The sequence below is a fragment of the Syngnathus acus genome, chromosome 5, assembly GCF_901709675.1.
Source record: "Syngnathus acus chromosome 5, fSynAcu1.2, whole genome shotgun sequence".
In the NCBI taxonomy this organism is placed as follows: Eukaryota; Metazoa; Chordata; class Actinopteri; order Syngnathiformes; family Syngnathidae; genus Syngnathus; species Syngnathus acus.
The window spans coordinates 14,230,494-14,518,851 of NC_051091.1; the positions used below are offsets into that span (position 1 = coordinate 14,230,494).

Consider the following 288,358-nt stretch of genomic DNA (forward strand, 5'->3'; position numbering starts at 1 on the left):
ACGAGTAAAAACTGGTAAAATATTTTAAAAAAAGATATTATTAAAAGTGAAGACAATTTGCAATTCTACACATGAATTTGAGGCACAATTTGTCTTCGCGGGCCACATAAATTGATGTGGCGGGCCGTATCTGGCCCCCGGGCCATGGGTTTGACACCTGTGACTTAAATGATCAGTTCCATGAAATACACACGTTTTGCTTTTGGTAAAAGGGGCTGCTAGTACAGTAATCCCTCACTACATCGTGGTTCATTTATTGTAGCTTCAGTACATCGCAGATTTCTTTCAAAAAAAATGAAAAATTCAAAATAAAAATTCTAAATTGAAGAATTATGGCACGAAAGTTGTCCGCATGCCAGAAGAAGGCAGGGAGTGCCCACACAATTGGCACTCACACGTACACGTGTACCTCGTTATAAAACATGTTATAATAATGAGTTCTCAAAACATATTAATAGTATTGTATTCACCCATTCTAGTCGCAAGGCGTGGCAGACCATCAACCAGCTCACAGGCAGAAATACAACACCCCACAGCTGCCCAGTCACAGCAAATGCCATTGCATCCCATCTCCTGAAGAACGGCCGCTTCCCGGATGTTGATAAAGTTTTTGCCCGACTGATATCGTGTGAGGTGTCTGGCCTCTCGGGAGCGGCCAGTGTCGATTCCAACCTCTCGGGAGAATTCACAGCAGAGGAACTCAGTGAGGCCTTGAGCAAGCTCAAGCCAGGCAAATCCCCTGGCCGTGACAACATCCACCCAGAGTTTGTCATCCACCAGAGCACAACAACATCTGGTTGGCTCTGTGCTTTCTTTACATCATGCTACCGGAGATTAAAGCTCCCAAAGACTTGGCGCCGTGCCTCTGTCATAGCTCTGCCGAAGCCAAATAAACCTGCAGAAGATCCTAAGTCATACAGACCAATCTCGCTGCTCTGTGTCCCATTTAAGATCTTGGAGAAGATGATCCATAGCCGCATCGAGCCAGTGGTGGACTCACAGCTCCCACGGGAACAAGCTGGTTTCCGTCGTGGAAGATCAACAGCAGACCAGGTAACACTACTCTGTCAGGACATCGAGGACAGCTTCCAGGACAGTGAGAAAGCTGGGGTAGTGTACCTGGATCTGACGGCTGCATATGACACCGTGTGGCACCGGGGACTCCACCTGAAGCTGCTGAGGACAATACCAGACCGGCACATGGTGAAGTTCATCATGGAGACAATTTCCAACCGCAGCTTCATCCTCCAGACCAGCAGTGGCCAGTGCAGTAGGCTCAGAAGACTGAGGAACGGGGTACCGCAGGGGTCTGTCCTCTTGCCGATGTTGTTCAATGTTTACATCCACGACCTACCTGATACAGCATCGAGAAAGTATGGCTACGCAGACGACCTTGCCATCATGCTGAGCCGACCAACGTGGAAGGCGATGGAAGAGGGTCTTAATGAAGACATGGGCACACTGGTAGCATACCTTCGGAGGTGGCGTCTACAGCTCAGCGTCGGAAAGACAGTCGCAGCGGCATACCATCTTAGCACCAGAGAAGCCAGGAGGGAACTTGAGGTGCGCGTTGACAACAAATGTCTGGAGGTCCAGCAAGCCCCGAAGTACCTTGGAGTGCGTCTGGATCGGACATTATCCTTCAAACAACACCTGGAAGAAGTCAAGGCCAAGGTGACATCCAGAGCCGCGCTGATCCGCCGCCTCGCTGGAACAACCTGGGGAGCCTCCGCAAAGACGCTGCGAATATCCACCCAAGCCCTGGTCTTCTCTGCAGCAGAATACTGCAGCCCAGTCTGGAGCAGAAGCCCGCATGCGAGAAAGGTCGACGTGGCTATTAATACCTCCCTCCGGATAATAACTGGATGCTTGAAACCTACTCCTGTGTCCCTCTTGCCGGTCCTCGCGGGAATAGCACCGGCCGGCCTCCGACGGGAGGCTGCCACCCTTGCCCTGGCCAGGAAGGCACAAAAATATGACTGGCACATCTTGCACAACACCACAATAACACCAGCACCTCCAAGCAGACTCAAGTCCCGCCACCCCTACAACAAGGCAGCACAAGAGATGCTCAACTCCACCTCTGAGGACATCTCCAGAGATGCATGGTTGGCAGCAGCTTGGAAGCAGGAGTGGGAGTCGGCCGGACCCTCCCGAGTCCACCGCTACATTTGGGACCCAGGAGATGGCGCCATCGGAGGAGACGACCTACCACGCCGGCAATGGACCACGCTGAACCGCCTACGGACTGGGGTCGGTCGCTTTGGGTCATCAATGAAGACGTGGGGCTTGGCGGACAGTGCGGCATGAGAGTGTGGTGACCCTGAGCAGACCGCCGACCATATAATCAACATCTGCCCCTTATATGGACCACCCTCGGAAGCCAGCCTCTTCGACCTAGGACCAGAGACGCGGGCATGGCTACGCGACACCGAGTTGGACATCTGACGTTACACGAAAGAAAGAAAGAAGAAGAATAGTATTGTACCTTGTTATAAAAATGTTAATAATAATAAAAGCGTTCTAAAAACATATTTACAGTATGCACGCTTGTACCTTGTTATAAAAAGGTTATTTTAAGAGTTCTAAAGCATATTTACAGTATGTATACTTTAGTTACATCTACATACGTTACACACGCACACACACACACACACACACACACACACACACACACACACACACACACACACACACACACACACACACACACACACACACACACACGCGTATCATGTCATTTACACTATTAATAGTATTTACGTGTGTGAAACTATTTAATTATCTAATGATAACATATGCACTTATAGGGTTTAATATACATTTATTGATACACAAAAAAATTATGTAGTATGTTAAAAATGAGAAAGTGACGCTACTTCGCGGATTTTCACCTTTTGCGGGTAGTCTTGGAACCAATTATCCACGATAAATTAGGGCTATATCGCAGATGGCGAGCCAAGGCAGCCAGCCCGCTCCCGGTGACAGCGACTACGAGAGCTTTCCCCCTCACATCTCGGTGACGACGCACATGACAGCGGGCGCAGTGGCTGACGTGCTGGAGCACACGGTCATGTACCCGGTGGACTCCGTCAAGGGTAACGAGCTAGAAAGCGGATTCACGGGAAAGACCTGCCATCAAGCGCCGGGGTGGAGCAGGTGGAGATGTGCCTACTGGGCGACGCCCTGCGCTGTTCCCTGCAGGTATACCACCTATACATGGCGGACACGGAGGAATTTGTGGCCTACTACCCCGACGACACAAAGGCGAGTGGCCTCGTGTTAGCCTCGTCACCGAGGACGATCGCCACTACAACGTGCCCGTCGCCAGCGTGGACCGAGAGGACGATGAGGAAACAGAGTACGAGCGGCTGCCTGCTGAGTTCGCCTCCCATGCAAACCTAAAACCGTATGAGAGCAGGAAAAAGACCCGTTGAAAGTCTTTGGAAGGGACATCGATGCAACCTTGCTAGGTGATGCTGCGCCTATCGGTCACCATTTTAATCCTGTTCATATTTGACAGCAATTCATGATTCCGGTTTGGACGCTGGTCTGAGTGCACGCTGGCGCGTTTTGCTGCCACTACTCACCGGCTGTTTTTACTGTTTGTACTGTTTTACTGTGTTTACTGTGTTTAGTATTGTATAGTAGATGCTATAGTTTGAATTTGTTTTTAACTTGTTTTAACTCTTTGTAAAGTGACCTTGAGTGACCTGAAAGGCGCTTCTAAATAAAATGTATTATTATTATTATATAACAAACTTGACTGTCTTTAAGCTATCAAGCTACCTCTTTGCAAACTGCACTAAACAGGAAGCACTAAACAGGATGTAACGACTAAATCCAAATGTCACAATAAAATAAAATCACTAAAAATGTGAAATAATATGACTTGGTTATTTACAACCGTACTTATAAAGCTTTCACTCCACTTCCGGTGCACAATCGCACGAACGTGTCCGACAGTGCACTGACTACACCCCTTTTCCCTGCTCTTGTGTTCAAATTTAAATTGTGCTGCCCCGCTCGACGAGCCCTGTGTTGCGAATGCGGGAGGAGGCATGGTCCCCCGCCCCTAAACATGCAGCTGAAACACACTACAACCCTTTTCCCTGCTCTTGTGTTGAAATTTTAATTGTGCTGATCGCTTGGCGGGCCCTACATTGCGAATGCCGCAGGAGGACCCGCCCCCAAACATGCAATCTCCAATGCCAGGAACTCCAAAAAGCTCTTTTCTGTCCTGCACAAAATCTTCCAGCCACTCGGTTCTGTACCCCATCAAGTGTACTCCACAGAAACCTGTAATTCCATAATGGACTTCTTCAACCAGAAAATCCTCAGCATTCATCTCCACATTTTGCCACCTCTCTCGCTACCTGATTTGCCCCGTCCCCGCCCTCCCCGCCCCCATTGTCATCTCTTCTCCAGGGTTCTGCTTCAGTTTAAAAGTCTGGGTGTCATCCTTGACAACACTCGTTCTGTCAGATCCTCCTCCTCCATCCATCTCTTTGTGCCTCCTGCCCATCTCAGCACTATGGGGGGCAGAGCCTTCAGTCATTCTAGCCCCCTGCTCTGGAACACTCTACCACCTGACCTCCTATGACTCTTTCCATATTCAAATCTCAAAACCCACCTGTTCTGGACGGTTTACTCCATCTAACTACCCTGTTTTTTATTACCTTCCTCTTATTCTTTTGTGTTGAATTTAGGCCATGATTTATTTTATTGTATGATTTTATTCTGCAGCATCCTTGTGTTTCTTGAAAGGTGCTGTATTAATGCAACTTATTTTTATTATTATTTTTATTATTTAAAGTATAAATTGCTCCACCATATTTATAAAGCCTTCAGCCCACCTTCTGGTTGCATTGTCACATGAACGTGTCTGACATCTCCCGCTCGTGTTGAAATTTAAATTGTGCTCCCCCACTTATGCAGCTGTCTGTCCACTTATGCGCAGACCCTGCCTGCCCATTGCTGATGTTGCTCAAACCAAAAGTAAGTTGACTCATTGCGATTACTTTGTGTCCAATGATCGACGGTAGACAAACAGCCACGAAGCCTCCGCTCTCCCAGGCACTCCGGCTGCGAAGTAAAAAAGATCGAACAGTGTAATAAAAAGATTCAAACTTACTTTAGAGTCAGGGAGATGAGTTCCACGCTGGAGAAACAAAATCGTCCAAGCCTGAAAAGTATTGGGAGTCTGGGCTGAGAAGGAACTGTTGTAATCTTGAGGCATGCCTTGCGGAGATCAAGCAATGGATGTCTCTCAACTTCCTTCGTCTTAACCCAGATAAAACTGAGATGTTGATAATTGGTCCAACTCGTTTTCAACACTTGTTCAAGGAAACCGCTATAACTATAGATAACCGTACTATCACTCAGAGCGATACTGTAACTAATCTCGGGGTAATGTTTGACCAAACTCTCTCCTTTCAAAAGCACATTAAGAATATAACCAGAATTGCGTTTTTTCACCTTCGTAATATTGCAAAGATTCGTCCGATCCTCTCGACCGGTGATGCGGAAACTATTATACATGCGTTCGTCACGTCGCGCCTGGACTACTGTAATGTACTATTCTCTGGTCTTCCTAAGTCCCGCATCAAAAGTCTACAGTTAGTACAAAATGCTGCTGCAAGGCTGCTCTCACGGACAAGAAAATTTGATCACATTACCCCAATATTAGCCAACTTACATTGGCTCCCGGTCCATTTAAGATGTGACTTCAAGGTTCTTCTATTAACCTATAAATCACTGCATGGCTTAGCGCCTTCGTATCTCGTCGACCTAGTTGTTCCTTATATTCCGTCTCGTAACCTTCGTTCGCAAAACGCGACCCTTTTAGCGACACCGAGGGCCAAGAAAGTGTCTGCAGGGTCTAGAGCATTTTCTATCCGGGCTCCAGAGCTTTGGAATGCCCTCCCAATGGATATTAGGACTGCTACCTCAGTAGAAACATTTAAGACACGTTTAAAGACACATTTCTATGACATGGCCTTTAACTAACCTGTAGTGGCCGATTCGGCCGGAGTTTGTTTTGTTTTCTCTCCCCCCCCACCCCCCCTCCGCGGCCGGGGAGGTGGTTAGGTGCCACCCAAGCTGACAGCGGCTATCTGGATTCTCGTGGGCCAATTCAGGTTGGGGGATCTGCAGCTCAACCTCCACTGCCAGGATAGTAGAGGGCTCCTCCGGCAGCCCTTCGCTCTGACTTGGACATCCACTTTTTTGATTTTCATATTATGTATTATTTGTGCCCTCTCTGCATCCATTACAACCTGGTGATCCTGAAAGGGGGATCCTTCCATCTGTGGTCCCTTCTCAACGTTTCTCATTTTCCCCTGGCAGGGGTTTTTGAGTTTTTCCTTGCCCTTTTGGGAGCTTAAGATCAGGGGATGCTTTGAGAATAATTGTCAATTTTTGTCTATGTGAAGCCCTTTGAGACTGCTTGTGATTTAGGGCTATACAAATAAACTTGACTTGACTTGACTTGACTTGACTCATGAAGTTTGTGAGTTTTCTCAAAACCTGTTGCCGTGGTAATGAGACGTTCACCAAGAAAACAATACTATTTTTGAGGGTCTAAACATGCAAGAAAACTCATGAAACACTGCACACAAATCAGGCCTGCAAAAATCATCAATATTTTATCACTTTGTAGTTGCATAATATTCATTAAAAAATGGCTCGTTGGTGTCCCGTACAATTTTTTTTTGTATGAAGCAGTTCCTTTTACATAGATCTAAAAAATGTGGTGGTATATGTATATAGTATATGTAGTCCAAGACCTTCCATCCGTCCGTCCGTCCGTCCATCTTCTGAACTGCTTCTCCTCACGAGGGTCGCGGGTTGGAGCTTATCCCAGCTGATTTTGGGCAGTAGGCGGGGGACACCCTGAACTGGTCGCCAGCCTATTGCAGGCCACACGTACTCACACCGACAGACAATTTAGAGTGGTGAATTGCCATTAAAATTTGTCGTCGCCATGATTACAAAAAGTGCTATAACTTGACCGACATTATCATATGTTTTCATTAATTTCAAAATTTCTTTTCAACTCATCTGCTTGATTTATTTCCTATGGCCTTTACAGGTGAAAGTAGATGACCATGGAGATTTCAGGCCCCAGATGCGGCCCTGGAATTTTACCACAGGTCGTGGTAGTACTGTCCCCAGAAACTAAAGAGGAAACTGTTGCATGGCTGCTGAGAAGAATAAGAGAAAAACAGCAAGAAGGAGGTATGTAAATTGTATGAAGTTGACAGGCTTTGTTATAGACATTAGAAAGATAAAACAGAAAAATATCATGAAAGGCTGAAGGTGGGGCTCGAAGGCGAGCGTCTCGTGGCCAGGCCTTTCCCCATGGGGCCCAGCCGGGCACAGTCCAAAAAGAAAACGTGGGTCCCCCTTCCCATGGGCTCATCACATGTGGGAGGGGCCAAAGGACTCGGGTGCAAAGTGAGCTGGGCGGCGGCCAAAGGCGGGGACCTTGGCGGTCCGATCGCCGGCTGCAGAAGCTGGCTCTTGGGACATGGAATGTCACCTCTCCGGCTGGAAAGGAGCCCGAGCTGGTGTGAGAGGCAGAAAAGTTCCGACTAGACATAAGTCGGACTTGCCTCCACACACAGTTTGGGTTATGGTACAAGCCCTCCTGAGAGGGGCTGGACTCTCTTCCACTCTGGAGTTTCCCACGGTGAAAGGCGTCGGGCAGGCGTGGGCATACTTGTTGCACCCGGGCTGGGCATCTGCACATTTGGGTTCATCCCGGTAAACAAGAGGGTAGCCTCCCTCCGCCTTCGGATTGGGGGGACGGGTCCTGACTGTTGTTTTGTCTATGCACCAAACGGCATTTCAGAGTACCCACCCTTTTTAGAGTCCTTGGAAGAAGTGCTGGAGAGCGCATCTTCTGGGGATTCCATCATTCCACTGGGTGACTTCAATGCTCACGTGGGCAATGACAGTGAGACCTGGAAGGGCGTGATTGGGAGGAACGGCTGCCCTGATCTGAACCCGAGCGGTGTTCTGACTTCTGTGCTCGACACACATTGTCCATAATGAACACCATGTTCAAGCATAAGGTTGTCCATGTGTGCACTTGGGACCAGAACACCCTGGGCCGCAGTTCGATGATCGACTTTGTAGTCGTGACATCGGATTTGCGGCTGCATGTTTTGGACACTCGGGTCAAGACAGTGGCGGAGCTGTCAACTGATCACCACCTGGTGGTGGGTTGGCTCCGATGGTGGGGAAAGATGCCGGTCCGACCTGGCAGACCCAAACGTACTGTGAGGGTCTGCTGGGAACGTCTAGCAGAATCCCCTGTCAGGAAGAGCTTCAACTCCCACCTCCAGCAGAGCTTTTCCCACGTCCCGGAGGAGGCGGGGGACATTGAATCCAAGTGGACCGTGTTCCGTGCCTCCATTGCTATGGCTGCCGACCGGAGCAGTGACCGTAAGGTGGTCGGTGCCTGTCGTGGCGGCAACCCCGAACCCGCTGGTGGACACCGGCCGTAAGGGATGCTGTCAAGCTGAAGAAGAAGTCCTATCGGGCCGTTCTGGCCTGTGGGACTTTGGAGGCAACCGACATGTACCGGAGGGCCAAGCGGAACGCGGCTTTGGCGGTTACTGTGGCAAAAACCTGGGCATGGGAGGAGTTTGGCGAGGCAATGGAGAATTACTTCCAGACGGCTTCGAGGAAATTCTGGTCCACCATCCGGCGTCTCAGGAGGGGGAAGCAGTGCACCATCAACACTGTTTGCAGTGGACACCACGTGCTGCTGACCTCGATTCGGGAGGACGTGAGTCAGTGGGGAGAATACTTCGAAGACCTCAAGTCCACCAAGACGCCTTCCATTGTGGAAGCAGGGCCTGGAGACTCTGAGGTGTACTCTCCAATCTCTGGGGTCGAAGTCACTGAGGTAGTTAAAAAAACTCCTTGGAGACAAGGCCCCGGGGGTAGATGAGATCAGCCCGGAGTTCTTAAAGGCTCTGGATGTTGTGGGGCTGTCCTGGTTTACACGCCTCTACAGCATTGCGTGGACACTGAGGACGGTGCCTCTGGATTAGCAGACTGGGGTTGTGGTTCCCCTCTTTAAGAAGGGAGACCGGAGGGTGTGTTCCAACTACGGAGGAATCACACTCCTCAGCCTCCCTGGTAAGGTCTATTCAGGGGTACTGGAGAGGAGGGTCCGTCGGGAGGTCGAACCTCGGATTCAGGTGGAACAGTGTGGTTTTCGTCCTGGCCGTGGAACAGTGGACCAGCTCTATACGCTCGGCAGAATCCTCGAGGGTGCATGGAAGTTCGCTCAACCAGTCCACATGTGTTTTGTTGACTTGGAGAAGGCGTTCGACCGTGTCCCTTGGGAAGTTCTGTGGACACTGCTTCGGGAGTACGGGGTGCCGAGCCAACTGATAAGGGCGGTTCGGTCCTTGTACCATCGATGCCAGAGTTTGGTCCACATTTCCGGCAGTAAGTTGGATTCGTTCCCAGTGAGAGTTGGACTCCTCCAAGGCCTCCCTTTGTCACCGATTCTGTTTATTACTTTTATGGACAGAATTTCTAGGCGCAGCCGAGGCGTTGAGGGTGTCCGGTTTGGGGACCTCAGCATTGCGTCTCTGCTTTTTCCAGACAACGTTGGCTTCTTCAAATCCGTGATCTCCAGCTCTCACTGGAGCAGTTCGCAGCAGAGTGACGCGATCGGTATGAGGGTCAGCACCTCCAAATCTAAATCCATGGTCTTCAGTCGGAAAAAGGTGGAGTGCCCTCTCCGGATCGGGGACGAGATCCTGCCCCAAGTAGAGGAGTTCAAGTATCTTGGGGTCTTAATCACGAGCGAGGGCAGGATGGAGCGTGAGATGGACAGGCGGATTGGTGCAGCGTCGGCTGTAATGCGGACTCTGTACCGGTCTATCGTGGTGAAGAGAGAGCTTAGCCAAAAGGCAAAGCTCTAAATTTACCGGTCGATCTACGCTCCTACCCTCACGAGCTCTGGGTCGTGACCGAAAGAATGAGATCCAGATACAAGCGGCCGAAAAGAGTTTCCTCCGCAGGGTGTCCGGGCTCTCCCTTAGAGATAGAGTGAGAAGCTCGGCCATCCGGGAGAGACTCGGAATAGAGCCGCTGCTCCTCCACGTTGAGAGGAGCCAGATGAGGTGGCTTGGGCATTTCCTCAGGATGCCTACTGGATGCCTCCCTGGGGAGGTGTTCCGGGCATGTCGCACTGGCAGGAGACCCCGTGGACGACCCAGAACGCGCTGGAGAGTCTATGTCTCTCAGCTGGCCTGGGAACTCCTTGGGATCCCCAGAGATGAGCTGGACAAAGTGGCTGGTGAGAGGGAAGTCTGGGAGTCCCTCCTGAAGCTGCTGCCCCCGCGACCTGACCCCGGATAAGCGGAAGAAGATGGATGGATGGATGGATGTTGTACATTATGTGTTCTATGTGCCCTCTCTGCATCCATTGCGGCCTGGAAGGGGGATTCTCCCTTCTGTGGTTTCTTCTCAAGGTTTCTCATTTTTCCCCCAGTAGAGTTTTTTTTTTTTAGTTTTTCAATGGATGGATGGATGGATGGATGGATATCATGAAAGGATTCATTTCAATGACTCTATTCGAAGAGACCTTAATAGATTTTATATTCAGAACCCTTACTGTAAACAATTTCAATTACCGTGTTTTCTTTACTATAAATCGCAGTTTTTTCATAGTTTGGCCGGGGGTGCGACAACTAATCAGGCGTGAGTTATATGTGAAATGATTAACACTTTACTACTTAATAATTAACACATTACTTACTTACTGTAGTATAGTTGATTACTTTAACATTATTTTCACTTTAAACTGCATGAGAGCATACTAGGCCTGTGGAATAATTGGAGCCGCCACTGAGTCTGACGTCAGCGCCGCATGTATTTCCGGAGTCAGCAGCGGTGTTTTTTTTTAAGTGACACAGAGGACAATGATTTCGATGGATTTAATGATTTGGAGTGACACGGATGGTTCGACAGTGCCTTGCAAAAGTATTCGGCCCCCTTGAACTTTTCAACATTTCGCCACATTTCAGGCTTCAAACATAAAGATATCAAATTTTAATTTTTTGTCAAGAATCAACAACAAGTGGGACACAATCGTGAAGTGGAACGAAATTTATTGGATAATTTAAACTTTTTTAACAAATAAAAAACTGAAAAGTGGGGCGTGCAATATTATTCGGCCTCTTTACTTTCAGTGCAGCAAACTCACTCCAGAAGTTCAGTGAGGATCTTTGAATGATCCAATGTTGTCCTAAATGACTGATGATGATAAATAGAATGCTCCTGTGTGTAATCAAGTCTCCGTATAAATGCACCTGCTCTTTGATAGTCTCAGGGTTCTGTTTAAAGTGCAGAGAGAACCATGAAGACAAAGGAACACACCAGGCAGGTCCGAGATACTGTTGTGGAGAAGTTTAAAGCCGGATTTGGATACAAAAAGATTTCCCAAGCTTCAAACATCTCAAGGAGCACTGTGCAAGCAATTATATTGAAATGGAAGGAGTATCAGACCACTGCAAATCTACCAAGACCCGGCCGTCCCTCCAAACTTTCATCTCAAACAAGGAGAAGACTGATCAGAGATGCAGCCAAGAGGCCCATGATCACTCTGGATGAACTGCAGATAACTACAGCTGAGGTGGGAGAGTCTGTCCATAGGACAACAATCAGTCGTGCACTGCACAAATCTGGCCTTTATGGAAGAGTGGCAAGAAGAAAGCCATTTCTCAAAGATATCCATAAAAAGTCTCGTTTAAAGTTTGCCACAAGCCACCTGGGAGACACACCAAACATGTGGAAGAAGGTGCTCTGGTCAGATGAAACCAAAATCGAACTTTTTGGCCACAATGCAAAACGATATGTTTGGCGTAAAAGCAACACAGCTCATCACCCTGAACACACCATCCCCACTGTCAAACATGGTGGTGGCAGCATCATGGTTTGGGCCTGCTTTTCTTCAGCAGGGACAGGGAAGATGGCTAAAATTGATGGGAAGATGGATGGAGCCAAATACAGGACCATTCTGGAAGAAAACCTGTTGGAGTCTGCAAAAGACCTGAGACTGGGACGGAGATTTATCTTCCAACAGGACAATGATCCAAAACATAAAGCCAAATCTACAATGGAATGGTTCAAAAATAGACGTATCCAGGTGTTAGAATGGCCAAGTCAAAGTCCAGACCTGAATCCAATCGAGAATCTGTGGAAAGAGCTGAAGACTGCTGTTCACAAACGCTCTCCATCCAACCTCACTGAGCTCGAGCTGTTTTGCAAGGAAGAATGGGCAAGAATTCCAGTCTCTCGATGTGCAAAACTGATAGAGACATACCCCAAGCGACTTGCAGCTGTAATTGCAGCAAAAGGTGGCGCTACAAAGTATTAGCGCAAGGGGGCCGAATAATATTGCACGCCCCACTTTTCAGTTTATTTGTTAAAAAAGTTTAAATTATCCAATATATTTTGTTCCACTTCACGATTGTGTCCCACTTGTTGTTGATTCTTGACAAAAAATTAAACTTTTATATCTTTATGTTTGAAGCCTGAAATGTCGCGAAATGTTGAAAGGTTCAAGGGGGCCGAATACTTTCGCAAGGCACTGTATATACACTGCTCAAAAAGTCGTTTTTTTTTCACCTTTGAAATCTGATGTGATTTCAAAGTGTTCCTGTAATTTCTTTGAGCATTGTATATATATATTGTGAAAAAAATTCACCTATAAGTCGCCCTCCCCCCCCCCCCCCCCCTATGAATAAAAAAGCGACTTATAGTCCAAAAAATACGGTACATGTTTTTTTCTTCTTTATTATGCATTTTATGGCTGGTGCGACTTGTACTCCGGAGCGACTTACAGTCCGGAAAATACGGTATTTGTTTATTCTCACACAATTTGGGTTTACAGCTCATGAAACCCATGATAATAGGAATTCAAAAAAATCTGAACACTATGATCAAATTACCCTGTATTTCTCAGTTTTGCAGAAAAAAATCAATTGAAATATAGTATTTTCAAAACAATGTCAATCATCAGTACTTGGTTGGGAATTCTCTTTGCCGGTCACTACCTTGAAACATTGTGGCATTGCTTAAAGCCCACATTTTTTTTGTTTGCTGTCAGTTACTTTGTTTTTGGGTCTGGTGGCCCTCATTTTTCTCTTGATAACACACCATAGATTCTCAATGGCGTTTAGGTTTGACTAGACAGGAGAATCAAGCACTGTGACGGCTCTGATTTGTTTTTTTGCCCCGATCTACATAAAACGTAATGTCCTCTGATTGGTTCATCGGGTCTACATATTACGTCTACATAAAACAACTTCACAGATTTACACAAACGATAGTATTTATTTATCAATGGTGGTGGAGGTATGTACTCTACGTGTTACGTACAGTCCTCTGATTGTTTTTTTGCCCCAAATGTAATGTCCTCTGATTGGTTCAACGGGTCTACATATTACGCCTGTATATTACAGAAGCCAAACAAAACAACTCAACAGATTTTGGAATTCGGCCTAAACAAAAGGCGCACCTTAGTTTTTTGAGAAAATTAAAGGCTTTTAGGTGTGCCTTATGGTGCGGAAAATACGGTAATTTAAAATTAGCCTGTTGGCGATGTACGTACTAACTGGTTCAGAGATTCTGAGAATTACCATTTTGACTGCTTTCATATCAATTTCATAACAATCTGAGGATGTTTTATATGCTTTATATGCTGCATTAGGTGCTGAACTGCATGTGGATCAGCTCCGCTCTGAAATTGTGATGGAGGAAAACGAAAACCCGAACATTTTTCTTGTGGCAGCCTCCTGGCCAAGATTACTCTCTGGTGCTGAGGATTTGGGTCTCTTCAAGGAGTTTAGTGATGGATCAATGAGGAGTTTTACGTGCATCAACAGCCACAACTTTAAAGAATTCCATGGTAACATCCAGGATGAGTAAATGCCGATTGTGTTTCTTGTAAACCATTCCCCTATGTCAGGGGTGGGCAATTCCGGTCCTCGAGGGCCGCTGTCCTGCATGTTTTATAGGTCTCCCTGCTGCAACACACCTGACTCAAATGATCAGGATTGTTATCCACCTTCTGCAGACCTTGCTAATTATCTAACCATTTGAATCAGGTGTGTTGCAACAGGGTGACATAGAAAACATGCAGGACACCGGCCCTCGAGGACCGGAATTGCCCACCCCAGCCCTATGTTTTCGTTTTATTGTTTGGTTTTAAATCTGTTTTTAATCATGCTCATGCAAATGCTAATAAAACACAATGTTAGTACTAGCGAAACACGATATCTATCGAACCGATAATCTATCAATTGATATTAGTAAAAATTTGGTAATTTCCTATTGGTCAGGCAATGCTAAATAGGATGGTATTTAGGCCGATATTGAAAACGGCATCAAATTCACCAATTTAAAACCAGTCTCCCCAACCCTGAAAACAAGATTCATTTTAAACTAATTTAAGCATTACCACGTTTTAAGCATAAACAGCCAGATCTACTCGGGTGACCAGATCGGCTCAGGGACCTGAGCCTTTTGATGATGTCACGCTATATAATTGGCTAAAAAGTAGATGCGGCGCTGATGTCAGTCATCGTCAGTTGCAGTTCCAATTATTTCACAGGCCTATATAACTATATATATATATATATATAAACTATATATCAAAAAACCATAAACAACCCAGCTGACTCCAGAAGTCGATGCGGTGCTGACGTCAGACTCATCATCAATTGCTGTTCCAATTATTTCATAGGCCTAGAGCGCCCTGCCCTCGTTGCGGTTTAGTGTGAAAATAATGTGAAGTGATATACTAGTAAGTAAGTTATGTGTTAATGATCACGTAATAATGTGTTAATAATTTCACATCTAAGTCGCCTCTAAGTATCCGGAGAGGGCATTCCACCCTTTTCCGATCGAGGACCATGGACTCGGATTTGGAGGTGCTGACCCTCATCCCGACCGCTTCACACTCTGCTGCAAACCGCTCCAGTGAGAGCTGGAGATCACGGCCTGAAGAAGCCAACAGCGCCACGTCGTCTGCAAAAAGCAGAGACGCGATGCTGAGGTCCCCAAACCGGACCCCCTCAACGCCTCGGCTGCGCCTAGAAATTCTGTCCATAAAAATTATGAACAGAATCGGTGACAAAGGGCAGCCTTGGCGGAGTCCAACCCTCACTGGGAACGAATCCGACTTACTGCCGGAAATGCGGACCAAACTCTGGCATCGGTGATACCGGGACCGAACCGCCCTTATCAGTTGGCTCGGTACCCCGTACTCCCGAAGCACCCCCCACAGAACCTCCCGAGGGACACGGTCGAACGCCTTCTCCAAGTCCACAAAACACATGTGGACTGGTTGGGCGAACTCCCATGCACCCTCGAGGATCCTGCTGAGGGTGAAGAGCTGGTCCACTGTTCCACGGCCAGGACGAAAGCCACACTGCTCCTCCTGAATCCGAGGTTCGACCTCCCGACGGACCCTCCTCTCCAGCACCCCTGAATAGACCTTACCAGGGAGGCTGAGGAGTGTAATTCCCCTGTAATTGGAACACACCCTCCGGTCCCCCTTCTTAGCGGCACCGCTGCTGCTCACTGCTCCCCTCTCCCCCAGGGGATGGATTAAAATCACACGGGGATGGGTTAAATGCAGAGGACAAATTTCACCACACCCAGGTGTGTGTGTGACGATCATTGGGACTTTAATCTTAATCTTTAATCTTTAATCTTAAAGAGGGGAACCACCACCCCAGTCTGCCAATCCAGAGGCACTGTCCCCGATGTCCACGCAATGTTGTAGAGGCGTGTCAGCCATGACAGCCCCACAACATCCAGAGCCCTTAAGAACTCCGGGCGGATCCCATCCACCCCCGGGGCCTTGCCACCGAGGAGTTTTTTAACTACCTCAGTGACTTCGACCCCAGAGATTGGAGAGTCCGCCTCAGAGTCCCCAGGCCCTGCTTCCACAATGGAATGCGTGTAGGTGGAATTGAGGAGTTCTTCGAAGTATTCTCCCCACCGACAGACGACGTCCCGAGTCGAGGTCAGCAGCACGCCATCCCCACTGTAAACAGTGTTGACGTTGCACGGATGGTGGACCAGAATTTCCTCGAAGCCGTCCGGAAGTCATTCTCCATGGCCTCGCCAAACTCCTCCCACGCCCGGGTTTTTGCCTCAGCAACCGCCGAAGCCGCGTTCCGCTTGGCCATCCGGTACCTGTCAGCTGCCTCCGGTGTCCCGCAGGCCAAAAAGCGTTTGGGTCTGCCAGGTCGGACCGGCATCTTCCCCCACCATCGGAGTCAACCCACCACCAGGTGGTGATCAGTTGACAGCTCCGCCCCTCTCTTCGCCCGAGTGTCCAAAACATGCGGCCGCAAATCCGATGACACGACTACAAAGTCGATCATCGAACTGCGGCCTAGGGTGTCCTGGTGCCAAGTGCACACATGGACACCCTTATTAAGTTTTTTTGAAGTCACCCAGTAGAACAATGGAGTCCCCAGAAGGAGCGCTCTCCAGCACTTCCTCCAGGGACTCCAAGAAGGGTGGGTACTCTGAGCTGCCGTTTGGTGCATAGACACAAACAACAGTCAGGACCCGTCCCCCCACCCGAAGGCAGAGGGAGGCTACCCTCTGGTTCACCGGGGTGAACCCCAATGTGCCGGGGGGCAATAAGTATACCCACACCTGCTCGACGCCTCTCACCGTGGGCAACTCCAGAGTGGAAGAGAGTCCAGCCCCTCTCGAGAGGGCTTGTACCGGAACCCAAACTGTGCGTGGAGGCAAGTCCGACTATGTCTAGTCGGAACTTTTCTGCCTCGCACACCAGCTCGGGCTCCTTTCCAGCCGGAGAGGTGACATTCCATGTCCCAAGAGCCAGCTTCTGCAGCCGGGGATCAGACCGCCAAGGTCCCTGCCTTTGGCCGCCGCCCAGCTTACACTGCACCCGACCCCTTTGGCCCCTCCCACAGGTGGTGAGCCCATGGGAAGGGGGACCCAGATTTCCTTTTCGGGCTGTGCCCGGCTGGGCCCCATGGGCGAAGGCCCGGCCACCAGACGCTCGCCTTCGAGCCCCGCCTCCAGGCCTGGCTCCAGAGGGGGGCCCCGGTGACCCGCGTCCGGGCGAGGGAAAGCGAAATCCATTTATGTTATTCATCATAAGGGGCTAGTGTGAGCCGTGATTTGTCTGGCCCCTCACCTAGGACCCGTTTGCCATAGGTGACCCTACCAGGGGCATGAAGCCCCAGACAACATGGCTCCTAGGAACAGAGGGGCACGCAAACCCCTCCACCACGATAAGGTGACGACTCACGGAGAGGCATTTACACATCCTATGCAATTATTACATTCCCGGAGTTGGTCCAGGGGTACGCCATCATGAGCAATGAATTCCTTAAAAACCGTATTTTTCGGACTATAAGTCGTGTTTTTTTCCATAGTTTGGGTGGGGGGGCGACTTATACTGAGGAGTGACTTATATGTGAATTTTTTCACAAATTTTCTAAACAAAAAAAAAAAGGTGAAACCGCAATAAACGAACCGCGATGTAGCAAGCGATTATTGTAATTTGAATTTCAAGTGACGTCAGCGTCGCGGCGCGGCGGTTGTTTACATAAAGGACAAAGATTCGATCACGGGATGACGAAGGGCCCCACGTACTACCGGCATCATTAGCGGCTTTGTTTGTAAGTGACACGGAGGACGAAGAGTTCAAAGGATTTAATGATTTGGAGTGACACAGAAGGTTTGAAAAACTATTATGGCTTTTACGCACGCCCGGTCCTACTCTACGGAGCTCTCTTTCACCTCCGTGGATGGAAGTCGGGGGCGGCGCTCGGCCGGGTGGCTGTCCGGGGACGGTCGATGGGGCTCGGACATGGCTTTTACGCACGCCCGGTCCTACTCTACGGAGCTCTCTTTCACCTCTGTGGATGGAAGTCGGGGGCCGGCGCTCGGCCCGGTGGCTGTCCGGGGACAGTGGATGGGGCTCGGACATGACTTTTATGCACGCCCGGTCCTATTCTATGGAGCTCTCTTCGTGGCTGGAAGTGCCACCTCCGGGGATGGAAGTCCACGCCGCCACACGCCTGGAAGTTTGTTTTCTTAAATAAAGAGCCGTTTACCAAACCCACGTCTTTCCTTGTACTTTGTTAACGCTACAATATAGTTATATACTAGATCTGTGTAATAACGACGATGCTGACGTCAGGGCGCACGCGCGGCGTTGTTGACAAAGGACGAGGAATTTGATCGATGGATTTAATGATTTGGAGTGACAGATGGTTTGATAATATCAAAGTCAAAGTCTGCTTTATTGTCAATTTCTTCACATGCCAAGACACACAAAGAAATCGAAATTACGTTCCCACTATCCCACGGTGACAAGACATAGTACACAATATACATACAAGTAAACAACACAAAAAAAATCAAAAGAAGGCACAAACAATGAATAAATAAGAGTGATGAATAAATAATAAATACACAAATAACATAATAAATAAGAGGAGCAAAAATGGAGCAAGTGTGCATACAGCAGTCAGTCAGAATATAGTGCAAAAGTACAGGACGCTACGCAGAAGGGGGGAGAGTTCAGGATCCTAACAGCCTGGAGTATGAAGCTTTTGGTGAGTCTGGTGGTGCGGGAGCGCAGGCTCCTGTACCTCTTCCCAGAGGGCAGAAGATCAAACAAAGAGTGAGCGGGGTGACTCACATCACTCACAATCGTGGTCGCCTTGCGGGTGAGATGGGAGGTGTAAATGTCCTTCAGGGAGGGGAGTGAAGCACCAATAATCTTACCAGCCGTGTTCACTATGCGCTGCAGGGCCTTCATGTTGTATTCAGTGCAGCTACCACCCCAAACAGCGATACAACTGGAGAGGACGCTCTCAATGGTGTCACGGTAGAATGTAGTCATGACGGCCGGTGGAGCACTTGCTCGCCTGAGTTTCCACAGGAAGTACAGGCGGCGCTGAGCTTTCTTCGCCAGTGATGCGGTGTTGGTGGACCAGGAGAGATCCTCACTGATGTGCACCCCCAGGAATCTGGTGCTGCTCACTCTCTCCACCACAGCACCGTCGATGGTCAGTGGCAGGTGTTGAGTGTGACCCTTCCGGAAGTCAACAACAATCTCCTTGGTCTTGTTGACGTTCAGCAGGAGGTTGTTGTCCCTGCACCACGTGGCCAGAAGGTCGACCTCCGACCTGTACTGAGTCTCGTCGCCCCCGGTGATGAGACCCACCAGAGTCTTGTCGTCGGCATATTTCAGCACGCGGTTGCTACCGTAAGTTGCAGTGCCGTAATGCGTCAGCACTATTATTGCTTATATAATAGTTCTTTGATATCTAATTTATATATCGTTAAATGGGCCTGTAGAATATTTTGAAGTGCAAGCGCCGTCAGCTGCGCGCACCCGGCCGGCATTGTTGACAAAAAAGGACGATCGATGGATTTAATGATTTGGAGTGACACAGATGGTTTGATAACATTATTGCTTATATAATAGTTATTTGATATATAATTTATATATCGTTATATGGGCCTGTGGAATATTTTGAAGTGCAACCACCGTCAGCGGCGCACATTTATGTTGACATAAAGGACGATCGATGGATTTAATGAATTGGAGTGTCACAGTTGGTTTTATAAACGTGTTATTTATGCAATAGTTATTTGAATAACTCTGTTGCGTCAGGACCGTTCTCAGCTCTTCGTTTGTGTTTGTCACGTTAGCATACCTATCGTTTAGCGTGTTGTTGCTCGTTCATGTCTGTTATTGGTGTTGGATTTTGTCGAATAGATTTCCCCCAAAATGCGACTTATACTCCGTAGCGACTTACTACATATGTTTTTTTTCACGTTATTGTGCATTTTATGGCTAATGCGACCTATATTCCAGAGCGACTTTTAGTCCAAAAAATACGGTAATAGTAAAAATACATTCTCCATGACCAAAAATACCAGTATGCAACAGATACATTACAAAATTCTTCAAAAACAGGACTGTCTCAGAAAATTAGAATATTGTGATAAAGTTCTTTATTTTCTGAAATGCAATTAAAAATACAAAAATGTCATATAGTCTGGACTCATTACAAATCAACTGAAATATTGCAAGCCTTTTATTAATTTAATATTGCTGATTATTGCTTACAGCTTAAGAAAACTCAAAACTCTTATCTCACAATATTAGAATATTTCCCCAGACCAAGTACAAAAAAAAGATTTATAACAGCAAAACAAAATCAAACATTTGAAAATGTCCATTAATGCAGTGGTCCCCAACCACCGGGCCGCGGACCGGTACCGGTCCGTGGGTCACTTGGTACCGGGCCGCCAAGCCGCACAGAAAAAAAAAAAATTATTGACGATCAATTAATTCAGGTCAAGACACTCGTCCCGGTCACGTGACATGTTTCCCCAGTCGAGCCCGCAAAGCTAATATGTGGCGACAGGCTAACTAACCAGGCAATGAAGCATTCAAAACTGCTTCAACACATGGAGACCAAGCATCCTGCAATAAAAGACAAACCTTAATCACTTCGGGTGTCATTGTCTCCGATTACGTCTAGATGGGACCGGCTCATTTCTGAGAAACAAACTCAGTGCTCCCACTAATTCAACGTAATGGTGAGTTTTATTTTTGTCATTTGTGCTTGTTTTTATGTCAGTCGTATCATTTTATTTCTTCGTATTTATATATTTATTATAAATGTATTATTTATTTATTTATTTATTTATATAAATGTATTATTGATTTATATAAATGCCGGTCCGCGAAAATATTTCTGACATGTAACTGGTCCGTGGCGCAAAAAAGGTTGGGGACCACTGCATTAATGCACTCAGTACTTGGTTGGGAATCCTTTTGCACGGATTACTGCATCAATGCGGCGTGGCATGGAGGCAATCAGCCTGTGGCATTGCTGAGGTGTTATGGATGCCGAGGATGCTTCAATAGCAGCCTTTAACTCATTTGCATTGTTGGGTCTGGTGTCTTTCAGCTACTTCTTCACAATACCCCACAATTTCTCTATGGGGTTCAGGTCAGGGGAATTGGCAGGCCAATCGAGGACAGTAATGCCATGGTCAGTACACCATTTACTGGTGGTTTTGGCACTGTGGGCAGGTGCCAGATCATGCTGGAAAATGAAATCATCATCTACATAGAGCTTTTCAGCAGACGGAATCATGTAGTGCTCTAAAATCTCTTGGTACACAGCTGCATTTACTCTGGACTTGATGAAACACAGTGGACCAACACCAGCAGCTGACATGGCTCCCCAAACCATCGCTGACTGTGGGAACTTCACACTAGATTTCAAGCAATTTGTATTTTACTCCTCTCCAGTCTTTCTCCAGACGCCTTGACTTCCAAAAGAAATGCAAAACTTGCTTCAGTCTACTGTCTTTGAAGCTCCCCCAAATTCTGGAATTCTTCGCAATGCTGTTAAGGCTGCGGTCATCTCTCTTGGTTGTGCGGCGTTTCCTGCCACATTTCCCCCTTCCAACAGACTTTTTGTGGATGTGCTTTGAAACTGCCCTCTGTGAACAGCTTGCTCTTTGAGAAATGTATTTTTGTGTCTTCTCCTGATGGAGAGTGTCAATGATGGTCCTCTAGACAGCAGTCAGATCAGCAGTCTTCCCCATACTTGTGATTTAGTTTACTGAACCAAGCTGAGTGTTTTTCAAGGCTCAGGAGTTAATTAGATTATTCAAGTGATTTGAATACCCTACTAGTATACTTTTTCATGATATTCTAATATTTTGAGATAGGATATTTGAGTTTTCTTAAGCTGTATGCCATAATCAGCAATATTAAAATAATAGAAGGCTTGCAATATTTCAGTTGAGTTGTAATGAATCCAGAATGTATGACATTTATATTTTTTTAATTGTATTTCAGAAAACAGAACTTTATCACAATATTCAAATTTTCTGAGACAGTCCTGTAGCACATTACACTTGTGAGAGCTTAGCAAAATGAGATTCACATGTGCAAACTGTACACTCTAGGGTTGTTACGATACCAGAATTTCAGTAGCGGTAGTTTCCCCAAGGGTGGAACGGAATGACCTGCCAAATCTGATTGACCTGTCTACCGGATGTGAGTGAACGCTGGCGCGACTTGCTGCCACTGCTCTCCGGTCGTTTTTGCTTTGATTTTCTGCAAAGTCTGCAGCAGATCACTAAATTTTGATGAACGTGGTACTCTTGGCTTTCATTCTGGGTCAACTCTCAAGCGGACCTGTCTGTCTGTAGCGTGTCTTTGACCGCCCAGGTGCTACCTGTGTGCTAGTGTGTTTGCTTTACACTTACCTGGTAACTGCCTCCCCGGTCCCGGTTAATGTTCTTCTGCCCGGGCCGTGCGTAATGCTAATCTACAACCTTGCCGTGAGCTTTGTGCTCTGGTGGACTATCCTGTCCGTCATGATTTATCCAGCGTCAACTTTGATCCAGTATACGAACACGGAGCTTCTCCAACTCCGGCTCCTCCGGTCTGCTCCCCCATCTGTACTGCAACACTTCCCGGACATCGCTCGCCTTCACCGCCGGAGATACATCCACCGTGGTGCTGGACGAAGCTACCGCATTGATGACTCCACTGCCATAAACTCCACCTGGTCCTCCACCCGCCGCCATCCATAGGAAGGTGGACTACAGCGCGTTACCTAGCCTAGCTAGGTCAGCTAACGCTTCCTTCTCCAACCAACACTGCGACGTCAAACTGGGACTACTCAACATCCGCTCCCTCACTGGCAAGGGACAACTACTACAGCACCTCCTCATCGACCGCAAGTATGACATTTTGTGTTTAACTCAGGGGTGTCCAAACTACGGCCCGCGGGCCAACTGCGGCCCGCGGTCCAGTTTTTATTGGCCCGCAGCAAATTCTGAAAACATAATTGAATATGGCCCGCACAAGAAGCTTGAGCTCAACTCTGTTGCACTTCTCGGTTTCAACACTAGATGGAGCCCGCCACACAAATGAAATCAAGCGAAGAAAAACTTTTACCGCGAGTCCCCAGAAATGGCTGCACCGAAGAAACGCAAAATAGCAAGTGAGTGTAGAATATTTCAAACACGTTGGGAAAATGAGTATTTCTTCAAAGAAATCAACAGAAAGTGTGTCTGTTTGATTTGTACTGAAGATGTTGCTGTGATGAAAGAGTATAATGTCCGCGCATTTACTCCCGGGAGCCGTGTCAGAAAGCTCGGTGCACACTCACAAGTGCGTGTGCGTACTCAGTAGTACGTAGTAATTTCATCTATCAGTGCCGAATTTCGAGTGTCGGCTGTGACGTCAATATTCTCGTAATTCGCGCGCTGAGTTTTCAGATACAGTTTTACGCTAATGCCACCCACAAACCTTCCCCTGGAATCCTTCCATTAAAATGAGTGGCCCGAAGAAAAGAAAGATGGACACTGAGTGCCGAATGTTAAAAAAGAGTGGACAATTTGGCTCGACCTACGTGTGTGAGAAGACGTTCAGCCACATGAACAGATCTAGGTTAACGGACCGACACCTCGGCTCTATCCTAAGAATTACCACAACAAATTTTACTCCAGACTATGATGCACTAGCAAAAAAGGGAAACCAACAATACTATTGATTTCTTTATTACTTTATTTAATGTATTCTTTCACTGATTCTTCAAGATGATGAATTTGGTCAGAATGTTTGCCGTTGGATGTGATTTCGCCTCATTAGATAAACATATTTCATAAATCTAACCTGCAGGCGCTGAAGTGATGGAAAATGCTATTTTCCACATTTCGACATAACAGTGTCGTCTTTAATAAGAATCACTGATAGTAGTTTTTTGGTGAAATATTTTTTTAATGCTGTTAATAAATGCATTTGTTTTCAAAAAGCTTTTTTTTAATATCCATGCTTTAGTATCTACTAAAAGTAAAAACCTTTTATGCAATGACCTTTACATGTCATTTATATTACTTCACACAAACACTACATCCATCTGCTCCTGGTTCGGCCCCCCGGTCAAAATTTAGAACCCAATTCGGCCCGCAAGTCAAAAAGTTTGCCCACCCCTGGTTTAACTGAAATGTGGCAACATCCCGACGACTTCTCTCAGCTGAACAAGTCTGGGTTTGTTTACACCTGCAAACCACGTCTCACCGGTCGCGGAGGAGGTCTCGCGATACTTCACCGTGAGACTTGGAAGGTCTCATCTGTTTCAGTGCCAGTGTCCAGTTCTTTTGAATCTGCGGCTCTGCAGCAGAATGGACCCACACCAACTATTCTAGTTAATATCTACCGCCCACCCAAACCAAATAAGGACTTTAATAATGAATTCACCACATCTCTCACCCACATCTGCTCACTTTCATCCAACATCATTCTGCTAGATGATTTAAACATCCACATGGACAACACTAACACCACTCTTACTAAGGATTTCACCTTCTGCCTGGACAGTTTTGGACTCAAAGAACACATTGATTTCCCTACTCACACCAAAGGCCATATTTTAGATTTAGTCTACTGCTCCGGTGTCACTTCTTTTAACTGCTCTTCTGTGGATCTGGGAACAGGCTTGTCTGATCACTTGCTGGTTTCTTATAATCTTAGTCTCACACTGTCCAAAACCAGTCACGTGTCATATCCTTCCGCAACATCAAAAACATCAATTTAGCAGATGTCACAACAGCCATTGGCAGTCTACCCACAATCACCCCCCCTATACACCGGATCAGCTGGATTCTACTTACGACGATGGACTACAAACTCTGCTGAACTCATTTGCCCCCCCCTAAACCCAGACTGTTTCCTTCCCCCCCTCTGCTTCCTGGTTCACTCCTCATCTACGTCAACTGAAAGCTAAAGGACGACAGCTGGAGTGGCTTTCTAGCAAAACCAGACTCACCATTCACAAAAAGTTATTCCACACCCACATTCTCCAATATAAGAATGCAATTTCCTCCGCCAAATCTCAGTAGTTTGCGGATAAAATTACTGCCGGTGCGGGGAAACACCAGGGTCCTGTTCTCCGTGATTAACGATTCAACCCGCCCCCTGACTCCCTCCCCCCACACTTTTACTCTATTGACCACTGTAACACCCTGATATCCTTTTTTGACAATAAAATAGCCACCATCCACCAGCAACTGACCCCTTACTCGTCTAGCTGTCCATCTCTTTTCTTCCCCCATCCACCCCCCACCCCCTCTCCTGCTTCCAACTTCCCTCTGCTGCTGACCTCTTTAAACTCATTCGTAACTCAAAGCCATCTACATTTCAACTTGACCCCCTACCTTCTTCCCTGGTCATAGGCTCTCTCCCCATCATCCATTCTTCCCTCACCTCTGGCTCTGTCCCTTTGTCTTTCAAATCTGCTGCTGTTACGACAACTGGCTCAGACCCCAATATTCTCAGTAACCTCCGCCCCATCTCCAACCTGCCATTTCTCTCCAAAATTCTCGAAAAAGTTGTTTGGTTTGTTGAAAAAGACTCACCTCTCTAGTAATAATATATATGAGCAGTTCCAGTACGGTTTTCGCCCTCGTCACAGTACAGAAACAGCCCTCATTAAAATCACAAACGATCTCCTAATTGCAGCTGACTCTGGTTTAATATCCATTCTCATTCTCCTTGATTTAAGCGTAGCTTTTGACACCATTTCTCACTCCATCCTCCTTGACCGCCTAGCCTCTATCGACTGTCTGACACACCCCTGCACTGGTTCCACTCATATCTCTCTGGCCGTTCTCAATTTATTTAGTTAAAATCATTCACATCTCATCCCTCTCCCCTGTCCTTGGTCCCATCTTATTTATCATTTACCTCCTCCCACTCGGCCTGATATTCCGGGAACATAACATCAATTTTCACTGTTACGCGGATGACACCCAGCTCTACGTCTCCTCCAAAACCTCTTTGACTTTCCCACCCTCCTCCATCTTTGCCTGCTTTCAAGAAATCAAATCCTGGTTCACCTCAAACTTCCTTAAACTCAACAGTGACAAAACCGAGGTAGTCCTCATTAGTTCCAAAGCTTCCCTCAGCAAGCAGCTCAGTTTTACACTCACCACTGACAACTCTTCGGTTTCCGAGCCTGGGTGTCGTCCTCGACAGCACCCTATCATTCAGCACCCACATCAACAACATCATCCGTTCTGCCTATTTCCACCTCTGTAACATCAACCGCCTCCGTCCATCACTCACTCCCAACAGCGCTGCTATCCTGGTCCACTCTCTCATCACTTCCTGTCTGGATTACTGCAACTCCATCCTTGTTGGTCTCTCCCACAAGCTCCTCCATAAACTGCTGCTCGCATCGTCACCAGAACCCCTGTCCACTGCGGCGTGGCATGAAGGCACAAAATAATCATCAATCAAAATTAAATGATTATAAAGTAGAAATTTAATGAATAAGCAAGAAAAAGAATTACAAGTTTCAATTGTTCGAACAACTAACCATAATTTCCACTCACCCTTCTCAATAGAGCAAAAGTTATTCAGTCTCGAAGTTCTCTCGATTGAAAACTCAAAAATATAGTAAAAAAAGGGTAAGAGGCTAGAGGTCTAAAATGCTGTTTGGTGGAAAAGTCGAGTGATCAGTTCTCATTGTTCCAAAATTCGAATTCTGTTAAAAAGAACAGGCTGGCCTAAAGAATGGAGATGGCGACGCCCTAAAAATGGCTCCTCTCTCCTGCACCGAGGTCTGCATCTCCTAGCCCAGGGGTGTCAAACTCGTTTTTTTCGCAGGCCGCATTGTAGTCATAGCTTCTTTCGGAGGGCCATTAATACTGTCAACCCAAATAAATGTATGAGCACCTCATATCATATACAGTAAAAGCTACAAATCAAACTGACAAATAACTAGTTTTCAAATCAGACGAGTAAAAACTGGTCAAATATTTAAAAAAAAAAAGTGATTAAAAGTGAAGACAATTTGCAATTCTAGTTATGACACACGAATTTGATGCACAATTTGTCTTCGCGGGCCACATAAAATGATGTGGCGGGCCGTATCTGGCCCCCGGGCCTTGAGTTTGACACCCGTGTCCTAGCCTGTCTTTAAGCTTAAAATTTGACTAAGTCCAATTTGAAGATAGTATAGTATAGTATAGTATAAATTCATCTTAACGGACCTTGGGTTAATCTCAGAAAGAATGAAATCTATCTTTGTCTAATCGGCGTTCTCGACTGTCAATCGTGCACTTAACAATTGTAAGTGTCCGGCTCTCCGTTTAAAGGGTGAAATTCTGTACTTGAACCCTTCTGCTGTAACGCAGTATGGAGGGGAGACGTGAATTTATTTAAGCCGGTTCGGAGAGAGGATTCGTTCCGAGTCTCACCACTGTTCAGGTAACTAATCTATCGCTAGATCAATTCCGTCTTTTCGGACGGCAGTCCCGCTGAAATCAAACAAAACCTGAGGGTTGAGTAACTACTTTGTCGAGACCCAGGATCTCCTCAATCGCGGCCGTCTGCAGTGGCCCTCTCTCCTATTAAGATTGTTGCTTTTGTTATCCGCTCGGAATAGTTTAGTTGCCTTTGTTAAGACCGCGGGAACTCGTTTATTTTCACTAGCGCGCACTCACACTAGCTGAGCTTAAGATAATGTTTTCGAACCAGATCTGACACTCCTTGATGTCAGGATTAAAACTGTCTTCACTTAAAAAAGAACTCAACGGTTTACAGTATGACTAAGATAGTAGAAAAAAGAAATATAAGGTTTATAAGATTAACATGTCCCCACTATTCAATGTAATTCAGATAAAAAAGATTTAAGTCGTCAATCATATAATTGAAATTACACGATTTAGGATACTATAAATTGAAGGAAAAAGATTAAGGAGCAAATTACTGTCATTCGAAATCAAAAGAGTAGATGTCAGCAGTTGGTCTCAAACCTAATGCTTCTAAACAATCCCTCAATTGAATGTCAATAATTTAAGAGAATAAAAGTTAAAGAACAAAGTTTAAATAGAAAATCACTTTTATTCGAAATTAAAAGATTAAATGTCAGCAGTTAGTCTTGAGCCTAATGCGTCTAAACCATAGGTCGGCAACCCATGGCTCCGGAGCCACATGTGGCTCTTTCATCCTTCTGCTGTGGCTCCCTGTGACTTTGGAAAATAATGAGTATTTTATAAAAATTTAATTTTATTTTAGTTTGTTCATTTTAAAATATAATTCTGAATTTGAAGATTATGGTAAACTTGTAACATTAAAACATGGCCATGCTCCTGACTGCGATATCACTCCCAGGCCAGCACCACCGACCATGACCTTTGATTTTGCCGCATTCACCTTCACTTCCAGGCATGTCTTCCAGGCCGCTAGCTTCCTAGCTAGGTCTTCTCGACTGTGAGCCATCAATACCAGGTCATCCGCGTAGAGCAGCTCCCATGGTAGTCCACCCCTCACTTCCCTCGATACCACATCCATCACGATAGCAAACAGTAATGGGCTGAGCACTGATCCCTGGTGCACCCCTACCCTTACTTCAAACCCATTACTGTCCCCAACTCCTGTTCTAACAGCTGTGCAGGCTCTGCAGTAAAGAGCCATCACAGCCTTAACCAGTCCCTCTTCCACGCCCGACTTCCTTAGGGCCCACCTCACCACCTCCCTTGCCACCCTGTCGAACGCTTTTTCCAGGTCAACAAAAGCGAAGTACAACCTCTTCCTCTTCTCCTGGTGTTTCTCTTGCATCTGTCGGATGACAAAAATTGCGTCTGTTGTACCTTTACCAGGCATGAAGCCATACTGCATCTCGTCCACCTCTACCCGTGACCTCACCCTCCTTTCCAACACCCTCTCTAATAGCTTCATTCCATGCTCCAAGCAGCTTTAAGGCCCTGTATGACCCGCATGCGAGTGGGTCCCCCTTCCCTTTGAATAGAGGCACCAGGACGCTTCTTGTCCAGTCCTCCGGAATGTGCCCCTCAGCGATGACACTGTTACACAGGTCGGTCATCCACTGCACACCGACGTCTCCCGCTGCCTTTAGCATCTCTGCCACCACTCCAGATGGTCCAGCTGCCTTTCCATCCTTCATGGCCTTCATGGTTTTCCCCACTTCTGTTCGCGTGATCGGGCCACATTCACCCTCCACTTCGTCGCATCCCACCTCTCCATCCCAGTCATTCTCCACATTCGGCAGCTTCTCCATGTACCTTCGCCATACTTCCTTCACTCCTCTGTTGTCTGTCACGATGTTGCCATCCTCATCATTCACACAGTTTGCACCGGTCACATCACGCCTCTCCTTAACCATTTGCTTCGCTGTCTTGAAGAAGCTCTTTTGTCCTCTCTCACTCTCCAATTCACTTGCAAATTCTTTCCTCTTGGTCTCTTGGGCCTCCCACACTAATGTCCGTGACGCCCTCCTTGCCTCTACATACTGCGCTCGGTCTGCCTCCCTTTTAGATTTCTTCCATACTTTATGGCACCTCCTCTTCTCATTCACCGCTCTTTCGACGCTGTCATTCCACCACCATGTCTCTCTTTGTCTTGCTTTACCCTTTGACCATCCGCACACCTCCTCTGTAGCTTCAAGCAGAGCCTTCTTCATTGCCTGCCACTTGCCATCCACACCACCCGACTCCATCATCTCCTCCACTTCTTCTGCTATATGCTCAATCTTCTCCCTAAACTCGTTTTTATTCCCTCCGCTATGTAGCTTCCACACCTTCAACTTGGGAGGATGCTTCTTAGCCCCCACCTTCTTGATCCGCAGAGTTAGGTCTCCGATGACTAGGCGATGCTGAGACACACACTCTTCTCCGGGGATTGCCTTGGCATCCCTGACCAGGACGCGGTCCTCCTTTCTGACCATGATGTAATCTATTGTGCTCTTGCAGCCACCCGAACTGTATGTTACTAATTTGGCTTCATCCTTCTTGAAAAGCGTGTTGCACAGCACCAGCTCCAGTGCGTCGCCGAACTCCAGGATCCTCTCTCCCTCTGCGTTCCGCATGCCGTACCCCTGTCCCCCAGGTACCCCCTCAAAGCCATCTGACTCCCTCCCCACGTGTCCAGTCAGATCACCTCCCAGAATTATAACCTCATTCTGGGGGATCCCTGACAGCACCATGATGGCCTTGTCCCAGAACGCATCCTTCTCGTCCTGACTTCTGCCAACTTGAGGGGCATAGATTGAAATTACGTTTGTCAGGCGCTTCCCAACGATCAACTTCACAAAGATGATCCGCTCATTTACCCTGCTAATGCTTAGCACTTGATCTATCCAATTTTCAGCGATAAGTACTCCAACACCACCAGTCCCTTCGTTCCAGCCTTGCCAGAAGAACTTGTACCTTCTGCCGATTGTGCCCAGCATCCTTGCACTTCCACCCTTCCATCTCGACTCCTGGACACAGCAGACATCCACCCTTCTCCTGTGTAGAGCCTCAACCACCTCCCCCGATCGGTGCGACATGCTGCCGATGTTCCATGTAGCCACCCTAACACGTGCCTCCTGCCCCTCTCTATTCCGGTTCAGGCCTCCCTGCAGTCCATCGGGCTGAGGGCCGTCCTATAATCTACCTGCGGTTTGGCCTCCTTTTCCATCATTCTTTTTGTCGTAGGCTGATGAAAATGCCCACGGAGTACTTAAGGCTGTACCCCGCCTCTCCTGTGTTTGTCTAGCCCAGGGGTGCCCAAACTTTTTAAGCTCGCGAGCTACTTTTGAAATGACCAAGTCACAAAGATCTACCCACTAAAAAATTTTTTTTTTATATATATACGTATATATATACGTATATTAGGGATGCACCGAAAATTCGGCCACCGAAAATCTTCGGCCGAAAATGACCCAAAAGTGCATTTTCGGTTTTTGGCCGAAAGACCTAAATCACCGAAACAACACGGCCGAAACTTGTGATGACGTGAGCAAACAGCGCAGCCAGCACGCGGGAAAACGGGATAAGAGCCAGCATGTCTGCGGTGTGGACTGATTTCACTATCTCAGAGAAAGACCCACGGATAGCGATTTGCAAAACATGCAATGCTGAAATTTCAAGAGGGGGTGCATCTGCAAAAAGTTTCTCCACGTCGGGTTTAATTCATCACCTGAAATCCAAACATCCCGATCGCCATTCTGAATATGAGAAGAAGGCGACACAGAAAAGGAAACTGACACCGAGCACGCCCACTCCGTCTGTGGCGGACGTTTTTGAAAAGGCAAGAAAGTTCTCCAGTGATTCTGCCAAGGCAAAGGGCATAACACACAAAATGCACTTTGTGTTTTTATAAGAGAACATATTTAATTTTACAGTCTTTCAGCAGGCCAGTCAGTTATAAGCCTGTAAATTATTATTTAATGTACACGAGTGGGGTCAAGTTAAACATTTTATTTTTATTTTATTTTTGAATTTTAATTTATATTGTGCATTGTTGTAATGTCAGTGCTAAATAAATATTTTCATACTTTTGTAACTGGTTTATTGCAATGCCTTGATTTTAGTGAGGTTAGTACACATGTAGCCATAAATGCTGTGGTTCTAATAACTGACATAATAATTTCTTTCGGTGTTTCGGTTTTCGGCCTTGGTTTCCTCATTTTTGGTTTTCGGTTTCGGCCAAGAATTTTTATTTCGGTGCATCCCTAATATATATGTATATACATTAAAAAGAGCAGTAGTGGCATGGAGCCTTCAAGTCACAGATCTATAAAAACAAGCAAGACTGATAATACCGTAATAGCCCAAATATAAGACGACCCTGATTATAAGACGACCCCCTCTTTTTCAAGACTCAAGTTTTAAAAAAGACTTTAAGAACACCAAATTTAATTTTTATACAGAAAATTATTACATCTGAAACAAATGATTATGAGTCGTCACCTTATCGTGGTGGAGGGGTTTGCGTGCCCCTATGATCCTAGGAGCCATGTTGTCTGGGGCTTCATGCCCCTGGTAGGGTCACCCATGGCAAACGGGTCCTAGGTGAGGGGCCAGACAAAGCACGGCTCATCAGCCCCTTATGATGAAAAAAATTAATGGATCACGTTTTCCCTCGCCCGGACGCGGGTCACCGGGGCCCCCCTCTGGAGCCAGGCCTGGAGGCGGGGCTCGAAGGCGAGCGTCTGGTGGCCGGGCCTTCGCCCATGGGGCCCGGCCGGGCTCAGCCCGAAAAGGAAACGTGGGTCCCCCTTCCCATGGGCTCACCACCTGTGGGAGGGGCCAAAGGGGTCGGGTGCATTGCAAGCTGGGCGGCGGCCAAAGGCAGGGACCTTGGCGGTCTGATCCCCGGCTGCAGAAGCTGGCTCTTGGGACATGGAATGTCACCTCTCTGGCTGGAAAGGAGCCCGAGCTGGTGTGCGAGGCAGAAAAGTTCCGACTAGATATAGTCGGACTTGCCTCCACGCACAGTTTGGGTTCCGGTACAAGCCCTCTCGAGAGGGGCTGGACTCTCTTCCACTCTGGAGTTGCCCACGGTGAGAGGCGTCGAGCAGGTGTGGGTATACTTATTGCCCCCCGGCTGGGCGCCTGCACATTGGGGTTCACCCCGGTGAACGAGAGGGTAGCCTCCCTCCGCCTTCGGGTGGGGGGACGGGTCCTGACTGTTGTTTGTGTCTATGCACCAAACGGCAGCTCAGAGTACCCACCCTTCTTGGGGTCCCTGGAGGAAGTGCTGGAGAGCGCTCCTTCTGGGGACTCCGTCGTTCTACTGGGTGACTTCAATGCTCACGTGGGCAATGACAGTGAGACCTGGAAGGGCGTGATTGGGAGGAACGGCCCCCCCGATCTGAACCCGAGCGGTGTTCTATTGTTGGACTTCTGTGCTCGACACGGATTTTCAATAATGAACACCATGTTCAAACATAAGGGTGTCCATGTGTGCACTTGGCACCAGGACACCCTAGGCCGCAGTTCGATGATCGACTTTGTAGTCGTGTCATCGGATTTGCGGCCGCATGTTTTGGACACTCGGGCGAAGAGAGGGGCGGAGCTGTCAACTGATCACCACCTGGTGGTGGGTTGGCTCCGATGGTGGGGGAAGATGCCGGTCCGACCTGGCAGACCCAAACGTTCTGTGAGGGTCTGCTGGGAACGTCTGGCGGAATCCCCTGTCAGGAAGAGCTTCAACTCCCACCTCCGGCAGAGCTTTTCCCACGTCCCGGGGGAGGCGGGGGACATTGAGTCCGAGTGGACCTTGTTCCGCGCCTCCATTGTTGAGGCGGCCGACCGGAGCTGTGGCCGTAAGGTCATTGGTGCCTGTCGTGGCGGCAATCCCCGAACCCGCTGGTGGACACCGGCGGTAAGGGATGCCGTCAAGCTGAAGAAGGAGTCCTATCGGGCCGTTTTGGCCTGCGGGACTCCGGAGGCAGCTGACAGGTACCGGGTGGCCAAGCGGAACGCGGCTTCGGCGGTTGCTGAGGCAAAAACCCGGGCGTGGGAGGAGTTCGGCGAGGCCATGGAGAATGACTTCCGGACGGCTTCGAGGAAATTCTGGTCCACCATCCGGCGTCTCAGGAGGGGGAAGCAGTGCAACGTCAACACTGTTTACAGTGGAGATGGCGTGCTGCTGACCTCGACTCGGGACGTCGTGTGTCGGTGGGGAGAATACTTCGAAGACCTCCTCAATTCCACCGACACGCCTTCCATTGTGGAAGCAGGGCCTGGGGACTCTGAGGCGGACTCTCCAATCTCTGGGGTTGAAGTCACTGAGGTAGTTAAAAAACTCCTCGGTGGCAAGGCCCCGGGGGTGGATGAGATCCGCCCGGATTTCTTAAGGGCTCTGGATGTTGTGGGGCTGTCATGGCTGACACGTCTCTACAGCATCGCGTGGACATCGGGGACAGTGCCTCTGGATTGGCAGACTGGGGTGGTGGTTCCCCTCTTTAAGAAGGGTGTGTTCCAATTACAGGGGAATTACACTCCTCAGCCTCCCTGGTAAGGTCTATTCAGGGGTGCTGGAGAGGAGGGTCCGTCGGGAGGTCGAACCTCGGATTCAGGAGGAACAGTGTGGCTTTCGTCCTGGCCGTGGAACAGTGGACCAGCTCTTCACCCTCAACAGGATCCTCGAGGGTGCATGGGAGTTCGCCCAACCAGTCCACATGTGTTTTGTGGACTTGGAGAAGGCGTTCGACCGTGTCCCTCGGGAGGTTCTGTGGGGGGTGCTTCGGGAGTACGGGGTACCGAGCCAACTGATAAGGGCGGTTCGGTCCCTGTACCACCGATGCCAGAGTGTGGTCCGCATTTCCGGCAGTAAGTCGGATTCGTTCCCAGTGAGGGTTGGACTCCGCCAAGGCTGCCCTTTGTCACCGATTCTGTTCATAATTTTTATGGACAGAATTTCTAGGTGCAGCCGAGGCGTTGAGGGTGTCCGGTTTGGGGACCTCAGCATCGCGTCTCTGCTTTTTGCAGACGACGTTGTGCTGTTGGCTTCTTCAGGCCGTGATCTCCAGCTCTCACTGGAGCGGTTCGCAGCCGAGTGTGAAGCGGTCGGTATGAGGGTCAGCACCTCCAAATCCGAGTCCATGGTCCTCGATCGGAAAAGGGTGGAATGCCCTCTCCGGATCGGGGATGAGATCCTGCCCCAAGTGGAGGAGTTTAAGTATCTTGGGGTCTTGTTCACGAGTGAGGGGAGGATGGAGCGTGAGATCGACAGGCGGATCGGTGCAGCGTCGGCAGTAATGCGGACTCTGTACCGGTCCGTCGTGGTAAAGAGAGAGCTGAGCCAAAAGGCAAAGCTCTCAATTTACCGGTCGATTTACGCTCCTACCCTCACCTATGGTCACGAGCTATGGGTCGTGACCGAAAGAACGAGATCCCGGATACAAGCGGCCGAAATGAGTTTTCTCCGCAGGATGTCCGGGCTCTCCCTTAGAGATAGGGTGAGAAGTTCGGTCATCCGGGAGAGACTCGGAGTAGAGTCGCTACTCCTCCACGTTGAGAGGAGCCAGATGAGGTGGCTCGGGCATCTCATCAGGATGCCTCCTGGACGCCTCCCTGGGGAGGTGTTCCGGGCATGTCCCACCGGTAGGAGACCCCGGGGACGACCCAGGACACGCTGGAGAGACTATGTCTCTCGGCTGGCCTGGGAACGCCTTGGGATCCCCCGGGATGAGCTAGATGAAGTAGCTGGGGAGAGGGAAGTCTGGGAGTCCCTCCTGAAGCTGCTGCCCCCGCGACCCGACCCCGGATAAGCGGAAGAAGATGGATGGATGGATGGATGGACAAATGATTATAACAATATGTTCGAGAGAAAAAGCATATTATTTTGCCTCATTCAAATCATGCAAAAACTGTCCGCATCTTAATATCTAGTTTACATATTTAAATGTTCAAAGTGCAATCACATTTGAAAATGAATGGCTTCTGGTTTTTGAAATGTAAATAAATACTGTCTGTGATAAAACAACAAAATTGCAATAACTGCATTAACCATCAAAGTGAAGTCTAACTGTAACTGTAGTCTTGAAACAAATCTGAATAAAGTCAAAAGTCAGCTTTATTGTCAATCCCTTCATATGTCAAGACACACAAAGAAACCGAAATTCCGTTTCCTCCATCCCACGGTGACGAGACATACAAGTAGGCGACACAAAACAAAAACAAGAAGGCACAAACCATAAATAATAAATAAAATAAAATGAGCGATGAATAAATAATAGACCAATAACCCATTAAATAAGAGGGGCAAAACCGAGCCAGTGTGCATACAGCAGACAGCAAGAACAGGACGCTACGCTGAAAGGGGGAGCGAGTTCAGGATCCTAACAGCCTGGAGTACGAAGCTGTTGGAGAGTCTGGTGGTGCGGGAGCGCAGGCTCCTGTACCGCCTCCCAGAGGGCAGAACTTAGACTTAGACTTAGACAGAACTTTATTGTCATTTTGTCAACACTAGGTGTGTACAAAACGAAATTTCGTTGCATACGGCTTTCAACAATGTAGAGGTATTTCGGCTGGTTAAAAAGTGACATTCTATATAAAAATATGAAATAAGATAATTATAAAGTACAAAGTGCAGCAGTGATAAAGTATGTAAACAGTGCAGGAGACAAAAGCAGTATTTACAAGTGTGCAGAGGAATGCTACGAAGTTCAAACAAAGAGTGAGCAGGGTGACTCACATCACTCACAATCTTGGTCGCCTTGCAGGTGAGATGGGAGGTGTAAATGTCCTTCAAGGAGGGGAGAGAAGCACCAATAGTCTTACTAGCCGTTTTCACTATGCGCTGCAGGGCCTTCAAGTCGTAGTCAGTGCAGCTGCCACCCCAGACAGCAATACAGCTGGAGAGGACGCTCTCAATGGTGCCGCGGTAAAAAGTAGTCATGACGGCCGGAGGAGCCCCCGCTCGCCTGAGTTTCCGAAGGAAGTACAGGCGGCGCTGGGCCTTCTTCGCCAGCGATGCGGTGTTGGTGGACCAGGAGAGATCCTCACTGATGTGCACCCCCAGGAACCTGGCGCTGCTCACTCTCTCCACCACAGCACCGTCGATGGTCAAGCGGCAGGTGAATAAGGAAAAACATTGCGATAAAATAATGCAAACAGCTACCGCTATTGTTGGGGAGCCTGAGCCATAACTCGGATGGTTATGCTCTTTTCGACCCCGGGTGTCGGTCAGAACAGTGGTCCCCAACCTTTTTTGCGCCACGGACCGGTTATGTGTCAGAAATATTTTCGCGGACCGGCCTTTATATAAATAAATAAATAAAGAAATAATACATTTATATACATAAATAATACATTTATAATAAATATATAAATACGATTAAATACAATGATACGACTGGCATAAAAACATACAAAGTGCATAAAAATAAAACTCACCATTAAACATTTGCTCCGTAGCTTTGTTTTGGTCACTGTAACCGCAGAAAATCCCGCTTCACAAAGATAGGATGTTGGAAAGGGAAATAGGGTTTTCATTGCTTTTGTGGCGATCTCGGGATATTGTGCCTTGATTTTAATCCAGTTTTCTTATTCTTGGAAATTCTTTTTTTCGGTTCTACGGGCCTTTAAGGTGTGGCGAATAAATACAATAAAGTAAAATGATTGGCACAAAAACAACTTCAATGCAACTTTTAAACGTGAACAAATAAGATACAGATACAACACAAAAACAAATATATAGCGAATGAAAATTTTAACTCACCGTAACGTTGACTCAATGGGAGCCCTGAGCTTGTTTTTCTGCAACAAGACAGTCCCATCTCGGTGCAATGGGAGATAATGACACCCGAAGTGTGTTCCTTATGTCCAGTCTACTCCGTAGTTTTGTTTTGGTTGCTGTCACTGCAGAAAACCCAGCTTCACACAGATAGGATGTCGGAAATGGCAGAGCTGTTGTGGCAGTGCTGTTGAGGCAGTGCTGTTGTGACGATCTCAGGGTACTCTGCCATGATTTTGATCCAGAACACCGGCAGAGTTACTGTCTCGAACATAATTTTAAGTCCGCCGTCATTTGCGATCTCCAGCAGTTGATCTTCTTCTTGCAGAGACATGTTGGATTCACCTGGTCTGCTGACAAAAGGATCGCGGATCCATTTCTTGCCATTTCGTGGGTCTTTTGTGGTTGGAAAGTACCTCTTGAACTCTTTTAAAAGCAAAGACAGCTGGGAGAATGAAGTATCAGTCTCACCCAAAATCTCCGACAATGTTTGAAACATGTCCAATATGCCTCTGTTCACGCGCCGTCCCCACAAATCCAGTTTGGCTTTAAATGCAGCTAATTTATCTGCCAACTTGAAGACAGTTGTCATTTTCCCCTGAAGTGACAGATTAAGTTTATTGAGCAGGTTGTATAATTCGCACAAGTAAGATAGTTTTGCGACCCATTCCTTGTCACTGCAATGTGCTGCCAGCGGTGACCTTTTCTCAGTGAGAAATCTCTGCAGTGGCTCTCGTCATTCAAACACTCTGATTTCCCTCGGGATAACCATCTTACTTCTGTGTGTAAGAGAAGGCGTCGTGATGACTTGAAACCTCCCGTGGAGCTATCAAACTTGATCGTAAGCAGGGCTGTGGACAGTATTCCTACGCGCATTCTCAGCAGCATGATGAAAATAAAATTGAACGTATTTTTTTTATTGTCGGACTCGGTGGACTCGGTCAAAATCAGCACCGAGTCCGAGTCCGGCATAAATGACCGAGTCCGACCGAGTCCGAGTCCCCGAGTCCGAAGCCACAAAGTATTGACGATGACGTCACACTTTCACTGTCAACTGTCGATGATACTACGCTACCCGTCTGGTTTGAGGAAACCTGCACGTTAAATTCCTTTTGAGGGCGGGCATGGAGTTTTCAGATGACTACGATGCTAAACAAGGAAACCAGTCACCGGGTTATGTTCTGAAAGTTTTTGTTTATTGTTGAGAGGCGTGTCCAATTGTTTGCTTGTGCCTCCCGGCGAGCGGTTTTAGGCTTGGTGGCACATGACACTTCACATCATAGTTATTTTTAGTACGCCTGCTTTTTTTTTTTTTCCATTGGACTTCTGTGATGAGTTAGAAGATGCTGAGGTTTCCTTCATAATCAGTGAGTCACTTATCTTCACACTTAACCATCTTCCAAAATATCAGTTTGTCGATTATGTTGTGTACAGAAATAAAAACTAACAGTTCTGGTAACTTTGTGCAGCCTTCAGACTTATGATGTCATTCAATGGCTGCATACCTTTCATATGAAAGAGTCCCAGTGAGATAATGTCTCAGAAAATATATTACTCCCGTTTGCGTCATGTTCTGGGTGTTAAGTGAGTTTCCTCTGTGCAGCTGTTGTTGTTTCAGTTTCATTTAGCGTCATTCCCGCTTTGTCCCTCACTAATGACATTAAGGTCTTCATCCCGTTGGAAGTCTGCGCCCATCTGGATGACTCAGATCAACAGCAATGGACCAAAACTTGATTAGACTGTGTTTATCTTCTAATTCAAATGATCCAAGACAAAAAAAAAACTTTGTAGTGGGACACACTATTAGGTGCACTTGCACAATCTAAATAAAAAAAAAAAAAGATGTATGAAATATTTTACCTGCATAAAAATAATAAGGATCAGTTTTAATGTCAAAGTCTAATATAAACTCTATGATGTCCTTTTAGGTGACTTTTTTTAGTACCGTTTTTTTCCATGTATAATGCGCCCCCATGTATAATACGCACCCTAAAATGGCATGTCGATGCTGGAAAAAAGCCTGTACCCATGTATAATACGCACCCAAATTTTGACTCCTACTTAAGTCCGTAAACGTAAAATTGTTTCAGAAAAAAGATCATCTTTGGGAACAACCGGTTGTTATTCTGCCGGTCAGTATCATTGCGCATGCGCTAGCAAACTCGATAGCGAAGAAATGTTTCGGATTTGTGTAGGGTACATTGTGACAGCAAACGAGCAGGTGATCGAGCAAGCGTCTGATACGAGAGCATTGTGTTCGTATGGAGCGTGTTTGAAGTGAACAGCAGAGAAGAAAGGAACAAGGCAAAGTGTTGTGAAATAAAATATTACCTGTAATACGCATTTAGGTAGAGAACTGAACTCTCGCTCTTTATATAGCTGACGTGTCAAAAAAAATAAATAAAATTGTACCCATGTATAATGCGCACCCCAGATTTTAGGACAATAAATTAGTTACATTTTGCGCATTATACATGGGAAAAAAAAGGTAATAACTTTAACGGCATCATTCAATACTAGGGGTGTAACGATTCATCGATACACATCGATTAATCGATATAATGCTCTACGATTTATTGGCATCGATGCTAAACGTAAACATCGATTTATATCGCCGTGTTTGACCTCGGACATTAGACGCGACTTTATTTTGAAATCCAGTTAATTGTTGCTTGCTTCCTCTTTCCGCGAGCAGTACGCGGCGTGTTGTGTTGTGAGCAGAGCAGGCACGTGAAAGGGGAGCCGACAACTACGCGGCTCCTGGGCTGGTGCTATGGCTAGTGTCCAAGAAGACGAGGAAATTCGCTCCCCTTTGGGCTTCAAGACATTCGTTTGGAAGCACTTTGGATTCCAAAGAAAAGATGGCTCAACGGACAATTAAAATTATTGTAAATAAATAGTTCAGTAATGCACTTTAAAGTTAATGGTATTACAAAAAAAGAAAGAATATTCATTTTTCTTTACTTATATGAGAAAAATATAGGAATTTGATAAAGTTCAGTGTTAAAATAAGCACTTTGTATACTACAATACTCTTGTAATTTCCTAAATAAAGAGTTTGCAGTACCTTGTTGATTTTGCGTATGAATTGTTATAAATCAGGATATTGTTCTATATTTTTTATTTAAAAAATAAAAATATCGATCGTGGAGCACTATATCGTGATGTATCGTGAATGAATCACAGCAGGCTTTAAGATATCGGCAAATATCGTATCGTGATTCTTTGTATCGATATGATATCGTATCGTGACAAAACCCGCGATTTACACCCCTATTCAATACGCTGTTAAATTCCAGTGGCATTTTTCGGCTAGCCGACACAAAAGGACCATTTCAGTTTTCCTGATATGTAACCATCCATCGACTTGAATAGTTCTGTGGCTGTGGCTTTGGTCGGGGCTCATAACATATCCTCGTGCACATCCTCCTGATAAAGATATCGCACATAAACAGTATTGCCTTGTTGTCAACATCTGTAGACTCGTCAACCTGGAGTGCGTACCACGGTGATGTAGTAATCCTCTGATGTGAGAGCTGGTCGGTGTAGTGTACATGGGTGAGTCTTTGGGAGTGTGAATGTGATTCTTGTGTGTGTGATTATTGTATGAAGCGTGTGAAGGGTGTATGGGGTGTGTGTGGTTTGTCTTTGTGGTGTGTCTGTGTGGTGTGTGTGTGTGTGTGTGCGTGCGTGTGTGTGGGGAGTTCTGCAACAGACAGAAATACTTCTGACATCACACAACACTAGTAGACGGGACACATTACATAATTAACTGCGCGTAACAGTTCTGCTATACTAAATAACCATAAATGAAATACTCTCGGCAACACACCAAACATATAAGTCATCGATCGAGACACCAAAATATATTTGCTGGCGACCGTTAGTCGCCATGCCGCTGCGTAACGGCTACCCAAAATGTTTAAAGAGCCATATTGGACCAAAAAAACAAAAAACAGATCTGTCTGGAGCCGCAGAAAAATTAAAAGTCTAATATATGCCTTATAATTTTGGACCCGGATGTGAGTGAACGCACGTATTGCTGCCGCTGCTCCCTGGACATTATAAACCTTTTAACGTTTTGTTTGATTTCCTGCAAAGTCTGCAGCAGATCACTAAACTTGGATGAATGTGGTACACTTTGCTTTTCTGGGTCAACTCTCAAGCGGACTTGTTTGTTTGTAGCGTGTTTGCCTACACCGCTCAGCTGCTCTACCTGTGCGCTAGCGTGTTGCTTTGCACCTGGTCGCTGCTTCGCTGGTCCCGATCATCGTATTCCTGTCTGGGCCGTGGATCATGCATATTAACAACCTCGCTGCGAGCTCCATGCTCTGGTGGACTACCCTGTCCGCCATGATTCATCCAGCGTCAACACGGATTCACTACACAAACGCGGCGCTTCGCCAACTCCAGCACTGCCCGTTTGCTCCCTCACCTACACTTCAACGCTTCCCGGACATCGTTCGCCGTCACCACCGGAGATACATCCACCATGTAGCTCGACGCAACTACCACATCGATGACCCCACTGCCATAAACACCATCTGGTCCTCCACCCGTCGCCATCCACCGAGAAACATCAAAAGGAACGTTGATGCCTGTGCATTGGCTAGTCTAGCTAGGTTAGTAATGCTGCCTGCTCGAACCAATGCTGTGATGTCAAACTGGGACTATTTAACATCCGCTCCCTTACCAGCAAGGAACAGCTGCTACAGGACCTCCTCCTTGACCGCAAGTTTGACTTTCTGTTTTTGACTGAAACGTGGCAACATCCTGGTGACTTTTCTCAGTTGAATAATTCATGTCCACCCGGGTTTGTTTACATGTGCAAACCACGTCTCACCGGTCGAGGAGGAGGTGTCGCAATACTTCACCGTGAGACTTGGAAGGTCTCGTCTATTTTAGCGCCAGAGACCAATTCTTTTGAATCTGTGGCTCTGCAGCTAAATGGACCCACACCAATTATTTTAGCAAATATCTACCGTCCACCCAAACCAAATAAGGACTTTATTAATGAATTCACCACATTCCTCACTCACATCTGCTCACTTTCATCCAACATCATTCTGCTAGGTGACTTAAATATCCACATGGACAACTCCAACACCATTCTTACTAAGGATTTTACCTTCCCCCTGGACAGCTTTGGACTTAAACAACACAATGATTTCCCCACTCACACCAAAGGCCATATTTTAGAGCTTGTCTGCTGATCCGGTGTCACTTCTTTTAACTGCTCTTCTGTGGACCTGGGAACAGGCTTCTCTGATCATTTGTTAGTTTCTTTTAATTTTAGTCTCACTCAAAATCAAACAGTCACGTATCATATCCTTCCGCAATATCAAAAACATCAATTTAGCAGATTTCACCACAGCCATTGGCAGTCTCCCCACCAGCACCCCCCCATACACCCCGGATCAGCTTGTTTCTACTTACGACAATGGACTACAAACTCTGCTAAACTCATTTGCCCCCCTCAAAACCCGAACTGTTTCTTTCCCCCACTCTGCTCCCTGGTTCTCCCCTCATTTACGTCAACTGAAAGCCAAAAGACAACAGCTGGAGCGGCTTTCTCGCAAAACTGGACTCACGATTCATAAACAGTTGTACCATACTCACATAATGCAATATAAGGATGCAATTTCCTCCGCAAGATCGCACTATTTTGCGGAGAAAATTACAGCTGGTGCGGGGAACACCAGAGTCCTGTTCTCCATAATTAATACCGTTTTTTTCCGTGTATAATACGCCCCCATGTATAATACGCACCCTAACAATGGCATGTTGATGCTGGAAAAAAGCCTGTACCCATGTATAATACGCACCCAATTTTTTTTTTTTTTTTTTTTTTTTTTTTGTTTTTTTTTGTTTTTTTTAAAGTCCCAATGATCGTCACACACGCAGGGAGGCAATGGGTCCCATTTTTATAGTCTTTGGTATGGTCTTAACTAGGCTGGATGTATTTTTTTTTTTGGCGTTGATTTCTCCGACTGCCCGTAAAGGCACCACCGCGATCAGATGAAAAGAGAGGAAAGTGACGTGCGGACGTGAAAAAGGCGGCTCTGTATGGGAGAGACGTTGAAGAGGAATAAAAACACCTTTGGAAACCAAAACTTGCCCCTCGTCGTGACTCGGAGCCGCAACAAATGCTTCGGATTTGTGTAGGGTACATTGTGACAGCAAACGAGCAAGCGTCTGATACGAGAGCATTGCGTTCGTATGGAGCGTGTTTGAAGTGAACAGCAGAGACGAAAGGAACAAGGCAAAGTGTTGTGAAATAAAATATTACCTGTAATACGCATTTTGTTATTTGCTGATTGTATTAAACTATCACATTCATTGTCAGTCAAGAAGAGAAGAGGACTATTATCCCTTCTTTGACGAAATGACCAGAGCACAGTACAAACACACTATTGTTCTTTCGGTATTTATTCAACCCACATTCTTTCACAACATGACAAGAAGAGAACAATACATAAATCAATACTCGTACCAGTACCATGATTTTCTTAAAAAAAAAAAAAAAAAAAAAAAAATTAAATTAAAAAAAAAAATTTAAAAAAAATTGTACCCATGTATAATGCGCACCCCAGATTTTAGGACAATAAATTAGTTAAATTTTGCGTATTATACACGGAAAAAAACGGTAATTCAACCCGCCCCCATGACTCCCTCCCCCCACACTTCTACTCTATTGATCACTGCAACACCCTGATGTCCTTCTTTGACAATAAAATAGCCACTATCCACCAACAACTAACCCCTAACATGTCTAGCAGTTCATCTTCTTTCCTTCCTCATCCCCCCCTCTTTCCTTCTTCCTACTTCCCTCTGCTGCTGATCTATCTAAACTCATTCGAAATTTAAAGCCATCTACATGTCAACTTCACCCCCTGCCTTCTTCCCTGGTCTTAGCCTACCTCCCCTCTCTGCTCCCCCTGATTACTGCCATCATCAATTCTTCCCTCACCTCTGGTTCGGTCCCTCTATCTTTCAAATCTGCTACAGTCACACCAACTCTAAAAAAACCTGGCTTAGACCCCAATATCCTCAGTAACTTCCGTCCCATCTCCAACCTGCCATTTATCTCCAAAATTCTCGAGAAAGCCGTTGCATCACAGAACCACACCCACCTCACTAATAATAATCTATACGAACAGTTCCAGTCCGGTTTTCGCCCTCGACACTGTACAGAAACAGCCCTTATTAAAATCACCAATGATCTCCTGATTGCAGCCGACTCTGGTCTCATATCCATACTCATTCTTCTTGATTTAAGTGCAGCTTTCGACACCATCTCTCACTCCATTCTCCTAGGAAGACTAGCCTCTATTGGACTGGTTGACACACCCCTGCACTGGTTTCACTCTTATCTATCTGGCCGTTCTCAATTTATCCAGTTAAAATCATTCACATCTCACCCCACCCCCGTGTCCTCTGGTGTTCCCCAGGGTTCTGTCCTTGATCCCCTCCTATTTATCATTTATCTCCTCCCACTTGGTCAGATTTTCCGTAAATATAACATTCATTTTCACTGTTACGCGGACGACACCCAGCTCTACGTCTCTTCAAAACCCCCTTCCAGCCTCCCACCCTTCTCCCTCAGTGCGTGCCTTCAAGAAATTAAATCCTGGTTCACCTCAAACTTCCTTATACTAAACAGTGACAAAACTGAGGTAGTCCTCATAGGTTCCAAAGCTTCTCTCAACAAACAACCCTGTTTCACACTCACTATTGACACCTCCTTGGTTTCCCCTTCCCCTCAGGCGAAGAGCCTGGGAGTCGTCCTTGATAGCACCCTATCATTCAGCACCCACATAAACAACACTATCCGTTCTGCCTATTTTCACCTCCATTCACCTCATTCCGGACTCTGCTGTGCATTTGGAGCGGCTAGCGTGCTATCGGGCGGACCGGGCCATTGTAAAAGGGGGAAAATCGCGAGGAGGTGGAATATGCGTCTACATCCATGACGAATGGTGCCGAGACTCTGTAGTGGTATGCAAGCACTGCTCGCCACTGGCGGAGTTTATGATCATTAAATGCCGTCCTTTTTACCTGACGAGGGAATTTACTGCGATTCTGCTAGTCGTGGTATACATCCCGCCTTCCAACATCGAAGGCGACAGGATCGTGGCTCTTAGTGAACTGTACCAGGCTGTCAGTGAACAACAGACGGCGCACCCTGACGGTTTCACCATCTTCGCTGGGGATTTTAATCATGCTAACCTGAAGTCTGTTTTTCCGAGGCTTCACCAGCATGTTAATTTTCCAACACGTGGTGACAGCTTCCTGGACCTGGTCTACTCTACACATAAAGGAGCTTTCAAAGTCGCCCCCCTCCCCCATCTTGGACTTTCTGACCATCTCACTGTTATGCTTTTGCCCGCTTACAGACAAATGGTGAAAGCATCCAGGCCGGTTCGCAAGCGGGTAAGGGTGTGGCCTGAGGGTGCCTCTGATGCGCTTCGAGACTGCTTTGGCATTACTGACTGGGAAATGTTTAAGCAGGCGGCCACTTGCAACGATCGGACGGACATAGAGGAGTATACTGACTCTGTTTCCTCTTACATCACGAAGTGCATTGATGATGTGACCCACTCTAAATTCATCGTCACTCGGGCTAACTGGAAGCCATGGCTGACAGGGGCTGTCCTCGGGCTGCTGAGGGCCAGGGACAAAGCCTTCAGAGCGGGGGATGAGGCTGGCTTGAGGACAGCGAGGGCCGACCTTTCCCGGGGCATCAAGGAAGCGAAAAGGGCATTCTCTTGCAAGATTACCGCCCACTTCAAGGACAGCAGGGACGCACGGAGCCTTTGGCAGGGCATTCAGACCATCACGGACTCCAAGCCCGCGCCGCAGAGCAGTGAGGGCGACGTCCGTCTGCTCAACGATCTTAACCGCTTCTTTGCTCGCTTCGACGCTCACAACAGCACTTGCCCGCTGAAGACCCCTCCCCCTCCACACGAGCAGCCCCTGTGCCTCTCTGCCGATAGCGTGAGGAGGGAGCTTGCCGCTATCAACACCCGTAAGGCGGCGGGCCCTGACAACATCCCAGGTCGAGCGCTGAAGGACTGCGCTGGGGAGCTGACGGGTGTCTTCACGGACATCTTTAACATTTCCCTGCAGCAGGCCATCGTTTCAAGGCTGCCACCATCGTACCTGTGCCGAAGAAACCTGCTCCGTCCTGCTTCAATGACTACGGCCCCGTGGCACTGATGCCCATCATCATGAAGTGCACATCAGATCCATTCTCCCCCCCACCATAGACCCCTTCCAGTTTGCGTACCGAGCCAAACGGTCCTCTGAGGATGCCATCTGCTCTGCCCTCCACTCGGCCCTCACCCACCTGGAGAGAAGGGACTCGTATGTGAGATTGCTGTTTGTGGACTTCAGTTCTGCCTTCAACACCATTGTGCCACAACGACTCATCTGCAAACTCGATAAGCTGGGCCTCAGTACCTACCTCTGCAACTGGCTACTGGACTTCCTCTGTCAGAGGCCTCAGGTGGTACGTGTTGGCGACAAAATCTCCGCCAGCATCACGCTGAGCACGGGGGCCCCCCAAGGCTGCGTGCTCAGTCCGCTGCTCTTCACCCTGCTGACGCATGACTGCACTGCAACCTACAGCAACAACCGCATAGTGAAATTTGCTGACGACACGACTCCGGAAGGGTCACACCCAGCACCTGCCACTGACCATCGACGGTGCTGTGGTGGAGAGAGTGAGCAGCACCAGATTCCTGGGGGTGCACATCAGTGATGATCTCTCCTGGTCCACCAACACCGCATCACTGGCGAAGAAAGCTCAGCGCCGCTTGTACTTCCTGCGGAAACTCAGGCGAGCAAGTGCTCCTCCGGCCGTCATGACTACATTCTACTGTGGCACCATTGAGAGCGTACTCTCCAGTTGTATCGCTGTTTGGGGTGGTAGCTGCACTGAATACAACATGAAGGCCCTGCAGCGCATAGTGAACACGGCTGGTAAGATTATTGGTGCTTCACTCCCCTCCCTGAAGGACATTTGCACCTCCCATCTCACCCGCAAGGCGACCACGATTGTGAGTGATGTGAGTCACCCCGCTCAGTCTTTGTTTGATCTTCTGCCCTCTGGGAAGAGGTACAGGACCCTGTGCTCCCGCAACACCAGACTCACCAACAGCTTCGTACTCCAGGCTGTTAGGATCCTGAACTCTCTCCCCCCTTCTGCGTAGCGTCCTGTACTTTTGCGCTATATTCTGACTGTCTGCTGTATGCACACTTGCTCCATTTTTGCTCCTCTTATTTATTATGTTATTTGTTTATTTATTATTTATTCATCACTCTTATTTATTCATTGTTTGTGCCTTCTTGTTTTTATTTTTCTGTGTTGTTTACTTGTATGTATATTGTGTACTATGTCTTGTCACCGTGGGATAGTGGGAACGTAATTTCGATTTCTTTGTGTGTCTTGGCATGTGAAGAAATTGACAATAAAGCAGACTTTGACTTTGACTTTGATAACATTAATCGCCTCCGTTCATCATTGACCCCACACAGCGCTGCTATCCTAGTCCACTCTCTTGTCACCTCTCGTCTGGATTATTGTAACTCCATCCTTGTCGGTCTCCCTCACAAACTCCTCCATAAATTGCAACTGGTCCAGAATGCTACTGCTCTCATTGTCACCGGAACCCCTATCTACCATCATATCACTCCCGTTCTACACCAACTTCACTGGCTCCCCATAAAACAGTGCATTGGTTATAAAATCCTCCTCCATACATTCAAGGCTATCCATAACCTTGCCCCTCCATACCTGTCAGACCTCCTTCACATACACTACCGTTCAAAAGTTTGGGGTCACAAAATTGTTTGGGTGACCCCAAACTTTTGAACGGTAGTGTAAATATTATTATAATAAAATATTATGAATTAAATATTATAAATGATATCTTATATTTGTATAAGATTATATATAATCTATGAATATAAGTATACATATATATTATAAGATTTTTTACACAGAAGATTATATATATATTCTATAAATAATAGGGGTGTAAATCGCGGGTTTTGTCTCGATACGATATCATATCGATACAAAGAACCACGATACGATATTTGCCGATATCTTAAAGCCTGCTGTGATTCATTCACGATACATCACGATATAGTGCTCCACGATCGATATTTTATTTTTTAAATAAAAAATATAGAACAATATCCTGATTTATAACAATTCATACGCAAAATCAACAAGGTACTGCAAACTCTTTATTTAGGAAATTACAAGAGTATTGTAGTATACAAAGTGCTTATTTTAACACTGAACTTTATCAAATTCCTATATTTCTTCTCATATAAGTAAAGAAAAATGAATATTCTTTCTTTTTTTGTAATACCATTAACTTTAAAGTGCATTACTGAACTATTTATTTACAATAATTTTAATTGTCCGTTGAGCCATCTTTTCTTTGGAATCCAAAGTGCTTCCAAACGAATGACTTGAAGCCCAAAGGGGAGTGAATTTCCTCGTCTTCTTGGACACTAGCCATAGCACCAGCCCAGGAGCCGCGTAGTTGTCGGCTCCCCTTTCACGTGCCTGCTCTGCTCACAACACAACACGCCGCGTACTGCTCCCGGAAAGAGGAAGCAAGCGACAATGAACTGGATTTCAAAATAAAGTCGCGTCGAATGTCCGAGGTCAAACACGGCGATATAAATCGATGTTTACGTTTAGCATCGATGCCAATAAATCGTAGAGCATTATATCGATTAATCGATGTGTATCGATGAATCGTTACACCCCTAATAAATAATTATCTAAATAAATATATACACTACCGTTCAAAAGTTTGGGGTCACCCAAACAATTTTGTGACCCCAAACTTTTGAACGGTAGTGTACACATTCCCACCCGGTCTCTTAGGTCTGCCTCCAGTATCACCCTCACTGTCCCCCCATTTCGTCTGTCAACTAGCCTTCAGTTGCTCTGCCCCTCGCCCCTGGAATTCCCTCCCCCCCAGACATCAGAAACATTGACTCCATCCAACTGTTCATATCCCACCTCAAAACCCACCTGTTTAGGCAGGCATTTGTCTAATTTTATTACTCTGCTGCAGATGTTCTTTGCTTTTAGACTCTCTTTTCTTTTCTTTTAATTGTGCCTGCTATTTTTTATGTGTGTTCGGCGACCTTGAGTGACCTGAAAGGCGCCTTACAAATAAAATGTATTATTGTTATTATAATAATAAAGGTAACATGGGCTGTGTCTATATTAGCTATGTTAGCCTACTATCAAATGGCTAAGTAGGCTACAAATATACATAAGAAGCATTCATGTTTAATTTTTATTTTTCCTGCAGCACATCCTTGAGAGAATGACGCACCACTTGATACTTGACTGTATGATTGGGCTATACATTTAACTTTCATAACAATATTAACTTATTATATTTCATTGCATTGATGAATAATGAATAAATTAGTTTTTAATGTCATTTTTACTTTGAGGATTCAAAAACAACAACAATGGAACATGCACAATAGGCCTCCTACAACTTCAGAACTCCCCATGGAAATAAAATAGTTATCTTTAATCCTCACTAATACACCACCCCCCCTTTATTTGGGCAACAGAGTGCAATAAAACAGCAGCCCTTCAAAAAGATAATGAATATAAAATGGAATAATACAGTTTTAGCTTAATGTCTGCATTATCCCCTTCCCTGTGGTTTTGTGAAAAAGGCCAAGTAAGTCAGTGCAAGGGTGAAATGCAGCATCATCCTCTTTTGACACGCACAATGCAACGCAGCCATCTTCGGATCAAAACACAGTAAAATCCAAACATATATTGACAAAAAAAAATCTGAAATAACTGCAAAAACAGCCACTTTGTTACAAAATATGGGCCTATGACAGGATTTTGTTCTTACCAATTTAACGTGACTTCTGTTTTTGGACATCGCTGGACAGCTTCTCAACATCGGGCATGTAAGATGTAACTTTAATCTTCACGCAGGACCGCAAGCTCTCATCTATCCTTGCGGTCCTCTAATTTCTCCAGCAGTAATGCGATCGCACTTTTTCTGGGTACTCGGCTGCAAATGCAGCATGCCTTCTCTGAAAATGTCTTTCTACATTTCTCTTTTTGTTCTTTGACAACTGCTCATTACAGAGCAAACGTGTCGGCAACCCTTCCGCATTGGCAATGAAAGCAAATGATTCGGTCGAAGAACTGTTGAATCCTCTGTTCTCCTCAGCTATCTTTCTCTTTTTCCCTTTGGGATCCATGGCTCATCACACACCCACCGGTTTGTTTACAACAGCCTGGCGAGTTGCAAGAAACGTGTCGCAGCTTATCACGCAAATCTCTGTTGACAGATATTTTAAATTTAACATGTATTCTACACAATTTACAGCATTGGAAAACATCGAGAATATTTGTCTCGAGTTTTCCCTGCTACAGAAACTATACTAAACTATTCTAAAAACAATGTTCCCTTATCTTTTTCCATTTTCATAAATTTTTAAAAAGCTCCAGGGAGCCACTAAGGCGGTATTAAAGAGCCGCGGGTTGCTGACCCCTGACAAACCAATGAAAAAAACTACTTCTAGATTACATCACTTTGGACTATACAGCACCCTCCTATGATTACATGTTCGGACCTGAACCCACAAAACCAAACTCATCTGATCTCCTGTTGCTTTGAGTTCTAATATCACTCCATTTCTTCCTGGAGTCTTCTCTTTTTCTATGCTTGAACGTGAGGATGAACGGATCATTTGACTCAGGTGTTTTTAACGAAGGAAACTTCGAAAACATGCAGAAATGTGGCCCCCCGAGGACTGGCGTTTCACACCAATGCATTAAGGCCTACAGCGCCAGGAAAAACTAGCCTCTTAAAACTGAGGGCGACTTTAGAAATACTCCTAAAAACCTGAAGTTATACTGGAAATTCAAAAATATTGTAAACAGCTACTAAATAATTGATCTCACAGCTCCTGTAGTGGATAGAAACATACTTCTAAAAACATTTGAGATCTTACAACAAGCTTACAATGTCAACCATTACACCTCCACAACATCCAGAGCATTTAGGAACTCTGGGCGGCTCGCATTCACCCCTGGGGCCTTGCAGCCGAGGGGTCTAAAGTCGCACTAGACAGTATTCCGTTTTTGTTCATTATGGCAGCACCTTAGGACAAAAGCGGTAGTGTTTTGTATGAAGACGACCACATTTCTCATGAGTGCCAGCGTGTCGTGAAATCCTGAGCTATTCGTCACCTGCAGTTGGACTGAATTACTTTTCTGTTCCCATGAGTGACTGTGTGAAGGATGCATGCAATAGCACTGATGTGATGAATATATTTGTGTTTATACAATACTGTATATTGATGTTAAAAATTATTTTTGGTTTGGATCATATTCCATTGTACACCCCCTTCCCACCTGACTCGGCAGCGACTGACGGGCTGAAAAGAGCTCCTCGATACAGACAGAGGTGGGCATTCTGTTTCTCTGGGCACCCCGTTTTGCGGACGAAGGCAGGAGAAAGGTTTTATCTGTTCCTACTTGACACCTAACTGTTGTCGGGAGACGTGGGATGGGGCGTTACTCTAAAGACTGCATCGCCTATGGAATTGTGTCGGAGGAGACCAGCGGACCAACAACACACTAAAGGCAGACAGTGCCCTTGTTTTATTTCACACTATTTCTTTTGCTTGTTACGCGGGTTTTAAAAGCTGATTCATCTCCCGGCTGCTCCCACCTTCTTCTTCATTCCTCAAGAAATTCCCCACAAATTCATGTACAAACCAGATTCGGTTGAAGTTGGGAAATTGTGTAAAATGTAAATAAAAACAAAATACAACAATTTCAAAATCCTTCTCAACCCATATTCAATTGAATGCACTACAAAGACAACATATTTAATGTTCAAACTGATAAACTTAATTGTTTTTTGCCAAAAACTAATTAACTTAGAATTTCATGGCTGCAACACGTCCAGTAGAAGTTGGGAAAGGTGGCAAGAAGTACTGAGAAAGCTGAGAAAAGCTCATCAAACACCTATTTGGAACATCCCACATGTGATCAGGCTAATTAGGAACAGGTGGGTACCATGATTGGGTATAAAAGGAGCCTCCCCAAACATGCTCAGTCATTCCCAAGCAAGGATGGGGCGAGGTTCACCACTTTGTCCACAACTGCGTGAGAAAATAGTTGAACAGTTTAAGAACATTTCTAAAAGCAAAATTGCAAGGAATTTAGGGATTTCAACATCTACAGTCCATAATATCATCAAAAGGTTCAGATAATCTGGTGAAATCACTGCACGTAAGCGCCACGGCTGGAAACCAAGACTGAATGACCGTGACCTTCAATCCCTCAGGTCTGCCTTAAAAACCAACATGAGTGTGTAAAGGATATCACCAAATGGGCTCAGGAGAACTTCAGAAAACCACTGTCAGTAAATACAGTTCTACATCAGTAAGTGCGGGTTAAAACTCTACCATGCAAAGCAAAAGCCGTTTATGAACAACATCCAGAAATGCCGCCGGGTTCTCTGAGCCCGAGCTCATGTAAAATGGACTGATGCACAATAGAAAAGTGTTTTGTGGTCTGATGAGTCCACTTTTCAAATTGTTTTTGGAAACACTGGACGTCGCGTCCTCCTGACCAAAGAGGAAGCGGACCATTCCGACTGTTATCAACGCAAAGTTCAAAAGCCAGTATCTGTGACGGTATGGGGTGCATTAGTTCCCATGGCATGGGTGACTTACATTTCTGTGAAGGCAACATAAATGTTGAAAAGTACATACAGATTTTGGAGCAACATATGCTGCCATCCAAGCGACGTCTTTTTCATGGACGCCGCTGCTTATTTCAGCAAGACAATGCCAAGCCACATCCTGCACGTGTTACAACAGTGTGGCTTTGAAGTAAAAGAGTGCAGGTTCTCCCCTGGCCCGCTTGCAGTCCAGACCTGTCTCCCATTCAAAATGTGTGGCGCATTATATAGCGTAAAATACAACAGGGAAGACCCTGGACCGTTGAACAACTGAAACGGTTCATCAAGAATTCTTCCCATTCTTGAATGGGAAAGAATTCCACATGAGAATCTAAGAGAATTAGTCTCCTCTCTTCCAAAACCTTTATTTAGTGTTATCAAAAGGAAAGGTGATGTAACGAAGTGGTAAACATGCCCTTTCCCAATTTCTACTGCACGTGTTGCAGCCATGAAATTCTAAGTCTTTGTAGTGTATTCAATTAAATATAGGTTGAAAAGAATTTTCAAATCATTGTATTTTTTTTATCTTCATTTTACACAATTTCCCAACTTCAACCGAATCCGGTTTATACATATGTGCACTCTGCATTCCCTCCACAGCCGGCAGTTACACACAAGCTGTCAGAATAACTGCATAAAATATTTGTTAGAGTGTTGCTCACTCTAACTTCTTTGCAAGAACCACATGTGAGACAGTTTGGCCATTTTACGCTTGCAAGCGGAGATGCCATCAGCACTCTGTGTGGTACAGGTGTGCTTGAAGAGCAGTCTGCCTTTGGTCTCTTGCAAGAGAGTATTTATTGAGAGAAAACAGGGTGGGGGTGAGAGTGGACAGGTTTGGTGAACCCCCAGCATCTGGTCAAATCAGAGCAGTGGGTGTTTTACGATGTTGGGGGAAACAGAACAACTTTGATTGCTTCCTCTGCTGCTGGTCAACCAGTACAGAGTTCTCAGCACTTTGTTTTTACGATTTGGGAACAGAAGTTTGATTGTTCTCCTCAGCAACTGGTTAATCAATATAGTCTACATTCCAACATAATCATACGATCAAGATAATTTGTCAACCCTAACAGTATTTCTTTATGAATAGGGAAGAAGAAAAAACACTTTCAGACTAAATGTGATGTGAATGTTTATCAAAAATGATGTGCCGTTACCTTTTCTCTCTGTTGCCATCTTAAAATGAAAGCCGTTTGCCCCAGCGAGAACTGCTTGGAAGCCCGCTGTATATTATTTTGTACAGCAGCGGAATAATTGACTTGGATTTGATTCTCCCCTGGGCTACAATGAGGAGTCTGATGCTGGTAAATAAGTACCGTAATTTTCGGACTATAAGTCGCGGTTTTTTTCATAGTTTGGGTGGGGGGGCGACTTATAATAAGGAGCGACTTATATGTTTTTTTTTCAAAAATGTTCCCCCCCAAAAAAAGTGAAACCGTGATAAACGAACCGCGATGTAGCAAGGGATTACTGTCATTTAAATTTCAAGTGACGTCAGCAGCGCGACGCGGCGTGGCGGTTGTTTACATAAAGGACAAAGATTGATCACGGGATGACGAAGGACGTACTACCGGCATCATTAGCGGCTTTGTTTCTAAGTGACACGGCGGACGAAGAGTTTGAAGGATTTAAGGATTTGGAGTTTGAAGGTTTGAAGAACTATTATGGCTTTTACCCACGCCCGGTCCTACTCTAAGGAGCTCTCTTTCACCTCCGTAGATTGAAGTCAGGGGCCGGCGCTCGGCCGGGTGGCTGTCCAGGGACGGTGGATGGGGCTCGGACATGGCTTTTACGCACGCCCGGTCCTACTCTAGGGAGCTCTCTTTCACCTCCGTGGATGGAAGTCGAGGGCCGGCGCTCGGCCGGGTGGCTGTCCGGGGACAGTGGATGGGGCTCGGTCATGGCTTTTACGCACGCCCGGTCCTATTCTATGGATCTCTCTTCCACTTCCGTGGCTGGAAGTCCACGCCGCCACACGCCTGGAACTTTGTTTTGTTAAATAAAGAGGCGTTTACCAAACCCACGTCTTTCCTTGTTAAGGCTACAATATAGTTATATACTAGATCTGTGGAATAACGACGAGGCTGACGTCAGGGCTCACGCGCGTCGTTGTTGACAAAGGACGAGGAATTTGATCGATGGATTTAATGATTTAGAGTGCACAGATGGTTTGATAATATTATTGCTTATATAATAGTTATTTGATTTCTAATTTATATATCGTTATATGGGCCTGTGGAATATTTTGAAGTGCAAGCGCTGTCAGCGGCGCGCACACATTGTTGACAAAGGACGATCGATGGATTTAATGAATTAGAGTGACACAGATGGTTTTATAAACGTGTTATTTATGTAATAGTTTTTTTTAAATAACTCTGAATGTTACGTCAGGGCCGTTCTCAGCTCTTCGTTTGTGTTTATGTCAGGTTAGCATACCTATCGTTTAGCCTGTTGTTGCTCGTTCATGACTGTTCTTGGTGTTGGATTTTGTCGAATAAATTGCCCCCCAAAATGCGACTTATACTCCGGAGCGACTTATATATGTTTTTTTTTCACTTTTTTGGGCATTTTATGGCTGATGCGACTTGTACTCCGGAGCGACTTATAGTCCGAAAATTACGGTAATTTTAAACTTAAAACTTTGGGGCGTTGTCACGGGTATTATGACAGCTTGTGACTTAGTGTGAAGAAGCGTGCTGGAGGGGGAATGCAGGAGCGAGAGTGACGGTGACTGTACGATACAGGAGAGTTACCAGCAATCCCCCACCTTATTTTTCCATGAACCGTTTGAAAGACAGTGACAGCTGATACAGTAGAGTAACCGATAGCTCCCCACCTTGCGTTGCCGTGAATCGCTTGACAGACACAAGTACCATATTGGCCCTAATATAAGACGACCCTGATTATAAGACGACCCCCTCTTTTTCAAGACTCAAGTTTGAAAAAATACTTTTTGAACACCAAATTTAATTTTTATACAGAAAATAATTACAGTACATCTGAAACAAATGTTCCTGTCGAGCTCTTGAAAGCGGCCGCTCTGAGGACCACGGAAAGCTTTTCTCTGATTGTGAGCATTTTTTAGCCGATCTTTTTGAGCTGTCCATCTCCGTACATTACACTCTGTGACACCATATTTCACAGCTGCTTTGCAATTGTTTGAAGACTCTGCCTCATTTATCACCATCATCTTGAAGTTTGCATCATAATGTCTCCTCAGCTGCCGGTTAACCTGGCCGATCTTCGACCCACTTTTCTCCAGATTGTCGCTACGTTTCTGTTGGGGAGCCTGAGGACTGCATAGGGCGTTGGCTCGGAAGGTTATGCTCTTTTTGCCCCCGGGTGTCGGTCACGTTGTGTTGTGAGCGATGTTGAGGCAGGAAAAACAATGATGTGGAGTATAGAGTTGGTTCTTTATTGGCAAGATCTTGGGTTGTTTAATGGCGGTCAGTACACATGGCACAGCGGCACATGAAACAACAACTTCCTTCTCCAGGTTACCTTGTTTTATACTGTCTGGAAAGGTGGAAAAATGTCACATGACCATTTGGTATCTGTGAGTGTGGGGGCGTCACCCCCGTGTGTGTGTGTGTGTGTGTGTGTGTGTGTGTGTGTGTGTGTGTGTGTGTGTGCGTGTGCGTGTGCGTGTGCGTGTGCGTGTGCGTGTGCGTGTGCGCGCGTGCGCGCGCGTGTGTGTCTGTGTGTGTGTTTATACAGTTCTGTGTGTTGTATTCGTGTTCTGATTGAGCAGTTATGTTTATATAAACTAATGAAAAGAATTGCACACATGAACATTAAAACGTACATGAGATTGTCTAACCCAGGGGTCGGCAACCTTTTTTACTCAAAGAGCCATTTGGGACCGCCCCCCAATGAAAAGAAAGCACCCGGAGGCACAACCCATTTTGACATCATTATATATATTATGCATGTATATATTATGCTATGTACAAAAAACTATTGCATTTATGAAAATGAAATGAACGAACTGCTGCAGAGAACACAGAATTTTATTTCTGCATGTAACAAAAAGCATTTTACATTTGGTTGATGCTTAATTTCAAATAAAATACCCGGTGTCTATTTGAGTCCTCGTATTTAAGAAATAAAAATCCAAACTTACCCAACCCACTGAACAAAAAATGCAAACAGCCTGCAGTCACCTGTCCTCTTATTTATGAGATAACAATCCAAACTTATCCAAATATTATCCACCAGCACTGAACGAACAATGCAAACCAAAAAAATGCGCAGTCTGCTTCTGTCCCATCGCGTGTACTGGAGTGTGCAGCCAGTTGTCCTCCTGAATTTAAAAAAACAGGACTACTTCACTTCATATATAGTTATCACGCTGGTAGTGTGCTGGAAAGACGCCAGCTGCCAGACGTGAGGGACGCCAGGAATTCGAATGTCGCACATCGGCGGATGTGACGCATATTTTGGGCGGTAAAAATATTAAAAACGTTTAATTTTAATGTTACAAGTTTACCATAATCTTCAAATTCAGAATTATATTTTAAAATGAACAAACTAAAATAAAATTTAATTTTTATAAAATATTCATTATTTTCCAAAGTCACAGGGAGCCACAACAGAAGGATGAAAGAGCCACATGTGGCTTCGGAGCCATGGGTTGCCGACCTATGGTCTAACCTAACAGAACACATTGCTGTTGCTCTCTCTTCAGTCAGAACACAGGAGGGAAGAAGTGGTTCAGTTTTGATTGCTTTACTGAATTATTGGCAAAAAAGTAACAGGCACTGTTGCTCATAGGGGCATACAGGCAAACTGGCAAAAGGGTATAGAAACATGTTTGGTTTTAAGGATGTGAGAGCAGATGTGTGTAGTGTACATGGGTGAGTCTTTGGGTGTGTGAATGTGATTCTTGTGTGTGTGTGATTATTGTATGAAGGGTGTGTGGGGTGTGTGGTGTGTGTTTGTGTGTGTGTTCACACACGTACATAAGTACGTAAGTCAAGGCTCAACTTCTGACGTCACACAACACGACGGCACACATTACATAACTGACTGGACGTAACAGTTCCACTATACTAAACAACCATAAATGAAATACTCTCGGCAACACACCGAACATAAGTCATCGAGACAACAAAATACAAAATACGACCGTTAGTCGCCGTGGCGCTGCGTAACGGCTACTCGTACGATGCGAGGAAAACTTAAAGGAGCGCGCCGAAGTTATCAATCAAATGGCGCACACACAAAACAAACCGCAATCAGACAAACAGCACAACAGTAGACAGTAATAATGAAATGTATATACTCACTTTGTGTCAAAGACGCACACGATCACAGCTACACACTCAGTCGATACCAGCAACTTTTAACTTAACGCTGTGCACAAGCTCCAACAACCGCGATAAGCTGAGGTACGTAACTCACGCGAGACTGCGTGGTGACGTAACTGTCCAACATCGGATCTTTTCTAACAGTTTCTCCATTTTCTGTTATCTCTTCTCTTATTTTCTTGTCTTTTCTATCTTACCGCTATTTTTTTATTTTTCTTCTTCGTGCTACCGCTATTTTTATTTCTCTTCTTCGTGACAGGGGTTCGCTTTGGCCTGGGGAGTTAAGTTCAGCATTCGGTTTAAAGATATCTGCCGCCATCTAGCGTTGTGAATAATGACTAGACCCCGAATGTAAGACGACCCCCACTTCTTATTTCAATGCAAAAAACACCGTCTTACATTCGGGCCAATACGGTACAAATGCTGCCCAATTGAGTGGACATAGTGGCAAGAGCAATCATTGCAAGGAAACTATTTGACCATGTGCGTCATGATTCAAATCATGCTCTCCAACTTTGCCGTCATGTTTTTTTATGCCAAGTCACATTTTGAGCATGTTGACATGAAAAGATGATCTGATTTTCAAGGTGGAACTACAGTATAATGGTATTAAAAGGAGTGTAACGTGATCCCAACATTGGCACTTATGTGACCGTCCGTCCGTCCGCCCTCCCTCCCTCCTTCCCTCCCTCCTTCCCTCCTTCGGTAATGTGCTTCCAGATTGAATTGGTTAAGGTATATTTTTCATATTTGCCCTATAGCTGGATGCGTTATTTTGACATTTTAATTCATCATCCCCAACCGGCCTTTCATTTGATAGAATCAGAAAAGTTTCTAAATTGTAAACATAAATTTGTGCATTTATTGACGTTGTAATGGCAGTCATCTGCCCTTTGCCTGACTTGGAGCCGCATGTCATCAATGACTGTAAAGATTTGCATGGACTTCAGTTGTCCTCATCTCATTGGAATGACATCAAACACAATCCTAATTTCAATGAGATCAATCAAACGTTCCAGCATCATCACTTTTTCCAATACAGATTCATGATTCATTTCTTAAATATAACTCATAGTCATCAACAGGCCACAATTGTTTGGTGTTTGATATCAACGATACCTAAATCTAATTTATCTAGATTATCTAGATCTAAATGCCAGCCATTAAAAAAACTCAAGTGGCAGCCTATTTAGAGCATTCTGACTGATATATCCAGGCTCACATAATATTGTGTTTTATGACTATATAAACAGAATACCAAATTTGAGTACATTACACTCACTTTTTTTTTTTTACATCTAACTCCTTTCTACTAATCTACACAAACATGGGTTTGTTTTACCCAAATCACCCATTGTAGACCAAAAAATTGCAAAAAAAACCCAAGCTTTTTGTGAAAAAAAAATATTTCATACGCAACAGTGACTTTGATTCTAATAATTTTTGCTTCAGTGATGCCTCAAAACACAAAACAAAACATTTTCTTTTAAGTACCAAAAAAAAAAACTGTCATGAATTGGTAATGTTTTCCCCCCTTAACTTTCTCGGCTTAATGATCAAACTACAAGAGTTTTCTCCGCCCAGTCCTACAAAAAACGTAGTTGACGGCAATTTATGTTGACAGTTCGCCTTGGTAGGGTTCCTGTTAAAAGCATTTCACATTGAAGGCATTTTACCTAAACAAAGCTCAAACGGTAAATACTAATGAGAAACAAATATATTTGAGCATTGTTGCCATTGTTTGTTTGAACAACATTAAAAAGATGTAACGGACAGAAATAACTAATGGTTTTCTCAACCATCTTGCCAGTGATTTGCAATGTAATCTTGCATATCCCTTCATTGAAATGTACCTCTCAAACACCTTTATTAGGAAGGCCATCTAGTCCCTTTAACACCTACCTGCTGACGTCAAATAGTTTAGACAGCCATACGCCTGTATATACACCGTATTTTCACGTTTATTAGGCGCGGATAAAAGTCTTAGATTTTCTTCAAAATGTGCGGTGCGCCCTATCATGCAGTGCTCCCTATGTGTGTTGTTTTAAGGCGGACGTATTAAAGAGCGCCGTGAGAACGTTAGAGGGAGAATTGTGGGCGTGGATTTGCAGTATGAATGAATTTAAATTTGGTCTGCACCACAGTTTTGTTTCTTATATTTTTTGCGGGACCTTGAAGCAATGTATAAGGTACTATCTATAAAAGGGGAGATGTTAGAGGGAGTGGAAGCCCCCCCGCCCCCACATACAATGTGTACCCCAGCTGTACTGCTGTGTTGTGTTACGTCATGACGCATGACGCACGGGCGTCAGTTCAATACAGTCACACACTTGAGCACTTGCTGTCGTCCTCTGTCTCATTATTATCTATACATATGTAAGGAGACCAGGTGTTTTTTTTCTGTGACTCTGAGTGCCCATCTCACAGCCGACGTGAAAAAATAAGTGAAGCAAATGAACGCCGAGCTTGCTAACATGTCTGCTGGCACTGTTGTTCGAGCTTTCGTAAAAGCCGGCATCATATCCGAGGAGCCACACGGCACGGAAAGCGACTCTGACAGTGAAGAAAGTAAACCTGGCATGTCAGTTGGAGATTTAGTGCTGCTGTTCAATTCGGAAACAGAGGATGAGGACTTTGATGGGTTTAATTGATGACCATTACCGGTAATAAATGTGAATACCAAACTCAGTTTTGCTCCCGCTTCATTTTTAAATACGCACACTTGTATGCTTGTGTGTGTGTGTGAGTGTGTTGTTGTTGTTGTTGTTGCCATGAGAACGTTTACGGGGAAGTGTGGGCGTGGATTTGCAGTGTGCCCTGTGTGTGTGTTTGTGTGTGTGTGTGTATGTGTGTGTGTGTGTGTGTGTGTGTGTGTGTGTGTGTGTGTGTGTGTGTGCTGTCGTCACAGCCGATGTGAAAAGTTGTGGGGAGAGGTATGTAGATTGTGCTGCAGGAAGTCCCGTTGTGTGGGAGGACCGATCAAACCTGCAGTAGAACCTGTTTAGCTGGTTAGCAAGCCTTTGGCTCGCCACAGGACGGGGGGTTCGTTTCTTGTAGCCCGTGATGCTCTGCAGACCTTTCCACACTGTTGAGGGATCAGGATTGGCAGAGAGGTGTCTCTTCAGGCTCTCCCCGTAACACCTCCTGGCTTTCCTGAACTCTCGGTTCAGTGTGTTTCTGGTCTGCTTGAACAGGTCGCGGTCGCCGCTCCTCTAGGCCTCCTCCTTGACTTTGCGCAGCCTCCTGAGGTTCGGTGTAAACCAAGGTTTGTCGTTGTTGTACGTGCAGAAGGTCTTAGTCTGCACACACAGATCCTCACAAAAACAGGCTTGGAGGTCCTGCCTTGACTCCACTGTCCACTTCCTCACAGTCCTCACCACAGGCTTAGAAGTTTTTAGTTTCTGCCTGTAGGCCGGGATCAGATGAACTAGACAGTGGTCCGAGAGTCCTAAAGCTGCACGAGCCACAGAGTGGTATGCATCCTTAATCACGGTGTAGCAGTGGTCCAGAGTCTGTGCCCCTCTGGTGGGACACGTTACGTGTTGTCTGTATCTGGGGAGTTCGTGTGCGAGGTTCGCCCTGTTAAGATCACCCAGAACAATGATTAGTGAATTTGGTAGAAGTTTCTCCATGTCTGTTACCTGGTCAGCCAGCATCTGCGTGGCTTCACTCGCACGTGCGTGTGGTGGAATGTAAACAGCCGCCATGACGATCGAGGAGAACTCCCGTGGTGAATAGAACGGCCGACAGTTTATGAAAAGTGTTTCTAGGAGAGGGCTGCAAAACTCTTTCAACACCGTAACATTAGTACACCAACGTTCATTAATGTAGAAACAGAGACCACCTCCCTTTGATTTTCCGGAGAGCTCCGCGCTGCGATCTGCCCGCGTTAGCCGAAACCCGGCTAACTCCACGGCGTGGTGGGGGGTTCGTTCGCTGAGCCACGTTTCAACAAAGCACAGCGCGGCGGATGAATTGACGGTAGGGCAGAATGGAACCCTCTCTGCCTCAGCTTTACGAGGGCTCCGGCTCGTTTACCGCGCCGCCGACATCGCGCTAGCTTGTATAGCACCGCCGCTCCGGCTAGAATCTCCGACAAACAGTCTGAATCAGAGAGAACAGGAGAGAAAATACCAGAAGAAGACTGTCCGATGTTTAACAGCGCTTCTCTGGTAAAAGTGATCCGGGATGGACAGCAGAGGACATAGAAAACACACAAAATAAGACAAAGAAACAGAGCGACTCACCGTGGCTGCCATCTGCGGCGCCATCATATGACGATGTTCCGAACGTGAAAATACGGTACATACAACTACGTACAAAAATGAGAGGTGAAGTTAAGGGTTGGTTCCATTTGGGATTGGTCTTTATATGCAGGGCATGTTTTTACTATGGGCAATATGGGCCACCGCGTCCACATGGGGGCGGACGAGCGCTCTAAAAAAAAAAAGAAAAAAAAAAAAAAAGCTTTTTTTGTACTATGGGCAATATGGGCGACCTCCCAGGGTGCAATCCACGTGAGTGGCGGACGGGCACGCTCAAGAAATAAAGAAAATGCCAGTTTTCTAGCTCAGTCGGTTCCATCTCAAATCTGTTCAGTAGGCATGGGGGCGCCCTTATTGTCACGTGATGTCAATTTGCTGCTGAGAGATTCGGGGTTCTTTCGTTCGTTCTTCATGCGTGCGTGTCAGAAGAGCAGCCATCTCCTCTCGCGCCGCCCCTCCCTCCCCGCCTCTCTCTCGCCAGCTCGGAGCAGGCAAAAGGGTGGCGGCCGGCAGGGGACAGCAGAGGCTGGGGGAAAAGCAAAGGGAGGGGTGTGAGGGATTCCAAGGCCAAAAAACTGCTTCCAAATAAATTGTATTTCATTCATAGAAATAATAATACCTATGCACATGTAATCAATTGGGTTATGTGAAAAATGTACACACAAAAAAAAATATCGCATGTTACTTGTGGATTTCATCATAACTTGCCAATTACCATTTTGTTTTTATGTAGGGGATGGCGATGGCTTCCTTAGCATGGCAGAGTGCCAGTACATCATTAAACATGAGTTGGAGACTTTGCGGGCGAAAGATGAGACGCATGTTCCAGGATACACACAAGCTAAGCTTTACCCAGGAAAATCTATCGGTGAGTAATTACCAAGCCTATACAAAATTACATTCAACAATTCTATAAAAAACAATTTAAAAAATAATAACACTTCAGAATCCCTCACAGAAATGAGACAGAAAATGTGTCCGTCTATCCGTCTGCCCGTCTGTTCATCAGTCTCAGTCACTCCGTCTATCTGTTTAGCTGTCTGTCTCCCATTCTGTCTGTCTATCAATCTGTCTTTATCAATCTGTCTGTATCAACCTATCAGTTTGTCTGTCCCTCCAACCCACCCGCTTCCCTTTGCTTAACCTTTGTCACTGTTTCAAAATTATCTAAAATATCAGCAGTCTAGAATACTACTGACAAACTCATACACAGCACATGCCGAGATTCAATTCCCCAGACATGGAGAATATTTAATTACTTAAATGCATGTTCAGAACAATAGAATCACTGAGCTGAGCACATTTCTTGGTTTTGCTTTTAAGTAGCCAGCAACTCACCAGGTTTTCCACATCACAGGCATATATTTAAATCCCCAGCCAGTGCTTGACCTTTGTCAGTCGTTGTCATTTTGTGTTCTTGTAATTGCTTTGTTTATTAGGGCATTAACTCCATGTTAGAGTGGTGCTCACTGTAATTTATTTGCAAGAACCACACGGGAGACAGTATGCCCTTTGAGCACTTGCAAGTGGAGAAATCGTTCGTCACTGTGACTACAGCAATGTTCGAATGAAGTCTGACTTTGAATTCTTGCAAGAGCATATTTATTGAGAACAAGCAGGGTGGGGGTGACAGGTTTGGTGAAACCCCCGGCATCTGGGGGAAACAGAGCAGGGGGTGTTTTACGATGTTGTGTAAACAGAAACTAGTGGAGCATTTTAGATGACTAACTAAGCAAGAATGTTTTCACACCATTTGGAAAGTTTAAACAACTGAATGGTTAAACTTTCCAGAGTCAAGGAAAGGTGAAAGGTTTAAACAAAGTTCATAATTCTAATCTACATTCCAACATAATCATACGATCAAGATAATTTGTCAACCCTAACACATCCCTCCTGTTTATCACATGATTATGCCACCCCAATCAACAAACATAAGCAAGAAAATATAATGAAGATAGAAAAATAAAAACAAAGAAACAGTACATCATTGTATTCATTACTTGCGAGGCATTTTCAATGGTCAAATCATCAAGTTTCTGTAAAACACGTTCAGCTAGTCAGCATTATAGCTCATCACATTCGACATGCCTGAGATTCAAGATTCAAGAATCTTTATTCGCCATGTTTGAGCGTGCCAAACAAGGAATTTGACTTCGGTACATCACAGCCTCTGTTCAACATTTAGGTGACTAACAACACTCAGGACATGTGAAAAATGACAAATATTCTCAAACATCCCCCGATCTTAAACTCCCAGGAGGGCAAGGAAAAACTACAAACTCCAGCTAGGGGAAATGAGAAACCTTGAGAAGAGACCACAGATGGGAGGGTCCCTCTTCCAGGATGACCAGGCTGCAATGGATGCAGAGAGGACACATAGTACAAACAGTGTAGACAATTCAAAAAAGGTGTGGAGAGCAGGATGTTATTGCACAGCAATGACTCCGAGACTCTAAGAGTGGTGTGAGTTCAAGATTCAAGATTCAAGATTCAAGAGTTTTTATTCGCCATGTTTGAGCGTGCCAAACAAGGAATTTGACTTCGGTAAAACACACCCTCTGTTCAACATATAGGTGACTAACAACACTCAGGACATGTGAATAATGGCAAAAACAGTGTAGACAAATTCAAAAGGTGTGAAGAGCAGGATGTTATTGCACAGTAATGCCTCTGAGACTCTATGAGTGGTGTGAGTTCATCAGAGCAACAGCCTGGGGGAAGAAGCTGTCTCGGTGTCTGCTGGTTTTGGCGTACCGAGCTCTATAACGCCGTCCGGAGGGGAGTAGTTCAAACAGACTGCAACCTGGGTGAGAAGGGTCTGTAGAGATGTTCCTTGCACGTTTCCTGGTCCTGGACAGGTACAAGTCTTGGATAGAAGGGAGGTTGATTCCAATGATCTTTTCTGCAGTCCTGATTGTCCGTTGCAGTCTGTGCTTGTCTTGTTTGGAGGCTGATCCAAACCAGACAGTGATGGAGGTGCAGAGGACAGACTGGATGATGGCAGTGTAGAAGGTCTTCAGAAGCTCTCGCGGCAGGTTGAACTTCTTGAGCTGTCTCAGGAAGTACAGCCTCTGCTGGGCCTTCTTCCGGACAGAGTCTATGTGGCCGGTCCATTTCAGGTCCCGAGAGATTGTGGTTCCCAGGAACTTGAAGGTGTCTGTGGAGAGAATAGTATACTGCGGATAGTGAGGGGTAAAAGTGGTGAAGGGTCTCGCCTGAAATCCACTGTCATCTCCACGGTCTTGAGCGGGTTCAGCTCCAGATGGTTTTGGTTGCACCAGTGGACCAGCCGCTCCACCTCCTGTCTGTACGCAGTCTCATCACCGTCCTGGATCAGTCCGATGAGAGTGGTGTCGTCTGCATACTTCAGGAGCTTCACAGGAGAGTCATCTGAGGAGAAATCGTTGGTGTAGAGAGAGAAGAGCAGTGGGGAGAGGACGCACCCCTGAGGGGCTCCAGTATTGGTGGTCCGGGTGTCAGATGTGATGCCCCCCAGCCTCACACGCTGTCTCCTGTTGGTCAGGAAGCTGGTGATCCACTGACAGGTGGGGGCAGGCACCGCAAGCTGGATGAGCTTCTGTTGGAGGATGTCAGGAGCGATGGTGTTGAACGCCGAGCTGAAGTCCACGAACAGGATCCTGGCGTACGTTCCTGGAGTGTCCAGGTGGTGCAGGATGTAGTGCAGTCCCATGTTGACCGCATCATCCACTGACCTGTTTGCCCGGTAGGCAAACTGGAGGGGGTCAAGCAGGGGGCCCGTGACCTCCTTCAGGTGGTTCAGCACTAACCTCTCGAAAGATTTCATGACCACAGATGTCAGTGCGACGGGTCTATAGTCATTCAAACCTGTGATGGCGGGCTTCTTGGCCACTGGAACGATGGTGGAGCTCTTGAAGCATGAGGGCACCTCACACAGCTCCAGAGAACGGTTGAAGATCCGTGCAAAGGTGGGCGCCAGCTGTTCAGCGCAGACTTTCAAGCAGGAAGGTGACACGCCGTCTGGGCCCGGTGCCTTCCTGGTCTTTTGTCTCCGGAACATCTGGCGCACTTCCTCCTCGCGGACCTGGAGTGCGGGCGCGGCCTCTGCAAGAGAGAGAGTGGGTGACAACAATGATAGAGGTGTGGACAGAGCAGTTGTGGGGAGAGGTGAGTATGTAGATTGTGCTGCAGGAAGTCCCGTTGTGTGGGAGGACCGATCAAACCTGCAGTAGAACTTATTCAGCTGGTTAGCAAGCCTTGGGCTCTCCACAGGACGGGGGGTTCGTTTCTTGTAGCCCGTGATGCTCTGCAGACCTTTCCACACTGTTGAGGGATCAGGATTGGCAGAGAGAGAGTTCATCAGAGCAACAGCCTCGGGGAAGAAGCTGTCTCTGTGTCTGCTGGTTTTGGCGTACAGAGCTCTATAATGCAGTCCGGAGGGGAGTAGTTCAAACAGACTGCAACCTGGGTGAGAAGGGTCTGTAGAGATGTTACTTGCACGTTTCCTGGTCCTGGACAGTTACAAGTCCCGGATAGATGGGAGGTTGGTCCCGATTATATTTTCTGCAGTCCTGACTGTCCGTTGCAGTCTGTGTTTGTCTTGTTTGGTGGCCGATCCAAACCAGACAGTGATGGAGGTGCAGAGGATGGACTGGATGATGGTAGTATAGAAGGTCTTCAGCAGCTCCTGTGGCAGGTCAAACTTCCTGAGCTGTCTCAGAAAGTACAGCCTCTGATGGGCTTTCTTTCGGACAGAGTCTACGTGGCTGGTCCATTTCAGGTCCCGAGAGATTTTGGATCCCAGGAACTTGAAGGTGTCTGTGGAGAGAATAGTTTTATTGTGGATAATGAGGGGTGAAAAAGGTGAAGGGTCTCGCCTGAAGTCCACTGTCATCTCCACGGTCTTGAGCGGGTTCAGCTCCAGGTGGTTTTGGCTGCACCAGTGGACCAGCCGCTCCACCTCCTGTCTGTACGCAGTCTCATCACCGTCCTGGATCAGTCTGATGAGAGTGGTGTCGTCTGCATACTTCAGTAGCTTCACAGGAGAGTCAACTGAGGAGAAATCGTTGGTGTAGAGAGAGAAGAGTAGTGGGGAGAGGACGCACCCCTGAGGGGCGCCAGTATTGGTGGTCCGAGTGTCAGATCAAAGTCAAAGTCAAAGTCAAAGTCAGCTTTATTGTCAATCTCTCCACATGTCAAGACACACAAAGAAATCGAAATTACGTTTCCACTATCCCACGGTGACAAGACATAGTACACGACATACATACATACAAGCAAACAACACAAAATAAAAACAAGAAGGCACAAACAATGAATAATAAGAGCAATGAATAAATAAACATGTAACACAATAAATAAATAAATAAGAGGAGCAAAACGGAGCAAGTGTGCATACAGCAGACAGTCAGAATATAGCGCAAAAGTACAGGACGCTACGCAGAAGGGGGGAGAGAGTTCAGGATCCTAACAGCCTGGAGTATGAAGCTGTTGGTGAGTCTGGTGGTGCGGGAGCGCAGGCTCCTGTACCTCTTCCCAGAGGGCAGAAGATCGAACAAAGAGTGAGCGGGGTGACTCACATCACTCACAATCGTGGTCGCCTTGCGGGTGAGATGGGAGGTGTAAATGTCCTTCAAGGAGGGGAGTGAAGCACCAATAATCTTACCAGCCGTGATCACTATGCGCTGGAGGGCCTTCATGTTGTAGTCAGTGCAGCTACCACCCCAAACAGCAATACAACTGGAGAGGACGCTCTCAATGGTGCCACGGTAAAATGTAGTCATGACGGCCGGAGGAGCACACGCTTCCTTCTTCGCCAGTGATGCGGTGTTGGTGGACCAGGAGAGATCCTCACTGATGTGCACCCCCAGGAACCTGGTGCCGCTCACTCTCTCCACCACAGCACCGTCGATGGTCAGCGGCAGGTGTTGGTGATGCTCCCCAGCCTCACACGCTTTCTCCTGTTGGTCAGGAAGATGGTGATCCACTGACAGGTGGAGGCAGGCACCGCGAGCTGGATGAGCTTCTGTTGGAGGATGTCAGGAGCGATGGTGTTGAACGCCGAGCTGAAGTCCACAAACAGGATCCTGGTGCACGTTCCTGGGGTGTCCAGGTGGTGCAGGATGTAGATGTTGACCGCATCATCTACCGACCTGTTTGCCCGGTAGGTAAACTGGAGGGGGTCAAGCAGGGGGCCCGTGACATCCTTCTGGTGGTTCAGCACTAACCTCTCGAAAGATTACATGACCACAGATGTCAGAGCGACAGGTCTATTGTCATTCAAACCTGTGATGGCGGGCTTCTTGGCCACTGGAACGATGGTGGAGCTCTTGAAGCACGAGGGCACGTCACACTGCTCCAGGGAACGGTTGAAGATCCGTGCAAAGGTGGGTGCCAGCTGCTCAGCACAGACTTTCAAGCAGGAAGGTGACACGCCGTCTGGGCCCAGTGCCTTCCTGATCTTTTGTCTCTGGAACATCTGGCGCACTTTCTCATCGCGGATCTGGAGTGCGGGCGCGGCTTCTGCAAGAGAGAGAGTAGGTGACAACGGTGATGGAGGTGTGGACAGAGCGGTTGTGGGGGGAGGTGAGTATGTACATTGTGCTGCAGGAGGTCCTGTTGTGTGGGAGGACCGATCAAACCTGCAGTAGAACCTGTTTAGCTGGTTAGCAAGCCTTGGGCTCTCCACAGGACGGGGGGGGGTCGTTTCTTGAAGCCCGTAATGCTCTGCAGACCTTTCCACACTGTTGAGGGATCAGGATTGGCAGAGAGGTGTCTCTCCAGGCTCTCCCCGTGACACCTCCTGGCTTTCCTGACCTCTCGGTTCAGTGTGTTTCTGGTCTGCTTGAACAGGTCCCGGTCGCCGCTCCTGTAGGCCTCCTCCTTGATTTTGAGCAGCCTCCTGAGGTTCGGTGTAAACCAAGGTTTGTCGTTGTTGTACGTGCAGAAGGTCTTAGTCTGCACACACAGATCCTCACAAAAACTGATGTCTGATGTGACAGTGTCAGTGAGTTCATGCAGGTCTGAATTTGCAGCCTCAAAAACTCCCCAATCGGTGCTGTCAAAGCAGGCTTGGAGGTCCTGCCTTGACTCCACTGTCCACTTCCTCACAGTCCTCACCACAGGCTTAGAAGTTTTTATTTTCTGCCTGTAGGCCGGGATCAGATGAACTAGAGAGTGGTCCGAGAGTCCTAAAGCTGCACGAGCCACAGAGTGGCATGCATCCTTAATTACGGTGTAGCAGTGGTCCAGTGTCTGTGCCCCTCTGGTCGGACACGTTATGTGCTGTCTGTATCTGGGGAGTTCCTGTGCGAGGTTCGCCCCGTTAAGATCACCCAGAACAATGATTAGTAAATTTGGTAGAAGTTTCTCCATGCCTGTCACCTGGTCAGCCAGCATTTGCGTGGCTTCACTCGCACGTGCGTGTGGTGGAATGTAAAAAGCAGCCATGACGATCGAGGAGAACTCCCGTGGTGAATAGAACGGGCCGGCAGTTTATGAAAAGTGTTTCTAGTAGAGGGCTGCAAAACTCTTTCAACACCGTGACATCAGTACACCAACGCTCATTAATGTAGAAACAGACCACCTCCCTTTGATTTTCCGGAGAGCTCCGCGCTGCGAACTGCACGCATTAGCCAAACCCAGCTAACTCCACGGCATGGTGGGGGGTCCGTCCACTAAGCCACGTTTCAACAAAACACAGCGCGGCGGATTTGCTGAAGTCCGTGTTCCTTGAAGTGAGGAGCAGCAGTTCGTCCATCTTTTTCGCCAGGGTGCGAACATTCGCCAGATGAATTGACGGTAGGGCAGAACGGAACCCTCTCTGCCTCAGCTTTACGAGGGCTCCGGCTCGTTTTCGGCGTCGTCGTCGTCGTGCTAGCTTGTATAGCACCGCCGCGCCGGCTAAAATCTCCGACAAACAGTCTGAATCAGAGAGAACAGGAGAGAAAATACCAGAAGAAGACTGTCCGATGTTTAACAGCGCTTCTCTGGTAAAAGTGATCCGGGATGGACAGCAGAGGACACAGAAAACACACAAAATAAGACAAAGAAACAGAGAGCGACTCACCGTGGTGGTGAGATGTATTTGTACTGCAGCTACGGTAGAAGACACAGATCTTGATACAGCTGACTTCAAACTTGAGATAACACAGGTCGTAAATGAGCACAACAAGCACAGAAATCACAAGTTTCAAAAGCAGTTGCCACCTGGCACCAGAGAATAGCAATGAAAAGAAATCCCATTGATGTGGGATTTTGTCCTCCGACATGGCCTGCTGTAAGTTCTTCAGTGAGTTCATGTCGTTGTTGATGTGTGTCATTTTCTCCTGTTATGTATGTGCAACAGGAAGTCCCACTAATGTGGCATACGCCACCTTGCGCCGCAGTCATTAAGTCCAGAACCATCCTATTCTGCAAGACCATTAGTCTAATAGCCTGAATCTCTCTGTTTTTTCCATCTTGACTTGCAGCGAGAGATTCACAAAATATTGAAAATGATAGTTCAGTGTCTCGATGAAGAGTGATTGTTTTCCAACTCCAATCCAAGAAAATGCGCATGAACGACTTTGTCTCCGACGGACCACACTTTATGCTTGTCCGGGACATTCGTACCCCAGACGGGATCATGTGGTTCAAAGGTCGTAATAGCCCTGTGTCGACGTCCAGATGAGTTGTGTGCCATCGTCAGCTGATGATGTTGTATCTTGTAGGTGTGGTCTGTTATCTACACTGGTGCACACACTCCTGTTCAGTTGGCGGGCAGCATCGGACAACCCTTGTGACCACAAAGCCACCAGCCATTCTGTATGAAGTAGGTTCCATTTGATGGTGCAGCCATGTTGGTCGGAGAGCCCTCACCACTTGAAATGGCTCTCCTATCCTGGCACTCAGCGGTGATGTCCAAAGCTCCCATCCAGTTTCCTCCAGGAGAGCAGTCGTCGTCAATGCATTTGTGGGTTTCATTTCCTTGGATTAGGATTTATAGTTCATTCCAGGTAGCCTTTTTGTTTAGGCCACTTGTGGCATCTTTCGTCCTTCAACAGTCACATTGAGATTAATCCAAAAGAGTTCGATCACAGGTTCCTTTCTGTGAGTCCAGGGCGGTAGGGGTAGCATCACTGACAGCATGGTGTTGGCATCCAACTCCTCCCATAGAGGCCATACATTTCGCTTCACTCATGTCCATCACTTTGGCCTCCAGGTGAACTTGCGTGGGGGAAGGGGGAAGTTTGGAACACACATAGCACCCCTCCTGTGTAGGATCTCACAGTGAACTTTACATACTGGTACTAAGGGTTTGTTTCTTTTGTGTTTTCTGGGGTCCCATGACCTCATGGTTCCATCTTCTACTCTGTTTGACTTGTCAATGGGTCCATTCAGATGAGTCAATAGACCATAGCACGCTACAACCACAACGCAGCAGAGGATCCACCTGGCATGTGGAGTCCCCCTTGCTATTAGGTTGGCAGAGACGTACCGGTGTACCGGTACATCCCATTGCCTGTCAGAGTGGGGATCTGAATTCTTCACTGACATTGAGACGCACCACCTTAAACGATGGAGCCCCTTTGTAGTCAGAACTTCTCCACCACTCCGAAAATGGGGTCCAGCACTCTCTGTAACTTGCAGTGGCTGAGGTGAATCCAGCTGGGCCTTTCAGCAAACTTCACTGCGGTGGGGGTAGTCAGCAAGACTTGGAATGGTCCCTCGCACCGTGGCTGGCCCAGTTATTCCTTTTGACAACCTTTATGTCGACCCAGTCTCCTGGCTTGATGGGGTTGTTGACCTGTCGGAAAAAAAAATCAAGCGGCAGTAAATTTGCATTTGACACATCTTTCAGTTTGTTTTCAAAAGGTGTTAACTCTTCTGAAGTGGGAGTGATTCTCATAAAGAGCTTCTTTTAGGTTTCCATGTGGATTATGCTTCACACAAACAGTACATGCTTTAAAAAAGTGTTTTTTTTAGTAAGAATCCAAACCAAGGGTAAATCATCCCTCCTGTTGACTCATGACGTGTCACAATTGCTGTTGCCTTAAAAAGCAATTTTGGTAAAACGGGTTTGTTATTGATCCGGCAGATATCATCTTTATCCATTATTGCACCATTTGTCATCCACTTTTGTTTTTCCAATTATGGAGCATTGTTCTGCATGTCTGTAGTGTGTGTAGATCGGGCACATTTGGGGCTCATATGTCCTGCATCATTCACTGCTCGTAAATCTTGTATGATTCACCAATCAATTTCATTGCCCTTTCGAACTGGGCAAATGAGTGTTTGCAAGGAGAGTCTGAGCACTTCCTAATGATTTCTCCTGACCAAAGAGTATTTATGACAGGGGCTTTCCCATTTATTGCCTCCTGTTTTAAAGGAGATTCTCTGATCTTGGTTGGATTTGGACTGGGGGAATGGACGTTAAGTCCTGTAGCAGATGGTTCCTTTGCCCACCTCCTTATCAGTCAAACAAATGTTGATTAGTCAAGGAAGCGCATACGTGTGTTCCCTTCCAACAGCTACACCACTTCCTCATAGCTTCTTTAGTCACTTTTCAATTATCTTCCGATTGCTTACAGCAAAAGTTTGAAAAGTTTGAGAAAATGTTTTTAACTTAATGGTATGACTCCATATGTATTAGAGAATGTATATGTAGTAAAGTGTTGTATTACTACTATCTTCCACTCTCTGTACCACACTCTCCCTCCTTCTGAGGCTTGGCGACGCCCATGCCTCACACCTTGACAAACCTTTTCGGAGGATGTGTTCTTTTCTACATATGACTCTATCATCATTTAATTTGACTTTCTTTCTAAAACGCTACTCAGTTTCCCAGTTCACACATCTTCTGCGTGTGTTACTGGTTCTCCAGTTTTTTTTCTAGTTAATTATTAATCCAAAAGCAACTTTTTTTTTCTTCTTAGCATTTAACTTGCTCAAAATCACTCTTCCTTCAAAGTTGTTTTACTAATTTTCCATAGTAGTCTCCAACAACTTCAACCATTCAACCTGTATTTTCCTTTCATTCAGGCAATTATTCATCCTTGCTCATTTGCATCTCACACACAGTCTCCAAAAAGGAGCCTTTTCATTACATATTGGTCTCACTCTCTTCAAGCTCCTCACACAACATTCATATATCATTCTCAACTCACGTTCCTTTTCCTTATATTTTCCATTATTTCTCTTAAATGTAGCATTGCATTGTCTCAAATTCACAATTTTGCTTCATCCAATTCTTGAAAACATGTTCTGTCTTTTGTTTTTCGAATTTCTCATGAGGGCTAGACACTAATGTGCACTAGTGTGGACCAGTTTCTGCCCACAGATTTCTTTTTTTTTCCTCTTTTTTTATTTTTTAAAATTGTTTCTGTTTTGCGGTGCAAATCAAAACTACCGCTGTCTAGCAAATTTCTTTGCACACAAATTTAGCCAATTTCATCATTTTAATATATAGGCACACACATGCACAGCTCTCGCGCGCGAGGGGAGGGGCCCGGCATCAATGATTCGTCACAGGCTGGCCATTTCCTGCAATTGATTATGAAGCCGGTTCCCACCCACACGCGCGAGGACAGCACATTCCAATTCTCTATTTATCTTTTAGAAGCAATTTGTATTTCTTTACCACTTGATTTGCAAATTTTAACTTTAGTGTGCACACATAATTTGTCATTGGGCATACAATCAGCATTGTCGTACTTTTTGTATGTACAGGAGTTCTAATAATCTGACAATGACAGGTTTTGCTGTTATATGGGGGAGGGTTCGGGTCTGTTAAATTTGGTTAGATGTTTTGCATAGGAACGGAAAGCTCCTCTTCTTGAGCCGCGCCTTGAGCTTGAAACAGTGCGCCTGCGCATTGGGGCCTCAATGCCTTTCGGTCCGACAAACACTTGCGGCCTCATCACCTTTCATCTTTCTATGCTTTGTCTCTTGAATTTGTTCTCTTATCTCTTGTGACACTTTCAAAGACTTTCTAGCACATTTCAATCCTCTCTCTTTCCTTTCCTTTCTCAGTTACTTTTCTTCCCAGCCACATTACTCCAAAAATTTTACCACTGCTTCCACATTTCAACTTTCCTTCTACTCCATACATTTTCTTCCACTTTGGCATATATTGCCTACAATTAAGAAATCTACTCGCCATGCACTTCTCATCTCCTTCAAGAGCTCCTTTATTTGGAGATTTACAGTTTCCATTTCCCATCTTGATTTAGTATGTTACGTTCTTACAATTTTTTTATATTTTTTTTCTTTGAGGATCCTCAATGCAGGTTTAAATTGACCTTTCAACAAATTACTAGCCTGTGTTATTACCGTGGATTAATGCTAGAATTGCTTTTTAGTCAATTTATCCTACCAGTCACACTCTCAACCACACAAATTTTCTTTCCCTGCCAACGCAAAGTACTCTTTAGAAGAGCCACCTCATCCAGAGGGGGTACTCTACAACACCCCCTCCTTCCCTGGGAACGAAACACAACAGTCCTGTTACCCAGCCCTGCCAACGTGAAGTAGTACTCAACACCCCCTCCTTCCATGGGACTTCTGTCCTGTCACTTTATTTTTACGCATTTCACATCAGCACAATCACACAACTTTAGGGCTTTTACTTACTTGTCACCTGGTTCGTTGCACTTCCGGATCCCGTCAATCCACTGTTGTCAAACGAAGGCAGACCTAAGATATTGGCCCAGCGAGGAATTTTCTTCCCAGGTCTTTCTTTACCAGGTCCTCCTAATGGACACCGGCCTGTCGACAGTGTGCAGCACGTCCTCCTCCGTCCATCAGCAGTGGGTATGTTATAGTTTCGGGTCATGGCACCAAAATGTTAGAGTGGTTCTCACTCTAACTTATTTGCAAGAACCACACGGGAGACAGTATGCCCTTTGAGCACTTGCAAGTGGAGAAATCGTTCGTCACTGTGCATACAGCGATGTTCAAACGAAGTCTGACTTTGGATTCTTGCAAGAGCATATTTATTGAGAACGAGCGGGTGGGGGTGACAGGTTTGGTGAAACCCCCGGCATCTGGGGGAAACAGAGCAGGGGGTGTTTTACGATGTTGTGTAAACAGAAACTAGTGGAGTATTTTAGATGACTAAGCACGAATGTTTCCACACCATTCTGAAAGTTTCAACAACTGGATGGTTAAACTTTCCAGAGTCAAGGAAAGGTAAAAGGTTTAAACAAAGTTAATAATTCTAGTCTACATTCCAACATTATCATACGATCAAGATAATTTGTCAACCCTAACACGCCATGTCTGTAAAATTAGAGGTTGACGTTTGTTTTGGGGGTTAGATGGAGATGGCGAATAAGCACCTCCCTTACCCACCCTTAAACACTTTATACACTTATTTGACTTTTAAAATGCAAAATAAAGATTATCAATTTTTTTAAGGCTGCATTCAGAAATGAATGGGAGCAAAGCACATTCTGCCTCCAACAGCACATGATGACGGAGTGTCCACTTAATACTTACATTGAGGTTTTTCCTTTTATCTTGTCTTCTTTTCAATGTCCCACCTGAACCAGAATCCTACATCACATTGTGGCCAAAGGTACAATCTTGGCACATTCTGCCTCCAACAGCACATGATGACGGAGTGTCCACTTAATACTTACATTGAAGTTTTTCCTTTTATCTGGTCTTCTTTTCAATGTCCCACCTGAACCAGAATCCTACATCACATTGTGGCCGAAGGTACAATCTTGGTGAATTAATGTGCCTTGTAAAATTATTCTACTGTTACCTTTGCGCTCCATCTCAGTGGCCTAGTGGTAGAGTGTCCGCCCTGAGACTGGAAGGTTGTGGGTTCAAACCCCGGCCGGGTCATACCAAAGACTATAAAAATGGGACCCATTGCCTCCCTGCTTGGCACTCAGCATTAAGGGTTGGAATTGGGGGGTTAGATCACCAACTGATACCCGAGCGCGGCACCGCTGCTGCTCACTGCTCCCCTCTCCCCCAGGGGATGGATTAAAATCACACGGGGATGGGTTAAATGCAGAGGACAAATTTCACCACACCCAGGTGTGTGTGTGACGATCATTGGGACTTTAACTTTAACTTAACTTCTGGTCAATTCCAATTACCCTGCCGACCCGAATACCTCCACTGAGGATCTGGTTTTCGGCTTGTTTTGTCGGTCAGTGACTGCGCTAACCATCAGCTACCAACCACATCCTTCTGGTTGGCAGCGCGTACTGCCATGCAATATCAACACTGCGTCATCAGAACACTGCAACTCCAGTCACAAAAGGCAGGTACTCGTGTGGACAGATAGGTATGGTCCTGGAGTGGATCACAGTATCATCTGCAAGCCATTCCACACTAGAACTACAAAACTATGTCACTGACAAATGAAGCTGGACTCTTCAATGGCCACATTACAAAGAATATTGACATTCTTTTTCTGACAGAAACCTGGCAACAGCCTGAGGCGTACTCTGTCCTCAACGAGCGCTGCCTTCTTGGATATAAATACCTCAGTAAGGCCCGGACTGCTGGTTGGGCAGGTGGCCTCGCTGTTTTTCATCACAGAAGCATTCAAACCTTGCTACTGTCTGTCCCTGATGTCACCTCTTTTAAAACATCTAGATTTTAATTGCAAACACATCACGTCACATTACCTCTTTAACCATAGTACGATTTATTGCCCTCTGAAACCACATCATCATTCCTCTCTGAAATTCGTTACTTTCCCAACTCGCATGGCAGCTTACAGTCAAATGGTAAATGGACTGTCACTTGATTTAATTTGTCTATTTTGGCAAGTATAAAACACTTATCACAACTTCATTTCACATTTTGTTTTCCACGTCTTGTCGGAAGGGGAAGCGCATTGAAGCAATTCTGCTTATCTAGTCCCGTCCCAATTACAACCAAGGTTTCACTGGCAGACGCACAATCTACTGTACTACAGTACTAATTATGATACTGCTGTAATGATGTAAAGAGAGAAACAAAAGAAAACAGAAATTTGACCAGGATAACATATGATTTGAATACAGCTATAGCAAATTAGGTGGAAGTTATGATTTGAAGAATATGATTTGAATACAGCAACGATTTCAGTACAGCAATAACAAATAAACTGGAGGTTTGAATACGATTTGAATACAGCATAAAACTGTAAGTCTGCATCACAATTGATATCAATTTGTTTTGAATACAGCAATGCCAAGTTGATTTAGTTAATAATATGCTTGAGCTGTTAACTCCCGATGCTATGCATTGTGGGTAAGGGTGCGGTTACGGAAGTGTTGCGAGTTTTTTTTTGCTGTTATGTCGCAGAGTGCGGTTGAGTGAAAAACGAGGCCGAATAAAGGTGTCTTTGACGAGCTTCGTCGTATATTGGAATTTACATGGTAGCAGAGAATGGTTTCCAATTATAGAGTACCGCCGAAGTTTGATAAAGCACGACTATACGAGTGCTGGAAAAATGAAGTTAGTATTTGGAGGCTTGTTACGGAGTTGGACAAGAAAAAGCAAGCCCTCGCAGTGGCACTTGGGCTCGAGGGAAGAGCCAGATATACGGCGCTTGAAATACCCGCAGAAGACCTGCACAAGGATGATGGTATGGAAACTTTGCTGACAAAACTAGATGCAGTGTTTCTGAGAGAAGAAAAGGACCGTGCTTATGAAGCCTACTCGTCTTTTGACTTAGTAGCTAAAGACAAACTATATCATTGACTTTGAGCAAAGATATAATCGCATGAAGAGGTACAACATGACGCTACCCGATGCGGTGCTCGCTTTCAAGCTTTTGGACACAGCGTGCCTGGAGGAGAAAGCCAGACAGCTCGCTCTGACCGCGTGCACGGACCTCACTTTTGTGTCCATGAAGTCTGCGTTAAAACAGATTTTTGGAGGGAAGACAGGAAGTGGAACATACAACGGGGGTGAAAGTCAAAATGCCGCGTTCTTCACGGAGCAAAGACCGACAGGGTGTTTTACGCGGAGGAGCGGCTTATCGCCCCAGCGCGATCTCCCCAGGAGCAGCCACAGCAAGGAACCAACCCGCTCGACAAGTATGGTAGGCGGACCAGATGCGCTATCTGTCAGAGCACGTACCACTGGGCGAAAGACTGACCTCACCGACAAAACGATGTGAAGTTGACTGAAGATGAGAATGTGGAAGAGTGTAACATAACTCTGTTCACTAAAGCGACAATAACAGACTCAGAAATCTTCCTAACAGAATCTTTAGGATCTGCTATAATTTACACTGCATGTACACGCCCGGTCTGTGGCCAAAAGTGGCTGGACAACTATATGTAGGACCTAAGTAAGAGACAAATAGAAAAACTGATGCAGACTGAATCTTCCAGCTCTCGGTCTTTCAAATTTGGAGACGGTCAGGTTGTGTATTCGAATAGAAAAGTGAAAATTCCAGCAAAAATAGGACAAATTAAATGTCACTGAAGTGGTCCCAGTTGATATTCCTCTTCTTTTGAGCACAATGTCTCTTAAAAGAGCAGGAACTGTGTTGGACATGGAGAATGACAAAGTGGAAATGTTCAAGCAACAGGTGCCTCTTGAGCTCACCAGTTCTGGTCACTATTATGTGGACATTCGAGATGTACAAATAGGAGAAAGCTGTGAACAAGTTGATGTCCTAGTTGTAACTGCAGACATGTCCAAGAAGGAAAAGGGTTTCTCCTGAAACTACATAAGCAATTTGGCCATTCCTCTGCAGACAGATTCCAGAAGTTCATCCAAAGCTCTGGAAATAATGATCAGGACTGTCCTGTCATCCTACAGGAGATCATCAAAAATTGTGAAATATGCCAAAATACAGTCTGACCAAACCCAAGCCAGCTGTTGGTTTGCCCCTGGCTTCGGAGTACAATGAGACTGTGGCAATGGATCATCATGAGCTGGAGCCTGGTGTATGGTCACATCATTGACCATTTCACACGGTTCAGCGCAGGAAACATTGTGAGGACCAAGAAGCCATCAGAGATAGTAAACTCTTTCATTCATTCTTGGATAAGTGTCCATGGAGCACCAAAACGGATCTACAGTGACAACAGAGAAGAGTTCAACAATGAAGAGATAAGAAACATGGCAGAAAACTTTAAACATCGAGGCAAAGACCACAGCAGCATACAGTCGGTGGAGCAATGGACTGTTGGAGAGACACAACATGACACTGACAGAAATCCTCTTAAAGGTCAAAAAGGAAAATGGGTGTGGGGTCTTATGTCTAAAAACAGTATGATTGATCAACTACCTGCTTTGGAGGGAAATACACTGAGCACTAGAGTAGGTCAGCACATATCAGCATTACATGCAGCCAGGAGAGCTTTCACTGAGGTAGAATGTTCTGAAACAATAAGAAGAGCACTACGTAAACAGCTTAGGCCCACAGATGAAAAGTATGAGACAGGAGACAAAGTGTTCTACAAACGAGCTGACAGTACAGAGTGGAAGGGCCCAGCCATAGTTATTGGACAGGATGGGTCTGTGGTGTTTATCAGGCATGGAGGTCTTCTGGTACGTACACACCAGTCTCGGTTGAATTTGCTCGATGAAAAAATAACATAAATTCAAGATGCTCCTGAAAATAAAACAGATGCTGAGAATGACTCAGAAAATTTATCTGACATCTATGATATTGAAAGTGCTCATGGAGATGAGGAAGTATCTGATAATCAAAATGATGCGACAAACAATTCTTGTCAAGCAGATGTGCCACCTGCTGAAACAGAAAGTAATGTAACTTGTGATTCGAAGCTTAAAACAGAACAGAGAATCACATTTGTGGGTGGGCATTCCATCCCAGGCGCAGAACACTTTGTCCATCCGTCCCGATACTACGATTGACTCAGCGGTGTGTGTAAGAGGGCTCCGACATGTCTCCAAACCCATCAAAACCGGTAAGCTGCACGGAGTGTAAGCGACTGAATCAGAGGATAACCCATCTTGAAACGCAGCTTGGAATACAGATTGAAACACTACATCAGATATGTGAAAATGACAAATTCACGGACTCAGTAGCAGCTGTGGAACAGCTCATTGACTCTTATCATGTAGCCAAAGTAGCACCAAATGCTAACGGACAGACACAGATTGTTATACACGGGGCTATCAACGTGGAGGCTCCCGTTACAGATCTGACCGACACACTCCCCTGGATATGTCCTAACACTATTGAACTAGTGGTGGAAACTCCCAGGATGTTCTCTGATGTCGTCCGCAACCCTGGATTAGCTGCAGAGGCTCCGACGACAACCGCTTACTGGCATCGCAATGGAGCCAGGCCAAAAACATCAACACCAGCTGTCAGCCGGAGAGGCAAACCGGGCAAGAGATTAGATATGAAAGCATCAACACTCACTCCTACACCTGAACTCCCACTACATAACAGGTATGAACTACTGGCAAGGGATGAAATGTTGGATAATAACTGTAATGAAGCCGCAGATACTAATCACACTGCTAGCGCTAAGGCTAATCACAACCCCAGGAACAGCCCCCAAGCCACTGACAGGCCGAGGGCCAGAAGAAACTTTGCTAACTCCAGAACTGAAACACACACTCTCTTGATTGGAGACTCAGTAACTAAATTTGTTAAAATGACAAAGACTGCAAACATTAGCATGAATAACATGTCTGTATCTGAAATTGCAGAGCTGATTCCAGTTATCTTAAATACATGCCCAAGAAATATGAGAATCATTATCCACACCGGGTCTTTCGACATTCTACAAAAGAAAACTGGGTCTGAGATTCTGAAAAAAGACTTGACCCTGTTGCTAAATCAGTCACGGTGTGTGTACATCTCTGGCCCCATTCCAACCTTAAACAAAGGAACGGAATCTTTTAGTAGACTTCTTGGCCTAAATACATGGCTGACATCGGAGTGCTTCAAACATGGTATACAGTTTATTGACAATTTCAATATCTTTTGGAATTGTAAAGACCGCTTCATGGGATACATCCAAACATCTACGGATCCAGGCTACTCAGTGCCAACATTCGTCACGCCGTTGGGACACCATATCAAAGACATGGTGTCCTGTCAAAGATAAGAGAAGACAGCTGGCGACGCACAAAGGATAGCGCACCGAAGACGTCAGCACGCAATCTCCCCCCCCTCCCTCCTCCCAGGATCCCTCTCCCCCACTCCCCCCTCCCACGTGGACCATCAAGGACAGCACACACTCCCCCTCCTGCACACCCCCCTCCATCCATCACATCCCACCTCACCAGACCCTCTGCTCCAGATCACCCAAGGCACTCAAAGGATGTCTCTGTGCCTATCAAGGACCCAACGATCCCCCTGCCCACCTCCCCCTCAATCACAAATTCCCCCCCACCACAATCACAAATTAAGGAACTGTTTAAAGCTGCCAGTCAAACTGATGGACTACTAAACAGCAGCAACAACGGATGCTCAGGTATAAGACAAAGATGAGACAGACCCCATGCCACCTCTTTAAACATACCGGTAATATTAAACAGCCGGTGGTAGGTATGGTCAAACACATCGTAGTAACCATAGACCATCTGTTACTCGTTTCAGTAACCTTACATGTCTTAATGTCCAGCCAAAACCAGTCCCTGTTATTGAAACACAACAACTGAAATTAGCTCTTTTGAATGTTAGATCTTTGGCTAACAAATCTTTCTTGGTAAATGATCTGATCATTGAAAGGAATCTGCACTGTATATGTTTGGTTGAGACCTGGCTAAACAATAACAATGGTGTAGCAACACTGATGGAAGCTTGTCCTCCAAACTACAAGTTCCATCAGTCTGTCGGACATGAAAAAAGGGGCGGGGGAATAGCAGCTATTTTCTCTACACAGTTTGTGGGTAATAACATTGACCTTGGTGAATTCTCATCATTTGAATATCTCGCTCTTGAACTTAAAACAAAGTTACCAGTACTCATTATCACATTATATCGGCCACCAAAATACTCATCACTATTTCTACAGGAATTCTCAGAGTTGATTTCACTTGGAATCACTAACTATGACAGATTAATCCTGAATGGAGACCTAAATATTCATATTAATAAAAAGAACTACTCCAAAGCTATAGAACTAGTAAACCTACTAAACAGTTTTAATCTTACCCAACACATTAATGAAGCCACTCACCAGCATGGTAACACTTTGGACTTAGTAATAACAACAGGACTAGACATTGATAATGTCTCTGTATGTGAATTGCCTATCTCTGACCATCACTGTGTATCTTATAATGTAAAGCTAACCTTAACACAGACTAAAAGGGAAATTCTAGTTCAAAAGAGATTCCTAGATGAGCAGACTGAAGCAGAGTTTTCTGATATTATGAGGTCATTTGAGCCATACAACTATGACTGCTCTTTAAATGACATGTTGAACATTTCAATAGTATCTTGTTGTCTGCTCTGAATACTGCTGTACCCCTAAAGGTTAAAAGGAAAAGTACTGACAGAATCTCCCCATGGTTAAACAATAGCAATGTTAGGCAAACCAAGAGAATCTGTTGGGCAGCTGAAAGAAAATGGAGGAAAACTAGACTCACAGTTCATCGTGATATATACAGAGACGCCATTACTGCTTATAATAAAATAATATGTCTGGCAAGAAAGGATTACTTTTCCAAGATTATTACAGAGAACACTGGAAACTCTAGAATATTATTCTCCACTATTGATCAACTACTCAACATTGCCCCCACACCCCCACAGTTCTCTGCATCAAAATGTGAAGAACTCGCATTATTCTTGACTAGTAAGATAACTTCAATCAGAGCCAGTATTGTTGCTGATATAGACATAGATGATCTCAGTGAATCCTATAAAAATGGTGTAACCATGGGAAAATTCACCTGTATTACATTGAATGAGCTTTGCAAGACTGTCACTGAGTGTAACTCCTCCACCTCATGTATTGACCCTGTACCTACAGCATTCTTTAAGCGGGTATTCAACAGTGGCTCAAGTTATGTCCTGAACATTATAAACACATCTCTTCAAACAGGCATCTTCCCAGTGCCTTTAAAACAGCTGTGGTAAAACCCTTACTAAAGAAGCCCAACCTAAATGGAAATGTACTGACCAGCTATAGGCCGATATCCAACATTCCTTTCATCAGTAAGATACTTGAAAAGATAGTTTCAGTGCAAATAAACTCGTTTCTGAAAGAAAACAATATCCTGGAGGAATTTCAGTCAGACTTTAGAACATACCACAGCACTGAAACTGCTCTTACTAAAATAATCAGCGACCTCAGACTAAACTCTGATGAAAACAAGGTGTCGATTCTTATCCTCTTAGACCTAAGTGCAGCGTTTGATACCATTGCGCATGATATCCTAATCAATCGTCTTGAAAGGTTAGTTGGTCTTTTGGACTGTGTGTTAAACTGGTTCAGAACATACATCAAAGGGAGAAAGTTCTATGTCATCTTAGGAGAGCATGTGTCCAACACACATGACAGCCGCTATGGGGTTGCAAAAGGCAGCTGCCTTGGTCCACTATTATTCTCACTTTACATGCTGCCACTTGGTGACATCATCAGAAAGCACAATGTATATTTCCATAGTTATGCGGATGACACACAATTGTACATATCTGCAGAACCCAATGATGCTACACCTATAAGCTCCATCACCAACTGTCTTCTGGCTATAAATAAATGGATGAGCAACAATTTCTTAAAGTTAAACGAGGATAAAACTGAAATCCTGCTAGTCGGCCCCAAAACAAAAACAGAAATGCTTTTTAATAATTTGCGGAAATGAACTCCCTGGATTAAATCCGAGGTTACAAGTCTTGGTGTCATCTTAGATTCAGATCGAAGCTTCAGGTCCCACATTAACAAGGTGACGAAAACATCATTTTTCCACCTTAGAAATATAGCAAAAGTAAGAGCGTTCATAAATCAAAATGATGCTGAGAAACTGATTCATGCCTTTATTTCAAGCCGGCTTGACTATTGTAATGCACTCTTTCCTGGTCTCCCGAAAAAAAACCACTGATAGACTTCAGCTCATCCAAAACTCTGCAGCTCGGCTATTAACCAGGACCAAGAAGAGAGAGCACATTAGACCAGTTCTAGCTGCTCTGCACTGGCTTCCTGTAACATTTAGAATTGATTTTAAAGTCCTTCTCCTCATATACAAACCCCTCAACGGGCAGGGACAAGCTACATTGCTAACTCTCTTGTTAGCTACATACCTCCAAGAACCCTGCGATCATCTGCTGCTGGTTTATTGGAGGCTCCCAGCAACAGCAGAAAGAAGATCGGTGATGCAGCCTTTGTTAATTACGCCCCCAAACTATGGAACACACTGCCCATAGATATCAGGGAAGCCAGCTCGCTAGATATTTTCTAAACAAAACTTAAAACTAATTTCTTTACCCGAGCATTTAATTAATTATGTTTTGTAAATTTCATTTTAAGCTTAATTTTACCTTTATTTTTTACCTTTTCTTAAAGCTTTATTCTTTATTTTATTAAAACTTGCTCCTATTTTAAGCTCACTTTATTATTTATATATCTTTATTTTATATTATCAGTTTCACTCATCTATGATCTAAAGAGGTGTTTTGTGTTTAACAAGTCTTGACGTGAGTTCAAAGTTTTTAAACACACACACACAAGTGCGTACAGTTCTGAGAGAGAGCAGAGCAGAAGAAGGGGTAGAGGATGGAAATCAAATCAGATAAGGCTTAAGCATGTAATGAGAGAAACAGAAGAGAGACAAGAATAATATTTAAGTAAAGACAGAGAGAGACAGTTAGAGAAGACGGAGAGAGAGACAGGTAGAGAAGACAGAGATAGGGAGAAAATGAGAAAGGGAGTAAGAAAGTGACACAGATACACACAGACACAGCTAAAGTTTAGTAGAAACCTAGACTTTTACTGACGAGTCACTAGATAAGAAAAGGGTCAAGTACGTGGTTAGAGTCCACACAGTACATGTTAGAGTGCGTTTTAACATGTGTTCTATTCTTAAGCGATGTTTTGTGTGTTAAACAAGTCTGAGGTGAGTTTTAAAGTTTCTAACTAAGGTAGTAGAAACCTTTAGTCTTACGTTTTTAACTAAGGTTTAGTAGAAACCTAGACTTTTAATTGTGTATGTATACATTAATGTTTTTGTTTTAATGTGTTCATGTTCTTTTTATGTCTGTTCCTATGTGAAGCATTCAATGCTTATAATTTCTTTCTTTGTTGTACAGCGCTTTGAGCTGCATTTCTTGTATGATAGGTGCTATACAAATAAAGTTTATTATTATTATTATTATTTACCAACAGCGATGGTGTACAATGCAGTGCCAGAGTTTTAGGCAGAGCAGGGAAAGCCAAAGGGCAGTACAAAGATTGGTACAATGTACAATATTTTTAACCTAATGGTAGTGAGGGCCCCTCCGTGAGTCGTCACCTTATCGTGGTGGAGGGGTTTGCGTGCCCCTATGATCCTAGGAGCCATGTTGTCTGGGGCTTCATGCCCCTGGTAGGGTCACCCATGGCAAACGGGTCCTAGGTGAGGGGCCAGACAAAGCACGGCTCAAAAAGCCCCTTATGATGAAAAAAAAAATATGGACACAGATTTCCCTCGCCCGGACGCGGGTCCCCCCTCTGGAGCCAGGCCTGGAGGCGGGGCTCGAAGGCGAGCGTCTGGTGGCCGGGCCTTCGCCCATGGGGCCCGGACGGGCACAGCCCGAAAAGGAAATGTGGGTCCCCCTTCCCATGGGCTCACCACCTGTGGGAGGGGCCAAAGGGGTCGGGTGCAGTGCAAGCTGGGCGGCGGCCAAAGGCAGGGACCTTGGCGGTCTGATCCCCGGCTGCAGAAGCTGGCTCTTGGGACATGGAATGTCACCTCTCTGGCTGGAAAGGAGCCCGAGCTGGTGTGCGAGGCAGAAAAGTTCCGACTAGATATAGTCGGACTTGCCTCCACGCACACTTTGGGTTCCGGTTCAAGCCATCTCGAGAGGGGCTGGACTCTCTTCCACTCTGGAGTTGCCCACGGTGAGAGGCGTCGAGCAGGTGTGGGTATACTTATTGCCCCCCGGCTGGGCGCCTGCACATTGGGGTTCACCCCGGTGAACGAGAGGGTAGCCTCCCTCCGCCTTCGGGTGGGGGGACGGGTCCTGACTGTTGTTTGTGTCTATGCACCAAACGGCAGCTCAGAGTACCCACCCTTCTTGGAGTCCCTGGAGGAAGTGCTGGAGAGCGCTCCTTCTGGGGACTCCGTCGTTCTACTGGGTGACTTCAATGCTCACGTGGGCAATGACAGTGAGACCTGGAAGGGCGTGATTGGGAGGAACGGCCCCCCCCGATCTGAACCCGAGCGGTGTTCTATTGTTGGACTTCTGTGCTCGACACGGATTTTCAATAATGAACACCATGTTCAAACATAAGGGTGTCCATGTGTGCACTTGGCACCAGGACACCCTAGGCCGCAGTTCGATAATCAACTTTGTAGTCGTGTCATCGGATTTGCGGCCGCATGTTTTGGACACTCGGGCGAAGAGAGGGGTGGAGCTGTCAACTGATCACCACCTGGTGGTGGGTTGGCTCCGATGGTGGGGGAAGATGCCGGTCCGACCTGGCAGACCCAAACGCTCTGTGAGGGTCTGCTGGGAACGTCTGGCGGAATCCCCTGTCAGGAAGAGCTTCAACTCCCACCTCCGGCAGAGCTTTTCCCACGTCCTGGGGGAGGCGGGGGACATTGAGTCCGAGTGGACCTTGTTCCGCGCCTCCATTGTTGAGGCGGCCGACCGGAGCTGTGGCCGTAAGGTCATTGGTGCCTGTCGTGGCGGCAATCCCCGAACCCGCTGGTGGACACGGCGGTAAGGGATGCCGTCAAGCTGAAGAAGGAGTCCTATCGGGCCGTTTTGGCCTGCGGGACTCCGGAGGCAGCTGACAGGTACCGGATGGCCAAGCGGAACGCGGCTTCGGCGGTTGCTGAGGCAAAAACCCAGACGTGGGAGGAGTTTGGCGAGGCCATGGAGAATGACTTCCGGACGGCTTCGAGGAAATTCTGGTCCACCATCCGGCGTCTCAGGAGGGGGAAGCAGTGCAACGTCAACACTGTTTACAGTGGAGATGGCGTGCTGCTGACCTCGACTCGGGACGTCGTGTGTCGGTGGGGAGAATACTTCGAAGACCTCCTCAATTCCACCGACACGCCTTCCATTGTGGAAGCAGGGCCTGGGGACTCTGAGGCGGACTCTCCAATCTCTGGGGTCGAAGTCACTGAGGCAGTTAAAAAACTCCTCGGTGGCAAGGCCCCGGGGGTGGATGAGATCCGACCGGATTTCTTAAGGGCTCTGGATGTTGTGGGGCTGTCATGGCTGACACGTCTCTACAACATCGCGTGGACATCGGGGACAGTGCCTCTGGATTGGCAGACTGGGGTGGTGGTTCCCCTCTTTAAGAAGGGGGACCGGAGGGTGTGTTCCAATTACAGGGGAATTACACTCCTCAGCCTCCCTGGTAAGGTCTATTCAGGGGTGCTGGAGAGGAGGGTCCGTCGGGAGGTCGAACCTCGGATTCAGGAGGAACAGTGTGGCTTTCGTCCTGGCCGTGGAACAGTGGACCAGCTCTTCACCCTAAGCAGGATCCTCGAGGGTGCAATGGGAGTTCGCCCAACCAGTCACATGTGTTTTGTGGACTTGGAGAAGGCGTTCGACCGTGTCCCTCGGGAGGTTCTGTGGGGGGGTGCTTCGGGAGTACGGGGTACCGAGCCAACTGATAAGGGCGGTTCAGTCCCTGTATCACCGATGCCAGAGTTTGGTCCGCATTTCCGGCAGTAAGTCGGATTCGTTCCCAGTGAGGGTTGGACTCCGCCAAGGCTGCCCTTTGTCACCGATTCTGTTCATAATTTTTTATGGACAGAATTTCTAGGCGCAGCCGAGGCGTTTGAGGGTGTCCGGTTTGGGGACCTCAGCATCGCGTCTCTGCTTTTTGCAACCGATGTGGTGCTGTTGGCTTCTTCAGGCCGTGATCTCCAGCTCTCACTGGAGCGGTTCGCAGCCGAGTGTGAAGCGGTCGGGATGAGGGTCAGCACCTCCAAATCCGAGTCCATGGTCCTCGATCGGATGGATGGATGGTAGTGAGGGACAGAGACAGGCATTGGACATCTCACAAGTTGACAATTTGCTCATGGAGTCAGATAATATGGATGCAGATGTTCTTATTGCTAAAGACATATCTTTTGAAAATGCCAAACGGCAGGAAATTGAGAATTGGAAAAATAATAATGTTTTTGAGGAAGTTCTAGACAAAGGTCAAACATGTGTTTCTACAAGATGGGTCTGTACGTTGAAAGATACAGTGAATAGTATTGTACCAAAGGCACGGCTTGTTGCAAGGGGTTTTGAGGAAATGAACATTCAAGACTTACAGAAAGACTCCCCTACTTGTGCATCAGAGTCACTCAGGGTGCTCCAGGCTATTGCCAGTCAAAACAAATGGAAGGTTCATTCTATTGATATTAAATCTGTTTTTCTACAAGGAATGGACATTTACGTCCATTCCCCGTGTGAGACAGGTGTGGACAATGTACTCTGGAAACTCAAGAAATGTGTCTACAGCCTTGCAGACGGCTCCCTCTACTGGTACAACAAGGTCAAGGACCTAATGTTAAAAACTGGTGGTAGAGTGTCCAGAGTTGACCCGGCAATTTTCTTTTGGCAAAATGAAGATTCTCAAGTTGTGGGTGTACCAGCATGCCATGTAGATGATTTTCTCTGGGCAGGGTCAGAGCATTATGAAAAAAAAAAATGTCTGTACTCAAGGCTACTTTTTATGTTGGGCGTGAAGAACATGAGAGTTTTTCTTCTGTGGGCATGGACATTACAACTGTAGGTGATCAGGTGCTTGTACATCAACACAGCTACATTGAAAATCTGCAGCCAGTTCTTTTGCAGGCAGCTCGGGCTGTCCAAAGAGATGCTCCTTAGAACAAAACTGAGACAGAGCAGCTTAGGTCAAAATAGGACAGCTGTTATGGGTTGCCAAACAAACAACGCCTGATGTAATGTTTGACGTGTGCAGCCTGGCGTCTAACATTAAAAATGCTTCTATTCAGTCTATTCATGAAGTGAACAAGATCATCCGCAGATTGAAGTCAGAAAAGGTCACACTTAAGTTCCAATACTTGGGGAGGAGTGATGCTTTGAGTTTAGCTGTCTTTAGTGATGGTTCTCTTGGCAATCTCCCGGATGGAGGAACTCAGGGAGAAGCTTTAATTGCACTTATGGGTGAAGGAGGAAAGTTCTCCCCTTTGTTTCAGCAGTCTAAGAAAATCAGGCGTGTGGTGAGAAGTACTCTAACTGGAGAAACCCTTGCCCTGTCAGATGGTATAGACCAGTGGTTCCCAAACCTTTGCAGGGTGGCGCCCCCTTTGGCTCCCCAGTGAATTCCTAGCCCCCCCCCCCCCCAAGGCACATATGGAAACAAACACCTCTTTCTTGATATTTGGTTTGCTGCAATTTGAAAAGAGAAAGGTTAAACATAAATGTGTATTTCACAAATAAAACCCAATTTAGTATTTACTAAACCAATTTATTTTTTAGCAGTTTTAACTGCCTGGTTAGTTAGCCTGTCGCCACATATTAGCTTTGCGGGCTCGACTGGGGAAACATGTCACGTGACCGGGACGAGTGTCTTGACCTGAATTAATTGATCGTCGATAAAAAAAAAATTCTGTGCGGCTTGGCGGCCCGGTACCAAGTGACCCACGGACCGGTACCGGTCCGCGGCCCGGTGGTTGGGGACCACTGCCCTAACCAGCTCAACACAACACAACGCGTTCTGGCGAGTCCCCAATTTCATGTTGACTTGAACTCAAGATGATGTTGACCGCCAGAATGCGGTTTTTATTATAAGATGAAATTCTGAACATTACAAGATTGAAATTACAAACCTGAGCTTTTGCTTTTGTAGTCTATGCTGTCGGATCTGACTGGCCCAGAGCGGCGTGTTGTGTACAAATCGACTGCCGCCCCCCTACCGCCCCTTTCTTCCTCACCGCCCCCCCAGATCTTTCCACCGCCCCCAGGGGGGCGGTACCGCCCACTTTGGGAACCACTGGTATAGACAATGCAATGTTTCTGTCCATGCTGTTTTCTGAGCTCACTACTGGAAATGCGAGTCTTCATGTTCTTCCTCTTATCTGTGTAACTGACAATCACTGTTTAATGCACTGAAGTCAACTAAGCAGGTTACATAGAAGAGGCTGAGGCTAGAAATAAGTAGTGTTAAAGAGCTCCTACAGGCCAAGAAATTAAAACAGATCTGTTGGTCAGAGGCTAAGTCTCAGCTTGCAGATTGCCTGACAAAAAAGGGAGATTCTTCACTCATGCTTCTCAAAGCTTTAGATGAAGGTTCATGGCTACTGTAATTTTCGTTCATAGTGACGAGTGACGTAGAGTTTAAGGATGGTGCGTGAATAAGTGTTGGATTTGGACTAGACAATTGTCTTAAATGAAATTCTAAATTTCGCCAGAAGATGGTGACAAAAGCTTGACATGAGAGACCTGAAGAAGGGGGCCCGAGTTAAGATAGGTTAATAGTTAGTTTCTCCAAATTAATTGTCAGGTTTAATTCGCTGACTGAACAACTATTAAGAGAAGAGCAACAGCAAACAAACCACAAGTGAGACAGAATATCAAGTCTTTTCTCGCGAGGAGTGCAGTACAGATAGTTTACAACAATCTCACTACACTAAATATCTGTGTACACTCCCGCTCTTTTTATTTGGATTTGCCCTACCCACAATTATGAGACAAAAGCCCCTAAAGGAAGGGGGGGAGCACTTTGGCTTTGCCTCGTAAGCAAAAAATCACCAGGTGTTTACATACTAATAAGAACGTGAGGAAAAGGAGTTTGAGTTGAGAAGAGAAGAGAAAGCCCTTGAGCTCTAGTCAAAACATAGCAAGGGATGTTTTACGACCTTGTGTAGGATGAGACAAGCTAGGTTATTTATTACTGGATACGCACTAACATAATCTTACGATCAAGATAGTTTGGAAAACCCAGACTTTGATGGTCACTTGTAGGTTCATCTGAGGTGCAAGACAGCAATGAGGCATGTTGTCTAACAAAGTGGTCTTTGTTAAGAAGGAACTGTCTCGGTAGATGTCTTCTTTTTGCTGAGTTGTCAGCTGCGTCCTGTCTGACCCAGCTGTAACCTCTCTCCTGGCCCAGCCGTACCTTTTCTCTTCTGCGGTACATCATAAAAACAGCAAGGCAAAACAGCAAGCATATATTGCAGTAATATTGCGGTAAAGCATTGATTAGAGAACGCATGATAACATATATATACATTTTCCTAACAATTCCCTCCTGTTTATCATAAGTTCTCAGAGACCATCTTATCACCTAAAAGCGGCCACTTCAAAAAGATTTTCAGCCGTAGGATCACAATTCATAAGAACAAATTTACACTCGGGGAGGAGTGAGCCTTAATAATCAATGTCAGAGTCGGGAAACAAATTGGACAGTTTACCACAGGAGCTTCAAAGATGGAGCCATCGCTAGAGCGACAACCCTCGTCAGTCGCAAAGTCGTCCCCTTGGAGCAACGGAAAAGTCTCAGCTGCTGGAGAGATAGCAGTTGTAATTAATCTGTTAATTAGGGACCGGAGACACGGAATGCAACAACATCCACACAAGGTCAAAACAGCAGAAAAAACGGCAAGGGAGACCAGGACCGAGGAAACCAGGGTACGGTACTTTCCGAACACATTTAGCCATTCGTTCCAACCTCCGTGTTCACCCCCACTGTGTTCCTTCATCTTCCCATTCAAGGTCCTCAGGCCCTCAAGAGCCTGGGACAGGCTTCCATCAGCGGCAGTATTATTTGGAATAAATGTGCAGCATTGCTCACCAAACATGGCGCAGACACCGCCCTCTTTTGAGAGTAGCATGTCAAGGGCCATTCGGTTTTGGAAAGCCATGAGGGAAGTAGCGGCCAGTTGGGAGTGGACCGCCTTGAAACCCGCCTCGGTCCAATTTCCAAGCCTCTGCACGTTGTAATGGATGTAGTTGATCCTGTCGACATTTTTGTTAAGAGTACACCACCAACACAGGGCGGATTCAAATCCAGCTGCTATCTGATTCACCAGCTTATACTCATCCGGTACTCCTCTGGGAACACCAATGGCATCTATGTATGTTGGATTTGTCGCGCCCTGCCATTCGGCGCTTCGCTTCGTTCTTAACCAGAATTTGGGTACCATAGACTTAACAAAGATCCCAGATCATAAGGAGTCATGGGTATCAATTGAACAGGAAGCAAAAGGGTCACCAAAGCGCAAACTCCAGAGCTATTCAAAGGCAACCTATCATAAGTTTGTTATCATTACACCAAAACCAAATATCACTACGAGCAATGGGCAAAAAGGGGCAGTAACATTTATCAGGGAAGCACCACATTGGTGCAGCCAGAGCACCCAGCTTCACACCGGTACCAGGCAGCTTGATGCACGTGAAATTACCCTTAGCTACAGTGGAAGAAAAAAGGGGTTTATTTTTCATCATGGGAGAAACAGGATAAATCCTATCCCATATAAAACAGTCATGCGTAGGCGGTATGGATGAGTTCAACATTAAAACAACAGCACACTTTGGAAACAACGTTTTGCAGGTATACTTTTCAAAAGGGGTCTTGGTCCCATACACACGACGCAACTAGTGTTAGCCATCTTTGCGGCTTGTTCAGTCATAAGGAGCCAGGTTGTTAGTCTGACCACTTATTCCTGTGCAGGCCATGAAATAGCTATCTATATCAGTGAGGAGCACACTCGTTATCTTCACCCCAGCTGCTTTAGTATAATTATTCATACCGGGGCGGTCGGCCACCGACATAGTTTTGTTAATGCAGATTACGACAGGGAAATGAGGATCAACACCGGAGGACCAAGCCCACAACTGAAACCCCCAACAGGAAGTGTTAAACAAGGTAGCATTTGGAGGCCGAATTTGGCCATCAGGGAGTGCAAAGGTCAAAAGGAGGCTTGCGCCTTGGTTCTTTAAAGTTACTCGCTTAGCAAAAAACACAGCCTCTACACTGGACCCAGAGGGCCAATATTCTAGTGCTTGTGTGGTGACAAGGGTGCTCCAGTCAGTGCTAACTGGGTGACCAGTTAAATACCACCAATATCCGAGCCATTTGTCCCCAGTAGTGGGGTGGCCATTTCGAAAACCCTTCAAACTCTTCATAGGTAGGGTAATAGAGGAAGATGTGTTAGGAGCCACAGTGAACATTAATGAGTTATTGTAAGTCCAAGACAAAAGCCACGGTACGCAAGTTGGAGCGTGGATGATAGTTGGCGTGCAAACAACATGGTCAAAAGGAGATTGGGTGTCACGCTTACGTCTATCAGTCACATCCCACGAACTATATTGGATAGTATGAGTGGTAGCCAGGTCATTGTTTTCCTGACGAAAAGAGGCTAGAGGCTCATAGCACACAACCCATGCTACTACAGCAACACACGTGAAAACAGTCATCCAGAAGGCGCAGGCCCGCACTTTCTCAAGACATTTATACAGTAACATTTTCATTTTTAATCTTAACCTCTATTTTTAGATCTCCCCAGAGTCAACACCCTGAGCTTCAGGTTGGTGTCTTGGAAGTCTTCTGCTAGCTTTCGTGTCAACCCTGGATCTTGACACCAGGATCAGGCACTATTACCAGACTTTGCTCACCTTCCGTACTCAGGTTGGGTCTGTGGAGATCACCTTTTTACAATGAGATAAATGAATCCACGTGTTGCGTTCAGCTATCTTCAAAGCATTAGGTGTTGTGAGCAATACCAAAAAGGGACCTTCCCACTTGGGTGAATGCCAATTCTTCTTCTTGATACTCTTGATCAAGACCCAGTCTCCCGGTACCACTTTGGGGTCTTCCTGCGGAGAGATGGGTTTATCATCAGTGTTACTGGTCCGGTTCTTTTGACGTTCTAGCATTTTCCTCATGTAATCAGCTAATGTGGCTTCCTCAGGGATGTCCCATGTGTTTTTAAACTGAGGAAGCCTATAAGGTTTTCCAAAGATGATTTCGTAGGGAGTTAGCCCCGTTGTACTTGTTATATTAATGTACATTTTGACCAAGTCTAAACACTGAGTCCATGGCCGTTTAGTTTCTTCCATACATTTCTTTAGCCTGTTTTTTATAGTCCCGTTAAATCTCTCAACTAGGCCTGCGTACTGCGGCCTGTAGGAGCAATGATTTTTTATATTTATGTGGAACATTCTCCCAATGTTTCGTACTACCTGATTAACAAAATGTTGACCATTGTCACTATAAATTGTTTCTGGAATACCATATCTTGGAATGATATCTTTGCATAAGGCTTTTGCCACTGTGAGTGCATCAGCATGTTTGGTAGGAAAAATTTCTACCCATTTAGAAAACGCATCTATTATGACCAGTCAATATTCTTTTCCTTCGCTTTTATTTAATTGGATATAATCCATATGTATTGTCTGAAATGGATATAATGGAGTCGGGAACTTCCCTCTCCGAGGTCTTAAGTTACCTTGTGGATTATGTTTAGCACAAATCAAACATGCTCTACAAAATTGCTGTGAAAAACCCGCAAATCCGTATGCTGTATAAATAGCTTCAACTTGTTTTACCATACCCCCCGTCGAGACATGGGTGACCCCGTGACTCGAAATAGCAGCCCACTTAAACAAGTTCCGAGGCAAAACTGGCTTGCCCAGAGGTCACACAAAAAGGCCATCGTTGTTTTTTATTGCCCCTCGCCTCTCCCAAGAGAGCCTTTCCTGAGAGGGGCTCTGAGACTGCATGTCAAGCAGCACGTCAGAGGAGATGTGTGACACCGAGCTAAAATCAGTGGAAGACGAGAGGACATGGAGCAGGCCCTCAGCGGCAGCCTTGGCGGATTTATCAGCAAAGGCATTGCCAAGTGAAACAGGATCAGTTCTGGTAGTGTGAGCAGCACATTTGCAGACTGCCACCCTAGCGGGCAATTGGACAGCATCCAAAAGTTGAGGCAGCAATGTAGAATGGGTGACGGGCTTGCCCGTAGAAGTTATCATGCCACGGTTGCTCCATTGTTGAGCAAAAACGTGCACCGTAGCAAAAGCCCCGCTCACTCTTTGTTTGAACTTCTGCCCTCTGGGAGGCGGTACAGGAGCCTGCGCTCCCGCACCACCAGACTCTCCAACAGCTTCGTACTCCAGGCTGTTAGGATCCTGAACTCGCTCCCCCTTTCGGCGTAGCGTCCTGTTCTTGCTGTCTGCTGTATGCACACTGGCTCGGTTTTGCCCCTCTTATTTATTGGTCTATTATTTATTCATCGCTCATTTTATTTTATTTATTATTTATTGTTTATGATTTGTGCCTTCTTGTTTTTGTTTTGTGTCGCCTACTTGTATGTCTCGTCACCGTGGGATGGAGGAAACGGAATTTCGGTTTCTTTGTGTGTCTTGACATATGAAGGGATTGACAATAAAGCTGACTTTGACTTTTTGACTTTGAAAAGCATACTGGCTATCAGTCCAAATAGTGACAGATTTGTTAGCAAACAATTTGCAAGCCTCAGTGAGAGCAATGAGTTCAGTGGCCTGTGCCGACATATGGGATGGCAGTTTGACAGCTTTTAAAACCTCAGTAGCAGAGACAATGGCATACCCAGAGAGGGTCACGCCAAGTTCACTTTTCTTTGACGACCCATCAACAAAAACCACATGACTGTCAGGCAAAGGTGTATCTTCCAGATCGGGTCGAGCCTTTGCAACTTGTTGAGCAGCATCGACACAATCATGGAACTCGCCATCATCAGGAAGGGGAATAAGAGTAGCAGGATTGAGTGTCGTGCACCTTTCAACGGTCAAATGCGGTTGAGAAAGCAACGTAGCCATGCGCGACAAATGACGCGCAGGCGACAAAAAGGTCATATTGGTTTGTAATAAAAGAGCCGAGACTGCATGAGGAACCTTCAGCGTCAAAGGATGAAATAGCACAACACTAGCACTGCTTTCCACAGCCATGGAGGCCGCCACCACGGCCCTCACGCATGGTGGGAGAGCACAAGCAACACTATCCAATTTAGAAGAATAAAAGGCAATAGGTCGAAACTTCGAGCCATGCGATTGCAGCAAAACAGAGGTCATATAATGACCTTTGCAATCAACAGTTTGGACAAACGCTTTGTCATAGTTAGGTAGGGCTAGAGTGGAGCTGGAGACCAGAGCCTGCTTGATTAGTACAAAGGCATCCTCAGCTTCGGGACTCCATTTTAATTGAGTGGACATTGAGATGTTTTCTTCATACATCATTTTGGACAGAGGAACAACAATTTGTGCATAATCTGGTATCCAGCTCCTACAATAACCTGTGAGCCCCAGAAAATACATCATTTGTTTCTTTGTGAGTGGTTTAGGAGCTTGCAAAATAGAGATTTTTCTACTTCCAACTATAGTTCGACCATGGGCACTCAAATTGTGACCCAAATATTTAATTTCAGTGGACCACAACTGGAGTTTATTTTTGCTGACTTTGTGGCCGTCTTTTGCCAAGTGATGCAACACTGCAAGTGTGTCGGTCTGACAAGAGTCATAATCAGGGGAAGCTATCAAAATGTCATCAACATAGAGCAAAATCTGACTCCCCATTGGCGGGACAAATTTTGCCATGCTGGCTGCCATCACCTGTGAGTAAATTGTTGGGCTTTCACAGTACCCCTGGGGCAACCGGGTAAAGGTGTACCTTGAACCAGCATATGTGAAAGCAAACCAAAACTGACTTTCTTCTGCAATAGGGACAGAAAAAAAAGCATTGCTAATGTCAATTACTGAAAATATCTTTGCATCAGGTGTTAATGAATTCAACAAGGTATGCGGGTCAGGGACACAAGGTGCTCTTTGAATGACAGCATTGTTCACTGCTTGCAAATCTTGTACCAATCTCCACCCGACAGAAGGTGGTGCCTTTTTTACAGGGAAAATTGGAGTATTGCAAGGAGAATCAGGGCAAGGAATGATGACACCTGCCCTTAATAAATCAGAAATGACAGGTGCAATACCCTGCAAGGCATCGGGTTTCAATGGGTACTGCCTCACACAAGGGCGGTATTCAGTTTTAGGTCTAACAACAACAGGAAGTGCTCCTTTCACCAAACCTACGTCAGAAGGACCTGACGACCAAAGTTCACTTGGAACCTCAGCGAGGATTTGCTCGTCATCAGACGACAGCACAAAATTTCAAAATGAGGATGCTTTCTCAGAACAGGAGTCAACGTGAATTCCACTAATAAATGACAGGACCTGGTTCATGTTTTGTTTGAAAAACTTGGTAGAAGGACTATAAAAGGAGTCAGGTCCTACTTGAGTCCAATCAGAAGTCGCCAATGCATCTCTGGCCATAAATCCCAAACTTTGCCATGTGGCCGTGAAAGGCCGAAACAATGAGATGTGGAGCGGAGTGGGAGACCCGTGCAATTTCTGTATCTCAGAGGGGGCCGGCTTTATGACAACACAAGCACGGCTCTCACCATCATGCAGGAGGAAAGATGTTCTCAAGGAGGCAGGCGTAACAGCCTCAAGCATGTTTTCGTAGTTGTGATCAGGACCAGGCGTGTCTTTATGCCACATGGTTACGTGCAGGTTGGTTGGGTCCATCGCCAGTTCAGGGCAGCGCAAAAGGGCGCCTGCTTGGGCCAGAAGAGGGGTTCCAAACTGCACAACGTCTGCATTAGTCAAATCCAATGAATAGAAATAGTAGCAATGAAACTGGCCAAAAATCTGTAATTGGTGTCGCCTTTTGACAACGATTCTGTCATTAAGGGGCACAAGGGAAAGACTAAGTGCAGTGAGAGCATCTCTTCCTAGCAAATTAACAGGGCAATTTGGCATCAGCAAAATGGGAATGCAACAACTTCCCCCTTCTGGGTCCCGTATCCAGAACTGGACGAGACTGGGGTACTGGGGTTGTCAAACCATTTGCTGCTCTCACCCAGAAAGTCTTTCCTCCTCTCGCACATCCGCAGGTATGTCGCGACACGTGGTCACACACGCGCCTGAGTCACACAAAACGTTATGGGAGTCCCATTTACCATTAAAGTTATCACAGGTTTCTCTACATTGTTCTCAACAAGTCCTGAATGTTCAAATCTACATCAGCAGGGGGAGGCTGTCCGTCAGGACAGTCTTTCAATTTTCTGTTGACCATCGGTTAGTCATAAGGGAGGATTAGCCTGACCCTCATGGGAATTCGGACAGTCTTTTGCTATATGGCCCTCTTTGCCACATGACCAACAAATAGGAAGTCGGGAGCCATATTGCTTTGACTGACCCTGGGCGGGCTGGCCATTTGGGTCATAATCGAGAGCACCGCGTTTATACCCTCCTCTGCCACTGCCACGGAAACTCCCACGACCTCTCTGGCGTGGTTCGAAGGTTCTGTTTTGATAAAACATGCCAGATGAATCATCATTTGCAAAAAAGATGGTGGCCACTTTCCCTTTTTCTTTTCCCTTTTTTAAATTGACAACTTTTTCAGCGTGTATAGCATGATCATAAATTGTGGCAATGTAGAGGTGGGAAAGTAATCATGTGTTAGCAACCCAGCTCTGGATTGCTGGTCGTGAATTTGCATGTAGAGCATTTTGAGCTGTTGGTTATAGACATCAGTTCCAGGTCCAAACCACTATTGGCTTTGAACACCTTCTCCAATCTGTGTCTATAATCTTCAAACAACTCATCCTCTTTTTGTTTGGTTCGGCCAATATCTGTATAATTTGCTCTACGTTGAAATTTTATTTTGATCCTACCCAATAGTTGGTCAATTTGAGTTTTCAATGGCACCCCATTATATTCTAATGGTCGGCCTTGGACATCAAAAGGATTCCACCCGCCTTTGACACTGGCCCAATCTTTGGTCAAGGTTGCCATAAAAACCTGCTGCACCTCATCACCTCTCAAGTTATAGGAAGCAATGAGTTGTATTATGTCGGTGCAGTATTGTTCAACGTCTTCAGAAGGCAATGCTATTCCCTCTGTAGCAGATTTTACATCAGCTTGTGTCCATGTTCTGTATACTAAAATTGTGGGTCCCCCGTCATCATGAGGATTTGCCACTTGAATCATTGGGTAGGCGTCAGCTACTTCCGCTCCCATGTAGCTCGGGCCGCAGCCTGCCGCGGGGGCCGAGGGAGAGGAAGCTTCTGACTTCACGCGGCTCCGCGTCACCATGGCATGAGCAGAATCACTATACTTTGGAGGATCATCTGCGCTTGGCAATTTGGGGTACAAAGCCGGAAAGGATGGTTCGCTTTGGCGTCCCACAACATCTTTCTTTGTAATTTGATCATCCTTTTCATCTTCATTTATCACACCCTCAGCCACGGCCCTCAAGCGAGGCCGCGCTGATGTCGTTTCATCATCTTCCTGCCTATGCAACAACAAGCTCTCTTTGGATTTTTCTTCACTTCCCTTATTCTTCAATTTTTCTTTCATTTGTCCACATTTTCTTTTCTCAGCTTCCAATTCCCATTGTACTATTAAATGATACCCATCTTTATTCTTTTTATTTGCGCCACACTTGGCTTTAATTGATTGCTTGAGGTCGTTTAATGTTTTTGAGCTCAGCTGACCATCAAAGTTGTAATCGGTTATCCATTTATCAAGATATTTTACATTTTCTGGGTCGACCCGTTCCATTAATTTCCAATCCTTGCATTTTAATTCATGTCGGGGTAGGGACTTTCGCTTACTATATAAGTTTCCCATGGTTTATTTTTCTAAATTTTGGAGTTGGTATTTTGAATGACACCTACAGTGTCCTAAAACCAACTTTATTCACAGGACAGTGGTTAAAAGTTTGATGTGTGGTCAGTCTCCTTTCACCTCCCCGAAGGGAGCGGAGAGTCCTTGCCTCTGCCTCCACACAAAGCCACTGTTTACAATCCTGTGTGTTTATATAGAGGAGCGCTCAAATGAGATCACTCTCAGTCAAACAGTACACAAACACAAACACACCACGCGCGTTTTTTAGGAATAACAGAGGAGTCCGCCCCTCCCACTGCGGAATTTAACTAACGTACAAGTTAGGGGGCTCCACAACGCCCCTGCGGAATTTAACTGCTCCTATTTGCTGTACTTCATTAGAAAAACAGAGGAGTCCGCCCCTCCCACTGCGGAATTTAACTAACGTACAAGTTAGGGGGCTCCACAACGCCCCTGCGGAATTTAACTGTTTCTAATTGCACTTGATAGGGTCTAGAATTCTCAAGGGTTTTAAGTGACCTCTTGTCACTGCACATTCATTTCCTTTTTAGTAGAATTAATATTCCTACTCACAGTCCTGCTGATTCTCCTCCTCGGATAATCCTCGTCAACCCTCCCGGTGTCCAGCCGGACTGATCGAGACAGTCCCGTCAAAGGGCTTTTGTTTACCTCGGCCGAGGATTTTCGCCGGTGTCGAAGAGTCCGCTGGAACCGTTCAAGGTGTGTCGAGATCCCGGACGAGCCCCCAATTTCTGTCAGGTTTAATTCGCTGACTGAACAACTATAAGAGAAGAGCAACAGCAAACAAACCACAAGGTGAGACAGAATATCAAGTCTTTTCTCGCGAGGAGTGCAGTACAGATAGTTTACAACAATCTCACTACACTAATATCTGTGTACACTCCCGCTCTTTTATTTGGATTTGCCCTACCCACAATTATGAGACAAAAGCCCCTAAGGAAGGGGGGGGAGCACTTGGGCTTGCCTCGTAAGCAAAAATCACCAGGTGTTACATACTAATAAGAACGTGAGGAAAAGGAGTTTGAGTTGAGAAGAGAAAGCCCTTGAGCTCTAGTCAAAACATAGCAAGGGATGTTTTACGACCTTGTGTAGGATGAGACAAGCTAGGTTATTTATTACTGGATACGCACTAACATAATCTTACGATCAAGATAGTTTGGAAAACCCAGACTTTGATGGTCACTTGTAGGTTCATCTGAGGTGCAAGACAGCAATGAGGCATGTTGTCTAACAAAGTGGTCTTTGTAAGAAGGAACTGTCTCGGTAGATGTCTTCTTTTGCTGAGTTGTCAGCTGCGTCCTGTCTGACCCAGCTGTAACCTCTCTCCTGGCCCAGCCGTACCTTTCTCTTCTGTGGTACATCATAAAAACAGCAAGGCAAACAGCAAGCATATATTGCAGTAATATTGCGGTAAAGCATTGATTAGAGAACGCATGATAACATATATATACATTTCCTAACATTAATAATTCATAATAATAACAATTTTAGCAGAGATGGTGCTAATGTTAAATTGACCTGATAATAGATCATAGTCACAATTGTTAACTGATTAGAAGGACATATTCTGGATAAAACATGGACACACAACTTTGGATGATTTTATATTATTTTTGCTTTTGACATATTATATTGAAACTGCTTGAATATTTTAATCTGCCAACTAGAAAAGCCCATGATCATTGCTAAGAGATGAGAATGTGACATGTTAACCACAAGTAGAGAAGCTGAAATAACTTATATATTTTGTTTGTCATAAGGTATTCTGTGCACGAAAGATGTTAGTTGTTGAATTAATTTGAAAACATGTTATAAGTTGTAATGTTAACAAAGGTTAAACATGAATTTAGCAATAATGTGTCATTTCAACATAAATGTGGCAATGATGTGTCACTTACACATGAAGGTACTGAGAATTGAGTAGAGAGGGGAGGGAGTGCTTTTTGATGGAACATGAGTGAAAGCAGGCCGCGGCAGATGTCACGCTGACACGAGGCGACAGACGTCGCACGATAAATTAAGCGTCGGAAAATTAGGGAGTCGATGAAGCATTTCTGAGAAAGCGTTGCTTCCGTGAGCACAGAGTAGCTAGCATCCATGAGAATCAGGATGAGAATCTCTGGGAACACGAAAGCATCTCTGGGAAGATGGACATATTCCGGATGACAAGGCATGTTGCACAAGCAGGTGGATGTCACAGTCTATTTTTAAAATAGTCATGGGAAGTGGACTGAGCCCAAATCAGTATAAAAAGGTGATCCAACAGAGGGCGAGGCTTCTTTTGGTCCAAAGGGACGAAATGCTGTCCGATTGCGCGAAACGTCCTTTATAAAAAGATAGATTTTTCATTCTTACTTAGATTAAACCAGGGTCTGTTAGAACGAATTTATACTATCTTCAATTTGGACTTAGTCAAAATTTGAGCTTTGGAAAGGAGAAGAGAAAAGGACAAGCACAGAGAAAAAGAATGCCAATTTAGGACAGCACTTCTCTTCCCCGTGGTCACTTAGATTTTTATAGAGATTTTGGAATTAGCTGACCTGATCACTCACTGATCATAATTAGCCATTTATTTTTTAAGATATACGTATATCCTCTTTTTATACACATTTTGAGCTTTACAATCGAGAGAACTTCGAGAACAGACAATATGGAAGACATGAGTTTGGTGAGTGAATTCAATCTTGTTTGTAAGAATAATTAAGACTTGTATTGCTTATTCTTTTTCTATAATAAATGATGATTTTTAATCTTTTAAATTCGATTGAGATTGAACTTCTAATTAACCTTTTTTCTTTATCTTCTATTATCTTAAATAATTAACTTTCGATTAAGGGATTGTTTAGAAGCATTAGGTTTGAGACTAACTGCTGACATTTAATCTTTTAATTTCGAATAACAGTGATTTTCTATTTAACCTTTTTCTCTAACTTCTATTATCTTAAATCATTAAATTTCGATTAGGGGATTGTTTAAAAGCGTTAGGCTCAAGACTAACTGCTGACATTTAATCTTTTAATTTCGAATAAAAGTGATTTTCTATTTAAACTTTCAATTAAGGGATTGTTTAAAAGCGTAGGCTAAAGACTAACTGCTGACATTTAATCTTTTAATTTCGAATAAAGTGATTTTCTATTTAAACCTTTTTTCTTTGACTTCTATTATCCTGAATCATTAACTTTCGATTAAGGGATTGTTTAGAAGCATTAGGTTTGAGACTAACTGCTGACATTTAATCTTTTAATTTCGAATCACAGTGATTTTCAATTTAACCTTTTTTCTTTAACTTCTATTATCTTAAATCATTAAATTTCGATTAAGGGATTGTTTAAAAGCGTTAGGCTCAAGACTAACTGCTGACATTTAATCTTTTAATTTCGAATAAGAGTGATTTTCTATTTAAACCTTTTTTCTTTAACTTCTATTATCTTAAATCATTAACTTTCGATTAAGGGATTGTTTAGAAGCATTAGGTTTGAGACTAACTGCTGACATTTAATCTTTTAATTTCGAATAACAGTGATTTTCTATTTAACCTTTTTCTTTAACTGCTATTATCTTAAATCATTAAATTTCGATTAGGGGATTGTTTAAAAGCGTTAGGCTCAAAACTAACTGCTGACATTTAATCTTTTAATTTCGAGTAGCAGTGATTTTCTATTTAACCTTTTTTCTTTAACTTCTATTATCTTAAATCATTAAATTTCAATTAGGGGATTGTTTTAAAAGCGTTAGGCTCAAGACTAACTGCTGACATTAATCTTTTAATTTTGAATAAAAGTGATTTTCTATTTAAACCTTTTTTCTTTAACTTCTATTATTTTAAATCATTAACTTTCGATAGGGGATTGTTTAGAAGCATTAGGTTTGAGATTAACTGCTGACATTTAATCTTTTAATTTCGAATAACCAGTGATTTTCTATTTAACCTTTTTCTTTAACTTCTATTATCTTAAATCATTGAATTTCAATTAGGGGATTGTTTAAAAGCGTAGGCTCAAGACTAACTGCTGACATTTAATCTTTTAATTTCAATAAAAGTGATTTTCTATTTAATCTTTTTTCTTCATTTCTAGTATCCTATATCATAGAATTTCAATTATATGATTGACGACTTAATCTTTTCTCTCCATCCATCCATTTTCTGAACCGCTTAGTCCCCACGGGGGTCGCGGGAGTGCTGGAGCCTATCCCAGCCGTCATCGGGCAGTAGGCGGGGGACACCCTGAACCGGTTGCCAGCCAATCGCAGGGCACACAGAGACAAACAACCATCTGCACTCGCACTCACACCTAAGGACAATTTGGAGTCTTCAATCGGCCTACCAAGCATGTTTTTGAGATGTGGGAGGAAACCGGAGTGCCCGGAGAAAACCCACGCGGGCCCGGGGAGAACATGCAAACTCCACACAGGGTGGAATCGAACCCGCACCCTCCTAACTGTGAGGCGGACGTGCTACCCAGTGCGCCGCCGAGCCGCCTAATCTTTTCTATCTGAATTAAATTAAATACTGGGGACATGTTAATCTTATAAACCTTATCTCTCTTTTCTTATTCTATCTTAGTCATATTGTAAACCGTTGAGTTCTTTTTTAAGTGAAGACAGCGTTAATCCTGACATCAAGGAGTGTCAGATCTGGTTCGAAACCGTTATCTGAAGCTCAGCTAGTGTGAGTGTACGCTAGTGAAAATAAACAAGTTCCCGCGGTCTTAACAAAGACAGCTAAACTATTCCGAGTGGATAACAAAAGCAACAATCTTAATAGGAGAAAGAGACGCTGCCGACAGCCGCGATTGAGGAGATCCTGGGTCTCGACAAAGTAGTTACTCAACCCTCGGGTTTCTTTGATTTCAGCGGGACTGGCGTCTGAAGAGATGGAATTGATATAGCAATAGATTAGTTACCTGAACAGCGGTGAGACTCAAAACGAATCCTCTCTCCGAACCGGCTTAAATAAATTCACGTCCCCCCTGCATACTGCGTTACAGCAGAGGGGTTCAAGTACAGAATTTTACCCTTTAAACGGAGAGCCGGTCACTTACATTGATAAGTGCACGATTGACATGTGGCGCCCAAACATTTAATCGCTACAAATGATGGATTGCGAAGTAAATTAAAAAACTCGTAGTTCAATCATAAGCACAGAAGAACCCAGGGTGGAATTGTTCTTGGTTTTTCTTCCCAAGACTACCGGAATTCCACTCATTGATAAATGTCATGTCAAACGGCCTTAATTGACACATAGAGTCTCTTTAAGAAATAGTGCTTTTTAAAAAAATAAAAAAACTTTTTGTTAAACACCTGGTGAAGGGCTTAGTTACAAAAAGGAATGGTGCTATTTGTGTCATTGTGAACGGTGGCTGGTATCACTCAAACAAAGCATTGTAGTAGGAATGATTTTCACCTGAATTTATAAATATTTTTATCGCTAGGAGAAAGCGAAGTAGTGAAGCGGAAAAAGAGAAAAGCAAGAAAGCTTATTTTTCGCGAGTGGTACTAGCACTAGGGGACGTAAGTGCGGAAAGAAGCAGACACAGCTTCAAAGACATAGCCTGAAGTTATTAAAAAAGGAAAGTCCCACCGTTGAGGACATCAACAGGCAAGGTAAAAAATAAAATACTTGAGTTGGTGGTCCTAGTTGAGTAAAGGCGACGCATAAAGTGCCGTAGAGTAACTAAGGAGCTGGAAGTACGTCCCTGACCCCGACGCGCAAGGGAAGGCCTCGGAAAAGATACAGCTCCGACCTACAGGTAAGTTTAAGGCTATTCAGAACATAATTTCTAGCAGTAGTAAAGGATCAGACCCAATATCCGGTCCCCCAGAAGGGGGAGCCAGACCGGAGGTGTCTGACCCTGAGATAATAGAACAACATAAGCAACCAGTTTGTGTGATACTCTATGGAGGAGGCTTAGGAAGCTGGCCTCCGGAGTGGGCTACTAAAATAGTTGAATGAAACCCGTCGACAAGGCCGGACAGTCTCCCAATGACAGTGAGAGCGGCTGTCGAAGAACACGGAAATTTTTATGTTGAACAGTCAGGAAATGACGCGTTACTGACTATGGTAACTGCCCACCCAAAAAAAGCTTATACCCGAAGGGAGGCACCGGAGTGGTGTGAATGGGGGGCAAGGAAGATGGAGGAACTTAACATCATTAAACTAGTTAGTACAAGCCAGGAATTAGATCCTGTAGTGAAGATGTTGGCTAAAGAAGCTGGCATTGAATGCGGGCTAACATCCCCAGCAATCACAGATGTAAGAGCAGCACCTCGTTATAATGAATATTTGTGCTTTTTGGAAAGAATAAAACATGTAGCAGAGAAAAGAGCAGAGCTTCCAGTTTTCTCTAGTGAAGAAGATGTAACTCTAGAGACACTATTTGATGACAGACAAGTGACGAGTCACGAAAGCATAGACAAGGATTGGCAGGAGAGAGCAGGGTTGGGAAAGGGTATTCTCCTTCAGAGGATGAATCCCCTGTTCAGAAATGACCCCTTGCCATCCTTGCCTGATGAGGCTACAAAGAAAATTAATCTTGGAAATTGCATTTTGATTTGCCAGTTTGTAGGCGATATCATACTCACCAACGAAAAATACCGACCATTGAGCAACCTTTTAGTTCAACATTGAGACTAATGGCCGGAGAAGAATATGTAAAAGAATTGCGCGATGCAAGAAAGCAGGCCGAAACGACCCAGAAGGTCCAAGTGTCATTTTTACAGGTGGCGGTAGGTCAACCTATTATATGGTAGTACATGCCGTCATACAAAGGTGGCAGCCAAACTTGTAATGACAAAAACCCTTGAGAAAGGTGTAGATGCAGCCATCGAAAAGGGAGCCAGGAGAGTTATAATAGATGTAAACAGAGTTAAATCTGGATACATGTCATGGAAAGTAGCAGAAAACAGCCGTGGTAGGGGCCTTAGGCTGCAAATATCCACCCCGGTCACTGTAATAGAAGGACTGGAGTTTGTGGTAGCTATATCAGCTTCATAACGGAGGGAAAGAGAGAGTAGGGCTTTGGAGGCCACTTATGGACAAGCATTGCAAGTGGCCAGAGCACAGCGGAAAATGCAAAAAAACGCAACAGCAACAAGGTCCAGCGAACTCTCCCCAACCCACGTCAAGTACAACCTCTGACAGGCAAGGAAAGCAGTAAAGCCTACATCCCACCCAAGAGCAAGAAAATCAAGGTCACCATCTCCAAAAACTGAAGAAAACAAAACAGGGGGCGGAAAAACAGTAACCGGACCAGGGGAACTACCGGCTTCAACGCCAAGCGGAATACCGGTGACCCAACTGGATTTGAAGGCTCATACCGAGCACTACCAAACGCTACTCCCATGAACAGATCAAGCGATCAACAAAGGCCAGTTCATCCAGCGACGGCACAAGTAGCTGAAGCGGTGGTCACCAATCATGAGCCCGCGTCCAGTGAAAGTGGAAGTGAAGACGAAGATGAACAAGGAAATGACGGAGACAATGAATCTGTCGCTTCTGGAGATGACTTGGTCGCCGAAACAGATGAACATGGAATAGAAGATGGCTCTGTAATGTCAGCAACGGTACCTTCAGATCCAAACAACCCTCCGCAGGCAACGGTGAGAGGGGGGATCCGGAGAGGAGTAAAGAAACAACAGCCAAATATTGGCATTTACCAAGCTTCAGAGAGACTGGCAAGAAATGTACAACTTGGATGGGTTGAAACCAAAGATGGACCTAAGACCTACATCCCTGAAGTAAGGCAAAAAGTGTATCCTTATCCACAATCCTGGTTAGAGAAAATGGATGAAAATGTTATTTTCCCGGTAAAAGTAACTTACAGGGAGGCATTGAATGTGTTAAACACACCGGCCTACAATACCCTAGTGAGTTACACAGACATGACAAAGAACTTCAGAGAAGGATTTGTGACAGTAATATAGGATGTACTCCTTCGAAGACTTCAACAATCAGTTTACGATACAGCTCAAACGGAGTTGTGGGCAAGTGATGACCTGGATACGGACAACAATACCATCGTTGCGACAGCGCAGACTACAAATAAGAAGACCCCCACTAATCCGCCCCGAACGCACGGCACCCAAGCAACTTTAGCTAATTCCAACGGAGCCACATCGCAAAGTGACCCTGAACGGGACACGCGAGCCTTCAAGACTCTAAAAGGTATGGTTTGCGCCAAATATCAGAAGGAAACCATCAAAGAATGTTTACTGGCGACTTGGCCAGTTATTAAAGATGGCCCGGCAGGAGAATTGGAAAAGAAAATGTGGTTACAGTATGTCACAGCTGAGGCAATAGGCCCGGGAGACACGGCGTAGGAAGCCTATGAGAGGTGGGTGGATGACGAGGAAGAAGATGAAGATGCACATGTCGCTAGGGCAAAAGAAGCGCTTAAACGAAGCCTCACTTTGTTAAATGTGTGGCATAAGTTGAAGCAAGTAGTCATCCCAAATAGATATATGAGAGTTTTAAGGGTGGTTACAGAACACAAATACATGACATTTGTCAAATTAGGTCCAGATGCCAATATGGCTCGGATAGAAGAAGCCATAAGGAAATGGGACGGAGTGACTAAACACTACAACGAGATAAGAAAAACAGATCCTGCAAGTAACCTTCGCCCTCGCGACAAGGAGACCCAAAACGAACAAAAATTTCAGCAAAAGTAAAAAATAAGGATCAAGAGGCTAACGCTCAAATTAAACCCAAGATAACATACAGCAAGACGAACCCGACAGGCTATATGCCCAGTGAAGATTATAGAAAAATGACACCAGAAGAACGAAAGGCCCTAGCGGAGGCTCGCAAGTCAACTGCCTCCGCTGGGCCCGGACGATGAAAAAGAAAGAGGCGCGGGTCACCTTGAAGGGTGTTTATCGGGTAGGGGATGAACTTTATGTTAAAATAAAGGAATCTCCTATCTGGTGGATACCGGAGCACAGGTGTCAATGACCCGCAAAGCCTTACAAAAAAATTGGACACCTGAAGGTTAGACTTGCGAATTGAAAAGTAACCACAATGCCGGTAGGAATTTGGAATGGTATATTGTGGGTCATAGGACCATATAATTTGTTAACATTAAAAGACGCAGAAGATTGGAACAAACCAAAAAACAAAAAAAGATTGAAGGAAAGACTAAAAGAATCAAAGTTAAGGATTGTCCAAATTGAACCTGCAAAAACGAATACTCCCGGGCAGTGGTATAAGCCTGTGGACATCCCTGCCGTACGAGAAAAAAACGTCCAAGAATGTAACCTATCCCCAGAAGGAAGGGAGCGCCTAAACAAAATAATAAAAAAAGTGGCTGTGGCCCGATTCAAGAACGACTGCGGGGACCTTGGAACAAAATACATGCACACAATCGAAGGAGGAGTACATCCACCAGTAAGACAATACCCCCTAAACCCTGAGGCAGTCATAGAGATGGGAACAATTGTGAAAGAACTGTTACAACTTGGCATTATAAGAGAAGAGGCTAACCCCATAACCAATAGCCCAATTCAGGCTGTGAAAAAACCTGAGTCGGCGGGAGGAGGCTGGAGGCCAGTCATCAACTTCAAAGCTTTGAACCGCCGGACGGTGGCTAACAAAGTGAGCCTCGTTAATCCCCAAGCATCCCTCAAGACCTTGAAGGTGCGAAAATACGAGTCATGTATTGATCTGGCTAATGGATTTTTCTCATTGAGATTGGCCAAGGCTTCACAAGGAAAGACGGCGTTCACGCACAAAGGAAAGTCGTATGTGTGGCAAAGTTTCCCTCAAGGATACAAGAACCCTCCAAATGTGTTTCAATCAGCCGTTTTGCGAGTACTCGAAGGCTTGGAAGTGACAGTCTACATTGATGATGTGTTCGTAGCCAACGACACGGAAGAAGAACGTTTGGACTTGTTACAAAAAGTAATTGAGCGGATTACAACCGCAGGACTCAAACTAAACCTCAATAAGTGTCAATTGGCCCGATTCCAAGTAGACTACCTGGGATTTCAGGTTGGAAAAGATCTTGGCATCTGAGACGGATTTCGGCAGAAATTGGAGCAAATACAGCCTCCCACTACAGAAAGAGTTACAACGGATACTTGGACTCTGTAACTATGTTCGCGATCATGTTCCCTATTATCAGAAGCATGCAAAACCGTTACATGCATGCTTGAAGAAAAACGCTGAAGGAAAGACAACAAGGAGGTGGTAATGGTCGCCAAATGACCAACAGAGCTTAGAAGATTTAATTCAAGCCGTTCAAGAAGCAGTACGGCTTGAACCCAGAAGTTTCAATGCAAAGTTGGTGGCCAATGTGCTTTGCGAAGAGAACGATGCAATGGTGTCAGTCAGTAACGAAGGTGCAGGCTTGATAGCCCTATGGACCTACACCCTATCCAGTGTAGAAATGAAGTATCCCCAAGAGGAGAAAGAATTGGCAGTGTTGGCCAAATACTGGAGCAGTCTGAAAGATCTAGCCCAAGGACAGGGGATCAAGGTCATAATGCAGAGCTAAGTCCATCGATTCCTGAGAAAGACCACCATCGAAAGCACAAAGGCGACCAACACAAGATGGGGCAGGTGGGAGGACATCCTACTGGACCCTGATTTGGAAATTGGACCGGCAAAAACCTCGGCCAAAAAACAGACATTGAAAAAGGAAGCGAAAGGAGAAACTCCCTATGAATGGGTTCTATACACAGACGGATCAAAAAAGGAAGGAGACCTCAGAGCCTATTGGGGCTTCATTCTTAAAATAACGATAAAGAGTGTTGCCGTCGTCGAGGTCAAGTACCCGGCAGCGCACAAGCAGGAGAGGTAACGGCGGTGCTGGAAGGACTGTTGGAGGCTGTGAAAAAAAGAAACCTTTTTGTTTTGTAGTTCAAAAAGGGCTTTATTCAAGCACACTTTAAATGTTCTGTGTAATTATTATTTTTTTTTAAGAAAGAGGTAGATTGTTAACTCCCGATGCTATGCATTGTGGGTAAGGGGGCGGTTACGGAGTGTTGCGAGTTTTTTTGCTGTTGTGTCGCTGAGTGCGGTTGAGTGAAAAACATGGCCGAACGTGTCTATGACAAGCTTTGTCGTTTATTGGAATTTACATTAACAGTTTGGTTTAAACACGACAGTTTAATCAGTTTTGAGAGAGTTGGAGTCACAATCCCGAAGGCACTCTGGGCATCGTCCCTACCAACAGGCGGCACTTGCACCGACCAATCACACAGCTAATCATCTCCATGCTTGCCTCCTGTACCTTGACCATTTTATTGTGAAGGTCAGACATCTCAAGATGGAGCGTTGCCATCCTCTCTGCTCTCAGCCCTCAGTTGCTTTACAAGGCTGAAAGTCCCCCGTTTCCAAGGGTACCAGACTATATGTTGGCTGTTGTTAGTTCCTGAGTAACTTTTATTCCCAGTAACATCAGTCTATTTTGTATACTGTTAGTTCCGCAGACTCATTATCATATTATCAATCTACACAAGTAACACACAGAATCCCTCGCTATATAACGTTTCACCTTTCCCGGCCTTGCTGCTTTATGGATTTTCTTCACAGTGCATTGTGTTATGGCTTCAGAAAAAAAACACACTACAGATTTGAGTCAGGCCGCAGTGGCACTGTCAGAGGTGCAGTGAAATACGAGTCACAAATTGTTCTACTGTATAATACGAACTTCGTATTGATGATTAAAATTATTATATTTTTGTCGTTATTTGTATGAAAGCGTTAATTCGCTTTGATTAACAAATGTTTGGGCCTGAAAACAGGTTTTGTTCTTTGATTTCAATGTTATACATGTATAATAATGGTAAAAAATAAAGGTTTATACTTCACGGATTTTGCCTATCATGGGTTCTTTTCAGAATGTAAACTCAGCTAAAAACGAGGGATTACTGTATTCACAATTATTTGCTCTCTCAATTTATTTTGACTTTTGTTTGCTGTTTTGCTGCTTTTTAAAAAAGGTAAACACAACACAAACATCACAGCGGAAAGCTGTTTAGCACACCGCCTCACAGTTTGGAGGGTGCGGGTTCGATTCCACCACCGGCCCTCCCTGTGTGTAGTTTGCATGTTTTTCCCGTGCCTGCGTGGATCCTCCGGTTTCCTCCCACATTCCAAAAACATGCTTGGCCAGCCAAGGCACTCATTGCCCATGAGTGTGAGTGTGGATGATTGTTTGTCTCTCTGTGCCCTGCGATTGGCTGGCACCGGTTCAGGGTGCCCCTCGCCTGTTGCCCGATGACAGCTGGGATATGCTTCAGCATGCCCACGACCTCCGTGGGGCCAAGCGGTAAAGATAATGAATGGATGGATGGATAACACAAAACAGTTCAACTGGTGCAAATGTACAGATATTTATATTTTAGCAAAGCAGTACAATCTGGGGAGGCTACAATCAGAGTACAATCTGGGGAGGGTCGCCACAGTCCGCGGCAAGCCTCTTCACTACGCAACCGGCCGATGGGGTCTGCGGCGAGCATTGAATCTCCTTGCTGAGCAGCTGGCCATCTGACGCTGTCCACAGCGAACCACCTCACTGTGCAGTGGGCCAGCCGACGCAGTCCGCGGCAGGCTCCTTGCTATGCGGCGTGCTAGCAGACGCAGTCCCTGGCATGTCTCCTCACTGCAGATGAGCGGAGAAACTTTGGCTGCTGATTGACGGCAGTTGTCTGCAATACAGAGACCCTTCTCTGGTTGTAAAATGAAATCCTTCTGCGAATCTTGTCTTTCAGATTTTCACAAGTTGAAGTGAACAAGCGTAGGAATGTACATATTTTAATATTAGGTACACCCAGTTTGCATCCCTCTTTGCCTCCCTATGTCTTTGCTTCCTTGTTTCTTTGCTTTCTAGTTTCCTTCCTTCTTTGCTTCTTCCTTCAATGTTTCCTTGCTTTTTTTCCTTGTTTGTTTATTGCTTCCTTGTTTCCTAGGTTTCTTTCTTGCTTGTTACTTGTTCCTTCTGCAACTTCTGCAAATTTTATAAAAAATATTTAAAAGCTTCCTTTTTTGTATCTTTTTTCCTTTTTATTTTCACATTTTCAACTGATTCAAACCACTAGTTTTTTTTTTTACATTTCAAAATAAAAGCCTGAATTCATTGTTTGCTTTATCCTCTACGTTTTTGATCATTGAAGCCATTACATTGTCAACAGGTTTTGCTCATTCCGGGTCTTTTTATATTATTCTGTTATTCATTTAAATTTTCAATCTTTTTAAGATCATTATTTTTTTCTCTTTTCAGTTCAGAGACTGCAATCCAAAGAATACTCATCCAAATGTTTCCACTGCATGACAAAGCGGAACTAAAGCGTCTTTCTTTTAAGTGGTATAAAAAGGTTAAGACGTCACTTCAGCCCCTAGGTAAGAAAAGAAGAAATGTTCAAACAAAAACGTTTATGTAAATGTAAGGCTCTTTGAGGCGCTTTGGGCATCATATGGTGTATACTAGTGCACTTCATTTGCCATTTACCATAGCTGTAGGATGAGCACTTTTTAACAAATACTCCAAATTGTGCTATTCATATTTTACGTCAATGACATGTAAATTGTTGGGTACATTTTACATTTTCATTCATTCATAAATAGGTAGTTGATTCATCCTGTGAGGGAAATCTGTCTACCCATCCCTCTATCCAGTCATCTAACCTACAGTGTCCTAAAAGAGTACTTGCCCTCTTGTCACATTTTTTTTTTTTTGATTTTCACATGTTAATATTAAGGATTGTCAAACAAATAACATGAAACAGATACCCCAAGTTTACATAAAGTGCAGTAAATATTTTTATTTCCATCCATCCGGCAATCCATCCATCCATCCATCCAAAACCAACCCTCCTCTCCTGCCCAATCCCATTACTTCCTCTTAAGCCTAAACTTTTGTCCCGCTCATTCTACTTACTCTTACTCCTCTGTGGAGACAAAGACAAAGGTTTAAGACCCCCCCCACTCACACACACACATACGGAATTTAGGAAAGTATTGGACTTGCAATGTTATCACTTAAAGCTGCATGCAGAATGTGCAGCATTTACATCAGGGGTCACCAAACTACGGCCCGCGGGCCGGATACGGCCCACGGGACCGTTTAATCCGGCCCGCCAACCCTGAACAAATTGTATTATTAAACTTTTTTTTTTTGTCATTTTGCCTGCAATGACTGCGTTTCCCCAGTAGATGGGGAAGCGCTCGCCTGCGCATTTACTACCGGAAGCCGTGTCAGAAAGCTCGGTGCACACTCACAAGTGCGTGTACGACGTACACTGTACGTACTCAGTAGTACGGACATGGCGCACTCGCGCTCTATTTGTATCAGTCCCGAATTTAGAGCGTGGGCTGTGACGACAGCATTCTTGTAATTCGCGCGCTTAGCTTTCAGATGCAGTTTTGCGCTAAAGCCACCCACAAACCCTTCCCCTGGAATCCTTCCATTAAAATGAGTCGCCCAAGGAAAAGCAAGGTGGACACAGTGCCGAGCGTTTAAAAAGAGAGTGGCCAATTTGGCTCGACGTACGCGACGTGACGTTCAGCCACATGAAACGTCAACATCAACCCGTCACAGATCGAGGTAAACGGACCAACACCTCGGATCTCGCCTAAGAATTGCCACAACAAATTTTACTCCAGACTATGACGCACTAGCAAACCTTAACAAAAAAGACAGCGGTGTCTACAAGCCTACTGGAACCTACAAAAGGATTATAAGGAAGGAACACAAGAACTTTAAGAGACTGCTCATATGTGTCAGAGAGATTCTGCTCTGACAACTGAGCTGAACTTTTATCTGTTAAAATTGTGCATGGCACAACAGAAAGTTAATGTTCCATGGCTTTATTTTCTATGAGGAACCCAGAGAGAGTTATTTAGTTATTATTTATTTCCAGTTTTTTCTGTGAAGAACTCAGAGAGGGTTATTTAGTTATTATTTATTTCATTAATAGTGTTATTTGTTTCCTGACTTTTTTTCTGTAAAGAACCTGGAAAGGGTTATTAAATAACCGTTATTTGGTTATATGTGGCTTTCTGGAAAACAATAATTTTTTTAAGCTCCCCTACGATCGTCACACTTTTTCTGTTACAAACTGACACCGGCCCCCCATCAGAGAAGGGAAAGGTTATGTGGCCCTCACAGGAAAAAGTTTGGGGACCCCTGATTTACATTATTGCTTTCTTTCCCCAGCAAAACCCCAATGTGGGGCCTCTGGAGGGTACAGTCTTAATATTTGCGAGGAAGCATGTTTAGGCCTTTATGATGCTAAAACACAAATTTGTGATTTTTGCTAAACACTGTTACCGTGGCAATGCAGAGTTCCCAAAAAATAATCTAAGTTTGATGTAAACATGCAACGAAAACTCTTGAAACCCTGAACACATCAGGCTTGGAAAAATCATCAATATTTTGTTTATTTAGGGTGTATTCAGACCTGACTGTTGGTCCGCTTTAAACAGACCAAGGTTCAGTTGTAACGCTGGTCCGGACCTTTTGTGCAGGTATGATTACAGGCAAACGAATCCTGGTGCGGATTGAAGAAACGGACCGAGACCCGCTTTCTTAAGTGGTCTCGGTTCGCTTCCTAATGAACTATGGTGCGATTCGCTTCAGGTGTGAATACAAACAGCGGAGATCCAAACCAACAGCACAAATTTGCAGAGCAGGAATGCATCGCGTAGGACTAGCATGTTTTCCTTAATTTCTGGGTCTGTGCTTTGTGTGCCGTCCTGGTCATTGCTGTCCAATGGGAGCACAGATCGTCACAAGCGTGGGTGTGTATACAAAAAATATTCCTCTTGCAAAAATGTACAGTCTGAAAAGGACTGCACCAAAAAAAAAAAAGTCCGCTTGTTTGGTCAGGACCAAACAAGCGGACTAAAGGACTCTTCTGGTCTGAATGCACCCCTCGTATGAATTTGAACAAATGGCTCAGTGGCACCCTCGATGAAATTTTGAAAAAGCAGCTCCGGCTGTACGTTTCACCAAACTCTACCAAAATTTGGTACTATATGTAACAGATGGCTCTGCTAAAACTAACAGAAAATCGGCCATTTTGAATTTACTTTATACTGTAATAAGGCATAGTTAGGGTTCGAACTGTAACATTACCCACATGATCCTGTCTTGTCATAATTTCTCACATTTGATGACAGTATTAGCCTGAAAACATCTACACATTTTTTTTAACTGTAGTAGTAACATCACCTTTTGGTGAATTTGGAAATTGAATGTTTTATTACTAACAACTTTATTATTTATTGTAATATTTGGCATTACCTTGACAACACAAGGTGCTGTAACTAACTACATAATGACATCTTGTCAAATTGTCAATTTGATGAAAATCTAGGCCTAAAGGCGTCTGAACTTAATTTTCATCGTAATGGTAGTGCCATAATGGCTAAAGGAATTATATTTTATTTTTTAATGTTTTTATCACAACAAGTTAACCACATAACCTCATTATAAATTGGGGGGCTTAATGACTATCACATAATTTGTGAGTTTTTGTGGAAAATCTGTTTCCATGGCAATGTACTGTTCACTTAAAAAACATGACTTTTTTGGTATTATTAGATTCTTATTTCAGACAAATGCTAGAAATGTTTCGTTGTTACCTGCTGCTGACAGTTGCGACTGCGCAATCCAGTCTTCCTCAGAGCCGTCATCCGACGTGTTGATGACGTGTCATTTATTCATTGGCCGGCTCTGCAGACCTGTCAACCTGTACGCCCCCCTCGTCCCTGTTGATAGTCCTGCTAGCCTGCTTCCTGATTCATAACGAAATATTCGAGGACGTTATGGGCAAGACGGAGTCAAAGCGACCCGCCGTTTGGAGAAGCTAGAGAAACAACGATGCAGAGATGAAGGAATAACACCCACCAGCCTCACATAATAACCCCATCCCGACCAGAAATGCAGAAAAAATTATCCAAAAGGCAAGAAAAGACTCATCAGAGAACGATAAGAACGACGGCAAACAAAATAGAAAAAATTGACGCGCAAATAAAAGAGGAAATGGACAAATTCAAAAACCATTACACGAGGCAGAGGAATATAGAGAAGGAAGTAAAAGAACATCTGAACAACATTTATGAACAGGAATTTGGCATAACAAAACAACGACAGATCAAAAAATTAAACAACCTCATAGGAAGAAAAAAATAAAAGCAGACGAACACCTTCAACAAGTAATGAAAGATGGCTGCGGAACTTATCGAAGCGCACCCTCACGGAAACAGAAAAGACAGTACTAACAAAAGGTCTGAATTTCGCCATTACACCAAAAAGAAACCCATAGAAGAATACATACTCGCCACAGAAATAGCATGTCATAAATACAAGACCAGGGACAGAAAGCAGAACTCCGGAACACAGTAGCAGGCATCCTAAAATCATCCAAACTTCCACTCAGTAACATCACAAAGGAAGAAGAATTTGAAATAAACACACTCAAACGGGAGAAATCCATCACCATACTACCGGCAGACAAAGGCAGAACCACTGTCATATTGGACACGGAAACGTATGAAAAACAAATGGAACACATGTTGAATGATGAAAATACACGGAAGAAAAGAAAAAAAACACTAAAAACACTATTGAACCCCTATTAACAAAAAAAAATTACACGGGATGACTACGACCACCTCATACCCGCCGCCAATGTCACCCACCGGATATATGGTACACCTGGAATACATAAAAAGACATCCCACTACGCCCAATAGTGGACAGCATTGGATCTGTCACTTATTCAGGGCTGTGGACTCGGACTCGGGACTCGGACTCGTCATTTTGCCGGACTCGGACTCGGTGCTGATTTTGACCGAGTCCACTGAGTCCGACAATAAAAAAATACGTTCAATTTTATTTTCATCATGCTGCTGAGAATGCGCGTAGGAATACTGTCCACAGCCCTGCTTACGATCAAGTTTGAAAAAGAACTTGACAGCATTGAGCGCCGCCGGCGTTTGTCGGCCGCCACCCTCGCAACCAGTCAAACGCGCATGCGCGTGAGGGGAAATCCCGCAAAGGAGGAGGGACAAACAGAGCGATTGGTTTTGCTGGCTTTTAATAATGGCGACTGTGACTACGGGGGCCCATTAGGTCCAGAAAAGCTGACAAGACGCTTGCCCAAATGGCAAGGAAAAAATGCACAGCTAAACGAATATATGACGATGACACAGACGTTTTAACAGAGTTAAAGTTGTTTTTTGTTGAACGCTATGGCAAGCCATTCTGCCTGATATGTCGGACGTCATTGCCGCATTTAAAAGCTTCAAATGGTCAGCGCCACTTCAGCTCACTTCATGCCAATATCGATAAGGACTTTGCAAAAGGGACTGAATTTCGCAAGCACAAGTTTGGAGACTTTGAAAAGTCAGGCAGAAAAATAGGTACAGTTTTTCAAAAAAATTACGAAGCACTCAGAGACTGTCACACTTGCATTGTTTCAACTGGCTTGGAACATTGCACGGGCTAAAAAGCCATACAATGAAGTGGAGTTCGTTAAAATATGCCTCAGTGACCTTACTGAATTTTATTTTCATCATGCTGCTGAGAATGCGCGTAGGAATACTGTCCACAGCCCTGCTTGCTTGTTATGAAGACAAATTTAGTTGTTGCGTGCGCGCCCGCGCCTGCCTGCCTGCGTGCATGCACGTACAAGACCGAGCGTAAGTTACGATCAATGCGGCCACGTTGAGTTGCACTTAGGCTAATGTTTACATTATGTACCAATGTCAAGGACGATTATGTCACCCAGCTTATATCATTGATGTGTTTCGATAGTTGTGGGGTCGTCACTAATTATTTGTGTTTAGATAAATGTCTGAGCTATAATGGTGTAATTAATGATTAAAACTTGAAAGTATCTGTTTATTGTATTCGTTTATATGTTTAATAAAGACAAAGCCATCACAAAACTGTTGTAATTATTTAGATTTTGATCTAAATTAGCCTTGAATAAAGACTAAGCAGTCACATGAATTAACAGAAAAAAATGGACAGCCGGACTGGGACTCGGACTCGTGGTCAAGAGGCCGGACTCGGACTCGGTGCAAAAATCCGACCGAGTCCACAGCCCTGGTAACCCCTCATCATGCCTCCAAAGAAAGCAAGTGGGAGCAGTAAAGCCATCCTAAAACACAAAGACGCTCTTAAAGCAATGCGACAGTGAGCGCCCGGCGCGCTTTGGTTGCGCGATCGGACCAAATTAAGCTCCCTGCGCACTGAGGTCCACTTAAATTTTGGAAAGTACATCAGGACTTTAAAAATATTTTCTAATTTCAGCGACGGCTCTGTCACAATAATGCGACCAGCGCAGTGCAGTTGCGCGGTGGGCGACGCGCTACGCGCTACGGTTGCGTGGTCGGACAAAAATGCGCAAATGAAAAAATGCTTAAACAAAAGGAGTTTTTTTTAGTCTTGGAACGGACTAAAATTGTTTCTATTATTTGTAATGGGAAAAATAGATTCGGAATCCGACCGATTCGCTTCTCAAACCGCCTTCTGGAACAGATTGTGGTCGAAAACCGAGGTTTGACCGTATTTTTGCTATTCTTGTTAAAATCACACTTACATGTGAACTGGAAATGACAATAATAACGCATAGTGAAAGCTAAATTTAACAAATTGGCTATTTCAGAAGTGTGTGTCAAACTGGTAGCCCTTTGCCTTAATCAGTACCCAGGAAGTAGCTCTCGGTTTAAGAAAGGTTGGTGACCCCTGCTATACAACATGCGTGGCACCTGATAAAATTGTGTTTCGTCTCGACTAGCGGCACTTGTCTTTGTCCTTGTCTGTTATTTATCATTTTTTTAAATTTTGGCACTTGTATTCTTGCTTGTATGCGCTGCTGTAACAAGTAAATTTCCCCGCTGTGGGATGAATAAAGTTCTATCATCATCATCATCTTTGGGAGTGACGCGGTTGGATAAGATCAGGAACGAGTGCATCAGAGGGACAGTGCATGTTAGGTGTTTCGGATATAAAGCCAGACAGGCCAGACTGAGATGGTTCAGACATGTACAGAGGAGGGATAGTGAATAAATTGGTAGAAGGATGCTGAGGATGGAACCACCCGGCAGGAGATCAAGAGGAAGACCAAAGAGGTGATTTATGGATAGTGAAAGAGGAGGTGAGAGAAGAGGATTCACAGGATTGGGTGAGATGGAAACAGATGGTTCGCTGAGGCGACCCCTGAGGGGAAAAGTCGAAAGGAAAAAAAGGTCTTATTTATAAAGCCTTTTTTTGACCGAAGTGGTTTTACGTTCTAAGCGTCGTAAAGGCGTACTAAGATTTGTAACGCGCATGGGAACTGGTTTTGTGCGCACGGCGGAAGGAATACACCGCGAGAGAGACTGTGGACCGAGTAAGACGGTGTTACTTTTTGCCTTTCATCATGGCTCCCAAGCGAAAGGCACTCTTTTGATCGCAGTACATCAAAGAAAGGAAGGCCATCACCATCGAAGTTAATTAGACATTGTAAGGGGAGAAACATCGATAAACATTACTGTTCTGAATTCAGTTTATGTCGCCGCGTAGGAATGGATCAACATCGAGGACCCCCTGTTATAAAACGTTCACCTCTAAAGGCCAAAAATTGTGTTGAAAGAAATGTTTAAGAAAAGTCATTATTGTTAGGTTTGGCATGTGGCTAACAGACTTTTTTTAGGATGGGCCCTGTTACACATATTCCTCCAACTTCTTGTAAATCTTATTGAAACATACAAGGGCTGTTTTGTTAAAACTACTGAGCCATTTGGTAAAGAAACACAATATTCAAATACAGTCACTATATCACGGTTCACCTTTCAAGGCCTCACTGCTTCACAGATTTTTTACACAGTGCATTGTGTTATGGCTTCAGATGAAAAGACACTACAGAGTGGAGTCAAGCCGCAGAGGCGCACTATATAGTACATACATACGTACAATTATTTTACTGGTAGTTATCTGAAAGAAAGTGTTAACTTCTCTTTGGTAAACAAATGCTTGGGCCTGAAAACATGTTTTGTCCTTTGGTTTCAATGTTATACCTGTATGATAATGGTAAAAAAATAAAGGTTTCTACTTCACACATTTTACCCATCACAGGTTCTTTTCAGAACGTAACCCCAGCAAAAAACGGGGGTTAGGGTTAGTTATATTAGATATTTTAGTTTTCTTAAGCTGTATGCCATAATCAGCAATATTAAAATAATAAAAGGCTTGCAATATTTCAGTTGGGTTGTAATGAATCCAGAACGTATGATATTTTAGTTTTTTTAATTGCATTAGAGAAAATAAAAAACTTTATCACAATATTTAAATTTCTGAGACAGTCCTGTATATTGATTAATTTGACAGAGATGATGTGTGTGCAAAATTACATGTTTTCAGGAATGCTAAGACTACCAAACTGTGTTTGGTAAATAAAAGGGTTTGGATTTCTTTGTCATGTTGAACATTTTAGGAAGAAATCCCCACAGTTCAAGACAAACTGATAACATCTCCAATGGTAGTTCCCTTTATCCCCTTTATAAAAGGCAAAAAAAATACAGACAAACAAAATAAAATTCAAAATGACACACCACCTCTTAGGTTTAGCATAACTTTAGACCAGTGGTTCTTAACCTTTTTGGAGGTACCGAACCCCATCAGTTTCATATGCGCATTCACCGAGAATGACATACAAACTCACACCAAATTACATACCTGGAAATCAATGTGTCTTCTGCTGTTGCCTTTGAGAGATCAGTTCAGATATGCGTGGCTTCACCTTGGCAAGTGCCACTCTCATGTCATTTTCACAGCAAAGTCTGTTCCTTTTCTTCGTTTTTATGTCCAGCATCCTCGAAAAGGATTGCTCACAAAGATATGTTGTAACAAATGGTATAAAAAAATCCAGGGCTTTCTTAGCAATAACTGGATACTTGTTCATTTGTCGACACCAAAACGTTGAGAGCGTTGTTGTTCTGAAGAGTTGCTGTTGAACCTGGCTCTGCTGAATTTCAATAATTTCGTCGAGGAATTCATCATTGACATCTGCTGTTTCAAAAGCAAACGTGAACGGCTGTCTCACCCATGCTGGATATGACTCTATTGTAGGGAAATATCCGTCGAGAGACTTTGCAAGCTCATCTAAGTGCGTGGTAATTGTTTGCTTCAGTTCCGTGGATACAGAAATATCTCCGATTCCAGACACATCTTCGATCTTACTTGCACAGTCGTCCAGAAGCGGGAAGTTTGCGAAGTTATTGTTCTCTGTTCGTCGTTTCCATAACGGTAGCTTTTTTTGAAAAGCCTTCAGGTGTTCTTCCGCTTCCATGATATTGACTCCACCACCCTGCATCTGCTGATTGAGATGATTGAGAGCTGCGAATATATCAGCCATGTACGCTAAAATGAGAATGAACTCAGGATTTTTGAAGCAATCTGCATGGCAGTGTTGGTGCTCTTGCAAAAACAGGGCTAATTCCACACGCATGGCAAAAACACGATTCAGCACCTGTCCCCGGGATAACCACCAAATATTAGAATGGAACAGAAGTACCTCAAATTCAGAGCCCATTTCTTTACACAGCTCTCTGAAGATGCGGTGCCTTAGAGCACTTTTTCGCACATAGTTCACACATTCCGCCACAGTTTTTAATACTTCTGCCATTTTTGGAGGTAAGGTTTTTGTTGCCAACGCATGCCTGTGCAGAATACAATGCGTCACAATGATGTGTGGTGCATCGGCCTTTACTAGCGCACCAAAACCAGACTTTCTTCCCAGCATGACTGGAGCTCCGTCCGTACAAACTGCAGAAACCATATCCCATGAAAGATTGTTGTCTCTGAAGAAGTCATCCACAAGCTTCTTCACATCGGCTGCCTTCGTTGTTGTTGTAAGAGGCTTACAAAATAAAAACTCTTCATTTATCATGTCGTCTTTCACATAGCGTACAAAAACAGCAAGCTGGCTTAGATCAGAAACGTCTGTGGTTTCGTCGAGTTGAAGGCTGAATTTTGCCGGGCTTGAAATCAGATCCGCGACTACTTGAGCCAAGATGTCTTTACTCATGTCTTCTATTCTGTCACTGACGGTGTCATTTGAAAGGGGAATTAAAAATGGGACCCATTGCCTCCCTGCTTGGCACTCAGCATTAAGGGTTGGAATTGGGGGGTTAGATCACCAAATGATTCCCGAGCGCGGCACCGCTGCTGCTCAGTGCTCCCCTCTCCCCCAGGGGATGGATCAAAATCACACGGGGATGGGTTAAATGCAGAGGACAAATTTCACTACACCCAGATGTGTGTGTGACGATCATTGGGACTTTAACTTTAACTTTAACATGAGAATCCATGTTTTACATATTCGTCCGACCACTTTCTTCTTTTGCCCGACATACGTAGTTAGTATGGAGAAAGAATTAAAGAAATCACACGACGTACGACAACAACAGTCACACGTTGACTACTGAGTACGCACTAAATTCCCCGAGGGCGCTGATTGGCCAAGCAGTGTAGCATGATCATCTGCAGCCGGTGATGGCCAAGCGGGCCGGGCCGTGTGTGTCATCACAAATTTACACAATAATTCAAGTGTGTCCGGACCTCCGTGGCGGGGGCTCTGCCGAACCCCTGAGATCGACTCACCGAACCCCTGGGGTTCGATCAAACCCAGGTTAAGAACCACTGCTTTAGACTTTTGTTTTGTAGGTGTTGTGCTGTTTCACAAAACACCAAATGTATGGATCTTAATATATAACCAGGGCTGCTTTGTTTAAAATTTTAAGGGGGCACAACGTGAACCAATTATTAAAACTTACAGAATAAATAAATAAAATATTGATGCTGTTGTGTTTACAACATTTCATGAGTTTTTGTGCATGTTAAGACCCAAAACAGTCATTATTTCGGATAGTTTCATAATGTCTTCTGAATGCTATTATTAGAGTCTTATTTTCAGACAAATGCTAGAAATTTTTCATTATTACCTTCTGCTGACAGTTTCGACTGCGCACTCCAGTCTTCCTCAGAGCCGTCATCCGACGTGTTGATGACGTGTCATTTATTCATTGGCCGGCTCGGCAGACCTGTCCGCCGAGCCGGCCCGTCCGCCCCTGGTGGTCCTTGGAGAAGGGAATCCCAGGTGTGCGATAGGGTGTACGCCCCCTCGTCCCTGTTGATAGTCCTGCTAGCCCGCTTCCTGATTTCAATGGCCTCTTTGATCCACCGCTTGAATTTGTTGGATTCTGTTATGATTTTTCCCCCATCCCAGTCCATGATGTGATTGTTTCTCCTGCAGTGATCTGTGATGGCTGATTTGAGGTTTTCTTGTTCTGCTTTTTCTTTTAGTGTCCTTGTGAATCGCCCCACTGTCTCCTTTTCACATTTTTGATGTTCCTTTTTCCTTATGTTGAATGACCTTCTTGTTTCTCCAATGTATGATTTGTTGCATGACTTGCACGGTATCTCGTAGATGGTGTTGCACTTTTTTCCGGTGTTATTTTGTCTTTGGGATGCACTAGTAGTTGTTGGAGTTTGGTGTACGGTTTGATGGCTGTGTTGATTTGGTGTCTTTTCATTGCCCGTTATCCCTCGGATGTATGGTAAAATTATGATGTCTGATGGTTTCTACGTCTGTTGAGTGCGTTTCGTATTCTTTCTTCTTGTCTTGTCCTCTTTATTTTTGACTTGTTGTTTTCCTTTTTTTATGGCCCATCTTGGATATTGACAACGTGTGAGAGCTTGTTCGATGTGTCTTTCTTCCTCCTGTCTGTCTTTCTCTTCAGTTATGGTGGTGGTCCGGTCGTATAATGTTCTGACTCCTGATAGTTTGTGTGCTGTGGGGTGTTCTGATGTCCAGAGGAGGTACTGGTCCGTATGGGTGGGTTTTCTGTAAATTGTAATCTTGATGCTGCCGTCGTCTTTGTGGTGGATAATCATGTCCAGGAAAGATATGGTCCGGTTTATTTCCTCTTCATGTGTGAATTGTATGTTGCCAGTGTTGTCCATGGTGTTCAGATGATTGGTTAGTTATTGTGTGTTTCCAGATTTATTTTTTTCCAGGATGTCGTCAAGGTATCTTTTCCAGAATATGGGTTTACAGAGAGTGGGTGCTGTGTTGATGGCTTTGGTTTCCAGGTCCTCCATGAAAAAACTGCTCATTATTGCGGATAGTGGGTCTCCCATTGCGAATCCTTCCGTCTGTCTGTATATAATGTTTTTAAACTGGAAATATGTAGATTTGGCTACAAAATTAAGTAATGTGGTGATGTCACTAACTGTCAGGTTTGTGCATTTTTTAAGGGTCCAGTCTTCCTTGAGGTGTTCTTGTACGATGTGATGTCAACGGGGGTTTTTGTAAATAATGAAACTACGTCGTGGGAAATGAGGATTTCATCTTTTTGTACTGTTATATTGTTGAGTTCATGTGCCAGTTGTTTTGAATTTTTGCAGTGGTGTTCTGCTGTGCCAAGGAGGGGTTTGAGTATTACAAGTGTTTTTGATAGATTATAAGCAGGGCTGTGGACTCGGTCGGATTTTTGCACCGAGTCCGGCCTCTTGACCACGAGTCCGAGTCCGAGTCCGGCTGTCCATTTTTTTCTGTTAATTCATGTGACTGCTTAGTCTTTATTCAAGGCTAATTTAGATCAAAATCTAAATAATTACAACAGTTTTGTGATGGCTTTGTCTTTATTAAACATATAAACGAATACAATAAACAGATACTTTCAAGTTTTAATCATTAATTACACCATTATAGCTCAGACATTTATCTAAACACAAATAATTAGTGACGACCCCACAACTATCGAAACACATCAATGATATAAGCTGGGTGACATAATCGTCCTTGACATTGGTACATAATGTAAACATTAGCCTAAGTGCAACTCAACGTGGCCGCATTGATCGTAACTTACGCTCGGTCTTGTACGTGCACGCACGCAGGCAGGCAGGCAGGGCTGTGGACAGTATTCCTACGCGCATTCTCAGCAGCATGATGAAAATAAAATTCAATAACGTCACTGAGGCATATTTTAACGAACTCCACTTCATTGTATGGCTTTTTAGCCCGTGCAATGTTCCAAGCCAGTTGAAACAATGCAAGTGTGACAGTCTCTGAGTGCTTCGTAATTCTTTTGAAAAACTGTACCTATTTTTCTGCCTGACTTTTCAAAGTCCCAAACTTGTGCTTGCGAAATTCAGTCCCTTTTGCAAAGTCCTTATCGATATTGGCATGAAGTGAGCTGAAGTGGCGCTGACCATTTGAAGCTTTTAAATGCGGCAATGACGTCCGACATATCAGGCAGAATGGCTTGCCATAGCGTTCAACAAAAAACAACTTTAACTCTGTTAAAAACGTCCTGTGTTCATCGTCATATATTCGTTTAGCTGTGCATTTTTTCCTTGCCATTTGGGCAAGCGTCTTGTCAGGTTTTCTGGACCTAATGGGCCCCCGTAGTCACAGTCGCCATTTATTAAAAAGCCAGCAAAACCAATCGCTCTGTTTGTCCCTCCTCCTTTGCGGGATTTCCCCTCACTCGCATGCGCGTTTGACCGGTTGGCGAGGTGGCGGCCGACAAACGCCGGCGGCGCTCAATGCTGTCAAGTTATTTTTCAAACTTAATCGTAAGCAGGGCTGTGGACAGTATTCCTACGCGCATTCTCAGCAGCATGATGAAAATAAAATTGAACGTATTTTTTTTATTGTCGGACTCGGTGGACTCGGTCAAAATCAGCACCGAGTCCGAGTCCGGCAAAAATGACCGAGTCCGCCCGAGTCCGAGTCCCCGAGTCCGAGTCCGCAGCCCTGGTTAATACAATCCTCAAAGTAATGAAAACACAATAACTATGGAGTCAGTCGTCATCCGGGCCGCGCGGTCGGGTTTTCTCGGGTCCTCCCGGCTCATCTCGCGAGGTTCGACCTCCGAATTTTGTTCAACAACCGAAGCAAAAAAATCTCGAATATTTTGTTCAAATTCCGATTTGTTCAAGAACCGGGACATTCGGAAACCGAGGTTTGACTGTAAAATAAATAGATGCAGCTCACTGACAAGTGCCGCTATTTGAGCTCATTTTAGAACAGTCCTGCGGGCGACTCATGCGGTCCTCGCGGGCGACCTGGTGCCCGCGGGCACCGTGTTGGTGACCCCTGTTGTATAGTCTGACAGCAGAGGGAATGAAGGATCTGCGGAATCGTTCCTTCCTACACCGTGGGTGTAATAGTCTGCTGCTAAAGGAGCTGCTCAGGGACCGCACAATGTCATGGAGGGGGTGAGAGGTGTTGTCCATGATGGATTTCAGCTTAATTAACGTCGTCACCCCGGTGAACGAGAGGGTTGCCTCCTCCGCCTTCGGGTGGGGGGATGAGTTCTGACTGTTGTTTGTGTCTATGCACCAAACGACAGCTCAGCGTACCCACCCTTTTTAGAGTCCTTGGAAGAAGTACTGGAGAGCGCTCCTTCTGGGGACTCCATCGTTCTGTTGGGTGACTTCAATGCTCACGTGGGCAATGACAGTGAGACCTTGAATGCCCCCTCCCATCTGAACCCGAGTGGTGTTCTATTACTGGACTTCTGTGCTCGACATGGATTGTCCATAATGAACACCATGTTCAAGCATAAGCATTTTTGCTCCTCTTATTTATTGTTATTTGTTTATTTATTATTTATTCATCACTCTTATTTATTCATTGTTTGTGCCTTCTTGTTTTTATGTTTTGTGTTGTTTACTTGTATGTATATTGTGTACTATGTCTTGTCACCGTGGGATAGTGGGAATGTGATTTCGATTTCTTTGTGTCTTGGCATGTGAAGAAATTGACAATAAAGCAGAATTGACTTTTTGACTTTGACTGTCCATGTGTGCACTTGGCACCAGGATATCCTAGGCTGCAGTTCGATGATCGACTTTGTCGTCGTGTCATCGGATTTGCGGCCACATATTTTGGACACTCGGGTGAAGAGAGGGGCGGAGCTGTCAACTGATTACCACCTGGTCACCGAGGTAGTTGAAAAGCTCCTCAGAGGCAAGGCACCGGGGGTTGATGAGATCTTCCCGGAATTCTTAAAGGCTCTGGATGTTGTGGGGCTGTCCTGGCTGACACGCCTCTACAACATTGCGTGGACTTTGGGGACAGTCCCTCTGGATTGACAGACTGGGGTGGTGGTCCCCCTTTTTAACTAGAGGAATCACACTCAGCCTCCCTGGTAAGGTTTATTCAGGGGTGCTGGAGAGAAGGGTTCGTCGGTAGGTCCAATCTCAGATTCAGAAGGAGCAGTGTTGTTTTTGTCCTGGCCGCGGAACAGTGGACCAGCTCGATACCCTTGGCAGGATCCTCGAGGGTGCATGGGAGTTTGCTCAACCAGTCCACGTGTGTTTTGTGGACCTGGGGAAGGCGTTCGACCGTGTCCCTCGGGGAGTTCTGTGGGGGGTGCTTCGGGAGTACGTGGTGCTGAACAAACTGATAAGTCCCTGTTTCATTGATGCCAGAGTTTGGTCCACATTTCCGGCAGTAAGTCAGATTCGTTCCCAGTGGGGGTTGGACTACGCTAAGGCTGCCCTTTGTCACCGATTCTGTTCATAACCTTTATGGACAGAATTTCTAGGCGCAGCCGAGGTTTTGAAGGTGTTCGGTTTGGTGATCTCAGCATTGCATCTCTGATTTTTGCAGACGGTGCTGTTGGCTTCTTCAAGCCATGAGCTCCAGCTCTCACTGGAGCGGTTTGCAGCAGAGTGTGAAGAGGTTGGGATGAAAGTCAGCACCTCCAAATTTGAGACCATGGTCCTCGGTCGGAGAAGGGTGGAATGTCCTCTCCGGATTGGAGATGAGATCCTGCCCCAAGTAAAGTAGTTCAAGTTTCTTGGGGTCTTGTTCAAGAGCGAGGGCAGGAGGGAGCGAAATCAACAGGCAGATCAGTGCAGTGTCTGCTCTGATGCGGACTCTGTACCAGTCTGTCGTGGTGAAGAGGGAGCTGAGCGGAAAATCGAAGCTCTCAATTTACCGGTCGAGCTATGGGTTGTGACCGAATGGACAAGATCCCGGATACAAGCAGCCGAAAAGAGTTTCCTCCGCAGGGTGTCCGGGCTCTCCCTTAGAGATAAGATGAGAAGCTCGGTCATCCAGGAGGGACTCGGAGCTGATCCGCTGCCCCTCCACGTTGAGAGGAGCCAGATGAGGTGGCTCAGGCATTTCCTGAGGATGCCTCCTGGATGCCTCCCTCGGGAGGTGTTCCGGGCATGTCCCAACGGCAGGAGACGCCTTGAGATCCTTCGGGATGAGCTAGACGAAGTGGCTGGGGAGAACGATGTCTGGGCATCCCTCCTAAAGCTGCTGCCCCCGTGACCCGACCCCGGATAAGCGGAGGATGGATAGATGGATGGATGGATGGAAAATAATGTGTGTACAAGTTTTTATCCAATTTGATCACTGTAATTCATGCCTTACTTTCAGATGACATCAGACACTATTTTGGCGAGGGTCTGGCTCTCTACTTTGGCTTCATGGATGGATGGATGGATGGATGGATGGATGGATGGATGGATGGATGGATGGATGGACACGTTTTCATCCAATTTGGTCACTAATTCATGTCTTACTTTCAGATGATATCAGACACTATTTTGGCGAGGGTCTGGCTCTCTACTTTGACTTCCTGGATGGATGGATGGATGGATGGATGGATGGATGGACGGACACAAAAGAATGTGTGTACCAGTTTTCATCCAATTTGATCACTGTAATTCATGTCTTACTTTCAGATGACATCAGACACTATTTTGGCGAGGGTCTGGCTCTCTACTTTGGCTTCCTGGAGTATTTTACAATGGCCCTTATGCCTTTGGCACTTATTGGGCTGCTCTATTGTCAGTTTGACTGGGAGGATTATGACAAATATGTTTTTTTTGCTGCATTCAATCTAATCTGGTGCACTGTTATCCTTGAGGTAAGAAAGCATTTTGCAATTTGCCTTGCTACAATTAATCACATTTGGATAAAATTTTACTAACTGCTGTGAATTTTTGTGAATAATTCTGTGCTGCACATTAAGATGATAATTTAGTCTACCTTAGTATTATAAATGATTAAATTAGGACTTTGTCACGTGATGTTATATTATTGATTACTGATGAACACTTTTTTTAACATTTCCTCCTGTAGTTATGGAAGCAGTGCAGTGCCTCTCTAGCATATAACTGGGGCACACTGAGCAGAAAGAAGGTATTTGAAGAACCACGGCCTGGTTTCCATGGCATTCTTGGATTTAACCCAGTGACAGGACGAGAAGAGCCTATTTACCCTAACTTCAAGCGGCAGCTTCGTATCTACCTTGTGTCACTCCCTTTTGTCCTGCTCTGTCTCTACATTTCCCTTTATGTCATGATGATCTACTTTCAGATGGAAGGATGGGTTCTCATGCTACATGATAGGGAGCCTACATTTTGGACAAAAATCCTATTGTTTATTCCTGGTGTTATCTATGCTGTGCTTATAGAAGTTCTGAATCTCGTCTACAGATATGCTGCTGAGTTTCTCACAGAATGGGGTAAGTTGGTATTGGCAAATTATTCATACATACAAAATTTATAGTGATGCTCTTAGGTGCCATTTAAACAAGGGGCTGGTAAATTTGAGGATTTTTTTTTTCCTAAATACGCCGCACCGTACTAAAAGCCGCATGTGCACGCGAGTTATTTACAAAGAAAGACTGTACACAGAAAGCCTCTTTAAAGTTTTAGTAACATACTAACATTTCTTTCCAAACACTGCCTCTGACGCGGCAGTAATACCGCATCAACACGTAAGTAACAGCACTAATGGAGCTGGATAAAAAAAACATACCGGTAAAAGTCACTGAGACGCGGCGGTAACAAAGCAGCAACACGGTAGCACAGCACTAACAGGGCTGGTTAAAAAAAATACCAGTGAAAGTCACTGAGAGCCGTTGTCTTCATCTTCCTGCTGTGCACTGAAACCATCGAAGTCTTGCTCCTCAGTGTCCGATTGGAATACTTGATACTTCGCCACACACTTTCTCAGTCTCTCTTTCGTTGTCGCGTTAATGCATTTCTTCTAGCATTTTCCATGACGAGGGTCTGTTCATGCTAATTTTATTCATGCACAAAGAGCTAAGTTACATTAAACTAGCGAGCTACACGTATAGCTCCAGAGTAAACGTGACCAGGAAATAAAGAAAAGGGTGATGCAACAATAGCCCAGTGCCCCCTAGTGACCGGAAGAAACCTCTACAATGCATGAGCAGCTGTGGTTCCTGCATGAAGAGCCAAATCGACTGCCTTAAAACTTAAATGTGGCATCATATGCATTTCTTTTGTCCCCCATAATGAGGGTTTGTTCCTTTCTTCAGTATGTGAATTATACGGCACTATTTGCCTGGCAGATGGACATGTGATCAACGCACTACTCTTCTCCCCAGTGACTGTGTCACATATCCCTCTGCCCAGCAAAGCGGTGCCACACAACAGCGGTCCACAGCCTTTTTACGAGTGTATAAAAGTGATCACGTCATCACAAAAGTCACGAAAAACCCATAGATACGCCGCACCGAATGACAAGCCACAGGGTTCAAAACTTGAGCAAAAAGTAGAGGCTTATAGTTCGGAAATTACGGTAAATTTCTCTTGTCTTTTTAGAAATGTTTTTCATGAGGTAAGAGAAAACATCTTTTACCTTGTTTAACCTTTATACACAACTGTACAATTTACTCAATCTAACATTACATAATACAATAATATTGCATAATAATTATCTCATACAGTGTATTATGCTGATAACATCCCAGATATAACAGTGAGTGTACGCTTTAAAGCAGATGAGGGCCACTATAGCAGCCCACAGCCAATTTAATCTAGCCTGCCCGATTAATCAGTGATTACACCACTTCTGGCCACACCCTATCGAAATTCTATCGAAATTGATTTGATCGATAGCTGCAAACTAAAAATGGACTGTATCACTTAAAATCACGCACCTGTAGTCTTTGATCTGGATGACTTTGCTTCTGATCCTAGTTCTTCTGCCAATGACAGCTGCAATCTAGATGGGTTAATAAGGAGTTGATTAAAGGTGCAAAAGTACGACCTCTGTAAATGTGCAAAAATAGGCCAAAATTGGACATTAAAAAATAGACTAAGAGCCTTTAATAGAAGGTGAAAAAGTGACAAAAACCTAGGAAACTAATGAGGAAGGTTATGTTTGTTTGTTTCTTTGTTTGTTTGGTTTAGCAGAAAACACCTGCAAGTCCTAATTTGTCCAGCTAAACTAGAAAATATAAGAACCTGAAACTTTCCTAGGTGCCTTGCCAGGGAAGACATAAGGTGTGATGTTGATGAGGCCATGTGGCCCAGTGCAGAAGAGCGGGCAAATTGGGGTATTCTGTCTTTATACACGTGTGTGTGCACGCGTGCGTGCATGCGTGGAGAGAGAGATGGTGAGAGTCTTTTACAATGATTTTTTGCTTGCAGCATTTTCCACAGAAATGCAGTGGTACCTCTACTTATGAACTTAATTGGTTCAATGATCGGTTTTGGAAGTAAAAACTTTAGTAAGTAGAAGCAACATTTTCCATAGGAATCAATGTAAAAGCAAATAATGCATGCCAGACCATCAAAAAAGTCACACTTTTTACCCTATTACTCTGTGTAAAACACACAGAAAACCAAAACAGCATTTGTATTTTTGCTTGTCACACCTTTATAACAATAAAAAACAAGTCACTTTAGTCTTGACCTCCTAGATTTGCTTGGGGAGTGGGGAACCTGTTCTAATTTTCTACAATTGCTAAAAATACCCCCGAGAAGACACAGAAAAAGTCAGGCTAAAGGGCAAGGGAGAGAGGCCTGATCACCAGCTGCCCTGCTAAAAGGCACTGTGAGTTCATGGCTGGGCTATGGCTGTGTTGTATGGTCATTAGGGCTGTCTAATACAAGAATCAGATGCAAAGCAGAAAGGAAAGTGAAGGCGTAGAAGAGGAAAGAATAGTCCAGTAAACGAGCGTTGATACAGCTTAATTAACATATGCAATACAAGAATCAGATGCAAAACAAAAGGGAGAGTGGAGGCGTAAAAGAGGAACAAGCAGTTCAAAAATGGGAAATGAGTGTTGAGACAGCTGAATTTACATATGCAATACAATAATCAAATGAAAAGCTAATAGAAGTGGAACCCTAGAAGAGTAACAAGCCAATGGGAAACGAGCGCTAACAGCTGAATTTACATATGCAATAGAAGAAAACGCAAAGCAGAGAGTGGAGATGTAGGCGTGCCCAAGCCAAGCCCCATAACAACAAAACAGCATTTAGCGGCGAAGACAACTACTGTCATCACCAGACAGAGCATTCATTCGCCAAATGCTCCTTCTCTTGTCCACTTGAAGCAAAGTCACATCATACAAACACTGTGAACATGTACGAGACAAGTGGTGTGTCATGATATTTTAGACAGGCTGGGCAAGGGAGAGAGGCCTGGTTTCTATCAGTGATACTTGACCTGTTTGGAGATGATTACAGGGACAAACAAAAAAAAAAAAACTTTTGTCCTTGGTTAGTATGTCCTTTTTTAAAATCGTATCATCTCTTTCTCTGTCCGCAACATGAGTGTCCGTCTGGGATGGACCGACAGTTTCGTCCCAGGGAAGGAATGCCCCACTTGAATAGGTGGCGGTGTTTAGTCGATCTGGGGGGTAATCTAGAAAGCGGGTTCAACATGAACTCTGAATTGACTGACTCTGAGATGGGAGTCTCTGAGTATTCGGTTCCAGAAAAGCTGATCTGAGTTAGTTCAATGTAATGCATGTTTTGACCACACCCGCACAATGATGGTTGACAGCTATACACTCACTGAGACACACTTTTGAGAGTTCTCGCCAATCTCTGGATGATAGTCGGTGGCAAAATGTTTTCACTAAGCAGTTGCGCATCCAGTCCAAGTAACGGTGTATAGAAATGTATGCGATTGTCAGGCGAGAGTGTCGTGGAAGCCCTCCAGTGTACTTCCCTTAAATTACTTTGGGTAGTATAGAACAATAGTCTCAATCCCCCCGGGCCGTGGACCGGTCAGTGGATCATTTGGTACTGGGCCGGACAAGAAAGTATTGTGCTGATAGTCACAGTAGTTACGCAAGGCATCTTATTGGCTTCTCCTCTGCTGCGATCCCTTACAATACAATACTATATATGTATCTTAATTTATATAGCACTTTCACAACAGCTGTCACTGAAACGAAGCACTTTACAGAAGATATCACATAACATTACAACAAACCCATCACATTGGCAATAATACAATCATAACAATCCCTACATATGCTTTGTGGTTTGAAGCGGTTATAGATGAAAGAGGAGAGATGCAGTCTTTTTTTAATAATGGTGTCATGATCACAACATGCATGACATCTGCAACTTCATCACTCTCCGCGTGGATAGTTTCCAGGTGTCTCTCAATTTTAACTTAAGCCGAACAGCAGAAGCAGCAATGTCCTTTGGGCCGCCCACGGGCTACTGAGAAAACCAGGCAGCAACAATCAGGCTCCAGGTGGCCTCAACCGCGCTCCAGGTTTTGAGCGGGCTCTAAAATTGATGGTTCAGCCAAATTATTTCCACTTATGCTCCCTGGGTGGGAAATGCTGTTCAAATGCTGTACGCAAATGTTAAAAGCAGCCAGCAGTGTTTTAACATAGAGCACACCTGCAACTCACCCACCTCCAATCAAGTTCAAAGCCTACCCTCAAACCAGCAATTCCATGCTTATAAAAATCCCTCTTTCACTTCTCGTGTCTGCTCTGTGCCACTTCCCAAAAAATACATCTTTCTCCTCTCTTCTTGGCTTTTATGATGCTCCTGGTCCGAGCAGCTGAAACCACTTGATTAGAATCAGGGCGTGGCATTACCTCATGACCTGTTGTCACACTCGCTCACCATTGGAGGTACTGATACCGTATCGCATAGGGACATGCGACTATAGTAAATATCAATTGCAGGTCGTCTTAATGTGCAGCAAACAGATGCACACACACAAGCACAAACGCACGCATACACACACACACACAAACACACACAAACACACCCACACAAACACATTGACACTCAGGCACACAGATGCACACATACACACACACACACACACACACACACACGCACACTTACATACACGTACGACTATAGTAAATATCACATGCAGGTCCTCTTAATGTGCAGGAAACAGACGTGCACACACAGACACACACACAGACACACAGACTTAGGCACGCACACATACACACACACACACACACACACACACACACACACACACGCAATATGTCATGTAAAATGGCTTAACATTTAAAACTAGCATGCTCAGGATTTTACAGTATGAAAAGACTAGTTGTTGGGGCCTAGGACTCTGTTGGCTACAAGTAGCACTTCACATTTTCTGAATTACCCCCGGGGATCAATAAACTACCGACCGACCGTGATGAATAGCTGAGGAATTAACGGGTGAGAGATGTTTAATGTTCAAAACATTTTTCCCACACTGCCACGTAAAAGAATTCCAAAAGTGAGTTTTTCAGCGCATTTTCCAGCATAGTAATGCAGCAGTAGTTAACCAAATGCTGTAAATCAGAAGGAATTATGTCTCTTGCTAATGTGTAGATGATAATATTGTGAACAGTAGGCTGTTGTCAAACCTTTTGGGGGCCACCTTGCTTGGGCACCACAGGATGGCGTGCGCGCACCTCTCTGCTCCTGCACAGCAGTCAAGACACCCAAGTGAGCAGGCAAACTGGCACCTCTCAATTATTATTTCTTCATGTGCAAGACTAAGTAACAACTGACCGCCCGCCGTTCGTCCTCTCTGGTCCCCTTTATATGGGCGCGATCCTCTTTTCTCCTGTCTCCCCGTAGCGAGAACAAGAAAGTCACAAAGTGACATTATAAATGTCGCGTTATGATGTAAATCACAGTTATGGTTATTGAATGTTTTGCAATTTTTTTAACTCTATTTTTGTTTTCCTAAACGATAACAAAAGCATCACAAATCAGTATGTAATGACAGGTGTTGAGTTTTTGTAAAACAGAGATAAATTCCTGTACCCGTCAAAGACTCACTGCTCTCTTGTACAGTACATCGCACCTAAACCAGATATTAACTGTTGAGTCGCTTGTGAAATCAAAGTACATTTGATGTGTTCGGCCAACTTCTCCCCGCCGAAAGGGGTACCGAAAAAGCAACAACGTTGTTTCAACTCAGCTTGTGGTGTTTATTTTTAGTTTCTTTACATCCACATTTGCAGTAGCTGCTGCAGTAGCAGGTTATAAACCGGTGGCGCGTTGCTCTTAAAGGCATGGGACGTTGGAGTTTGCTTGTTTGACACTGTGCTCTGTTCCTGAGTTTGACACTGTGCTCGTCCCCGCACTAATGCGCGTTACTTGAACTGCACATAACCAATCACTGATCCGCACTTCAATACCCAGGTAACTTACCAGCTGTTTTGTGTTTCATTTAATTACCGTAGTGTCTGCTACCCATCACCAGTTATATTAGCGCAGTGAACGCAACAATATGTCTACCGTATTTTGGCAAGGACCCCTGTTGTCCAAGTGTGGAGGGACCGAGAATGTGGCTTATCGAACCATTTATTGACAAGGGCAGAACTGTCTCCAGGGACATTTTTCTTTCCGCATTGGTTTCACTTGCGCCACAACTTCTCAGGCAAAAAACTACTGTCCTCGGCACAGTCAACACGATTCGCCAGGAAATTCCTCTGTCAGCCAGACAGATCGATTGCAATGTTTACACCAGGGGTGGGCAAACTTTTTGACTTGCGGGCCGAATTGGGTTCTAAATTTTGACCGGGGGGCCGAACCAGGAGCAGATGGATGTAGTGTTTGTGTGAAGTAATATAAATGACATGTAAAGGTCATTGCATAAAAGGTTTTTACTTTTAGTAGATACTAAAGCATGGATATTAAAAAAAAGCTTTTTGAAAACAAATGCATTTATTAACAGCATTAAAAAAATATTTCACCAAAAAACTACTATCAGTGATTCTTATTAAATACGACACTGTTATGATGAATAGCATTTTCCATCACTTCAGCGCCTGCAGGTTAGATTTATAAAATATGTTTATCTAATGAGGCGAAATCACATCCAACGGCAAACATTGACCAAATTCATCATCTTGAAGAATCAGTGAAAGAATACATCTGAATAAAGTAATAAAGAAATCAATAGTATTGTTGGTTTCCCTTTTTTGCTAGTGCATCATAGTCTGGAGTAAAATTTGTTGTGGTAATTCTTAGGATCTGTGACGGGCTTTGTTGACGTTCATGTGGCTGAACGTCTTCTCACACACGTAGGTCGAGCCAAATTGTCCACTCTTTTTTAAACATTCGGCACTCAGTGTCCACCTTTCTTTTCTTCGGGCCACTCATTTTAATGGAAGGATTCCAGGGGAAGGTTTGTGGGTGGCATTAGCGTAAAACTGTATCTGAAAACTCAGCGCGCGAATTACGAGAATATTGATGTCACAGCCGACACTCGAAATTCGGCACTGATAGATGAAATGACTACGTACTACTGAGTACGCACACGCACTTGTGAGTGTGCACCGAGCTTTCTGACACGGCTCCCGGGAGTAAATGCGCGGACATTATACTCTTTCATCACAGCAACATCTTCAGTACAAATCAAACAGACACACTTTCTGTTGATTTCTTTGAAGAAATACTCATTTTCCCAACGTGTTTGAAATATTCTACACTCACTTGCTATTTTGCGTTTCTTCGGTGCAGCCATTTCTGGGGACTCGCGGTAAAAGTTTTTCTTCGCTTGATTTCATTTGTGTGGCGGGCTCCATCTAGTGTTGAAACCGAGAAGTGCAACAGAGTTGAGCTCAAGCTTCTTGTGCGGGCCATATTCAATTATGTTTTCAGAATTTGCTGCGGGCCAATAAAAACTGGACCGCGGGCCGCAGTTGGCCCGCGAGCCGTAGTTTGGACACCCCTGGTTTACATCCTCAGTTATTTTAGGTCTATATTTTAAAAATAATTCCGTTTAAATGAAAACTGTTTCTAGGTTATTAGTGTTTTCAAACTCCAGTGCCACAATGACCACATATACTGTACCCCAGTGGTTCCCAAACTTTTGCAGGCTGGCGCCCCCTTTGGCTCCCCAGTGAAAGTGTTGTGTACAAATCGACTGCCGCCCCCCTACCGCCCCTTTCTTCCTCACCGCCCCCCCAGATCTTTCCACCGCCCCCAGGGGGGCGGTACCGCCCACTTTGGGAACCACTGCTGTACCCCAAAAAATTAGACTACATTCTCAGCAAGATGCACAGCATGGTCAAGCTTGAGGATACCCGTAAAAGGAAGCCAATTACTGCCGCTCTGTACAACACCACAAACTAAAGTAAAAGTGAGATTCTGGGTGTGCACAATTATTAGGCAAATATTAGTGTGCAGAATTACACTGCTCAAAAAAATTAAAGGAACACTTTGAAAACACATCAGATATCAATGGTGAAAAAATAAAGTTGGATATCTATACTGATATGGACAGTTTAATGTCTCAGGAACAAAAGGATGCCACATCTTTTGATGGAAATAAAAGTTTTCAGCCTACAGAGGGCTCAGTATATAGACACCCCAAAAATCAAAGTGAAAAAATGATGTGGCAGGCTCGTCCATTTTGCCTAAATTCAATTTCTGCAACTCAAAATTCTTTTCAATATCTTGTGTGGCCCCCACGAGCTTGTATGCATGCTTGACAACGTCACGGCATGCTCCTAATGAGACGACGGATGGTGTCTTGTGGGATGTCCTCCCAGGCATCAGCAAGCTCCTGTAAAGTCTGAGGAGCAACCTGGCAGCGTCTGATGGACCGAAACATTATGTCCCAGAGGTGTTCTATCGGGTTTAGATCAGGTGATCGTGAGGGCCATTCAATTGTGTCAATTCCTTCATCCTCCAGATACTGTCTGCATACTCTTGCCACAACAGGCCGGGCATTGTTGTGGATCAGGAGGAACCCAGGACCTACTGCACCAGCGTAGGGTCTGACCATGGGTGCAAGGATTTCATCCTGATACCTAATAGCAGTCAGTCTGCCGTTCTCAAGCCTGTAGAGGTCTGTTTGTCCCTCCATGGAAATGCCTCCCCAGACCATCATTGACCCACCACCGAACCGGTCATGCTGAATGATGTTGCAGGCAGCATAGCGTTCTCCTTGGCTTCTCCAGACCCTTTCACGTCTATCACAGGTGCTCAGGGTAAACCTGCTCTCATCTGTGGCGGACTTCGCAATTCTGCTGTTCTATGGCAAATGCCAATCGAGCTCCACGGTGCTGAGCAATGAGCATAGGGCACACTACAGGACATTGTGCCCTGAGCCCACCCTCGTGAAGTCTGTTTCTGACTGTTCGGGCAGAGACATTCACACCAGTAGCCTGCTGGAGGTCATTCTGTAGGGCTCGGGCAGTGCTCAACCTGTTCCTCCTTGCACAAAGTAGCAGATATCGGTCCTGCTGATGGAATAAGGACTATCTATGGCCCTGTCCAGCTCTCCTAGAGTAACTTCCTGTCTCCTGGAATATCCTCCATGCTCTGGAGATTGTACTGGGAGACACATCTTCTTGCAACAGCACGCATGGATGTGCCATCCTGGAGGAGTTGGACAATCTGCGCAACTTCAGGAGGGCTAAGAAATCGCCTCATGCTCCCAGTTGTGATAATGACTCTAGCTAAAGCCAACACTTGTAGAAAAACAGTTAAAAAAGATCAAGAGGGAGGAACTTGAAATGGCCTCCACCTGCAAAACCAGTCCTGTTTTGGGGACCATCTAGTTGTTGCCCCTCTCGTGCACCTGTTGTTAATTCCATCAACACCAATGCAGCTGAAACTGATAAACAACCCCTTCTGCCACGTACCCGACCAAAACCTTATCAGAAAAGTCTAATTGAATTCATGCCATACCCTGATAAAAAACGGTTCCTTTAATTTTTTTGAGCAGAGTATTATGCAACTAAAGTAAAAACTGAAATGTTCCCATCTCACTTGTTTATTTTTGTTTGTTAAAGATTCAAGATTCAAGAGTCAAGAATTAAAGTGAGAATAACTCAACTCAAAATTGACAACATTTAAAAAAAACAGTGACCCATATAGCCATCTTTCTTTTTAATAAAAGTTATGACTTCCATTCATGGAGTCTGTCAGCTTTTTCATCTGTTGACAACCACAGCCTCCCGGACATTGCTCACTGAGGTGTACTGTTTTTCTTTAGCATAAAGCTCCCATCTAGGAAGGGGCTCCAAGTTCTCAATAGAGTTGAAGTCAGGTGAAGAAGGGGGTCCACATCTTTATTCTATCATGTTTAAGGCCTTTACCAGCAAGCCACACAGTGGAGTACTTTGATGCACGCATTGGAGTATTGTCCTGTATAAAAATCATGGTCTTCTTGAAAGAGTTGTTCCTGTACCACTGTTTGAAGATAGTGTCTTCTAAAAACTGGCAGTAGGTTAATTTTAAATATTTTTTGTTCCAATTTTAGAGTTAATTTTAAGTCCACCTTTACCTCAAAAAGGTCCAACCAACTCATCTGAAATAATACCAGCCCAAAACAGTACCCTGGCTTGCTGGCCTCTGATTTGAAGTGGAGCTCTGTGGCCGTTAATGATCCAGCCATGGGTCCAGCTGGTCTGTCATGAGTCACTGTCATCTTATCAGTCCATAAGATCTGAAATATTTGTCTTCTGATATTTCCTGACCCAGTCTTGATGTTTCAACATGTATGTCTTGTTCAGTGGTGGTCAGGTGTCAGCCTTCTGTACCCTGACCATGTCTCTGAGCACTAAACACCTTTACATTTCTGGCACTCCAGGTAGATTGAAGTTACGGAATATGGTAGCACTGAAGGATAACAGGTGCCTGGTAGCTTTGAGTTTTCTCAAATCTTTGGCAGTTTATTTGCGTCTTAGAGACATATCATGGAAAATCCACTTTTATTGTTTTTACCGTATTTTCCGGACTATAAGTCACTCTGGAGTATAAATCGCACCAGCCATAAAATGCATAATAAAGGAGAAAAAAACATCAAGAAGTCGCACCGGAGTACAAGTCGCATTTTTGGGAGAACTTTATCTGACAAAATTCAAGACCAAGAACAGACATGAACAGGCAACAACAGGCTAAACGAGGCGTCGGGAACCTATGGCTCTTTTCGTGACGTTATTAAAATGAATACATTAGTACACTCAAAAAATCGTTGGTCTTAATTAAAATACATGCATTTAATTGTATCTAGCCTATCGTTTTTTTTAAATCGTATGGCTCTCATGGGAAATTATTTGTAAAAAATGGGCATGTATGGCTCTGTCCGCCAAAAAGGTTCCCGACCTCTGGGCTAAACGATATGGTATGCTAAAGTGACATAAACACAAACGAGGAGCTGAGAACATACCTGAGATAACATTAACAGTTATTCAAATAACTATAACATAAATAACACGTTTATCAAACCATCCGTGTCACTCCAAATCATTCAATCCATCGAAATCTTTGTCCTTTGTGTAAACAACGCCGCTTCTGACCCCGGAAGTGCATGCGGCGCTGATGTCGGACTCGTCGTCAGTTGCAGTTCAAATTATTCTACAGGCCTATATAACTAAATATAAACTATATATCAAATAACAATAACATAAATAAGTTTATCGAACCATCCGTGTCACTCCAAATCATCAAATTCATCGAAATCTTCGTCCTTTGTGTCACTTAAAAAAAAACAACAACAAAAAACGCCGCTGACTCTGGAAGTACATGCGGCGCTGACGTCAGACCCGTCGTCAGTTGTGGCTCCAATTATTCCACAGATCTATATAACTATATTGTAGCATTACCAAAGTACCAGGCAAGTAGTGGGTTTGGTAATTGGCTCTTTATTTCACAAAACAAGAGTTCAACATACGAGCCAACACAGTGTGTAGCCTCACTCTAACAAAGCGCCCCGGATCTCTCTCCCGTCTCCTCCTCCCTGCTGCCTTCACGGCCTCCCTTGGCAATCGGAAACTACTGAACTCTAACAATATACAAGTTGTTATACTAAATAAACGATATATCAAATAATTACAACATAAATGACAAGTTTATCAAACCATTCGTGTCACTCCAAATCAGTAAATCCATCAAATTTTCGTCCTCTGTGTCAATATCTGTCCTCTGTGTTATAAACAACTCCTGACTCTGGAAGTCGGTGAAAGGATTCAGACTCATTGTCAGTTGCGGTTCCAATTATTCCACAGGCCGAGTGCGACCTCATGCGGTTTAAAGTGGAAATAACATGTGAAGTGATCAACTATACTCGTGAGTAAGTAATGTGTTAATTATCAAGTAATACTGTTACTCATTTTACATATAAATAACTCCTGATTATAAATCGCACCCAAACTATTAAGAAGCTGTAATTTATAATCTGGAAAATACGGTCCATTCATTTTATTGTGCACTTGGAGTTTCCAAGATTGTAGAAAAGTGTAATCTATCCCCCCAGGTATTGCAGATACACTTTTATTATCTGTTTGGGGGCTATTTTTTACTCCGTTCAGTTTCCTCCATTTTCTATTGCGTATTTTTATCCATTACTACACATCCTTTGGGGCGGGACAACCAAACAAGATAATCCCTCCATTTTAATTGACAACCATCAATCAAGTGAGTGTTAGGGTTTGCAGAATATCTTCATCGTATGATTATGTTGGAATGTAACCTGTAATAATTTACCTAGCTTGTCCTGTCTTAACAAAAGTAGTAGACCAAAGTGCTAAGATCTTTTCACCTGATTGACTAGCTGCAGAGGAAGCAATCAAAGTTGCTTTGTTTCCACAAAGTCGTAAAAGGCCCCCTGCTATGCTTTGATCAGCAGGGGAGCGGCTTCACCCCATCCTGTGTTCCCACACGCCCACTTTGAACCCCACTGTGTTTCTTCTCAATAAATATGTACCTGATGAGGCCTGAGTGAGACTTCATTCGACCATCGCTGTAAGCACAGCGACGAGTGAACTCTCCGCCTGCAGGTGTTTGAAACGACTAACTTGTCTCCAGTGTGGTTCTTGCAAAATAAGTTAGAGTGAGCACTACCCTAACATTTTGGTGCCGAAACCCGGGACCCTCATACCCGCCATCTGGCTGACGGAGGACGACGCGCTGTACACCGTCGACGGGCCAGCGTCCATTAGGAGGACCTGGTAAAGAAAGACCTGGGAAGGAAATTCTTCACTGGGCCAGCATCTTAGGTCTGCCTTCGTCTGACAGAGGTGGATTAACGGGACCCGGCAGTGCAACGAACCAGGGGACAAGTAAGTTAACGCCCTAAAGTTGTGTGATTGTGTTGTTGTGAAACGCGTAAAAGGTAGAGGTGCACGGAATATAGCTTGGGTTCGAGTCCCAGGGGAAGTAACAGACTAAGAAAAGCAGAGCTTCTTTTTCGTTCATCGAAGAAGTGCGTAGATTCTTCTTTGTCTGTTCTTCCAAGCTGAGGGATCTGGCTTGGGTTAGAGTCCCAGTGGAAGGAACGTGCTAAGAAACACGGAGCTTCTTTTTTGTTAATCAAAGAAGGGTGTAGATATTTCTTTGTACGTTTCTCCGGCCAAAGAACAGCTTGGGTTCAAGTCCCAGTGGAAGGAACGGGCTACGAAAGAACAGAGTTTCTTTTTCCTAATTGAAGAAGGGCGTAGATTCTTTTTTCTGTCCGTTCCTCCAAGCTGTGTTGGAGGGTTTTACACCCATCCTGGATAGGCCTAAAAATAAAAAGCGCTGGTGTTTGTGTGGTTGAGAGTGCGACTGGTAGGATAAATTGACTGCAAAGAGAATTTGGTGGAAGGTCAATTTAAACCTGCATTGAGGATCCTCAAAGAAATTAAAAATAAAGTATGGAGTAGAAGGGAAGTTGAAAGTTGAAGTGTGGAAGATGGTGGTTGATGTTTTGGAGGAGAGTGTAGATAGAACGACAAAGGGACTGAAAAAGAAAAGAAAAGAGAGAGAGTTGAATTGTGCTAGAATGTGGTTGAAAGCTTCACAAGAGAAAAGAGAACAAATTCAGGAGACAAAACCTGGAAAGATAAAAAGTGATGAGACCGCCATTCAATTAAGATTTGAAAAAGAATTCTGGGTGCACAGTGGCACCCCATTCGATGATGCGGCTGAGAGTGCTTATCAGCAACGTCTTAAAAACGCGCTCATCACTGTTTCCCCCCCCGACTTCGGCAACTGGGTGAGGAAACATTTGGTGGAAGTAGATATTGCAAGTGTGACAACAACTATGCAATGGGCCAAAAGTTCTGATGTATTTCATCTAGGCGATGATGATGATGTTGACCTAGATGAAGATACAACAGTCTTCTTTCATGGGTCCCAGCAGGCCAGAGGAAGAGGTAGAGGCCAACAAGGTCGCAGGCCGCCATATAATTCAAAACCCCCATCAGATTCTGACAACTGTTGGAACTGTGGGAGACGAGGACACTTGGCAAGAGCGTGTCGTTTTGCAAAACAATACCAATCAAAGGGTGGAGGAAGGGACAAAGGAAGAGCCGAATTTTCAGCATGACAAGCTTCCCCCTCCCCTTTGACCGCTCAAGCTCATACAGAGAAAGAAATAACAGATGTCCATATGAAAGCAAGACATGTCATTGTCAGATTATTAGAACGGTTTTTAGATTGTTAGAGCTCCTGTCCATGCAAGGAGTATGACAATGCTGTTGTATGCCCAATGACAAATGACCAGAGATCAAATTGTGTATGTACACTAAAGTTAAAATTTGCAAATCAAGTGGTAAATGAATGCAACTGGCTTCTAGAAGATAAATAAAACTTAGAATGTGCTGTCCTCGTGTGCGTGGGAGGGACCAGCTTATGATCGACCACAGGAAATGGCCAGCCTGTGACGAATCATTGGTGCTGGGATCTACCTTACGCGCGCGAGAGCTGTGCATGTGTGTTAAATTGATGAAAATTGGCTGAACCTTTAGTGTACAGACATTTGCTAGACTGTGGTCTATCCAATTTGCACCGCAGAACAGAAACGCTTTTGAAAGATAAAAATGAGAGGAAAAGAGAGAAATCTGTTTGCGAGCAGAAACTGATCCACACTAGTGCATGTTAAGTAAGAAACGACAGAACATGCTTTCAGGAATTGGAAGAATCAAAATTGTGAATTTAAGACGTTCACATTTAATAGAAATAATTGACTGGTTGTGTTATAGGATTATACAAACTTCTATATGCGAGCTGATTCTGAGAGATTGGGTTCTTCAAATTTAAAAACAAAGAAAAACTTCTGGTTGATTTGCCAGCAGTTTTTTTGCGTGTTGAGTTTTTTTTGGATTGGTGGATTGTTCTATCAAGAACCTTGAGATGAAAACGGTGTGTGAATGTTGTGTGGTGAGCTTGGATGAATTGGGACCGATGTGATAGGAAGTCTCCTTCTTGGAGACTGCGTGTGAGATGCAAATGAGCATTGATGACTGATTGCCTGAATGAAGGGAATATACAGGTTGAATGGTTGACGTTGTTGGACACTACTATCGAAAATTAGTAGAGCGACTTTGAAGAAAGAGTGATTTTGAGTACGTTAAATGCTAAGGAAGAAATAAATACATAAAGGAAATAAAAAGGTTGCTTTTGGATTGCTAATTAACTAGGAAAATAAAAAAAATAAATAAAAAAAAATAAAAAACTGTAGAACCAGTAACACATGCAGAAGATGTGTGAACTGGGAAACTTAGAAGCGTTTTGGAAAGAAAGTCAAATTAAATGATGATAGAGTCATATGTGGTAAAGAACACATCCTCCCAAAAAGTTTGTCAAGGGGTGAGACATGGGCGTCGCCATGCCTCAGAAGGAGGGAGAATGTTGTATAGAGAGTGGGAGATAAAAAAAATAAAAAAATTATATATATACAACACTTTACTACATATAGATTCTCTAATACATATGGCGTTGTACCGTTGAGTTAGATTTCTTTTCTCAAACGTTTGCTGTAAACAATTGGAAGATGATTGAAAAGTAACTGAAGAAGCTATGAGGAAGTGGTGTAGCTGTTTGGAAGGGCACGCGCTTATGCGTTTCCCTGGCTAATCAACATTATTTAACTGATAAGGGGATGGGCAAAGGAACCATCTGCTACAGGACTTAAGGTCCGTTCCTCCAGTAACCAAGATCAGAGAATCTCCTTTAAAACAGGAGGCAATAAATGGGATAGCCTCTGTCATAAATGGTCTTTGGTCAGGAGGAGTCATTCGGAAGTGCTCAAACACTTCTCGCAAACACTCTTATTTGCCCAATTCAGAAGGGCAATAAAATTAACTGGTGAATGATAAAATATATGCAAGAAGCAGACGAAGAACAGTCCCTGGCAGATTACATGATCAGAACGCTCAGACTGACAGAGGTGTCAAATGCAAATTTACTGCCGCCTGATCTTTCATCCTCACAGGTCGACAACGCCGTCATACCAGGAGACTGGGTCTACATCAAAGTCATCAAAAGAAAGAGCTGGGCCAGCCCACGGTGGGAGGGACCATTCCAAGTCCTGCTGACTACCCCCACCGCAGTAAGGAGGACCATTCCAAGTCCTGCTGACTACCCCCACCGCAGTAAAGATCGCTGAACGGCCCAGCTGGATTCACCTCAGCCACTGCAAGTTGCAGAGAGTGCTGGACCCCTAATTCGGAGTGGTGGGGAAGGCTAACTTCAAAGGAGTCCTATCGTTTAGGGTGGGACGTCTCAATGTTGGTGAAGAAAACAACGATCCCCACTCCGCTAGGCGAGGGGATGTCCCGGTGTCTCTGCCATCCTAGTAGCAACGGGGCTCCATATGCCAGATGGATCCTCTGCTGCGTTGTGGTTGGAGCGTGCTATGGTCTATGGACTCAACTGAACAGACCAATTGACAATGTTGACCGTGGAAAACGATGGTCACACGATGAGAACTTTGAGGACTGGTCATGGGACCCGAGAAACCCATACGAAACCAACACGTGGTACCGCTACGTCAAATTCACTGTGGGATCGCACACGCAGGAGGGTTGCTATGTGTGTTCCAAACTCCCTCCGTCCTCCACACAAGTTCACTTGGAGGCCAGAGCAATGAATGTCACTGAAGCGAAATGCATGGCATCCATGGGAGGAGTTGGATATCAACACCGTGCTGTCACAGTCAGTGATGCCGACTCGTCCCGCCCTGGACTTGCGGAAGGTACCTGTGATCAGCTTTTCTGGACAAATCTCAATGTGACTGTTAAAGGACGAACACTGCCGCAGGTGGCCTTCACAGACCGGCCACCTGGAGTGAACTATACGTGTTACATCCAAGGAAGTGAGACCCACAAATGCGTTGACAGAGACTGCTCTCCAGGAGGGAACTGGATGGGAGCTTTGGACATCGCCACTGAGTGTCAGGATAAGAGAGCCATTTCAGGTGGTGAGGGCTCTCCGACCAACATGGCTGCACCATCAAACGGAACATACTTCATACAGAATGGCTGGTGGCTTTGTGGTCACAAGGTTTATCCGATGCTGCCCGCCAACTGGACAGGAGTGTGTGCACCAGTGTGGGTGACAGACCACACCTACAGATTCAAGATTCAAGATTCAAGAGTTTTTATTCGCCATGTTTGAGCGTGCCAAACAAGGAATTTGACTTCGGTAAAACACACCCTCTGTTCAACATATAGGTGACTAACAACACTCAGGACATGTGAATAATGGCAAAAACAGTGTAGACAAATTCAAAAGGTGTGAAGAGCAGGATGTTATTGCACAGTAATGCCTCTGAGACTCTATGAGTGGTGTGAGTTCATCAGAGCAACAGCCTGGGGGAAGAAGCTGTCTCGGTGTCTGCTGGTTTTGGCGTACCGAGCTCTATAACGCCGTCCAGAGGGGAGTAGTTCAAACAGACTGCAACCTGGGTGAGAAGGGTCTGTAGAGATGTTCCTTGCATGTTTCCTGGTCCTGGACAGGTACAAGTCTTGGATAGAAGGGAGGTTGATTCCAATGATCTTTTCTGCAGTCCTGATTGTCCGTTGCAGTCTGTGCTTGTCTTGTTTGGAGGCTGATCCAAACCAGACAGTGATGGAGGTGCAGAGGACAGACTGGATGATGGCAGTGTAGAAGGTCTTCAGAAGCTCTCGCGGCAGGTTGAACTTCTTGAGCTGTCTCAGGAAGTACAGCCTCTGCTGGGCCTTCTTCCGGACAGAGTCTATGTGGCCGGTCCATTTCAGGTCCCGAGAGATTGTGGTTCCCAGGAACTTGAAGGTGTCTGTGGAGAGAATGGTATTACTGCGGATAGTGAGGGGTAAAAGTGGTGAAGGGTCTCGCCTGAAATCCACTGTCATCTCCACGGTCTTGAGCGGGTTCAGCTCCAGATGGTTTTGGTTGCACCAGTGGACCAGCCGCTCCACCTCCTGTCTGTACGCAGTCTCATCACCGTCCTGGATCAGTCCGATGAGAGTGGTGTCGTCTGCATACTTCAGGAGCTTCACAGGAGAGTCATCTGAGGAGAAATCATTGGTGTAGAGAGAGAAGAGCAGTGGGGAGAGGACGCACCCCTGAGGGGCTCCAGTATTGGTGGTCCGGGTGTCAGATGTGATGCCCCCCAGCCTCACACGCTGTCTCCTGTTGGTCAGGAAGCTGGTGATCCACTGACAGGTGGGGGCAGGCACCGCAAGCTGGATGAGCTTCTGTTGGAGGATGTCAGGAGCGATGGTGTTGAACGCCCAGCTGAAGTCCACGAACAGGATCCTGGCGTACGTTCCTGGAGTGTCCAGGTGGTGCAGGATGTAGTGCAGTCCCATGTTGACCGCATCATCCACTGACCTGTTTGCCCGGTAGGCAAACTGGAGGGGGTCAAGCAGGGGGCCCGTGACCTCCTTCAGGTGGTTCAGCACTAACCTCTCGAAAGATTTCATGACCACAGATGTCAGTGCGACGGGTCTATAGTCATTCAAACCTGTGATGGCGGGCTTCTTGGCCACTGGAACGATGGTGGAGCTCTTGAAGCACGAGGGCACCTCACACAGCTCCAGAGAACGGTTGAAGATCCGTGCAAAGGTGGGCGCCAGCTGTTCAGCGCAGACTTTCAAGCAGGAAGGTGACACGCCGTCTGGGCCCGGTGCCTTCCTGGTCTTTTGTCTCCGGAACATCTGGCGCACTTCCTCCTCGCGGACCTGGAGTGCGGGCGCGGCCTCTGCAAGAGAGAGAGTGGGTGACAACGATGATAGAGGTGTGGACAGAGCAGTTGTGGGGAGAGGTGAGTATGTAGATTGTGCTGCAGGAAGTCCCGTTGTGTGGGAGGACCGATCAAACCTGCAGTAGAACTTATTCAGCTGGTTAGCAAGCCTTGGGCTCTCCACAGGACGGGGGGTTCGTTTCTTGTAGCCCGTGATGCTCTGCAGACCTTTCCACACTGTTGAGGGGTCAGGATTGGCAGAGAGGTGTCTCTTCAGGTTCTCCCCGTAACACCTCTTGGCTTTCCTGACCTTTCGGTGTTTCTGGTCTGCCTGAACAGGTCGCGGTCGCCGCTCCTGAAGGCCTCCTCCTTGACTTTGCGCAACCTCCTGAGGTTCGGTGTAAACCAAGGTTTGTCGTTGTTGTACGTGCAGAAGGTCTTAGTCTGCACACACAGATCCTCACAAAAACTGATGTATGATGTGACAGTGTCAGTGAGTTCATGCAAGTCTGAAGTTGCAGCTTCGAAAGCTCCCCAATCGGTGCAGTCAAAGCAGGCTTGGAGGTCCTGCCTTGACTCCACTGTCCACTTCCTCACAGTCCTCACCACAGGCTTAGAAGTTTTTAGTTTCTGCCTGTAGGCCGGGATCAGATGAACTAGACAGTGGTCCGAGAGTCCTAAAGCTGCACGAGCCGCAGAGTGGTATGCATCCTTGATCACGGTGTAGCAGTGGTCCAGAGTCTGTGCCCCTCTGGTGGGACACGTTACGTGCTGTTTGTATCTGGGGAGTTCGTGTGCGAGGTTCGCCCTGTTAAGATCACCCAGAACAATGATTAGTGAGTTTGGTAGAAGTTTCTCCATGTCTGTTACCTGGTCAGCCAGCATCTGCGTGGCTTCACTCGCACGTGCGTGTGGTGGGATGTAAACAGCCGCCATGACGATCGAGGAGAACTCCCGTGGTGAATAGAACGGCCGGCAGTTTATGAAAAGTGTTTCTAGGAGAGGGCTGCAAAACTCTTTCAACACCGTGACATCAGTACACCAACGTTCATTAATGTAGAAACAGAGACCACCTCCCTTTGATTTTCCGGAGAGCTCCGCGCTGCGATCTGCTCGCGTTAGCCTGAAGCCCGCTAGCTCCACGGCGTGGTGGGGCGTTCGTTCGCTGAGCCACGTTTCCACAAAGCACAGCGCGGCGGATCTGCTGAAGTCCGTGTTCCTTGAAGTGAGGAGCAGCAGTTCATCCATCTTGTTCGCCAGGGAGCGGACATTCGCCAGATGAATTGACGGTAGGGCAGAACGGAACCCTCTCTGCCTCAGCCTTACGAGTGCTCCCGCTCGTTTTCCGCGCCGCCGTCGTCGTGCTAGCTTGTACAGCACCGCCGCTCCGGCTAGAATCTCCGACAAACAGTCTGAATCGAAGAGAACAGGAGAGAAAATACCAGAAGAAGACTGTCCGATGTTTAACAGCGCTTCTCTAGTAAAAGTGATCCGGGATGGACAGCAGAGGACACAGAAAACACACAAAATAAGACAAATAAACAGAGAGCGACTCACCGTGGCTGCCATCCGCGGCGCCATCATACGACATCGTCAGCTGACGACAGCACACAACTCTTCTGGACGTCGACGCAGGGCGATTACAACCTTTGACCCCCATGACCCTGTCTGGGGTGCGAATGTTCCGGACGACTGCTGTTTAGCTCAGCATTATTTTACGGAAACTTGATGATTTGACCATCGAAAATGCCTTGCAAGTGATGGGTACAATGATGTACTGTTTCGGTGTTTTTCTTTTTCTTTTTTTTATTGATAACATTCTGGTCGCCTAAGGCAAAGGGGCCGTGTAACTCTTTTCCTGCATTTAATTTGGCCGCAGGTTTTTCAGTTGCACACAAACTTTGGACTGGAGCATTGAGGAGAATACCTCGTCTTCACTGGAAATTGTTGCTGTCATTGTTTTTTCTTTCTTATGTTTGATTGATCGGGTTTGACATACTCATATGATAAAACAGGGGGGATATGTTAGGGTTTGCAGAATATCTTCATCGTATGATTATGTTGGAATGTAACCTGTAATAATTTACCTAGCTTGTCCTGTCTTAACAAAAGTAGTAGACCAAAGTGCTAAGATCTTTTCACCTGATTGACTAGCTGCAGAGGAAGCAATCAAAGTTGCTTTGTTTCCACAAAGTCGTAAAAGGCCCCCTGCTATGCATTGATCAGCAGGGGAGCGGCTTCACCCCATCCTGTGTTCCCACACCCCCACTTTCAACCCCACTGTGTTTCTTCTCAATAAATATGTACCTGATGAGGCCTGAGTGAGACTTCATTCGACCATCGCTGTAAGCACAGCGACGAGTGAACTCTCCGCCTGCAGGTGTTTGAAACGACTAACTTGTCTCCAGTGTGGTTCTCGCAAAATAAGTTAGAGTGAGCACTACCCTAACAGTGAGCGTGATGACTCCTTATCAACACAGTTGTACCCGCCCGCCCCCTTTTCTTGTCTTCCGGGTTAGAGCAACGCTGGCGTCTGGACTGTTGACTGCCGCTTCTACCCCGAACCGTGTCATCTATTTGTTTGTCCCCTGTCTGTTTTGTGTTTCCCGTTTTAAGTGTGCCCGTTTTTTTGTTTTATTTTTCTCGCCTTTTCTCCTGCCCACCGCGTATCGCTGGAGCTCTGCTCGCACCTCTCCGATCCCGTTCCCTCTGACTACGAGCTACGCTAGCCAGCTAGCCAACCCACAACCGGACCCTCCTACCTCCCGGCTCTGAGCCTGTAGCTGCTTGCTCTTGGCTCGGCAAACGGCTCCAACCCAACTTGCTGGCCACTTGGCCGGCGTCCTCGGGGGGAGCACCCGCTCGCTGCGAGCTCGCCGGTCGTGGCTCGGCTGTGTGCCGCCATGACACACTGGGGCGTGCCGTTTGCACGGGTACAGTCGGGATTGACCAACACCACCACCCACTCCACCAACATCACGACTCGGTCCACTGCTGCTTCCATGCATTTCACTGCCTACCAACTTCTAGTTAACCAGCTACTAGCCGTTTTTTCCATTTTTTCTGGATTATTCCATGCTGCTGTGACGTCGCATCTCCTGCATGAACTATCACTTCTGCTACTCCGGGCTTCCATTCCAATAACTTCTCGTCCATTTGTCTACACTGCTGCTGATCTTCATCATTTCAACAATAATCACCGTCTCCCTGCTGCTGCTGCCTCAGCTGCCAGCAAGGCTGGGATCCTCCGCCGTCGCCGCTACATCCACCGTAGCTCCGGACTATCTTTTAAACGACATTTCCCTGATGGCTCACCCATCCCCTCTTTCTGGACTAACTCTCGCCCCCCCGTCATCCCCACCTTCCGTACTGTCAACTTCAACAATCTCCACTCCCCCACCCCCGCTCCTTCATCCATCTCCGTCGCACTGCTGAACTGTCGCTCCCTCTCCAACAAATCACTAGTTATTTTCGAACTAATATTGGACAATAATTTGGATCTGCTCCTTCTCTGTGAAACATGGCAACAGCCCCTGGACTATTTTTCTCTCAACCAAGCCACTCCGTCTAATTACAGCTACATCGCCAAACCCCGCCTCTCTGGGCAAGGAGGTGGTATTGCTGTCCTCCATAAGCGGTCCCTATCCATCACTGAATTGGACCTCAACCTCCCATCTATTTCATCCTTTGAATATCTCGCTTTTTCCCTCCCCAACTCTACTACTGCTGTTCTTATCTACCGCCCCCCCCAAGTCTCATCCGTCTTTTCTCTCTGAACTCTCTGAACTTCTCACCATCGTATCCTCAGTCTCCTATCGCCTCCTACTAATCGGTGACTTCAACATCCACATCGACCAGCCAACTGCTTCACTGACGTCTGACTTCATCTCCCTTCTGGACTGCTTTCATCTCACCCAGCACATCAACTTCCCCACCCACACCAAAGGCCACACCCTGGATATAGTATGCTCCTCCTTTCCACTCACATCCAACCCCCGTCCTCTCACCTTTCCACTGTCAGATCATCTCGGCATCCTCTTCTCTGCCCCTCTACCCTCGCCTCATAAATCCACAAAACGCACCATCTCCTACCGCAACATCAAGACTGTAAACCCAATCACGCTTTGCCAGCTCTTATCCTCTGCTCTTCCTTCCGACCCCAATTCTTCCTCCCCTGACGACCTTGCCACCACGCTCAACAACATCCTTTCTGACTCCCTTGATTCCCTAGCCCCCTGGAAAACTTCCTCTGTTACATTCACTAACTCTGCCCCTTGGTACACACCGGAACTCCGCACCATGAAACAAACTGGCCGTCAACTCGAACGCCTCTACAAAAGAACCCGCCTCACCGTCCATGCTGAAACCTTTAAACAACACATCTCCTCCTATCGTGATGCTCTTCTTGCTGCCAAATCTGCTTACTTCTCATCTCTCATTAATTACACCAACCGAAACCCCCGCATACTGTTCTCCACTGTCAACAAATTGCTCCAGCCACCGGTCACCAAGCCACCCTCCTCACCCGCCCTCTGTAACTCCTTCCTTGTCAACTTTAACAACAAAATCGCCCAAATCAACAGTTCTCTGACCGACACCATCAATAACTCCTCCTCCCCCACCTCCCCTGCCCTCCTGCCCCCCTTCCCTGACCTCCCTCCCTTCCCCTCTCTCACTGCCTTCTCCCTTGTCGACTCCTCCACTATCCTAGACATCATTACCTCATCCAAGACAACCACCTGCTCTCTCGACCGTCTTCCAACGACCTTAACTAAGGCCTGCCTCCCTGTCCTCCTCCCCCACCTCACCACCCTTTTTAATCAGTCTTTATCCCTTGGCCACTTTCCCACTGTCTATAAACTTGCTGCCATCACCCCCATCCTCAAAAAGCCCACCTTGGACCCACTCAACCTCTCCAACTACCGTCCCATCTCCAACCTTTCATTCCTTTCCAAAACCCTAGAACGCATTGTCTCCGCCCAACTCCACACCCATCTCCAGTCCAACAACCTCTATGAACCCTTCCAGTCCGGATTCCGCCCACTTCACAGCACTGAAACAGCTCTAGTCAAAGTCACCAACGATCTTCTCATTTCTGCAGACTCTGGTGCCCTCAACATCCTACTACTACTTGACCTTAGTGCAGCCTTTGACACTGTGAACCATTCCATCCTCCTCCAAAGGCTGCGCCAACTAGGTGTTGAGGGCACTGCACTCGACTGGCTCACCTCCTACCTCACCAACAGAAACCAGTTCATCTCTCTCTCCGGTCACACATCCATCCTCTCCCCAGTTACACAAGGGGTCCCCCAAGGCTCAGTTCTTGGCCCCCTCCTATTCATCTGTTACCTCTTTCCCCTTGGTACTGTCATCCGCAAACTCAATCTGGACTTCCACTGCTACGCTGATGACACCCAGATCTACATACGTACGACACCAACCCGTAACCCTTCCCTCACTCATTTTGAAACCTGCATCTCTACAATAAAAGCATGGCTGACCCACAACTTTCTCAAACTCAACAGTGACAAAACAGAGCTCCTCCTCATAGGCACTAAATCCTCCCTTAACAAAACTGGATCCATCACACTCACCATCGACTCCTCAAACATCACTCCCTCCCCTCTGGCACGCAATATTGGCGTTATTTTTGACCCCACACTGTCCTTTCAACCTCATGTTAGCTCAGTTGTCAAGACCTCCTACTTCGACCTCCGACGCATTGCTAAAATCCGGCACTGCCTTTCTCTCCCTGCCGCTGAATCTCTCATCCACGCCTTCATCTCATCCCGGCTTGATTACTGCAACTCCCTTCTCACTGGAATCACTGCTCACTCACTCCATCGACTTCAACTAGTCCAAAACTCTGCTGCCCGCTTCCTTACCCACACCCGGTCCCGTGAACACATCCCTCCTGTTCTCCACTCTCTTCACTGGCTCCCCATGAAGGAGCGTATCATCTTCAAGATACTCCTCCTCACCTTCAAAGCCCTTCACCACCTGGCTCCCACTTACCTATCCGACCTCCTTGTCCCCTACTGCCCCAACCGTCCCCTCCGATCCTCCAATACTTCACGTCTGACAGTCCCAAAATCCAAACTCAAATCCTTCGGTGACAGAGCCTTTTCCTGCACATCACCCCGACTTATTTAGGAAATTACAAGAGTATTGTAGTATACAAAGTGCTTATTTTAACACTGAACTTTATCAAATTCCTATATTTTTTCTCATATAAGTAAAGAAAAATGAATATTCTTTCTTTTTTTGTAATACCATTAACTTTAAAGTGCATTACTGAACTATTTATTTACAATAATTTTAATTGTCCGTTGAGCCATCTTTTCTTTGGAATCCAAAGTGCTTCCAAACGAATGTCTTGAAGCCCAAAGGGGAGCGAATTTCCTCGTCTTCTTGGACACTAGCCATAGCACCAGCCCAGGAGCCGCGTAGTTGTCGGCTCCCCTTTCACGTGCCTGCTCTGCTCACAACACAACACGCCGCGTACTGCTCCCGGAAAGAGGAAGCAAGCAACAATGAACTGGATTTCAAAATAAAGTCGCGTCTAATGTCCGAGGTCAAACACGGCGATATAAATCGATGTTTACGTTTAGCATCGATGCCAATAAATCGTAGAGCATTATATCGATTAATCGATGTGTATCGATGAATCGTTACACCCCAAATGTTTATATGTAAACCTGTGGGAAAATGCAGACCATGTGAATATTCCTGCCATACCGTGCATCTTACTGCAATACTGTGATCTTTCCATGACATATGTTGGGTTCACAACATTTATCTGAAAAGAATCTCACAGAGGCAGGAGATGTCTTCAATGGCAAACGACTTCTGCAGAAGGGCGTAAACCAGACACACAGCAAGTGTGGCTGTTTACAACGTTTTAAGATAGATTTACATAATATAGTATATCTACTGTCAAACGCGCACTTTTTATTAAAGTGCCTCCGGCTCCCCAGTAACGGGTTCAATAAGCCGGGGCAAAGGGACTCGTCCGTAGCTGACCACCCGAGTTAAATTAATTCTACCAGAATCAATCTAATTTCTATATGACGCCAACCCCTCTCAAGTCATCCGACGCGCGAGCCGAGTAACTCAATTCGAGGCGAGTCGTCGAAATGACCGCGCCATAATGATGGCTCCCTTCGGTTGTTTGATGCTGGTATTACGTTACGGATATTTTTAGATGTCTTTGTTAAGACCTCAAGGATTCGTTAATTTACTAGAGCGCCCTCGCCCTAGCTGAGCTCAAGATAACTACTTCGAACCAGATCTGACAATTCCTGATGTTAAGGATTAAAGCTGTCTTCACTTTAAAAAGAATTGAACAGATTTAAAGAATGACTATGATAGGGAAATAAAGACATTTTAAAGTTGTAATTACCGCATATAAAACCATGCTCAACATAGTTAATACGAAATAATCGATACCGAATTAAGGCTTAAGAAGAGATTTAATGATTAAGCAAGAAAAAGAATTACAAGTCGAAAAAAACAAGACTCACCCACACAGAACGAAAGAGGAGACTAAAGGTCTAAAATCCTATTTGGTTGAACAAGTCGAGTGATCGGCTCTCCTTTGTTCCAAAATCCGAATTCTGTTTAAAAAAGAGGAAAGGTCTGGCCGTGAGGAGCCTAGCCAAAAAAGTAAAATTGGCATCTTCCCCTTTCTGCCCGGAGCGGCTGTCTCCTCTGCCTTCCTCTAAGCTTAAAATTTGACAAAGTCCAATTCGAAGACTCAGGAAATTCATCTTAGTAGATTTTGGTTCAATCTCAAAAAGAATGAAAAATCCATCTTCGTTCTTTTACTCCGGGCAGCGTCACGGCCCTCGCCCTGACGAGGAAGAAGCGCGCCCGCTCTGTGTCCGGGCAACCTATTTATAGGCTTCTGGCATTACCTCATCGGAATTACCTCACCGGCACGTGAGGTGGCTTGGAGTTTCTGGAAGCTTCGAGAATGTTCCTTAGCTGATCCCTGTCCAGGCCAGCTGGAAACCACTGGTTGTCTTGGCAACCTTGCTTCAAGCAGCAATCACCGGAAACAGATGTTTCCTGTTTTGCTCGTTCTTTCTTTTAGTATTAGCCCCTAATGTCTCCTCTCAACTTAATACATTTAGGTATGGATGGAACACCAATGTTAAATACAGGTTGGACAAAACATTGCAACATGAATCACATATATCTTGTCTAATAAAGATCAATCTCAACACATAATAGTACTTAACACAATAATGGGTTCCTCCAACTTAAACACATATATTGATATTGCTCAAGCTGTTGCATCTTAAAATTATGGCATAGCAAACTCATATACCAAAATCGTGCGTTGCTATGTGTTTGAGCAGGTCGTGTCCTCCCAATTGCTAACAATTTAATTTATTAGATTTGTTAATTTCCATCAGGTCACCCCTATGTCAAGCTTTAACACCATCTCCTGGTGGAATTTTGAACTACTACATGTTTTGGGATAGCCAATGTGCCTGGGCCAAATTCAATACCTAATTTTACACTATCTCGTACCACCATGTCACTTGACACTACGTATGTTGTCATATATCATGTTGAATGTCACCTTGAACTCAAAATATCCTTTAAAGATGGGAGGGGACTCAAGCAGAGGTCAGTTTGGTCGTGCCTTTTATTGAGGAACAACAATGGGGGGAGTTTACATAAATGCATAGTCTCTCAAACAGCAAGGACATCTCATGATTACATCTCATGCCTTCAGAACAACAGGGATGCTATTATTGAATAGAGCAGTATGGTCGTCTCATGACTTTATCTTAACAAAGACGTAGTCTTAGTGCATATGGGATGCATACGTCTCGTGGCGTACTCATGACTTTTACCTAAATAAGACATTTGTCTGCTTCAGCCATCTCATAATAAACTCATGATCTGGTCATGACTAGCTAACTAAGGAGTTTGCTGTATAGCGTGACTCATGACTCCAGTCATGTGCTCCTTAGCCAGCCACATGCTCCCAAGTCATGATCACGAGGTCGAACTGTCACATACTGTGGAAGATATTGCACACATACGTAGATACATAGAATCTAATGATAATATAAAAAGTATATTTTTCCCAACAACATCAATACAGATGCAACTGTAAACTTTAGATAATTCTACATCCATACTGATAAGATATTTTTGATAGAAAAAACAGGGCTTGCCTCATTAAAATGTAATTTTGGCCCATGATTGAATTGTTCAGAGAAAAATTGCCATGGAAATGTAATGTTATGTAATGTATTAAAATCTCTTCCCTGTGTTTTTTTTCTAGAAAACCACAGGCTTGAGTCTTCATATCAGAATCACTTGGTCCTCAAAGTATTAGTCGTATGTATGAAATTTTAAATAATCAATTACATTGACATTGATATACATGCAGTGCCTTGGGAAAGTATTCGTATTTGAACCTTTCAACATTTCGCCACATTTCAGGCTTCAAACATAAAGATATAAAATTTTAATTTTTTGTCAAGAATCAACAACAAGTGGGACACAATCGTGAAGTGGAACGAAATTTATTGGATAATTTAAACTTTTTTAACAAATAAAAAACTGAAAAGTGGGGCGTGCAATATTCGACCCCCTTGCGCTAATACTTTGTAGCGCCACCTTTTGCTGCAATTACAGCTGCAAGTCGCTTGGGGTATGTCTCTATCAGTTTTGCACATCGAGAGACTGGAATTCTTGCCCATTCTTCCTTGCAAAACAGCTCGAGCTCAGCGAGGTTGGATGGAGAGCGTTTGTGAACAGCAGTCTTCAGCTCTTTCCACAGATTCTCGATTGGATTCAGGTCTGGACTTTGACTTGGCCATTCTAACACCTGGATACATCTATTTGTGAACCATTCCATTGTAGATTTGGCTTTATGTTTTGGATCATTGTCCTGTTGGAAGATAAATCTCCAACCCAGTCTCAGGTCTTTTGCAGACTCCAACAGGTTTTCTTCCAGAATGGTCCTGTATTTGGCTCCATCCATCTTCCCATCAATTTTAGCCATCTTCCCTGTCCCTGCTGAAGAAAACCAGGCCCAAACCATGATGCTGCCAACACCATGTTTGACAGTGGGGATGGTGTGTTCAGGGTGATGAGCTGTGTTGCTTTTACGCCAAACATATCATTTTGCATTGTGGCCAAAAAGTTCGATTTTGGTTTCATCTGACCAGTGCACCTTCTTCCACGTTTGGTGTGTCTCCCAGGTGGCTTGTGGCAAACTTTAAACGAGACTTTTTATGGATATCTTTGAGAAATGGCTTTCTTCTTGTCTATATATGCCGTTATCGATGACAGATCCGCGGGATTGTTGTAATCTTGAGGCATGCCTTGCGGAGATCAAGCAATGGATGTCTCTCAACTTCCTTCGTCTTAACCCAGATAAAACTGAGATGTTGATAATTGGTCCAACTCGTTTTCAACACTTGTTCAAGGAAACCGCTATAACTATAGATAACCGTACTATCACTCAGAGCGATACTGTAACTAATCTCGGGGTAATGTTTGACCAAACTCTCTCCTTTCAAAAGCACATTAAGAATATAACCAGATTTGCGTTTTTTCACCTTCGTAATATTGCAAAGATTCGTCCGATCCTCTCGACCGGTGATGCCGAAACTATTATACATGCGTTCGTCACGTCGCGCCTGGACTACTGTAATGTACTATTCTCTGGTCTTCCTAAGTCCCGCATCAAAAGTCTACAGTTAGTACAAAATGCTGCTGCAAGGCTGCTCTCACGGACAAGAAAATTTGATCACATTACCCCAATATTAGCCAACTTACATTGGCTCCCGGTCCATTTAAGATGTGACTTCAAGGTTCTTCTATTAACCTATAAATCACTGCATGGCTTAGCGCCTTCATATCTCGTCGACCTAGTTGTTTCTTATGTTCCGTCTCGTAACCTTCGTTCGCAAAACGCTACCCTTTTAGCGACACCGAGGGCCAAGAAAATGTCTGCAGGGTCTAGAGCATTTTCTATCCGGGCTCCAGAGCTTTGGAATGCCCTACCAATGGATATTAGGACTGTTACCTCAGTAGAAACATTTAAGACACGTTTAAAGACACATTTCTATGACATGGCATTTAACTAACCTGTAGTGGCCGATTCGGCCGGAGTTTGTTTTGTTTTCTCATTCAAAGATCCTTACTGAACTGGAGTGAGTTTGCTGCACTGAAAGTAAAGGGGCCGAATAATATTGCACGCCCCACTTTTCAGTTTTTTATTTGTTAAAAAAGTTTAAATTATCCAATAAATTTCGTTCCACTTCACGATTGTGTCCCACTTGTTGTTGATTCTTGACAAAAAATTTAAATTTGATATCTTTATGTTTGAAGCCTGAAATGTGGCGAAATGTTGAAAGGTTCAAGGGGGCCGAATACTTTGGCACTGTACAAATATACAGTGGGGCAAAAAATAATTTAGTCAGCCACCAATTGTGCAAGTTCTCCCTCTTACAAGATGAGAGATGCCTGTAATTTTCATCATAGGTACAGTTCAACTATGAGAGACAAAATAAGCGCGGAGGCGTCTGGGCCAGGCTGGCGGCCAACCCAGCTCGTCTGGGCCAGGCTGGCGGCCAACCCAGCTCGCCCGGCCGTGCCTTCCATTCTTCTGGTGAATGTTTGATCGCTGGACAACAAAATGGATTACATTCGCCTGCTGAGATCTACGAACCGGACAGTGCGTAACTGCTGTGTGCTCGTGTTCACTGAGACTTGGTTGACTGTTAACATTCCGGACTATGCTGTGCATCTGGAGCGGCTAGCGTGCTATCGGGCGGACCGGGCCATTGTAAAAGGGGGAAAATCGCGAGGAGGTGGAATATGCGTCTACATCCGTGACGAATGGTGCCGGGACTCTGTAGTGGTATGCAAGCACTGCTCGCCACTGGCGGAGTTTGTGATCATTAAGTGCCGTCCTTTTTACCTGCCGAGGGAATTTACTGCGATTCTGCTAGTCACGGTATACATCCCGCCTTCCAACATCGAAGGCGACAGGATCGCGGCTCTTAGTGAACTGTACCAGGCTGTCAGTGAACAACAGACGGCGCACCCTGACGGTTTCACCATCTTCGCTGGGGATTTTAATCATGCTAACCTGAAGTCTGTTTTTCCGAGGCTTCACCAGCCTGTTAATTTTCCAACACGTGGTGACAGCTTCCTGGACCTGGTCTACTCTACACATAAAGGAGCTTTCAAAGCCGCCCCCCTCCCCCATCCTGGACTTTCTGACCATCTCACTGTTATGCTTTTGCCCGCATACAGACAAATGGTGAAAGCATCCAGGCCGGTTCGCAAGCGGGTAAGGGTGTGACCTGAGGGTGCCTCTGATGCGCTTCGAGACTGCTTTGGCACTACTGACTGGGAAATGTTTAAGCAGGCGGCCCCCCAAGGCTGCGTGCTCAGTCCGCTGCTCTTCACCCTGCTGACGCATGACGGCACTGCAACCTACAGCAACAACCGCATAGTGAAATTTGCTGACGACACGACTCTGGTGGGTCTCATCACCAAGGGCGACGAGACTCAATACAGGTTGGAGGTTGACCTTCTGACCACGTGGTGCAGGGACAACAACCTCCTGCTGAACGTCAACAAGACCAAGGAGATTGTTGTTGACTTCCGGAAGGGTCACACCCAACACCTGCCGCTGACCGGTGCTGTGGTGGAGAGAGTGAGCAGCACCAGGTTCCTGGGGGTGCACATCAGTGAGGATCTCTCCTGGTCCACCAACACCGCATCACTGGCGAAGAAAGCTCAGCGCCGCCTGTACTTCCTGCGGAAACTCAGGCGAGCAAGTGCTCCTCCGGCCGTCATGACTACATTCTACCGTGGCACCGTTGAGAGCGTCCTCTCCAGTTGTATCGCTGTTTGGGGTGGTAGCTGCACTGAATACAACATGAAGGCCCTGCAGCGCATAGTGAACACGGCTGGTAAGATTATTGGTACTTCACTCCCCTCCCTGAAGGACATTTACACCTCTCATCTCACCCGCAAGGCGACCACGATTGTGAGTGATGTGAGTCACCCCGCTCACTCTTTATTTGATCTTCTGCCCTCTGGGAAGAGGTACAGGAGCCTGCGCTCCCGCACCACCAGACTCACCAACAGCTTCATGCTCCAGGCTGGTAGGATCCTGAACTCTCTCCCCCCTTCTGCGTAGCGTCCTGTACTTTTGCGCTATATTCTGACTTTCTGCTGTATGCACACTTGCTCCATTTTTGCTCCTCTTATTTATGTTATTTGTTTATTTATTATTTATTCATCACTCTTATTTATTCATTGTTTGTGCCTTCTTGTTTCTATTTTTTTTTTGTGTTGTTTACTCGGGAGGTCCTTCGGCTGCTGGAGGAGAGGGACACCGCCCTGTTCCTCAGGTCTGAGGACGGGGCTCTCTACAGCACAGCCAGAGCCAACCTGAGGAGAGGCATCAGAGAGGCCCAGCTTGCCTATAAGAAGAGGATTGAGGATCACCTGGACAGCAACAACAGCAAGCAGGTGTGGCAGGGAGTCCAGCATCTCACCAACTACAGAACCACCATCGGAGCTGCTGAAGGGGACGCCTCACTGGCAGAGGTCCTTAATAACTTCTTTGCCCGGTTCGAGTCCGAGCCACCTGAAGCGGCCACATCACATCCCACAGTCCGCAGCAGCTTCACCCTCACAGTGAAGGAGCACGAGGTGAGGCGCACGCTGCGGACCATCAACTCGAGGAAGGCTGCGGGTCCTGACGGCGTCACTGGGCGTGTCCTGAAGGACTGCGCAGATCAGCTGGCTGGAGTCTTCACAAAGATTTTCAACCAGTCCCTTACCGAGTCCACCGTCCCATCCTGTTTAAAATCCTCCACTATAGTCCCCCTGCCCAAGAAACGCCACATCACCAGCCTTAATGACTACCGGCCAGTCGCACTCACCCCGGTGGTGATGAAGTGCTTTGAAAAGCTGGTACGGGGTCACATCACATCACTCCTGTTCAGAGGTTTTGACCCCCACCAGTTTGCCTACAGGGCAAATAGATCCACAGAGGACGCAGTAGCTACAGCCCTCCACGCTGCACTGTCTCACCTGGAGCAGCCGGGTAGCTATGTGCGGATGCTCTTCGTGGATTTTAGCTCTGCTTTTAACACCATCCTCCCCCACAGACTGGTGGACATACTGGGGGGCCTGGGACTTCCACACAATACTTGCAGGTGGATTAAGAGCTTCCTGACGGGTCGCAGCCAGAGGGTGAGAGTGGGCCGTCATACATCCACACCTCTCAGTCTTGGTACCGGCTCCCCACAGGGCTGCGTACTGAGCCCACTGCTTTACACGCTCTACACACATACATGCACCCCCGCCCACCGCAGCAACACCATCGTGAAATTTGCGGATGACACCACCGTGGTGGGGCTCATCTCAAAGGGGGATGAGTCTGCCTACAGGGACGAAGTGGTGCAGCTATCGGAGTGGTGCGGAGAGAACAATCTGCTCCTAAACACGGCTAAAACCCAAGAACTGGTCATTGATTTTAGGAGGAAAAATAAAACGGACATTCTACCAGTTATTATCAACGGGGTCTGTGTGGAGAGGGTGTCCTCCTTCCGCTACCTGGGAGTCCACATCGAGGAGGACTTCACCTGGAGTGTGAACACCTCTGAGCTGCTAAAAAATGCCCAGCAGAGACTCTACTTCCTAAGGGTGCTGAGGAGGCACAGCATTACACAAAGACTGCTGGTGTCCTTCTATCGCTGCTCCATAGAGAGCACTTTAACATACTGTATATGTGTTTGGTACTCCAGCTGCACTGCTGCTTAGAGGAAAAAGCTCCAAGGGGTCATCAACACAGCACAGAAGATCATTGGCTGCCCTCTCCCCACACTGGAAGACCTACACAGAACCCGCTGTCTCAAAAAAACACAGAACATTCTGAAGGACAATTCCCACCCTGGCCACTCCCTTTTCGAACTGTTACCATCAGGCAGACGCTATAGATCAATTAGGTCAAGGACTAGCAGATTCGCCAACAGTTTTTAGCCTACAGCGGTAGTCACATTGAATGCCGCTAAAAGAAAATGATTATGTCTGTGTATGTTCTTCTTTCTTGCCCGTAAGGTGTGTTTGGGATCATTGTCATGCTGAAAGACCCAGCCACGTTTCATCTTCAATGCTCTTGCTGATGGAAGGAGGTTTTCACTCAAAATCCCACGATACATGGCCCCATTCATTCTTTCCTTTCCACAGATCAGTCGTCCTGGTCCCCTCGCAGAAAATCAGCCCCAAAGCATGATGTTTCCACCCCCATGCTTCAAAGTAGGTATGGTGTTCTTTGGATGCAATGTTACCAAAGACTTCTATTTTGGTTTCATCAGACTATGTGACATTCTCCCAATCCTCTTCTGGATCATTCAAATGCTGTCTAGCAAACTTCAGATGGGCCTGGACATGTACTGGCTTAAGCAGAGTGACACGTCTGGCACTGAATCCCTGGCGATGTAGTGTGTTACTGATGGTAGTCTTTGTTACTTTGGTCCCAGCTCTCTGCAGGTCATTCACTAGGTCCCCCCTGTGTGTTTCTGGAATTTTTGTTCACCGTTCTTGTTATCATTTTGCGTGGAGCCCCAGATTGAGGGAGATTATCAGTGGTCTTGTATGACTTCCATTTGCTAATAATTGCTCCCACAGTTGATCTTCATACCAAGTTGCTTGTCTATTGCAGATTTAGTCTTCCCTGGCTGGTGCAGGTCTACATTTTTTTTTCTGGTGTCCTTTGCAAGCTTTCTAGTCTTGGCCATTGTGGCCCAGCAACAGCCCCAAAACATCACTGCTCTGGAGGAGATCTGCATGGAGGAATGATGGGCCAAAATACCAGCAAAGTGGGTGGAAAACCTTGTGAAGACTTACAGAAAACATTTGACCTCTGTCATTGCCAACAAAGGGTATATAACAAAGTATTGATATGAACTTTTGTTATTGACCAAATACTTATTTTCCACCATAATTTGCAAATAAAATCTTTAAAAATCAGACAAGTGATTTTCTTGATTTTTTTTTATTTATTTTGTTTCTCATAGTTGAAGTGTACCTATGATGACAATTACAGGCATCGCTCATCTTTTAAGTGGGAGAACTTGCACAATTGGTGGCAGACTAAATTTTTTGCCCCACTGTATGTACTATGTGTGTATATAACAAGGAATTTGATTCCAGTTTATACATATAAAAGCTGTTGTTTTTAAATTAAGGCTTATGTTTTTCTCCTTAGTTCAACTTCTTGAACTGTTTTGCCTCGCTGTTTTACATTGCCTTCATCATGCAAGACCTAATACTTCTCAGGCAGGTTGGTATGCTTCCAGACACCTTCTCATAAATTCACAGTGCATCTAGAACAGGGGTGGGCAAACTACGGCCCGCGGGCCACATCCGGCCCACGGGACCGTTTAATCCGGCCCGCCAACCCTGAATTAATTGTATTATTAAACTTTTTTTTTTGTCATTTTGCCTGCAATGACTGCGTTTCCCCAGTAGATGGGGAACCGCTCGCCTGCGCATTTACTACCGGAAGCCGTGTCAGAAAGCTCGGTGCACACTCACAAGTGCGTGTACGTACGTACTCAGTAGTACGGACATGGCGCACTTGCGCTCTATTTGTATCAGTCCCGAATTTAGAGCGTGGGCTGTGACGACAGCATTCTTGTAATTCGCTCGCTGAGCTTTCAGATACAGTTTTACGCTAAAGCCACCCACAAACCTTCCCCTGGAATCCTTCCATTAAAATGAGTGGCCCGAAGAAAAGAAGTGAGTGCCGAATGTTAAAAGAGTGGCCAATTTGGCTCGACGTACGCGACGTGACGTTCAGCCACATCAACCCGTCACAGATCGAGGTAAACGGATCTCTCCTAAGAATTGCCACAACAAATTTTACTCCAGACTATGATGCACTCGCAAAAAAGGGAGACCAACAACACTGTTCCCACTGAAAATGAAGGGGAGGCTCTCAAGTTTGTTGTAAAAAAATGCATTTTGAATATGATTTGTACACATAGCAGGGATTGAAACTAGCGACCATTCTCATTTTCAAACAATGCAGGATGCTCAAGGACATTGATGCACCACCTGTTTGCGACTAATCTTAACCTGTAAAGTTCTTAAGGCTTACTTTAAGGAAGTGTTTCCCGTTTCCTCACCTCTGTTACCAGGTGTTTGTGAGTTAAAACTCTGCTCTGATGTTCAGATACCCCTCACCGTGTTGCCGTTTTGATTACTTTATTTGGATGTATGCTTTCACCGATTCTTCAAGATGATATATTTGGTCAGAATGTTTGCTGTTTGATGTGATCTCATAAGATAAACATCTTTCATTAATCTGACCTGCAGGCACTGAAGTGATGGAGACTGTTATTCATAATAACAGTGTCGTATTTTATGAGAATCACTGATAGCAGTTTTTTAGTGAATTATTTTTATTTTTTTTAATGCTGTTAATAAATGCATTTGTTTTCAAAAAACTTGTTTGGAATATCCATGCTTTACTACCTACTAAAGGCCAAAATCTTTTATGCAATGACCTTTACAGGTCGCTTATATTACTTCACACAAACACTACATCCATCTGCTCCTGGTTCGGCCCTCCGGTACAAATTTAGAACCCAGTTCGGCCCGCGAGTCAAAAAGTTTGCCCACCCCTAATCTAGAAAGTATTTAGTGTTTCACTTTTTGAACATCTTATTGTGATACATAAAAGTTGAGGCCTTCACACACAAGTTACACTATTAACTACAGTCAAACCTCTACATGTAAATTTAATTGCTTTCGGGATCTACGTCTTATGTTGAAATAGTCGTGTTTGGGATCAAATATTTCCATGAGAATACACTGTAATATGTTTAATTTGTTCCACAGCCAAAAACCAATGATAACGCCTTAATAAATACTGCAGATAATAACACATTGAAATTAGAAAAAGCAATTTCTGGAGAAATTGCGTGTGAAGGCTAAGAAACTGAATGACTTCTTGGGGAATGCTGCAGAATGATGTTTGAACGAGTTGAATTACTTGAGAAATGTAGAAAACAAAATTTTGGAGAATTTGGGTTGAATTTCAAAATTGAAAATGTGGAATTTTTGGTAAGTGTGAATTTGTTGAATAGGTAGGCAAAATATGAACAGTTAAAAGTTGGAACGGGTTGAATTGGTTAAAAAATGCAGAAATTATGAGTGAAAAACTAAATTTTGGAGAATTTGCCGTGGAATTTTTGGTAAGTTGAAAGTTGTCGAATAGGTAGGCAAAAGATGAACAGTTGAAAGTTGGAACGGGTTGAAAAATGTGACTGGGAATTTGAAAAAAAAATTGCGTCAAAAAGTTTTGAAATTTGCAACGAAACGAAAACTACGGGTTCAAGAGGTTCACTTTGGAGTTCAAAAGTTTAAACGGGTTGAATCGGACAAAAATTGTAAAAGTTAGAGCACATTTTAAATTTAGATAATTTCTGGTTTCATTTAGGGCACTTCTTGAAATAAGGTCACTTCCGGTTTATTTGGGGCACTTTCGGTTTAATTTAGGTCACTTCCGGTTTAGCAGAGGTCACTTCTGGTTTATTTGGGGTCACTTCCGATTTAGCTGAGTTCACTTCCGGTCTATTTGGGGTCACTTCCAGTTTAAAAAGGTCACTTCCGGTTTACTGGAGGTCACTTCCGGTTTATTTGTGGTCACTTCCGGTATGAAAAGGTCACTTCTGGTTTATTTGGGTCACTTTCGATTCGGTTTGATTTGGGGCACTTCCTGTTTAATTTAGGGCACTTCCGGTTTAGCGGAGGTCACTTCCGGTTTATTTGGGGTCACTTTCGGTTTAAAAAGGTCACTTCCGGTTTATTTGGGTTACTTCCGGTTTGATTTAGGCGCTTCCGGTTTCATTTGGGTCACTTCCGGTTTATTTGGGGCACTTCTGGTTCACTCTGAGTTCCTTCGGGGGCACTTCAGGGTCAATCCAAGATGGCCGCCACACTGTGGAAGTGGGGGTCAAGAGTTGAATTGTGTAAGCATAGTGGAAGTGGGGGTGAAGGGGATGAATATGGTAAGAATAAGGTGAACAAAGTGAATAAAGTAGGAATGTGTTGAATCGGTTGAAAAATGTAGAAATTAGATGGGAAAAACTACATTTTGGAAAGATTTGTGTGAATTTCAAAACTGAAAATTTGGAATTTTTGGTAAGTGGGCAAAAGATGAACAGTTGAAAGTTGGAACGAGTTGAATCGGTTGAAAAATGTAGAAATGAGAACTGAAAATGGAGTTTTTGTGAAATTTTGCGCAAATTCTAAACGTGAAAATGTGATTTTTTTAAATTTGGCAAGTTTGGGAATGTCCCCAATGTGATTTGAATGTGTTGAATGATGTGAATTTCAAACTGGAACGATGTAAATGTGAAATGTTGAATGTGCCATTAAGAATGAATTGGGAAAAATATGCCGGAAATTTGTACATTTTGTGAAAACGGAAAATTTTTTGAATGAAAGAAATGAGAGCAACGGTGTCATTAATATTTGGAATAAGTTAAAAGTGGAACGGAGTGAATCGGTTGAAGTGTGTGGAACTACAAACCGGATTCAGTTGAAGTTGGGAAATTGTGTAAAATCATCATCATCGGTTTAAAGTCCGCTTTCCAGGCGCCGCTGGGTTGGACTGGGTTCTCAATATGGCTTTCTTCCACCGGGAACGGTCCATGGCCATCTCGTGGTTGATGCCGAGTGCCTTCATGTCGGCTGCCACGGTCGGCCACTGGGTCTTGTTCCCTCTACGTTATACGACATAACTCATTAAATGTCCGTACCATCGCAGTCTGCCTCTCCTCACTACATCCACTATGGCCTCCACTCCCATCTTCTTTCTCAGCTCTGCACTGGTCTTTTCCTCCCTCATTGACACACCACACATCCATCTGATCATCCTCATTTCTGCTCTGTTTAGTTTGTCTTCGTGTTCTGTTTTCAGGGCCCATGCCTCACTTCCGTACGTCATACTACTTCTGACGCAGGCTGAGTACACTTGGCCTCTCATCTTCAGGGACGGGGCCCTAGATCTTAAGAAGGGCATGAGTTCCCTGAATTTCTTCCACCCGCTTCTCACCCTTGTGGTCACTGCTAGGTCCACCCCCCCCATCAGCGTTAAGCATGTCTCCAAGGTAGCAGAAGCTGTCCACCACCTCGTACATCTCCCCATCTACCACGAGCCCCTCTTGCTCAGCTGGGTCTGCTTGGGCGACTTCTCCCCTGCAATGTAAATAAAAACGAAATACAACGATTTCAAAATCCTTCTCAACCCATATTCAATTGAATACACTACAAGGACAACATAGTCATTCACAAGCAAGGATGGGGCGAGGTTCATCACTTTGTCCACAACTGTGTGAGAAAATAGTTGAACAGTTTAAGACCAACATTTCTCAAAGCAGAATTGCAAGGAATTTAGGGATTTCAACATCTACGGTCCCTATTATCATCAAAAGGTTCAGAGAATCTGGTGAAATCACTGCACGTAAGCGACACGGCCAAGTCCGTGACCTTCGATCCCTCAGACGGCACTGCCTTAAAAACCGACATGAGTGTGTAAAGGATGTCACTAAATGGGCTCAGGAAAACTTCAGAAAACCACTGTCAGTAAATACAGTTCATCACTGCATCAGTAAGTGCGGGTTAAAACTCTACCATGCAAAGCAAAAGCCGTTTATGAACAACATCCAGAAACGCCGCCGGGTTCTCTGGGCCCGAGCTCATGTAAAATGGACTGATGCACAATAGAAAAGTGTTTTGTGGTCTGATGAGTCAACTTTTCAAATTGTTTTTGGAAACACTGGTCCTCCTGACCAAAGAGGAAGCGGACCATCCGGACTGTTATCAACGTAAAGTTCAAAAGCCAGCATCTGTGATGGTATGGGGGTGCATTAGTTCCCATGGCATTGGTGACTTACATTTCTGTGAAGGCAACATAAATGTTGAAAAGTACAGACAACATTTTGCACGGAACATCTTAGACCAGGGGTGGGCAAACTATATGACTTGCGGGCCGAATTGGGTTCTAAATTTTGAGGCTGAACCAGGAGCAGATGGATGTAGTGTTTGTGTGAAGTAATAGAAATAACATATAAAGGTCATTGCATAAAAGGTTCTGAAGGACACTTCCCACCCTGGCCACTCCCTTTTCGAACTGTTGCCATCAGGCAGACGCTACAGATTAATTAGGTCGAGGACTAGCAGATTCGCCAACAGTTTTTACCCTACAGCGGTAGTCACATTGAATGCAGCTAAACGTAAATGATTATGTCTGTGTATGTTCTTCTGTGGGTTTTTAGCTTGTTTTTTTTATCTTTTTATTCTATTTATTCTATTTCTTTTTTATCGCATGCGCGGATCGGTTGGCACTTTTTAAATTTCGTTGTACATGTGACAATGACAAATAAAGATCTATTCTATTCTATTCTATTTACTTTTAGTAGGTAGTAAAGCATGGATATTCAAAAAAAGCTTTTTGAAAACAAATGCATTTATTAACAGCATTAGAAAATATTTCACCAAAAAACTACTATCAGTGATTCTCATTAAATACGACACTGTTATTATGAATAATAGTTTCCATCACTTTAGCGCCTGCAGGTCAGATTTATGAAATATGGCTATCTATCCATCCATCCATCCATCCATCTTCTTCCGCTTATCCGGGGTCGGGTCGCGGGGGCAGCAGCTTCAGGAGGGACTCCCAGACTTCCCTCTCCCCAGCTACTTCATCTAGCTCATCCCGGGGGATCCCAAGGCGTTCCCAGGCCAGCCGAGAGACATAGTCTCTCCAGCGCGTCCTGGGTCGTCCCCGGGGTCTCCTACCGGTGGGACATGCCCGGAACACCTCCCCAGGGAGGCGTCCAGGAGGCATCCTGATGAGATGCCCGAGCCACCTCATCTGGCTCCTCTCAACGTGGAGGAGTAGCGACTCTACTCCGAGTCTCTCCCGGATGACCGAACTTCTCACCCTATCTCTAAGGGAGAGCCCGGACATCCTGCGGAGAAAACTCATTTCGGCCGCTTGTATCCGGGATCTCGTTCTTTCGGTCACGACCCATAGCTCGTGACCATAGGTGAGGGTAGGAGCGTAAATCGACCGGTAAATTGAGAGCTTTGCCTTTTGGCTCAGCTCTCTCTTTACCACGACGGACCGGTACAGAGTCCGCATTACTGCCGACGCTGCACCGATCCGCCTGTCGATCTCACGCTCCATCCTCCCCTCACTCGTGAACAAGACCCCAAGATACTTAAACTCCTCCACTTGGGGCAGGATCTCATCCCCGATCCGGAGAGGGCATTCCACCCTTTTCCGATCGAGGACCATGGACTCGGATTTGGAGGTGCTGACCCTCATCCCGACCGCTTCACACTCGGCTGCGAACCGCTCCAGTGAGAGCTGGAGATCACGGCCTGAAGAAGCCAACAGCACAACGTCGTCTGCAAAAAGCAGAGACGCGATGCTGAGGTCCCCAAACCGGACACCCTCAACGCCTCGGCTGCACCTAGAAATTCTGTCCATAAAAATGATGAACAGAATCGGTGACAAAGGGCAGCCTTGGCGGAGTCCAACCCTCACTGGGAACGAATCCGACTTACTGCCGGAAATGCGGACCACACTCTGGCATCGGTGATACAGGGACCGAACCGCCCTTATCAGTTGGCTCGGTACCCCGTACTCCCGAAGCACCCCCCACAGAACCTCCCGAGGGACACGGTCGAACGCCTTCTCCAAGTCCACAAAACACATGTGGACTGGTTGGGCGAACTCCCATGCACCCTCGAGGATCCTGTTGAGGGTGAAGAGCTGGTCCACTGTTCCACGGCCAGGACGAAAGCCACACTGTTCCTCCTGAATCCGAGGTTCGACCTCCCGACGGACCCTCCTCTCCAGCACCCCTGAATAGACCTTACCAGGGAGGCTGAGGAGTGTAATTCCCCTGTAATTGGAACACACCCTCCGGTCCCCCTTCTTAAAGAGGGGAACCACCACCCCAGTCTGCCAATCCAGAGGCACTGTCCCCGATGTCCACGCGATGCTGTAGAGACGTGTCAGCCATGACAGCCCCACAACATCCAGAGCCCTTAAGAAATCCGGGCGGATCTCATCCACCCCCGGGGCCTTGCCACCGAGGAGTTTTTTAACTACCTCAGTGACTTCAACCCCAGAGATTGGAGAGTCCGCCTCAGAGTCCCCAGGCCCTGCTTCCACAATGGAAGGCGTGTCGGTGGAATTGAGGAGGTCTTCGAAGTATTCTCCCCACCGACACACGACGTCCCGAGTCGAGGTCAGCAGCACGCCATCTCCACTGTAAACAGTGTTGACGTTGCACTGCTTCCCCCTCCTGAGACGCCGGATGGTGGACCAGAATTTCCTCGAAGCCGTCCGGAAGTCATTCTCCATGGCCTCGCCGAACTCCTCCCACGCCCGGGTTTTTGCCTCAGCAACCGCCGAAGCCGCGTTCCGCTTGGCCACCCGGTACCTGTCAGCTGCCTCCGGAGTCCCGCAGGCCAAAACGGCCCGATAGGACTCCTTCTTCAGCTTGACTGCATCCCTTACCGCCGGTGTCCACCAGCGGGTTCGGGGATTGCCGCCACGACAGGCACCAATGACCTTACGGCCACAGCTCCGGTCGGCCGCCTCAACAATGGAGGCGCGGAACAAGGTCCACTCGGACTCAATGTCCCCCGCCTCCCCCGGGACGTGGGAAAAGCTCTGCCGGAGGTGGGAGTTGAAGCTCTTCCTGACAGGGGATTCCGCCAGACGTTCCCAGCAGACCCTCACAGAACGTTTGGGTCTGCCAGGTCGGACCGGCATCTTCCCCCACCATCGGAGCCAACCCACCACCAGGTGGTGATCAGTTGACAGCTCCGCCCCTCTCTTCGCCCGAGTGTCCAAAACATGCGGCCGCAAATCCGATGACACGACTACAAAGTCGATCATCGAACTGCGGCCTAGGGTGTCCTGGTGCCAAGTGCACACATGGACACCCTTATGTTTGAACATGGTGTTCATTATTGAAAATCCGTGTCGAGCACAGAAGTCCAACAATAGAACACCGCTCGGGTTCAGATCGGGGGGGGCCGTTCCTCCCAATCACGCCCTTCCAGGTCTCACTGTCATTGCCCACGTGAGCATTGAAGTCACCCAGTAGAACGACGGAGTCCCTAGAAGGAGCGCTCTCCAGCACTTCCTCCAGGGACTCCAAGAAGGGTGGGTACTCTGAGCTGCCGTTTGGTGCATAGACACAAACAACAGTCAGGACCCGTCCCCCCACCCGAAGGCGGAGGGAGGCTACCCTCTCGTTCACCGGGGTGAACCCCAATGTGCAGGCGCCCAGCCGGGGGGCAATAAGTATACCCACACCTGCTCGACGCCTCTCACCGTGGGCAACTCCAGAGTGGAAGAGAGTCCAGCCCCTCTCGAGAGGGCTTGTACCGGAACCCAAACTGTGCGTGGAGGCAAGTCCGACTATATCTAGTCGGAACTTTTCTGCCTCGCACACCAGCTCGGGCTCCTTTCCAGCCAGAGAGGTGACATTCCATGTCCCAAGAGCCAGCTTCTGCAGCCGGGGATCAGACCGCCAAGGTCCCTGCCTTTGGCCGCCGCCCAGCTTGCAATGCACCCGACCCCTTTGGCCCCTCCCACAGGTGGTGAGCCCATGGGAAGGGGGACCCACGTTTCCTTTTCGGGCTGAGCCCGGCCGGGCCCCATGGGCGAAGGCCCGGCCACCAGACGCTCGCCTTCGAGCCCCGCCTCCAGGCCTGGCTCCAGAGGGGGGCCCCGGTGACCCGCGTCCGGGCGAGGGAAAACGTGATCCATTAATTTTTTTCATCATAAGGGGCTGATGAGCCGTGCTTTGTCTGGCCCCTCACCTAGGACCCGTTTGCCATGGGTGACCCTACCAGGGGCATGAAGCCCCAGACAACATGGCTCCTAGGATCATAGGGGCACGCAAACCCCTCCACCACGATAAGGTGACGACTCACGGAGGGGATGGCTATCTAATGAGGCGAAATCACATCAAACGGCAAACGTGACCAAATACATCATCTTGAAGAATCAGTGAAAGAATACATCTACATAAAGTAATAAAGAAATCAATATATTTTTGCGCTCCCTTTTTTGCTAGTGCATCATGGTCTGGAGTAAAATTTGTTGTGGTAATTCTTAGGATAGAGCCGAGGTGTCGGTCCGTTAACCTAGATCTGTGACGGGTTTTGTTGACGTTCATGTGGCTGAACGTCTGCTCACACACGTAGGTCGAGCCAAATTGTCCACTCTTTTTTAACACTCGGCACTCAGTGTCCACCTTTCTTTTCCTCGGGCCACTCATTTTAATGGAAGGATTCCAGGGGAAGGTTTGTGGGTGGCATTAGCGTAAAACTGTATCTGAAAGCCCAGCGCGCGAATTACGAGAATGCTGACGTCACAGCCCACACTTGAAATTCGGCACTGATGGAAATAGAGCGTGGAGTGCGCCGGGTCCGTACTACTTAGTACGTACACGCAATTGTGAGTGTGCACCGAGCTTTCTGACACGGCTTCCGGGAGTACCGTAATTTCCGGACTATAAACCGCATCGGACTATAAGCCGCACCAGCTAAAATCCGGGGATATTTTAGTTTTTTTTCTTATATAAGCCGCACCGGACTATAAGCCGCACGTGCACACGAGTTTTTTTACAAAGAAAGACATTACACAGAAAGCCTTTTTAAAGTTTTAATAACATACTTTAACATGTCTTTCTAAACATTGCCTGTGACGCAGCAGTAGTACCGCAGCAACATGGAAGTGTGCACGCGAGTTATTAACAAAGAAAGACTGGACACAGAAAGCTTTTTTAAAGTTTTAATAACATACCTTAACATTTCTTTCCAAACACTGCCTGTGACGCGGCAGTAATACCGCAGCAACACGGAAGTAACACAGCACTAATAGGGTTTGATTAAATAAAACATACCGGTAAAAGTCACTGAGACGCGGTGGTAACAGCAGCAACACGGTAGCACAACACTAACAGGGCTGATTAAAAAAGCATACAAGTAAAAAGTAAAAAAAAGAGCTTCATCGTCTTCATCTTCCTCCTGTGCATTGAAACCATCGAAGTCTTCCGATTGGAATAGCGTTAGTTATCCTTTGCCACACACTTTCTCAGTATCTCTTTCGTCGTCGGTTTTATGCATTTCTTCTAGCATTTTCCATGATGAGGGTCTGTTCATGCTAATTTTATTCATGCACGAAGCGTTAAATTACATTAAACTAGCGAGCGACACGTATAGCTCCAGAGTAGACGGGACCACGAAATAAAGAAAAGGGTGATGCAACACAATGTCATCAACATCGACTGCCTTTAGCTTAAAAGCGGCATCATATGCATTTCTTTTGTCCCCCATAATGACGGTTTGTGTATAAAAGCTTCCTTTCAGTAATGTCCGTCTTGATCTCGTTCTGTCTCTTCTTTGTGTGAATTATACGGCACTATTTGCCTGGCGGATGGGCATGCGATCAACACACCACTTTTCTCCCCAGTGACCGTGTCCATATATCCCTCCGCCCAGCAAAGCGGTGCCGCACAACTCGCCTTTTTACGAGTGTATAAAAGTGATCAAGTCATCACAAAAATCACGGAAAAATTCCTATATAAGCCGCACCGGACTGTAAACCGCAGGGTTCAAAATTTGAGAAAAAAGTTGCGGCTTATAGTCCGAAATTTACGGTAAATGCGCAGGTGGGCGCGTTCCCATCTACTGGGGAAACATAGTAATTGCTGGGAAAATGACCCAAAAAAAAATGTACTCATACAATTTGACCAATACAATCAGATTTGGCGGGCCGGATTAAACGGCGCCGTGGGCCAGATGCGGCCTGGGGGACGTAGTTTGTCTGTCTTAGACAAAGGTTAGATGCCATGGGCAAAACCCAACAAATTCTGCGCATGATGGGGCAAAAGAAACCTGTGAATAGTCTAGTTGCTGGGGGTCTGGTAGTTGCTGCACTGGATGTAAAGCAATTCATAGACTTACCGGAGACTTGTACTCAGCAGGAAATCCCTCTTAGCATGGAGCATATCAAGTCCAGTAGCCAGTTGCAGAGGTAGGTACTAAGGCCCAGCTTGTCGAGTTTGCAGATGAGTCGCTGTGGTACAATGGTGTTGAATGCAGAACTGAGGAGTCTTGGTAAAAAAACGGAATAATAAGGTTGCTTATTGTTGCAGAAAAGTAGCATTAAAAAAAGTCAATTAATAGATTTGGAATAAACAGTACAATGGGTAAAAACAGCGTGATCAGATATTTTTTGCTCAGTGGATCTGAATAGGTAGAAACGTATTAATGTGAAACTTAAAATTTTATGATTGAACAATTGAACTTTTGGATTCAGTCAGCAGCAGACTGAATTGCTAAATTGCTTAATTTACCACATCACTATGACAGAAATTTATTTCACATCAGAATCAGCTTTATAGAGGCTTTGCAGCTGACGTCATCAAGCTACCCACATTAGCTTGGCGGCCATCTTGGCGGTCAACTTTTCAGTGCCGGTCAACGACTCACACACGCTTTCTTGTTATATCTGCTGCTATTTGAGCTTAAAAATGCTGGATACCTGCTGTGCTGTTGGATGTAGCAATAGACGAGGCGATAAACCAAATCTTAGCTTCTATAGATTTCCGGCGAACATGAAAAAACGTGATAAATGGATCGCGGATATTCGTCGTGAACGATGGAAACCTACGATTTACACAAGGATATGCAATGAGGACTTCATATCAGGTATGTAAACAAACTATTCACCCCTGATTTGTTTCACAAAATGTGAAATAATACAATATGGGATGATACAAATATGATTGTTGAAAATGCTGGGTGCATTTTTAGAAAGGCAGCAAGAGCAGCAAGGCAGGGAATGGGATGATTTCTTCAGTTCACCCCCCCGTTTTTATTTTGTGTTTATTTTTTCATGATGCTTCATCTGATTGGCTTGAAAACGTTATCAATGTAAATATTGAACTTCATATTGGAATTGAACAATTAATTCTCGAGTGAATGCATTAGGAAATTTCCCAAAAAATTATTATGAACCTTGTGAAACAATTTTTTTTTAATGTAGCATTTTTTAACAAGAGGGTTTTTGTTACTTCATTTGGCACAAGGTAAAATCTACATTGGTAAAGTTTTCAAGCCATTGGCACAAGGTTAAAATTTTTATTGGTTAAGTTTTCAAGCCAATCAGATGTGGCATCATGCAAAAATAAACAAAAAATAAAAATGGTAGCAACTTGAACAGACAGGTACAGTATCTGAATGATTTCACTCTATTCAGTTTTTTAATATGTCAAGTTATGAAATGCCATTACAAAACAAATCGACGAGGTAATTATAAATATCTGGATATGAGAGTTCAGGCAGGTCGGCTGTTGCAAAATGCTCGGGCGATTTTAGCATGCTTTTCGGTAAAAGGTACGGATCCGTTGTGCCAACAAGATTCAACTTCTCTCTGTAACGTTTCTTGGATTCTTCATCCAAATGCCCAACTTCGTTGGATAGCAAATCAGCCATAATTCGGATGAAATCGGTGAAAATGTAGCGCAGAAATCAAACAATCTATACAAACACGTAGGAACGAGCTGACGAGTTGACCGCCAAGATGGCGGCATAACACAAAATCACGTGATAAAACCACGTGACTGCAAAGCCTCTATTGACCAAGTTTGTGCATGCCAAACAGGAAATTTGACTCCAGTTGATCTCAGCCTCTGTACAACATTTAAGTGACTGACAACATCCAGGTAACTAAAAACATTTAAGTGGTGAGAGCAGGAAGTTATTGCAGTGATGTCTCTGAGTCTCCATGAGTGGTATGAGTTTATCAGAGCGACAGCCTGGGGGAAGAAGCTGTGTCTGTGTCTGCTGGTTTTGGTATGCAGCGCTCTGTAACGCCGTCCCGAAGGGAGTAGTTTGAACAAACTGTGACCTGGGTGAGAAGGGTCTGCAGACATGTTACTTGCACATTTCCTGGTCCTGGACAGGTACAAGTCTGATAGATGGGAGGTTGGTCCCGATTATCTTTTCTGCAGACCGGATTGTCCGTTGCAGTCTGTGCATGTCTTGTTTGGTGGCCGATCCAAACCAGACAGTGATGGAGATGCAGAGAATAGACTGGATGATGGCAGTGTAGAAGGTCTTCAGCAGCTCCTGTGGCAAGTTGAACTACCTGAGCTGTCTCAGAAAGTACAACCTCTGCTGGGCCTTCTTCCGGACAGAGTCTATGTGGCCGGCCCATTTCAGGTCCCGGGAGATTGTGGATCCCAGGAACTTGAAGGTGTCTGTGGTGGAAATAGCATTACTGAGGATGGTGAGGGGTGGAAGGGGCGAAGGGTCTCTCCTGAAGTCCACTTTCATCTCCACGGTCTTGAGCGGGTTCAGCTCCAGGTGGTTTTGGCTGCAGCAGTGGACCAGCCGCTCCACCTCCTGTCTTTCCGCAGTCTCGTCACCGTCCTGGATCAGTCCGATCAGAGTGGTGTCGTCCGCATACTTCAGGAGCTTCACAGAAGAGTCGCCTGAGGAGCAATCGTTGGTGTAGAGAGAGAAGATCAGTGGGGAGTGTACACGCCCCTGGGGGGCGCCAGTGCTGGTGGTCTGGGTGTCGGATGTGATGGTCCTCAGCCTCACCTGCTGTCTCCTGTTGGTCAGGAAGCTGATGATCCACTGACAGGTAGAGGCAGGCACCACGAGCTGGATGAGCTTCTATATCAGGAGTGATTGTCACGAACGGAGTGCAGAAGATGGAGCAGGGCAACCAAGTGCAGCTTGGACCAGGGTTTATTGCAGCAAACTCAAAAGACAGACTCGGCAAACCGACGTGGCTTAACATCAAAACTAACAGGACTGACCGATAAAAACGTGAAACAAAAGACAGGAACCAAACAACCCCGTGGCAGTGACACATGCATTGTCCACATCTCATGCAATGCTCCGACGGCGAGTGACACACAAACAGAACTTAAATACAACACAGGTAACGAGAGGCAGGTGAGTGTGATTACACTGATCATGGGTACACAGGAAGGGAGGGGCGAGCACACAGACACACTGACAAACTATGGACATGATCAGGGACACATAGCAAAAGGGGGGACGAGACATGACAGAACCCGAACAGAAACCATGGCAACCTAGACACCTAACAAAACTGGGGACGAGACATGACAGTGATGGTGTTGAACGCCGAGCTGAAGTCCACAAACAGGATCCTGGCATACGTCCCTGGGGTGTCTAGGTGGCGCAGGGTGTAGTGCAGTCCCATGTTGACCGCATCATCCACCGACTAGTTTGCTCGGTAGGCAAACTGCAGGGGGTCGAGTAGGTGGCCTGTGATGTCCTTCAGGTGGCTCAACACCAGCCTCTCAAAGGATTTAATGACCACAGATGTCAGGGAGACGGGTCTGTAATCGTTCAATCCTGTGCAGGCGGGCTTCTTGGCTGTTAGAGTGATGCTCACTCTCACTTATTTTTGCAAGAACCACACGGGAGACAGTATGCCCTTTTTAAGCACTTGCAAGTGGAGAGTCATTCGTCGCTGTGCGTACAGCGATGATCGAATGAGGTTTGACTCAGGCCTCTTGCAAGAGCATTTTTTATTGAGAGAAACAGGGTGGGGGCGAGAGTGGAGGTGAGAGTGGAGGTGAGAGTGGACAGGATGGGGTTGAAGCCCCTGGCCTCTGGTCAAAGCATAGCAGGGGGTCTTTTACGACGTTGTGTAAACAGAACAACTTTGATTGCTTCCTCTGCAGCTGGTCAATCAGTTCAAAAGATCTTAGCACTTTGTTCTATTACTTTTGTTCAGACAGGACAAGCTAGGTTAATTATTACAGGTTACATTCCAACATAAGCATAGGATCAAACTAATCTATCAACCCTAACATTGGCCATTGTTGGCATTCGATTTATAGGGGACTTGTTTAAGCCTATAGGAGTAATAAGACTTTTGGATCTTAGAATAATTGTACAAAAAATTCACACAGGGTTAGCTAACAAGATGATAATACAATAGGGCTTTAAATAAATGCATTTACATCGCCATGTCACGACAACTACCGTATTTTTCTGACCAAAAGTCGCTCGGAGTACAAGTCGCATCAGCAATAAAATGCACAATAAAAAGGAAAAAAACATATAAGTCGCACCGGAGTTTAAGTCGCATTTTGGGGGAAATTTATTTGACAAAATCCAACACCAAGAACACATATGAACCAGCAACAGCAAAATAAACGATACAGTATGCTAACGTGACATAAACACAAACGAGGAGCTGAGAACGGGCCTGATGTAACATTAACAGTTATTCAAATAACTATAACATAAATAACATGTTTATCAAACCATCTGTGTCACTCCAAATTATTAAATCCATCGATGGAATTCGTCCTCCTTTCTGTAAACAACGCCGCGTGCGCGGCGCGCCGCTGACGTCGGACTCGTCGTCAGTTGCAGTTGAAATTATTCCACAGGCCCATATAACGATATATAAAGTATACATATATCAAATAACTATCATATAAACAACAATATTATCAAACCATCTGTGTCACTCCAAATCATTAAATCCATCGATCGAATTCCTCGTCCTTTATGTAAACAACGCCGCGAGTGCGCCGCGCCGCTGATGTCGGACTCGTCGTCAGTTGCAGTTCAAATTATTCCACAGGCCAATATAAACAACAATTTTTTCAAACTGTCACTCCACGTCATTAAATCCATCGATCGAATCCTTCATCCTTTATGTAAACATCGCCACGTGTGCGCCGCGCCGCTGACGTCGGACTAGTCATCAGTTGCAGTTTAAATTACAATAATCCCTTGCTACATCGCGCTTTGTTTATCGCGGTTTCACTACATCGCGGATTTGTTTTTACAAATTAAGAAAAAATAAGATTCAAAATAAAACTTTTAAATTGAGGAATTATGGCACATATGTTGCCCACTCGTCAGCAGAAGGCGGGGAGTGCCCACACAATTGCAGTGCATACACTTGTACCTTTTTATAAAAAAATGTTATATAAATAAGAGTTCTAAAAACACATTTAAGAGTGTTGTAACTTGTTATAGAAAAATCGTTACAATAATAAAACAGTTCTAAAAACATATTTACAGTATGTACACTTACTAAGGGGGGTTTTGGAAGAAGGTTTACAAAATGCGTGATAGAGGTGTGACACTAATTTCTAAAATCCTGACCTTGCAGTGATCGCTGTTCAGGACTTCATACATGAATAAAGGTAGAATAATATATGTGAATGCATTCAGCATCCCTAGAATAAGAGTCTACCACGATTTAATGTTGTGGTAAAAGTGAATCACTGTTTATACTTTGATGATGCATAGAGGTTTTTCCACATCACAAATGTAGAAAACATATGAAACAGCTTTTTATATCCTGTGCTTGTGTCACAAAAAGCATTTTTGTCATTTTTATTAATCGTATTAAAACATTTACCAATTCTGCTACTGTCTGTTTTAAGAATTTGGCAACCTTGTTGATCACCAGTCAAATCATAAATCAATTCATGGAAGCGTTGGTGCCCTACTGGCTTCAAAGGGGATACAATAAGAAGATGATGATGGAGCTCCCTTTGATTGAACAAGTGCAACTGGAAACTGACATGAGCCCTTACTTGGTAAGTAAAGTTATTTTACTAATTTTAGATCAACCTGAATATACACGTTTAACGATCAATATTTTGCATTCTCACAGGGTACTTTTGATGACTACCTGGAATTGTTCCTTCTTTTTGGTTATGTCAGTTTGTTCTCATCTGTTTATCCTCTTGCTGCTGTCTTCGTGGTTTTGAACAACATAACAGAGATTTACTCTGATGCTTTTAAAATGTGCAATTTGTTTAAACGACCATTCTCTGACCCAGCTCCGAACATAGGGATCTGGCAGGTAAATATCTTGTTCCATACTGGGTATCTTATCAAGTAAGTTTTTGTACACGCACTGAGTTGGGAGTTTAGATTTTGAAATGTACTTTTTTTTTTAAATAAATCAATTACACAGCGAACAAAAGAACACCTTTCAGAATAGTGATTATGATGATTCGACTTTAATTTTAAAGTTTAGCTTGGCGACGCTCTCATATGCACAATGTTTTTTGTAACATTTTGGTTTGGCAACATAGAGACAGTTTTACATTCAAGTAGTTTTACAATTATTTGACTCCCCTCTTAATGTGTTATGCTTCCAAGCATTAACAATGATAAGTCAGCCAAACTCCTTTTCATTAGCCAAAAAAATTACCGTAATTTTTGGACTAAAAGTCGCTCCGGAATATAGGTCGCATTAGCCATAAAATGCACAATAATGTGAAAAAAAAACATATATAAGTCGCTCCGGAGTATTTGGGGGGGAAATTTATTCGACAAAATCAAACACCAAGAACAGACATGAACGAGCAACAACAGGCTAAACGATAGGTATGCTAACGTGACATAAACACAAACGAAGAGCTGAGAACGGGCCTGACGTAACATTCAGAGTTATTAAAAAAAAACATTACATAAATAACACGTTTATAAAACCATCTGTGTCACTCCAATTCATTAAATCCATCGATCGTCCTTTGTCAACAATGGGTGCGCGCCGCTGACGTCGCTTGCACTTCAAAATATTCCACAGGCCCATATAACGATATATATGTAAATTAGATATCAAATAACTATTATATAAGCAATAATATTATCAAACCATCTGTGCACTCTAAATCATTAAATCCATCGATCAAATTCCTCATCCTTTGTCAACAACGCCGGTGCGTGCGCCCTGACGTCAGCCTCGTCGTTATTCCACAGAACTAGTATATAACTATATTGTAGCGTTAACAAAGTACAAGGAAAGACGTGGGTTTGGAAAACGGCTCTTTATTTAACAAAACAAACTTCCAGGCGTGTGGCGGCGTGGACTTCCAGCCACGGAGGTGGAAGAGAGATCCATAGAATAGGACCGGGCGTGCGTAAAAGCCATGACTGAGCCCCATCCACCGTCCCCGGACAGCCACCCAGCCGAGCGCCGGCCCCCGACTTCTATCCACGGAGGTGAAAGAGAGCTCCGTAGAGTAGGACCGGACGTGCGTAAAAGCCATAATAGTTTTTCAAACCTTCTGTGTCACTCCAAATCCTTAAATCAGGGGTCTCCAAACTTTTTGCAAGGAGGGCCCGATTTATTAACGTGAAGGGGCCCGGGGGCCAATATTTTTTTCCGCTTCTCTTCCGGGGGGGTGGGGGGTTTGCTAACGGGACGTCAAACGCTGCGTGTTCGCTTCTCTTCCGGGGGGGGGGGGGGTTTGCTAATGGGACGTCAAACGCTGCGCGTTCGCTTCTCTTCCGGGGGGGGTGCTAAGGGGACGTCAAACGCTGCGCGTTCGCTTCTCTTCCGGGTGGGGGTGCTAATGGGACTACGGCCCGCGGGCCAATAAAAACTGGGCCGTAGTTTGGAGACCCCTGCCTTAAATCCTTCAAACTCTTCGTCCTCCGTGTCACTTAGAAACAAAGCCGCTAATGATGCCGGTAGTACGTGGGGCCCTTCGTCATCTTCGTCATCCTGTGATCAATCTTTGTCCTTTTTAAAGTTAAAGTTAAAGTCCCAATGATCGTCACACACATCTGAGTGTGGTGAAATTTGTCCTCTGCATTTAACCCATCCCCGTGTGATTTTGTTCCATCCCCTGGGGGAGAGTGGAGCAGTGAGCAGCAGCGATGCCGCGCTCGGGAATCATTTGGTGATGTAATCCCCCAATCCCAGCCCTTAATGCTGAGTGCCAAGCAGGGAGACAATGGGTCCCATTTTTATAGTCTTTTGGTATGACCCCACAACCTTCCAGTCTCAGGGCGGACACTCTACCACAAGGCCACTGAAAGATTCAGTGTCTTGCTCAAGGACATTTTGGTCACCGGAGGTGAGGACTGAACCCACAACCTTCAAGTTGGGAGACAAACACTCTACCCACTGATCCACATTGCCTCATAAAAACAACCGCCACGCCACGCCGCGCTGCTGACGTCACTTGAAAATCAAATTACAGTAATCCCTTGCTACATCACGGTTCGTTTATCGCGGTTTCACTTTTTTTTTTTTGAAAAGTTTTCAAAAAATTCACATATAAGTCGCTCCTCATTATAAGTCGCCCCCCCACCCAAACTATGAAAAAAACGCGACTTATAGTCCGAAAATTATGGTAGTCTTTTTTAAACTTTCACGTTGACATTAAAGCTGACATATCATGGTTATAAATCCTTCTTTTTTTACATTTTACTCATTCAGTTATGGTCTATATAAAGTGGAACAACAAAGCTTTTGTCTGAATTTCTCATCATCATAGTATCACAGACCCCCTCCCCCCCTTAACCCCTGTTCTGTGTCAGGCTGCGGAGTGTGGAAATGGAGCAGGGCGACCAAGTGCAGCTTGGACCAGGGTTTATTGAAGCAAACTCAAAAAGACTCGGCAAACTGACATAACTCACTAACAAAACCGAACAACAAGACTGACCGAAAAAGACGTGAAACAAAAAGACAGGGTGACATTACCAAAGACCGGAACCAAAAAGACATCATGACATTAACACAACAATAACTAGACTGACTGACCAGGACGTGAGACAAGAAAACAACAGGACCTGACGACAACAATGATCCGACAGGGAGTGACACACAGACAGGACTTAAATACAAGACAGGTAACAAGAGGCAGGTGAGAATGATTACACTTATCATGGGCACAAAGGAGGGGAGGGGCGAGCACACAGACACACTGACAAACTATGGACATGATCAGGGACGAGTCGTGACAGTTTTGAATCTTCGGTTTACGATGTCGATCCGTTCCTATGTATGCGATATAAACCCAATTTCGGGACAAGTCCGAACAGTAATAAAACAGTAATAATAGTTATAAAATGAAACAGTACAGTAATAAATGTAATAAAATAAAATTTGGAACAGTAATAAAACAATAATGCCATAATGAAAATTCTAAAAATGATAACACACGCGAGAGACGACGCAACAGTCCAAAACGGCATACGTATACCATGTCGTTAAACGTCGTCTTCCTCAGTCCAGAGGCTCTCTCGCGGTGTATTCTTCCGCTGGGCACACCAACTAGTTCCCTAGTACGATGCTTACAAAACAAAATGGTTTAGGTCGCAAAAAGGCTTTAAATATGAGACGAAATGCGAATAAATAATACAAATAATATAAAAACAATATATGAGACGTGTCATAAACATGAAACAACATACATAACTATAAACTGCAAACTTGTAAGATGCACCAGCTAAAATTAGGTGAAAATCTTGTTTTGTTCATATATAACCGCACTGGACTATAAGCCACAGGTATTTTCATGATTAATTATCATTTGGAGGAGAATATACACAGAGGATTGTCAGGAAAGTGATGGTTCTTTGGAGATGCCTTTTATTATACCTTTTATCAACAACGTTTATTGACAAAGATGAAGGAGCTCTGCAAACATACAAACGTATAAATCTCAGTGACGACCATACTAAATCTGCAGGGAACACTAGCAACACATAACTAATAAGAAATAAAATTACAGTACCACTTACACTTAAAGTTGGCAAGGAAGGACCTTGGAGGTGGGGGTTAGACCTTCTTCCGCAATCATGCAAAGAAGGCTCCGCAGCTGTGTCTCGATATTTCTGGCAAACATTAAATAGTTAAACTACAAACCGGATTCGGTTGAAGTTGGGAAATTCTGTAAAATGTAAATAAAAACAAAATACAATGATTTGAAAATCATTTTCAACCTATATTCAATTGAATACACTGTAAAGACAACATATTTAATGCTCAAACCTTATTCAATTTTTCAAATAATAATTAACTTGGAATTTCATGGCTGCAACGCGTGCAGTAGAAGTTGCATCACCTTTCCTTTTAATAACACTCAATAAACGTTTTGGAAGAGAGGAGACTAATTCTCTTAGCTTCTCATGTGGAATTCTTTCCCATTCTCGCTTGATGAACCGCTTCAGTTGTTCAACAGTCCGGGGTCTTTCCTGTCGTATTTTACGCTTCATAATGTGCCACACATTTTCAATGGGAGACAGGTCTCGACTGCAAGCGGGCCAGGGGACAACCTGGACTCTTTTACTTCGAAGCCACGCTGTTGTAACACGTGCAGAATGTGGCTTGGCATTATCTTGCTGAAATAAGCAGCGGCATCCATGAAAAAGACGTCGCTTGGATGGCAGCATATGTCTGGAACCGGATGGCGTACTGGGCGACGGATCTGCTGCCTTGGTGCAGCGTGATGAGCTCCGTGGAGGCGTCCTCCGAGGCGGAGCCCAAATCAAACACGCGCAGGATCTCAGCCGCGAAGGCGTCGAACGACGAACAGGCGGGTCCCTGCCGCTCATATTCTGCCGTTCCCCACAGCCATGCCTCGCCCGTCAGGTGAGTGAGCACGAAACCCACCTTGGCTGGTTCCGTGGCAAATGTGACGGGCTGGAGGTCAAACAAGACGCGGCAGTTTGTCAGAAAGGCCCGGACGTACTTGGGGTCACCGTCGAACCTCGCGAGGTTGCTGAGTCTGGGCTCAGGGACGTCCACGAGCTGCCTGGGCGCCGAGGCAGGACGAGGCGTGGACATAACGGTGGGCTGATCGGCGGGGCTGAGCGGAACGGTCGTGGACAGGGCTCGCGCAAATCGGTCTGCAGCAGCCAGAAGAGCCAAGTCTTTGAGGTCCCTGAGAGCCTCTACCAGTTCCTGGTGGAGCTGATGGTGCTGCTGGAGCTGCTGTTGCTGCTGCTGGAGCTGCTGTTGCTGCTGCTGGAGCTGCTGTTGCTGCTGCTGGACGGCCCTCGTTAATGCCGCCATCTCCTCTGAGGTCTTGCTGAGCTCCCACTCCGTGTGGGTCAGGCGGTCCCGGTCTGAGGGATCGTGCGCTGGTTGCATTTTAGGTCAGTTCGTTCTGTCAGGGAACAGAGACAGGGCTACCAAGTGCAGCACGATCCTTTATTGGCAAAGGGGAAAAATGGGACGTAGAACGCTGGACCTGCGGTCTGGCTGGCGTGGCTGAGCAGCAGAGCACAGCGCGTAGTCGTAGTCGGAGGCAGGTGGTCGAAGGACGAGCAAGTAGTCGGGACAGGCGGCGATCAGAAGCGTGGTCGAAGGGCGGGAAGGTAGTCAGGACAGGCGGCGATCAGAAGCGTGGTCGATGTTCACGGAAGCAGTTGGCTACAAAGATTGGTCCGGGGAAAAAAGGCAGCAGTGTCACGGGCAGGGTAATCAGACGAACTGACAACCACTGGCAGAACACAGAGAGGTTAAATAGGGGACCTAACGAGCTGTAGCAGGTGCTGGCAATTCCATGAGTAGGGCTTGGCTGGAAGTCAGGTGACGCGGGAACGTGACAAAAACAATTAAATTTATCAGTTTGAACATTAAATATGTTGTCTTTGTAGTGTATTCAATTGAATATGGGTTGAGAAGGATTTTCAAATCGTTGAATTTTGTTTTTATTTATATTTTACACAATTTCCCAACTTCAACCGAATCCGGTTTGTAGAAGGCAGTCTCCTGGTCATTACTATTAGCATAGAGATAATTAAAGCTAAAGAACTGGCACAAAATCTAACAACCAATTCAACCCATTCAAACTTTAAACTATTCATCTAATGTCTACTTATTCCAAAAATTCTCCCTTAGCAAAAATTCTACATTCTCCCATTTACCGACAAATATTTTGACCCATTCAGATTTTCTCCTCTAATTTCTACATTTCATGACTGATTCAATTTTGGTTTTTGGCTAATGCCAACTGATTCCAAGAATTCTCATTTACCGAAAAATCTCATTGTCCCCTTTACATACCCACAAATATTTGGGCTCATTCATTTTTTTGTCCTCTAATTTCTACATTTCTTGACTGATTCAAACCATTCCACTTTTAAACTACTCATCGCATGCCTACTGATTAAAAAAATTCTTCATTACCAAAAATTCTGCATTTCCCCTTTAAAATACTCACAAATATTTATTCATTTAATTTTTACCCCCAAATTTCTACAATTCTTAACTGATTCAAACCGTTCTAACTTTAAACTATTCAGTTTATGCCGACTGATTCCAAGAATTCTCCCTTACCAAGAATTCTACAATGTCCCTATTATAAGACCCACAAATATTTGGCCTCCTTCAGTTTTTGCCCTCTAATTTCTACATTTCTTGACTGATTCAATAGCCAAAATATTTGATGGTGTGTTTCTTGGACCCAGACTGTACATTGACTGTACATTGGACACATCAGCTTAGCTTAGCTTAGTTTAGCAATAACATTCCATTTCACCATGATTAGGACTGAAGGTAACTTACTGTATTTAGAATTGTTGAACGTCCTCGATAAATATCTGAATGTATGGCTTTTTCTAGTGGAATTGTTGATGACGCCTTATCACACAACCATTTAGGTAAATTCTAAGGACATCAAAAGTGAAATGGAACAACAAGTTGATTTCCACTTTATTTACAGACGACAGTGGGGCAAAAAAATATTTAGTCAGCCACCAATTGTGCAAGTTCTCCCACTTACAAGATGAGAGATGGCTGTAATTTCCATCATAAATACACTTCAACCAATGTTCCCTCTAATTTTTCAAGTGTCTGTGCAAACACACAAGCTCCCTGTACACACTGTGGACCAGTGACATGCGGTGAGGTTCATGACTGGAGAGGCACTGACGATCGTGCGTTCCACTCCTTTCCGAAGTCCCGTTGTCCGAATCAAACCTTTTAACTCCGGCGTTGCTCTTCCTTTACTGACGACCTCCTGCTTCGACCGAAAATCCCTAGTTGAAAATCGTTTGATATGTAATCCTCCATTGTAAAACGAAAGAAAAGAAAAAGAATGTAAAACGAAATAAATGGACGACTGCTCCTCAGTTGTTCACTGTAAATTTGGCGATCTCTTATTCTACCGGTAGGCGCATGAAGCATCCCGGGATCACTAGCACCCCCTGCCATAAGGCTGGAGAACCTTTTTTCGTAACCTCCGTAAGGTCTCTTTTCAAAGCCGTTTTGTTCATCTAAAGAAACACGACGTTACAGACAGATGACAAAAAACACAAGATATTATTTACGTCACCTTAACTACGGAAATTAGTTAATATAGCCACAGTGTTTGAACACTTAAACAGGGACATAAAGACAGAGAGCAGTTATGTCTAACTGCATAGCCTGTCAACATAGGCAGCCGTGTGATTACGCAATCCTCAGAGGAGGCTAGACAGGAAGTTGGCTCCTCCGAGCGAATCGTCTTCGGTTTTAAAATAACTATAAAAATTCATCGATTTTGGTTCAAAATGATACAAAACTATTGAAATTATTTTCAAATTATGGTGGAAAATAAGTATTTGGTCAATAATGGCCTTGATCTGGGGCTCCAAGAATATCACCGCATCCATCTGAAGTTTGCTAGAGAGCATTTGAATGATCCAGAAGAGGATTGGGCGATATGGAATGTCATATGGAATGTCAAACTTCAGACGGGCCTGGACATGTACTGGCTCAAGCAGTGGGACACGTCTGGCACTCCAGGATTTGAGTCCCGGGCGACGTCGTGTGTTACTGATGGTAGTCTTCCCAGCTCTATGAAGGGCATTCACTTGGTCCCCCTGTGTGGTTCTGGTCTTTTTGTTCACTGTTCCTGTTATCATTTTGACCCCACTGGGTGAGATCTTGCGTGGAGCCCCAGATCGAAGCCATTATTGACTAAATACTTATTTTCCATCATAATTTGCAAATAAATTCTTTAAAAAATCAGACAATGTGATTTTATGCATTGTTTTTATTTTGTCTCTCATAGTTGAAGTGTACCTATGATGGAAATTACAGCCATCTCTCAGCTTGTAAGTGGGAGAACTTGCACAATTGGTGGCTGACTAAATATTTTTTTGCCCAACTGTCGCTTGTGATTACAGTCACTAACCTACAATACTAATCAATACAACTATGTTACACCAATTATGAAGTTGCTGCATTGGCTCCCTGCTTGCTTTCGGATCAATTTTAAGGTTCTTTTATTAATTTATAAGACTCCTAATTGGGGGAGGTTCTCCTGTTTACTGGATTTGCTTCTACCCTCAAGGCATGTTTGGTCATGTACGTGTAAGTCACATGTTTAAAAAGGGCAGCTGTCGGATGGATGTCATAGGATGGCCAAATATGGGCAAATGATCAAGGACCGGAAGTATGATGCCACTCATTAGACATGTCTGGTCATATTATCACGTGTTTAAAAATATCACGGCCTTCAGAAATATGACATTACTCTGAAATCCAAATATAGGCGAAGGAATGGGACTTCCGGTTGTTTTATTAACTTGGCATGATACCTTAAGGGGCAGGGCCAAAGATAGAACGTTCAGTAAAATCACACTTGTCAGAGGTTTGACGAAAGCGACACTGTTACAGCTCTGTCATGCAAATGTCACATTACAAAAATTATGATTCAATCAGTGTAATCTGAAGAATCATTGTAATCTTAATGAAGAGGTGTCCAAACTTTTTTCAATGAGGGCCACATACATAAACATATGGGAGGGCCACCTACTAGAAATTAGGTCTATAGCCTTAACTTTAGTGTATTGATGTTAGAAAAATCAGTTAAAAGTGGTCAAATATATTGTTGAATATATACGTAAAGACAACACTGCATTCATCACAGCTTTCCATCATCCATCCATCCATCCATCTTCTTCCGCTTATCCGGGGTCGGGTCGCAGGGGCAGCAGCTTCAGGAGGGACTCTCGGACTTCCCTCTCCCCAGCCACTTCATCTAGCTCATCCCGGGGGATCCCAAGGCGTTCCCAGGCCAGCTGAGAGACATAGTCTCTCCAGCGCGTCCTGGGTCGTCCCCAGGGTCTCCTACCGGTGGGGCATGCCCGGAACACCTCCCCAGGGAGGCGTCCAGGAGGCATCCTGATGAGATGCCCGAGCCACCTCATCTGGCTCCTCTCAACGTGGAGGAGCAGCGACCCTACTCCGAGTCTCTCCCGGATGACCGAACTTCTCACCCTATCTCTAAGGGAGAGCCCGGACATCCTGCGGAGAAAACTCATTTCGGCCGCTTGTATCCGGGATCTCGTTCTTTCGGTCACGACCCATAGCTCGTGACCATAGGTGAGGGTAGGAGCGTAAATCGACCGGTAAATTGAGAGCTTTGCCTTTTGGCTCAGCTCTCTCTTTACCACGACGGACCGGTACAGAGTCCGCATTACTGCCGACGCTGCACCGATCCGCCTGTCGATCTCGCGCTCCATCCTCCCCTCACTCGTGAACAAGACCCCAAGATACTTAAACTCCTCCACTTGGGGCAGGATCTCATGCCCGATCCGGAGAGGGCATTCCACCCTTTTCCGATCGAGGACCATGGACTCGGATTTGGAGGTGCTGACCCTCATCCCGACCGCTTCACACTCGGCTGCGAACCGCTCCAGTGAGAGCTGGAGATCACGGCCTGAAGAAGCCAACAGCACCACGTCGTCTGCAAAAAGCAGAGACGCGATGCTGAGGTCCCCAAACCGGACACCCTCAACGCCTCGGCTGCGCCTAGAAATTCTGTCCATAAAAATTATGAACAGAATCGGTGACAAAGGGCAGCCTTGGCGGAGTGCAACCCTCACCGGGAACGAATCCGACTTACTGCCGGAAATGCGGACCAAACTCTGGCATCGGTGATACAGGGACCGAACCGCCCTTATCAGTTGGCTCGGTACCCCGTACTCCCGAAGCACCCCCCACAGAACCTCCCGAGGGACACGGTCGAACGGCTTCTCCAAGTCCACAAAACACATGTGGACTGGTTGGGCGAACTCCCATGCACCCTCGAGGATCCTGCTGAGGGTGAAGAGCTGGTCCACTGTTCCACGGCCAGGACGAAAGCCACACTGTTCCGTCTGAATCCGAGGTTCGACCTCCTGACGGACCCTCCTCTCCAGCACCCCTGAATAGACCTTACCAGGGAGGCTGAGGAGTGTAATTCCCCTGTAATTGGAACACACCCTCCGGTCCCCTTTCTTAAAGAGGGGAACCACCACCCCAGTCTGCCAATCCAGAGGCACTGTCCACGATGTCCATCAATGGATCTTTATTGATTTATTAATAAAAAGCTTTGGTAGCTCATTCTCAGAACAGCAGCCTCAGATTTCTTCTTAGATGTAAGATTTACAGTACAGAGAAATAATAAAGGGGAAATGGGATGGGTAAATTTCAAGCTTGTTGAAGTTACTCGGCTTAGGATCACACCTATTAACATTTATTTGAAACGATTATCAACATTAACAGACTGAATTGGACTTAATAACAGAAGTGTAGATAATTTTAGTACATTATTCTGGTGAATTTTAGCTGCGCTGGATATGTAAATGGGGCCATCCTGCTCCGGTGACGATCCAAAAATCCGTGCAAATGTCACTTGCTCAAGGAGCAAATCCGTATCAAATGAGATCAGATGAATTTGCATGCGCAGTGTATGCACAGTGCACAGCGGTGTGTACTCTGTGTGTTAACAAGAAAAACCCAAGTGGTGGGCAAAAACAGGCTAGTGACAGAATTTATGTGCATTATGGGTATTTGTCGCATGTTTACCTCCACATAAATGCTTCGTAATACACGGGTACTGTGGAAGATATCTTTTACTCACCTAAATTGGGAACGGCACTGATGTTTTTGAAGTCCTGCACCTTTTCTGGGCACATTATTTTGGCGACTTTAACGAGGCAGTCTTGTATGAGGTCTCATCTGAAAAAAGCTTGCTATGTTTCGCGATGAGTTGGGCTGGCCATTGCAGCCTTTTCTTTGAAGTAATATTCACCTTCCAATGTGTCTCTGCATTTCTCCACTCAATTTCTATCATTCACTTCTTTGGTTCTGCCATGTTTACTATCTTGGGGACGGTACAGTTCTTCTTTGTCTACTTTTGTCCTTATTGGTTGAGCAACTGCCTTCATCAACAGTAGTAGCAGCACAGGTACTCTCCCTGGTGTTGAAATTAAAAAGTGTAATACACTCGGGCAAAAGTTGAAGCGTAGACCATATTCTATTCTACTTATACTATTTCTTGTGGTAGTTTGGAAACTTCTGCCTTAAAGTGTAATGAGCAAAATTAGTTTAAAGATCACGGAAAATCCACTTTCTTTTGCTTTTATATTCATTTTACTGTGTACTTGGAGTCTCCAAGGTTGTAGAAAAGTGTAATACCGTATTGGCATGAATATAAGACGACCCTGATTATAAGACGACCCCATCTTTTTCAAGACTCAAGTTTGAAAAGACTTTTTGAACACCAAATTTATTTTTTATACAGAAAATGATTACATCTGAAACAAAGGATTATAACAATATATTCGAGAGAGAAAGCATGTTATTTTGCCTCATTCAAATCATGCAAAAACTGTCTATCACATCTTGATATCTGAACATTTAAATATGTAAACTAAAGTGCAATCACATTTGTAAATGAATGGCTTCTGGTTTTTGAAATGTAAATAAACCAATCTACTGTGATAAAACAACAAAATTGCAATAACTGCATTAACCATCAAAGTGAAGTCTAACTGTAACTGTAGTCTTGAAACAAATCTAAATAAGGAAAAACATTGCAATAAAATAGTGCAAACTGCTACCGCTATTGTTGGGGAGACTGAGGACTATATTGTGCAGACATTGGCAAACTACGGCCCACAGGCCACATCCGGCCCACGGGGCCGTTTAATCCGGCCCGCCAAACCTGAATAAATTGTACAATTAAACTTTTTTTTGGGTCATTTTCCCTGCAATTACTATGTTTCCCCAGTAGATGGTGAAGTGCCCGCTCGTGCATTTACTCCCGGAAGCCGTGTCAGAAAGCTCGGTGCACACTCACAAGTGCGTGTACGTACTCAGTAGTACGGAACCGGCGCACTCCACGCTCTATTTCTATCAGTGCCGAATTTCGAGTGTGGGCTAGGACGTCAGCGTTCTCGTAATTAGCGCGCTGAGCTTTCAGATACAGTTTTACGCTAAAGCCTCCCACATACCTTCTAGTGTTGAAATGAGTGGCCCGAGGAAAAGAAAGGTGGACACTGAGTGCCGAGTGTTAAAAGAGTGGACAATTTTGCTCGACCTACATGGGTGAGCAGATGTTCAGCCACATGAACGTCAACAAAGCCTGTCAAAGATCTAGGTTATCGGACCGACACCTCGGCTCTATCCTTGGAATTACCACAACAAATTTTACTGTAGACCAGGGGTCACCAACCTTTCTTAAACCGAGAGCTATTTCCTGGGTACTGATTAAGGCAAAGGGCTACCAGTTTGACACACACTTCTGAAATAGCCAATTTGCTCAATTTGGCTTTCACTGTGTTATTATTGTCATTTCCAGTTCACATGTAAGTGTGATTTTAACAAGAATAGCAAAAATACAGTCAAACCTTGGTTTTTGACCACAATCCGTTCCAGAAGGTGGTTCGAGAAGCGAATTGGTCGAATTCCGAATCTATTTCATCCGTTTCAAGACAAAAATAACCCGCCTTTTTTTAGCATTTTTTCATTTGCGCATATTTGTCCGATCGCGCAACTGCAGCGCACTGCCGAACGCGCAACCGTAGCGCGTCGCCCACCGCGCAACTGCACCGCGCTGGTCGCATTATTGTGACAGAGCCGTCGCTAAAATTTAGAAAACATCTTTAAAGTCCCGATGTACTTTCCAAAATTATAAGTGGACCTCAGTGCGCAGGGAGCTTAATTTGGTCCGATCGCGCAACCGTAGCGCGCCGGGCGCTCACTGTCGCATTGCTTTAAGAGCGTCATTGTGTTTTAGGATGGCTTTACTGCTCCCACTTGCTTTCTTTGGATGCATGATTGGGGGTTAATACAATCCTCAAAGTAACGAAAATACAATAACAACGGAGTCAGTCGGCATCCGGGCCGCGCGGTCGGGTTTTCTCGGGTCCTCCCGGCTCATCTCGCGAGGTTCGACCTCTGAATTTTGTTCGACAACCGAAGCAAAAACATCTAGAATTTTTTGTTCGAATTCCGATTTGTTCGAGAACCAGGACGTTCGAAAACTGAGGTTTGACTGTAAAATAAATAGATGCAGCTCACTGACAAGTGCCGCTATTTTAGAACAGTCCTGCGGGCGACCCATGCGGTCCTCACGGGCGACCTGGTGCCCGCGGGCGGGGTGACCCCTGCTGTAGACTATGATGCACTAGCAAAAAAGGGAGACCAGCAATGCTATTCCCACTGAAAATGAAGGGGAGTTTCTCTAGTTTGTTGTAAAAAAAAAAATGCATTTTGAAAATAATTTGTACAAATAGCAGGGATTGAAACTAGCGACCATTCTCCTTTTTAAACAATGCAGTTTGCGACGAATCTTAACTTTTAAAGTTCTTAAGGTCACTAGATTCAAGATTCAAGAATTTTTATTGGCCATGTTTGAGCATGCCAAACAAGGAATTTGACTTCGGTACATCTCAGCCTCGGTTTAACATTTAGGTGACTAACAACACTCAGGACATGTGCAAAAATTGACAAATATTCTCAAACATCCCCTGATCTTAAACTCCCAGGAGGGCAAGGAAAAACTCAAAACTCCAGCTAGGGGAAATGAGAAACCTTGAGAAGAGACCACAGATGGGAGGGTCCCTCTTCCAGGATGACCAGGCTGCAATGGATGCAGAGAGGACACATAGTACAAACAGTGTAGACAATTCAAAAAAGGTGTGGAGAGCAGGATGTTATTGCACAGCAATGATTCTGAGAACCTAAGAGTGGTGTGAGTTCATCAGAGCGACAGCCTGGGGGAAGAAACTTTCTCTGTGTCTGCTGGTTTTGGCGTACAGAGCTCTGTAACGCCGTCCGGAGGGGAGTAGTTTGAACAGACTGCAACCTGGGTGAGAAGGGTCTGTAGAGATGTTACTTGCACGTTTCCTGGTCCTGGACAGGTACAAGTCCTGGATAGATGGGAGGTTGATTCCAATTATCTTTTCTGCAGTCCTAATTGTCCATCGCAGTCTGTGCTTGTCTTGTTTGGAGGCCGATCCAAACCAGACAGTGATGGAGGTGCAGAGATAGACTGGATGATGGCAGTATAGAAGGTCTTCAGCAGCTCCCGTGGCAGGTTGAACTTCCTGAGCTGTCTCTGAAAGTACAGCCTCTGCTCGGCCTTCTTCCGGACAGAGTCTATGTGGCTGGTCCATTTCAGGTCCCGAGAGATTGTGGATCCCAGGAACTTGAAGGTGTCTGTGGAGAGAATAGTATTATTGCGGATAGTGAGGGGTGAAAGTGGTGAAGGGTCTCGCCTGAAGTCCACTGTCATCTCCACGGTCTTGAGCGGGTTCAGCTCCAGGTGGTTTTGGCTGCACCGGTGGACCAGCCGCTCCACCTCCTGTCTGTACGCAGTATCGTCATCGTATCTGTCACCGTGTTGCCGTTTTGATTTCTTTATTACTTTATTTAGATGTATTCTTTCACTGATTCTTCAAGATGATGTATTTGGTCAGAATGTTTGCCGTTTGATGTGATTTCGCCTCATTAGATAAACATCTTTCATAAATCTGACCTGCAGGCGGTGAAGTGATGGAAACTGTTATTCATAATAACAGTGTTTTATTTAATGAGAATCATTGATAGTAGTTTTTTGGTGAAATATGTATATTTTTAATGCTGTTAATAATTTCTTAATTTAATTTAATTTGTTTTCAAAAAGATTTTTTTCATTATCCATGCTTTACTACCTACTAAAGGCCAAAACTTTTTATGCACTGACCTTTACGTGTCGTTTATATCAGTGGTCCCCAACCACCGGGCCGCGGACCGGTACCGGTCCGTGGGTCACTTGGTACCGGGCCGCCAAGCCGCACAGAAATTTTTTTTTATCGACGATCAATTAATTCAGGTCAAGACACTCGTCCCGGTCACGTGACATGTTTCCCCAGTCGAGCCCGCAAAGCTAATATGTGGCGACAGGCTAACTAACCAGGCAATGAAGCATTCAAAACTGCTTCAACACATGGAGACCAAGCATCCTGCAATAAAAGACAAACCGTAATCACTTCGGGTGTCATTGTCTCCGATTACGTCTAGATGGGACCGGCTCGTTTCTGAGAAACAAACTCAGTGCTCCCACTAATTCAACGTAATGGTGAGTTTTATTTTTGTCATTTGTACTTGTTTTTATGTCAGTCGTATCATTTTATTTCATCGTATTTATATATTTATTATAAATGTATTATTTATTTATTTATATAAATGTATTATTTATTTATATAAATGCCGGTCCGCGAAAATATTTCTGACATGTAACCGGTCCGTGGCGCAAAAAAGGTTGGGGACCACTGGTTTATATTACTTCACACAAACACTACATCCATCTGCTCCTGGTTCGGCCCCCCGGTCAAAATTTAGAACCCAATTCGGCCCGCAAGTCAAAAAGCTTGCCCACCCCTGGTATCGGGGCTTGGCTCGGATTGGTTATGCTCTTTTCGCCCCCGGGTGTCGGTCAGAACACAGGAGGGAAGACGTGGTTCAGTTTTGATTGCGTTACTGAATTATTGGCAAAAAAAGTAACAGGCACTGTGGTTCAGAGGGGCATACAGGCAAACTGGCAAAAGGGTTAAGTTTGGTCGTAAGGATGTGAGAGCAGGTGTGTGTAGTATTCATGGGTGAGTCTTTGGGTGTGTGAATGTGATTCTTGTGTGTGTGATTATTGTATGAAGTGTGTGAAGGGTGAGTTGTGTGCGTGTGTGTGTGTGTGTGTGTGTGTGTGTGTGTGTGTGTGTGTGTGTGTGTGTGTGTGTGTGTGTGTGTGTGAGTGCATGCGTGTGTGTGTGTGTGCGTGCATGTGTGAGGGTGTGTGTGTGTGTGTGTGTGTGTGGTTCTGCAACAGACAAAAATACAGCACGTAAGTCAACGCTCAACTTCTGACGTCACACAACACTAGTAGACGGCACATGTTACATAACTAACTGCGCGTAACGGTTCCGCTATACTAAATAACCATAAATGAAATACCGTTTTGGCCCGAATATAAGACAATGTTTTTTGCATTGAAATAATAATAAGTGGGGGTTGTCTTATATTCGGGGTCTAGACATTATACCTATTTTCACTTGTGCGCAGCGGTAAGTTAAAGGTTGCTGGTATGTTGCTGTGATCGTGTGCGTCTTTGACACAAAATGAGTATACTGTATACATTTCATTGTTACTACTGTCCACTGTTGTGCCGTTTGTCCGATCACGAAGTTTTATGCCTATTATTAAAATAATGTAAAGAAAAATAGTGGTGTCAATTTGATCATTTCTCCTTGCAGCCCATTAGAGTTCACGTACCTGCATATCAGCGCTGTCTGTTCGATACTGGTCACGTCACACGACTCATCCATCACAGGCAATTGAGAAAGCTGGAGCCGAATTGATGTCCTTGATTTGCTGATCGGTGATATTGTTTGTGCGGAGAGGCATGTCTTTAATTTTCTGAATGATCTCGGTTTTGTGTTTGAAGTCCGAAAATAGGCACTCTGATATTTTAATGAATGAATCCTTCATGTACTCGGTGAATGGTTTTCCGCGTTTTATTATCTCCCGGGCTGCAACAAAACTTGCAGAAGTAACAGAGTTTGGAGATGCAATCTACATCTTGAAACTGTTTTTTCGGTCCTCAAATTTCTCCACCAGCACTGCAATTGCACCTTTCCTCTCAGTTGCAACTGGGTGATCGGCAACAAATTTAGCATCCTTTAGCTGAAAATGTCGCTCCAAATTCCTCTTCTTGTTCTTTGACAACTTCTCATTGCAAATCAAACATGCAGGCAATGCTTCAGTATTGGCAATGAAAGCAGAGTTCAGTCCATTCTTTCTTAAAGCCTCTGCTCTCATCAGCAATCTTTCTCTTTTTGCCTTTTGAATCCATGACCCATCACTCACACACCTGTTTGTTTACAACTCACCTGTGCTGTGTCGCAGGCTATGACGCAATTTTGCCATTTGGCGTCATTCTTAAATTCTGTATTTTTAATATATTTACAACTTCATACATTTTTACAGCATAAGAATGTTTGAGTCATGATTACCATATAAAAACCGTATTTAAAGAAAAAATAAAAACGTTGCGCATTTTTGCAAAAACTCCAGGAAGCCGCTAGGGGGTGCTAAAGAGCCGCATGCGGCTCTGGAGCCGCGGGTTGCCGACCGCTGGCCTATACAGTCCTCAGGCTCCCTAACAATAGCGGTAGCAGTTTGCATTATTTTATTGCAATGTTTTTCCTTATTCAGATTTGTTTATCACAGTAGATTTGTTTATTTACGTTTCAAAAACCAGAAGTCATTCATTTACAAATGTGATTGCACTTTAGTTTACATATTTAGATGTTCAGATATTAAGATGTGATAGACAGTTTTTGCATGATTTGAATGAGGCAAAATAACATGCTTTTTCTCTTGAATATATTGTTATAATCATTTGTTTCAGATGTAATTATTTTCTGTATAAAAATTAAATTTGGTGTTCAAAATGTCTTTTTTCAAACTTGAGTGTTTAAAAAGAGGGGGTCGTCTTATAATCGGGGCTGTCTTATATTCGGGCCAATACAGGATTGTCAGGATTGAGTTGAGCCAGGGCGACCAAATGCAGCTTGAACCAGGATTTATTGAAGGGAAGGGGGAAGGTGAACAAAGGAACCGGCGGAAAGAGGCTCACGGATAGCGAGCGGGAAACGGGATTCCCCTCTTACCAAGCGCAGACCAGGAAGAGGTTCTGACCGTGAGCCTACACACAAGACACAACAGGCACAAACGGGAAGAAACAGGAGACACCGACGGAGAGGAAACACGCGGACAGGGTTTAAATACATGAGGGAGCAGGTGACAGTCATTGCGGTAATGAAGGGGTGTGGCTGAGGGAAGTTGCCGCTGGCTGAGTGTCCTCTGGCACGGGCGTGACAGGTATATGTTGAAGTTTGTGCCATCTCTGCACTTGAGGATGTTTTTACCTCTCAAAGATAACAGTGGCTCCTCTGGTGGTCGCAGCTTGCACGGCGATGATGTCTTGTGGATAGGTGGGAATGTACAATACCTGTGACAGGGTAGCTTTATGGCGTTGCCCCCTGCTGTCAATCAGCACCACCTCCGCATCTCCCCTGCCCTCTGCAACCCCACTGGATTTCGTCCCATGAGCCAGCTCCATGAAGTGAGTCTCTGACCGGAATCCATCGTCAAACGTCTTCAACCGCGTAATGTTCGTGATGATGTGGGAAGTCTTTAAAATGCTTGACATGGGGTCGTTGCTGAACTGCATTATAATCGCTCACCTCGAACGTGAACTCGCTGCTGTAGTGCACCTCAGATACTGTCCGCACGTCGTCCCGACGTTGCGGTCTTCTTCTGCTGGTCGTGAAGCAGTGGGATGAACTTTTGACAGAGGTCGCACCACTGCTTGCGGTGGCACACTCTGGCTATGTGTCCTCTCACGCCGCATTCTGAAACACACCACATCTGTGGTCCCATCTTCCCGTCGATCAACACCTGCTGGAGTGCGCTTCACTGCCGGCCGCCCTCATGACGTTGTCCTCTGATGTCGCTGCCCCACGCATCTTGTCAGTGTCCACTTCTGAGTTTGCTTTTAACGTTTGCAAAACTCACTGGGTCCTCACTCTATGAGATATGAACTGAGAATGGTTTGAATGTTTCTGGTAGTCCTTTTAAAACCATCGCCACCAACAGACCATCACTCAGTGTCTCCAGCATTTCTCAAAGCTGTGATCACTGTTTCTTCACGGATGATACAATCAGTCATGCTTTCTCCACTGGCCTTCCTTAAAGATGTCAGTTCAGTGTACAGGAAAATGATCCGAGGCTTGCATCTGCCTGCATAATAGTCTCTCAAAATATTAAGAGCTTTGCGACCATTATCAGGTGCTCCTTGCATGACAAGTGACAAACTTTTGTCATCCAGGAACTGGATCACCTCCGCATAAGCCTTGGCGTTCATAGTTGCATCGTCTTCTTCCTCCTTCGCGCTGCTTGTACACCAGTCGGGCTCTTCGAGGATGGTGTGTTTCAGTCCTTACAGTAACATGTCCCTAGAACTTCGTCTCTCACAGTTCATAATTCTTCTCATCACCGTCAAAAACCAGCTGGGACCAGCGGCAGCTTGACTCAGCTTGCATGTTCATAATGTTGCACGCCAACACTCACGCACATTGCCTCTCTACAAAGTTATCTAACTCACACAAACGGCCACTTCGTACACTGGGCCCATAACCTGTTAGCAGAGTGAGGTGACTGGTTCTTTTATCACAGACAAATGATTTAGGTTGTTTAATTTACCTGACATGGCGGCTCGGTGGCGCACTGGGTAGCACGTCCGCCTCACAGTTAGGAGGGTGCGGGTTCGATTCCACCTCCGGCCCTCCCTGTGTGGAGTTTGCATGTTCTCCCCGGGCCCGCGTGGGTTTTCTCCGGGCACTCCGGTTTCCTCCCACATCCCAAAAACATGCTTGGTAGGCCGATTGAAGACTCCAAATTGTCCCTAGGTGTGAGTGCGAGTGCAAATGGTTGTTTGTCTCTGTGTGCCCTGCGATCGGCTGGCAACCGGTTCAGGGTGTCCCCCGCCTACTGCCCGATGACGGCTGGGATAGGCTCCAGCACTCCCGCGACCCCCGTGGGGACTAAGCGGTTCAGAAAATGGATGGATGGATGAATTTACCTGACATTTTTCGGTGTGTACTTTCGCCTTCATCACAGTGTCACTGGTGTAGGTGGGATGCATCTTTATCAGCTGATGGATGAAGGCGTGGCTCACCTGTCAGATTTGACAGGTGAGTCACGCCCTCTGCTGTCCGTTCACCCCTCCAGAATGCTGCTCTAGGTGGAAGAGAGCATGGTAGCTCCCTCGTCCCTGTTGATGGTCCTCGGGCCCCGCTTGCGGATCTCGATGGCCTCCCTGAGCCAACGCTGATGTTTGTTTTGTTCGGTGCGGATGACTCTGGCCTTCTCCCAGTCCATGATGTGATTTTCTCTTTTGTAATGATCGGTGATGGCTGACTTGTAGTGTTCCTGTTGTGCTTGTTCTTTTAATTGCACTTGTCTTGTTGCTGTCTCCTTCTCACACTCCTTCTTGTGTTCTTTTTTTCTTGTAGTAAAGTTCCTCCCTGTCTCCCCCGATGTATGATTTATTGCATGATTTGCATGGGATCTCGTATATGGAGTTGCATTTATTTTCCGGGTGTATTTTGTCCTTTGGATGAACCAGTATCTGACAGAGTGTTGTGTGTGGTTTGACCGGTGTGTTTATGTTGTTTCCTCATGGCTCTTTGGATGCATTCCGTAACCCCTCTCACATATGGCAACGTCACAATTCCTCTGTGTTCTTGTTTACCGTATTTTCCGGACTATAAGGCGCACCGGACTATAAGGTGCACCTTCAATAAATGGCCCATTTTAAAACATCCATACATAAGGCGCACCGGACTATAAGGCGCACCATTAATGCATTAATTTTCTGAGACAGTCTTTGCGCCAACATTCCATGAACCATTACCATTGTGAATGAACTTGTAAATATGTAACTATATCCTTTACTATATCCTTTGCAGATAGGTTGATATTGCAAATGAGAATCTGTCGTCAATTGCACTACCACAAAAGTTAAAGATTAAAATAATAACAAATTAACAATTTTATGAAAGTTGAATGAATTTTTTATTAGATGTATTAAGTTTGTTTTATTGTTGTTATTGTTGTATGAATAAGAAGGGTGATATTGGTGTTTGTGACTGCAGTAAACAGGCCAGGTTGCATCATGTCAGATTTTTAATCCAAATCAAATCATTCTCCATTTCATCTTTTTTATTTCAACTTCAGATGCAACAAATTGCTATAATCACAAAATAATGATCCATAGTCATTTTGATTCATGATTCATAGTCTTCAGCGGGCCACTTATGATTGATTTTATAACACAATGCTTCGGGCAAGTTTAAATTTAGATGCGGGTCGCATTTGGCCCGCGGGCCGGAATTTGGTCCATATGTAAGGCGCACCGGACTATACTTTTGAGAAAATTTGAGGTTTTTAGGTGTGCCTTATAGTCTGGAAAATACGGTACTTGTTTGATTTTTCTTTCCCCCCTGTGTTGTGTTGTTTTTGTTTTTGACCTGTCCTGCACCTTTAGTTATTTCCCACTGTGGATACTGACACCTTTTAAGTGCGTGTTGTATGTGTTTTTCTTCCTGTGTTCTATCATCCTGGTCCGTGATTATTGTTGTACGTTCGTGTAATGTCCTGATTACTGACAGTTTGTGGATAGTGGGGTGTTCAGATGTCCAGAGGAGGTATTGGTCGGTGTGTGTGTGTTTTCTGTGTACAGTCAAACCTCAGTTTTCGACCACAATCCAGAAGACGGTTCGAGAAGTGAATCGGTCGAATTCCGAATCTATTTTTCCCATTACAAATAATGGAAAACATTTTTAATACGTTCCAAGACAAAAAAACCCCGCCTTTTTTAAGCATTTTTTTCAATTGCGCATTTTTATCCGATCGCACAACTGCAGCGCACCGCCGAACGCGCAACCGTAGCGCACCACCGACCGCGCAACTGCACTGCACTGGTCACATTATTGTGACAGAGCCGTCGCTGAAATTTAGAAAATATTTTTAAAGTCCTTATGTACTTTAAAAATTTTAAGTGGACTTCAGTGCGTAGGGAACTTAATTTGGTCCGATCACGCAACCGCATCGCGCCGGGCGCTCACTGTCGCATTGCTTTAAGTGCGTCTTTGTGTTTTAGGATGGCTTTAATGCTCCCACTTGCTTTCTTCGGAGGCATGATTAGGGGTTAATACAATCCTCACTCAAAGGAACGAAAATACAATAACGAACGGAGTCAGTCGGCATCCGGGCTGCACGGTCGGGTTTTCTCTGGTCCTTTCGGCTCATCTCGCGAGGTTCGACCTCCGAATTTTGTTCGACAACCGATGCAAAAACATCTCGAATTTTTCATTCGAATTCCAATTTGTTCGAGAACCGGGATGTTCAAAAACCGAGGTTTGACTGTACTTTTATTTTGATATCTCCGTTGTCTGTGTGGTGTATGTTCAAGTCCAGAAAAGCTATGGATTGATCCGTTTCCTCTTCGTGAGTGAATTTGATGCTGCCAGTGGTGTCTATGGTGTTGAGATGGTCTGTGAGGTGTTGTGTATGTCCTGTTTTCACTTTCTCCAGAATGTCGTCTACGTAGCGTTTCCATAATGTGGGTCTGTATTCATCCGGGGCTGTTCCGGGAGCTTTCATGCTCTCTACCACCTGGAGCAGCATTCTGGAGGGGTGAACGGACAGCAGAGAGCGTGACTCACCTGTCATATCTGACAGGTGTGCCACGACTTCATCCATCAGCTGATAAAGACGCGTCACACCTACACCAGTGACACTCTGATGAAGGCAAAAGTACACGCCGAAACATGTCAGGTAAATAAAACAACCTAAATCAGTTGTCTGTGATAAAAGAACCAGTCAACTAACTCTGCTAACAGGTTATGGGCCCAGTGTACGAAGTGGCCATTTGAGTGATTTCAATAACTTTGTTGAGAGGCAACGTGCGTGAGTGTTGGCGTGCAACATTATGACCATGCAAGCTAAGTCAAGCCGCCGCTTGTACACGCCGAAACATGTCAGGTAAATAAAACAACCTAAATCATTTGTCTGTGATGAAAGAACCAGTCAACTAATTTATAAGTGAAGACAAAATGAACTTAGTACAACTGTTAGCAGAGTTATATCAATAGAATAAGTAATACTGTGGAGACCGAACAAAATGACGACCATCACAACTCGCTTTGGTTTGCCAGTGCCAATCAACACATTGGTAACACCTGGTTATTATTGAGCATATCTTTTTTTTTTTTGGTCATTCACACACACATTCACACTGTCACTCACACACCATTCATACCATATGTGGGTATCGAACTTACGGTGTTGACACACAAGACAAGCAAGTGTACCCTTACACTATCAGCGACTCCCATTTATTGAGCACATCTGTCAAACAAAAACAGCAAAAACAACACTTTGTGTGCACCATTCTTCAAAATAAAAGTCCCAATATACAGAGCACATCCCAGCACAGACCATATAATATACCGTTAGTGGGCTCTTCCACTCTCTGTTTGACTCCCAAACTCTCCATACGGTCCAGTTCTTCCTTAAGTCTGCCGCGGAGAGCAACTGGGACCCTTCTTGGTGCATGAATCACAGGTTGTGCATTCTCTCTGTTTGATGGAGTATGTGAAGGGTAGTACCCCAAAGCCAATGCCGTTACACAGGTGCCATCCGCAGCAGCGTCACTTTGTACAAATGTTTTTGCGTGCCTGGCGGAAAGTTCACTCGCATGACAGATCTTCAGAGCGCTGTCCAAAGAAAGGTCACTGTCGCTCAGCATTTCTTTTCTCACACATTTGTCACGTATGCCAAACACAATTTGATCTCATACTATCGAGTCCTTCAGCTTCCCAAAGTTGCTTGTTTGTGCTTTGGTCAAGTCTACTGCTGTTGACATCTTTTAATCAATCAAAGGGTTTGCGGCGCAAGTAAACGGTACCTCGGCTAAAAAACTACAAATATGTTGACCGGAGAGGGAGGCGCACATCTTGTGGCCTGGAAGGAGTGGGGTGCAGTATCTCATTTGCATTTAAACAGATCGCACCAAAACGGCGCACCTTGGAACAAGTATAAAAGAGGGACCGTGATGCTATCAAAACGAGGAATTCAGACAAAAGCATCGCTGTTCTACTTTATATAGACCACAACTGAATGAGTAAAACGTAAAACTGAATAATTCATTAATGTGATACGTAAGTTTTAATTGAAATATCACTGATTACATCTATGGTACATCACAGGAATGAAAATGTGATACTGCTGTAAAAGAACTTATTTTATTGTCTGACTGATTTTGCAAATTACAGAGAAAGCTCTGCAAATCGCAAAATTAGATATGTTTAACAAGGTGTCAAAAGAACAATGTGGCTAAGATAGGAACATTTCTTAGACAGGTTGTTGCAAAAAGTCAAAAGGTAATAACAAAACGCAAATTACAAATATACTGAACAATTTGTTGTTTGTTGCTCTTCCCCTTTGTATTTAGCTTGCCTTTGAAGCCATGAGTGTCATTGCAATTGTGACCAACTGTACACTTATTGGCATGTCTCCTCAAGTCAGAGCTTACTTCCCTGACTCTGAGATGCATCTCATGCTGTGGACAGTGGCTATTGAGGTAATATATAAATTAGTGAAGAACCTGGTTGTCACTGTGTGTGTGTGTGTGTGTGTGTGTGTGTGTGTGTGTGTGTGTGTGTGTGTGTGTGTGTGTGTGGTTGTGTGTGTGTGTGCGTGTGTGTGCGTGCATGTGTGTGTGTGTGTACGTGTGCATGTGTGCGAGTGCATGCGTGCGAGTGCATGCGTGTCCATTTGTGTGCAGGCATTCCATAATGCTACCTTGATATTGCCAAAAGAAAATTAAGAGAAAACATTTGCAATACAGTGTTCCCTCGATTATCATGTGGTTTGCATTCCCCATAATGCCCGGAGTAAGTGCAATCTATATAGCATTTTTTTAGCATTATTTTTAAAATTTTAATTTTTCAATTGTTTTGTGGGGGGGATTTACATCTCTGCATATTTTGCTTTTTTTAATGTAAAAGAGACAAAAAAGGGAGCGGCACGGTGATGCACTGGCTAGCACGTCCGCCTCACAGTTCAATTCCACCTCCAGCCTTCCCCGTGGGGAATTTGTATGTTCTTCCCATGCCTGCGTGGTTTTTCCCCGGATTTTCCTCCCACATCACAAAAACATGCTGGGTTGGCCGATTGACCTCTCCAAATTGCCCATAGGTGTGACTGCGTGTGCGAATGGTTGTTCGTCTCTGTGTGCCCTGCGATTGGTTGGCAACCGGTTCAGGGTGTCCCCTGCCGACTGCCTGATGACTGCTGGGATAGGCTCCAGCACTAAAAAATGATTACTCAGGTCGATATTTTTTCTTTATCAAAAGATATTTTCCCATTATTATACATTCCCTATTTATTGTTTGATTGGATCAGGTTGCATCGCTATTGAGCTATTTTTTTAGAGCAATTCTAGCTACCGTATTTTCCGGAATATAAGTCGCACCGGAGTATAAGTCACACCAGTCATAAAATGCACAATAAAGGGGAAAAAAACATATATGTCGCACCTGAGTATAAGTCGCATTTTTGGGGGAAATTGATTTGACATAATCCAAAAACAGACATTAATAAGCAACAGGCTGAACGGTACAGTATGCTAACATTAAATAAACACATGAAGGAGGAACTGAGAACGAGCCTGACGTAACATATTACGAATTATTCAAATAACTATAACATAAATAAGTTTATCGAAACATCTGTGTCACTACAAATCATTAAATCCAGCGAAATCCTCGTCCTCTCTGTCACTCGTCTGCTGTTCCTCCCCCGGTTGGGAAGCGTCGAAAGCGGTGTGCGAGGAGGCTGAAGAGGGGCAAGCGTGGGGGCGTCCGGGCCAGGCTGGCGGCCAACCCGGCTCGCCCGGCCGTGCCTTCCATTCTTCTGGCGAATGTTCGATCGCTGGACAACAAAATGGATTACATTCGCTTGCTGAGATCTACAAACCGGACGGTGCGCGACTGCTGTGTGCTCGTGTTCACTGAGACTTGGTTGACCGTCAACATTCCGGACTCGGCTGTACGTCTGGAGCGGCTAGCGTGCTATCGGGCGGACCGGGCCATTGTACGAGGGGGGAAATCTCGTGGAGGTGGAATATGCGTCTACATCCGTGACGAGTGGTGCCGGGACTCTGTGGTGGTATGCAGGCACTGCTCGCCACTGGCGGAGTTTGTGATCATTAAGTGCCGTCCTTTTTACCTGCCGAGGGAATTTACCGCGATTCTGCTGGTCGCGGTTTACATCCCGCCTTCCAACATCGGAGGCGACAGGGTCGCGGCTCTTAGTGAACTGTACCAGGCTGTCAGTGACCAACAGACAGCGCACCCTGACGGTTTCACCATCTTCGCTGGGGATTTTAATCATGCTAACCTGAAGTCTGTTTTTCCGAGGCTTCACCAGCATGTTGATTTTCCTACGCGTGGCGACAGCTTCCTGGACCTGGTCTACTCTTCGCATAAAGGAGCTTTCAAAGCCGCCCCCCTCCCCCATCTTGGACTTTCTGACCATATCACTGTTATGCTTTTGCCCGCATACAGATAAAAGGTGAGAACATCCAGACCAGTTCGCAAGCGGGTGCGGGTGTGGCCTGAGGGTGCCTCTGATGCGCTTCGTGACTGCTTTGGCTCTACTGACTGGGACGTGTTTAGGAGGGCTGCCACTTGCGACGGTCGGGCGGACATTGAGGAGTATACTGACTCTGTTTCCTCCTACATCAGGAAGTGCATTGATGATGTGACACACTCAATATCCGTCGTCACTCGGGCTAACCGGAAGCCATGGCTGACAGGGGCTGTCTTCAGGCTGCTGAGGGCCAGGGACAAAGCCTTCAGGGCGGGGGATGAGGCTGGCTTGAGGACTGCGAGGGCCGACCTGTCCCGGGGCATCAAAGAAGCGAAGAGGGCGTTCTCGTGCAGAATTACCGCCCACTTCAAGGACAGCAGGGACGCACGGAGCCTTTGGCAGGGCATTCAGACCATCACGGACTACAAGCCCGCGCCGCAGAGCTGTGAAGGCGACGTCCGTCTGCTCAATGACCTCAACCGCTTCTTTGCTCGCTTCGACGCTCAGAACAGCACTTGCCCGCTGAAGGCCACTCCCCCTTCCCACGAGCTGCCCCTGTGCCTCTCCGCCGACAGCGTGAGGAGGACGCTTGCCGCTATCGACATCCGTAAGGCGGCGGGCCCGGACAACATCCCGGGTCGAGCGCTGAAGGACTGCGCTGGTGAGCTGACGGGTGTCTTCACAGACATCTTTAACACTTCCCTGCAGCAGGCCATCGTCCCGTCGTGTTTCAAAGCTGCCACCATCGTACCTGTGCCGAAGAAGCCTGCTCCGTCCTGCTTCAATGACTACCGCCCCGTGGCACTTACGCCCATCATCATGAAGTGCTTTGAGCGGCTTGTCATGGAGCACATCCGGTCAGTTCTCCCCCCCACCATTGACCCCTTCCAGTTTGCGTACCGAGCCAAACGGTCCTCTGAGGATGCCATCTGCTCTGCCCTCCACTCGGCCCTCACCCACCTGGAGGGGAGGGACTCGTATGTGAGGTTGCTGTTTGTGGACTTCAGTTCTGCCTTCAACACCATTGTGCCACAGCGTCTCATCAGCAAACTTGACAAGCTGGGCCTCAGTACCTGCCTCTGCAACTGGCTACTGGACTTCCTCTGTCAGAGGCCACAGGTGGTACGTGTTGGCGACAAAATCTCCGCCAGCATCACGCTGAGCACAGGGGCCCCCCAAGGCTGCGTGCTCAGTCCGCTGCTCTTCACCCTCCTGACGCATGACTGCCACCTGCAGCGGCAACCGCATAGTGAAGTTTGCTGACGACACGACTCTGGTGGGTCTCATCACCAAGGGAGACGAGACTCAATACAGGCTGGAGGTTGACCTTCTGACCGCGTGGTGCAGGGACAACAACCTCCTGCTGAACGTCGACAAGACCAAGGAGATTGTTGTTGACTTCCGGAAGGGTCACGCCCAACACCTGCCGCTGACCATCGACGATGCTGTGGTGGAGAGAGTGAGCAGCGCCAGGTTCCTGGGGGTGCACATCAGTGAGGATCTCTCCTGGTCCACCAACACCGCATCGCTGGCGAAGAAGGCCCAGCGCCGCCTGTACTTCCTTCGGAAACTCAGGCGAGCGGGGGCTCCTCCGGCCGTCATGACTACTTTTTACCGCGGCACCATTGAGAGCGTCCTCTCCAGCTGTATTGCTGTTTGGGGTGGCAGCTGCACTGACTACGACTTGAAGGCCCTGCAGCGCATAGTGAAAACGGCTAGTAAGACTATTGGTGCTTCTCTCCCCTCCTTGAAGGACATTTACACCTCCCATTCCACCCGCAAGGCGACCAAGATTGTGAGTGATGTGAGTCACCCCGCTCACTCTTTGTTTGATCTTCTGCCCTCTGGGAGGCGGTACAGGAGCCTGCGCTCCCGCACCACCAGACTCTCCAACAGCTTCGTACTCCAGGCTGTTAGGATCCTGAACTCGCTCCCCCTTTCAGCGTAGCGTCCTGTTCTTGCTGTCTGCTGTATGCACACTGGCTCGGTTTTGCCCCTCTTATTTATTGGGTTATTGGTTTATTATTTATTCATCGCTCATTTTATTTATTATTTATGGTTTGTGCCTTCTTGTTTTTGTTTTGTGTCGCCTACTTGTATGTCTCGTCACCGTGGGATGGAGGAAACGGAATTTCGGTTTCTTTGTGTGTCTTGACATATGAAGGGATTGACAATAAAGCTGACTTTGACTTTGACTTATAAACAACACCGCTGACTCCGGAAGTAAATGTGGCGCTGACATCAGACTCGTCGTCAATTACAGTTCCAATTATTCCACAGGCCTATATAACTATACTACATCCATCCATCCATCTTCTTCCGCTTATCGGGGGTCTGGTCGCGGGGGCAGCAGCTTTAGGAGGGACTCCCAGACTTCCCTCTCCCCAGCCACTTCAGTTGAGACTTTGCCTTTTGGCTCAGCTCTCGATTCACCACGACAGACCGGTCGGTACAGAGTCCGCATTACTGCCGACGTTGCACCGATCCGCCTGTCGATCTCGCGCTCCATCCTGCCCTCACTCGTGAACAAGACCCCAAGATACTTGAACTCCTCCACTTGGGGCAGGATCTCATCCCCGATCCGGAGAGGGCATTCCATCCTTTTCCGACCGAGGACCATGGACTCGGATTTGGAGGTGCTGACCCTCATCCCGATCGCTTCACACTCGGCTGCGACCCGCTCCAGTGAGAGCTGGAGATCACGGCTTGAAGAAGCCAACAGCACCACGTCGTCTGCAAAAGGTCCCCCAACCGGACACCCTCAACGCCTCGGCTGTGCCTAGAAATTCTGTCCATAAAAGTTATGAACAGAATCGGTGACAAAGGGCAGCCTTGGCGGAGTCCAACCCTCACTGGGAACGCGACTTACTGCCGGAAATGCGGACCAAACTCTGACATTGGTGATACAGCCCTTATCAGTCGGCTCGCCACTCCGTACTCCCGAAGCACCCTCCTCAGAACTTCCCGAGAGACACGGTCGAACGCCTTCTCCAAGTCAACAAAACACATGTGGACTGGTTGGGGGGACTCCCATGCCCCCCCCGAGGATCCTGCCGAGGGTGTAGAGCTGGTCCACTGTTCCACGGCCAGGACGAAAGCCACACTGCTCCTCCTGAATCCGAGGTTCGACCTCCCAACGGACCCTCCTCTCCAGCACCCCTGAATAGACCTTACCTGGGAGGCTGAGTAGTGTGATTCCTCTGTAGTTGGAACACACCCTCCGGTCCCCCCTCATAAACCACCACCCCAGTCTGCCAATCCAGAGCTACCGTCCCCGATGTCCACGCGATGTTGCAGAGGCGTGTCAACCAGGACAGCCGCAGAACATCCAGAGCCTTTCAAAACTCTGGGCGGATCTCATCCAACCCTGGGGCCTTGCCCCCGAGGAGTTTTTTAACTACCTCAGTGACTTCGACCCCAGAGATTGGAGAGTCCATCTCAGAGTCTCCATGCCCTGCTTCCACAATGGAAGGTGTGTCGGTGGAATTGAGGAGGTCTTCGAAGTATTCTCCCCACCGACTCACGACGTCCCGAGTCGAGGTCAGCAGCACGCCATCTCCACTGTAAACAGTGTTGACAATGCAATGCTTCCCCGTCCTGAGACGCCGGATGGTGGAACAGAATCTCCTCGAAGCCGTCCGAAAGTCATTCTCCAATGGCCTCGCCAAACTCCTCCCACGCCCGAGTTTTTGCCTCAGCAACCGCCGAAGCCACGGTCCGCTTGGCCATCCGGTACCTGTCGGCTGCCTCCGGAGTCCCACAGGCCAAAATGGCCCGATAGGACTCCTTCTTCAGCTTGACGGCATCCCATCGAGACTGCTTTGGCTCTACTGACTGGGAAATGTTTAAGCAGGCGGCCACTTGCAATGATCGGACGGATATAGAGGAGTATACTGACTCTGTTTCCTCTTACGTCGCGAAGTGCATTGATGATGTGACCCACTCGAAATACATCGTCACTCGGGCTAACTGGAAGCCGTGGCTGACTGGGCCTGTCCTCAGGCTGCTGAGGGCCAGGGACAAAGCCTTCAGAGCGGGGATGAGGCTGGCTTGAGGACAGCGAGGGCCGACCGGTCCCGGGGCATCAAGAAGGCGAAAAGGGCGTTCTCTTGCAGGATTACCGCCCACTTCAAGGACAGCAAGGACGCACGGTGCCTTTGGCAGGGCATTCAGACCATCACGGACTACAAGCCCGCACCGCAGAGCTGTGAGGGCGACATCCGTCTGCTCAACGATCTCAATCGCTTCTTTGCTCGCTTCGACGCTCAGAACAGCACTTGCCCGCTGAAGGCCCCTCCTCCTCCACAAGAGCAGCCCCTGTGCCTCTCTGCTGATAGCGTGAGGAGGGCGCTTGCCGCTATCAACACTCGTAAGGCGGCGGGCCCTGACAACATCCCGGGTCGAGCGCTGAAGGACTGCGCTGGGGAGCTGACGGGTGTCTTCACGGACATCTTCAACATTTCCCTGCAGCAGGCCGTTGTCCCTTCGTGTTTCAAGGCTGCCACCATCGTACCTGTGCCAAAGAAACCTGCCCTGTCCTGCTTCAATGACTACCGCCCCGTGGCACTGACGCCCATCATCATGAAGTGCTTTGAGCGGCTTGTCATGGAGCACATCAGATCCATTCTACCCCCCACCATAGACCCCTTCCAGTTTGCGTACCGAGCCAAATGGTCCTCTGAGGATGCCATCTGCTCGGCCCTCCACTCGGCCCTCACCCACCTGGAGAGTAGGGACTCGTATGTGAGATTGTTGTTTGTGGACTTCAGTTCTGCCTTCAACACCATTGTGCCACAACGACTCATCTGCAAACTCGCCAAGCTGGGCCTCAGTACCTACCTCTGCAACTGGCTACTAGACTTCCTCAGTCAGAGACCTCAGGTGGTACGTGTTGGCGACAAGACCTCCGCCAGCATCACGCTGAGCACGGGGGCCCCCCAAGGCTGCGTGCTCAGTCCGCTGCTCTTCACCCTGCTGACACATGACTGTGCTGCAACCTTCAGCGCCAACCGCATGGTGAAATTTGCTGACGACACGACTCTTGTGGGTCTCATCACCAAGGGCGACGAGACTCAATACAGGTTGGAGGTTGACCTTCTGACCACGTGGTGCAAGGACAACAACCTCCTGCTAAACGTCAACAAGACCAAGGAGATTGTTGTTGACTTCCGGAAGGGTCACACCCGACACCTGCCGCTGACCATCGACGGTGCTGTGGTGGAGAGAGTGAGCAGCACCAGGTTCCTGGGGGTGCACATCAGTGAGGATGTCTCCTGGTCCACCAACACCGCCTCACTGGCGAAGAAGGCCCAGCGCCGCCTGTACTTCCTGCGGAAACCCAGGAGAGCGTGTGCTCCTCGGCCGTCATGACTACATTTTACCGTGGCACCATTGAGAGCGTCCTCTCCAGCTGTATTGCTGTTTGGGGTGGTAGCTGCACTGACTACAACATGAAGGCCCTCCAGCGCATAGTGAACACGGCTGGTAAGATTATTGGTGCTTCACTCCCCTCCTTGGAGGACATTTACACCTCCCATCTCACCCGCAAGGCGACCACGATTGTGAGTGATGTGAGTCACCCCGCTCGCTCTTTGTTCGATCTTCTGCCTTCTGGGAAGAGGTACAGGAGCCTGCGCTCCCGCACCACCAGACTCACCAACAGCTTCGTACTCCAGGCTGTTAGGATCCTGAACTCTCTCCCCCCTTCTGCGTAGCGTCCTGTACTTTTACGCTATATTCTGACTGTCTGCTGTATGCACACTTGCTCCGTTTTGCTCCTCTTATTTATTTATTTATTGTGTTACTTGTTTATTTATTATTTATTCATCAATCTTATTATTCATTGTTTGTGCCTTCTTGTTTTTATTTTGTGTTGTTTGCTTGTATGTATGTCGTGTCTTGTCACCGTGGGATAGTGGAAACGTAATTTCGATTTCTTTGTGTGTCTTGGCATGTGAAGAGGTTGACAATAAAGCAGACTTTGACTTTGACTTTGACTTACCGCCGGTGTCCACCAGCTGGTTCGGGGATTGCCGCCACGACAGGCACCGACCACCTTACAGCTACAGCTCCGATCGGCTGCCTCAACAATGGAGGCACGAAACATGGTCCACTCTGACTCAATGCTCAAAGCTCTGCCGGAGGTGGGAGTTGAAGCTCTTCCCGACGGGATTCTGCTAGACGTTCCCAGTAGACCCTCACAGAGCGTTTGGGTCTGCCAGGTTAGACCGGCATCTTCCCCCACCATCGGAGCCAACCCACCACCAGGTGGTGATCAGTTGACAGCTCCGCCCCTCTCTTCACCCGAGTGTCCAAAACATGCGGCCGCAAATCCGATGACACGACTTCAAAGTCGAATCATCGAACTGCGGCCTAGGGTGTCCTGGAGCCAAGTGCACACATGGACACCCTTATGTTTAAACATGGTGTTCATTATTGAAAATATGTGTCGAGCACAGAAGTCCAATAATAGAACACCGCTCGGGCTCAGATCGGGGGGGGCATTCCTCCCAATCACGCCCTTCCAGGTCTCACTGCCCACGTGAGCATTGAAGTCACCCAGTAGAACGATAGAGTTCCCAGAAGGAGCGCACTCCAGCACTTCTTCTAAGGACCCCAAAAAGGGTGGGTACTCTGAGTTGCTGTTTGGTGCATTGGCACAAACAACAGTCAGGACCCGTCCCCCCACCCGAAGGCGGAGGGAGGCTACCCTCTCGTTCACCGGTGTGAACCCCAATGTGCAGGCGCCCAGCCGGGGGGCAACAAGTATACCCACACCTGCTCGACGCCTCTCACCGTGAGCAACTCCAGAGTGGAAGAGAGTCTAGCCCAGTGGTCACCAAACTACGGCCCGCGGGCCGGATACGGCCCACGGGACCGTTTAATCCGGCCCGCCAACCCTGAACAAATTGTATTATTAAACTTTTTTTTGTGGTCATTTTGCCTGCAATGACTGCGTTTCCCCAGTAGATGGGGAAGCGCTCGCCTGCGCATTTACTACCGGAAGCCGTGTCAGAAAGCTCGGTGCACACTCACAAGTGCGTGTACGTACTCAGTAGTACGGACATGGCGCACTCGCGCTCTATTTGTATCAGTCCCGAATTTAGAGCGTGGGTTGTGACGACAGCATTCTTGTAATTCGCGCGCTGAGCTTTCAGATGCAGTTTTGCGCTAAAGCCACCCACAAACCTTCCCCTGGAATCCTTCCATTAAAATGAGTCGCCCAAGGAAAAGCAAGGTGGACACAGTGCCGAGCGTTTAAAAGAGAGTGGCCAATTTGGCTCGACGTACGCAATGTGACGTTCAGCCACATGAACGTCAACATCAACCCGTCACAGATCGAGGTAAACGGACCAACACCTCGGATCTCGCCTAAGAATTGCCACAGCAAATTTTACTCCAGACTATGACGCACTAGCAAACTTTAACAATAAAGACAGCGGTGTCTACAAGCCTACTGGAACCTACAAAAGGATTATAAGGAAGGAACACAAGAACTTTAAGAGACTGCTCATGTGTGTCAGAGAGATTCTGCTCTGACAACTGAGCTGAACTTTTATCTGTTAAGATTGTGCATGGCACAACAGAAAGTTAATGCTCCATGGCTTTTTTTTCTATGAGGAACCCAGAGAGAGTTATTTAGTTATTATTTATTTCCTTTTTTTTCTGTGAAGAACTCAGAGAGGGTTATTTAGTTATTATTTATTTCATTAATAGTGTTATTATTTGTTTCCTGACTTTTTTTCTGTAAAGAACCTGGAAAGGGTTATTAAATAACCGTTATTTGGTTATGTGTGGCTTTCTGGAAAACAATAAATGTTTTAAGCTCCCCTACGATCGTCACACTTTTTCTGTTACAAACTGACACCGGCCCCCCCATCAGAGAAGGGAAAAGTTATGTGGCCCTCACAGGAAAAAGTTTGGGGACCCCTGGTCTAGCCCCTCTCAAGAGGGCTTGTACCAGAACCCAAACTGTGTGTGGAGGCAAGTTCGACTATGTCTAGTCGGAACATTTCTGCCTCACACACCAGCTCGGGTTCCTTTCCAACCAGAGAGGTGACATTCCATGTCCCAAGAGCCACCTTCTGCAGCCGGGGATCAGACCGCCAAGGTCCCCGCCTTTGGCCGCCGCCCAGCTCACTTTGCACCCGACCCCTTTGGCCCCTCCCACAGGTGGTGAGCCCATGGGACCCACGTTTCCTTTTCAGGCTGTGCCCAGCCGAGCCCCATGGGTGAAGGCCCGGCCACCAGACGCTCGCCTTTGAGCCCCAACTCCAGGCCTGGCTCCAGACCTAACCCGCGTCCAGGCGAGGGAAAACGAAATCCATTTATATTATTCTTCATAAAGGGTTCGTGTGAGCCGTGCTTTGTCTGGCCCCTCACCTCAGACCCTTTTGCCATGGGTGACTCTACCAAGGGCATGAAGCCATAGACAACTCGGCTCCTAGGATCATTAGGAGACGCAATCCCCTCCACCACGACAAGGTGACGACTCACAGAGTTCTAATGTTTATATTTAAAAAAAAATCTTATTCATACACACACTGTAAATCTAACGTAATGGTCTCCCACCATAGAGTCGAAACATTTAGCATTATAGCCCACACTATATAGACTTATTACAAGTAAACTTTACCAGCTACAGAAAAAAGTCAAAGTCAAAGTCTGCTTTATTGTCAATTTCTTCACATGCCAAGACACACAAAGAAATCGAAATTACGTTCCCACTATCCCACGGTGACAAGACATAGTAAACAATATACATACGTACAAGTAAACAACACAAAAAAATAAAAACAAGAAGGCACAAACAATGAATAAATAAGAGTGATGAATAAATAATAAATAAACAAATAACATAATAAATAAGAGGAGCAAAAATGGAGCAAGTGTGCATACAGCAGACCGTCAGAATATAGCGCAAAAGTACAGGACGCTACGCAGAAGGGGAGAGAGAGTTTAGGATCCTAACAGCCTGGAGTACGAAGCTGTTGGTGAGTCTGGTGGTGCGGGAGAGCAGGCTCCTGTACCTCTTCCCAGAGGGCAGAAGATCAAACAAAGAGTGAGCGGGGTGACTCACATCACTCACAATCGTGGTCGCCTTGCGGGTGAGATGGGAGGTGTAAATGTCCTTCAGGGAGGGGAGTGAAGCACCAATAATCTTACCAGCCGTGTTCACTATGCGCTGCAGGGCCTTCATGTTGTATTCAGTGCAGCTACCACCCCAAACAGCGATACAACTGGAGAGGACGCTCTCAATGGTGCCACGGTAGAATGTAGTCATGACGGCCGGAGGAGCACTTGCTCGCCTGAGTTTCCGCAGGAAGTACAGGCGGCGCTGAGCTTTCTTCGCCAGTGATGCGGTGTTGGTGGACCAGGAGAGATCCTCACTGATGTGCACCCCCAGGAACCTGGTGCTGCTCACTCTCTCCACCACAGCACCGGTCAGCGGCAGGTGTTGGGTGTGACCCTTCCGGAAGTCAACAACAATCTCCTTGGTCTTGTTGACGTTCAGCAGGAGGTTGTTGTCCCTGCACCACGTGGTCAGAAGGTCAACCTCCAACCTGTATTGAGTCTCGTCGCCCTTGGTGATGAGACCCACCAGAGTCGTGTGTCACTATGCGGTTGTTGCTGTAGGTTGCAGTGCCGTCATGCGTCAGCAGGGTGAAGAGCAGCGGACTGAGCACGCAGCCTTGGGGGGCCGCCTGCTTAAACATTTCCCAGGTAAGACGCATAGCCGTCCAAAGTCATCTCGGTCTACTGGCCCTCGCACTTTGGTCATAGGGGACTCCATTACCCGAAATATTACGCTTAAAAATCCAGCCACGGTAATGTGTATTCCTGGGGGCAGAGCACCCGACATAGAAGCTAATCTTAGGGAGCTGACTCGCAATAGGTCTAGTCAACAGCGTAGTTCCAACAACACTAGCTACTCGGACATAGTGATACACGTCGGCTCCAATGATGTTAGGATGAGACAATCAGAGATCACAAAGAAAAACATAGCGAGGACTTGTGATCTCGCCAGAAAGATGAGTCGGCATCGAGTATTTGTCTCTGGCCCCCTGCCTGGGAGAGGCACTGATGAGAGGTTTAGTAGATTAGTCTCCCTTAATCGATGGATGGCTGGGTTCTGTAAAAAGCAGGGACTGTATTTTATAGATAACTGGCCCTCCTTCTGGGGCCGCCCCGACCTGCCGAGGAAGGACGGCCTTCACCCTAACCGTGAAGGCGCCTTCACTCTTTCTAGGAATGTAGATTACTGTTTGAGCCACTCATGACAGGTCACTTTAGAGCAGGCCGGGGCACAGGTGATTAGACCACCTGTTAGGATGGGTTTGGAGTCTGTTAAGTTAAAGTTAACTAGCGCTAGGCTAGACTTCCAGCATGCACATAGCTCCTCGTGTAGACTAGAGCGTGACAGTTTGAATAGTGTTACAGTACACATAAACACACTTTCTACTGGGGTAGTAGACAAATCCAATCACTCCACCCCGAACGGTTTTGCTGATGAAACGGTGCCTGTTTCAGATAATTTTACATGTGTAACAAATATTTACTATCAAATTCCCACGGTCGTATCGTCCCACCGCGCTAACAAACATTGATACCCCGGGGGGAAATTCAGGAGCCAGCAGTTAGACACAGAAATACACAGATAGATAAACAGATAAACAATACTAACATCGATAACAGAAGATAGCTTAATATTAATAAATAATTAAATAGATCAAATAAATAAATTAATGGATCAAATAAATGAACAACAAACAGTGTTACGACCGTGGGCGTGCCCCCAAACCCCGCGACGAGTTAAAAAGTCCCGCGGCATAGGGAAGGAATGAACCCCTCAGCCTCTCCGTGGAGCAAGACGGTGTCAGCAGCCTATCACTGAATCTACTCATCCACCCAATGACGATGCTGTACAGTGGGTGTTCGGGGTTGTCTTTGATTGACAGCAGCCGAGCCAACGCCCGCTGATCTGCCGCAGACGCCAGACCAGGTAGCTTCGTGCCTACAACAGAAGCCCACTTCTTCACTAGTTTGTCCAGGCGGGAGGCATTCCTCTTCTTGACGCCACCCCCACAGCACCAGTCCATCTCTAATACAGCCAACAATAGCAGTATCATCCGGCACATGGCAGAACCCGGAGCTGTACTGGAAGTCAGAGGTGTACAGGGTGAACAGGAAGGGAGAGAGCACCGTTCCCTGCGATCCTCCCATGCTGCTTCTCACCATGCCTGATTCACAGCCTCCCATGAGCACATACTGAGGTTGCCCGTAAAGAATCTGAATCGAGGGCGTTTTAACAGAGCCGCATTGAAGTCATTTGTGAGATTAAAAATTGTGCCATTATAAGAGGGAAATGCGGCAGTTGCTAGAGGCAGTAACTCGGAGAGCGCAGTCGTGGTTACGGAGTTAATATCACGGCTGCTGTAGCTTTGATTGCATTTCTGTCATTGACAGAGAGCCAAAACTTCAAATTTTATTAAGTAGTGATCGGACATAACAGTAGTGTACGGCAATACCATTATATTTGTGGTTACCATGCCTCGGCATAGTGCCAGATCTAAAGTATTTCCAACTTTATGCGTTGCCTGTATTGCCAGTGTGAAACCGAACGTATCAATTATTGTCTGAAACGCCACAGTAAGTGGCTTTGACGGAAAATTAATATGAATATTAAAATCTCCCATAATCATTATATTATCCACATGGGCCACCGGGTCAGCCACAAATTCTGAAGATTCATCCAGGAAGATAGAGTAAACACCTGGTGGAAGGTAGATAACAGTGAGATAAAACGACAGAAAGGCTGTGGATCGGACGAGAACTTCAAAAGTTTTAAATGCGTTAATCGAGCTAGGGCTAAGTCTGAGATCAGAATCGGAGATAAGGACTACACCCCCACCCTTCTTACGAGGACGCACAACATGCGAGCTCACAAAGTTTGGAGGCGAGGCCTCAATAAGTGGCAACAATTCATTAGGTTTTAACCAGGTCTCACAAATACCAAAAATGTTAAGATTATGATCTCTAATGAGATCATTAACTTGTAGCGCTTTCGTGGGGAGTGATCTAATATTCATAAAGTCTAATCGGTTGATCAGATTTCGTACCCATGGGAGGATTTTTGGACAATATATGAGTGGGATTGCATTGTCCAAGCCTGGCATTACGTTTGAAATGTTTATTAACGCAGCAAGAGGAGACAACCGTAGGAATTTGATAGTTAATATTTGGCACACACGTACTGTTATTAGGAGCGAGCACCATATCATCAGTGAGACCGGTCAGAGAGGAACTAGACTTGTCTACTACCTCAGTAGAAAGTATGTGGAGTGGTATACCTGGACTTAACTGCCGCATATGACACCGTGTGGCACCGGGGACTCCACCTGAAGCTGCTGAGGACCATACCGGACCGGCACATGGTGCAGTTCATTATGGAGACGCTTTCCAACCGCAGCTTTACTCTCCAAACCAGCAGTGGGCAGTGCAGTAGGCTCCGTAGACTGAGGAGCGGGGTACCGCAAGGGTCAGACCCGGCCGTCCCTCCAAACTTTCATCTCAAACAAGGAGAAGACTGATCAGAGATGCAGCCAAGAGGCCCATAATCACTCTGGATGAACTGCAGATAACTACAGCTGAGGTGGGAGAGTCTGTCCATAGGACAACAATCAGTCGTGCACTGCACAAATCTGGCCTTTATGGAAGAGTGGCAAGAAGAAAGCCATTTCTCAAAGATATCCATAAAAAGTCTCGTTTAAAGTTTGCCATCCAGAAAGTATGGCTATGCAGACGACCTTGCCATCATGCTGAGTCGACCAACGTGGAAGGCGACGTAAGACGGCCTGAATGAAGACATGCGCACCATGGCAGCATACCTTCAAAAGTGGCGTCTCCAGCTCAGCGTTGGAAAGACTGTTGGTGCATCATACCATCTCAGCACCAGGGAAGCAAGGAGAGAACTGGCAGTGAGCATTGAGGGCAAACGCCTGGAGGTTCAACAAGCCCCGAAGTACCTCGGCGTGCGTCTGGATCGGACCCTATCCTTTCAACAACACTTTGAAGATCTGAAGGCAAAGGTGACATCCAGGGTTGCACTGATCCGCCGCCTTGCTGGAACAACGTGGGGAGCCTCTGCTATAATCTTGCCCAAGCGCTGGTCTTCTCGACAGCAGAGTACTGCGCTCCCCTTTGGAACAGAAGCCCCCATGCCAAAAAGGTGGATGTGGCAATTAACAACGCCCTCCGAACTATAACAGGATGCCTGAAATCCACCCCTGTGTCCCTCCTGCCTGTCCTTGCGGGAATAGCGCCGGCCAACCTTCGGCGAGAGGCTTTCACCCTCGTTCTTGCCAGGAAGGCAAAAAATAACAACTGGCACATCCTGCCACAACAACTCCAGCTCCACCAAGCAGACTCAAGGCACGCCACCCCTACAACATGGCAGCACAAGAGATGCTCAATTCCATCCCTGAAGACATCTCCAGAGATACCTGGCTGGCAGCAGCTTGGAAGCAGGAGTGGGAGGCAGCTGGCCCCTCCCTCATGCACCGTTATATCTAGGAACCAGGAGACGGCGCCAAAGGAGGAGACGAACTACCTCGCCAGCAGTGGACCACACTGAACTGCTTAAGAACTGGTGTTGGGTGCTTCAACTCGTCTATGCGGCAGTGGGGACTGGCGGACAGTGCGGCATGCGAGTGCGGAGACCCCGAGCAGACAGCCGACCACATCATCAACACCTGCCCCCTATATAGACCACCCTCGGAGTCCGGCCTCTTTGACCTGGGACCAGAGATGCTGGCGTGGCTCCACGACACCAAGTTGGAGCTCTGACGTTACACGAGAGAGAGAGAGAAAGTATGTCAGTGTATGTTGTCAAACTGTGACACTCTAGTCTACACAAAGAGCTATTCAAGATTCAAGATTCAAGAGTTTTTATTCGCCATGTTTGAGCGTGCCAAACAAGGAATTTGACTTCGGTAAATCACAGCCTCTGTTCAACATTTAGGTGACTAGAAGTCCACTGTCATCTCCACGGTCTTGAGCGGGTTCAGCTCCAGGTGGTTTTGGCTGCACCAGTGGACCAGCCGCTCCATCTCCTGTCTGTACGCAGTCTCATCACCGTCCTGGATCAGTCCGATGAGAGTGGTGTCGTCTGCATACTTCAGGAGCTTCACAGGAGAGTCACCTGAGGAGAAATTGTTGGTGTAGAGAGAGAAGAGCAGTGGGGAGAGGATGCACCCCTAAGGGGCTCCAGTATTGGTGGTCCGGGTGTCAGATGTGATGCTCCCCAGCCTCACACGCTGTCTCCTGTTGGTCAGGAAGCTGGTGATCCACTGACAGGTGGAGGCAGGCACCGCAAACTGGATGAGCTTCTGTTGGAGGATGTCAGAAGCGATGGTGTTGAACGCCGAGCTGAAGTCCACGAACAGGATCCTGGCGTACGTTCCTGGGGTGTCCAGGTGGTGCAGGATGTAGTGCAGTCCCATGTTGACCGCATCATCCACTGACCTGTTTGCCCGGTAGGCAAACTGGAGGGGGTCAAGCAGGGGGCCCGTGACCTCCTTCAGGTGGTTCAGCACTAACCTCTCGAAAGATTTCATGACCACAGATGTCAGTGCGACAGGTCTACAGTCATTCAAACCTGTGATGGCGGGCTTCTTGGCCACTGGAACGATGGTGGAGCTCTTGAAGCACGAGGGCACCTCACACAGCTCCAGAGAACGGTTGAAGATCCGTGCAAAGGTGGGCGCCAGCTGCTCAGCGCAGACTTTCAAGCAGGAAGGTGACACGCCGTCTGGGCCCGGTGCCTTCCTGGTCTTTTGTCTCCGGAACATCTGGCGCACTTCCTCCTCGCGGATCTGGAGTGCGGGCGCGGCCTCTGCAAGAGAGAGAGTGGGTGACAACGATGATAGAGGTGTGGACAGGGCCGTTGTGGGGAGAGGTGAGTATGTAGATTGTGCTGCAGGAAGTCCCGTTGTCTGGGAGGACCGATCAAACCTGCAGTAGAACTCGTTTAGCTGGTTAGCAAGCCTTGGGCTTTCCACAGGACGGGGGGTTCGTTTCTTGTAGCCCGTGATGCTCTGCAGACCTTTCCACACTGTTGAGGGATCAGGATTGGCAGAGAGGTGTCTCTTCAGGTTATCCCCGTAACACCTCCTGGCTCTCCTGACCTCTCGGTTCAGTGTGTTTCTGGTCTGCCTAAACAGGTCGCGGTCGCCGCTCCTGTAGGCCTCCTCCTTGACTTTGCGCAGCCTCCTCCGTTGCAGTCTGTGCTTGTCTTGTTTGGAGGCTGATCCAAACCAGACAGTGATGGAGGTCCTCTGCACCTCCATCACTGTCTGGTTTGGATCAGCCTCCAAACAAGACAAGCACAGACTGCAACGGACTATCAGGACTGCAGAAAAGATCATTGGAATCAACCTCCCATCTATCCAAGACTTGTACCTGTCCAGGACCAGGAAACGTGCAAGGAACATCTCTACAGACCCTTCTCACCCAGGTTGCAGTCTGTTTGAACTACTCCCCTCCGGACGGCGTTATAGAGCTCGGTACGCCAAAACCAGCAGACACCGAGACAGCTTCTTCCCCCGGGCTGTTGCTCTGATGAACTCACACCACTCATAGAGTCTCAGAGGCATTACTGTGCAATAACATCCTGCTCTTCACACCTTTTGAATTTGTCTACACTGTTTTTGCCATTATTCACATGTCCTGAGTGTTGTTAGTCACCTATATGTTGAACAGAGGGTGTGTTTTACCGAAGTCAAATTCCTTGTTTGGCACGCTCAAACATGGCGAATAAAAACTCTTGAATCTTGAATCTTGAATCCTGAGGTTCGGTGTAAACCAAGGTTTGTCGTTGTTGTACGTGCAGAAGGTCTTAGTCTGCACACACAGATCCTCACAAAAACTGATGTATGATGTGACAGTGTCAGTGAGTTCATGCAAGTCTGAAGTTGCAGCTTCGAAAACTCCCCAATCGGTGCAGTCAAAGCAGGCTTGGAGGTCCTGCCTTGACTCCACTGTCCACCTCCTCACAGTCCTCACCACAGGCTTAGAAGTTTTTAGTTTCTGCCTGTAGGCCGGGATCAGATGAACTAGACAGTGGTCCGAGAGTCCTAAAGCTGCACGAGCCGCAGAGTGGTATGCATCCTTGATCACGGTGTAGCAGTGGTCCAGAGTCTGTGCCCCTCTGGTGGGACACGTTACGTGCTGTCTGTATCTGGGGAGTTCGTGTGCGAGGTTCGCCCTGTTGAGATCACCCAGAACAATGATTAATGAATTTGGTAGAAGTTTCTCCATGTCTGTTACCTGGTCAGCGAGCATCTGCGTGGCTTCACTCGCCCGTGCGTGTGGTGGAATGTAAACAGCCGCCATGACGACCGAGGAGAACTCCCGTGGTGAATAGAACGGCCGGCAGTTTATGAAAAGTGTTTCTAGGAGAGGGCTGCAAAACTCTTTCAACACCGTGACATCAGTACACCAACGTTCATTAATGTAGAAACATTTATGTATCGTTATATGGGCCTGTGGAATATTTTGAAGTGCAAGCGCTGTCAGCGGCGCGCACGCATTGTTGACAAAGGATGATCGATGGATTTAATGAATTGGAGTGACACAGATGGTTTTATTAACGTGTTATTTATGTAATAGTTTTTTGAATAACTCTGAATTTTACGTCAGGGCCGTTCTCAGCTCTTCGTTTGTGTTTATGTCACGTTAGCATACCTATCGTTTAGCCTGTTGTTGCTCGTTCATGACTGTTCTTGGTGTTGGATTTTGTCGAATAAATTGCCCCCCAAAATGCGACTTATACTCCGGAGCGACTTATATATGTTTTTTTTTTCACAGTTTTGGGCATTTTATGGCTGATGCGACTTGTACTCCGGAGCGACTTATAGTCCGAAAATTACGGTATTTATTTAAATAAATAAGAAAATAAATAAGAGTAAATATATAGTTACAATAAATATCCACAAGACTTTTATGAACCTTTTACAAAGTGTAAACGTGTTGAAGTGTAAACGTGTCGGCTCCTCTCTGCTCTTGCGTGCTGGCCGGCTGACACGCCCCAGCGGCCCAGCGCAAGGGCATCTGCACAAGACTTTTATCATTTTAATTTTATACACTCTATTGTACTTTAAAAAACGTTATTTATTTTAAACACTTTTTTAAACATTTTAAAATGTAAACGTGTCACAGCTCCGCTCTGCTCTCACTGTGCTGGCCGGTTGAAGCACCCCCGCGGCCCAGTCCAAGGGCATCCTCACAAGACTTTTATAATTTTATTTTTAAACACTTTATTGTATTTTTAAACATTTAAAAATTTTAAAATGTAAACGTGTCATTACTTCGCTCTGCTTTTGCCATGCTGACCGGCATCCGCACAAGACAATTATAATTTTATTTTTAAACACTTTATTTTATTTTCAAACATTTTAAAGTGTAAACGTGTCACGGCTCCGCTCAGCACGGGCTGACCGGCTGACGCGCCCCGCAGCCTAGCGCGAGGGCATCCGCACAAGACTTTTACAATTTTATTTTTAAACACTTTATTGTACTTTGAAACACTTTATTGTATCTTTAAATACTTTTTATATAGCTTTAAAAAGCTTGATATGCCCTTCTGCTTCGATGACCCATGACGCCTTGCTGACCGGCTTACCTGTCTGCAGTCATTCCAGCCCTCCTTGTCTCCTTTAAACTTTGTGTGAGCCTGTGTTGCATTTAGTTGTCTTGCCTCGTTCGTGACAAAATGAAGTGCAAATCAGAGATGCTGCCGTTTCTGCTATCGAGAACGAAGTGGAAGAGATACCTAGCGCTACTGCGGAAGGCTGAGATAAAGCGTGGATGGAACTGCTCTTACAGTTCTAAGCCAATCAGCGGCAAGAAAAGAAATCAACATGTTCCCATTGGTCTCGGCTCATCTACTGGTCAATAGTGTGCTGTAAAGTCATATGGGCAGACAAATCCCCGCGCTCCAAGTGAGGCTGCAAAAAGGCGTGATGCACCGAATATATCTGCAATATATATTTTCATAAAAACCCGCGATGCACTGAGGCCGCGATAAATGAACCGCGAAGTAGCGAGGGATGACTGTTTGCCCAAAATTAGCTATGAACACAACTTAATTAATCAAATTACTGAATCACAAATTTGGGGCAAATGTGTGTATGCATTATTTAAGCACAAATGTCTGCTCATACACTGTTAGTGAATAAGGCCCAGGTACACTTGTCACCAAATATTGTTGTTATATTTTCATAATTGTTGTCATATTAATCCCTTGTTCCTTGTTTTGTTCAAGAAAAAAAAATTCACATGAAATCACAATAGCATGTAAACTATATTTTTTCTTCAATTTCAGCATGGATTGCTAGCCTTCAAGTTTATCTTGGCATTCCTGGTTCCAAATATTCCCGAACACATTCAGATCAAACTGGCTCGTCTGGAATTTGAATCAATGGAGGCCCTCAAAAAAAAAGGTAAAAAAAAAAAAAGTTACACTTTTCTTGCTTTCTGTCGGGATTTATGGGCCATTATTTAATTCTTAACGTTTGAGTATTTTTTATCTTAAATATAATTCTGCAAACTATTTTTATGGACTGCTACCACATTTGTGCCCCACTCCTTCTGGTGTTGAGAACTGTCTTTGTACGGCTGGAATACAAATGTCCATCATCGTGCTAATGCTAGCACTAGCCGGCTCCCTGGCAAAGCACTGTAGTCTCTAAACGGATCCGGCCGTGAAACGGGTCACTACATTTGTATTACCATCTCCATGGGCTCTACCAACACGCTAGGTCAGTGGTCCCCAACCTTTTTTGCGCCACGGACCGGTTACATGTCAGAAATATTTTCGCGGACCGGCCTTTAGATAAATAAATAATACATTTATATAAATAAATAAATAATACATTTATAATAAATATATAAACACGATGAAATAAAATGATACGACTGACATAAAAACAAGTATAAATGACAAAAATAAAACTCACCGTTACGTTGAATTAGTGGGTTCACTGAGCTTGTTTCTCAGATACAGACGTAATCGGAGACAATGACACCCGAAGTGATTAAGGTTTGTCTTTTATTGCAGGATGCTTGGTCTCCATGTGCTGAAGCAGTTTTGAATGCTTCATTGCCTGGTTAGTTAGCCTGTCGCCACATATTATGCAGAGTGGGCTTGGCGCGTCAGAGTCACCTGTGGCGATAAATCCATATTTTAAGTAGGACTCCAGAAATGTTCTTTTAAATGCAGCTTTCCTTTTCTTAGAAGTCGTAGCCTATTCTTCTTCCGTCTCCTCTTTGGGCTTTTTTCCCTTTACGAAGAAGCTTTCCAAACATCTCTGTTTCTTGCTCATTTTTGCTTGCTTTGCGGGCTCGACTGAGATGACATGTCACGTGACCGAGATGAGCGTCTTGACCTGAACCGACGGATGTAATTGGGAGAAAATCGCCAATTTTTTTATCTTTTTGAAAATAAATTCTTACTCATTTTTTCTAGCTTTGCGGGCTCGACTGGGGAAACATGTCACGTGACAGGGACGAGTGTCTTGACCTGAATTAATTGATCGTCGATAAAAAAAAATTTTTTTTTTTTTCTGTGCGGCTTGGCGGCCCGGTACCAAGTGACACACGGACCGGTATCGGTCCACGGACCGGTATCGGTCCGCGGCCCGGTGGTTGGGGACCCCTACTCTAAATGACTTTGTTTAGCCTCACCATTGGCACTGGCAGTCTGTGTTCCTCATTCAGCACCTGCACAGATCATCTGCGGCACAACACCAGTCCAATGCTGCAAGCACCGGACCTCCCGTGACAACCCCGCTCCATGCACCGTGGATCCGGCCGCAAATTTGTTCTGTTTTCTCACGACCACTGCACCACAACATCCCTGTGGTCTTCTGAGTGCCCTGATGCACAACAACTGTGTCACAAGCGTCATTGGACGACAGCTGCCGATGTGCATATTGGAAAGAGCCAATGCACCATAAACTCTAGAGCGGATATCACGGTGCTCCAACCCCTGAATAAATGTGTCTCCCCTCATCATATCTCAATCGAGCAACTGAACATACAATCATCAACAAATAAAGCTGGATTCGTCAGTCAGCATGTACAGGAAAAAGGGCTAGACATTATCTGTTCATTGTGCACTGAATGAGGGCTGGTTCCTAGATTACAGTTACCTAGATAAGGCACGCACCACAGGCTGGGGAGGTGGCCTGCCTTTTCAAATGTCGGGCTACTTACAGTGATGTTTGCGTGCACTTTATGTGCACTGTATCCCACATCAGAATACTCGCCAAATGACGACGATTCAGCCAAACTGCGGCAGAAAGCACACACTACGGGGACTTTTGAAGAGGACTTCCGTGTCTGTCGCGTACTCACAGCCATCTCCTCTAAATTCACTTCATCGTTTTGCTCTACCGCACACACAAAGAACAATACTTTGCTTGATTGTAAGCTGCTTGAAAGCCGGTTGCTTCCGTTCTGCCATGTTCCAAAACACCAATTGCCACTCAGTATGTGTATGCCCGGGCCGGCAGTGACTTTTTATGCGTACTTCCGTGTCTATCGCGTACTCACAGCCATGTCTTCTAAATTTGCTCCGTCGTTTTGCTCTACCGCACTCACAAAGAGCAATAGTATGCTCAATTGTAAGCAACTTGAAAGCTGATCGCTTCCTTTTCACCATTTTGTCACTCTCGGACTCCTTTCTCCATAACTCCATCAAGTGGTTGGACTTAACCACTACAATGCTCTATCGACTTGATTTTAAGTGGAGAGGTGTTGAGGAGTCTTATCTACCCAATAATAAAATAAAAATGATTCGACGGAACATTACGTCATTAATGTCGATGACGAGTATTATCGTCGCTGGCATACAAAGAGTTAATTTCGGAAAGCATACTCTTGCTAGTTTTTAATGATATTTTATCTGTTTTATTACTTTGTTATTTTACTGATTATTTTACTTTATTTTACATGTGCTGTTTTGGTCACCAGTCAATTGCAAGGCACACAGACAAGCAATTGTTTTTTTGTTTTTTCTGATGAACAGGGCCGCTTCACAATTTTAATGAATATTTCAAAACAGTTTAAGATAGTTTAACAGATAGTCTGTACAAATACTTCTGTGAACAGAGCGCATCTAAAACCTTCACAAACAAGATCAGGCATGCATGAGTTCTGGCGTGCCCTTTTTTGACCTTCTGTTCTGAACTGTCAGTTGCCCATCCAGATACATGACATTTAAAGCTGGGACATGGGTCATTTAAAGCATTCTTTAGACCAGTGGTTCTTAACCTGGGTTTGAGCACACATCCGGTGAGTCTGTCTCAGGGGTTCGGCAGAGCCTACACTAGGGGTGGGCAAACTTTTTGACTCGCGGGCCGAACTGGGTTCTAAATTTGTACCGGAGGGCCGAACCAGGAGCAGATGGATGTAGTGTTTGTGTGAAGTAATATAAGCGACCTGTAAAGGTCATTGCATAAAAGATTTTGGCCTTTAGTAGGTAGTAAAGCATGGATATTCCAAACAAGTTTTTTGAAAACAAATGCATTTATTAACAGCATTAAAAAAAATAAAAATAATTCACTAAAAAACTGCTATCAGTGATTCTCATAAAATACGACACTGTTATTATGAATAACAGTCTCCATCACTTCAGTGCCTGCAGGTCAGATTAATGAAAGATGTTTATCTTATGAGATCACATCAAACAGCAAACATTCTGACCAAATATATCATCTTGAAGAATCGGTGAAAGCATACATCCAAATAAAGTAATCAAAACGGCAACACGGTGAGGGGTATCTGAACATCAGAGCAGAGTTTTAACTCACAAACACCTGGTAACAGAGGTGAGGAAACGGGAAACACTTCCTTAAAGTAAGCCTTAAGAACTTTACAGGTTAAGATTAGTCGCAAACAGGTGGTGCATCAATGTCCTTGAGCATCCTGCATTGTTTGAAAATGAGAATGGTCGCTAGTTTCAATCCCTGCTATGTGTACAAATCATATTCAAAATGCATTTTTTTACAACAAACTTGAGAGCCTCCCCTTCATTTTCAGTGGGAACAGTGTTGTTGGTCTCCCTTTTTTGCGAGTGCATCATAGTCTGGAGTAAAATTTGTTGTGGCAATTCTTAGGAGAGATCCGTTTACCTCGATCTGTGACGGGTTGATGTGGCTGAACGTCACGTCGCGTACGTCGAGCCAAATTGGCCACTCTTTTAACATTCGGCACTCACTTCTTTTCTTCGGGCCACTCATTTTAATGGAAGGATTCCAGGGGAAGGTTTGTGGGTGGCTTTAGCGTAAAACTGTATCTGAAAGCTCAGCGAGCGAATTACAAGAATGCTGTCGTCACAGCCCACGCTCTAAATTCGGGACTGATACAAATAGAGCGCGAGTGCGCCATGTCCGTACTACTGAGTACGTACGTACACGCACTTGTGAGTGTGCACCGAGCTTTCTGACACGGCTTCCGGCAGTAAATGCGCAGGCGAGGGGTTCCCCATCTACTGGGGAAACGCAGTCATTGCAGGCAAAATGACAAAAAAAAAAGTTTAATAATACAATTAATTCAGGGTTGGCGGGCCGGATTAAACGGTCCCGTGGGCCGGATGTGGCCCGCGGGCCGTAGTTTGCCCACCCCTGCTATAACCTGTCAGCAAGCATCTTTCCTGACTTGGTCAATGTATTGTTCTGCAGTGTCCTTGTTCAAGTAAATGCATACCACATGGGAAGTCTCACTTCGCTGGAAACAGGCCAGAGTTAACCCTTTACACAAAGTTGTTAATCCACATAACCTAGATAACAACCATATACCTATTTCTTTTATTAATATTAGACCACATCTCCATGAGCTCTTGTCATCTTATCGTGTTGGAGGGTTTTGAGATTCCCAATGATCCAAGGAGCTAAGTCAGGAGTGTCAAACTCATTTCACAATGTGGGCCACATACGGCCTCAGTAGATGTCAAGTGGGCCGGACCATTGAAATTATACCATACTATGCTATAAATAACCAAAATATCATGTCTTTCCTTTATTTTGGGGTGTAAAGAAGCACAAGAACATTAGGAAAATGTTGGAATTTAATGAACATTCCTTTTACAAAACATAAATAGCATTACTTTAACACAACCTAAAACATTTCCAGTAATGCACTTTAAGATTAAACGAGATTTATAAAGAAAGGAATTTTCAAACCATTTACACATGTGCATATAAAATCTAAATTTAATCCCTGCCTACACCTTACAAACTAAGGAGAGTGCTATTAAATGTGTAAAGAAGAAAGTATTCACATGCCCTGTAAATGTGTAAACTTCATACATGAAACACACATACAATACATATTGAACATTCATGGAGTTGCATGAACAGTAGAAATCCACCGTACTTTTTTGTAGTGAAGTTGCTGACTAACATTAAATTACACATTTCTTTAATCACCACAGTAAGGATTCATCTTCACAGAACTGTATTTTTTCAATGCAAACAATATCTAAGGAAGCGTTTTAAAGGCATTAGTCTAGTCTGGACTTGTTTTTGTTCCTGATACTTGGCATCTTTTGGCCTGTACAAGTGCATCAATACCAGGTGCCATGTCCTGATGAGCTGTCACTTTCAGAATGTCATTTAAGTGCTTGTTTGGAGCCTTGAATGCATTTTTGTTTTATTGATATTCATTACTGAGAAAATTTGTTCACAAAGGTCAGTTGTCCCAAACATGCACAAAATGTTAGCAGCCAGGGCTGTTAATTTGGGGTACCCTGATAGTAGATACTGATCAAATTTGTCCAGACCTACGGAGGCAAATTTGCCCTTCAAATCTGCATGTCTTCGGCTGTTGTGGTGTCCATCATTGGCACCAACTCAAGAAACTATTCAGTAACAGTCAATGTCTCATCAACTCCGTGAATAAATAAGGCCAGTTGTGCCACGTCTGTGATGTCAGTGCTCCTGTCAATTGCAACGGAAAATGACTTGACTCTCTGTTTCAATTGGCTGTCTAAATCTGCTGATAGGTCCAAAATCTTCTCTGCTATAGTATTCCTCGTCAGGCTAATACTAGCAAAAGCTTGTCGCTTCTCGGGACATACAAGTTCAGCCGCCTTCATCATGCATCGTTTAACAAAGTCACCATCGGAGTACGGCTTTGATGCTAATGCTATTTCGCTGGTAATCAGGTAGCTGGCTTTTACCGCTGTTTCACTGACTTGTCGGTTCTGGAAGAAAGTTGACTGCTGTTTCCTTAGACCCGCCCGCAATTCGTTGATCTTATCTCTTCTCAGTTGTCCTTGCAAGCCGTCATAATTTTCGCTCTGAAGAGTCTCGTAGTGGCGTTGAATATTATATTCCTTCAATACCGAAACTTGTTGCAAACACACAAAGCACTAAGGTTTTCCGTGCTTATCTATAAATAAATAGGACGTGGTCCATTTTTCATTGAAAATTCTACACTACGTATCTACTTTTCTCCCTTTGGATAATGACATTTTGGCTAATGAGGGTCTAGGGGAGGGGTAGAGACCAGGGTAGAAACAACGTCGTAACAAGCAGCAATTGGCGCATTGCTACCGTCTGCTGTGTTGGGTCTGTCTTCTCTGATCAGAACATTGTTGTCTTCTGAAACATTTCAAGTTCTGACTGTCCGATCCACCGCTTTACCGTTATTTTATCTTGCTGTTATTTACCGTCCACCCGGGGCTTACTCTGGCTTCCTGGATGAATTTTCAGAATTTGTGGCTGATCTAGTGACAAATGCGGATAATATAATAATCATGGGCGATTTCAACATCCACATGAATTTACCGTCAGAGCCACTTACATCGGCGTTTCAGACTTTAACTGATACGTTTGGTTTTACGCAAGCCGTACAGGCAGCAACACATAAGAATGGAAATACCTTAGATCTGGTATTATCCTGAGGACTTGCAACCTCAAATATAGCAGTACTGCCATACACTACTGTTTTGTCTGATCATTACTTAATAAAATTTGAAATTTTAGTTCTTTGTCATAGACAAGAGAGCAATCAGAATTATAGCAGCCGTAATTTTAACTCCATGACTGCAACTGCGCTATCTGAGTTACTGTCGCCGGCAACTGCCATATTTCCCGCATATATCGGCTCTATTGATAATCTTACAAATGAATGAGATCAAGAATACCATTCCAATCGCTCAGTCGAGACCGCCGATTACCGGCGCTGATGATCATGCAATAACCCTGGTGTCCCACAGGGATCGGTACTCGGACCAATTCTATTTAATATTTATATGATTCCGCTTGGGGACATAATACGTAAATATAATATTAGTTTGCAATGCTACGCGGATGACACCCAATTATATATGCCGTTATCGATGACAGATCCGCGGGATTGTTGTAATCTTGAGGCGTGCCTTGCGGAGATCAAGCAATGGATGTCTCTCAACTTCCTTCGTCTTAACCCAGATAAAACTGAGATGTTGATAATTGGTCCAACTCGTTATCAACACTTATTTAAGGAAACCACTATAACTATAGATAACCGTACTATCACTCAGAGCGATACTGTAACTAATCTCGGGGTAATATTTGACCAAACGCTCTCCTTTCAAAAGCACATTAAGAATATAACCAGAATTGCGTTTTTTCTCCTTCGTAATATTGCTAAGATTCGTCCGATCCTCTCGACCGGTGATGCGGAAACCATTATACATGCGTTCGTCACGTCGCGCCTGGAGTACCGTAATGCATTATTCTCTGGTCTTCCTAAGTCCAGCATCCAAAGTCTACAGTTAGTACAAAATGCTGCTGCGAGGCTGCTCTCACGGACAAGAAAATTTGATCACATTACCCCAATATTAGCCAACTTACATTGGCTCCCAGTCCATTTAAGATATGACTTCAAGGTTCTTCTATTAACCTATAAATCACTGCATGGCTTAGCAGCGCCTTCATATCTCGTCGACCTAGTTGTTCCTTATGTTCCGTCTCGTAACCTTCGTTCGCAAAACGCTAGTCTTTTAGTGACACCGAGGGCCAAGAAAATGTCTGCAGGGTCTAGACTCTAGAGCATTTTCTATTCGGGCTCCAGAGCTTTGGAATGCCCTACCAATGGATATTAGAACTGCTACCTCACTAGAAACATTTAAGACACGTTTAAAGACACATTTCTATGATATGGCCTTTAATTGACCTGTAGTGGCCGATTCGGCTGGAGTTTGTTTTCGCTCCCTCTCCCCACCCCTCCCCGGCTGGGGAAGTGGTTAGGTGGCACCCAAGCTGACAGCAGCTATCTGGATTCTCGTGGACCAATTCAGGATGAGGGAACTGCAGCTCAACCTCCTCGAAGACACTGCCAGGACAATCGAGGGCACCTCCGGCAGCTCTTCACTTTGACTTGGACGTCCACTTTTTCATTGATTTTCATATTATGTATTATTTGTGCCCTCTTTGCATCCATTGCATTTTTCCTTGCCATTTTGGGAGCTTAAGATCAGGGGATGCTTTGAGAATAATTGTCAATTTTTGTCTATGTGAAGCGCTTTGAGACTGCTTGTGATTTAGGGCTATACAAATAAACTTGACTTGACTTCTAATCAAAACAGTGTGCCCCCATAGCGGATAATGCATGAATTGCATCCATCCATCCATTTTCTGTACCGCTCAGTCCCCACGGGGGTCGCGGGCGTGCTGGAGCCTATCCCAGCCGTCATCGGGCAGTAGGCGGGGGACACCCTGAACCCGTTGCCAGCCAATCGCAGGGCACACAGAGACAAACAACCATACGCACTCGCACTCACACCTAGGGACAATTTGGAGTGCTCAATCGGCCTACCAAGCATGTTTTTGGGATGTGGGAGGAAACCGGAGTGCCCGGAGAAAACCCACGCGGGCCCCGGGAGAACATGAAAACTCCACACAGGGAGGGCCGGAGGTGGAATCGAACCCGCACCCTCCCAACTGTGAGGCGGACGTGCTACCCAGTGCTCCACCGAGCCGCCTTGCATGAATTGCATTTTATTAAAAATATTAATTCCGTGTCTTTTATGCATTTTTTCACTTTTAAATTATCCTGTGGGCCTGATCGAACGCGGGCCTGATTGAACCTTCTTGTGGGACGGTTCCGGCCCACGGGCCGTATGTTGAAACCGCTGAGCTAAGTTGTCTTGGTCTTTATGCTCCTGGCAGGGTCACCCATGTCAAACAGGCTTTAGGTGAGGGACTAGATAAAGCACGGCTCACAGATAATATCAGACTTTGATTTCCCTTGGCCCCCCTTTGGTGTGGGCAAACTTATTGCTCCTCGGCTTAGCACCTTCACATTGGGGTTCATTCTGGTGGATGAGAGGGTAGCCTCCCCTCCACTTTGGATCAGGGGATGGGTGCCGACTGTTGTATGTGTCTATGCACCAAACAGCAGTTCAGAGTACCCATACTTTTTGGTGTCCTTGGAAAGAGTGCTGAAGAGTGATCCTTCTGGGGACTCGAGAGCTCATCTGCCCCACGTCTAACCCATAATACCGTATTTTTTGGACTATAAGTCACGTATTTTTGCATAGTTAGGGTGGGGGGGCGACTTATACTGAGGAGCGACTTATATGTGAATTTTTTCACAAATTTTCAAAATTCAAAAAAATAAAAAATAAAAAGTGAAAGCGCGATAAACGAACCGCGATGTAGCAAGGGATTACTATAATTTGAATTTCAAATGGCGTCAGCGGCGCGGCGGTTGTTTACATAAAGAACAAAGATTCGAATACGGGATGACGAAGATGACGAAGGGCCCCACGTATTACCGGCATCATTAGCGGCTTTGTTTGTAAGTGACACGGAGGACGAAGAGTTTGAAGGATTTAATAATTTGGAGTGACACAGAAGGTTTGAAAAACTATTATGGCTTTTACGCACGCCCGGTCCTACTCTACGGAGCTCTCTTTCACCTCCGTGGATGGAAGTCGGGGGCCGGCGCTCGGCCGGGTGGCTGTCCGGGGGCAGTGGATGGGGCTCGGACATGGCTTTTACGCACGCCCGGTCCTACTCTAAGGAGCTCTCTTTCACCTCCGTGGATGGAAGTCGGGGGCCGGTGCTCGACCGGGTGGCTGTACGGTCCCCTCTTCCACCTCCGTGGCTGGAAGTGCCACCTCCGGGGATGGAAGTCCACGCCGCCACACGCCTGGAATTCCACGCCGGTGCTTGGGGCTGTGTGGCGGTGAACTATTTATGTTATAGTTATTTGATATATTTTATTTAGTGTAGCAACTTGTATATGTTTTTATCGTTACAGTTCAGTAGTTGTTGGCTCGTTGAACTCTTGTTTTGTTAAATAAAGAGCCGTTTACCAAACCCACGTCTTTCCTCTTACTTGGTTACAGCTACAATATAGTTATATACTAGCGATATAGCGACGAGGCTGATGTCAGGGCGCACGCGCGGCGTTGTTGACAAAGGACGAGGAATTTGATCGATGGATTTAATGATTTGATGTGACACAGATGGTTTGATAATATTATTGCTTATATAATAGTTGTTTGATATATAATTTATATATCGTTATAGGGGCCTGTGGAATATTTTGAAGTGCAAGCGCCGTCAGCGGCGCGCACCCAGCCGTTATTGTTGACATAAAGGACGATCGATGGATTTAATGATTTGGAGTGACACAGATGGTTTGATAATATTATTGCTTATATAATAGCTATTTGATATACAATTTATATATCGTTATATGGGCCTGTTTTGAAGTGCAACCGCCGTCAGCGGCGCGCACCCGGCTGGCATTGTTGACATAAAGGATGATCGATGGATTTAATGAATTGGAGTGACACAGATGGTTGTATAAACGTGTTATTTATGTAATAGTTTTTTGAATAACTCTGAATGTTACGTCAGGCCCGTTCTCAGCTCTTCGTTTGTGTTTATATCACATTAGCATACCTATCGTTTAGCCTGTTGTTGCTCATTCATGTCTGTTCTTGGTGTTGGATTTTGTCGAATAAATTTCCCCCAAAATGCGACTTATACTCCGGAGCGACTTATATATGTTTTTTTTCACATTATTGTGCATTTTATGGCTAATGCGACCTATATTCCGGAGCGACTTTTAGTCAGAAAAATACGGTACTTTAATTTTATTCAAATAAGTCATTTTGGAAAAATAAGTTTATAGAGCTCATCTGCACCATATGTAACCCATATTACTTAGATTTTATTCAAATACGATTTTGATTTGAACTGTGTTCTGTGTTTCAGAAAATGTTTCAAGACCCAGTGGTAAGAGCTGTCCATGAAGAAGACTGAGGAACATGTGCATAATACTCTCAACAAACAGCACACAAATTTGAATGAGTTCAGATGACTTTAAATTCCTCAACTATGTTTGACCTGTATATAATTACCGTATTTTCCGGACTATAAGGCGTACCTAAAAACCTAACATTTCCTCAAAAGCTGAAAGTGTGCCTTATAGTCCGGTGCGCCTTATATATGGACCAGATTCCTAAATTTAAACTGGCCCGAAGCATTGTGTCATGAAATCAATCATAAGTGGCCCGCTGAAGACTATGAATCATGAATCAAAAAGACTATGGATCATTATTTTGTGATTATGAAGTAATTCTTTGTGTCTGAAGTTGAAATAAAAAAGATAAAATGGAGAATGATTTGATTTGGATTAAAAATCTGACATGATGCATTAATGGTGCGCCTTATAGTCCAGTGCGCCTTATATAAGGACAAAATTTTAAAATGGGCCATTCATTGAAGGTGCGCCTTATAGTCCGGTGCGCCTTATAGTCCGGAAAATACGGTACACCATGTTTCTGTGTTAAACAGATTGCTTTCATAAAGGCTGGAAATAATAATAATAAAACATACTTGCATAACACAAGCGGATATCTTGCACATATAAAACTCAAAACAATTTTGTAGTGAATGGATGGATCTACCGATCTTTATTTTGCACAGTCCATCTATTATCTGAACTGTGTATCTTCACGAGGGTCGCGGGTATGCTGGAGCCTATCCCAGCTGACTTCTGATGGGAACCTCCTGAACTGCTTGCCAGCCAATCGCAAGGCACACATAGACAAGCAACCTATGGGCAATTTGGAGTGGTCAATCGGCCATGCATGTCTATGGAATTTGAGAGGAAACCAGAGTACCGGAGGAAACTCAGGCAAGCACGGGGAGAACATGCAAATTCCACCCAGGAAGGCTGGATCTAGAATCGAACCCTGAAGTTGAAGTTGAACTTGAAGTTTATTTTTGAACATGAGATCAACCAAACACAAAATCATTTTTTCACATTTTCATATAATTTCCTGTTATGCCAAGAAGACAAATAAATCAACATGTTCAAAAAAGGAGAAGGAAGAAGCTATTGCTTGGTTTTTCCTACCCCTTTTATACATCATAATTCTCAACATGGTTGCTGATTAGTTTTTCTGAGGTACAGAAACTTGATTTATCGGAGGAAGATAATTTTGGAAATGAAAAACAGTTATTCAGGAAAGAAAAATAAATAAATAAAGATATGGACTATATAGCTGAAAACAGACAAGCAAAAGATTTCAATTACTATAGTTTTCTAGTGTAAAATTTTTAAAGTGTTCTTTGAATTGGGCAATGTGTTTACTTTCTTTGATCGTTACAGGTAAATTATTCCATAGCTTTACCCCATCGACAGATATGCACATGCTTTTGAGGGTGGTGCGCACCTTAGGTTGTAAAAGATTCCCTCTCCTTCTTAGATTGTAACCACTTTCTCTTTCTATGAACCATTTTTGTATATTATTAGGAGTCTTTTTTTTTAGCTTTATAAATAATTTGTGTGTTCTTGAAATCTACCAAATCCATAAATTGTAATGTTTGTAAATTAATAAATAAATTATTTGTGTGTTCACAATAGCCAACATTGTTGATAATTCTAATTGCCTTTTTCTGCATTGTGCATACCATCTTTAGGGTGGTTTTGTAGGTATTACCCCACACTTCAACACTGTAGGACATGTAAGGAAGAAACAGCGAGCAGTATAAAGTGTACATTGTTTTCTGGTTCAGTAAGCGTCTGACTTTACAAAGTATACCCACTGGTCTTTGCCAATTTTGAACAGATGCGTTTGACTTGCGGTTTCCAGCTAAGACTGTGGTCAATTATTACTCCCAGAAAGGAGTTTTCATAAACTCTATCTAATCTGGTGTTATTACACAATACTTCAATAGTTATGTCTTCTGGGATTTTTCGTTCCCAAAAATCAAATAATTGGTTTCTTTATGTTAAGAGATAATTTATTTGAGTCAAACCACAGTTTTAGCTTGGCAAGCTCATCAGAGACAGTCTTCATTAGTTGTTGTAGGTTCTCTCCTTCACAAAAGATATTTGTGTCATCAACAAAAATGACACATTTCTAAATATTAGAGGTGCTAATAATATCATTAATACATAATATGAATAATGTTGGTCCCAATATTGATCCTTGTGGAACACTGCAGGTTATATTTAAAAGCATTGACTTTTTCTCTCCCATCTGCACGAACTGTTGCCTATGTTCTAAGTAGCTTTTTATCCAACTGAACCCTATTCCCCTAATCCCATACCTTTCCAGTTTTTGAAGCAAAATGTCATGATTAATTGTATCAAAGGCCCCTTTAAGGTCAATAAATACTCCTATGGCAAACTTCTTGTCGTCAATGCTTGTTGACAGTTCTTCCACAAGGTCAATTAGCGCTAAAGATGTAGATCGCTTAGGCCTAAAACCATATTGACTATCAGTTAATATCTCACACTTATCAATAAAACTGTCCAATCTAACAGCAAATATCTTTTCTAAGATTTTGGAAAATTGGGGAAGCAATGAGACTGGCCTGTAGTTGGTGTAAAGATTTTTCTCACCGGCCTTAAAGATGGGAAGGACTTTGGCTATTTTCATTTTTGTGGGAAAGGAGCCCAGTTTCAGTGAGAGGGTGCAGATATGTGCTATGGGATCTGCTATAGCTACTATTACATATTTAAAGGGCATGTAAAGACACTATGGGGTCCCAAAATGTATTTGATAAAGATGGACTTGTATTTTTGGAAACTGTTGTGAACTTTTGAATTAAATTGCGAATTGAGGAGTAATCGATGAAAAATCAACGGTTTGTACGTGATCGTTGAAGTTCATCCCGGAAATTGCCGAAGTGACTGTGACGTAGATTATAGGAGGCCGAGCGTTGCCAAGTTACTTAGCCCATGTAAGCATAATGGTGGATACAGAAGTGGAAGCGATGTCGTCTGACGAATCTCCCTCAGATGATTCTTCACCTTCTGACGAAAATGAAGAAGACTATGATTTCTTTCTTGGGGTACAAGGCTACAAATTTGAATCAGTGAGAAGTACCCCAGCGACTGAAGCATCGCAAAACTAAGGCACGGAAGGTACAGCCGGAGAAAATCAATGGCTATATACTGATATTGTTTTGGGTGTCCAATTTAATAAATTCTAAGAAAGTTGCAAAGAAATCTTCGTTTAATAATATATTCGGCAACATATTTTTTTATAGGGTAGAAAACATTAGGAAAATTAATTTTTAGGACTGGGAAAACCCATGAACGATTATTAATACTTTGGTGTGCTAATTCTTATTTTCCCTTTGCACACAGTATGTTACTACCGAAGTTACACCTATAGTTATAAGCCTAAACTTTTTTTATTTTTCAACTAACATAAAGGTAATATTTTCATACCCCAAGAATCTCCCTTTTGGCAATTGCACAGAGCCGTGCACTTTCGGGGAGGGGTGGGGGGTGAACTTGGGAGGGCTCTGTTGTCTCTATTATGCTTATATGTGAAGTATTGGAGACAAAACACCAGGAAATTGTATGGATCTTCGCGCTATCAATCGGTAAACAATGGGGGGAGTCCTATCATCTACGTCACGGTACCATGTGATCCAGAATGGCGCGGTTCATGACAGGGGCAGGAAAGATCGAGAAATACACACAAATTGACTGCGTTTGGCTCACGAATGCAATTTTATTTCAAATTCTATAATATTATTTGGATACAGGTGAATATAATTGAACATTCTGAGTGGTTTATAAAACATGTTAAAGGTACCTTTACATATGCTTTAATTAAGAACAGATCGATATACTCACAGTCCCTTGATGTTTTGTTCTTAAATTGTTTAACAATATCAATTATTTCAGTTTTATCTGTATCTCTCAGAAAGATGGTAGCCGGGTTTCGTTCCCCAAAACATTGTGATACACCTCCCCTTTGTGGAGGGATTATCTCATCTGCCAGCTTGGGCCCTACATTCACAAATAATTTGTTGAATCCTGCCACCACTTCATCACTATTTTTAATTATCTTACCATTTTCAAAGAATTCATTTGGACATCCAGCACTTGTTTTTTTCTTCTTATAATTGAGTTTAAAATATTCCATGTGCTCTTTATGTTATTTTTATGTTTCCAACAATTTACTACAATAATCTTTCTTACATTTTCTAAGAATGTCTGTTAGTTTATTTTTATATCTTTTATATTTAATGTCTTTCTCCTCAGTTCTGTGTTTAATAAAGTCTTTATATAATTTATTCTTTTTTTTGCAGGCATTCAACAGACCCCCAGTGAACCACGGTTTATCTGGTCGTTTTGAAGTTTTCTTTGGTCGCTGAGTTGGACAGTTTTTATGCTATAAAGTCAAAAAAGTACTTGGGAATAAATAATAGGCTGAATCAACATCTTCTTTTTCATAAACATTCCTCCAGTCTTCAGCGATCAGATCATTTCTAAATGCATTCAGAGGGCCATTTGTTCTTAATCTCCTTTGTATGTTTACTTTGCTATTGTCTAAGTTCTTATGTTTACATTCATGGATAACAAAGACCGGCAGATGGTCAGTGATATTGTTTATTAATAATCCACTTTCTAAATTACTGGTCATATTATTGGTAAGAATATTGTTTATTACTGATGCCGAGTGGGTGGTAATTCTGCTTGGTTTGGTTATGCTAGGATATAAGCCTTTACTATACATTGCATCTATACAATCTTCTATCGCAGGTGTTTTATTTGGATTTAAGAAGTCTATATTATAGTCCCCACATAAAAAGGCTACCTTCTGCTCAGTGTTTGAAACCATGGCCTCGAATACTCTTTGAAATTTTTAATAGAAGAGTTGGGTGCTCTATAAACACAGCTAACGATGACATTTTTCATTTTACCCATATCAATTTCATCAGTAATACATTCACATAAGTCATTAATAACAGTTGTCATACTTTCTACAATCCTATACTTTAACCTACTGTCTATATACAGTGCAACTCCTCCACCCTTTTTATTTGCCCTATTCACAAAGTTGAAATTATATCCTTCTAAGTCAACTCTCAGAAATGGCAATTATATTGAATTGCATGGTGTAATGCTGTAAATAGTTTTTAATCTTATCAAAGTTTGCGTATAAACTCCTACTGTTGAAGTGTATTATTGATATATCTTGCTCTAAGTTGAATTTCTCCTTGAATTGATTTTCAGTGTAATAACAACAGTTGCACAGTCAAAGAAATTGCTTTCCGGGTCTATATCTATATCCTATTCCTGCATGGTAATTTTTAAGGTGAACGCAAACAGTCGTCTTCCCATCCACACACATCCAAATTTGAGCACATACACACCCACAGCTCCACGTCCACACACACACGCACCCGCACACGCATGCACACATATCATTTGTAATGGCAGCCAAATAGTTGAGACAATTTAACCAAAATAAATCCAGCAAAAAAGTTGCGTAATGGTGGTATAGAAAATCGGCAGGTGTATTTATGAAAAACAAGTCCAGTTTGAGTTCATGGGGGATATTAAAAGAAAGTGTTATTGTGATAGAGTCAGTCGGCGTTCTTAGCCAAAAAAGAAAAAATACCAGTAATCCGGCATAGTATATAGCAAGACACCTACTCACCACTACCAAGCCGTGCTCTTCAAGTGCGAAAAAGGCATCCACAAGATGAAAAAAAGAGTACTTCCAAGATGAGTCCAGCGACAATAGGATGGAACTGTTTCCAGTAATTCCAAAAAACAATTGGCAAAAGGATACCGAACAGTGACAAAAATAATAAATCTGGGCAGCTAGAAGATGTTCTATTTGGCTGTGCAGTTTCATATTTCTCCAGGTTTTTGAAGTCCCGGATAAGTAGGACCCTCGCCTCCTCACCGAGTAAACCATTTGCGCGAATCGAGATTTTACAGTCTCTTGTCCATGTTGAATAGATGTTATTTTGTTTCCTCAGAACCCTCGCACGTTTCTCGGCGTTCCTCTTCGTAAGGTGTTCGTTCACGTACACCTGTGTATTCTTCAGTTTCCTTCCTTGTTTCAAAAGCTCAGTTTTGTGTCTTCTGTTTACAAATCTCAAAATGATGGTTCGCTCTGATTGTGCAATTCTTTTGGGAAGAGTATGGCAGGCAGCGATACTCTCCTTATGAATGGAGATTTGAAGAACTGAATCACCTGTTCCTCCAGCGACTGCTTTTCTCCCTCAGTCAAGTCCGCATCGTTGTTCTCTTCTCGGGTGACGTTGGAGTATGTGCGGTGTGTTGTTTTCAGACCGCTGATGATCACGTCCTTTTTCCGTGTATATTGCTCCAACTCGTCAAGTCTCTTTTCCAACTCCACAATTTTCTCGTCCTTCAGCGCGAGTAGGTTGTTTAGTTTCCTCACATCTTCAACCAGACCGCTTATTTTTCCTACATTTTCCACCATTTCATCCATTTTCTTTGCCAGGTCTTTCAAGGCCTTCTGAATCTCCTCCATTTTATCGTCGTCATCGTCGTCGCTGTCCTGCGACGCGCACCTCCTCCTTCGCTGCCGGTCCGCCATCTTTCAATCAAGTCACGCTGGCGTTTTAGGAGAACTGCTTGGAACTAAAGGTCTTGTTGATTTTTGATCGAAGAATACAAGCGAGCTGGACGGCACAGCAGGGGCTGCGTCTTGATTCTGCTTGCAAATTTGCTGACAAGCCGGATCAGGAAGTGACAGCTGACAGCCCCTGCACCACTGAATTGCGAGGCGATGTGCTAACCAGTATTCCACCATGCTTCCCACTGGACAAAATTGAATGTTAGAAAAAACTGCATGTACGGCTCATAATGCTCAGCATACAAGCATTTCTGATTTTTTCTGATAGATTAAAAAATAGTTAGTTAAATCAAATGTTCGGAACAGTTCGCTCACATAAATTGTAGCTAGATCAAAACTAACTCAATTATATTTATGGAGCACTTTACAGGAACCACTGCCACATGTACATACATGGAGCAAAATTAAATCACACGCTAAAAACACAGGCAAAACAAAAAAACTATAACGAAGAAAGTTAAAAAACACAAAAACAGTAAAACCAATGTCTCATTTTGAATCAAAAGCTCAAACATTTAAATGTGTTTTAAGATGAGTTTTAAAGATGGGATGTAGGGTGGCTTGCCCATGATTTAGTTGGAGGTCATTCCAAAGAGTGGGACCATCCATCCATCCATCGACCCACTACCCAAACCCATCCATCCATCCATCCATCCATCCATCCATCCATCCATCCATCCATCCATCCATCCATCCATCCATCCATCCATCCATCCATCCATCCATCCATCCATCCATCCATCCATCCATCCATCCATCCATCCATCCAGGTATAATTTAGAAATACAATGTGCAAGTTTATTTCTATAGCCCTAAATCACAGTCAAGTCTCAAAGGGCTTTACGTGTACAAAAAACCATCCCCTGGTCTTAAACTCCCAGTGAACAATTCGAGTGAACAATAGATGGATTTCAAAGCTAGTTGATACACAAAGTACCGTATTTTCCCCCCTAAAAGGCGCACCTAAAAACCTAAAATTTTCTCAAAAGCCGACAGTGCGCCTTATAGTCCAGTGCGCCTTATATATGGATCAATTGATGAATTTGTTGATCCATACTGGTTGTACACAGTGCTCTGCCAAAATGTTTCAGTACGTTTTAGTACGACTAGTAAATTACAAGGTCGCATCGCTTCCCAACATTACGGCAACTGTAGTCAGGGGGCGTCACCGAATAGCTGTTGTACCCGCGAGGCTATTTAATTTCAAAATAGGCTGCTCCGTTAATGTTTCGAGTAAATTTACGGATTGATATGGAAGGGAAACATAGGTAAGTAGTACCAATGCGTTAGATCGAACTTTAGTCAGTTTCGATCATTTTATAGGAGATCGTTTGAGAAACGCGATTGTTTACACTTTGCTGAGGCTCAAGGGAGATTGCGAGCTGAGGCTCGTGGGACTTTGCGGATGGCTAATGCTATAAAGATAGCTGCTATACGTACCAGGCTATTTCATGTCAAAATAGGCTGCTCTGTTAATGTTTCGAGTAAATCTACGGATCGATATGGAAGGGAAACATAGGTAAGTAGTACCAATGCGTTAGATCGAACTTTAGTCAGTTCCGATCATTTTATAGGAGATCGTTTGAGAAACGCGATTGTTTATACTTTGCTGAGGCTCATGGGAGATTGCGAGCTGAGGCTCGTGGGACTTTGCGGATGGCTAATGCTATAACGATAGCTGCTATACGTACCAGGCTATTTCATGTCAAAATAGGCTGCTCTGTTAATGTTTCGAGTAAATCTACGGATCGATATGGAAGGGAAACATAGGTAAGTAGCAGGGCTGTGGACTCGGACTCGGGGACTCGGACTCGGGCATTTTTGCCGGACTCGGACTCGGTGCTGATTTTGAGCGAGTCCACCGAGTCCGACAATAAAAAAAATACGTTCAATTTTATTTTCATCATGCTGCTGAGAATGCGCGTAGGAATACTGTCCACAGCCCAGCTACGGTTATTTAATGTTTTGGTTGCCCTGGTTACAGAGGCGTTGCTACACTAAAGGGAGGGGAGATTGTGTCTGTAGCAACGCTGATTAGCTAAAGAATGTAGTGTGGTGTAAATTAGCACTCAACCAGCTGTTCGTCTCCTATTGTTGGCTGACTCGTCCGCGAGTGAGATCAGATAACTTGAATTGCCGCTTTCCTGTGGAACAATGCAACTAAACCTTTGCTAGACTTTATCTACTTAGTAAATTAACACACAATAACAATAAGTAACTTGTCCTAAACACTTAAACAAACATTGAGTAAATATGGGATAACTTGTACGCAACTACTTCAAACTGTATATAACGCTTGACAAAGAAAAACAGTTCTGACCAACAACAATCTATGAACCAAATCAGAACACTTCGCCTATGCAAATATGCTCTGCTCATTGTTGGTGAAGGCCTCTTACAGGAACAAAAACACACACACATAACAAAAGGACAGTAAGGACTCGGAGACAGATGGCTGACAGGGAACAAAAGACATCTCTGTCACTAAAGAGGAAGAATTTAAATAACAACCCGCGACGGGGAGATTAAAATCAAGACTCTTGCCATCAAGGACACCGACGGGGGGCATGACAGTGAGGCGGTCAAGAATGTCATCAACGCCGTCATCAAGGATTTTGACCTGCATGTCCTCTCCATCGTCGTCGATAACGCAGCGACCATGAGCAAAGCCGTGCGGCTCATCAATGAGGACGACGAAGATGCAGATGATACTGAAAACGAAATGGATGAGGACGAGGGGGGCGTCAATCTGGACGACGAGGTCCAGCTTGAGAAGTTCGCTGGGATTCAGGATGCCGATTTTCGAATGATTCATCACATGCGCTGTGCTATTCACACGCTGCAACTGGCAATTCGTGACGGATTGAAGGCGGAGCATGTCATGAAACTACTGGATAAAGTCCGACGGGTGGTGAAGAGACTGCGGACCCCCAATCTGCTTGCTGTCCTCCGTCGTCGAGGAGGTCTTCTCCCTGTCGTCGATGTGCCCACCCGTTGGGGAAGCACCTACCTCATGACAAAACGGCTCCTTCATCTACGAGAGCATGTCCAGGACTTGGCGGCTGCTTCTCCGGAACTTCTCCTTAACGAGTCAGAATGGAAGAAGCTTGAGACCTTGGCCACGATCCTCAAGATGCCATACGATGTCACGGTCAAGCTCCAGTCGGCCTCAATCACCCCCGGCAGCTTTCTCAAGGAGTGGTCGGCCTTGAAGGCAGCGTTGCGCAAGTAGCCCCCTCTGGCTTCACCAATCGCCAATTCAATGGAGCAACGAGAGGACAAGCTCTTCGAAAATGATTTTTTTCTGGCAGCCGTCTTCGTCGATGCGCGTTACCGCATTCTCCTCAGCGAAGAGCAGATGGAGCGCGCCAAGAATGGCCTCCGTGCCGTTGTGAGGCGAATCCGGTCTCGTACCCACCAGCACCTGGAGGGGCCGTCGATGAAGGCCGAGGTTGATGGCTCCACATCGACGGAGGAGGATGAGTTTGAAAAAGAACTTGACAGCATTGAGCGCCGCCAGCGTTTGTCGGCCGCCACCTCGCCAACCGACATAGATGAAGAAATTGGGGCAATGTTGGCACTTGGTTGAATGAAAGAGAGCCCATTTGTTACAGCTGATCGTTATCCGTCCGGCCTCAAGGCAGCGACTCGGACACTAACAGCGTAGAGCGCCTGTTTTCCGGGCTCAGGTTTATCATGTCTGATCAGCGCGGCGCGATGAAGGCTGACTTGGTTGAGGCGATTTTGTTCCTAAGAACAAACTCAAGTCGTTGAATTGAAACTTGAAAGTATCTGTTTATTGTATTTCGTTTTTATGTTTAATAAAGACAAAGCCATCACAAAACTGTTGTAATTATTTAGATTTTGATCTAAATTAGCCTTGAATAAAGACTAAGCAGTCACATGAATTAACAGAAAAATGGACAGCCGGACTCGGACTCGTGGTCAAGAGGCCGGACTCGGACACGGACTCGGACTCGGTGCAAAAATCCGACCGAGTCCACAGCCCTGGTTATAATAATAAGAGTTCTAAAAACATATTTACAGTATTGTACCTTGCTATAATTTTTTTATAATAATAAGAGTTCTAAAAACACATTTACAGTATGTACACTTGTACCTTGTTATAAAAAAGTTGTTATAATAATAAAAGAGTTCTAAAACATATTTACAGTATGTATACTTTAGCTACATACACACAAACACGCACGCACGCACGCACGCGCGCGCACACACACACACACAAACAAATAACCAATGCCGTTTAATAATGTCGACATTTATTATCTAAATCTACGTAGGAATCACAATGAGTACGTTAAGAAAGCAAACTAACTATGGTAAAAGAATAGTAAAGAAATAGTAAGTATATCATCGGATAGACGAGATGAAAGATAAAAACAGCTCAAAACAGGTGTTAAAGAGATGGACAATCTTAAACGCCCATTCCCAAATCTACGCACCAATATTTGTACACTGGTAGATTGCACTCACTGTTTGAAGTTGAAGAGTTTGGAGTGTCTTTGCAGTCAGCCAGGCCACGTAGGAAGGAGATGGCAGCAAGGTTGAAAGAAAAAGGTAAAAATGGGAAATGAGAAAGTTTGGAAAGGCTGGCTTCACACAGCACGTCAAAGGGGGAGCTTTCCAGCAGTGCCTGTCTGGTAATGCACACCTGGCTTTTGCAGTGTTCGGCTTGGCTTGGATCTCAAAAAGGTTCTAGCATGCTAAATCCACCATTGTGGAGTCGGTCAGAAGGCGACAAGTGCTCAGTCGCAGCCTTTGTACAAAAGGGCCGTGTGGACCAGTGCTGGCATCCACCCAGCAAAGAGGTCTTCCAGCACGAGTGGGGCCACGTGGCCACTAGGTTACAAGCAGAGTCCAGCTGCGACCATGTAGTACTTCTGAAGAGGACAGGCACAAGGCCCGAGCCCCAAACCCCTGGGGGAAAGGTCGTAAAACGGGCCTTATGAGAGCAAGATAAGTGAGCCAGCAAACAGAGCAGGAACAAGAGCAGAGCCAACAATAAGAGAGTGAGGGGAGGAAGTGATTTGGCTTATAAACTGCAGAAAAAATTATCCGCCCTCCACTTCAGGGATAGACTGAAGGCCTCTGTCATCCAATCCGATCATTTGGGCTGGGGGAGAGGGGTTAAGTTTACCCATAGAATTGAAATTTGCAATTATTACTACCGTATTTTCCGCCCTAAAAGGCGCACCGGATTATAAGGCGCACCTTCAATGAACGGCCCATTTTAAAACTTTGTCCATATATAAGTCGATTATAACTTCGACGGCACATCATCGGAACCATTCACCACAAAGAATGGGGTGAAACAGGGGTGTACTCGGCTCCAACATTATTTGGAATATTCTTTTCACAAATGCTCAAGTTGGCATTCAGTCATTCTGAAGAAGGCGCCTATCTTCATACTAGGAGTGACGGAAAGTTGTTCAACCTATCTCGCCTAAAGAGTAAATCCAAGGTCCGCACCTTTTTAGTACGGGAACTGTTGTTTGCAGACGATGCAGCCTTAGTCGCACACACAGAGAGTGAGCTTCAACAATTGATGGACAGTTTTACTAATGCTTGTAAAGCATTTGGATTGTCGATGAACATCACCAAGACCAAAGTCATGGGTCAGAACATACAGGTACCACCGTCAATCAGTGTCGAAAACAATCAGCTTGAGGTTGTGGATGAATATGTCTACCTGGGCTCAACGGTCGCCAGCGATTTGTCACTGGATGCCGAAATCTCAAGGCGCATAGGCAAAGCCTCAGCTGTTATGGCTAAGCTTCACAAGCGAGTATGGGGTAACCAAAAACTCACAGTGAACACCAAGCTCAAAGTCTACCAGGCTTGCGTCCTCGGAACATTGCTGTACGGTAGTGAGTCATGGACCACCTATGCTCGCCAAGAGGACCGACTGGAAAGGTTTCACATCCGGTGTCTACGTCGGATTCTGGACATCACTTGGCAAGAGCGCGTCACGAACACTTTGGTGCTGGAAAAGGCTGGTTCCCTCAGTATGCATCTCCTGCTTTGTCAACGTCGAATGAGATGGCTTGGACATGTGCGCCGCATGAATGATGGAAGGATCCCAAAAGATTTACTCTACGCTGAGCTCGCTTCAGGACATCGCCTGAGGGGTCGTCCAATGCTGCACTTTAAGGATGCGTGTAAAAGAGACATGGTCCTTACAGGTATCGACACAAAAAATTGGGAACTTCAAGCGATGGATCGTAAGTCCTGGCGCCAAGTCATTCATGAAGGAGTCAGGAAAGGCGAGGAAAAAAGAATCCAGCATTTGGAAAGCAAGCGTGAACGCAGGAAACAGAGACAGGAAGCTCAGGCCCAAGAGCGACCAACTCAATTCGTATGTCCGGCTTGTGGGAGAGACTGTCATGCTAGAATCGGACTGCTGAGCCACTCAAGACGCTGTACTTTACTCCAGTGATTCCATGCTCCAAGGCGCTACCATTGTCTCTCGAGACAGACGGATGCCATAGAGATATAAGGCGCACCGGATTATAAGGCGCATAAAATAGAAGCTATACTGCAACAAACTGAGGTTGACTAGGGTTGCGGTATGCATCCACTAGCCAATAACCAGCCCTCTGTAAACAATCGCGTTTCTCAAACGATCTCCTATAAAATGATCGGAACTGACTAAAGTTCAATCTAACGCATTGGTACTACATGTTTGATACTGATCAAACATCGTGACAATAATAACACATACTTTCACAATAATCAATTTAACACATAATCATAACTATGATCGTGGGTTCTCTTAGTTAGCACGTTAAAACACTCAAGCATCTTCAAAATGTATTTTGACAAGCTGGTGACCTCTAGGTCAAGCTCAAGCGTGGGATTGCAGTCTTCCACCCACGGTATCACTGTCAGCCCATTGTCCTTACTCAACTCTTAATACATTCATGTGGAAATGAAACATCAGTGCTATGATGCTGCTCAAGTTGCTACTAACTATACAATATTGCAAAATAAAATAAAGTATATTGCAGATTACTCTAACTGTGATTAACATGTCTCATTCTCATTACCTAACGATGAGCATGGGCTTCCCTAGTTAGCAAAATAAAATATTCAAGCAGTTTCAAAGTATATTATAGCAAAACAAAATAATATAACATAATCCAAAATTGTGTGTTGCTGTGCTTCAGAACAAGTCTTCATTTAAACTATTAATCTACTGTGTGGTCAATCTGACTTTGGCACCATCTTCTGGTGAAATAAGGAACGGGAATGGAGGTTTACTGGTCTAACCAACAAATTCCCCTTTACCAATTTAACAATAGTTAATTTTGAAGAACTAACTTTTAAGTAACCCCTACTCAGGCCCCCTTCTTCAGGTCTTCCATGTCAAGCTTTGAAATTTGGAATTTCATTTTAGCCAATTCGTCTGGGCCAAATCCAATACACTCTCACGCACCATCTTTCACCATCCTATCCACCATGTAACTCGACAATTGCTGTGCGCGACGACCACGCGCAATGGCCGATCGGAACGGGTGCGCGCAATAGCCGATCGCAACGTCAGCGCGCAACGGCCGCTTCAAAGCTGCACACTGCCTCTCTGTTGAAATTGCACAAAATGCGAGGGCCCATTCATTTACTTTTGGGCTTTGGCCGGAGGGCAACATTCCCACAGCGGTGCTCCAACAAGAGCGCGATGATCGCGTGCAATGCCCGAGCGGAACGGCTGCGTGGAACGACCGCGTGCAATGGCCGATCGGAACGGCGGCCTACATTGGCTGATCGCAATGGCCGCACGCAACAGCCGTTCCAAAGCCGCTCCAAAGCCGCACACTTCCTCTCGGTTGAAATTGCACAACGTGTAAAGGCCCATTCATTTACTTTTGAGCTTAGGCCGGAGGGCGACATTCCCATAGCGGCACTCCAACAGGAGCGCAATGACCGCGCGGAATGGCCGATCGGAACGGGGGCGAGCAACGACCGCGCGCAATGGCCTATCACAACGATCGCGCGCAATGGCCGATCGCAACGGCCGCTCGCAACGGCCGCTCAAAATGGCCGATCGCAACGGCCGTTAGGGTTCTCCTGTCGGGCAGAGATGACGAAAAATCCGTCTCGTGCACACTAAGTGCACAGCTCCCCGCTCGCTGCAGCCGCTGAAAACCTCCCCTTCCCTCCTCTTTGAAAATGCACAAAATCTGACCAATGAAGCCGAAAAAAGTCAAGCCGAACACGTAGAGGTGCATTCGGGCGTCAAGCTGCGGTTCCCCGGTTGGGCAGAAATAAGGAAAAATCAGTCTCTCGCACACGGAGCTCCACTCAAGTTATGAAATATTTTTCTGTCTGCGACGGCGGTGTCACAATAATGCATTCCGCGCGCTGCGGGTGCGCGGTGGAACGGAAATGCCGAAAAATCAGCCTCTCTAGCCTGGAGATCAACTCAAATTTGGGAATTATTTCTACAATAGTCTGCAACAGCGCTATGACAATAATGAGTCTGGCGCGCTACAGTTGCATAGTCGCGTGGTTGGATCGGAACGGCCGCATGCAACGACTGCTCGCGATGGCCGATTGCAACGGCCACACGCAATGGCCGATCGGAACGGCAACGCACAACGACCGCGGGCAATGACCGATCGGACGGCCGCGCGCAATGGCCGACGCAACGGCCGCGCGCAGAAGCCGCTCCAAAGCCGCACACTTCCACTCGGTTGAAAATGCAATGGCCGATCGGAATTGCCGCGCGCAACGACTACGTGCAATGGCTGTTTGGCATGGAGAGGCTGATTTTTCGTCATTTCCGTCCCATCACGCACCCGCAGCGCTCCGGATGCAATATTGTTACAGCGCTGTCGCGGACAGGAAATATTTCAAAATTTGAGTTGTTTCTGCCCAAACGGGGAACCGCAGCGCGACGCCCGAGTGCATCTGCACACGTTCGTCTTGACTTTTTTCGGCTTCGTCGGTCAGACTTTGTGCATTTTCAATGAGGAGGGAAGGGGAGGTTTTCAGCGGCTGCAACGAGCGGGGAGCTGTTTACTTAGTGTGCACGAGACGGATTTTTCGTCATCTCTCCCCGACAGGGGAACCAATGCGGCCGTTGCGATCGGCCATTGCGCGCAGCCGTTCCGATCGGCCATTGCGCGCTATCGTTCTGATCAGCCATTGCGCGCGGTCGTTGCGCTGCTGTTGGAGCGCCGCTGTGGGAATGTCGTCCTCCAGTCAAAGCCAATGGGCCCTCGCACTTTGTGCAATTTCAACAAAGAGGAAGTGGGCAGCGTTGGAGCGGCCGTTGCAAGCGGCCGTTGCAAGCTGCCGTTGCGATCGGTTATTGCGCGCGGCCGTTCCGATCGGCCATTGCGCACGGTCGTCGCGCACGGCAATTCCGATCGGCCATTGCAGTTTCAACCGAAAGGAAGTGTGCGGTTTTGGAAAGGCCATTGCACGCGGCCGTTGCGATCGGCTATTGCGCGCGGCCGTTCCAATCGGCCATTGCTCGCGGTCATTGCGCTCCTGTTGGATCGCCGCTGTGGGAATGTCGCCCTCCGGCCAAAGTCCAAAAGTAAATGAATATGTAATGTATTTTTATTTAGGTCTCATGCAATGTATATTTCATTTCTAAGCTTAGAGGTGACTAGGTCACGCACGCATGGGATTTTATGGGGCCTGGGCCAGGAAGGCAGACTTCCTGGCACCAGGATACAGGAATCGGCCATTTGGTTAGAATCAACAAGGCAGGCTGGGGGGTCAGAGGACATCCAGCAGCCCTCGTGTGCGTGCGCCAGAGTAAGGGGGGGCACGGGGTATAAGACCCAAGGCGGGAGAAGACTTTTTTTTTTGGCTAGAGAGGGACACTTCAATTCTGACATCGGTTGAATACAATCTTTCCCCAATCAGCCGTGTGTCACTGAAGTTTTCCTTCCCTGAGCCAGCCACCTATCCACCGTTTGATCTTGGAGACCAGCAGAACATCGAAGATAATTCACCACATTTTTGGCATCATGAACAGTTCTCTTGTTCCCCGAGGAGCCCTCGTCCACCTGGGTGTGAGCACTGAGCGTCCGGCCGGCTGGCTGAGATTGAGGTGAGGAGCTTTCACTCACGGTTTTTGCTGTATGCTCGTGCCTGGTGTGGGGGGAGAGAGAGGGGCTCATCAGGGGCATAGTTAATGGATCTGATGTGCACGTGGCTGGCTCGGGGGGGGGGGGGGGTTGTCTCCCCTAGTCAAAAGTCGTCAAAATGTGAATTTTGAAAGGGGGGAGTGGCCCCAATAGGAAAATGAAAATGTTCAATAAAAGTAGAAAAAAGAAAAAGGCAAATAAAAATGGAGAAATAACATGAAACTTAATGGGGAAACGTGAACAGTGTGAGTGACATGTCTGGGGTGAATGATGAATGAGAAAGAAGAAATGCCCCGAGAGAGGGGGCACGTGAAACAGGATAGGATGTCTGGGACATCTCTGATCGACTGTCACGAGAGAATAATAATAGAAAAGTCCCATAAAACGTGGACTTTATTGAGGATGTAAATTTTAGCTGTGTGAATGGGGTGAAACCACAGATACGATTGAACACTGCTTGCGACAAGAGACGTGCGCCACCAAGCCACCGGAGGAAAAATTCCTGGGACATGCTGGGATGTTGAGATCCAACCCAATGGCCGTACGGGCCGAGTGCAATTGTTGAGATGTTCGGTGGCGGCATTTGTCTCTGTCAAGGTCGCACAAAAAAGGGAGGCTTGCTGCCGACCGCATTTGACAAATGGGAGAAGTGCGCAGCCTCGGCATCCGTAGCTGTGTGAATGAATGTGGGAGAAATACCGGCCAGGTCTGGGACCAAGAGTGCTGAAGAGAATGAATCTGCGCCGCAGACCACGTTATTTGGGCACTGATCAGATTAGGAGTGTGTGTAGATTGCGGAGTTCCCCCGGCAGACCACTGGTGCGTTAGCCTCTTAGAAATACTCTTTGGGCAACTTACCGGGGTGAACTGGTGCGCTGCGGTCGTACCCAAGTCGACACGGTTCGATCCCGATTGTCGAGGCGAACTGTGATAGCATACACGCCTGTCAAAGTCTGATGAAATTTACGGCTTGCAGCAGACTGCAATTGGCAGATAGGAGAAGTGCGCAGCCGGTAGGAATTGGAAAACGTGGAAAAAGAGGCCTCAGGGGTTTAATATTGGTATACCATGTAAGAAAAGTAATTTTTGTGCACACTAAAGTCAGAAATCTGCAGTATAAGGGGGAAAAACAAAGCGCTTTTAGAGAACCAAAGACAAGGAGTGCACAGGGCATGTTTGTAAGTGCGCATGCGCACGGGAAACAGCCGCTATAATGACCAAATCGCATAAAAACGGTTGGAAAGAATTGAAATGGGGGTCAGATTTGGATCCTTTTTGTGCTGTTCCCTATGTGTGAGTGCTAATCTCTGTGAGATATGTATGTCAGTCTGTTGTCGTTCTGTTGTGTGTGCTTAGGGGATCCCCACGTGTGTGTGCTTCTGCGAGTGCGTGTGCATTGGCGTGTGTGTGTGCGTCGGCGTGTGTGTGTGTGTGTGTGTGTGTGTGTGTGTGTGTGTGTGTGTGTGTGTGTGTGTGTGTGTGTGTGTGTGTGTGTGTGTGTGTGTGTGTGTGTGTGTGGAATAAGGTGGAAGTGGAGAATTTTTGAGCGGGGAGGGGACCGAGTAGGGAGCCCGCACTCTCTCCAAGGTGCGTGCCTGTGGGACGGGGGTGCTGGGTGCGTGCGGGAGGGGCCGGCGGAATGATAGCGTGGGTCTGGCCAGCCCGCATGGTCAACATTGATGAGCCGGGCTCCCCCTGAGCTCATTCAGCCTGCCTGCCCCGGGAATATGCACTGAGGAGTGGAGAGAGGCAAGCCCGGTCCCCCGGAATAGGTCGAAATTGTGTGAAACTAACACAAATGGTGGATGACCAAATGCCGCTGGGCAAATAATGCATGAAACACATTGAATGGGTATTTTTGAAACGGCAAAAGTACTAATGGTTAACAGTTTGACAATAAGTGGGAGAGGGGCATTGTTAGAATAATTAGTTTTGCAGAAGCGCTGGTCGGCCTGAACCGGAGGTCTCATATCTTCGCTCAAGCCAACATATCTGTCTAGCTTTAAGGAGTTCTTATACTCCCTTCCTTTTCTTATCTGTGAGAGGCCCTCACTAGCTATGAACAGAACACCTTTGTTCTTTGTTTAGTTCAAGAGAAGTTCTTTCTCTTTTATACTTTGTAGTTTCTATTCATAAATTGTTGTTGACCGGGACAATTTTTAAGTTATCCCACATTTACTCAATGTTTGTTTAAGTAGACTTCATGCAAGTTATATTACATCTACTTAACGTTTGTTGGAGTGTATACACGAGAGGTATCTGATTATTTACTCATTATTATTATTGTGTGAAACGTAGCAAGAAAGTCTAGAGCATTGTTTTACAGGGACACGGCATCCAGGTTTGGAGATTGCAGCCGAGAACGAGGCTGCCAACCACCTAAGAACAGACTCTGCATTCCTGGGGTCACGGATCGGCCTCGCACCACACAACATTATTAGCTAGCTAAACAGCGTTGCTACAGTCACAATCTCCCCTCCCTTTAGTGTAGCAACGCCTCTTGTAACCAGGGCAACCCATAATAAAAAGAGGAGATAGCGGAAGAGAAGTCCAGAATTGGTGGAGGACTGTAACTGGGCCTTCTACGTAATTCTCCTCGCGAGCAAAACGAATACTGGTTGTCTTCTCCTCTTGTTTCAGTGTATAAAATAATGTCTTATGGTACTTAGACCTGACAGGCATGCTTGCACTTACCGTTACAATACTGATATATGTGTATTTGTGTGTGTTTTAAGTAGAAAGGTAAGCCACGACACCAATAATTTATGGCAGGAAGCCACAAAGGTGGCCTGGGACAGGGACCTTTGTGGCATGAGATAGAGGAAGGAAGTGAAGAAAGGGGGGTCACTCGTAATTAATGAGGGACACTGTCGGGAGCGGTCAGTACCCCGCTAGGCCATCTGGCAACTGATATGGAGATGAGACATTACATTTGTAGAAGAGTTCCAAGACTCAAATAGACATAGAGACAGACGCGTTAAAGAAATTAAACCAGTTAATAATTGATTAAGACAAAATAAGGGAGAAAGAAGGAGCATTTGTTGATTGGGATTAAATTAGGGGTTACAGTAGGTCAATAGTTTGTGGTCAAAAATGCATTACATAGAAAAAGAAGCGGAGGAGAGTTCAATGAGGAGATATTGGGAGTAGTCGGTTGATCCTTTTTTAATACCCTTTAATTGGTTTCCTGGTGTAGATAGTGTTAGGGTTTACAGATTATCTTGATCGTATGATTATGTTGGAATGTAGACTAGAATTATTAACTTTGTTTAAACCTTTTACCTTTCCTTGACTCTGAAAAGTTTATCCATCCATCCATTTTCTGAACCGCTCAGTCCCCACGGGGGTCGCGGGAGTGCTGGAGCCTATCCCAGCCGTCAACGGGCAGTAGGCGGGGGACACCCTGAACCGGTTGCCAGCCGATCGCAGGGCACACAGAGACAAACAACCATTTGCACTCGCACTCACACCTGGGGACAATTTGGAGTCTTCAATCGGCCTACCAAGCATGTTTTTGGGATGTGGGAGGAAACCGGAGTGCCCGGAGAAAACCCACGCGGGCCCGGGGAGAACATGCAAACTCCACACAGGGAGGGCCGGAGGTGGAATCGAACCCGCACCCTCCCAACTGTGAGGCGGACGTGCTACCCAGTGCGCCACCGAGCCGCCCTCTGAAAAGTTTAACCAAAAATATTTAATTTAATATTTGCAAAAATAAATTAGAGTGAGCATCACTCTAACATTTTGGTGCCGTGACCCGGATACTCTCATACCCGCCATCTGGCCGACGGAGGACGACGTGCTGCATTGTCGACAAGCCAGCGTCCATTAGGAGGACCTGGAAAAGAAAGACCTGGGAAGAGAATTATTCGCTGGGCCAGCATCTTAGGTCTGCGTTCGTCTGACAGAGGTGGGGATTGACGGGATCCGGCTGTGCAACGAACCAAGGGACAAGTAAGTTAAAGCCCTAAAGTTGCGTGATTGTGTTGTTGTGAAACGCGTAAAAAGTTAAAGGTGCACGAGATATATGGCTTTGGTTTGACCGAGCTATGAGATATACGGCTTTGGTTTGTCCGAGCTATGAGATATGGCTTTGGTTTGTCCGGGCTATGAGATACGGCTTTGGTTTTTCCAAGCCAAGAAACAGCTGGGATTCTAGTCCCAGTGGAAGGAACGGGCTAAGAAAAAACAGAGCTTCTTTTTCCTAATTGAAGAAGGGCGTAGATTCTTTTTTTGTCTGTTTTTTCCAAGTTGTTTGGGAGGGTTTTACACCCATCCTGGATAGGCCTAAAAATAAAAAAGTTCTGGAGTTTGTGTGGTTGAGAGTGTGACTGGTAGGATAAATTGACTAAAAACAGTTCTAGCATTAATACACGGTAAAAACATAGGTTGGAATTTTGTTGAAAGGTCAATTTAAACCTGCATTGAGGATCCTCAAAGAAAAAAAACTTGAAAAAAAATGGAAAAACTAAAACTACTAAAATTAAGATGGGAAATAAGAACGGTAAATCTCGAGCTCTTGAAGGTGATGAGAAGTACATGGCGAGTAGATTTCTTAATTGTATGCAATACATGCCGAAGTGGAAGAAAAAGTATTGAGTAACAGGAAAGTTGAAAGTTGAAATGTGGAAGAAGTGCTAGAAGTTTTAGAGGAGAGTGTCGCTCGGAAGAAAAGTAACTGAGAAAGGAAAGAAAAGAGAGAGAAGTGCATTGTGCTAGAGTGTGGTTGAAAGCTTCACAAGAGAGAAGAGAACAAATTCAAAAGACAAAAAATAGAAAGATAAAAAGGGATGAGGCCGCCATTCAATTAAGATTTGAAAAAGAATTCAGGTTGCACAGTGGCATCCCATTCAATGATGCAGCTGAGAGTGCTTATCAGCAACATCTTAAAAATGCGCTCCTCACTGGTCTCCCCACTGAATTAGGCAACTGGGTGAGGAAACACGTGGTGCAAGCGGACACTGCTTGTGTTACAACAACCATGCAGTGGGCCAGAGACGCTGACAAAGTGATAAAAAAAGGCAAAAGTTCTGATGTATTTCATCTCGATGATGATGGTCATGATCTAGATGAAGATACAACGGTCTTCTTCCAAAGTTCCCAAAGGGGCAGAGGAAGAGTTAGAGACCAACAAGGTCGCAAGCCACCATTCAAATCAAAACCCCCATCAGATTCAGACAACTGCTGGAACTGTCTGAAACATGGACACTGGTCAAGAGAGTGTCGTCATAAAAAACAAAACCCATCAAAGGGCAGAGGAAGAGGCAGAGGAAAAGTCACATTTTCAGCATGACAAGCTTCCTCCCCTTTGACCGCTCATGCTCGTACAGAGAAAGAAATAATAGATGTCCATACAGCAAAACATGTCATTGTCAGATTATTAGAATTTTTTTTTAGATTATTAGAGCTCCTGTCCAAACAAGAAGTATGACAATGCTGTTTGTATGCCCAATGACAAATGACCAGAGATCAAATTGTGTGCACAATAAAGTTAAAATTTGCAAATCAAGTGGTAAAGAAATGCAAATTGTTTCTAAAAGATAAATACAAAATTAGAATGTGCTGTCCTCGTGTGCATGGGCGGGACCAGCTCATGATCGACTGCAGGAAATGGCCAGCCTGTGACGAATCATTGGTGCTGGGACCTACCTTTCGCGCGCGAGAGCTGTGCATGTGTGTGCGTATGTGTTATCATCATCATCATCATCATCGGTTTAAAGTCCGCTTTCCAGGCGCCGCTGGGTTGGACTGGATTCTCAATATGGCTTTCTTCCACCGGGGACGGTCCATGACCATCTCGTGGTTGAGAGTGCCTATACTGAGAACATTTTTGGAGCAAAACCTTTTACAGCCGGATGCCCTTCCTGACAACAACCCAAGGGGAAATTGATTTTCTGTAGGGGTTGACTCCCTTAGCCCATTCCTCTCCCGAGGAGCCCACTGGGCAGTGGTACTATTTAACCCATAGTTGGGGGCTGGTTCGTGGGCACCAGGGCGTGTCCACACACCGGTGGGCCTGCGTGCCGCATGTCTAGGGGCCAAACCTCGTCCGAGTCCCTTGTAGTTTAGCCTGGGTCCGTGTTGTACCCAGTTACCTACCATGTGTCGCCGCGTGGAGGCACTACATAGGGCTTGCTGTTAGAGAGGCTATGTACTGGCAGGGAGATACTGACGCACTCGGCTCTCCCGTTCGCATACTGCTAGCCAGCGGTAAGGGTTGACTGTGAGAAGTGACAGGCACTGGGCACTCCACCAACACACTAGACCAGGGGTGGCCAACCAGTCAGAGACTAAGAGCCACATTTTTTTACTGTGTACCGCAAAGAGCCACATCCCCCCCCCGAATGGGTTTGCCCCTCCTCCTTTGCGGGATTTCACCTCATGCGCAGGCGCGTTTGACGAAAATACCATATTGAACTCAAGCGAAGCGAACACGCAGCGTTTGACGAAAATACCATATTGAACTCAAGCGAAGCGAACACGCACAAAAACAAACAAACAAATAAACCCACAAATGTTGATATGAACGTAAAGGAGCCGCATGAAACCCGGCAAAGAGCCGCATGCGGCTCGCGAGCCGCGGGTTGGCCACCCCTGCACTAGACGCATCATAACAACCCGACTTGGTCTTATGAAGTCAGACACATCACAATTAGAATGATGAAATTGGCTAAACTTTTAGTGCAAAGAAATTGCTAGACTTTGGTCTATCCAAATTGCACTGCAAAACAGAAACAATTTTGAAAAACAAAATGAGCGGAAAAGAGAGAAATCTGTTTGCGGGCAGAAACTGATCCACAGTAGTGCATGTTAGTGTTGAGCCCTCATGAAAAATTCGAAAAAAAACGACAGAACATGCTTTCAGGAATTGGAAGAACCAAAATTGTGAATTTAAGACATTGCAATGCTACATTTAATTGGAATAATTGATTGGTTGTGTTATAAGATTATACAAACGTCTATATGTGAGCTAAATCTGAGAGATTGAGTTCCAAATTTAAAAACAAAGAAAAAATTCTGATTAATTTGCCAGCAGTTTTTTTGTGTTGAGTTTTTTTTGGATTGTTGGATTGTTCTATCAGGATCCTTGAGTTAAAAATGGTATATGAATGTTGTGTGGAGAGTTTGGATAAATTTGGACCAATGTGATAGAAAGACTCCTTTTTGGAGACTGTGTGTGAGATGCAAATGAGCATTGATGAATGATTGCCTGAATGAAAGGAAAATACAGGTTGAATGGTTGAAGTTGTTGGAGACTATTATGGAAAATTAGTAGAGCGAATTTGAAGAAAGAGTGATTTTGAGTCAGTTGAATGCTAAGAAAAAAAAGTTGCTTTTTGATTGATAACTAACTAGAGAAAAAACTGGAGAACCAGTAACACATGCAGAAGATGTGTGAACTGGGAAATTGAGAAGCGTTTTGGAAAGAAATTAAATGATAGAATCATATGTAGTAAAGAACACATTCTCCCCAAAAAGTTTGTCAAGGTGTGAGGCATGGGCGTTGCCAAGCCTCAGAATGAGGGAGGGAGTAGGACAGATAGTGAAAGATAGTAATAATACAACACTTTACGACATATGGATTCTCTAATACATTTGGCGTCATACCATTAAGTTAAAATTTTCTCAAGCTTTTCAAACTTTTGCTTGAAGCAATCGGAAGATGATTGAAAAGTGACTAAATAAGCTATGAGAAAGTGGTGTAGCTGTTAAGGGCACGCGCTTATGCGCTTCCCTGGCTAATCAACATTTGTTTGACTGAGATGGAGGAGAGGGAATTGGCTGGGCTTCCTGAAAAACTGTGGACAAAGGGCCCATCTGATGTAGGACTTTTAATGTCCATTACCCCAGTACAAATCCAACCAAGATCAGAGAATCTCCTTTAAAATAAGAGGCAATAAATGGGATAGCCCCTGTCATAAATGGTCTTTGGTTAGGAGGAATCATTAGGAAGTGCTCAAACTCTTCCCGCAAACACTCCTAGCTGCCCAGTTCAAAAGGGCAATACAATTGACTACAAGAGTTGCAAAGAACAGACGAAGAACAGTCCTTGGCAGATAGCATGATCAGAGCACTCAAACTGAAAGATGTGTCAAATGCAAATTTACTGCTGCCTGATCTTTCTTCCCCACAGATCAACAACTGCTCCAAGCCAGGAGACTGGGACGACATAAACGTTATCAAAAAGGACAAACTGGGCCAGCCATGGTGGGAGGGGCCATTTCAAGTCTTGCTGACTACCCCCACTGCACTGAACATTGCTGGAAGGCCCAGCGAAGTTTCACCTCAACCGCTGGACGTTACAGAGAGTGCTGTACCCCATTTTCGGAGTGGGGGGAAGTCTGACTACAAAGGGGCCTCGTCGTTTAGGGTGGGGCGTCTCAATGTTGGTGAAGAATGGAATCCATAAGATCCCCACTCTGACTAGGCAATGGGAAATATTGGTGTCTCTGCCATCCTAGTAGCAACGGGGCTCCACATGCCAGGTGGATCCTCTGCTGCGTTGTGGTTGGAGCGTGCTATGGTCTATGGGCTTGTCTGAAGAGACCAAGTGACAATGTCGACCGAGGAAAAAGATGGTCACAGGTCATGGGACCCCAGAAACCCATACGAAACCAACACCTGGTACCGGTATGTAAAGTTTACTGTGAGAGCTCACACACAGGAGGGATGTTATGTGTGTTCCAAACTCCCCCCTTCCTCCACACAAGTTCACTTGGAGGCCAGAGCAATGAATGTCACTGAAGCGAAATGTATGGCATCCATGGGAGGAGTTGGATATCAACACCGTGCTGTCACAGTCAGTGATGCCGACCCTTCCCGCCCTGGACTTGCAGGCGGTACCTGTGATCAGCTTTTCTGGAGAAATCTCAACGTGACTGTTAAAGGACGAACATTGCCGCAAGTGGCCTACACAGAGAGACCAGCTGGACACATGTTACATCCAAGGTAACGAGACCCACAAATGCATTAACGACGACTGCTCTCCAGGAGGAAACTGGATGGGAGCTTTGGACACCGCTGAGTGTCAGGATAAGAGAGCCGTTTCGAGTGGTGAGGGCTCTCCCACCGACATGGCTGCACCATCAAACGGGACCGACTTCATACAGAATGGCTGGTGGCTTTGTGGTCACGAGGTTTATCCGATGCTGCCCGCCAACTGGACAGGAGTGTGTGCACCAGTGTGGGTGACAGACCACACCTACAGGATACAACATCATCAGCTGACGACAGCACACAACTCTTCTGGACGTCGACGCAGGGCTGTTGCAACCTTTGACCCTCATGACCCTGTCTGGGGTGTGAATGTTCCAGACGACCATAAAGTATGGTCCGTTGGAGACAAAGTCGTTCATGCGCTTTTTCCTTGGATCAGAGTTGGAAAACAATCACTCTTCATCGAGACACTGAACTATCGTTTTCAATCCTTTGTGAATATCTCACAGCAAGTGAACGATGGACAAAACAGAGAGATTCAGGCTATTGGACTAATGGTCTTGCAAAACAGGATGGTTCTGGACTTGATGACTGCAGCACAAGGTGGCGTGTGCCACATTATTGGGACTTCCTGTTGCACATACATATCAGGAGAAAATGACACACACATCAACGACGCCATGAATTCACTGAAGAACTTAAAGCGGGCCATGTCAAAAGACAAAGTCCCACATCAATGTTTTTTTTTTCATGGCTATTCTCTGGTGCTTGGTGGCAACTGCTGTTGAAACTTGTGACTCCTATGCTTGTTGTGCTGGTATTGTTGTGCTCGTTTACGACCTGTGTTGTCTCATGTTTTAAGTCAGCTGTATCAAGATCTGTGTCTTCTACCGTAGCTGAAGTGCGAATGCAACATCTCAGGCATGTTGAATGTGATGATTTTAATGCGCTGCGGACAGAAGATTGCGATGATGCTGTTTAGCCGTACATGTTTTACAGAAACTTGATAATTTGACCATCAAAAATGCCTCGCAAGTGATGGGTACAATGATGTACTGTTTCTGTGTTTTTCTTTTTTATTTATAGTATTCTCGTCGCCTAAGGCAGAGGGACCGTGTGAGACTTTTCCTGCATTAAAACATCTTGCCGCAGGTTTTTGACTCACACACGTTTTGACGTGTTTTGACGAAAACAAAGCATCCCCTGATCTTAAGCTCCCAAGAGGGCAAAGGAAAAACTCAAAAAACCCTACTAGGGGAAAAATTAGAAACCTTGAGAAGGGACCACAGATGGGAGGATCCCCCTTTCAGGATCAGCACGCTGCAATGGATGCAGAGAGGGCACATAAAATACATATTATGAAAATCAAAGAAAGAGTGGATGTCCAACTCAAAGTGAAGAGCTGCAGGAGATGCCCTCGATTGTCCTGGCAGTGTCTTCAAGGGGGTAATCAGCTGCAGTTCCCTCATTTTGATTGGTCCACGAGAATCCAAACAACTGCTGTCAGCTTGGGTGTCACCTCACCACATCCCCAGCCGGGGAGGGGGGATGGGGGGGAGAGCGCGAAAACACAAACTCCAGCCAAATTGGCCACTACAGGTTAATTAAAGGCCATATCATAGAAATGTGTCTTTAAATGTGTCCTAAATGCTTCTACTGAGGTAGCAGTTCTAATATCCATTGGTAGGGCATTCCAAAGCTCTGGAGCGCAAATAGAAAATGCTCTAGACCAGTGCTTCTCAATTATTTTCTGTGATAACCCCCTAGGGATAAGAAAAGATTTCGTGCCCCCCATGTTATTAAGATTAAAGGAAACAAAAAATAAATAAAAGAGAAAGATCAACTTACAATAAAGAATAACTATTAATAACATTGTTTTTTAGTCTGTAACAGAACAGATTCAAAGTGTATCACTTTACCTGAATTTAAAAAATAAATTATAATTATTCAAACTATAAACATTCTTGACCAACTGCCATTTTATGCTTAAAAAATACAATAAAATAATAATAAACATACATAATTTAAAATTAAAAAACAGCAATAAATAATATTCAATTCAAAGTAATCAGCAACATTAACTCAGGAGCACAATATAGAAAAATGTAACCTACAAAACAAAAATAAATAAAACAATTTGTGCTGTTTTTTAATCAAAATGAGGCAGCATTCCACGGCTGCAGGTAGTATCAGCTGTTCTGCAATGGTGTGGTTTTTTTTTGCACTGAGCAATATGGTACGCTGCTTTATATGATCTTACAGTGCTTGCTGATTGACTAATGTAGCATTCACAAAGTGGGATGACTGTTGGCAATAACCTGAAAAACCTCAAGCATCTTAGCGTGATTGGGGTGCAATGACTTCATAAGTGCAGCCTTAATTTATTTGGCTTGATTGATTAATTGATTGATTGATTGATTCATTGATTGTTTGATTGATTGATTGATTGATTGATTGAACTTTATTCATCTCACAGCGGGGAAATTCACTTGTCACAGCAGCGTATATGAGTGCAAGAATAATATGAGTGCAAGAATAAAACAAGTGCCAGAATTACAAAAAAGGGTAAATAACAGACAAGGACAAACACAAGTGCTGCTAGTAGAGACGAACCACATTCATTTTATCAGGTGGCATGCATGTTGTAAAGTCTGACAGCAGAGGGAATGAAGGACCTGCGGAACCGTTCCTTCCTACACCGAGGGTGCAAAAGTCTGCCGCTAAAGGAGCTGCTCAGGGACCGTTGACTGTGAGAGGGGTTGTCCATGATGGATTTAAGCTTAATCAATGTCCTCCTCTCACCCACAATCTCAATGGAGTCCAGGGGACAGCCCAGGACAGAGCTCACTCTTCTGACCATCATATTCAGTCTCCCCCTGTCCCGTTCAGTACTGCCCCCACCCCAGCAGACCACAACGTAGAGGATGGCTGAGGCCACCACAGAGTCATAGAAGGTCCGGAGGAGAGCTCTGCACACACCGAAGGACCTCAGTCTCCTCAGCAGGTGGAGGCGACTCTGGCCCTTTTTGTACAGAGCATGGGTGTGATCAGTCCAGTCCAGTTTATTGTTAAGGCGAACACCCGGGAATTTGTAGCTCTCCACTACCTCAATGTCCGATCCCTGGATGTTCAGCGGAGTGAAGATGGGTGCTGTCCTCCCGAAGCTCACAATCAACTCCTTCGTCTTGCTGGTGTTCAGCTGAAGCTGGTTGAGCTCACACCAGCTGACACAGTCCTTGATGACCGACCTATATTCCAGATCGTTCCCCTCCGAGACATATCCAACAATGGCCGTGTCATTGGAGAACTTCTGGATGTGGCAGTGAGCGGTGTCGTGGGTAAAGTCTGAAGTGAACAGGGTGAAAAGGAAAGGAGAGAGCACCGTACCCTGGGGGACACAGTGCTGCAGCGCACCACGACGGACTCACAGCGATCTAACCTCACATACTGCCGCCGGTTGGTGAGGAAGTCTGCTGTCCATGCAGCCAGGCGCTGGTCCACACCCGCCTTCTCCATCTTCACCCTAAGCAGTGACGGCTGGATGGTGTTAAAAGCGTTGGAGAAATTGAAGAACATGATCCTCCCAGTGCTCCTGTTGTCCTCCAGGTGAAGCAGTGTTCTGTGCAGTAAATAAATCACTGCATCGTCCACCCCAGCACTAGGCCTGTAAAAGCAAACTGCAGGCGGTCCAGCTGCACTCCCACTAGTGAACGCAGGTGACCCATTTTGCTTTGAAGAGATCTCACATTTCCCATGATGACCGACGGCAAGCACGGTTTATACCGTCTCTTCCTCTGCCTGCACTATACTCCGGCTCGTCATCCTCTTCTCCGCGGCCGTATCTCCTTGGGGATCTCGGGCCGCAACACGCAGGGAAGGGGTGTGTAGCGCCAGGAAAACAGCTGATCGCGGGTGTAGACAACGGAGCCGAGTATGGATGGCTCACCCGACGCCGCACCAAAAAGTTCAAAAGTCAGTAGGGAACAAACTATGAATGTTACAATGTGAACATCCATAGCCTCATTCAATGATGTGAGAAGGTGAAAAACAACAAAAAACTCACTATAACACAATCAAAACACTAAAAGAAGGGAAGACAGCTGGAAGACTGCTGTAACAGGCTGCCACTCGAGCGGCGCCATCAAAGAAACAGATTTCTTCCTTTTCCTCTCTTTATTTTTTTCAAAATCGTTTCTGTTTTGCGGTGCAAATTGGATAGACCACAGTCTAGCAAATTTCTTTGCACACAAGTCTAGCCAATTTTATCACTTCAACACGTACACACACGCATGCACAGTTCTCGCGCGTGTCAAACCTGCACTTTTTATTAAAGTCCCATTAAAGGGTTCGATAAGCCGGGGTGAAGGGACTCGTCCGTCTCTAACCACCCGAGTTAAATTAATTCTAATAGAATCAATCTAATTTCTTTATGACGCCAATCCCTCTCAAGTCAACCTCAATTCAAGGCAAGTCGTCAGAATGACCGCGCCATAATGATGGCTCCTTTCGGTTGTTTGATGCTTTTGTTATGTTACGGATATTTTTAGATGTCTTTGTTAAGACCTCAAGGATTCGTTAATTTACTAGAGCGCCCTCGCCCTAGCTGAGCTCAAGATAACTACTTCGAACCAGATCTGACAATTGCTGATGTTAAGGATTAAAGATGTCTTCACTTTAAAAAGAATTGAACAGATTTAAAGAATGACTATGATAGGGAAATAAAGACATTTTAAAGTTGTAATTACTGCATACCATGCTCAAAATAGTTAATATGAAATAATCGATAACCGAATTAAGGATTAAGAAAAGATTTAATGAATAAGCAAGAAAAAGAATTACAAGTCGAAAAAACAACAAGACTCACCCACTCAGAACAAAAGAGGAAACTAAAGGTCAAAAATCCTATTTGGTTGAACAAGTCGAGTGATCGGCTCTCCTTTGTTCCAAAATCCGAATTTTGTTTAAAAAAGAAGAAAGGTCTGGCCATGAGGAGCATAGCCAAAAAAGTAAAATTGGCGTCTTCCCCTTTCTGCCCGGAGCGGCTGTCTCCTCTGCCTTCCTCAAAACTTAAAATTTGACAAAGTCCAATTCGAAGACTCTGGAAATTCATTTTAGTAGATTTTGGTTCAATCTCAAAAAGAATGAAAAATCCATCTTTGTCTAAACGGCGTTCTTTTACTCCGGGCAGGGTCACGGCCATCGCCCTGACTAGGAAGTAGCGCGCCCGCTCTGTGTCCGGGCAACATATTTATAGGCTTCTGGCATTACCTCATCGGAATATGTAGGTGAAAGGTCAGAATCCCTGCACCACTGGTTGTCTTGGCAACCTTGCTTCAAGCAGCAACCACTGCGCATGACTGCAGTCTGCCACCGGATGCAGATGTTTCCTGTTTTGCTCGTTCTTTCACTATTAGCCCTTGATGTCTCCTCTCAACTTAATACATTCAGGTATGGATGGAACACCAATGTTAAATACAGGTTGGACAAAACATTGCAACATTAATAACATATATCTTGTCTAATAAAGATCAATCTCAACACATAATAGTACTTAACACAATAATGGGTTCCTCCAACTTAAACACATATCTTGATATTGCTCAAGCTGTTACATCTTAAAATTTTGGCATAGCAAACTCATATTCCAAAATTGTGCGTTGCTATGTGTTTGAACAGGTCGTGTCCTCCCAATTGCTAACAATTTAATTTATTAGATTTGTTAATTTCCATCAGGTCACCCCTATGTCAAGCTTTAACACCATCTTCTAGTGAAATTTTGGAACTACTACATGTTTTGGGATAGCCAATGTGCCTGGACCAAATTCAATACCTAATTTTACACCATCTTGTACCACCATGCCACTTGACAACACTGGCCACCTGATTCCAGTCGCTACAGACAGCGCACCGAGTATGAGAGGGTCGCAAAAGTTTGTGATCTTACGACAGAAGTTAAAGTTAAAGTTAAGTTGAAGTCCCAATGATCGTCACACACACATCTGGGTGTGGTGAAATTTGTCCTCTGCATTTAACCCATCCCCGTGTGATTTTAATCCATCCCCTGGGGGAGAGGGGAGCAGTGAGCAGCAGCGGTGCCGCGCTCGGGAATCAGTTGGTGATCTAACCCCCCAATTCCAACCCTTAATGCTGAGTGCCAAGCAGGGAGGCAATGGGTCCCATTTTTATAGTCTTTGGTATGACCCAGCCGGGGTTTGAACCCACAACCTTCCAGTCTCAGGGCGGATACTCTACCACTAGGCCACTGAGCTGAGAAAGCATTGGATCGAAAATTGCTTGCATTCCATTGCATATTGCACCAAGAGGCGCTGTGTGCGTAAACATTCCCACCGGAGTGTATGGAGGTAATGAACCTTGTCATCCATATTGTGAAGAAAATAATCGCAAAAGCATTAAACCACCACCAGTTCTGTGAATTGCTAGATGAAGTTGAGAGAGAATATGCCGATCTCCTGCTGCACAACAAAGTCCGCTAGCTATCCAGGGGCAACGTTTTGCGTCGCTTTGTTGCTTTGTATTTGTAGCCTGCTTAATTGTTTTAATAATAGGCATCTAGCAGTTGATATGTCATGTCCCTAATTGACCCTGTGACCCAGTGAGTGTGGGCGTGGCTACACACCTGTGTGCAATCAATAAATGGCAGCAGCTCATTCACAAAGGTGATCACATGCAGGCCAAACCAAATTCATGTCCCTGCGTTATATTTGTCCTCTGTCTTTATCCGGCTGCACCAGCTCTTACCGCGATGGCTACGCCAACAGGTTATGGGCCCAGTACCGAGTTTGAGAGCCGATTGAATCATTTATGTTTTGGCGGAGATGAAAAGAATTATGAGCTGTGGGAAACCAAATTTTTGGCACGCTTGCGTATCCTTGACCTCAAAAGCACCATACTGAGTGAACCCCCCGATGTGGATGATGAAGGTGCCGAGGAAGACGCCGGTAAGAATGAAGAGGCGTACGCAGTTCTGATTCAGGTGTTGGATGATAAAAGTTTGTCCCTTGTAATGAGAGACGCTGCCGATGACGGCAGGAAGCCGCTGCAGATCCTCCATTATGCAGGGAAAGGAAAGACGCGCATAGTAAGTTTGTACACGGAGCTCACATCTCTCCTAAAAGGTGTGAATGAAAGTGTCACGGACTACATTATCCATGCAGAGACTGCTATTACAGCGCTGCGAAATGCAGGAGAGACTTTAAGAGACGGCTTGTTAACGGCAATGATCTTAAAAGGCCTGCCTGATACTTATCAACCATTCTCTGTACACGTTACACCAGGGGTCACCAACTCCGGTCCTCAAGGGCGCCAATCCAGCCTGTTTTAGGTGCAGCCCTACAACAACACACCTGATTCAAATAATCAGGATCGCTATCAGCCTTAATAGAGCTTGCTGATGAGCTGATCATTTGAATCAGGTGTGTTGTTGTAGGGCTGCACCTAAAACAGGCTGGATTGGCGCCCTTGAGGACCGGAGTTGGTGACCCCTGCGTTACACAGAGTGATGAGAAGATGACATTTGCTGAGTTTAAGACCAAACTGAGGAGCTATGAGAGCACAGAGAAGTTTGGCGCTTCTGGCTCTGGAGAGGATAGTGTGATGAAAGTCAGAGGAAGAGACAATTGGAGCGTAAAGCTTACCTGTTACACCGGTGGTCAGAAGGGCCACAAAGCCGCGGACTGTGCGTCAGCTGCTGGAGAGCGCAGAGAGCTGAGGCAGTGGTGCAGCTTCTGCAAAAGCGCCACGCACAAAGACGCGCACTGTCGGCGAAGAAAGTGGGACAAGGTGAAGCAAGCGGTAGATGAGGAGGACCATACGTTTGCATTCAAGGTCTAACTGGAGGATGCCCCGGTCGGGGTCAAGGCGAAGGGTCTTCTGGTCGACTCAGGAGCGACAAAGCACATCATCACTGACATTGGGAGATTTGTGCAGTTTGACCCGACTTTCAAGGCTCCGAGGCATATTCTGGAGTTGGCTGATGGAGAGCGTGCCACCGGGATTGTGCAGAGGAAAGGCACTGCCAAATTGCGCTTGAGAGACGGTAAAGGCCACGTTGTGGATATGTTCCTGATGGAGGCGCTCTATGTGCCATCATTTTCCCAGGACATCTTTTCTGTTAAAGGGGCTACAGCGCAAGGAGCAACAGTCATCTTCAAGGAGGGACAGAATCGGCTCATCCATAAAAATGGTACGAGTTTTGATATTCATAAGAATGATAGACTGTTTTATTTGAGTACTGTTGAAAATGAGACTGATAAATGTAATGTAAGGTGCCCAGCGCATGGAAGACATCCTCCATCGTCCCAGTTCCCAAAACACCGCGCGCCAAGGAACCGGCCCACTTCAGACCCATCGCCCTCACTTCCCACATCATGAAGGTGATGGAACGCCTGGTCCTCAGCCACCTCCGCTCCGTGGTGAGCCCCACTCTGGATCCGCTGCAGTTTGCCTACAAGATCGGCATTGGGGTAGAAGACGCCGTCATCTACCTGCTGCAGCGGACGTTCACCCACCTGGAGTCCGCCGGCAGCGCTGTGAGGGTCATGTTTTTTGACTTCTCCAGTGCCTTCAATACCATCTCGCCGGCCCTGCTACGAGTGAAGATGCTAGACACTGGAGTGGACCATCACCTCACTGACTGGACCATTGACTACCTCACTAACCGGCCCCAGTACGTGCAACTGCATGGCTGCCGATCAGAGGTGGTAGTCTGCAGCACTGGAGCACCTCAGGGCACAGTCCTGTCCCCATTCCTTTTCACACTGTACACCTCGGACTTCATGTATAACACTGATATCTGCTATCTCCAGAAGTTCTCCGATGACTCAGCTATTGTTGGCTGTATGTCTAAGGGGGGCGAGCTGGAGTACCTGTCGGCCATCAGCGCCTTTGTGGACTGGTGTGAGCACAATCACCTGTGCTTGAACACCAGTAAGACGAAGGAGCTGGTGATTGACTTTAGGAGAGGAGCACCTCCCCACTCACTGGTGAACATCCAGGGTCGGGACATTGAGGTCGTGGACAGTTTCAGGTACCTGGGTGTTCACCTCAACAATAAACTGAACTGGACTGATCACATGAACGCCGTCTACAAGAAAGGACAGAGTCGCCTCCACCTCCTGAGGAGACTCAGCTCCTTTGGAGTGAGCAGGCCTCTGCTAAAAACCTTTTATGACTCAGTGGTAGCCTCTGCCATCCTCTACGCTGTGGTCTGTTGGGCTCCGAGCAGCACAGAGAGGGATAGGAAGAGGCTCAACAAACTGGTTAAGAGGGCCAGCTCTGTGGTGGGCTGCCTTCTTGACACTGTTGAGGAGGTGGGCGAGAGGAGGGTGCTAGCCAGGCTAGCATCCATCAGGAACAACCCCTCTCACCCACTGCATCTGACTTTGGAGAACTTGAGCAGCTCCTTCAGTCAGAGACTCAGACTCCCCCCGTGTAAGAAGGAACGCTATCGCAGCTCCTTCATCCCCACCGCAATCAGGCTGTACAATGACAACCTGTAAACACATCCTTCTGTGCAATAATTTCCCCGTAACGTGCAATTTTTAACCCCTAATGTGCAATTTAAGCCCAATGTGCAATATTCTCTGCCACACAATGCATAGATCTATTTCACTTCTATAACCCGTGCACTATTTCTCTTTGTTATTAGCATTGCTAAACTTCATACACTTCATACACTTTACGACACTTTACCACTATTTTATCTTCTTTTTGTAAATATTCATAGCTCATATTTTTAGTTTTACTACAATTGCTGTTATTTTTCCATATTTTTCTTTTATATTGTATTCTATTTATTATGCCGGAAGACTACGGTCCTGAAGTCTCTTTTTGCACCTTTATCCCCCAACTTGTACCTTCCTGTAAATCGAGCTGTTGTTACATGCAGTTTCTCACACGTGAGATTAATAAAGTTCCTCTTATCTTATCTTATCTTATCTTATCTTAATGTGTTTTATGACATTCAAACATGGCATGACATTTTTGGACACTAATTATAATGATGTGTTAAAGCTGGTAAACGTGACAGAAGGAATGAAAAATAAAACTAACAAGCCCAATATCACATGTGAAGTGTGTATTAAAGGTAAATTTACTCAGAGCAGAAACAGAGATGCAGATGAAAAAGCTATGGACATTTTAGAGCTTGTGCACGCAGACCTGGCTGGACCTATAGAACCTGCTGGAAAAGATGGTTTCAAATTTGCTGTAGCTGTCACTGATGATTATTCTGGAGCTGTGTTCACTTATTTTCTTAAAACTAAGAGTGACACTGTTGTAGCTACTGAGAGGTTCATTGCTGATGTAGCCCCTTATGGCAAGATTAAATGTATGTCAGATAATGGAACTGAGTTTACCTCTAATGTGTTTCAGTCTTTGCTATGTAAAAATGCTATTAGACATTAAACTTCAGCTCCGTATTCACCCCATCAGAATGGGACCGCTGAAAGGGCCTGGAGGACTCTATTTGAAATGGCTAGGTCAGATATGGGCAAACTACGGCCCGCGGGCCACATCCGGCCCACGGGGCCGTTTAATCCGGCCCGCCAAACCTGAATAAATTGTATTGTTAATGTTTTTATTTGGGTCATTTTCCCCGCAATTACTATGTTTCCCCAGTAGATGGGGAAGCGCATTTACTCCCGGGAGCCGTGTCACAAAGCTCACAAGTGCGTGTGCGTACTCAGTAGTACGTAGTAATTTCATCTATCAGTGCCGAATTTCGAGTGTAGGCTGTGATGTCAGTATTCTCGTAATTCGCGCGCTGAGCTTTCAGATGCAGTTTTATGCTAATGCCACCCACAAACCTACCCCTGGAATCCTTCCATTAAAATGAGGGGCCCGAAGAAAAGAAAGGTGGACACCGAGTGCCGAATGTTAAAAAAGAGTAGACAATTTGGCTCGACCTACGTGTGTGAGAAGACGTTCAGCCACATGAACGTCAATAAAGCCCGTCACAGATCTAGGTTAACGGACCGACACCTCGGCTCTATCCTAAGAATTACCACAAAGAATTTTACTCCAGACTATGATGCACTAGCAAAAAAGGGAAACCAACAATACGATTGATTTCTTTATTACTTTATTTAGATGTATTCTTTCACTGATTCTTCAAGATGATGTATTTGTCAGAATGTTTGTCGTTGGATGTGATTTTGCCTCATTAGATAAAGATAATTCATAAATCTGACCTGCAGGCGCTGAAGTGATGGAAAATGCTATTCATCATAACAGTGTCGTATTTAATAAGAATCACTGATAGTAGTTTTTTGGTTAAATATTTTTTTAATGCTGTTAATAAATGCATTTGTTTTCAAAAACCTTTTTTTTAATAGCCATGCTTTAGTATCTACTAAAAGTAAAAACCTTTTATGCAATGACCTTTACATGTCATTTATATTACTTCACACAAACACTACATTAATGGGTTATTGGTCTGTTATTTATTCATCGCTCACTTTATTTTATTTATTATTTATTATTTATGGTTTGTGCCTTTTTGTTTTGTGTCGCCTACTTGTATGTCTCGTCACCGTGGGATGGAGGAAACGGAATTTCGGTTACTTTGTGTGTCTTGACATATGAAGGGATTGACAATAAAGCTGACTTTGACTTTGACTTTGACTTGACATCCATCTGCTCCTGGTTCGGCCCCCCGGTCAAAATTTAGAACCCAATTCGGCCCGCAAGTCAAAATGTTTGCCCACCCCTGGGCTAGGTGCATGTTAATTGAGAGTAACTTACCAAAGTATATGTGGACTTATGCAGTACAAACAGCTGACATAATCAGAAATAGATGCTATAATAGATGACTTGGACAAACCCCATATTTTGTGTTAACTGGGAAAAAGCCGGACTTGTCCAAAATGAGAGTGTTTGGGTCAGAGTGTTATGCATATAAATATGCTAAGAAAAAGTTGGACACACGCAGTGAAAAAGGCATACTTGTTGGCTATGACAAAAACAGTCCAGCATATCTTATTTTCTATCCAGAGACAGGGAAAGTAACCAAAAATAGACTGGTGAAGTTTGTTACAAAAAGTTCTATTGAATGTGACACTCAGACAGATGACCTGTATGAACATTTTGAGTCTAGAAAGAGGGTGGAGACCCCACAACCAAAACCGGATGAGACACAACCAATCCCATCTGATGTAAAAATAGAGGTTTGTGATACAAACTTAAAATGTGAAGGTGAGAGCAGCCAGAGTGGTCATTATCCAAAGCGGGAGAGGAGAGCCCCTCAATATTATACAGATTGTGATTATGAGGTAAAATGTGATGAGGCATTCACAATTATTGATTATTGTTATCGTGTGACTTGTGATGTCCCACGGATCCCAAAATAAGCTTTGAGCTCTTCTAAATCAGAGCAGTGGGCCAAAGCTATGAAAGAGGAAATGGACTCTCTAATAGAGAACGATACTTTTACTTTGACGACTTTACCTGAGGGAAAACATGCAGCTGTTAAAGAAAATCAGTTGGAAACCATTTACAAAGCCACATATGTAGCAAAAGGATATAGTCAAGTGGCAGGATTAGACTATAATGAAACCTTCTCACCAACTGCTGATATGACTTCTGTTTGTATTTTGATGCAGTACAGTACAATTTAGAGCTACATCAGATGGATGTTAAAACAGCATATCTCCATGCTCCTATAGACTGTGTAATTTACATGGAGCATCCTGAAGGGTTTGAGGTTAAATCTAAAACAGGAGAGAAACTAGTGTGTAAGCTCAATAAGTCAATATGGTTTGAAACAGTCAGGACGAAACTGGAATAGGATGTTACACGATTTCCTTATTGAAAATGGTTTGGTTCAAAATATTGCTGACTATTGTGTTTACTGTAAAAATGTTGGAAATGACAGAATCCTATTGATTATTTGGGTTGATGATCTTCTTGCAGCGAGTAATGTTGAAATGCTCAGTGAAGTGAAGGAAATGTTAGGGTACACATTTAAAATTAAAGACCTTTGGAAACTAAGACATTTCCTTAGCATTGATTTTGCCCAGACAAAAGAGGAAGTCAAAATGAATCAAAAGAGGTATATCACAATTTCTTTTGGCAGGTTTGACATGCCTCAGTGCAAGCCAAGGTCAACACCATGTGAAATCAAATTTACATTTGACAATGATGATCTACCTGCTGATCCTGTAAAATATCGTAAAGTGGTTGGAAATTTGATTTATGTAATGATATCTACTCGACCACATCTAAGTTTTGTTGTTGGTAAATTATCTCCATTCTTGTCTGAACCTAAAGAACAGCACTGGGTGGCAGCTAAACATGTTCTGAGATATTTGAAATGCACTGCGGACCAGGAGTTGTGCAATAAAAAGCAAAATGTAAACTTGAAGCTTGTTGCCTATAGTGATGCAGACTGGGCACCTGACCAGAATGACCGGCGCAGTGTTACTGGTTACTGCTTTAGTTCGTCTGAGGCTGGGGCTATTGTTTCCTTGAAATCTAAGAAGCAGCCCACAGTCGCCTTATGTGTGGCCGAATACATGGCTCTGTCTGCAACAACTCAAGAAAGCTTATAGTATCTGGTGAACCTATTGAAAGGAATAGACAATACTTTGAACTTTATATCTGTGACTGTTTTGGAGGACTATCAGGGTGCTATTGCTCTCTCCAAAAACCCTGTGTGTCGACAGCGATGCAAACATATTGACATCAGATACCATTTTGTTCGCTCTGTTATTTCAGAAGGCAAATTTCTTCTTCTTTATTGCCCTACGGATGATATGGTGGCCGATGTTTTTACTAAGCCTGTTGCTAAGGTCAGGATGGACAAATTTCTATTTGGTAACTGAACTATGGACTTGGGAAATTGAAATGTGCACTGTATACTGTATGTTTGTGTGTCAATTAAGGAACAAGTGGGGGTGTTGATATGTCATGTCCCAAAATGACCCTGTGACCCAGTGAGTGTGGGTGTGGTACCACACCTGTGTGCATTCAATAAATGGCAGCAGCTCATTCACAAAGGTGATCAAATGCAGGCCAAACCAAATTCATGTCTCCTCGTTATATTTGTCCTCTGTCTTCATCCGGCTGCACCAGCTCTTACCGCAATGGCTGCGCCAAGAACAGCTCATGTATTGACAGTCTATGTTGCCTTATAAAAAGCATTTAGATTTTTGCGGTTCCAGACAGGTATTTTTTTGGGGGGGGGTCGATATGGCTCTTTGAACATTTTGGGTTGCCGACCCCTGATCTAGGCGGTCAAAGACACGCTCCAGACAGACAGGTCCGCCAGGGAGTTAACCCAGAATGAAGCCAAACAGTACCACATCCATCAAGGTTTTGTGGTCTGCTGCAGAATGTACACAAAATCAGATCAAAACTTTAGAGAAAATGACCGGAGAACAGCGGCAGCAAGTTGCGCCAGCTCACATCGGGTTCGCTCCAATATATTTACTGTTACAGTCATACCTCGGTTTTGGAATGTCACGGTTCTCAAACAAATCGGAATTCGAACGAAAAATTCGAGATTTTTTGCTTCGGTTGTCGAACAAAATTCGGAGGTCAAACCTCGCGAGATGAGCCGAAAGGACCCGAGAAAAGCGAACTGCACGGCCCGGATGCCGACTGACTTCATTCGTTATTGTATTTTCGTTACTTTGAGGATTGTATTAACCCCTAATCATGCCTCCAAAGAAAGCAAGTGGGAGCAGTAAAGCCATCCTAAAACACAAAGACGCTCTTAAATCAATGCGACAGTGAGTGCCAGGCGTGCTGCAGTTGCGCGATCGGACCAAATTAAGCTCCCTGCGTCCTGAGGTCCACTTAAATTTTGGAAAGTACATCAGGACTTTCTAAATTTCAGCAACGGCTCTGTCAAAAATAATGCGACCAGCGCGGTGGAGTTCTACGGATGCGCGTTCGGTGGTGCGCTGCATTTGTGCAATCGGACAAAATGCGCAAATGAAAAATGTTTAAAAAAGGCGTTTTATCTTTAGTCTTGGAACTGATTAAATTTTTTTCCATTATTTGTAATGGGAAAAATAGATTCGGAAATCGACCGATTCACTTCTCGAACCGCCGTCTGGAACGGATTGTGCTGCGCTGAGACGGCGCTGCGCCGAGTTGGCGCTGCGCTGAGATGGCGGAGAGGGTGCCGCAATAGCGCCACAAGGGCGCTGCAAAGGGTGCTGTGAGGGCGCCGCGAGGTCGCACCAAAGGGGCGGCGCCCTCATGGCGCAGTGCCCTCTTGGCGCGTTGTCCTCTCGGCGCAGCACCGAGACGGCAGAGAGGGTGCCGCAAGGGCGCCACGAGGGTGCTGCAAAGCGTGCATCAAGGGCGCCCCAGAGGGGCCTCGCCCTCATGGAGCAGCACTCACATGGCGCGTTGTCCTCTCGACGCAGCGCCAACTCGGCGCGACGCCCTGGCGGCGGAGCGCGCAGGTCCGTTTGGCGCGTCATCCTTTCGGCAGAGCACGCGAGCCCTCGGCGCAGTGCCTACTTGGCGAGGCTCCCTGTCGGTGATGCGCCAAGAGGGCGGGTGCACTACGCCGATTAGGCAATGAGCCGAGGGGGCACGTGCGCTGCACCGAGAGGATAATGTGCCGCGGCGCCCTCTTGGCGCGATGTGACGCGGCGCCCTCTCGGCGCAGCGCTCGCAGCGCAGCTCTCGCAGCTCGTGCTCCCTCTCGACGCAGGGCCCTCTCGCCCCAGTGCAGAGAGGGCCCTGCGTCGAGAGGGCGCACACGCTGCGAGCGTTGCGCCGAGAGGGTACCGCGCCGCGCCGAGAGGGCGCAGCAGTGAGAGGTCCCGTCTGGTGTGCCGAGGAGGTGCGCGCCGAAAGGGCGCCATGCCGCACCGAGAAAGAGCCGCACCGTGGCGGATGGGCCTTGGGGCGAGAGACGCCGCACCGAGAGGGCGTGCGCCATGAGGCCGTCACGCTGAGGACGCCGTACCCAGAGGGCCCTGCGCCGAGAGGGCGCTGCGCCACGCCGAGAGGACGCCGTGTTGACAGGGTGCCGCACTGTGCCGCACTGTGCCGAGAGGGCGTTGCAACACTGCGCGAGTGCGCCCGGAAGGCACCGCTGCGGTGCAGCACCCTTTCAGCACGGGGCGGTGCCCTGTCGGCCTGGGTACCTCTTGGCGGGGCACGGCGTCCACTCGGCGTAGTACCCTCTCGGCGGAGCGCGCGTGCCCTCTCGGCGCAGCGCCCTCTCGGCGCAGAGCGCGCGTGTCCTCTCGGCGCTCCCTCGGCACACCCTCTCGCTGCAGCGCTCGCAGTGCGCGCGTGTCCTCTCGGCGCTCCCTCTGCACACCCTCTCGCCGCAGCGCTCGTAGCGCGCGATCCCTCTCGGCAGCAATGCCGTCTCGACGTAACGTCCTATCGGCGCAGCACCCTCTCGGCGCAGCGGCCTTGCTGCGCAGCGCCCTCTCGGTGCAGCACACTCTCGGCCCGCCATCGTGGCACAGGGCGCACAGCGCGCGCATCTCGCGCATCTCGCGCAGTGCATGCAGTGCGCGCGCCCTCTCGGTGCAGCGCGGCGCCCTCTCACCATGCGCCCTCTCGCCGTGCACCCTATCAGCGCGGCGCTCTCTTGGCGCGGCGCAGCATGACACCCTCTCGGCATGGCAACCTTTCGTTGTCTCACAGCATTCTCTTGCCACGACTCAGCGCCCTCTCACCACGGCGCCCTCTCGGCCCACGCTGCCGGCGCAGTGTTCGTGTCCTCTCGGCGCAGTTCGCCCTCTCTGCGCGGCGCCCTCTCGGCACGGCGCCCTCTTGGCGTGCACCCTCTCGGCGCGGCGCCCTCTTGGCCCGTTGCCCTCTCTCCACTGTGCCGAGAATGCACCGCGCCGAGAGGGTGCTGCGCCGCGTCCAGAGAGCGTTGCGTCGTGTCGAGAGGTCGCCTTGTCGCGCCGCGCCGACAGGGCATCACACTGCGCGGAGAGGGCGCCACACTGAGCATTGCTCTCTTGTACCAGCTCTGTGGCCTAGTGGTAGAGTGTCCGCCCTGAGACTGGAAGGTTGTGGGTTCAAACCCTGGCCGGGTCATACCAAAGACTATAAAAATGGGACCCATTGCCTCCCTGCTTGGCACTCAGCATTAAGGGTTGGAATTGGGGGGTTAGATCACCAAATGATTCCCGAGCGTGGCACCTCTGCTGCTCACTGCTCCCCTCTCCCCCAGGGGATGGATCAAAATCACATGGGGATGGGTTAAATGCAGAGGACAAATTTGACCACACCCAGATGTGTGTGTGACGATCATTGGGACTTTAACTTTTGTCGTGGCGCCCTATTGGCGCCGCGGGGCTCCCTCTCCGTGCGGCGCCCTGTCGCGGCGAGGCCCTCTTGCCGCTACGCGGGGCCCTCTAATCGCGGCGCCCTCTCGGCGCGACGTCTTTTCAGTGCTGTGCACACTCGCCGCCACGCCGAGGTGTGCGCGCTGCGCCAAGAAGGCACGCGCGCTTTGCCGAGAAGGCTTTTGCCGAGAAGGCGCGGCTCCCTGGCAGTGCGGCGCCCTCTCACGGCGAAGCCCTTTTGCCGCAGTGCGGGCCGCTCTTGTTGTGGCACCCTTGTTGTGGCGCCCTTTCTGGAAGTTTCCCTCTCGGGCCGGTGCCCTCTAGGCGCAGTGGTCTCTCGGCGCAGTGCCCTCTAGGCACAGCGCGGAGGCCCTCTCGACGCGACGCCCTCACGGTGCGGCGCCCTTTCGGCTTCCTATCGTCGCGACAACTTCTTGGCGTGGAGCTCTCTGGGCGCGGCTTCTTCTCGGTGCCCTTACGCCGCCCTCGTGATACGGCACCCTCTCGGCGCGGTTGACTTTCAGGGATGAGAACGTAAAGTGTGAAAAACCACTGTAAAGTAGCCGGGGTTTGGGGTCCGCATGACCCCATTGGGGAGCCGCATAACCCATTGGGGAGCCGCATGACTTGGTGGAGTCGAATGGGCAATGTTCCGTGCCTCCATTGCTGAGGCAGCCGACCGAAGGTGGGGCCGTAAGGTTGTCGGTGCCTGTCATAGCGACAATCCCCGAACCTGCTGGTGGAACTTGGCATTAAGGGATGCCGTCAAGCTGAAGAAGGAGTCCTATCAGGCCGTTTTGGCCTGTGGGACTCCGGAGGCAGCCGACAGGTACTGGTTGGCCAAGCGGAACGCGGCTTCGGCAGTTGCTGAGGCGTGGGATGATTTTGGCGAGGCCATGGAGAACGACTTCCTTATGGCTTTGAGGATGTTCTGGTCCACCATCCGGCGCAGCCGAGGTGTTGAGGGCGTCTGGTTTGAGGACCCCAGCATTGTGTCTCTGCTATTTGCAGACAACGTGATGCTGTTGGCTTCTTCAAGTTGTGATCTCCAGCTCTCACTGGAGTGGTTCGCAGCCGAGTGTGAAGCGTTCGGGATGAGGTTCAGCACCTCCAAATCTGAGTCCATGGTCCTCAGTCGAAGAAGGTGGGAATGCCCTCTCCGGATCGGGGATGAGATCCTGCCCCAAGTGGAGGAGTTCAAGTATCTTGGGGTCTTGTTCACGAGCGAGGGCAGGATGGAGCGCGAGATCGACAGGCGTATCGGTGCAGTCGTGGTGAAGAGAGAGCTGAGACAAAAGGCAAAACACTCAATTTACCGGTCAATCTATGCTCTCGCCCTCACTTATGGTCACGATCTATGGGTCATGACCGAAAGAATATGATCCCGGATGCAAGCGGCCGAGATCAGTTTCCTCCGCAGGGTGTCTGGGCTCTCCCTTAGAGATAGGGTGAGAAGCTGGGTCATCCGGGAGAGACTCGGAATAGAGCCACTGCTCCTCCACGTTGAAAGGAGCCAGATGAGGTGGCTCGGGCATCTCATCAGGATGCCTCCTGGACGCCTCGTTGGGGAGATGATCCGGGCATGTCCCACCGGTAGGGGACCCCGTGGACGCCCCAGGACGCGCTGGAGACACTATGTTCTCGGCTGACCTGGGAATGCCTTGGGATCCCCAAGGATGAGCTGGACGAAGTGGCTGGGGAGAGGGAAGTCTGGGAGTCCCTCCTAAAGCTGCTGCCCCCGTGACCCGACCCCAGATAAGCGGAAGAAGATGGATGGATGGATGGATGGATGGATGGATGGATGGATGGATGGATGGATGGATGGAAACTGTTAATATTTTGCAATATACGTATATATACAACCACATATCTTGTTATCAAAGATCACTCATATTACCTACCTTTTTTAAATGAAATGTGAAAGATAAATTATAAAGTTATAGTTAGCATAAAAATCCAAACATATGACAAAATATAAAAACTGAAGTACCTGTCCACAGTTGTACTAAGTTCATTTTGTCTTCACTTATAAATCAGTTGACTGGTTCTTTTATCACAGAAAAATCATTTAGGGAGTTTTACTTACCTTACATGTTTCGGCGTGTATTTTCGCTTTCATCAGAGTGTCACTGGTGTAGGTGTCTTTATCAGCTGATGAATGAAGGCGTGGCTCACCTGTCAGATTTGACAGGCGAGTCACGCCCTCTCCTGTCCGTTCACCCCTCCAGAATGCTGCTCCAGGTGGTAGAGAGCATGAAAGCTTCCTCGTCCGTGTTGATGGTCCTCGGGCCCCGCTTGCGGATCTCGATGGCTTCCCTGATCCAACTCTGATGTTTGTTTTCTTCGGTACGGATGACTCTGGCCTTCTCCCAGTCCATTATGTGATTTTCTTTTTTGCAATGGTCGGTGATGACTGACTTGTAGTGTTCCTGTTATGCTTGTTCTTTTTTTTCCTCATTTGTCTTGTTGCTGTCTCTTTCTCGCACTCCTTCTTGTGTTCGCTTTTTCTTGAGGTAAAGTTCCTCCCGGTCTCCCCGATGTATTATTTATTGCATAATTTGCATGGGATCTCGTATATGGAGTTGCATTTTTTTTCGGGTGGATTTTGCCCTTTGGATGAACCAGTACCTGACGGAGTGTTGTGTGTGGTTTGACCGGGGTGTTTATGTTGTGTTTTCTCATGGCTCTTTGGATGAGTTCCGTAACCCCTCACGTACGGCAATGTCACCATTCCTCTGTGTTCTAGGGTACTTGTTTGGTTTTTCTTTCCCCCCTGTGTTGTGTTGTTTTTGACCTTAGTTATTGCCACTGTGGATACTGCCACCTTTTAAGTGAGTGTTGTATGTGTTTTTCTTCCTGTGTTCTGTCATCCTGGTCCGTGATTATTGTTGTACGTTCGTGTGATGCTCTGAATACTGACAGTTTGTGGATAGTGGGGTGTTCAGATGTCCAGGGCAGGTATTGGTCGGTGTGTGTAATTTTATTTTAAAATCTCCGTTTTCTGTGTGGTGTATGTTTATGTCCGGAAAGGCTATGGATTGATCCGTTTCCTCTTCGTGCATGAATTTTATGCTGCCAGTGGTATCTATGGTGTTGAGATGGTATGTGAGGTGTTGTGTATGTCCTATTTCCACTTTTTCCAGATTGCAGTCTACGTAGCGTTCCCATAATGTGGGTCTGTATTCATCCGGGGCTGTTGAGAGTGCTTTCTGTTGCAGGTCCTCCATGAAGAATCTGCACATGGTGGCAGACTATGAGTCTCCCATGGGGAATCCTTCTTTCTGTCTGTAAATTGTTTTTCTGAATTGGAAGTACAGTTGAGCCTCGGTTTTCGAACGTTCCGGTTCTCGAACAAATCAGTATTCGAACAAATATCAATATTATTTTGCTTCGGATGTCGGACGAAATCCAGTTGTCGAACCTCGTGAGATGAGCCGAGAGGACCCGCATGCCAACTGACTCCGTTCGTTATTACATGCTCGTTACTCTGAGGATTGCATCAACTCTACTCATGCCTCCAAAGGAAGCAAGTGGAAGCAGTAAAGCCATCCTAAAACACAAAGACGCTCTTAAAGCAATGCGACAATGAGCGCCCGGCGCGATCGGACCAAATTAAGCTCCCTGCGCACTGAGGTCCACTTCAATTTTGGAAAGTCCATTAGGAGTTTATAAATATTTTCTAAATTTTAGCAACCGCTCTGTCACAATAATGCGACCAGCGCGGTGCAGTTGCGCGGTCGGCGGCGCGCTACGGTTGCGCGTTCGGCGGTGCGCTGCAGTTGCACGATCAGACAAAAATTCACAACTGAAAAAATGCTTAAAAAAGGCTTTTTTTTTTTTTACCATTATTTGTAAATGATTCGGAATTCGAACGACTCATTTCAACCTTCTGGAACGAATTGTGGTCGAAAACCGTGGCTCCACTGTATGTGGAAGTGGCAATGAAATGGAGTAGCTGAATGATGTCCTGTACTGTTAGATTTGTGCGCTTTTTGAGTGTCCTGTCTGCTAATAATCTCTCATGCAATATGTGTATGGTGGCCTGTGTGGGTGTTTTTGTGAAGAGTGAAATAACCTCATGTGATATGAACATTTCATCTTTTTGTAGTTTTATGTGGGGGAGTTCTGTGGTGGGATGTATTGAGTCATCCGGGAGAGACTCGGAATAGAGCCACTGCTCCTCCACGTTGAAAGGAGCCAGATGAGGTGGCTCGGGCATCTCATCAGGATGCCTCCTGGACGCCTCGTTGGGGAGATGATCCGGGCATGTCCCACCGGTAGGGGACCCCGTGGACGCCCCAGGACGCGCTGGAGAGACTATGTTCTCGGCTGACCTGGGAATGCCTTGGGATCCCCAAGGATGAGCTGGACGAAGTGGCTGGGGAGAGGGAAGTCTGGGAGTCCCTCCTAAAGCTGCTGCCCCCGTGACCCGACCCCAGATAAGCGGAAGAAGATGGATGGATGGATGGATGGATGGATGGATGGATGGATGGATGGATGGATGGATGGATGGATGGATGGATGGATGGATGGATGGATGGAAACTGTTAATATTTTGCAATATACGTATATATACAACCACATATCTTGTTATCAAAGATCACTCATATTACCTACCTTTTTTAAATGAAATGTGAAAGATAAATTATAAAGTTATAGTTAGCATAAAAATCCAAACATATGACAAAATATAAAAACTGAAGTACCTGTCCACAGTTGTACTAAGTTCATTTTGTCTTCACTTATAAATCAGTTGACTGGTTCTTTTATCACAGAAAAATCATTTAGGGAGTTTTACTTACCTTACATGTTTCGGCGTGTATTTTCGCTTTCATCAGAGTGTCACTGGTGTAGGTGTCTTTATCAGCTGATGAATGAAGGCGTGGCTCACCTGTCAGATTTGACAGGCGAGTCACGCCCTCTCCTGTCCGTTCACCCCTCCAGAATGCTGCTCCAGGTGGTAGAGAGCATGAAAGCTTCCTCGTCCGTGTTGATGGTCCTCGGGCCCCGCTTGCGGATCTCGATGGCTTCCCTGATCCAACTCTGATGTTTGTTTTCTTCGGTACGGATGACTCTGGCCTTCTCCCAGTCCATTATGTGATTTTCTTTTTTGCAATGGTCGGTGATGACTGACTTGTAGTGTTCCTGTTATGCTTGTTCTTTTTTTTCCTCGTTTGTCTTGTTGCTGTCTCTTTCTCGCACTCCTTCTTGTGTTCGCTTTTTCTTGAGGTAAAGTTCCTCCCGGTCTCCCCGATGTATTATTTATTGCATAATTTGCATGGGATCTCGTATATGGAGTTGCATTTTTTTTCGGGTGGATTTTGCCCTTTGGATGAACCAGTACCTGACGGAGTGTTGTGTGTGGTTTGACCGGGGTGTTTATGTTGTGTTTTCTCATGGCTCTTTGGATGAGTTCCGTAACCCCTCACGTACGGCAATGTCACCATTCCTCTGTGTTCTAGGGTACTTGTTTGGTTTTTCTTTCCCCCCTGTGTTGTGTTGTTTTTGACCTTAGTTATTGCCACTGTGGATACTGCCACCTTTTAAGTGAGTGTTGTATGTGTTTTTCTTCCTGTGTTCTGTCATCCTGGTCCGTGATTATTGTTGTACGTTCGTGTGATGCTCTGAATACTGACAGTTTGTGGATAGTGGGGTGTTCAGATGTCCAGGGCAGGTATTGGTCGGTGTGTGTAATTTTATTTTAAAATCTCCGTTTTCTGTGTGGTGTATGTTTATGTCCGGAAAGGCTATGGATTGATCCGTTTCCTCTTCGTGCATGAATTTTATGCTGCCAGTGGTATCTATGGTGTTGAGATGGTATGTGAGGTGTTGTGTATGTCCTATTTCCACTTTTTCCAGATTGCAGTCTACGTAGCGTTCCCATAATGTGGGTCTGTATTCATCCGGGGCTGTTGAGAGTGCTTTCTGTTGCAGGTCCTCCATGAAGAATCTGCACATGGTGGCAGACTATGAGTCTCCCATGGGGAATCCTTCTTTCTGTCTGTAAATTGTTTTTCTGAATTGGAAGTACAGTTGAGCCTCGGTTTTCGAACGTTCCGGTTCTCGAACAAATCAGTATTCGAACAAATATCAATATTATTTTGCTTCGGATGTCGGACGAAATCCAGTTGTCGAACCTCGTGAGATGAGCCGAGAGGACCCGCATGCCAACTGACTCCGTTCGTTATTACATGCTCGTTACTCTGAGGATTGCATCAACTCTACTCATGCCTCCAAAGGAAGCAAGTGGAAGCAGTAAAGCCATCCTAAAACACAAAGACGCTCTTAAAGCAATGCGACAATGAGCGCCCGGCGCGATCGGACCAAATTAAGCTCCCTGCGCACTGAGGTCCACTTCAATTTTGGAAAGTCCATTAGGAGTTTATAAATATTTTCTAAATTTTAGCAACCGCTCTGTCACAATAATGCGACCAGCGCGGTGCAGTTGCGCGGTCGGCGGCGCGCTACGGTTGCGCGTTCGGCGGTGCGCTGCAGTTGCACGATCAGACAAAAATTCACAACTGAAAAAATGCTTAAAAAAGGCTTTTTTTTTTTTACCATTATTTGTAAATGATTCGGAATTCGAACGACTCATTTCAACCTTCTGGAACGAATTGTGGTCGAAAACCGTGGCTCCACTGTATGTGGAAGTGGCAATGAAATGGAGTAGCTGAATGATGTCCTGTACTGTTAGATTTGTGCGCTTTTTGAGTGTCCTGTCTGCTAATAATCTCTCATGCAATATGTGTATGGTGGCCTGTGTGGGTGTTTTTGTGAAGAGTGAAATAACCTCATGTGATATGAACATTTCATCTTTTTGTAGTTTTATGTGGGGGAGTTCTGTGGTGGGATGTATTGAGTTTTTGCAATGATGATCTGAGTCCCAGTAATGGTTTTAGTATTTCTGTGAGTGATTTTCAAAGGTTGTAAGTAACTGACCCTATGCTGTCTACAATGGGGCGGAGATGTGTACCTAGTTTATGGATTTTAGGCATACAGTAGATCCCGGGAATTATGTTTTCTGTGGGTACTAAGTGATTGTATGACTGTTTTTGTATTTTATTTTCAACGAGTAATGGTTTAAGTCACAAGTATCAAACTCAAGGCCCGGGGGCCAGATTTGGCCTGCCACATCATTTTATGTGGCCCGCAAAGACAAATTGTGCATCAAATTTGTGTCATTACTAGAATTGCAAATTGTTTTCACTTTTAATGATATCATTGTTTTTTTTAAATATTTGACCAGTTTTTACCCGTCTGATTTGAAAACGAGTTATTTGTTAATTTGTTTTGAAGCTTTTACTGTATATAATTTGAGGTGCTCG

At 45.6% G+C, this 288,358-nt stretch overlaps 1 protein-coding gene and 3 long non-coding RNA genes across 6 annotated transcripts; 2 read left to right on the plus strand and 2 right to left on the minus strand.

Moving 5' to 3' along the window:
* Positions 1 to 7,109: 7,109 nt before the first annotated feature.
* Positions 7,110 to 228,586, plus strand: ano10a (anoctamin 10a). Its single transcript, XM_037252069.1, has 13 exons — positions 7,110 to 7,239; positions 13,745 to 13,942; positions 63,198 to 63,332; positions 88,949 to 89,025; positions 112,380 to 112,453; positions 113,405 to 113,523; positions 158,653 to 158,708; positions 165,619 to 165,693; positions 181,922 to 182,077; positions 182,155 to 182,346; positions 206,606 to 206,734; positions 227,129 to 227,246; positions 228,534 to 228,586. Exons 1-13 carry the CDS (start codon positions 7,110 to 7,112, stop codon positions 228,584 to 228,586), a joined length of 1,512 nt encoding a protein of 503 aa, XP_037107964.1.
* On the minus strand, positions 90,871 to 101,907 carry LOC119123480. The gene is made up of 3 exons (XR_005098069.1): positions 101,643 to 101,907; positions 96,845 to 96,850; positions 90,871 to 90,981 (listed from the first exon to the last, which is right to left on the minus strand). It is a non-coding gene; the product is annotated as an uncharacterized LOC119123480 (long non-coding RNA).
* On the minus strand, positions 102,897 to 104,002 carry LOC119123487. Of its 3 annotated transcripts, none has more exons than XR_005098076.1 (2): positions 103,980 to 104,002; positions 102,897 to 103,229 (listed from the first exon to the last, which is right to left on the minus strand). It is a non-coding gene; the product is annotated as an uncharacterized LOC119123487 (long non-coding RNA). The 3 variants fall into 3 exon arrangements; XR_005098078.1 differs by lacking the exon at positions 103,980 to 104,002 and adding an exon at positions 103,848 to 103,887; XR_005098077.1 differs by lacking the exon at positions 103,980 to 104,002 and adding an exon at positions 103,587 to 103,599.
* LOC119123489 lies at positions 114,417 to 132,753 on the plus strand. The gene is made up of 3 exons (XR_005098080.1): positions 114,417 to 114,428; positions 115,908 to 115,910; positions 132,629 to 132,753. It is a non-coding gene; the product is annotated as an uncharacterized LOC119123489 (long non-coding RNA).
* Positions 228,587 to 288,358: the final 59,772 nt, after the last annotated feature.

What these genes read in the sequence shown, in the direction of transcription:
- ano10a (XM_037252069.1), top strand. Translation starts at nt 7,110, where the DNA reads ATGGAGATTTCAGGCCCCAGATGCGGCCCTGGAATTTTACCACAGGTC. An exon ending in GACGTCACTTCAGCCCCTAG is followed by an intron (nt 113,524 to 158,652) that starts GTAAGAAAAGAA and finishes TTTTTTTTCTAG; the next exon opens with AAAACCACAGGCTTGAGTCT. An exon ending in GGAGGCCCTCAAAAAAAAAG is followed by an intron (nt 227,247 to 228,533) that starts GTAAAAAAAAAA and finishes GCACCTGCACAG; the next exon opens with ATCATCTGCGGCACAACACC.